This window comes from Python bivittatus, unplaced genomic scaffold, assembly GCF_059951505.1.
Source record: "Python bivittatus isolate LINGU-HERP-01145 unplaced genomic scaffold, Pbiv_v1 ctg000610_np1212, whole genome shotgun sequence".
Taxonomy (NCBI): Eukaryota; Metazoa; Chordata; class Lepidosauria; order Squamata; family Pythonidae; genus Python; species Python bivittatus.
The window spans coordinates 2,073,123-2,359,519 of record NW_028277088.1 but is presented as its reverse complement, the minus strand read 5'-3'; the positions used below and the strand labels follow the sequence as shown (position 1 = coordinate 2,359,519).

General features: G+C 46.2%; 5 protein-coding genes across 7 annotated transcripts; 2 read left to right on the top strand and 3 right to left on the bottom strand.

The window, feature by feature from the left end:
• Positions 1–73,935: 73,935 nt before the first annotated feature.
• On the bottom strand, positions 73,936–103,779 carry SNAP47 (synaptosome associated protein 47). The gene is made up of 5 exons (XM_088150777.1): positions 103,685–103,779; positions 95,966–96,512; positions 90,670–91,157; positions 84,553–84,689; positions 73,936–78,472 (listed from the first exon to the last, which is right to left on the bottom strand). Exons 2-5 carry the CDS (start codon positions 96,460–96,462, stop codon positions 78,326–78,328), a joined length of 1,269 nt encoding a protein of 422 aa, XP_088006903.1. The 5' UTR covers positions 96,463–96,512; positions 103,685–103,779; the 3' UTR covers positions 73,936–78,325.
• A 108-nt stretch (positions 103,780–103,887) lies between these two features.
• On the top strand, positions 103,888–122,833 carry JMJD4 (jumonji domain containing 4). 2 transcript variants are annotated; one of them, XM_007439011.4, is made up of 7 exons: positions 103,888–104,010; positions 108,835–109,461; positions 110,333–110,498; positions 115,811–115,936; positions 118,125–118,392; positions 119,700–119,846; positions 120,935–122,833. In XM_007439011.4, the coding sequence occupies exons 2-7, from the start codon at positions 109,197–109,199 to the stop codon at positions 121,244–121,246; spliced, it is 1,284 nt and encodes a 427-aa protein (XP_007439073.1). In that variant the 5' UTR covers positions 103,888–104,010; positions 108,835–109,196; the 3' UTR covers positions 121,247–122,833. The 2 variants fall into 2 exon arrangements, with proteins under 2 accessions (XP_007439073.1, XP_025029443.1); XM_025173675.2 differs by having other exon boundaries at positions 103,899–104,010; positions 108,748–109,461.
• Positions 122,834–123,724: 891 nt separating this feature from the next.
• On the bottom strand, positions 123,725–171,263 carry ALS2CL (ALS2 C-terminal like). Of its 2 annotated transcripts, XM_088150776.1 has the most exons (26): positions 170,837–170,857; positions 156,758–156,866; positions 154,607–154,784; positions 153,427–153,492; positions 151,555–151,720; positions 150,337–150,465; positions 149,163–149,282; positions 148,546–148,613; positions 146,011–146,077; positions 143,326–143,522; positions 141,803–141,868; positions 140,285–140,383; positions 139,592–139,753; positions 138,185–138,296; positions 136,452–136,529; positions 135,788–135,915; positions 134,430–134,603; positions 133,902–133,992; positions 132,664–132,821; positions 131,352–131,414; positions 129,914–130,087; positions 129,341–129,383; positions 128,498–128,559; positions 127,350–127,499; positions 126,608–126,704; positions 123,725–125,445 (listed from the first exon to the last, which is right to left on the bottom strand). In XM_088150776.1, exons 2-26 carry the CDS (start codon positions 156,861–156,863, stop codon positions 125,395–125,397), a joined length of 2,805 nt encoding a protein of 934 aa, XP_088006902.1. In that variant the 5' UTR covers positions 156,864–156,866; positions 170,837–170,857; the 3' UTR covers positions 123,725–125,394. The 2 variants fall into 2 exon arrangements, 1 of the variants encoding a protein (XP_088006902.1); XR_015797892.1 differs by lacking the exons at positions 123,725–125,445; positions 126,608–126,704; positions 127,350–127,499; ... (1 more) ...; positions 129,341–129,383; positions 129,914–130,087 and adding an exon at positions 133,262–133,499 and having other exon boundaries at positions 131,351–131,414; positions 170,837–171,263.
• An 826-nt stretch (positions 171,264–172,089) lies between these two features.
• On the top strand, positions 172,090–195,792 carry TMIE (transmembrane inner ear). The gene is made up of 4 exons (XM_088150778.1): positions 172,090–172,287; positions 176,644–176,761; positions 183,472–183,621; positions 195,470–195,792. The coding sequence occupies exons 1-4, from the start codon at positions 172,186–172,188 to the stop codon at positions 195,790–195,792; spliced, it is 693 nt and encodes a 230-aa protein (XP_088006904.1). The 5' UTR covers positions 172,090–172,185.
• Positions 195,793–253,274: 57,482 nt separating this feature from the next.
• Positions 253,275–285,692, bottom strand: MYL3 (myosin light chain 3). Its single transcript, XM_088150073.1, has 7 exons — positions 285,432–285,692; positions 271,464–271,491; positions 263,141–263,290; positions 261,987–262,160; positions 260,009–260,086; positions 259,449–259,484; positions 253,275–254,505 (listed from the first exon to the last, which is right to left on the bottom strand). Exons 1-6 carry the CDS (start codon positions 285,558–285,560, stop codon positions 259,456–259,458), a joined length of 588 nt encoding a protein of 195 aa, XP_088006199.1. The 5' UTR covers positions 285,561–285,692; the 3' UTR covers positions 253,275–254,505; positions 259,449–259,455.
• Between the last annotated feature and the right edge of the window lie 705 nt (positions 285,693–286,397).

Genomic DNA, 286,397 nt, shown 5'->3' with positions numbered 1-286,397 from the left:
TTTTATAGATGTTGTTCTTTCATACCCCTTGGGCGCTTGCAACAAGGCTGGCTTACACTTTGTTTAATCATAAAAATGTAAAAAGTGGGATTGCTGCGGAACTCAGATTACTTAGTTCTTCTATGGCACTTCCTGGATGGACCAGGCAACCTGTCCTATTATATGGTTACATGGTTATTCCAGGAAGCATTAGAGAACCTCTCTGCCAAAATCAGAACACTGCTTTAAATACACCAGCTTGGAGGCTTTTTAAAGTTCAAACCAAACTGAAAGAGATCCTTAGCCATTATGTATATTTTTAAAAGGTAAATAGAACCCCTCCATACTATTGTGAATATAATTTTGAGAGAGGAAAAACTACTAATGAGACAGCACTTGGAAATAAGATGCATCCTGCTATGGATTTCTGTTGGGGAAATTTTTCAAATCTACTCCCAGGAGAATTTACAGCAAACATTTTTGACCTGTCTCCTAACAGACAAAATATTCTCCATCACGTGCTACCTGAGATTTTTGATCAAAGTTAGTGACACTGAAAGGTGGACTTTTCTATGCAGTGAATGTACTGTAGGATATTGCTCCAGTATTGTTTCTAAAACAGCAAACAAAGTTTTAGAAAAAGAAACTTTAAGAAACCCTTGCTTTCCATTGTCTTCTATGGGAGGAAATGACTAGGCTGTAGTTTAGGACAGAGATTTAGAGCTGAAAGCCCCAGGGTCACACCTTGTCAGTCTCCCTGACAGACACGTACCATGATGAGCATCTTTACTACATCCTAGAGGGAAGCCACAATAGATAGTTGATCCCCCTATTTCAGCCCAAGAAGGCCATCCTCTCTAATACCCAACGCAGTTCAACTCTGATGTATCTTCTTCTCACCCTTCCCACAGCTAAAAGGAGTTTTGGCCTTGGGTTTTTCATCCTTAGCATTAGGCAACTGTTGGTTGTTGACAGAATGGGCATTTCTGCCCTGAGAAACGTTGGCTGTCCACCTAAGTCCTGCATAGCTGCCCCCTCTTCTGTATTCTCAGGGTGTGGAGAAGGAGAAAGTACAAGGAGAATCATCCTGGTTTGCTTGCTTGCTTGCTTGCTCGCTCGCTTTTTGCTTTTGCTGGCCCTGCCAGATTGTCTTGTTCTCGGGCAGTCTGGAGACCTACTGTAATGGGAAGTAGGAATAACCTTGAGGAACAGGAGGAAGAGCCGCAGCCAAAGTAACGGTCAGATAAAAGCAACCTCAGTCTGGGGGCAGAACTGTAATTGGAGAAGCATCTCAGATATGACCCTCCCTAGTTCTCAAGAAGATAAGTGTGGGGGGAGGGCATATTTAGACTTGCAGGATTCTGTTACTCTAACCTTATAATAAGGTAGTATTAGCATTCATAACTCTGGTGTCTTACTCTGGTCTACCTTGAAGGGCTGACAGCTATCTCCTGACATATCACTCATAGTCACCTGCATCCCTGGGCCAAAAATACAGTGCACACCTATGTTTAGGATGCTAGACACAATAGCAAGGTGGAAGAAGCAATGATCCATCCACTTTCACTGTGCTCCCCAGTAACTTTTCTTACTGCATTCCAAGAAAGTCACTGGCTATGGTTCTTGCTTGTAAACCATCTAACCTCCCTTGCCCGCTTATCTCAAAGCATCCCCCTTGCTCTCTCAGGTCATCCCTCTGCCGAAGATAACCCAAAGGGAAAATGTCAGTTAAGGCCAACGTTGGGTGTGTTGGCGTTGACACAACCACCGTGTCGCCTCTCCCTTCTGGTGAGAAAAAGGCCTATCAGCGTGCCTCCAGATGTCTCGGTAGAAAGCGACACCCTACAGATAGCTGTTGTCTTTGTTGGCGTCTTGATAGAGCTCCTCCCTTGGAGTTCTTGGAAGAGATCAAGGGCCAGGAGAGGCGTCCGGCTCCAAGGCTGACCCCACTGAACTCTGGCAAATATTTTTGATCCTGGGAGAGGTCGACCAGAGGATCGAGACAACCTAGGAGGGCTCAGCTGAGGCCACAGGCCAGAGCCAAGTCACAGATCGGTTGGCAGGATTTCAAGGCTGTTTTAAAGCCCTGCACGGACTGCCAAGATATCTTGGCATGGCTGCGGGCGGGACATCACTCCGTGTTGAAGGGAAGCGTTCTTGGTTCAGGCAGGGCAGGAGGAGAATTTCCAGTCCAAGCTACTGGAAGGAGTGTCAGGAGATGGGGTGGGGTGGGAGTTAGAAGACAATAACAACCCCACAATTTTATTCCTGCTTCATTTGAGGCAGAAAAGCCAGAGGTAAAGATGATTTCTTTTTTCTTTTCAACTTTACGTCTTGGGCAAACAGAGAGCACCACAGATCACTGATGTTTGCACAACCCTAACCCACAGTTAAGCAGGATTTTCTGAATGAATCGTATTGCCAGCTCAGGAAACGCACTGAACCATCCAATCGTTCAGTATACATTTTGCAGCCATTCTGGCTCTGAGCAAAGACAAGGTAGAGATTTGCCTTTGGCTTAAACATGAGAGTTGCAGTGGCAGAGAAGGTCCAGGGGTCATCTTCCACCTGTTGTCTCTATTTAGGGGGTGGCAGGTGGGACCTTGAGGAGCTTTTAGTTCATGGAGGGGAACACCTGATGGATCCCATCTATTCTCCAGGGCAGTGTTTAGAAGGTCGGATCAGGACCAGGAGCCTCAGATTCAAATCTACCTCTAGGAACTTTGGCCAACCACTCCTTCTCTCAGCACTAAAGACCATGTAGGTACTGACATCAAGCATAAATGGAAAAATACAATCAAACCTCCCTCAAGTTGTTCTGAACTTCTGGTGGCTAGAACATGTATGCATACAAACACAAGTAAACATATCCATGCACCTCACTTTCTTCCACAATGGTTCCCCCCTCACCCCAAACTGTTCAGCCTAGCCTGTGATTTCTTGGGCGGTCTCCCATCCATGTAGTAGCCAGGTCCAACCCTGCTTAGCTTTTCTAGCTCAACCAAAGGTGCCTAAATGGGGTGGGTGAGCTGGTCCATGTGGTGGGCATTGATTTCTGCAGACTTCATGGGACGCATCCATGTCATTTTCTTGAAAATGATACAGAATTGAATTGCTGAGGCCCCCCTCCTGGGGGGTTTCATTGACTTCCACGCCTAGCCTAGTGCTCTGGAATTTTCTGGTGGTCCCTCATCCAAATATTAACTCTTTCCAATCCTGTGTAGCTTTTTTGAACCAGGGGCTGTATAAATACAGGAACAACTCCTCCTTTCCCCTCATTCTTGCCAAGCGTAATCACATTTTCTACTCCATCATCAGCTTATAGCACATGCTCAAAGTATATAAGTTTCTATTCCTGCTCATGGCCTCAAGAGAGCAGACCCATATTATTGGGTCCAAAACTATCACAGAGTAATTGTTCTTCCAGTCCTGGGTGCCCTCTTCAAGGGTCTTGCAGTCCTGGGTAACCATCTTCAGCTCCAGGAGACCGTGTTGTTCCATCAGACCATAAGAGCTTGAATGTTGTGATTTCTTTTGGCGAGGACCAGGGTCTCCATTCTGGGTCTGGTGATTGTGACATTCCCGTTTTTAAAATTTTTATTCCCCTACGGTTATTGTTTCTATTGCTACTTTTAATTGTTTTTAATCTAACTTTATAAAGATGGGGATTATACGCTGCTCTGAGTCTGCTTCTCCGGGAGGCCCTTATAAACCATATGACTACAGGGAAAATAAACACAAAGCCACTTATCTCAGTTCTCTGTATCTCAACATCCAGCTTTCACAGCTGTCCATTACCACTGAAAAGGCCATTGTTTGAAGCATTCTAATTATCTTAACTAACAAAATATTATTCCCCCAGAAAGCTCCATTGAACAGAGATGCCCTGCACGTGTGGCCAATTCTTTGCATCTGGAGAACAATTATTTAGACGTGTCTTGGCGGCACCAGATCTTATTTCACCAAAGAGACCACTCACCCACTGGTTGATCATTCATTCTGCTTGGCAGGGGACACTGTCTTATGTTTGTGACATCACAGAGGGTTGCCAGGGGAACCAGTGATGATGTCACAGAGGGAGAATTGACACCTATGAAGGCAAAGCCTGGGGTGGACATGAGTAATGGAGAAAGACCCACTTTGGTCACCAACTGCTAGGGAACATTCTTGGACAGGAAAAGGCCTTGAAAGGTAAATGGGGATTTTTACACTGAAATATTATGTTTTCATTATGTTTGGACAGCGCACAAAAGTGTGCATTTGAATAATAAAATTAGAAATGCCAGAGTGAGAACAGCTGTAGCACCAGGAAGGGTGTTTCCCCCCGTGCAAGGGCCGAGCCAGAAGACATGAGGATCATTTCTTCTCCGAATGCAAGCGGCAGAGAAATCGGCACAGTCTGAGAGTCTTCGCTGTTTCATATCAGAAACATTTCTTCCCAGCCAGATTCAGAACAGAAGCGGTACCAGATCTGACCACCTTTCTTATCCCGATGTCCAGCTATCTGTTGATAGGGCCGGCCTACTAGCATAGAAAGCAGAGAGAGAAATCTGGTTTGCTGAGATTACAGACTGCACTCAATTGTACCTTCCCAGATACTTCAGCTGATGCTGGGGGCAGGAAACAAGGGGGGGGGGATTTATCCCAAACTTGTCCTGTTCCCATCGGCAGAGTCTTCTTTTCATCCATGCAGTTACAAAACTGAGAAAATGCTGCTACTCCTGGAGAACTTGATGGAATGGGGCAAACGGGAAATTTTAGGCTCCCCGCCCCCCCAGCAGCAAAATAACTTGCTTGTCTGCGTGAAAGAGGAATCAGACGTATTTTTGATATATTTATTCACCTGTGTCTCTCTTTGCATTGGTGAAAGCTTCGACCTCCAAGGTTATGACTCCAAACGGAACTGTTCCAGGTGGTTTACGTCACGTAAATGTTCAGAATAAAAACGAAGAAATTAATGAAAAGAGACAAGGAACAGCTGAGCTAATAATATATAATGCTAGAGAATGGGAAGGGGCTGTTGGAGCAGAGCCCCACCCCATTTTTTTGTACAGTCACCTTGGGAACAGCCTGCCTGAATTCTGCTTGCAGGAAAGCCCTCTGCTTTCTTGGCAAATTGCTTCCGCTGTCAAACTGCTCTTAGCATTAAAAACTTTTAAAGTAAAAAGTGAAAGGATCTCAGGGGATCCCAGCAAACAGGAAGGGACCAGCATGTATTTATGATGTCACTGAAAATTAAACAGTTACAACTGGAAATTACTAAACCAAGCGGTAGTCATATGCAGGGCCCTTGTGAAGAACTCCAGGAAGATCAGGAGAAGTTTGTGAAGACCCTCAGCCATGGATCAACAGTTTGCTGAATTCCTTTGCCTGCTTCTGAGAGACTAAGCTATGGGATTTGCTGCTACTAGATGTGGTGACTGAGTTACAAGGAACATCTCTGAAATATCAACTGCTCACTTTCTTCTCTTTGCCAGCAAGATTCCCAAGGACTCTCAGTTGGCCACCATGGAGCGTAGAACGCTGGACCAGAGGAGGCCGTGGCTTGACCGAGCAGGGCTCTTCTTAAGTTCTAATGATCATGTGCCACCATTAAGAATGGTGACTGGACTGAGACAGCTGGGGTTTGAGTGACGGTCCTGCAATGTCTGACTCGCCAAGCTCTTGGACATTTTTCCTTGCCCTGAAATTCCACACTGGTGATGTTGCACTAAGGCAACATGAGAGGCTGAGCTCACTAGTGTGACTCAACGGCTGTGAATGTTGCAGCACCAGTGTGGCCAGGGAGGGCTGGTGGAGGTCAGGAAGGAGTAGCAGAAGCTAGAATCCATGTTCAGTTTTGGCTCAAAGGCAGGTCCAGCGGTCAGCCTTGGTGTGGTGGGAACTGGCTAGTGAGGCGCAGGCAGAGGTGGTGAAAGGCGCATGAGTTCTGATGGCGGGAGCATGGAGTTCACCAAGAGGTCAGAACAATCAATGACTGTTTCTCGAGGCAGCGAGCAACGGGCATTGCATGCTGCCTAGCATACCAAAAGATTGAAAAACTTTTTTTAAAGAGTTGTGCCCAACCTTCCGTGTGGTTTGGAGTTGAATCTTCAACCAGGAGAGGTTGCCTCCCAGAGTTGTGGGTGCTCCATCGCTGGAGGTTTTCAAGGAAAGAGTGGACAATCATTTGCCCAAGATGGTATGAGGACCATCTAGAAGACCTTTCCTTCCAACTCTATGATTCCATGATTCTGTGCTGCCTCCTGGTTATCCAGCTTCCACGCATAAAGCAAGTTGAGAAACCTCTTTGTCCAATTAAAAAACAAATGCTTTATTTATTTTCTTTAACTGGACCAGTGTTTTCCCAATCCATGATAGCGCCCACCTATGAAACATTCTCTCTCTGGAGATCAGGATGGTCCCCACCTTGTGGCTTTTTGGAAGCCCCTAAAGACCTGGTTCTGGGCCTGGACCTCGGCCCCAAGTGTGTGCAGGGACCCATTTTTGGATGGTGCTAAGGATTATTTATTTATTTATCCAATTTAGATAGTCCCCCATTTAGATTCTGGGAGTTGAAGTCCACACATCTTCAAGCTGCCAAGGTTGAGAAACACTGAACTAGAGAGCCAGCATTTCTCAGGAAGAGGGACTTGAATTTGCCCATTCTTGAATGTTTGGTTCTCCAAAGGTGGTCCTCTGTAAATCTTTGTTACTCAGAATCAGATTGACTGCCTCTGGCTAAAGCAGTTTGCCAACTCAACTCAACAGTCCATGAAAACACCTACAGTAAAACACCTTCTTCTTCCCTGCCCTGTAAAATCTCTGAGCCTAAATTGATCCAGACTCAGTAAGGAATTGGGAGGAAAAACACAGAAGCGGGCAGAAGAAGACAAGCCAAGCGACTCCAAACACAATTTGGCTGTTTGCAACATACCGGCTTATTTTTCCTATTGGATATTTCCACTGGCGCAGAAAGTAATTGGTGGGCCTCTCCTGGGATCCACTTTGAAAGAAATGGAGCATTTCAAAATGACGTCTGCACCCCGCTGAAAGCCACCGGCCCAGCTCCCACTTTGCTCCGCTCCGCTTGGATCGTCCTCCGGCCTGAGCTGCCCCGTCGATGGGACTGTAAACTTTTCCTCCCCAAATGAGTTCATCTTGAACTCGCTGCTGCGGCACCGAAACCCACAATAACAAGCTCGTGCTTTGATTTCCCTCAACCACGGTGGGGCGATTTCCAAAAGACCAGAAGTAGCCACATGTGAAATAAGATCAGGCGAGAAGATAGGATTGAGCCTTTTCTGAATGGAGGAACAGGGATTGGATGTTAAGTCAGTGGTAACCACGGGTTCAGGAGGCCATGTTGGAGCTATCCAGAGCTGCGGCTTGGCACAACGTAGACAAAAACACAACCAAATGCAGCTTCCAGAAGACCAGGCCATGCCAGTTGCAACATCTCTGATCCCTTGGCTGAGCAAGTTAGTTGGCTGATGCCAAGAAAACTGACCCAGAAGTGATGTGGGATCACCACTGGCCATCAGGGGTCCAAGGAACCCACGGCTCCATTAGCTAGACTCCAACTTTTTCATTCCTGCACCATGACAAGGAGGGTAGGAAGCAGCTTCGTTCCAAGCTCTACCAGGTTCAAAGTCAGTATTTTCTTTCTTGATGGACAGCAACGTTTCCAAGCTTCGGACTTCCCGAGGCTGGGATTAAAACCTTTTCCATACAAAACAGGGTTGCTTTGCCACAAAGCTCGTCCCACCTGCTCTGCAGCAGAGCCAGTGAACAGGATGGTGGAAACAGTAGGGCAAAAAGTCCTGCCTCTTTTGCATGGGCCTTGTGACATGCCTATGGAAGGGGCGGAGCTTGCAGCACAGTGGGGCAAAGGCATGGTGCTATTCTTGTCCTCTGGAAGGAAGCAGGAAGGTTCTCCAGATGCCTGTGCCACTTGCCACTCAGGAGGTCACCCAAGGTGCCCTCTGAGCTTCTGTATCGGTTGCAATGCCATCAGCTGATCCACCAACCCATCGGGCACTCACCAGCCTCTTCATGTCTTTCCTACGTCTCTGCAAAGGTTGGACTAGAAGGCGGTTGGACTAGAAGACCTTCAATACCTCTTCCAACTCTATGAATCTATGACTGGGAGATCAAATGTGAAGCTGAATGAATTGAACGTCCAAGTGAGATGCATCCTAGCATCACACCGATGGAAAGATGTGCTAATTTTTGCACCTGCAGATTTTTTGGAGCCTGGACCAGCCACTCCAATCAAAACCACTTGAGATGATGTCGCAAACTGAGGCTCTGAATTTTGACCTTTTAGACTGTGACACCCTTCCACATGAAATCATGTTGATGACTTGAATTGGAGGATGGTTCTGAATTGGATTGAGGGTGATTCATACCCCCCACGTTAGCTCAGCCACAGATGCCAGCGACTGTGGGGATCCACAGTGGGGTCAAGGGCGGCAAATAACTGCCCACAGTTGCTGGGAGCCGGGTGACATATAAAATGATGATGACGGTGCACAGTGGACTTCATCGCACGAATGGCACAGCTTCCGGAGCCAACGTCTAATTCTCAGAGTTCTCTTTAGCAAGATTTGTTGTGATGACAGTTACAAGAATTCTATCAATTGAGCATTTTCAGCACTGAATCAATATATCAACGGCAGAGACATCTTGCTTCTCTGTCTCACAGCCTTACAGGGCACAGGAAGAGAGGTGGGGTTTTCCCTGATAACGTGGAAGGCTGCAGCTGGTTATTGACGTATTGGTCCCTCGAACCCAAATCAGGAAACAGAGAAATGATTGAATCAAACTTCTCAGCAGTCAAAGAAAATGACTTTGGTACCTTCCGTGGACGTGTGGACTAACACCAACTGAGCCTCAACAGAAAAGAAAGAGCAGGAAATGCAGATGTGAATAAATAATTCCCTGAGTATTTGTTATTCATGGGGAGGAATGTCAAAAGGATCTGCCTTTCCAAAATCTGAGGTACTTTTCCTGGACTAGCGCACAGATTCAGTTACAATTAACCTTTGGATTTCATACAAGTTTGGGAAAATGTACTTTTCGAAAGGTATGTTTCAAGATAAAATTCTATTTATCGGCGCCAATTTTGCGAGGCGTTCAAAAATCCACATTACAACCGGTTGTTTTATGCTGATTTTTCGAACAGTTGCAGACTTAATGCAGAAATGGAACACTTTTAGGCAAGCGAAATGGACATCGACCAGAAATGGATTAATTCATCTGTTTCTACCCTTAGCTCATTAATTCTTTCTTGGCAGGGCCCTCAGGAATGTAGATCCACCCTATTCTTGGTAGGTAGAGATGGGGATTTGGGTTTTTCGAAAGGCTGAACTCTTGATCTCCCTTTCTGCTCAAGGGGAGTATAAATTCTGGAAAATTATCTGTGATGAGTAGTGATTACAGGTCAGTCTAATATCTGCATTAGATATGGTCTGATATCTCGTTGGAAGTTGGGAGGGACTTTCAAGGCATCTAGTCCAATCAGTGCAGAAATCCACAAAATTATCCCCAACAGGTTATCCAGCGTCTATTTGAAAACCTTGAATAGGAAGGAATACACAAATATTTGGTATTTGTAATCTTTGTTTTGTAGTCATTTAACTTTGCTTTGTAGATTTTAAACTGTTTTTATGCCTATTTGTGAGCTGCCTAGAGTCACTTATATAGCGAGATTTATAGCGGCGTATAAATTTGGTTTATAAATAAATAAATAATTGCAGCAGACCGTTCCTCTGCTTAGATGCCGTCCCCATTAAGATATTCCTCCTGATTGAAAATCAAACATTCCTAATGACACTTTGGAATAAATTGACTCCTAATTTGGGTAAAGCAACAATGGGTCTTCGAAAGGCAGCCCTTTCTGTGTTGAATTTTGGGGGCATGATTTTGGGGTGCTGCCCCACAGCACAAATGGGGTACATGAGTGGTCCACTATTGGACTAAACTCAAGTTGGAAGAGAGCAATTTTGGACCGAAGGAAACCCAAAGCCTTCTCCGAAAGGACTAAGGGGAAAGATGAGAATTTGGTTGAGATCTTTGCTCTTCGCCCCCAGAAGTATATGTGAAGCATGATACACAGCCTGCTGCAGATTTACTGCCACATCTCTGAATTTCAGAGAAATCTTAAGAAAAGAGGCTTCCTATTTTCTGTGTTACCTTACTATAAGTTCAGTGGGGAATTTTCGGAGCCCAAACCTGCTAGCAGAGATTTTTTTTCCACGTTGGTCTGACCGTTTTACCCTAAGACACTGCCTCACCGCAAAACCCCAAAGGCAGAGCAAATCAGAGTTTCTCCACAACTTTTCCTGTTTTCTCCTCCTACAGACCTGATGCTGGTCTCAACAGTTTTGGCAACTACTCTCACGGAGAGAGCTTTCTGTCTGTCTGCTGAACTTTCCTTTTCGGCTTACCCGTTGCCCATGGAAAACATCTCTGGTTATTCCTGTTGGCCAAGTCAAATGTTTTTTGGGGGTACTCTTAACCACAGGAGTTGGAGAGAGAGAGAAACCCTCCCTTTAAACAGGAAAAAAAATCAGCCATCCAGGTTGACGGTAATTGGAAAAATCTTGGAATGCGTCATTCCACAGCTTCCCCTACAGGCGCATTGATAGTAGCTACTACCACCCTTGTAACAAGGTGGAAATGAGAGTTAAAAGAAGGCTTTCATGACCATGATGTGCTTCCTGTCCATGCTTAGGGAAAAGGTGAGTCATTCCTCACTCCTGAGAAGTCCTGCAGATGCTTCTCACTGTTACAAGGGACACCAAGACAGTCTGTGATGGAATGGAATTATGAAGGCCAGGCTCAGGGAGAGAAACATTTTCTTAGCTCGCCGGAGGAGCGTGGGAGCTACAAGAGGATGAGGCTGGCACCTCCCTGAGGAATTCACACTGTTGTGGCTGGCTGACTTGGGACCTGGGGTTTCAGTCTGGGAAGATTCTTGCTAGAGGTTGTAGCTAATAAACATAGCTGAACTGAATTTGCATTGTCTCTTGGAGTTCCTTGGGCTAGGCCTGACATCAATCTTCCCAGACTGAAACCCCAGTTCCCAAGTCAGCCAGCCACAACAGTGTGAATTCCTCAGGGAGGTGCCAGCCTCATCCTCTTGTAGCTTCCATGCTCCTCCGGCGAGCTAAGAAAATGTTTCTCTCCCTGAGCCTGGCCTTCATAATTCCATTCTATCACACGGTCCCACTTACCGACCTCTTCTCAGGCAAAACAACACTGAGTCTTATTGTGCCTCCGTTCCAAATATTTATGCACCATTTTCTGAGTTATAGCTTCTGCAGGACTAGATTTGTGTGCATGGAATTGTATCCCTCTACTTACACCTTCCCTTAATTTTTGGATTCCATCCCACCCTCACCAATATTCCTCTCGACATCCCAGTTTTCAGCTTTCCAGAAAATCATTAACATGGAGAAATGTGGAGGAGGCCTTCTTCACTGCATTGTAAGGTAGGGTGTCCCAGACCTGCAGTTGGCTTCACATCTTTTGTGGGATTCTAGACAGCAATTCTATAAGTGGTGAGTGAGCTGTATATCAACACAAGGACATCGGCAGATAAATGTGGGTTCATCGACAATATATTACCACTATTCAACAAAAATACATTTCTTGACATTGATGCCAAGTTTGTACTACCTGAAACGATCACAGTGGGAGAAGGAGAGGCATACATATGTTATACTCTTTTAGACCTTCCTTTTTTTATGATTCTTTAGGAATATAAACAGATGTGCCTTCGAATACTGTGATTAATCTTCTGCTTGTGTTGCTGTTTCTGGAAGGGAGAATTACAACCTCGATGGGTTGGGTTGGTGCCACGGATGTAGAGAACAAAGCTATCTACAACTTGTTCTGGTCTAAGACCATCATAAACTAAACTGAACTAAGCTGTTCACCACAAGAAGCACCATACTCTAGCTTACATGGAAAGGGAAAGTGGGATAATGATAATTTAAACAGGTCATCCTCACAGTGTGAGGACATTCAAACCATACCCCACCTCCTGGTTAACTGCATTGTGAGAGATCTGAGGTCCATGGTGCTTTGGTGGAGAGGAATAGAATCTAGATCAGTGTTGTCCAAACTTGGCCACTTTAAGATGAGTGGACTTCAACTCCCAGAATTCCCCAGCCAGCATGGGTTAGGGTTAGGGTTAGGGTTAGGGTGGCTGGGGAATTCTGGGAGTTGAAGTCCACTCATCTTAAAGTGGCCAAGTTTGGACAACACTGATCTAGATTCTATTCCTCTCCACCAAAGCATGGCTGGCTGGGGAATTCTGGGAGTTGAAGTCCACTCATCTTAAAGTGGCCAAGTTTGGACAACACTGATCTAGATTATGAGAATGGGCCTGTTTTCCTGTAAGCAGAAAGAATTCCTTTCACTCATTCCCTTCTGAGTTGCAAATTCCAAGCCAAGAACTCTCTCATCTTCCTTTCACTGCCCTCTTTAGGGACCAAACATCTCAGATGTTCTTTTCCACCTGCTTCCTCCCTTTCTGAGATCCACTGTTTCGGCCTCTTTTGATTCTTCATGGTCTCTTGCTCAACATCTATCCAAATCAGGAAGTTTTGGAGAGGAACCACCTCGTGCAAGCTCAGATGAAAAGACCAACGATATTGGACTGAGGTGTCACCAGTTAGGTGGGGAACAAGGGTGGCCTCAGTATAACAGGCTCAGCTGAAATGCATTATGGTTGCTCAGTAGCTGTTGCTTTATCTCTTTCCCTTCTTTTTAAAGGTAGCTTGCCAACTTGCAAAACAAACACACACACACACACACACACACACACACACACACACATACACATACACATACACATACACATACACATACATATACATATACATATACATATACATATACATATACATATACATATACATATACATATACACTGTACTGGAAATTTGCACTCTGAAACTAGGCTTCTGTCCTTAAATTGAGGAAAGAAGATTCCTTTTGCTCCATGGGATGTGCCTCCAATAAATGTGCACAGACTGCAGCTTTCTTGGAAAGAAAGAAAAAGAGAGAAAAGAGGGGAGGGGAGGAGGGGAGGGGAGGGAAGGGAAGGGAAGGGAAGGGGAGGGAAGGGAAGGGAAGGGAAGGGAAGGGAAGGGAAGGGAAGGGAAGGGAAGGGAAGGGAGATTGATGAGAGGGAGAGGAAGGAAGGAAGGAAGGAAGGAAGGAAGGAAGGAAGGAAGGAAGGAAGGAAGGAAGGAAGGAAGGAAGGAAGGAAGGAAGGAAGGAAAGGAGGGAGGGAGGGAGGGAGGGAAAGAGGAAAGAGGAAAGAGGAAAGAGGAAAGAGGAAAGAGGAAAGAGGAAAGAGGAAAGAGGAAAGAGGAAAGAGGAAAGAGGCAGGGAAAGGAAGGCTGAATGAAAGCTGGGTGGAAAGAAACTTTGCTCATAATAGCATGCCTTAATTTTATGGATAGGGTATAAATATCACACTAACAGTAGCTTTTGAGGAGCAGTGGACAGGGTTGACAGTATCAGCTTTGTAACCTGAGAGGGTGGAGCTGTGAGGATTTCACTTGGCTTGCTTGTTCGACAAGCCCAGTGGGTGTGAAATCTGTGTTTTGGTTCCCACACCCTCCTGATAAGACAGAAAGGAGTGACATCACATCAAAGGCCGAGGCAGATAGGAATCCCAGCGCTCCGCGATGGCACCAGGCCACGAAGTGCCCTTTATCCTGTTGGCTCCTGCAACAGCGCTAGCTCCACTCTCGCCGCGTTCAGCTCGCCCAACATACTTAGCCCTAAACCCAGGTTACGAAAACACGAATTCTGCGATCTTATCACCTGTGGCTTCCAAAGAACTAAAGCCAGCAATGACAGAACAAAACCTCCTGATTCACACAACCTGCAAAGAGAGGAGTTGGGTTCCAGAGCACACTGATTCCCCAACTGCTTACCTCTTGTTACCTAAAACGACGGTGCCCACCTAGCCGGCGAATGGAACCACCTTTTGCCAAGGTAGAAAATATTTTTAAAAAGTCAGTTAGAAGACACACCTTGTGTATTCTTTTTTAAAATTTATTTGGAACATTGCTTTAAAAGCTTTCATTTTTATTCTCATTCGTTCTTGTATTACAGAAAAACTAAATTGTTACACAACTGTATCTGGTCGCGAGCCGAATTGGTCGCGAACCGAATCAAATTTCCCCATAAGGTTCAATGTAAATATGGTTAACCCATTCTGAACCATATATATATTTTTTTTTAACCACAAAAATATGAAACAAAGGACAGCACAGTACAGTACAAAGAGAGAGAACACTAACCTTGCTTGAGGCGACACCAAAAAGCTTCACAGCCAGTGTCTGTCTGCAACCGCGATCTCGCCTCGAGGAAGCCACGATCACGTGTCAAAGCAGGGAAGGTGGCCGCGGGTCGTGTTCATCACCCAATGCAGAGTCCACGAACGGAAGCAAAATTTTGCGAATGCTGCTATTTGTGAACAGAAGCGTTCGTGAACTGAGGTATCACTGTACAGTGGTACCTCTACTTACGAACGCCCCTACTTACGAATTTTTCGAGATACGACCAGCCCCGGCCCCAAAAATTTACCTCTACTTACGAACTCGCCTCTACTTACGAACCGGATCTGCGGCCATTTTCCCTGCTGCCACGCGGTTGCGGCTTCCTGTGGGCGAGATTGCGGTAGCAAGGAGACGTTCAGTGAGGCTTGTGGTGTGTTTTGTGGTGTTTGGAAGGTTTTTGTGGCGTTTGGAAGGTTTTTGAGGTTTAAAAATAAAATGCATATGTTTCAGAACTGTTTAGCCGTATTTACATTGAAACTTATGGGGGAAATTTACCTCGGGGTGCGACCAAATTTGGAGGGTGGATTAGCCGTATTTACATTGAACCTTATGGGAAACTTTACCTCGACTTGAGACCAACTCGAGTTGCAACCAGAGTCGCGGAACGGATTAAGTTCGTAACTAGAGATACCACTGTATATGGTAAAAAAGAAAAAAAACCCCATCCTATTTTCATCATGTTTCTGAAGGAACAAGAATGGTGGTACCGCAAGAGTAGTTCACACAACCATTTTCATCCCTGTAGCACTGACTCTTCTCCTCTTCCATGTGGGCTATTTCCAGGTGATCAGGAGAAAGAAGTGTCAAGGTCAAGTTTCATTCCAGGGAAGATTGGTCTCTTGTTCAGAAAAGAAACCTATGGAGTGTGAGTGATATTGCAAGATCTTCCATGGTTCCCAGCACAGTTCACAACCAGCAATCCTTAAAGCCGCCAGATGCTTTCATCATCATCCTGTGGATAGATCGTTTCTTCTTTTAAGCTTCAGCAGATGGCAGACTCTGGTTTTTCTCCCTTGACTTGGAATCTAGGCCTGGATGGGAGGCTACCACAGAATCTCCAGATGATAAACCAGATTGGGTCTATATCTCTGAAGAAGATAGAAGCTATTGCTGAGAAAACGTCCTGGTGACGTCCATCAAGATACCAAGAGTTCAATTCATCTCAAAGGAGACTTGATCCTTACTTGTCCCTGTTAGGAGGAATCTGGTAGCCCTTTTCCCAACTAATGACTTTTATTAAAAGGCACCAGCTGCAGCTCCTTCCTCAGATGCATGAAGGAGGTAGACCAGTGTTTCTCAACCTTGGGAACTTGAAGATGGGTGGACTTCAACTCCCAGAATTCCCCAGCCAACCATGCTGGCTGGGGAATTCTGGGAGTTGAAGTCCACCCATCTTCAAGTTCCCAAGGTTGAGAAACACTGAGCTAGACTGATGTAGGATTTAACATGGGGTGGTGAGGAGGAAAGAAGGAGAAGGCAAGTTGGTTAGGAATGATGTTGTGCTGTTTGCATGCGGTAAGAAAAAATATGTCTGTATCTGTGCCAGTTCCTGTGCCAGTTTTATGGATTTCCATCCCATCTGGCTGAACGTGGTGCTTCTCATTGTGGACATTGCAGAAGAACCACCATCCCACTTTAAACCCTACATCCGTCCAGCCCCTCTGTGCATCTGAGGGAGGGAGCTGCAGGTCAACCAAAGCTGATGCCTCTTAATAAAATGTGTTGGTCAGAAAAGGGGTGACCCGGCATTGCCCCCATAGCGGGACACGGCTCTCCTCCCACCTTGTCCCTCTTAGAAATCCTGGACAAAAGGCGTCTCTGTCTCCTTTTTCAGAACACACACTCGGATTACGAATCCAGAGCTTTTTCAGTGGTATTCCAGATTTCTATTCCTCCAAAAGTCGACCTGGAGATTTGCTTTTTCCAAAGATAAAAGAGAGAGCCCCCCTTTATTGCAGCCCTAAGGCCAGATACAATCAACACAGGTAATCATCATCATCTTACATTGATGTATATATATAAAACAAAACAATTCATATTATTTCCTCTAAAAATTAAAAGTGCTAAAATATATCAAAGTAAAATACTATCTTATGTGAAGTTTTAAATCTAAATAACGGTGGAGCGTATTGTGCAGACGGTAGCACAAAACTGGGCAACTGGGGAGGATATTTTCGGGTCCTTGTCCGAAAGGAGTAGCATTAAATAGAAATCATGCTCCCTGCCAGGAAATCTCTTCAGTATTGGGTATATATAGATATCTGTCTAGAGTCCTTATATAGGGAACAATATAATAGCATAGGGCTTAGTGTTTCTGTTGAGCCATCTCCACGTGGACAGAATCGAAGGTGTGTAGGAATGCCCTTAAAATGTCCAAAGAGGGCATTGCGTCCAGTCTGGCAAAAAGAGACCCCCATCATGAGGACCCCATGAACCTACACCGTTCCTTCCTCTTGGGTGCTTGGCATGCTAAGATCTACCAGCCATGAAACCTCTTTTATATGTCATTAATCAACCTTATCAATGACTTCATCCTTGCCACCAGAGAAATCACGGATATTTACTTTTTGAGTCTTATGTATTACACACACGTGCACGCACGCACGCACACACACACACAGAGGAGGCATTAATTGAACGGTGCTATACTCGTTATTGGTGGATTCTGTATATATTTTTCTGTTTTGGTTGCTATGGCCCTGTCTGAAGCAAGGGGTGAATGCATGAAATATGGGCCAGTCCAAAACTTCCCCCCAACCTCCCTCTGGAGGTTCATTGTTTGCTTTAAACCATGTCTAAAACTTCTGGGTCCGGAGGACTCTCCTTCATTTCTTACTTGGACAAGTCTTCCAAAGAAATCAGCCGTCAGCCTTCAACCAGGTGAACTACAGAGGGATTTACTCTCTGCAGAGAAATTGCCTTTCCTTCTGGTGATTGGCAGATGTTTGCTGGCACGACCTGGAGCTGAGTTTTAAACATACCATCGTTGCTGCTAGAAACGCTCCGGAGCGCAACAGGAGAATCTGTTTGGTTCGCATGGCAACAGCGTGGCCTGCAACCCCTGCAAAGAAAATTAAAAAATGAAACAGAGTGGGGGGCAAGGAACGAAAGGCCGGGTGGCTCCAGAGAGTTCCACGCGTTGTGCAAAGTTGTGTCTTCACAATGCAATCCTGCCTGCAAGCAAGCCGATGTAACCGAGCGGCAACCCCAAAACTATGATTGTAAAATAAATACCTTGATGCATCCTCTTCCTTCATTTTATTTTTCATTTTACTATATATTCATTACGTTTAATTCTGAAAAAAAGTCAAATAACGACAACGCTTGTAACATTAACATTCAAAACTGTAATATTGATGGAAGATCCACTCTTTTCTTCCTCCTCTTTTCTCCACATCTAAGGCACTTACGTAATAAAATATTAAGACTCTAAGCATATTATATAAGTACCACTGTATCGAAATAACATATTGTATTAAAACCGAGAAGATGGAGCAATAGATGTTGCATATGGCTAGATTTAATAATAGGCTAAAGGACTAAGCTAGTTCTATATTAACATTTTATGATATACTTTTAGTTTCTACAACGTTTTTTTTTTCTGATTTTATTAGCACTGTTGTACTTCTGGCTGTACTTCATCCTATCTTCTGGTTGTTATATTTACCAATAAATATATATATTATATTTTTTTAAAAAAGAAATTTTGGGCAAAGGGCAATTTCAATCTCAAAGCGTTGGAGACACTGCCGGGGCGACCGTGACTTGTGATTGAAGCCTCACCCCAAAAACTGTGTTATTCTGTCCTACAATGATCCAGTTACATTCCTGACATTTCCGTGGGGTCTGTTGGACCTGGCCTACCTCGCAGGGTTGATATCAATCTTGAGAGCTTGTCCACTTTTCTCTCTGTTCCCTTTTATAATAAATACAATGAAGATGGGATTATTCTGAGTTTCTTTCTCATGCTTGCTTCAATTGCTGGACTATGTAATCCAACGTTTCTCAACCTTGGCAGCTTGAAGATGTGTGGACTTCAACTCCCAGAATTCCCCAGCCAGCCTTGCTGGCTGGGGAATTCTGGGAGCTGAAGTCCACACATCTTCAAGCTGCCAAAGTTGAGAAACACTGGTGTAGTCACTTCTCAAATCCTTCCTTAATGGCTTGTTCCTTCTTTCCCCCAGATCAGCTCTAAATTCCTTCGCAAAAGCCCAGGCTCCAGTGTGGGTACATAAATGCACCGAGGTGGCTGCCAAACAGGTGGGGCTACAGAAAGCACATGACGTTCTGATTCCCCTTCAGTCTGCACTGATGAGACCACATCTGGAGTGCTGTGTATGATTCTGGGCACCCACTTTTCAGAAGCATCTGGACAGGTGAGAACAGGTCCAGGGGAAGGTGACAAAGAAGATGCCGGGACATGAGGACCTGCCCCATGAGGATGGGCTAAAGGAACTGGCCATGTCCAGTCTAGAGGAGAGAAGATGGAAGGAAGACATGATAGTCATGTTCATAAAGGGAAGCTACAAGTTGGTCAAGAACTGTTTTCCTTGATGAAGAAGTTAGGAGCAGAAATAATGGGTACAAGTTGCAGATACCTTACTGTCATTTCAATATAAGTTAAAACTTCCTGACTAAGATGTAGAAATCTTACAGAAGTCTACCTATGGAGGTTATGGGTTCTCCATCTCTGGAGGCTCTTAAGAAGAGGCTGGATGGTCACCTCTTGATGCTCTGATTGGCTTTCCTGGCCATTACAGAGGAGAGGGCCAGATGATCCTCAGGGTACCTTCCAATTCTACAGTTCCCTGATAAAGCAAGTAGGAACTGTTTGATCCCATGGAATATCGATGGATTGACAATCATGAATCATAGAGCGGGACTGTGAACTGAAAGGACATCAACAATCAAACGAGGCAGAGTGGCTTTGTAACTGTCAGGCCTAGCCCAAGGAACTCCAAGAGACAATGCAAATTCAGTCCAGCTATTAGCTACAACCTCTAGTAAGAATCTTCCCAGACTGAAACCCCATCTCCCAAGTCAGCCAGTCACAAGAGTGTGAATTCCTCAGGGAGGTGCCAGCCTCATCCTCTTGTTCCTCCCACGCTCCTCCGGCGAGCTAAGAAAGTGCTTATCTCCCTGAGCCTGCCCTTCATAAATCCATTCCAGCACAGTAACCATACATCATCCTGTTCTTTTTTGGAATACACAATGTTATGTCAATTGCAGTAAAAGAACAAGAAATAGTAAGCAAAAGGAAATTAAAGGGGTGAAAGCAGAAAATCAAGCATAGTTAAATCTAGATTGCACAAATTTGTTCACTACACCTCTCCAAACCTTTCTGTCTGTAGCCCATCCTTGCTCTTACCACATCAAAGTTGCAGCACTTCATACCTTGTCTTTTGTTCTTCAAACTTTTCTCTCTTTTTCAGGATCACATCCACTTCCACCAACTAAGGGGTATCCACAGCATGTGGTCAAAAACTTCAAGATGGTGGCCACAATGATGGAAGCTCTACCTATTTTTAATCTCTGAGATTGGAGGTTATGTCTCAGTGACATTCTTGCTCCATCCATGAATCTCTCCATCTTCTTCCTCTTGACCCATACACTCTTAAAATATCTACCTCTTCTCCATTTTGTTTCCTGATCCAATAGAAGAAGAGACAGAGTCAAGAACGTAAGGAGGACAGAATGAATGTGGATGGAACACAAAAGTGACTGACTGATATGGAAGAAAAATAATCCCTATAAATGAAATGCTTTCCACAAATCAAGCCACCAGCTGAAGAACAGGTGGTGTGGATTTAAGCATGCTCCCTCTAAAATCTGGTTGTTTCTGTTTGAAAATTCAGAAAGGTTGATATTTGATGCAGATCAAGTTGGAATTCCACTGACTGATGTTGGATATCCAAGGATTTCCAGTGCAAATTGGATTCCAGAAAGCAAATTCGGATTGGACTGTACGAGTGGGAAAAACGTAGCATCTGTCTGCAATTCTTGAAAGTGTGGCCTTGCAAGAAAAAATGCTGATAAATGCTGCATTCACAGCCCTGTGGAACCCAAAGCACCTTTTGAAACCCAATCCGAAGCCATACATGGCCCTATTGGATTTTTTAAACCCTTTGCTCTCAAGACCCCTTCCCACTTTCAAAAATTACAGAGGACCCCAAAAGAACTTTAGTTTGTATGGGCTATATTTATCAATATTTACCACATTAAAAATTAAAATGGATGCATTTGCTTGATAATTATTTATTGAATCATGTAAAAACAACAATATTAAACCCATTAGATAGTAACCTAAATGAAATATTTTTCATGCAAAAACCCTATATTTTTTAACAAATAAAAAGTAATAATGAGACGAGCGACCTTGGTTTAAATGTTTGCAAATAGCTTCAATCTCTGGCAAAGAATTTTGATTTTGCAGACCCCTAAGAGGGTCTTGGGGAACTCCAGGGGTCCTTGGACCCCACTTTAAGAAACACTGCTCTAGGGAATTCCACTGCAGCCCTCAAATTAAAAAGGACTTCCTATCCGTTTGCCGATAAAAACGGCGATGCGTTCTCTCCTTCCCACATCACAGGGCCGGTACGCCTTCCTTCTGCAGGGCAAACACCTGGCACTCTGTCAAGAGTGCAGATTACAGATCCCTGTTTACTTACTGGGACAGTCTGCATATATATTAATAAGCTGGTTCAATATTGTGGTTCTGTGGTCACGCATACTTTGGCAAAGGGGCCGTTGACCTAGTTTGCCACCACGGCTTTATAACCGCCCTCCGTTTGGCTCCTTCAGCTAAAAGGCAGCTCCTTCTGGAAAGCGCTTACATCAGTGCGCTGTAGCTCAGGCAGATGCTGCTTTCCATAGGCTGAAGCAGGTGTGCAAACCTCGAATCCAGGGCTGAGACAGCTGAGGCCGAGGGCTAAATCTAACATGCATTTCAGTGCAATGCAATGCAGTCTCGCATGCGCACCTCTCTAAGGACATCTAACTGTCCTGCCAGATCAGATAGGGTGGGCGCGCTCCTGGTCCCGTCCCTGAAACATTGCCATCTCACGGGACCTTCGGCAGGCCCCCACCCTCCTGGCCTTCCCAGAAGCACGGAAGACCTGGCAGTTCCCCCAAGCGCTGGGAGAGGGAGAGCTGGACGAGAGGACTTAGCAATGGACTGCGTGGGGAAGTTTAACTTTGGTGCCAGGTTTTAATGTTTGTGGTTTTAATAGATACATGTAATTATTAATGGTATATTGATGTTGTTTTAAGTGTTGGTTGGGAGCTGCCCAGATTTTGATATAAGATGGGTGGCTATATAAATGGGAAGGAAGGAAGGAAGGAAGGAAGGAAGGAAGGAAGGAAGGAAGGAAGGAAGGAAGGAAGGAAGGAAGGAAGGAAGGAAGGAAGGAAGGAGGCATTTGAGAAAATAATTCCAGCTCTGCCAACAGAAAAGTAAAAACAAAAACCACCCAGCACAGTCATTATCTTAGATTTTGGAAAGAATTTGTCCCCATTACACAATTGGTCCATCCAACACTTTTCTTCAATCCGTAGCAATTAAATGATCAAAGGGAATAGTAATTCCTCGCCCTCTGAGCCTTTCGCCATGCTGTTTTATCCTGCCTTGTGGATTGTAAAAGGGCGAAAACACGTACAAGGGGCTGCAGCCACTCCCTCAGACCCATCCTCCTGTGGCCCTCGCCCCTTCATCCCCAAATCTCTCAAAGTTTTGTAAAGTGGCCCTTAAGGCTGTTCTAGCTGACGTTGGCTGAGCTTAAAAAGCTAAGCTGGGTCAAACCTGGTTAGTGCTCGGATGGGAGACTACTAGGAATCCCAAGAGCATAGGCTAGCCTAGGATGTGCCACAAACCTTGACTGAGTTTGGAAGTTAAGAAGGCTGGAGCTGGGTAATGCTTGGATGGGAGACCATTAGGAAATAGAGGCTAGCGGAAGAAACAGCGAGTCGGGAAGTTGAAGAAACAGCTCAGGAGAGGGTGAGGTGAAACCAGCAATCACTGTCAGCCAAGACGACGGGGCGGGGGGGTCCTTGACATCACCACAAATTGAGTTTGAAACAGTAGAGAAGCCAACCTGATGACTTCAAGGTTCGACAGACGCATTCTCCATGTACCCACCGCAAGGAAACGTGGTTAGAGGGTACAGGGCCAGCCACACAACGCCCAAAGATTTGGTCTCTGCCCCAGCCTTCCTGGGCCTCTTGGGAGGGCCAGCCCTGCAGGAGAGGGGAAAAGACAGCAACTACTGAGTGCTGTGAGAGGGAAGGCATTTCTCAGATTCCTGATGTTGGGCCAACAGAGCTGCTGCCCCTGGATATAGCTGACCAAGGGGGGAATTGAGAGCACGCACGGTTTCCATGGATTGAAAACAAGAGGCAGGTTGAGAAATTGGCCTCTCCTTTTTTACTGAATGGGTTCAGCTTGCTAGAGAATTTCTTTCAAAGGAAGAGGAGTTTAGGGAAGTTCTCCAAGGGGGAATGCAAAGGCCACACTCCTATGTAGGGATAAAGGGGCTGATTGGGAATATCCTGTCTTCCATGACTGAAACCACTTTCCAGGGCTCCGCACCCTCCCTGGCTTCCCTCCCCTCCAGGGCTTCCCATCCTCCCTGGCTCCCCTTCCCTACAGGGCTCCGCACCCTCCCTGGCTCCCCTTCCCTACAGGGCTCCGCACCCTCCCTGGCTCCCCTTCCCTACAGGGCTCTGCACCCTCCCTGGCTCCCCTTCCCTACAGGGCTCTGCACCCTCCCTGGCTTCCCTCCTCTGCAGGACTCCGCACCCTCCCTGGCTCCCCTTCCCTACAGGGCTCTGCACCCTCCTTGGCTCCCCTTCCCTACAGGGCTCTGCACCCTCCCTGGCTCCCCTTCCCTACAGGGCTCTGCACCCTCCCTGGCTCCCCTTCCCTGCAGGGCTCTGCACCCTCCCTGGCTCCCCTTCCCTGCAGGGCTCTGCACCCTCCCTGGCTTCCCTCCTCTGCAGGACTCCGCACCCTCCCTGGCTCCCCTTCCCTACAGGGCTCTGCACCCTCCTTGGCTCCCCTTCCCTACAGGGCTCCGCACCCTCCCTGGCTCCCCTTCCCTACAGGGCTCTGCACCCTCCCTGGCTCCCCTTCCCTGCAGGGCTCTGCACCCTCCCTGGCTTCCCTCCTCTGCAGGACTCTGCACCCTCCCTGGCTCCCCTTCTCTACAGGGCTCTGCACCCTCCCTGGCTTCTCATGCTTCCACTTAATCCCATGGAAAGATGTCAAGCTGGAGAGGAATGTGAAAACTTCCTTCCTGTCCACTTCTTCCACCACCCAGGCCAAAATCTGTCACTCAGTTTGCAGGGAATTCAAGGTATACCCAGATGCTCACAGGAAGACGGTGGCTTCAAGCCAGCCCAAGGGCTGCTGGTGATTGCATAGACTGTGGTACCTGCTAGCTTTGAACATCCTTGGAAGTGTTTCTTCAGAGGAACCACCGCCAATCCCCTGGGCTGATTCAAAAAAAAAAAAAAATGGTTCCTATGTTATACATGCCAACCCATCTCCCCAGCCTCAGAAGCCCAAATCCCCCCACATACATTACTTGCAGGATGGGCAATGACCCTTTTGTTCTGCAACAAAAGATCTGGAGATGTGGGATAAACGAGGGCCTCCTGTCGATTGCAACACCCCAGCAGTCTTCCTCTGTCCCACCATGAACCGAGACAGGAAATTCTCGCCCGCTATCTCCGGGCCTAATTAAGTGCGCAGCCCAGAGACCCCGATCACCCCCAGGAAGTGGGTGGTTGCCATGGCTGTTCTGGTCTCTGTCAACACATATGACAAGGTCACTTGTGGCGGAAGACTAAAGTGGCTTCTTCAGCCTGCAACGTTCCAAACCCAAGATAATGGTATTTTAGGGACTCTTGCCAAAGATTAGCTGCTTAATCAATGTAACATTGTCCTGACAGGCAAAAGCCACCACGCTGAGAGCCCTGGGTGTTTCTGGCTGCTCTTTCTCTTGATGAAGGATGGGGACTTGTCAAGACCAGCTCCTCCAGGAACGGAAGCCTTCTTCTCCGCTGGTCCTGAAGACCAAGGGAATGTGGCCGAGAAGTAACAGGACCATCCTGTTAAATGCTGATGTCATCAAGGGAGTAGAGGGGAGGGATAGACTGTTTTGGGGACTTTGAGGGCTGGGGGGGACAATGACATCACCTGCTGGAGCCTAAGGTCAGTAACAAACCCTCTTCAGATTAGCAACTAGTGAAGCGATCATAACACTGTCAGATGGGATTATTGATTGGAAGTGTTTAACGTGAGAAAACGTGGAGGAATGGAGGTTAATTAAGTTTAGGCTCCCCCCGCCCCCTGCCCCCATTGTCTTTTGGTGGAATCCATACCTGGAAATGGCAACTTAAATGATGAACAACTTTGCAAATTCCTATGTATGTCTTCCAGTAGTAATGTATGGCTGTGAGAGCTGGACCATAAAGAAGGCTGAGCGCCGAAGAATTGATGCCTTTGAACTGTGGTGCTGGAGAAGACTCTTGAGAGTCCCCTGGACTGCTAGGAGGTCAAACCAGTCAATCTTAAAGGAAATCAACCCTGATTGCTTATTGGAAGGACTGATAATGAAGCTCAAGCTCAGATACTTTGGTCACCTAATGCGAAGAGAGATCTCTTTGGAGAAGACCCTGATGCTGGGAAAGATTGAAGGCAAAAGGAGAAGAGGACGGCAGAGGATGAGATGGTTAGAGAGCATCACTGAAGCAATGAGCATGAAACTGAGCCAACTTAGGGAGGCAGTGAAGGACAGGAAGGCCTGGCGCAATATGGTTCATGGGGTCACGAAGAGTCGGACACGACTTAACAACTGAACAAATGTATGTCTAGTTCAGTCTTTCTCAACCTTGGCAACTTGAAGATGTGTGGACTTCAACTCCCAGAATTCCCCAGCCAGCATGGCTGGCTGGGGAATTCTGGGAGTTGAAATCCATACATCTTCAAGCTGCCAAGGTTGAGGAACACTGTCTAGTTGTTCTTCATAGCATTTCTCCTACTTCATGGCAACAACTGCTAGTTGGTACAGTGTTCACCAAAGCTATCCATGCATGATGTATTTATTCATCATATTTATATGGCCACCCATCTCACAAAGCGTGACTCTGGGTGCCGTACAATAAAAAATGATAAAATAATAATATAAAAAAATCAACAATTAAAAAAAATTAATATGATGATGAAAAGGCAAGGAGAGAGCCACAGGTATTAACAACAGTGGAGATAGGAACAACAATGATGGGATGAGGGTTGCATTCTTCAGCTGGCTTGTCACTATTTTGAGGCTGAGCAAGAGGGACTGGCCCACGGTTACCTAACTGGTTTTTGAGCCTTAGGAAGAACAGGAATCTGTGTCTCCCTGTTCCTAGTTCAGTACCTTCACCACTAGACCACCCTGGTTCTTGGGCTGATAGGGAGGGACTGGCCTGGGGTCCTGTGAGGACCTTCCATGACTGAGGGGGAACTAGAACCTGGGTCTTCTTCCACCTTCACCACCAGACCACACTGGCTCTTAGACTGAGAGAGAATCATTGGGAGGGAGCTTTGGTGGCTAAAGATGGACTAGAACCTGGGTATCCCTACTCCTAGTTTAGCACCTTCACCACTACTCCACACTGGCTTTTGTGCTGGGAGAGAATTGCTGGCCTGAAGTTCCCCAGGGATCTTCTGTGGATGAGGGGGGACCAGAACCTGGATTCTCCACTCCTAGTCCAGCATCTTCACTACTACCTCACCCTAGTTCTCTAGGCATATCTAGTTGAAAGGTCAACATTGCAGTTTGCATGATAGGACTTTTTGAAGAAACTCCATGGAGTTTCCAAGTTGAGTCTTTGCAGCTTCACTAAAATCACCTTCCAGAAATGCCTAAGGCTGCAGTTCTACTTATCCTTACAAAAATTGGGTACACTGTGGTTCTTTGCTATGTTTTGACCCAGACTCACACACACACACACACATTGTCATAAAAGGTTCATGCCCCCAAAGACCCATTTATCAGAAGGTAAATTAGCACCTACCCAAGATGTTCTCTTCTGGGGGGACCCCAAGCTCTACAAATAAATACAGCGTCAGAGATTGATGTACTGCTTTACGGCATGCCAACTTCTTGTTCAGTGTTCCAGAAATTAAATTATCTTTAAAAAAAAGGTCAGGTGGGGGCAGGGGGGCCCTGATGAGAAAAAGAGAAATTATAGAGCATCACACTGCTAATTTCCAGAACAGAAAATACTGTTATCAGCCTGCTGTCTGATAAACTGGAGAAACAAAGAAATAAATGCCAGTAGATCCAACTGGACCAACTTTGCTGGTGTTTTTCCACTTCAGAAGCCTTTGTAATTCCACATTACACAAGCCATCTCTTTCTAAGCCAACTAAGGACATTTTGCAGCTGTGAATACTTCTCAAAAGCAGGAATGTCTTCAGATGATTAAGAAGCACTGTTTCTGATACAGTTGAAATTCCACAACTTGGATTTTATTCGAGTCCTTGCAGGTTCTTACCAGGAGCAGATGCAATGCTCTGAGTCTTCCAATTCCTAATTTTTAGGAGGTTTTGCATCACTTTAAACAGCTCAACTTCAACTGGACTTGAATGACAGCATTCCATATTCCTGGGAGGGGGGAAAAATCACTGGGTTTGTGGCACATTGAAGCACCCTAGAATTGCTTGCTGTGGTGGTGGTGAGGTATATCCATCTGGAAAATGGTCCTAATTAAGTAGACTTTGGAGCATAATGTACAAAAAATACAGGGTGGAGTCATATATCCTTATGAAATCTTGAATCCTTCATTAGCCTGATCTATGTTTGTTTGAGCACATGTAAACAGTTACGTTTGGACTGACTCCTGGGGGATCATAATCAGAGAAATCCTAGAAAATGAGCATCAACATAAAATCACCATAGAGTTATGGACTGGGGGGGACCACAAGGGTCATCTAGTCCATTTTCAGGAAAACCAACCCAACCATCCTTGAGAAATGGCTACCAGCTTCTTCTTAAAAAGCTCCAGAGATGGAGAACCCACCAACTCCATGGGTAGACCATTCCACTGAGGGACATCTCTTACCACCAGCAAGTTTGTTCTTATATTTCAATGAAATCTAGACAACTTCAACTTACAATCATCCTCAAGCCATTCTGTAAAATCAAAAGCAATCACCATTCAGATAAAATGCAGATTAACAATAACCCCCCCCAAACCCCAAATGAGCTTCAAGAATTTGGGGATCACTATATCAGCTTACTTCTGTCCCAAGCCTTTGGACAGGGCCACGAGAACAGGGCTGGGTCTGGATCTAAAATTCATCACCAAAGGAACTTTCTATTATTCCTCCACTAGGAGACAACGACCTCCCCATTCAGATTCAGGGCCTGGAAGGGCGCCTCTCAGCCCTACCTACCTCAAAGGGTTGTTGTGTGGGAATAAAAACGGAGGACAGGGTGGTGAGTCCATCCTCCTGAGCTCCTGGACTAACAATAGTTAATTAATTAAAATAATAATATTAATGAAAACATTTAAAATAATATCGATTAATTACTAATAATCTTAATTATTATATTATATCCATTATTGTATTGATAATTAGATGGTTATTAAATATTTAAAAACTAATTTAAAGTAATGTTACAATAATATTAATTATATTATTATTATTATTATTATTATTATTATTATTATTATTTGGCTTTGTTGTTTAATAAACCAGAAGACAGAGAAAAAAAGGAAGCAATAGCAAAAAGAAAAAAATGAAAAAGAAGAAAGAAAGAAAGAAAGAAAGAAAGAAAGAAAGAAAGAAAGAAAGAAAGAAAGAAAGAAAGAAAGAGAATAGGCCTTCAGTTAAGAGAGCTTCATCCTGCAGTGGACTGATTCAGGTGACTAATGATCATATCTGCACGGTTTTTATTGGTGTATTGCTTTCTGTTATCATTATAGAAAGCTAACATTAATAACACTGACCAGAAGGAGGAAGAAAAAGGGTGTCAGCCACGGGCATCCATCAAGCTGGATCAAAAAAGTCAAAATGGCAGCTGCAACCGTGCAATCAAATCCCTCCTCCTTCATGGGTGTTGCATGTGCAAAACCCATTAAAAGGGGGCAAAGCTTTGATGACGCAGATACGGCCACCATCTTAACTATTGGATCCTTACATTTTTCATGATAAAGCCAAGACGTCAGGATCGTGACATGTCTTCAGGCAGTAGGCCCCCAACGTTCAAGAATGGCAGAGGTGAGAATGGGGTGCACCCAAAAAGCGACATTGCCAGAACTGGTCCTTGCAACTTCAGATGGGTGCAAGTGGTGAATTATTATTCTTGCCTCCAGCGGTGGCGACCTCCCCCGGCTGCAAACGTTTTCCCCTGCGTGGACTTGAAGCGCAAAGGCTCGAAGGCGTTCAGACTGATGCCCAATTTGGGGAGATGACTTGATGATATCATCAAGACCCAAACAGTTGGCCAAGGAATCAAGAAGTACAGTACACAGATTACCATAACAGATCTTTCATGCTCATCTGGAGTCATCTCAGCAACTGGAGGAGGAATTTCCCATTTTTGTTTCTATAGGTAATCCTCGACTTACAACCACAAAAAGGACCGGAAAATTCATCATTAAGCAGTGCAGTCATTAACTGAGGCATCATATGACTGCACCCAATTTTACAACATTTTTTGCAGCGGTCGTTAAGTGAATCACGTGGTTCCCCATTGATTTTGCTTATCGGAAGCCAGCTGGGAAGGTTGCAAATGGCGATCCCGTGACCCCAGGATACTGCAACCATCATAAATACATGCTGGTTGCCAAGTGCCCGAATTTTGATCATTTGTTTAGTGACCATTTGAAGTTATGACGGTGCTGAAAAAAGTGACTTACAACCCGTCCTTGCACTTATGACAGTCACAGCATCTGCGGGGACACTGTGACAGTCATAAGCGTGAGGACTGGTTGTAAGTCACTTTTTTCAGCACCATCATAACTTCAAATGGCCACTAAACAAATGGTTGTAAGTTGAGGACTACCTATAGTAAGTTCCTTAAGGCAGAGTCTCATTGAATGACTTGCAATGCTTCTTCCCAGTTTCTCACCACCTGCAATGAGTTGCTGTTCATGAGATCAGCTGCCAACTGATTCCCCTCTTGGTTGCTCCTGTCTCTTCTCTTCCTTCCCCAGGTTTCCCACTCTCTCCTCCAGATGGGCTGGTGAATCCAGCAATCTGCCCCCAGGTTTTTCTGCAGGCTTTTTCTGGCCCTCTTTGACCCTCAGCTTCTATAAACGGGCTTGGGGATCCCATGGAAATAGGGACCATGCAAACTGGCTGTGTTATACAAAGCAGTGTTTCTTAAAACTTTTTTCTCTCGGGACCCCTTCCCACTTTTAAAACTGACGGAGGACCCCAAAAGAGCTTTGGTTTGTCTGGGTTATATTTGTCGATATATTTCCATAGGAAAAAGGGAAATTGGCCCATTCATAGAACGTTTATTTATTAAGATGTAAAAATATCAATATTAAACCCATTAGATAGTAACATGAGTAAAATATTTTTTATGAAAAAAAAACCCCTACATTTTTTGAACAACTAAAAAATAATAACGAGAAGAGTGACATTGGTTTATATGTTTGCAAATATCTTCAATATCTGGCAAAGAATTTCGATTTCGCGGACCCCCGGGAGGGTCTCAGGGGACCCCCAGAGGTCCTCGGACCCCGTTTTAAGAAACCCCGCCATAGATGATCATTCCTCAGCCTCCTTTTTGCCCCTACATCCCATAATTTCATCGGCACGCCCTCTCCCGTGTCTTTGTTCATAGTTTTTTGTTTTGACAGTTTTTCATAGATTTGGTTGTCGTATTCTGGGTGCCCCCAGCATCACATAGGCGAGATGGCGGCCATATAAATCTAATGAATAAATAAATGAGCGAGCGAGCAAACACGCAACCTTCGGTGGGCACTTTTCTTCCAAACTGGGTTGTCCTGTTGCACGTTTTTCTGTTCCTTTTTGGAAGCCTCTGATTTGACTCCTGAGGGCTGAAAGCTGAGCTGGGAGCGATTCACTTGCAAGATGCCAGCAGCAACCCCGAGTTGAGGCTCCAAAACCCTCGAAGGTTTCCCAAGTGCCCGGAGACGCCACCTCATTGCCATGGCCAACGTGGGCAATTGGCAAGCATCTGAGCTGGGGGATTTCCATTTCTGGAGGGATAAACTGAGGAAGGGAGGGCAGCTAATATACCTGCTAATTCTGGATGACTGTCATCAGGGTTAGATTGTGACAAATGTCAGCAGCGGGGCTCAGAAAGGTCTGATCTTGTCCGCAGGGTCTGCCAGCCAAACTGGCATGGATTTAAAGTCATTGAAAGAAGACGTCTTCTCACCCGACAGGGATTAAGTGTCGCCTGCAAGGGAAAATGTTCATTCGTCACCGAACGGCTTGCGAAATATTCATCTCTGATAGGCCGATGCGCACTAACGTTAAGGCAAAGTAAATTCGGCTTTTTTTGGGGAGGGGGAGGGATGGTATAAAAAAATACCTGAAAATCTTTCTCCTGAAAATCTTGTTCCAGCTGTTCCAGAGGTTACGGGGGAAGGGGATGTGAAAGGGTGCAAAAAAGTAGAATTTAATTCACAGCTCGAGCAGAAGCAATCAGGGTGGGCTCAAATATTTACGGTGGTGGGTGCTGCAGTTTGAAAAAAACCTGAATATGGAACTTTAAAAAAGGGGGAGAGGTTGTAAAAATCAAAGGATGTGCAAACAGCAGATGGGAGAAGTTTGTATTGGGGAATATACCCAGTCCTCCCTGAAAACCCCTGCATTTTCATATGGAAATATTCATTTCAGAAAATTTGGTTGAACTTTAATTAAATGAGGACCTTTAGCTCCTGAGCCTCAAACCACAGATGCCTGAGTCTGCCCCCCACTCCAAAAAAGGGACAAACCTCTTTCAGTGTTGGTTAGTTTCATTTATTTTGCCTTGCCTTCAGTATCAATATCACAACATCCTTCTAGCTAAATATCACAATATCGCTTTAATGAAAAGTTCGGCATGCTGGAGCGTCTCAGGGAGGGTTACCAGGCGTCCGCCAAAGGGAGGACATGTCCCTCTCTCGGTCCTCATGTCCTCCGTCCGTCCGGCAGAGCCTTAAATCACATATTTTTTGAGTGTCTTGTTTTTATTATTATTATTATTATTATTTTGGACTGTTTTCACAACAGTGGTCATTGAAACTTCTGTGCACGGTGACCTTGTAAAACATCTGCTCCTTTCTTTCCCTCGTCCGTCAACAGACTCGACAGTGAAGATTGACATTATTTAATGGATTTCTGATTCCAGCCGTCGGCTTCAATCCCGCCCTTCCAATGGGCGATCTCTGGCGTCTGGAGACCCCACGATGTGTCTAGGGTGAAATTTGAAAAGCGTATCGTTGCTGATTTTATATTATCACAAGCATCTGTTCTTGAAAAGGAAGATTTCTTGGAAAACTATTGCAGCTGAAAAGCCAGCCTTTCTGCTGCTGAAAAAAACAATTTTATGGACATGTAGGCCTAAGTTCTTTTTTTTTTTTGCAGTTTTTCGCCCTCATTTTGGCCGCGGATGCCAAGGAGGTTCAACAGTTGGCGTGCCCTCCTTTTCTCCCCATTAGTCCTCCTTTCCAATCGTCCGTGCCCCTCTTTGCCTGCTCAGATATCCGTTCACCCTAATCTCAGGGAGGTGTCAAAAAAATCAAGATGGCAGCAAGGTTGCAGAATGAAAGCCCCCCCCCTTTTTTTTACATGGAGTGCCTGGGGGATGCACATTAAAAAGGGGTGGGACTTTGACCATGCAGTTACAGCTGCCATCTTGACTTTTTTGACCCTCTGCATACACCCCTACCTCTGTGTATTTGCAACTTTGGAGGTATTGGTTTTATCCAGGCATTTATTTAGAACTTTCTCACGAATGTTTAGGGAATTGCTCTCAGGCACATAGGATCCAGCCTTAGAGAAGAATTCCGGATATGCTTGCTCATACGTAAATCCCATGGAGTTTCATGGGGTTTCTAGAGCAGTGTTTCTCAACCGGGGCAACTTTAAAATGTTTGGACTTCAACTCCCAGAATTCCTCAGCCAGCATGCTGAGTGGAGAATTCTGGGAGTTGAAGTCCACACATCTTAAAGCAAGCTGGCTGGAGAATTCTGGGAGTTGAAGTCCACAGATCTTGAAGTTGCTGAGGCTGAGAAACACTGTTCTAGAGAAATGAAGGGCAACTGTAGTTTCCCATCTGATTCACACTTGCACAGCATCATGTGTTTTGTAGTCTTGGAAATACTGAAATAGTTTACCTTTCTTGCCTTGCACATGTGGCAGCCCCCATCGATGTGAACGGGCCTGCTGAGATTATTGGTGCACAATGCTTTAAAACATTACAGCCCCTACTGTAATGTTTTAAAGACTGTATTTTTTATGGCGGTGAAGCATCTGATGATTGACAGTTCAGCTGGAGTCGTGCTATGGAATGCCCATAAATATTCCAACATCTCCAAGAGCAAAGCAGTCAAAACAAAATATACATAGTCCAGTTTCGGTGGGGAAGAAGAGTGTCAGCTGGGATTACGCTGAGATTAAAAGCATGTGCCTGTCCTATGGAGGAGGTATAATATAAAGCAGATTGATTGTGGGGAGACTGTCATGGAAATTAGCTTCTGTGATTTAGAAGTTTCATAGACCGAGACAAAGTAGGTAGTGGAATAAGATGCAGGAACTTCATGGAAAATTGCAAAGTATTACAATGTTTGAAGAACCTACCACTTAGTCCAGGTTTGGAGGATTTCCTCTAAAAATAAATACTGCCGGCAAATTTTATCAGTGCTTTTTTCCACTTCTTGTTAACAGTGGAACCTGGGTTTTGCACCACCAGATCTACCCAACCAGTAGTCATTGCAATGAAACTTTTTTGGGGCTTGGTCTTGTTCAGTTATTTCGAAGTGCAATAAGAGCACTGGGTTGAGACAATAAAGTTATTGTCTCATATCGTAAGCTAGGAAGAAAGCTATCGTCGTGGAGAAAATCTACCTGGGTGGTCGCTAAGAGTCGACACCAACTTGATGGGACGTAATCAAGGAAACAAGTTCAGAATCAGAAAGTTAAATGTCAAAAAGAGACCTTCATGCCCAGAATCACGTCTGGTCAGAAGATTTGTGGAAAGCAAGCAAGGTGAGAACAGCCTAATGCTTTCCACACATCTTCTGACCCATCGTGGAAGCCCAGATTGGTTTTCTTGTTTCAACAAGTCTCTTGATTGGTGTTCAAAACGCGATTTGAAAACTGCCAAGTTGAGGATGTTTCTTCTCCTCAATTGTGCCATCAGGGCCTTCTCTTCTGAACGGAAAGAAACAATGGCAATATCTCTTTGGAAAAAGCAACGTCTTTTCCATAAAATGAACTGGGATGGGAAAGTGCTGGATGTATTGTGATTCCTGTGGACGGTTCTGCTGGACCTTCTACCTGTTCTTCACTCACGTTCACCAAGAAGGTAAGACCAAGTCCCCAAGACCACACACAGAGGCTGGCCAGCCCTTCTTGGCTGGCTGTCTTTTCGCAGATTACTTTCTGCTTCCCTCTGGTGGCGGAAACCAGGGCACCCAAATTAAAGTTGAATGTTTATTCAACTTGTTTTTTAAAAGGCAGACCCTGCACCTGCGGGAAAAACACTGGGGAGAAAAAAAATGATGCAAATATTTGCATTGGGTTGTGGTTAAACATTTCAGAGTCTTCTTCTTCTTCCTCTTCCTCCTCTTCCTCCTCTTCCTCCTCCTCCTCCTCCTCCTTCTTCTTCTTCTTCTTCCCCTTCCCCTTCCCCTTCCCCTTCTCCTTCTCCTTCTCCTTCTCCTTCTTCCTTTTCTTCTTTGCATTCACACAACACATTTCACTTGTTTCAGAATTGTCTTGGTTCACAGAGATGAAAAGAAAAACCTATCCAAGTTTAAAACTGAGCAGCCTCAGCTTATGTGAATGCAGCCAGTTTGTCTTTACCTGATGCCACTACGGAAAAGGTCATTTTTAGATACCCTGCAGGGTATCTTAACAGTGGGATATTTTGAAAAGACAGCTCAGCATTTCACAGATCAGCAGTTGAAGGAGGAAATGCTCGGACAATTCTTGTGTGGTTCCTTTCATGGCCTGCACTGCACAGAGCCATGCAGAATTCAGTCGGAATTGCAGGACCAAGAGGCCACCACCCCAAAGGCCCTGCCCTTGGCAGTTTGCTAGGCTGAACCCACGGAGGGCTTTTCTGCAGCTCCTCTTAATAGAATTAATAAAATGGCCTTTAGGTAACCCAGCCCCAAACAATTAAGGCCTTGTAGGGTACTACCTAGACTTTGAATTGAGTCTAGAAATGTTGCATTGACTAGCACACTGGGTGCAAAATGAGAGGAGGAGGAGGAGGAAGAAGAAGAAAGAGAAGGAGGAGGGGGAAGAGGAAGGAGGAAGAGGAGGGGGAAGAGGAAGGAGGAAGAGGAGGAGCAGGAGGAGGAGGAGGAGGAAGAAGGGGGAGGGGAGGGGAGGAGGAGGAAGAGGGGGAGGAAGGAGGAGGAGGAAGAAGAAGAAGAAAAAGGAAGAAGAGGAGAGGAAGAAGAGGAGGGGAAAGAGGAAGGGGGAGACGAGGGGAGGGGAGGGGAGGGGAGGGGAAGGGAAGGGGAGGAGGTAATGATCCTGTTCTAGGAAAGAAGGAAATAAAGGATGTAAATATATATTTAATAGATAGATGCTGATAAATCAGGAAGCAAACTAAGCTGGAGAAAGCCAGTTAGTCAAAACAAAACACCTGCAGAGCATAAAAATGCTTTAAATGCTACGCAAAAATGTCTTTCAACATTCAAATGTTGGGAGGCTAGTCTTCAAACCGGGGTTGCCCGCTGCCTGCCAGAGATGCTCCAGGGGATTCTGCCCTGAGCACGGGTCAGACTGGATGACCTCTATAGTCCAATTCTCCGGTCCTATAAATGTATAGAAGAGCAATCGAGAGGAATACTTGGCGGTTGTTTGGGTTTGTTGTTTGTTTCGAGAGGGGTAGGGATGTAGGCAGAGGGCGATGCTTGTAAGAGGCAGGGCGCTTTCATTTAAGACCAGTATGGATCATTGATCTAGGACAGGGAGGGATCGGTTTCCAGGGAATATCTTTCTTTTTTGCACGAGGAAAGCCCCTTGCAGAAACGTCGGAAGATTCCCAGGGACCCCAGTGCCTCCTGCCGAAAGAACCGTGCCAGCGAGACCCCGTGCGATGCAGTGACCTGTGCAGCGCCCGTCACAAAAGTTGCGATATGTTTCTGCAAATCCTCTTTCCTGGCCATTCCTCTGGAGGGAGATGCCATCCTGCGGGACAGAAAGCTCCCCTCCAGGAGAACACGCCAAACAATTGCCGAGATAAAGGCATATTTGGAAGGAGGGCTGAAATGGCAGCGAGCATTAAAATTCCTTCAACCGTAGCTCAAGGCCATCTAGGCAATTAGAAGTAGCTTCAATTAAAGGGCGATTCCAAGCCACCAGGGCTTCATCGTTGCAGGCTGAAACACACCGTATACCCCAAATCAAATCCGTCAAAGCCCCACTGAAAGCAACGGAGAAGAAACCCTAATGAACCTCTGATTAAAAGCTAGTTCCCCAGATATGGAAGCCGCTTCCAAAACTTCCTCCATCTCTCCCACTTGCCCATTTCATGGATCCACAGTGCCTGGGAAAAGGCAGTTTCTCAGAGTCCTAAACAGAAACAGCAGCAGGTGTCGGGCAGCATGAAAAGCCTGGATTTCTAAGCAGACATCCCTCGCTCCGTAAACACAACCCAGCCTGTTCCACATCGGGAGCCACATCCATTATTATCACAAAATGAGTTAGTTACATCGGTTAAAACTAACGGATTAACCCATTCATTGGTTAAAGAACTACTTAATTTAACTAATTCAATAAATACTTAATCTAATTAGTGAAATGATCAATGGATTCGTTAATTCGTTAAAAAAACTTAGCATCCAAAATTATTGCAGCAAAGTTTGGGCAAAGTCACCAAAGTGTAAAAGAAGTCCCTTTGCTGGTGTCCCAGAATATGCATTGCTTGTAACGCAGTGCCCAGCAAGGGCAATCTTAATAATTCTGCTGATGAACAGTGTAATAATGTTCCCAGGCTGGTGTCACAGACACCAAAGTGGTGAGGTGCCAAAGGCCAAGGATCCAGGGATATAAAATTTTCCCAGGGCACCAAAAGAGGGAAGTGCAAAACCCCTGGATCCAGGAACAGAAACTTTTTGGAAATGGGCTATCCATTTTCCATGTTATTTTGGTTAAAATCTGAAGGGTCAGCTTATTCACAGATGGGCTTATAGGCGAGTATATACGGGATATAAGGACACTTTTAAAAAGTATTACCGTATATACTCATGGATAAGATAAGCCGAACTCAATTTTGGGGGTGCATTTTGGCACCTAAAATTCTTGTCTTATTCATGAGTATAGATGGTAGAACGTTCAATTCTTCCTCCTTACGAAGGGATGGGTCCTAGAAGTGGTCTTCTTCTTCTGGCCATTAATCCTCCAAACTGGAAGATGTTCTGGATGTGTTCTGGTCCAAAACAGGCTTGTTTCATTAGGAACACCATTTCTGGACCTCACAAACCACCTCTAGAAAACCAGAGGACCACCTCCAGAACAGCCAGATCCCCAAACTGTATGTGTTCCTCAAACTACATAATTATGTTCCATACTTTTGCAAATGCAAAACTTTTAGTTCTTAGATCCCGGTGTGCTCTCAAGGCACAGGCAGGGGAATCTTCTCGACCCTTCCACACATCCAGTGAAGAACACATTTTTCAACATTTATGGACTGTGGCTTAGACTAGTGTTTCTCAACCTTGGCCACTTTAAGATGGGTGGACTTCAACTCCCAGAATTCCCCAGCCAGCAAATTTGCATCATACTGGGGCTTGGCTCTCAAGACACCCCCCACTCCGCAATGCCGGTGCGCTCTTGGCTTGACACAACTTATGCATCCCTGATTTGGGTGGAAGGTTCAAAGGTAATTCCCATCCCAAAGGAATCGTATTCTCTCTCTTTCGGCTCTCTGAATCCATAATATGAAAAACTTCCCCACAAGTAGAAGTCTAGTATATCAGGCATGGAGTTTATTTGGCCTTTTCCCTGCCAAGCTTGTTTTCTATGTTTGGGGTTTTCCCCCCCCTTTTCCCAGTGCATGCCAACAATACGGTGAATCGGCCCCATTTCTTTTTATCTCCCCCTGTGCAAATGAAGAGTCAATCAACCCTCTGCCTTGCACAGGCCGTGTTTTATCGCTGTCTGCTTTACGCTGCTGGGGAAAGAAAAGAAATTGGGGTCCGTCTCCTGGAGGAGAAGGACGACCTTGAAAGGAGGAGGTCAAAGCCAATCACTTGAGTAGCATCTTTTCCAGACAGCAAACACGGATCCTGGAATAGCCGTGAAATTCTGGGGGGACGAAATTCCATCCTCTGCCCAGAAGAGCTGAGCCTTCTTGAACCGTGCTGATTACTTGTTGATGGGCGTTTGTACTCCCAGCCAAAACATTTCTGATTTATGGCGATGAGTGCTCTCTGCGACCCAAAGCAAAGGCAAATGGGTCCCAGAAGATAAGTTAGGCACCATCTGCTGTGTTCAGATGCACACAGATACCGTGGGGGACCGTGTGCTTCTCCAACAGAGCCCTGGGGGTCCTTGCTGCAAAGAAGTCTGAGATCTTTGGTCCAGAAAAGGAGAGGTGGAAGGCGGGGGAGAAGCTAGGGCCCAGGGGACGGTCACCTGATTTCTCAGTAAGGGGTGGGACCATGACCTGGGTAGAAAAGCCCCCCACCCGCACCTGGCTATGGAGTGGGGGGTAGAGGGGGATGGGTTGCTGAATCCCTTTGCAAGTGGGCTGGCTGCATTGCCTTTGGAGCAGTGTTTTTCAACCTTGGCAACTTTAAGATGGGTGGACTTCCTGGTTAAGGCCATCAGGATACCAAGGGTTGAATCCACCTCAAAGGAGGCTTGACCCTTACTTGTCCCTATTAGGAGGAATCTGGTAGCCCTTTTCCCAACAAATGAATTTTATTAAAAGGCACCAGCTGCAGCTCCTTCCTCAGATGCATGAAGGAGCTAGCTATGCAAGAGAAGACCCACCCTTACTACTTAGATCAGCTTACGACAAACATAAAAAGGGGGGCAAGATTTTAATTATATGGTCATAACTGCCTTCTTGACTTTTTTGATATTCCTCTGTGGATGCTCTTAAATCCATGCATTCATCTATCATCCACCTGGGTATCATCTATCCAACTGTCTGTCTGTCTATCATCTATACTTCCATTCATCCATCCATCCATTATATCTATCTTCTAATCCAGCCATCTGTCCACCCATCTATCCATCCACCCATCCATCCATCTAACTATCCTTCTATCTACCCATCGATCTACTATCTATCTATCCATCTATTCAACTATCCATCCATTGTCCATCTATCTACCCATCCATCAACTGTCTTATCTATTTATTCATCCATCCATCCATCCATCCACCCACCTACCATTCCATCCATCTATCCTATCTATTTGTCTATCTATCCGCCCACCTATCCATCTATCTACCTATTGACCTCTCCACCCATCCATCATCTGTCTATCTAATTATCTATCTATCTATCTATCTATCTATCTATCTATCTATCTATCTATCTATCATCTCTCTCTCTATCCTTCCATCCACCCATCCATTATAATCTCTCTCTCTCATCCCTTTCTCCCCTATCTATCATCTATCTATCTATCTATCTATCTATCTATCTATCTATCTATCTATCTATCATCACTTACCTACAGCGGAATTACAATTCAATGAAAACATTCAAAGCAATCAAATCCGGTGATCGTTTCTTTTTAAAAACTGTTACTGATGCATTGTTTTTTTTTAAAAGAGACAATCCAGCAAACTACATGTGGGCCTCTCTTTAAAGCCCACCATCCCTAAAACCTCTGCGAGCGAGCGCGGGGTGGGAATGCCACCCAGACTGAAATGCGCTGCGGCCCCACCGAGCCCGCAGCCCAGGGGAAGGGAGGCCTGCGAAAGAAGAGCTGGGGGCTGATAATGCTCGCTGTCAGCTGCTGGTGAATGGGGGGGAGGGGGCTGCCCCGGGGTGCATCTGCAGGCCCTAAGTGCCAGCCAAGGCCACCCGCCTCTCCCTGCCCTCTCTGCTTGCCAGGGAATTGGCTCCCCCCTTTGCGGGCTGACCTGCTCTGCCAGGTGGTACCTGCTGGCAGGTGTGCGCAGGAAGGCCGTGTTTCTGTCGAGAGGCGGGGGCAGACTGGGGGAGAGCCCCCGGGGTCCATCAGCAGCAGGGGAGGTGGGGGATTTTCCATCAGCCCACCCTTTGGGCTGCCCTGAGGGCCTCTCCGGCTGCCAGCGAGGAACCGCCTGCTTGTAAAAGTGGGTGGGGGCCTCCTTTCGGACAGGCAGCTGTGCCCAGTCAGGAGTTCACCAAGTCCGGCTGGTGGGCAGAGGAAGACTGCGATCCTTTGGAGCAGCTCCAAAATGAAGCCGGGAGTGGGGGACACACGGTGGGGGACATTTTGCAATTATGCAGAGTTGGGGGACACAGAGTGAAAAGAAGACTTTTCTCTCTCTTACTTGGGGTGGGGAGTTAAGGGTGGGCATGAAAGACCTTCTACCCCTGCCACTCCAACCCTTACTCTGGAAACTAAAAAGGGAGAGTTGTGCCAGGGCAATGCAGCAATTCAGGGCCATTCGGCATTTTCTTCCCATCGGATTTGGGTGGCAACGCTTCGGGCGGCCCAGGGCCCTGCCCTGCTCGGAATCAATGGATTCACTGATTAAACTCTTTTGGCAGACGGAATTCTGATTAAAACCCGCAGGCGAAGGGGCCTGCCCATCCTTCCTTCTACTGTTCTCGAGTCTGATGCCATTTCCCTCTTGACGTGCCGGGCTATATTGCCAACCCCAAACCTCTTCTCCACTGATTGAGGTCCCCAGGAGAAGAGGAAAAATCCCGCCACCCCTTCTCCAGGCCTGGCTGGAGTTTGTAGGGACAAACCGGCTGGAGACAATTTCTCATTCCTTTGCCACCCTCTTTCTTTTCATGCTGGGCAGCACGTAGCAAAAAACCCCACAAGGTGGATGTCACGACAGTGTAATTGAAGCTCCAGCCATTTTTTGGGGTGATGCCATCGTGGCCCCCATCTTGACTTTCTTGACAATACCCTCAAGATCCCTCTGATGCTTTGTCTTCCTCCCTCCCTCCCTCTTTCCTGCCTGCCTGCCTTCCTCTTCCTCTTCCTCTTCCTCTTCCTCTTCCTCCTTCCTCCTTCCTTCCTTCCTTCCTTCCTTCCTTCCTTCCTTCCTTCCTTCCTTCCTTCCTTCCTTCCTTCCTTCCTCTTTCCTTCCTTCCTCCCTCCCTCCCTTCCTTCCTTCCTTCCTTCTTTCTTCTTTCTTTCTCCAAAGTCAACCCCAGCAGATCTAGAGAGCTTCACAGAAGGAGACACTGCAGCAAAGCTCCATGAATGTGTTCCATGAGACGCATCAACACCCAAGAATGAGCCGCGTATCTGAACTTGGCTGGAACCGCCAGGGGTCAAAAGGAAGCTCGCCATCCATCAAGGCCTGCTGCTTTTCTCTTTCAAATGAACTTGTAATCCAGGAAGCCCGAGCGCTTGGCAAGGCCGTTTTCATAAAAAGGATCCTCCACCAGGAGTCAGTCCAAAGAAGACCTTGGAACCGTGCCAGCTATGTGCCTCTTCTGCGGCAAATGGCTGGAGCTCCTGGATGGGGCTCGGATGGGCCTCCTCTGCCCTGACACTGGAAAGGGAATCGCCAGGCGAGCATCGACCAATTTATCCCTTGGGAATTGTGAGCTACGCTTTGGCCTTCCAAAAGCATGGGACGGTGGACACGATGCGGTGAGCCCAGTGGCATTATGGGCCCGGGGCATTCGCCGTTCACAGGGGTCCATGGATGGCACCCTCCTGCCCACACGCAACCGCCTCTCTGGCCCTGGGGTTCCACAGTTGTACAGTCTGTGCAAAGACACCCTGCCCAGAAGGTAGACAGTCCTGGTAGCACCTTCAGGACTAGCCAACTTCAGGAAAGCTTTTCTCCTCATAAAGTTGGTTGGTCTTCGAAGCACACCAAGAAGCTGCTTCTACTTTCTTGCATAGACAAAGATGCCTTTCCCCCACAGAATATTGGATCACATGGAGACCTCGTAGTTTGCCGGCTCTTCTATCTGTGCTTTGGGACAGAGAAGGAGGAACACAGACATCTTACGTCTTAGCTCTTGCCTCTTCTGACACAGGTCATGTCAGGTTTCGAATGGGACTCAGCACCGTCTGAAATCCTGTCCAGGGAGTGTGAGAAAGACGTAGTGAATTTGCGCGTGTGTCTGTCTGTCTTTATTTATACAATTGACCAGGCTCAAACTATCCTACTTTATTTTATTTTTTTTCCCAAGGAAGACTGACAGACTGAAGACAGCTTTGCAAAAAGCAGAGCCAACAACCACAGTGAAGAATGAAGAGCTGGCGAGGAGACCGGCTCTTTGAACCTCTCTGTACAAAGAGGGGATGGGAAATCACCCACAAGTGCGCCAGACAGTTGCTCCTTGTGGTCTCTGGCAGGTTTTTTCCCCCACAAAGTGAATTATTGGAGGAAAATAGTCAATTGCGTAATAGCGAATTTGCATAAAGTGGTGGAAATCTGTCCTTAAAGCAAACACCTTCCTGAGATGGCATTGCAGCTATAGGTAGGGATAGTCCTTGAGACCTGGGAAAAGGAGAGGTTGACTAGGTGCCATCAAGCTGATCTTGACTCTTAGCAACCGAAGAGATAGGCCTTCTCCAAGATGATTTGGCCCCAATCTGGTCTTCCAGTGCTGCCTCCATTGCTACTGTAACTGAGTCCATCCATCTTGTTCCCGGTCAGCCTCTTCTCTTCCCTTCCAACTCTCTCATATCAGACCTCTCAGAGAATTGAGTCTTTGCTCTGATTGACTATTGATTATGCTCCATTGATTTGGTGTCAACTCTTAGTGACCACATAGATAGGTTTTCTCTATGACAATCTGTCCCTAACCTGGTTTTTCAGGTCTTCCAGGGTTGCATCTTCACCACTGTAACTGCGCCCATCCACCTTCTGCTGGAGATCCTCTTCTCTTTCCTTCCAACTTTCCTCAGCATTAGACTTCTCAAGGGAGATGGGTCTTTGCACTGATTGACTGATTGATTTGTGCCGTCAAGTTGGTGTCAACTCCTAGTGACCACATAGATAGATCTTCTCCAAGACAATCTATCTCCATCCTGCCCTTCATCTCTCAATGGTGCACCCACATTGCTGCTGTAACTGAGTCCATCCACCTTCTGCTGGTCATCCTCTTCTCCTTTCTTCCAGCTTCCCCAGTATTATAGACTTCTCAAGAAAGCTGGGTCTACAGAATGTGTTGAACAAGGAGTGATTGGCAAGTGCTACCTGAGTGTCCTTGCACACTGCAGAATCCCCACCCCACGATGACGATAGCACACATGGGATGCCATCATCTTGCAATGCTACGCTTAGGTCCTCCTGTCCCAAAGTTATTTTTCCTCCTGATCACCCTTCTCGTGGACCCCCATTCTTGCCTCCAATAAAGCCCTTATTTTCCTTTGGAACCACAGTCCTCCACAACCCCCAAAGATGCCACGTGAGATGATTTTAAAAAGAATGGAGACGAACCTATGGAGAAGGAGCAAGACAGGTTCTTCCATTCTTGGTGTGACTTGCCAATAATCTTCTGGCCAGCTACTCTGGAAAACATGACTGGATCACCACTGATCTGTGGTCCGCTCTTCTTCTAGGCTCTTAAACGTTTGAAATGGATTTTCTTGTGTGCTTTATATTTTTCTAGCCACAAGCGTGGGGGCATTTGGGGACTCTAGGACAGTGTTTCTCAACCTTGGCAACTTTAAGCTGGGGGGACTTCAACTCCCAGAATTCCCCAGCCAGCAGAGCTGGCTGGGGGATTCTGGGAGTTGAAGTCCCCCCAGCTTAAAGTTGCTAAGGTTGAGAAACACTACTCTAGGATGCAAGGAGACTTTATCTTATGGATGAAAATCCCAGGAAATCAGTCCTGGCTTTAGCAAATCTGCCAGTTTTAAAGATACCTTTCTTCTGCTTTTGGACCGTTGAACCAAGTCAAGGTTCTCTCAGGCTGACCTTCATGCTTGCTTGTTGGCCACCAACTTCCAAGGAACCCACAGACCTAAAGCAAACACGGATAATCATGAGGCACTGGCTTTTTCCACCTGTCCCCACCCGTTTCTCCCCACAGGGCACGGGAGAACCGGACGCCTGCCCGCCTCCCTCTCCGAAGTTCATAAATATCCCAAAGTCTGGATCTCCTCCATGTTGGCGAGGGCATTTCACCTCCTGTCCAGCCTTGATTCATTTCCTGTTTTTGGGGCAACACATAAGCGACATCTGCAGAGGACAGATCGCTACCCGCCAAGCTACGCGCAACTTTCCAGCACCCAGAGGCTCAGCCTGCAACGTGAAGCCACCGAGTTTCAAGTTCCTGGCATAGCTGCCAACGCAAACCGTGGCATGACCGGCCAGTGACGGCACCGATACTTGAGAAGTTTGTAAATCTTCCTGGGCATGTCATAACTTCATGAGCTTCCATCATTTCTTCCCCCAGCCCTGAACAGGTGTGGCGGGCAACATTTCACCCATTCTGCCTAATGTAGAAAGTTTGTCCCTTGTTCTTCCTCGTAGAAATGTTCAGAGTTTTTGGTTTGAAGGCAAGGCTTCGCTTTCAAGCTAAAAGCAGCTCTGGGTTGCAACTCAGCTACTTGCATCTGTTGTGTTGGGTGTCTAATGTTTTAAAAAGCATTCCCCCCCCCCCCCAAATATTCCACGCTTCTTATTTTAACAGCATGTTCTGAATTGGGTCATTCTTGGGCTGCAGAAAGAAGGAAATGGGTAGTGATGACACCATGCTAGGCAATCGGTGCCAACTTAGTCTTGGAGCTACAGGCTGGATCCTGAACGCCTCCAAAGGAACCAGTGAAAAAAGGGGGATTTATGATTGAAGTCCTGGTGGTCAGGAAAAGCCTGCATTTGTTTTTCCTGAAATGCCTCAAAAATCAGTGGGCAGAAGAACAAAGTCCTGAGCCCTCATTTGGAGGAGGCTGGTATTCACAGCCTCCTGCAGGCTTGCGCAGAATATTTTTAGGAGTGATTTATCCTGTCGGTATCTGCAGTGCGGATTAAGGAGTTCAGAGTAATGTTGTGCAGGACATTTCCCCTGCGGTTTTTAAATCAACTCTCGCTCTTTCGAGTGAAAGAGAATTTGGTTGTGGAATGTCTTTCAAAGGGGAAGAGATGTTTGCTGAAATTCTCCTGAGTGGAGGTGGTGTTTCTGTACTGCTTTGGTGATGAGTGGGGGCTGTGTCTGAACATCCTTTCTTTCATTGTATCTGCGCCCTCCCTGACTTCCCTTCCCTCCAGGGCTCTGCACCCTCCCTGGCTTCCCTTCCCTCCAGGGCTATGCACCCTCCCTGACCTCCCTTCCCTCCAGGGCTCTGCACCCTCCCTGACTTTCCTTCCCTACAGGGCTCTGCACCCTCCCTGGCTTCCTTTCCCTCCAGGGCTCTGCACCCTCCCTGACTTCCCTTCCCTCCAGGGCTCTGCACCCCCCCTGACTTCCCTTCCCTCCAGGGCTCTGCACCCTCCCTGACCTCCCTTCCCTCCAGGGCTCTGCACCCTCCCTGACTTCCCTTCCCTCCAGGGCTCTGCACCCTCCCTGGCTTCCCTTCCCTCCAGGGCTATGCACCCTCCCTGACCTCCCTTCCCTCCAGGGCTATGCAACCTCCGTGACTTCTCTTCCCTTTCTTCAATACTAACAGAAGACCTCAGAAGGATTCCTAATATGGGCCCTTTTCAGTCTAGGGCAGTGAACAGCAGTTCTTCAGCTGTCTTCAATGACGCCCAAGAATACCATCTAAGGAAATTCAAATATAATCTCAAGCCCTCTGAGAATAAGGTAGAAAAACCAAAGTCTTTTGCAGGAGAAGCCCCCTTGGAAAAAAAAGATAAGACTGATTTTGGCTCTGTGTTGGATGTGGGAGCTTTCTTCCCACCTGATTTGATCCTCAGGACTACGTAGGAAGGTGGGTTCATCTGACAGCAAGGGATGGGGAAGAACCTAATTTCCTTCTTTGACCTCCACATGGAGACAGGGTCCTTCCAGCAGGAGAATGAGGGCCTCAACTGAATGAAGATAATTTTTTTCTTCCATGCACGGTCTCCGAGGGCCAGAAAAGTCCCTCATCTCCCCGGAATCTGGAGGAACTTCTGGAATTTTTTTCCTTTCTACCAGCCGAGTAGCAGGACGGCAAACAGAATCATGAAATTTCCTTCCTCCACTTCATTATTCAGCGCCGATGCTTTCCAAGACGCTCCCTTCTCCTCTTCTGCACCGGATTTTGGCCAGATGCTCCCCGATGCTCCCCACAGCACGAGACAAGCAGGGTGGGGGGAGTGCAATTCATTAATCGAAATCAGCGGGTCCGGTGGCCTCAGCTTTCCTCCCAAACCCAATGAGGAAGAAGAAAGGGAACAGCTGAGTGAGCCAGACACGAAAAGGTGCCTGAGGTCACTGGCGAAAGAGCTCCAAGCACACACTTAATAAGCTTTCAGGTCGGGTGTGTGTGTGTGTGCAAAGTGCAGCCAGGTCACCCATGTGGCTTGCTAATTTTTCACCAGCGTTGGAGCCCGGGTGATTCTGGGCTGCAGAGGAGTGAGAGGGGAGTGTGCAAGGAGAACCAGCCTTCAAGGAAGGGCGATGGGGGGGGGGGGCAGAAACAGCTGTTGCCTAGCAGAATTCAGGATAAAGAAGATCCAGGGGTTGGGCACGGCTGTCTCTAGCCAGGAATGGCTAGATTGCTCAGGATTGGATTCGGAGGGTTCGGACGCCCTTGGAGGCTTGATCCTCCAGCCCCGGGGGCTATTTGGAGGGCCACCCTTTTTCCTCTTAAGGTGCTGGAAACTCCGGTCATTTTGGTCCAGCATCCGTGGATGCTGCCTGGAGGAGTCCCTGCAGTTGTCTCGGCAAGATTTTCGGGAGGAATTGGCTCTGGACGACTTCTTCCTTGGGCTGAGACCGAAGGACTGGCCCAAAATCACTCAGCTGATTTTGGGCCTAAGGCAGGCCTCGAACTCAGGGTATCCTAGTTTCTAGCCTGGTGCCTTAACCTCTATCAGTGTTTCTCAACCTTGACCACTTTAAGATGGGTGGACTTCAACTCCCAGAATTCCCCAGCCAGCATAGCTGGCTGGCTGGGGAATTCTGGGAGTTGAAGTCCGCACGTCTTCAACTTGCCAAGGTTGAGAAACACTGGGCTAAACCTGTAATCCAGGTTAGGAAAAATCAATGACTGTGTTCACGTTTCAGGCTACACTCAAACCAAGAAAGCAGTTTACTCTTTAGTTGGATGTCCCGGTTCCCACAACAGGTGAAAATACTGGCTTTTCTCAGCACCCCAACTATCCCACCCTCTTTTAACCAAGCAAGTCTAGTCTTTTGTGCAAATGGAGCCCCTGAGAGTACGCCAGGCTTAAAATAAACAGGTAGTCCCCAGTTTAAGAACAAGTCCCATTCCCAAGATCTGTCCTGAAGTCAAGTTATTGTATAATACTGTATAAGGAGTATTGTGTCATGAATTCGAACCATTGTGTGTATTTCACTTGAGTCATTCTGTATTTAACTCGAATTTTGCTACAGTAGGCTCCTTACTTAACTATGGATCATCTCTAACCCACCACCTGTAGATAAAAAAAAGTAGAAGTAGGTCTCAAATTGTTTGGCTTAAGGTTTGTATGGATCCTCTGGAATCAGAGGCACTCCAAGCCAGCCTGCTTTTCATCCATTCAGCGACCTGTCCACTGCAAAGTCAGAATTGGCTAGAGAGGACAACAGAGGTGCTTCTAGTTAACAGAAAGGTGAAAAAGACTTGAAAGTAGAAGTTTTTTCTAAGTATTGACTGTCCCCGTTGTAGCTCATGCAGGTTGGGGATATGGATCTTCAGAGAGACGACTTCACGTTGCTTTAACGACAGCGCATTCTGGATTTGACCATCCCTGGGTCCTTGTCAACGGAGAACAGTTGGAAATTGGGGACGCCAAGATTAGAGATTTTTACTTCTGAGGGCACGGATGCTAGATGATGGGTGCTAATGTTCTCCTGAACCCCCCAAACCCTAATTAATAAGTGACTTTAGCAACTGAACACGGGTGGTTGGAGAAAGGCCTTTTAATGGCGTCACGTCCTTGTCAAAGGAGTACATGAAAAATAAATCAGCGGGTTTCGCTGGATCAAGACGCTGCAAAGTTGGGTACGGAGTTGTGTTCGTTTTTTATTTTGCAGCAACGCTGCTCTCCCTTCTGCCCCCATCCATCCTTCTCCCTCTTGGAGACCAGCTGACCCTTCTTCCTACAGGAGAGAATAAATATTTCATTTGCACTGCAGGGTTAGGGAGAAGAATGCTAATCCGGTTAGCCCAGGGGCAACAGAAACAGCGGCTGATGCCAGCTCTTAGCGATTCCTGCCTGCGGACTAACCACGGGGAGAATGATTGGATCAGAGGCTGCTGGGAAACAATTGGAAAGAAGAGGAGACAGGATTAATCCAGAGATTATGACCCTTTCCACTGTGCAATCTTGCACGAGGGCCCGAATATTCCCTGCAAATCCCTCCGATGTTGTAAGATCTCAGTGAGTTCTAGCACAAGAGGCCAACATTGCTTGAGATTTCGATGCCATCTGATAGGATGGGGGTGCAAGATGGTGAAAGATGGTGTCCAAATCTCTAATCTCCCCTCATATGCGCCAAAATCTGAGAATTTCCATGATTTTGGCAGGGACAAGGCTGATGGTCTCTCTTTGCTTTGCCAGTTTCCTGCAACTGGCTATGAATTTGGCCAGCATCTCCCAAATGTTATTTTTATGCACATTTCTTGCGATATGCACACTTAGTGCCAGGGTGACAGAAGGCATTTTCCGGTGCATTTAATATCATGTTTTGTACAGATTCCACATGCAACTGTGTTTGAGGGCACATATCAGTTTGCTCACCGTGAATGCGGTAGACATTTGAATGCACACTTTTCCCACTATCCTTAGTGCACGGCACTTTCCATGCCATTCTTCACAATCAGCAAATGCAGATTAAGACTGCAAACGTATCCATATTTACCTGGAAGTAAAACCCATTCAAATCAACCTGGCTAGCGTCTGAGTAGATCTTCATGTGATCCCTTTACAATTTCACAGCCCAGTCAACATTGCAGAATCAACCACCCCCTTTAGTTTGATTTGCATCAACCCAGATTGTCAGCGCAGAGTGAAATTGTCCCAGGAATCGATGTTTATCACAAAAGATTTCCATCGTCCTGGCTTTGCAGAGCATGGGGCCCGTTGCACAAGAGTTCTGTCCCTTTTGCACTCCTGCTACCTTGGTGTTGAACTGTTCTCATGGCAATAGGTCCTAGCAACAGGCCAGGGGGATATTTCTAGAGAGAAAAATGCCACCAGGTCAGGGGAAAAGAAAATGAAAAAAAATAAAATCTGCTTTGCAATTGCCGATTTCTGTTCCAAATGCAGTTGCCCAAGTTTCAAAACTCTGTGTGAGACCCTGGAGGATCTGGCTTGGTGGTCATGATAAATCTCCATCTCTTACAAAGCTGCATAAAATCATTCCTCCACAGTCCTTAATCCTGGGGTGGTTAATCGAGAGTCGGTGAACTCCTTATGCCTCCAAATCGCACTTTGGAGAAATAGCTGGTTATTGGGGATGCGGTTTTTTTTCTTTTCCCAAAATGCAGAAGGAAGGAACGTTTGCACAGAATCTCTCTGGGGCCCAACATAGCCACTGCCAGCTTTGGAAGAAAAAAAAAATCCATCTCCGCCAAAAGAGATGAAATTTCTCAGTCCCCATTCCCCAAACTGAAATGTAAATAATAGAAATATATATGAAATGCAGCTCCTGGCCATAGAAAATAGGCATGGGGGGAAAGCTTTGTCCCCCCGACTCCAATGCAATCAGGATGTCACCAGCCATGCCATTAATGAGCCTTGGGAGTGCTGCTGCGGCCTCAAGAAAGTTGCCTATGGCATGTTTACAGAAAGGGAAAAGGGAGAATCCAGATTGGTTGGAAATACTGGTCTGATCTGCATGTCTCTCTGTTGCTTCTCAGACAGCTTTCAATCCATGCTACGGGACAAGCAGTTAACTTGGCAATGGCTTAATGTTGGATTGGCAAATGAGGAGGAAAAATAAAATACTGCCTTATCTTGCACTCGTGCCTTTATCGCTATCTCAGTTTGCAAAATGCCACAGGGGAAATAATGCCGGGTGGACTGTACACAATAACCCACACTATGATCTCTATAGTGTCACCTTTCTGGAGCAGAAAGGGACCAGAATTGGGTGAAGCGATAAAAGTTGGCAACTATTTGGGCCAGTCCGCCTCTGTCAGCCCAACCCACCTCAAAGGGAAGTTGTTGTTGGGAAAAAGGTGGCGTATACCTTGAGTTGATCAAAAATAAAGGTGGGATAAGAATCTAATCCATCAATAAATTCCCAAACCAATGTTTAAGATTGATCTAAACTACAACTCGAACCCAGAATCCGCTTCAGTATATTTAGCTCTAGGGCAGAGTTCCCCAAAATGGCCAGCATTGACCCCCAAGCAATGATGGACTATCCATTATTGTTTTTGTTCTTGTTATTTGTAGTACTATTAGTTAAAGTAGTATTTATTACATTATTTTCAATCTGGGGCCATCTGATGAGCAATCTGAAACTTCATGAAGGGGTTGATGAGCTGAAGAGTTTGGGAGCCCTGCTCTAGGGGAAAAGAGTGTTTCTGACCATGAGCAGAGAGTATTTCTCTCTAGCTGATTAAAAAAGCAAGATTGCAGCAGTCTTAACCCCCATCTTCTGGATTCAAGACTGGCCACGGGGTCAGAAATAACCCACAGACGTTTCTTGCTTGAAAAAATAAAAATAAAAATGCTTCATCGCTTTCCCAGCAGCCTGATGCATTTCTCTGCTAGGCCTGGAGAAGAGATGGGATATTTATTTGTAAGACTCGGGGCATCCGTGGGGAAGGGGGGCAAAGAAGTCAAGATGGGGGCCACAACCATGGGATTAAAGCTCTACCCAATTTTACATGGACCGCGGGACTGTGATTGCATGCTTGTGGTCACCATCTTGACTTTTTTGACCCCCCTGCCCCAGATCCCCCCTGGTAAGACCGACTACCCATCTCAGTTCCAAGGGTCCGTCAACAGTGTACAGTAAGGAAAATGCAGTAACAAAGTCGCCTGTAATAATAACACCAAAAATACCAGGGAAACCTATTGGTGAACCTGCTGACTCGCCTACACGCAATTTGTGGTCGCCTGTGGCGACCCACCTATAAAACTGCCAACCTAATTCTAACAGATTTCTCTGCCTCTTTTCTTTTCTTTTTAAAGCTAGATCGGCCGTGCTTTGCAGCGAGCCCGGCACAATGTGGAAGATAAATTAGCCAACAACGCCTTGTCGGCTGTGATTAATGGTATTTGGGGAATTAATTGTATTTGGGGAATCTGCTGTAGTCGGGGTTTTAGGCAGTAACGTTAAACCGTGGAAAAATAAAGGCAGAGGCGGAATGGAAGAAGCCGACACCCCGACCCCGATTCCATCCCTTTTATTACAACTTTCCGCTTCTGTCAAAGCCCGGCTTCCTTCCATCCGTTGCAGTTTGCACACCGACACCGACTTTTGCGTGGAGTCTTTTTTTCCCCCCCCCCCGATCTATGCTTTTGGGGGTCAGCTGTTTTCTGAAAAGCCGTTTCTCCCGATGCTCCCACGTTTGGGGCGTATTTGCCTGATGGACATGTGGGTCTGTGTTTCTTTGGATCAAAACATATTTGGAGAAATCATTAAAAAATAATAATAATAATAATAATAATAATAATAATTGCCTGCTGGTTTGTGCATTAGGCTGCAAAGCGCAAATTCGGTGGGTCCTGATTCAAAAGTTAAGCCAGGCTGTTTCTTCCTTAAGCTGGGATGCGAGCTGAAGACACGTGTCGTTGGAGGCTTCCTTGACCCTTACAGGGCTCGTTTTCTTGGCACGACCTTTTGCTCAGTATTTCTGCAGATTGTCCATTCCTCCACACCGCGCCGGCTGATCCCTCCCTGATCTGGCTGCCTTAACAGTGACATTCCCAGCCTGAGCATTGGGGGAAAAACCAAGGAAAGACTTCTATACAGACAGATAGCCAAATTTGGGGGCCCTCGATCTCTCGACCGGCCACGTGCTTCGTCTTCGACCAAGACTAGCAGACTGAATTTGGGAGCAATCAGCCCATTCGGAGGGGGGCACATCCTTCACCTTTCAAACTTTAAATTGGGGGAACCCAATTTCGGTTGGGGGTGGGAGGCAGAAAAGCAGCCATATCTTTGCAGAGATTCATTTTCCCTTCGAAAGCCCCCTCTTGCTTCAAAATGAAACCCACCGGGAAAATGGGGAAGGGAAATAGGGATTCCCGCACTGGGCCGGGGTTGGACAGGATGATCTCTGAGGTCCCTCCCGATTCGTGCTTTCTATCAAATGGAGAAAATCTAATAGGGCATTAGAAGCGGATCCCCTCCTGCTCTTTTCCTTGTCCTTCCAGCTGAGAGTCAAAATCAGACTCACAGTGTGGAACGGGTGGTTTAGAAAAGAGCAAGGGGGCCCATAATCCATGGCTTCATTTGCAGGGGGGTCCGTAGGGGGTAGGAGAAAGCCCAGATGGTGGCTACAACCATGAGATTGAAGTCCCACCTCTTTTTTACACACATAAAAAAGGGCAGGGCTTTGATTGCACAGTTGTGGCTGCCATCTTGACTTTTTTGACCCCCTTCTCTGCAGACAGCCCTGCCCATGGGTCTGGTGGCCTGTCCAAGCCGAGCTTTCTGGACACAGCCAACCCACATGAGATCCGTCCTTCTTAAAGCCATTAAAACCAAGGGCCACACCGTTTGCTCCTGGCCGCTGTTTGCACAAAAGGCCAAGTTGAGCGGGGATTCCTCCTAGACCAGTGTTGTCCAAACTTGGCCACTTTAAGATGAGTGGACTTCAACTCCCAGAATTCCCCAGCCAGCCATGGGGAATTCTGGGAGTTGAAGTCCACCTGTCTTAGAGTTGCCAAGGGTGAGAAACTCCGTCTTAGAGATTTATGAGCTGTTTGGCCACTATGGCAAACTGTATAAATATAGTACTATATTTATCTCATACAATTTAAATAAATTGTAAATACAGAAGGGTCTTCGCATGCTGCCCCTCTGTGTCTTCTCCAGACTTCTTGCTAGTTAGGTGAGTCTCGGTGCTGGGGTGCCTACAGGGAGGGTCAAAAAAGTCAAGATGGCAGGCCCAATGCGCAATCAAAGCCTCACCCCTTTTAATATGCATTGCACACATATATCAAAAAGGGGGAAGGTCCCACCACCCCCTTTGACCCTTTTTGACTCCTCCTGCTAGATGCCCCAACTCCGCGTTTCAAGGATAAAGATTTTCTTCTTTTTTCCTCCTTCTCTCACGCTTCCCTCTCTTCAAGAGGTAACTTTTTTTATGAATTTTATTACATTTCAGAAAGATTAAAATACAAAAAAGTCAAAAAGCAAAGATAGGAAACATCAGAAAAGAAAAAGCATAGAAAAAGGAAAGTCACTTCCGTCTGTCTTTGGTACAGGTATAAATGTAGAATAAGTTCACCTCTAATATCTAAAAATTTACATAGCAAAAAATAATGCTTAATCTAATGTTCCAAAAGGTCATAGAATCAATCCATTTCAGCGATGCATGTGATGAGGACAAGATATTTCTACAGGTGTAAAAGAAATCAAATCCCAAAATCAAAATTGCATTTTTTTGAGTATCAAGCAAAACGTCCAAGAGTGGTTCCCAATTAGAAACAAAGATAGCCAATGTCCTTTCTTTAAGCAAAAGAGTCCAGATGTACCTGAAGGAAACCTGGGGCTTTCCTATCCTATTTCTTAATAAATGCAATTTTTACTTCCGTGTCTTCTAACATCCCCTGATTGCTGGACGAAGCCCGTCCTCTGCATCTAAGAATTTTATTTGACTTTGCGCGGGACCTTCTGCAACTCAGTGGCTCGGTATTCTTCCAGCGCTTTGTATAGGCTCAGGAGCCGTCTGCTGACAAGGGCTCCTGCTGAATTTGGCTCTCGCAGAAAGCCCCCTCGGCGTCCCGCCTTTCCCAGGCACACGCTCTCGTTGACGTGTTTGAGTTGCCGGCCTGGCGCTCGGCTGCTGAGAAAAGCCAAGGCGGCGTGTTCACGCCGGGTTATCTTTGCACAGCAAGGTCAGGATCGCCAGCAAAAGGCTTCCTCTGACCCTCGCCCACAGCTGGTTCCCAGCTGTAATGGCTTTGGAGGGGGAAATATATATATATATATTTATAGACTCTACAGCTGCAAAGAGGCGCTGTGCAATTAGCCCGAGCATTGTTGATGCTCCAAAGACTTTGCTGCCGCGCTCCGGAGACCCACCTGTTCCGAAGCAAAATACCGTTTTCAGCCAGGAAAAAAATAATAATAAAACGAGGAAGGAAAACATGGTACGGTTGGCTTGAGAAAGTTTAGCTGGCAGAGGATGAGAGGAGTGGCAGGCTCTCGGTCCAGATGGAAGAGGTCCTGGGCCCACTTTCTGGACTCCGACCGTGCCCTGCCTCCTTGTCCTCCTCCTCTTTCAGCGGCTTTGCAAACGCCAAACTGGGAGCCCGCAAGAATGGGGGAACCCCGTTGGAAACAGAGCACGTCCAGCGTCTGCTGGCACTTGACCGGCTTCCATTTTCAGCCTTCTGTTGCAAGAATCCCCCGGTTTAATCGTATAATCGTAGCAACCACAACAGCAATGCCCCTCCGAACGAGGGAGTGTTCCAGAATGAAGGCATTGCTCGATTTCAGGGACGAGCCCTGCAGACAAACCCGCCTGGGAAAAACGGGTATCTAATCAATGCAGAAGAGCTGAGTCTCTCTCTGGGGGTCTTTGAAAGAAGCTGGAGGGTCATCTGCCAGAGAGTTTCCCCATTTTTTGGTAAAAATTTACCATACTTCTGTAAAAAAAAAATATTTTTTTTGAGCATGCTGGCCCCCCCAACATAGGTATATTGATTTATTAATTGGTTTATTTATTTTACATTGTTGTAAAACTTACATCGCACATTGTTTTATTTCGATACCGTGGTATTTATACAAGGCTGATTAAAATAGATCTATTTATTTAGAGATTCTCTACCTGCACTACTGGACTAATATATTAAATTATTATTATTATTATTATTATTATTATTATTATTATTATTATTATTAAACATGTATGCTTTCTGACTCTCAACAGCTCTGGGCGACTCACAACAGTCAAACAAAGAAATTACAATCAAATCAATAGAACATTGTATTATTTGGACACTGAAGTATTTATACAAGGCTGATTAAAATACATTTATTTAATTAGAGATTCTCAACCTGCACTACTGGACTAATATATTATTATTATTATTATTATTATTATTATTAATGAAACATGTATGCTGCCCATCTCTCAACAGCTCTGGTTGGCTCACAACATTCAAAGAAATTACAATCCAATCAATCAAAGATAACAGATGGCAAGTGCCATGTACATCATAAAAGATATCGATATAATTATCTCTATCCATCCGTCCATCCTTTGTATATTCTGCATATTACTCATCAGCACACCTGGGCGCTGTGACCCTCGCCTGGGCTCCAGGGCAAGTCAAGATATTTCATCTTCTGCAAATCACCAGGGTTGGGGAGCAGAGAGAAAGAGTCCGTATTCGTGTGGGCCTACAAGCAAACCGTTTTTGCTTTTGGGACCTCCTGCCCCCCCCGCTTGCTCTTTCCCTCCCCATCTTCCCTTGGCCAGTGCCCCCCCCTCCGCCCTCCTCCTATATTTCCCTCCTGCCCCGTGGCTTCTACCTCCGCACGGGGAAAGGCAGGCAGGCAGATCCTTCCCAGGGCAACCAACTTGCCCAAACTCCAGACCTCTGAAAAGGATCCTCCGAGGGGTGGGTCTTTGGGGTTGGGGGGGGACCCTAAAAGGGCAGGGCCCAAGGATGCCCTCCCCAAAAGCCCACACGCTTGTTAGCGCACGCATGTTCTGTGCAAGATGGCACCCCTCAATCTTTCCTTTTATTATATTGTTATGAATCATAATACATGATGTAGTTTCAATACCATGATATTTCTGCAGCGATGATTAAAATTATTAATATTCTATGGTCTAGATCAGGGTTTCTCAACTTTGGGAACTTTAAGATGTATGGACTTCTTAAGAGTCCATCTTAAAGCTGCCAAGGTTGAGAAATACTGCTTTAGACGGCTTGGAGAATTAGAAATTAAAAAAGAAAAAGAAATATTCTATCAATATGAATTACTATTTAGGATATCTATATTACAAGCATGAAATTTATCTTGAACTGCCAGCCCTTCATGCAATCGACGTCCTTTGATTGGCAGGAGGAGCGCCCCAAGATCTAAACCAGGGGATACCCAACTCATTAATACTTAGTGTGTGGGTGTGTGTGTATTCCTCATTTAGTAATTGCCTCGTTTAGTGACCACTCCCAGTTACAACGGAGATGAAGAACTCACTTTGTAACCAATACTCACATTTACAACCTTCGCAGGTCTGTAAAGCCAAGCCAAGCTGAAGTAAGATCATAAGCACAGTTGCAGTTCCACTTAGTGACCACTTCACTTAACAACTGAGTTGTCAGTCCCAATTGTCATCGCCAAACAAGGACTAGCTACCATCCATCCATCCATCCATCCATCCATCCATCCATCCATCCATCCATCCATCCATCCATCTATCTATCTATCATCAATTATCTATCCCTCTATCCATCTATCTATCTCAAGGCAGCGAACACACCTAATATTCCTGCCTTCTATTTTCCCCACAACAACCACCCTGTGAGGTAGCTTGGGCTGAGAAGCTACACCATTTTTTTAAATACTTCCCAAATCTGAAGTTGCTAATAGTCCGGTTTTGCGTGGGTTCCATATAATTTTCAACGCAACTTTCCTGGTTCTCCTCATCCCCCTTTCCCCTCCTTCGCATCCGTAATTCGGGGGGTCGGAAACCTGTGGCTTCATTGTCCATTTTTCGGCTCCCGTGGAATATGGAAAAGGCTTGGGGTTTTCACAGGGACATGGTTTTCTTCAGTGGGCAAAATTAGAGGAACAATAACTGCATTCAGCTTCTGGGAAACTTTGCCCTTTTCGCCTGCTGAAGTTCCCCACCGACCCAGCCGCACCCCCAAAAATGGGGTATCCCTTCACTGACTGTGACCCCCCCCCAAAAAAAACACTCAGGCAAATTTTCTGTCTTCAAGAAGCTTTTCTCCTCGGTGTCCTCATAATGTGCTTTTTCTATGCAACCTTGCCTATTACGGTTTCTTGTATTGCAATTTAGCCGTAGAGTCAATTTAAATTTAATTCGATTCGATTCAGTCTTTCCCTCTCTTTCTGCCTGCATACGCTTTTCCCAAACAGACGCCGGCCTTTATTATTCTTTTTTTTTCCTGGCTCGCAAGGGCAGAAGGCAGCCATGGGTGCTCTTTGAGCTATCAGCGGAATTTGCCTTGGCAGGTGCAAGAAATCGGCAGTGGGGTCTTTTTATGTCCCTGGTGGCTTTGCAAAATGTTAATGCCAGTGTGATTAAAATCTGTGCATGCCATGCGTCTAAATCAAACCTCTCCCCGGGCTGAGAGCAGGAGGGGGGACCGTGTGGCTCAGGGCCCGTTTGGGTCATCAGGTTACCTGAGAAAACTCCCTGGCGTGAGCCGTTCGATGGGCTTGTGTGCGTGCCGTTCAGGTAAGGAAGCAAATGCGTAGATGGAATAATCCATAACGAGGGTTCGGTTCGCCCAAAGAAGGCTCCAGGCTGAATCAAGAGACCCAACGTGCTGACATTAGCTCCTCAGCCACCCTCCACAGGCACAGAAGCACGGAAGGGTGGGCAATGGCCTTAGGGACCATCTAGACCACCCCCAGCATGAGAGCATCCCCGGCAGAAGCCCCCCACCCAACCTCAGTCCGTTGAGTGAAAGCATGTGCCTTTTGATAAAATTAAAGGCACTATGAGATTCCTTCTGTCTTTGGGCTGCCATAGACTAACCCAGCTCTCCTTCTATAATAGGACTTGGCTAGTCTTTGGATGGGAGACCACAAGATAACCCCTGGCATGTAAACTAGGCTGGGAGGTTGAGAGGAGAGGGGAGGGAAGGCGGGAAGGGAAGGGAAGGGAAGGGAAGGGAAGGGAAGGGAAGGGAAGGGAAGGGAAGGAAGGAAGGAAGGAAGGAAGGAAGGAAGGAAGGAAGGAAGGAAGGAAGGCAGGAAGGAAGGAAGGAAGGAAGGAATGGAATGGAAGGAATGGGGAAGGGAAGGGAATGGAAGGAATGGAATGGGATGGAATGGAATGGAATGGGATGAATGGAATGGAATGGAATGGAATGGAATGGAATGGAATGGAATGGAATGGAATGGAATGGAATGGAATGGAATGGAATGGAAAGGAATTGAATGGAATGGAATGGAATGGAGATGAATGGAATGGAATGGAGTCGAATGGAAAGAAACGGACTTGAATGGAATGGAATGGAATGGAATGGAATGGAATGTAATGGAATGGAATGGAATGGATGAATGGAATGGAATGGAATGTGATGATGATGATGATGGAATGAATGGAATGGAATGGAATGGAATGGAATGGAATGAATGAATGGAATGTAATGGAATGGAATGGAATGGAATGGAATGGAATGGAATGGAATGGAATGGAATGGAATGGAATGGAATGGAATGGAATGGAATGGAATGGAATGGAATGGAATGGAATGGAATGGAATGGAATGGAATGGAATGGAATGGAATGGAATGGAATGGAATGGAATGGAAGGAAGGAAGGAAGGAAGGAAGGAAGGAAGGGAAGGGGAAGGGAGGAAGGTGAAGGAAGGAAGGAAGGAAGGAAGGAAGGAAGGAAGGAAGGAAGGAAGGAAGGGGAAGGGAAGGGAGGAAGGGAAGGGAAGGGAAGGGGAAGGGAGGGAGGGAGGGAGGGAGGGAGGGAGGAAGGAAGGAAGGAAGGAAGGAAGGAAGGAAGGAAGGAAGGAAGGAAGGAAGGAAGGGGGGAAGGAAGGGGGAAGGGGAAGGGGAGAAGGAAGGAAGGAAGGAAGGAAGGAAGGAAGGAAGGAAGGAAGGAAGGAAGGAAGGAAGGGAAGGGAAGGGAAGGGAAGGGAAGGGAAGGGAAGGGAAGGGAAGGGACGTTCTATGACGTTTATATCATCATTATGCTGAGTGCAGCAATATTACCCATCCTTTCCCAAAGTTATTTCTTCCTCTTTTTTCCCCTCTTCTATTTAACCTAGGCGTGGCAGGAGAAGGTTCCCCACGCAGGTCTGCTGCTCACTAACTCATCTGGCTTCTGCTTCGCGAGGAAGGCCTTGGGCTGCCTTGGGTTCTGATCCCCCCAAAGCAGGCCTGGCCTCGGTCTTTCCCACATTGCTCAGCCCCCCTTGCTTTCCGCCAGCCGAGGGGACAACCTCCTTTCGCCAACGCCGCGTCTGTTTCTTCTCTGAGACCCGCGGGGATAAGAAGGGACCGGCGCGTTCTCAGCAGCAGCAGGCAAGCCGGAAGGGTGTCAAGTTGGAACACCAAATTCCCCTAAAAACCGGGATGGCTCCGTGAGTCCTACCGGTTTGATTCAACCTCAAAAGTACCCTCAAAAGGTGTTTTTGTTTTTTGTTTTCATACTTAATTAGAGGAAGATCTCCCCAAATCGGAAACCACCGTTTTATTTTCTTCCCTAGCTAAACCCTTATTCGCATGGGTGTTATATTAAGGGTGTTTTTCACTGGTATTTTAAATTATTAATTATCGGTATTATTAATTATTGGTAACCATATTAAAAACCAGCTGATCGTCTTCAACTGGCCAATGTACCTTTAAGGTTTCTGTTATGCTTAGATTGCAGGCTGATTTATTACACCGTAGTTCTAAAGTTTGTGTATGTTACAGCTCTTGGCTTCGCGCTCTGACTACCACATCTGGAATTAATTATGCAAAAGGGTGGCGAATCAGGAGGACTAATGCATGTGTATTTGCATAAATTACAGCTTGTAGCATCCTGATTTTCCCTTGGCACACTATTACGGATGGCTTAGCGCAGTCTTGCACCAGGCAGGAGGTAGGAGCAGATGACCTTTAAGGTCCCCTTCAATTCATGCATTCTATGAGTTTATGCCAGTGTTTTTCAACCATGGCAATTTTAAGATGTGTGGACTTCAACTCCCAGAATTCCCCAGCCAGCTGGCTGGGGAATTCTGGGAATTGAAGTCCACCCATGCTGGCTAGGAAATTCTGGGAGTTGAAGTCCACGCATGCTGGCTGGGGAATTCTGGGAGTTGAAGTCCACGCATGCTGGCTGGGGAATTCTGGGAGTTGAAGTCCACGCATGCTGGCTGGGGAATTCTGGGAGTTGAAGTCCACACATCTTAAAGCTGCCAAGGTTGAGAAACCCTGGTCTATGGTTTTACTTCCAGCCCCAGCACTGTACAAGAAGAGAATTATGAGGAATGTTGAACAGAAATGGGCAGCTTCTCCACTGATACTGAGAGCAGGACAAGGACCAACAGATTGAAATGAAAAGAAAGAAGATTTAGGTTGTTAGGAAGAATTTCCGGGTGGCAAAAGCTGTTAAGAAGTGGGATGATCTGCTGCGACTCCCCCGCTCTGGAAGTTTTCAAACCAGCCATACAGTCACCTTTGGGGAAGAGTTTAATGTCTTCCCGCACTAAGCAGGGGGTCAGGCTAAATGACCTCAAAAGTACCACCAACTCATATTTTTTAATGATTTACCACTGCCCTCAGCCTTCTAAGGTTATGGAGAACGTTGAAAAGAGATGGGTTGAAATCCAGAGATGGGTTAGTTGGCTTTGGAGACATGTCACTGGTAGTTTAGACTACCAGGGCAAATAGCAAGAGCTAAATCAGGGGAAGGGTCTTCCCATATTGTCCCTGAGTCTGTGCCCCTCCTGGCCAGTTGCTGGTGGTTAGATGAGTCTCTTCCCTGTGACACTCAATGGAAGTGAAAGTTGGACCTTGAAGAAGCAGGGGAGGAAGAGGATTGACGCTTTTGAACTTGGGTGTTGGAGAAGACTCCTGAGAATACCGTGGACTGCCAAGAAAACAAACCAATGGATCCATAATGTTAGAAAGGTGGAAGGAAAGAGAGGAAGAGAATGGCCAGCAGCAAAGTGGACGGACTCAGTTACGGACCTGAAAGGCCAGGCTGGGGACAGATCACCTTGAAGAAAGTCTATTTAGGTGGTCACTAAGAGCTGACACTGACTTGATGGCACAAATCAATCAATCAAACAATGCAATGCAATGACTCAGTTCCCTTGAAAAGTTCATCATACTAGGAAAAGTGGAAGGAAAGAGGAGGATGACCAGCAGCAAGGTGGATGGACTCATTTATGGTGGTGATGGGTGCGCTGTTGGAGGACCTGAAGAATCAGGTTGGGGAAGATCCTCCTGGAGAAGGTCTATCGATGTGGTCACGAAGAGTCAACACCAACTCCATGGCACATAATCAAAAATCAAACTAGTCTGTGTAACACAAAAGGAACTTCTTTGACTTGTACTTCCCTCTCTTCAAGATGGAGCTGAAGTAGATCTGAGGCTTTCCTACTCTACATATTTCTCAAGAAATCTACCTTTCACTTTTGCTAGATTCAAATCTCCGACAGCTGAAATGAGAAGAAGGGAGATTCAGGGTGAATTTCAGGAGGAATTTCCTGATGGCTAGAGCAGCGAAACAGTGAAATGATATGTTAAAGTAGTGGTGGACACACATACACACCTCCATGGGAGATTTTCAAATGGGCGCTGGAGGAGATGACTTAGTAGATTCCTGCAAATGAGGGTTGGACAAGATAATCTCCCAAGTCCCTTCCAATTAATACACTCTGTGATTCGGATCTGGGAAAAGACACACTTGTTTAAGAAGCTAACAGCAGGTGTTATGTGGGTGCTATGTGGGTGCCCCATTGCCCTGAAGTCCAAGGGCTGTGCATTCTATGCCAGTTGCAAAATTGCTTACACAACCACATTTACTCAGTCGACTTCTTTGTTCATTCTGCTTCGCTTGTATAACAGAAGAGGAATGATAGAATCCTGGAGTTGGGAGAAACTTTAGAGGACATCTAGTCCAACCGTCTCCTCAGTGGAAGGTCTGCTGAGAAGATCCTGGCAGAGGACCACCTCCAAGGAGGGCTTCAGGCAGCAGCCTGTATGAATGGATGTAACGGATGCCAATTTTGGGTGGATTTCCAAAGGTCATCTTTTGGGCAGTGGTGAGAAAGAGGATGCTGGAGTAGGTAGACCCTTTGGTCTGGTCCAATTTCAACCATGCTCACCCCCATCCTAACAAGCAACCCAGTACTTATGATGCCCTGAAGTTCATCCATGTAACAACCAGCCTACAGGAGCTGAGCTAGCTGCTAGTTAGCTTCTGGGTGCAATTCAAGATGCTGGTCATTCCCTTCAAAGCCCTACCTAGCTCAGGGTCTGCATACTTCCAAGACCTCCTGCTCCAAGACGAGCCTGCTTATTTGGTAAGACCGGTGGAGAAGACTCGATGGGTCTCACCACCAAGGAATGCTGTGGCTACCACCTACAGTCCAAGTTGTTGTTGTTCAGTCGTTAAGTCGTGTCCGACTCTTCGTGACCCCATGAACCATATTGCGCCAGGCCTTCCTGTCCTTCACTGCCTCCCTGAGTTTGCTCAGTTTCATGCTCATTGCTTCAGTGATGCTATCTAACCATCTCATCCTCTGCCGTCCCCTTCTCTTTTTGCCTTCCATCTTTCCCAGCATCAGGGTCCTTTCCAAAGAGTCCTCTCTTCGCATTAGGTGACCAAAGTATCTGAGCTTGAGCTTCAGTATCAATCCTTCCAATGAGCAATCAGGGTTGATTTCCTTTAAGATTGACTGGTTTGACCTCCTAGCAGTCCAGGGGACTCTTAAGAGTCTTCTCCAGCACCACAGTTCAAAGGCATCAATTCTTCGGCGCTCAGCCTTCTTTATGGTCCAGCTCTCACAGCCATACATTACTACTGGGAAAACCATAGCTTTGACTATGCGGATCTTTGTCGGCAAGGCAACGTCTCTGCTTTTTAATATGCTGTCTAGGTTTGCCATAGCTTTCCTCCCAAGGAGCAAGCATCTTTTAATTTCATGGCTGCAGTCTCCGTCTGCGGTGATCTTGGAGCCCTAATGGCAGAAAGTGAAGAAGAACTAAAGAGCCTCTTGATGAGGGTGAAAGAGGAGTGTGAAAGCTGGCTTGAAACTCAACATTAAAAAAACTAAGATCATGGCATCTAGACCCATCAATTCCTGGCAAATAGAAGGAGTAGAAATGGAAGCAGTAACAGTCCAAGTAGGCTCTGCCAATTCAGGAAGACCTGGACATCATGAACAAGCTCCTACAGCTGTGTTTCTCAAACTTGGCGACTTTAAGACATGTGGACTTCAACTCCCAGAATTCCCCAGCCCCCAAGATGTCAGGACTTCAACAAGGTTGAGAAACACTGCTCCAGAAGCAGACGTTTCTAGTTAGACGGGAAATGTGTAATCCTTGAATTAGAAATTAGCAAGAGAACTATTTCAGTCTAAGGATATGACAGGTGGTAGATGGGGGAATTTGGGGGCAGAGCTCCATTGATTAATAAATACTCCTATACATAAAAAGATCCCCTGTTTGGCACATTTACACCAGCCCTTCTGGTTTGTCGTGGATGATGGAACAGGAACCCCAAACTCTTCTATTTTCACTCCGCGTTGGAAAGTGTTGGAAAACGGAGAGCGTAAACTAATTCTGAACTCTCTGCTCACTGACTGAATTGCTTTCTCTCCAAAACTGGAATATTTATCGGCAATCTATGAAATCACACCGGTTCAGCTACTCACAAGTGGTGTTTGTGGACAGGGGACCAGCAGCAACCAATGTCAGGGTCTTCTATTATCCTACAGCAAAGGATATTTAGCAAGATGTCACATGCCTTAAATGCTTCTTGCTCTCCTTGTTCATCATACCCTTCCCTCCCTCTTTTGATATATTCATAAAAGGAAATATGTCAAATCTTGGGCTATACTTCCCTCTACTGGATGACCCTCAATATTACAAAACCTGCATAGACTTGCACATTCTGGTGTGAATTCATGAGGACTTTTGTCTCTCTCTCGCGCTCTCTGGCTGAGCACCCACACGATTTATGAACTGCCAAGAGTGCACTCAACCCAGCTTTCCTATGCGCTGGATCTTTGGGTCTCTTAGGTGTCCTTTCTGCCCGTCCACAAGTTGCACCTGACAGCCAACACCTTTGCGAACAGGTGTCTGTCTTTCCCCTTCTGGCCCTCCCATTCATCTCCTACTCCCCATTTTGCCCACAGCTCCAACATCGCTGATGCTTGTCAAAGCTAGGCCTAGACTCAGAGCCAGCCACAGTTTGTCATCCCACAAAATCTCTTATCCTGGTCTCATTTTTTCCCAGTAAGTCCCACGGGCCATTGGGTTATTAACCAGATGGGAGAGTTGGAATTGGATTTTGGAACCTAGGATGTACAAGGGAAAAGCTGAAAGACATGGACACATCAAGCCGAAACAAAAGAAGCCGATCCTGTTTAGTCATTCCCATGGGTTTACGGGAATGACTAAACCAGATTTTAATCTTTCCCATAAACAATGTTTACTTCATTCCCATAAACATTGTTTACTTCATGTCGTCAAACGTGGGTTGCGCGACGACAAAACAGGTTGCAAAAACGATGTTGGATCAAAGCACCTGTAGCAAAGGCCACAGGGACTTTTTTTTTTAAATAGCTTTTATTTAAATAGCTTTTATTAAAAGATAGTAAGAGATATATTCAAAGAAAAAAGAGAGAGAGAGGCCACAGGGACTTTTGAGAGTGCAAATGCTCTGAGCTTGGTTCCTGAAGAAAGCCATGGTCTGGGATTTGCACAAGATGCTAAATCAAGCAAAAATCAAACAAACCAAGGCAAAACCTAACCAAAGCTGGCTTCTTGTGCCAAGGATGCTACTAGATCTTTAACTGAGTTGGTTAAGTTGTGCCCACGCAGTCAAAAGGGAGGTGAAACCAGGAGAGTTTTCAAAAGCCAGCATTTTGGCAGAGGGCAAATCAGTGATAATTACAGCTACCAGAAAGTTGGAGGTAATCTAAGAGATTGTCTATTGAGATTGTGTAGAAGATGAAGTATGTTCAAGGACAAAAATCTGGCTCAGTTGGACCTTGCAAGGAAACTGGTTTAATCATTTTTGGACCTTGCAAGAAATATTAACCATTGAGATCTGAAGAGCAACCTTGTTGGCAGCAGACTAGCATTTGGTAGACCAGCCATGAAGGTCTTGGAAAAGATATTTAGATGCTGTGATGTGTCTGTACCTATGAAGATCAGAATCGTGCAAGCCATGGGATTCTCTGTGACATTCTATGGAAGGGAAAGTTGGACTTTGAAGAAGCAGGAGAGGAAGAGTATTGACGCTTTTGAACTTTGGGGTTGGAGAAGACTCCTGAGAATATCGTGGACTGCCAAGAAAACAAACCAATGGATCATTGAAGATATCAACCCAGAGTTTTCACTCAAGGCACAAATGACCTGGCTCAAATGATCCTACTTTGGACACATTATACAAAGACCTAGATCTCTGGAGAAGGCTCTGATGCTGGGAAAGGTGGGAGGAAAGAGAAGAAGAGGACAACCAGCAGCAAGGGGGAGGGACTCAGTTACAGTGGTGATGGGTGCATTGTTGGAAGACTGAAGGACCAGGTTGAGGATAGATCAGTCTGGAGAAGGTCCAGATGGTCATTAAGAGTCAGCACCAACTTGATGGAACATAATTAATCAATGAAAAACACCCAGCTCCCTTAAGAAGTCCATAATGCTGGGAAAGACGGAAAGAAACAGAGGAAGAGGACACCCAGCCACAAGGTGGATGGACTCGGTTACAGTGGTCATGGGCATACCTTTGGAAGACCTGAAAGACCAGGTTGGGACAGACCATCCTGGAGAAAATCTGTCTATGTGGTCACTAAGATTCGACACCCACTTGGCACATAATGAATCAATCCATCTTGCCAGCAGATCTAGACTGATGGCTTTTGGGTCACACAAGCCATTTAGGGCTTAAGGCGTAACTCAGGGGCCTGCCCAGGAATATATCAATAAGGGTTGTGAAGGGGTGTAGACCTTCACCCCATTATATTTCTCTTTCCACCCAGCTCCTGCCTCCTGGACCAACTGAAGCTGCCAAGATTAGTCAAAGGCAAACATGGTGCACCTTACCCTAATTCAGCCTCAGTGTCATGGATACCAAAACGGAGCTTCCTTGCTTAGTGGCAGTGTATCTGATGCACATCTCCCCAGCTTTCCTCCCCAGCTTCTTAACTACACCAAGACCTCTATCTGGCCTTTGCAGAAAACAAGACCCTGGGCTTCCAGGCGTGGCGTCTTTGCTGGGAATTACGAACGGCGACAGGTTGGAAGAGGTCCTGTGAATAGCAATCAGTGCTTCCGTCTCCAAACAGCTGTTTTCAACACCTTTCTGACAAGCTTCCTAGAAGGCCGTGAATTATATTTCCAGAGGAGCATAATGAGGTACAGATGAATGTGAATTGCAATGCCCCCCCACCCCACTTCCCCAGACTAAAAGGTAAACATGGAATGAGTCACAGGATCAAGCGGGCTTCCACTCACGTGCCCCCGGAGCCGAGAGCAAAGAGGTGGCAAAAGGAATATTTATCAAAATCAAATTATTGCAAGGAAAAGACATTTTAGGACTGTGTTTTTCAAGCTGGGCAACTTTAAGATGGGTGGACTTCAACTCCCAGAATTCCCCAGCCAGCACAGCTGGCTGGGGAATTCTGGAGTTGAAGCCCACCCATCTTAAAGTTTGCCAAGTTTGAAAAGCAATGTTTTAGGAGCTGCTAGAGACCCCAGCAGACCTGGCAGGGGTGAGAGGGAGGGAGGCAGGTCCGCTGTGAGCAAGAACTGCAGCGCCGTTGGTGGAGGTCTGCAACTCGGAGCAAAGAAACCTGGTTTCGGATTCGTTCTGTGCTTTGTCAACAGGCCTCGGCCAGTTGGCAGCCAGGTCAGGCTTGGGAAAGATAGGGGGATTCTAGATCCCTGCTTCAGTTGCCCTTCGTTAAATCCATGAGGACTACAGCCTTCATTCTTCTCAAGAGCGTTTCCTAGCCGAAAAGCACAAGCGGGGAGGTTTCATAGCTCTGCTCCCGAGATGGTTCATGTTTTCCCGGTCTGTTCAAAATCACACTTTTGTCCCAAGCTTTTCAGCCGCCTTGATTTCAATGCAAAGTCAGGGGAGGAAAGCCCCTGCTCTCCTCGCAGAGGATCGCAGATTAAATCTTGCGGGGCCAGGACCCTCTGCTGGATCCCCCGAAAGCCTGTCTCCCTCGGCGAAGCAGAACTAAGCTGAACAGGGTCTCATTTCATGCCTTTTTCCCATCTTGCAGGGGGATAACAGGATCCTAAATCAAAAGGATCCTAAATCGACCCGACAGATCCTTTTCTAGGATGCACCCCAGCAAGGCAGGAAGCGGATAGCTTGCCGCTATTCTTTCCCCTCCCCCTCCATATTCAATCCTTAGGGGTAGACTGCTCCTGCACTCAGAGGTTCCACATAGCAATTACGTCCAACACCTCTCTGTCTTATTATATCAGATACTCCTTGGAGCATGTCTAGGGATTACAGAAAGGCTCTTTTCATCGCTGGCTAACCTGTTCCATGAAGAGATGCCTTATTTTTCGTACCACAGCTTTATAGCTAGGAGGGACGTTCCTTCCCCAATCTGATGCAGTCTGGATGTCCTGAGACCAAGGCCAGTTTTCAAAAATCTATGTTATTCTACTATCTGTTTCGGCAAGGCAGTTTTGGAGGGGGGGGGGGGTTCTGCATTTGTTATTAGCATTTTTTTTAAAAAAAAAATCTGGAGATATATTCACAAGACTGAATAAGGGCTCCATTTTATTTTTTGAAGGGATGTTCCAGTTTTCTCTAGTTTTCTAAAGGTGGGCATGCCCAGGGCCACAGCAGGCTCTTCACACAGAGGGTTCTTTTCAACTGCACTTCCTGGATTGACCGAGAGATGCAGTTCCAGGAAGTGCAGAAAGTCCTTTTGCTTGTCGCCTGGTCCTTCCATGAAATGTTGGAGAAGACGAAATGGTGATGTTGATTTTTATGCTGTTTCTTGAGGGAACAGCAAAAGAAAGCCAGCGTGACCCGAATGTTCGGCTGTAGGCTGAGGTTCGAATCCACTCTCCGCTCGAAAAGTTCACAGGATGACCTTGGATAAAAGGAAGGGAGTGATCCACGCGACAAAGGCAAGCACAGAACGAGCCGCATCTTTAAAATCATTGTTTTCTTCTGGACTTTCGATGATGGCACGCGCGGGCTTACTGCATCTTTACCGCTGCATTTTGTAACCGAGGGGGGCAAGCTATACTTTTCATCAATCAGTCCGTAACTGAGAAACAAGCCGCCTTGAGGAGAAAGTGGGGCCTCAACCTTAAAAAAAAAAAAAAAAAAATGGTGGTGGGGACACACGTGACCTGGTTTCTGTCCTATCATGAATTACACTAGGTTGGAATCTTTTGCCGCTCTTCGGCCTCCCTTCTCCAGACTACAAATCCCAGAATCCCCAGCCACTGGCCATTCTGGCTGGAAGGAGAGAAGCTGTAGTTGAAATGTGTCTGGAGGCCATACTGGAGAAATATGGCCTAGCACAGGGTTGCGCAACCTTGGGAACTTTAAGAGGGGTGGACTTCAACTCCCAGAATTCCCCAGCCAGCCTGGCTGGCTGGCTGGGGAATTCTGGGAGTTGAAGTCCACCCCTCTTAAAGTTCCCAAGGTTGAGAAACACTGCATGTTTATGCCGTTCTGGAAGAGATTCTGCTCTGCTCTCCAAACTACATATGTTATAGTTTAAGATGGTTCTTAGGCGTCCTCTGTTCCAAGGAAATCTGTTAACAGATTTTTTTATTATTATTATTTTTAATGGAGAGAGTCACGAGCCATTCCAGGGCATTGCTTCACTGGAAAATCATCATTGTGTTTCCCCCCCCCCATTTTTTTTTCTTTTCGGTTTTCGCTTCCAAATTCCTCAGCAAAGTGGTGGGGGGGGGGACTTGCTGTTAAAAAGGGGAAATATAGGGAGGGGGTCATTTTTCACATTTATTATTTCTCAAGGGGAAAAGGGGGTTTTATGCCACGGCGGGACGTCGAGGCATCGTTGGAGAAGAGGGGAGGACGTGGGGACCGTGCCGTAAGTGACAAATGAAATGAATTCTCATTTTTGCGCGTATTGATGACTAAGCAGACTCACCCTTAGAGGAATTCAGCCCACAGTTCCTGAAGGACAATGAAGATAATCGTGTCCTTTTGATGTACTAGCGCTTCTAAATCTCACAATGAGCGAGGGTAAACACTGTGGGATTCTTGCGATCTTTTATTGGGTGAATTTGCTGAGAAATAAGCCCACTGTGCCATACGTTGCTGGTTCACGTGCTAATCTCTCTTTTATTACCTTCCTGAACTATAAACCAAGGTCAGCAGAGCTGGGACAGGCAACGTTAATGCCCTCCAGGTAAAACGTGGAGAATCTGTAGATCTCCAGATGTTGCCGAACTACATGTTCCTCTGGACCCAGCCAACATGTAGCGAGAGGTGAAGGACAGAGTCACCGAGCAATAATCTGGAGGAATTTCCCTGCCGTAGATGTTCTGGGCTTCATCTCCCCTCAGGTCTAGCTACCGGAGCCAAGGGCAAAGGACTTGACCATGGTGGGGTTAAGACATGGGGCAGGATGGAGCTTAGACCAAATGGGACAGCCCTCGAGCAGTGAAGGACAGTTTTGACCCTCTGGATGTGGTTGGAGTTGCCTCTCCCGCACGTTCCCTGCCAGCTGCGTTTGGTGGGAATTGAAGTTCAACAAATCTGAAAGGCGGCATCTCACCCCTTTGAGGAGGCCTTCAAAGAAATGCTTCTCCGTCACTGGAGGAGGCAGTGCCGGATGGTTTTAGGACATAGAGCGTTTCTGTCTTGCAGGGATTCGGTCTCTATCCCATTCCTTTACCCAGAATCCTCAGCAATTCCTTTATCCCATTCCATTACCCAGAATCCTCAGCCCGTGCCTGCCTGTCTCCCCCCTTTCTGAAGAGCCAGCCGAGGCTCGAGTGCAAGGGGGCTGGGAAGCGGGGGCCCGACTGATTGCCATCCAAATGCACCTAAATGCAGCTTAAAAGCTTCCCGTGCACTTTGCGATAAGCCTCCGCTGTGGCTTCCTCTCTGTCCCGCGCTGGCTGAAGGATGGGGCCATTATTCATTTCTGCCTGTCGCGTCGAGCGGGAAGAAACCCGGCCGAGGGCCCACCCGAGCGTGTGCCAGCGGAAGGCCGACAGCTGCGGGAGGACGTGCCACTTGCCCCCCACCCCCCGCCAGATAAGGCAGGGCCAGGGCGATCCACAGCGAGGGCAACCCAGGCCGTGGGGAGGCTTAAAATCTGCTGCCTTGAGAAGGGACGGGTGAATCGGCCAATTTCCCAGACTGCCCCAGCTGCCCTTTTTTGCCCCGTGCCAAGATCAGGCCCAGCAGAATATTCCCTGCCAAGCACGTTGGAACCAGGGGACACATTTGCTGGGTGCACCCCCTTGGGCGTACCTTGGGAGTGGGAGGAACAAGCACGAAGATACGTCCTTGCATGGTTTGTGGGGGGGGGACAAAGAGACCTTCGCTGTCATGCCCCCAAAGTGCTGAGACGCCAAGACGTCCACGTTCCTCTGAGGCTTTTGCAGAGCAGCGAAGACCAGGTATCGCCAGGCTACCCGGTTATACCTTTTGAACCCTGGCCGGGCAAGCGATGCGCTCGAGGTCTTGTTCCAGTGCCTGGGGGATGTGGCGGTTGGGATGGGGAGGAAGAGGTTCACGCTCGGCCCCAGTAAGAGGTGACAGGATTCTCCATTCTTACGCCTGACTGAGGTTGCCCTGCCCCACTCGGGAGCGGGGGTGTGCCACTTGGAGATTTTCCTGAACTCGCAGAGCAGGGGGCTGCTGTGGCCAGGAGGCCGTTGCGCAGATTCAGCTTATGCACCAACTGTGCGCCCCTCACAGTCAGTCACAGTTTAGTCCCCTCAATCATTGATGACTGCGATATGCTCTACGTGGGGCTGCTCCTGAAGACCACTCATGGGGCTGGCTGGGGAATTCTGGGAGTTGAAGTCCACCCATCTTAAAGTTGCTGAGGTTGAGGAACCCTGCACCAGCCCTTCAAGCCTTTCCTCAAAGGGATCTGCAAACTGAACCGTCCACTTGCTGTCCGAGGGCTTCCTTTTTCGGTGCAAATAAATGGAGCAGAGGCCTTCGCGTTTCAGCCCTGATGGAAGGGTGGACCAGCAAGAGAGTCAGCGTCATCCTCCATCTTCCAGAGAGTCGAACGCAAGATCGTCTGTCTTCCTGGGGATGCCCAAAGGACAGGCAGAACCCAGGCTATGGTAGCTGTGTCGGCTCGTGGGTGGGCAGAGCGTGATTTGGGGAGTGTGAATCAGCAGCTGTTTGCCCAGGAATCCAATGGAGCCTCCATATCCATTGCACTATATCTGTAAAAGCCAGAGGCCAAGCATCAAGAGGACTGTTCCCTTGACTCCGGCAATGCGTCACTGACCCGTAGCCTGAAATTAGGACTCTGGGGGCTGGATTAGGTGCAAGGACATGCCAGGGAACCGGAAGAACAGCCGGCCACGATGGCGAGCTCGCTACCGAAGGCCTTTTTGAAAAGTTGTTCAGGTTCAAGATTGGCTGAGGTAGATGACATCCTGCTGCCTAGATGGGCCTCCATTGCGTTTACCGATCGGAAATGTCCCTGGGAAATATTTGATGAAATCCAGGAGCTGTGAAAGGAATTCTATAGGAAAGAGAAATGGCACACGGTGGAATCTCAGCGGGCAACAAGGAACGGTTGGCGTGGAAGCCCGGAGCCAAGCGGGTCCATGAACAGAAACGAACGGAGGACAGGAACGATCAACGTGGGCCTTGTCCAGGATTGCGGCGCGGTCCCCCTCAGACGGATGCTTTTCCTGCGGCTCCCCAGCTTTCCTTGAACTCCGCGAATGGAAAATTCTGGGCAGAGGATGTGCTTGGCTTCTGGAAGGCAGCCCCTCCCCAAGTACTTGTGGCCTTCCCAGAACAAAGGAGAAAAGGCAGATCTAAATATTGGCGGCTTGGCCGGGGTGGGCAGGGGGGAGACAAGAGGCCCACGGAGCAGCAGACACGGGCAGCCCGCAGAGGAAGAGATGGGGTTTCAAAGGCAGCAGCGCTTTCGCCGCTGAGGTCCACCCTCCGCGCCAGCAGCCAAGCCATGACTCCGAGGGCCTCTGCGCACCTTCGCTTTGGCCGGGCATCCCGGCCATTCCGACCACAGTGTCTCCAGGGCGGCCAAACCCAACTCTCGAAGAGGAAAGCGAAGACGTTACGCTTTCCAGCCTCGGGTCCCTGGGAGAAAGCAAAGCCTGGCAAGAAGCTGAGCCGTCACAAGGCAGGTGGGGAGGGCCGGCCTGAGAGGGGAGCTGATCTTAGGGCGTCTTCACTCGGCCCCAAGCCTTGCTGAGAAGAGCATCGCATTGCAATTCCCCTGAAGCAATGTTTCCCAACCGTGGCAACTTTAAGAGGTGTGGACTTCAACTCCCAGAATTCCCCAGCCAGCCATACTGGCTGGGGAATTCTGGGAGTTGAAGTCCACGCATGCTGGATGGGGGATTCTGGAAGTTGGTCCATGCACGCTGGCTGGAGAATTCTGGGAATTGAAGTCCACCTATGCTAGATGGGGGATTTGGGGAGTTGGTCCATGCATGCTGTTTGGGGAATTCTGGGAACTGAAGTCTTTTAAGTCTCTTAAAAGTCGCCAAGGTTGAGAAACGCTGCTCTAAAGCACTTTGTTTCGTGTGCAGCCTCCGTCTGTGTAGCCCGGACATCCCAGAGAGCTCCCGCAGAAGGCTGCTTTTCACACGCTAATAGGAGCCACCTTTGGCTCTCATGCTTCACGCTGGGCGTCTCCCCTCACGCAAGGCGGTCATCTCCCATCCGTTTCCAGCGAGCACCATGCGTTTGTTTCCTCCAGACGGAGCACAGGGCGGGAGAGAGGCTGGGAAAGCTCCCTTGCCAGAACCAGAATGTTTTCCCCTTCAGATGTTCAGTGCTCCGGGTCACAAAGGTGAGGGTGCATCACTCACCGTGTGAGGATGGGATGCTTAAAAACAGGCCAGAATCGGGTCCGGGAGGGGAGGGGAGGGAAGGAATGCTGCGACCTGAAATTGTTCAAATATCTGGCACAGGGCATAACTGGGGTTTTTCAAGAATGATAGATTTGGCAGGGAATTGAGGACCCCCCCTTATCTCTGCAACTGCGATTCATCCCATCTCTCTGGCTTCTAAAAACTCACCTGGCCCGGCTGAGGCCTTTTAATGTAATTTTGCAGCTGAAAGGGGTAGAAGTTGACTTGGGATTTGGTTTGCCCTGAACAAGGCTTCACCAGGCCCGCTCAAGGACCCAGGGAAGGCTTTGGCACGATGTATTGCTCTTATTCAGTTTCCACATTTCGAGGGAAGGGAGAGGCTTGGTGCATGGCGTGAACCTAGTTTGGCGCTTTTATGATTCCATTATTGCATAAATACAAAAACGGGATTAACTCCCTGTGTGTGTTCTCCCTACCGGTGCTCCCTTTAGCACTTTTTATCTATTTATGCAATCTATATACCGCCTTCCAAAAAGCTCTGGGCAGCAGACGCAGCACTCCCTCCTCCTATTTTTCCCCCAACAACATCCCAGCGAGGTAGGTTGAGCGGAGAGGAATGACTGGCTCAAGATCACTCAGGGAGCTTCCGTGGTTGGATCCATTATACCTGGATCTTCTGTGTGTTAACTGTGGCACATTTCTGCTCTTTTGCAGAATTACTTGGCATCTACCAATCCTTTATGTACCGTGAGCTGCGGAAGAGGAAATATCTAGGAGACAGCCTGGATGAATTATGTGGGTTGGAAGTACACTTAGAGCAGTGTTTCTCAACCTTGGCAGCTTGAAGATGGGTGGACTTCAACTCCCAGAATTCCCCAGCCAGCATGGCTGGCTGGGGAATTCTGGGAGTTGAAGTCCACCCACCTTCAAGTGGCTGAGGTTGAGAAACACTGACTTAGAGCTTATTTCTCTCTATAAAAATTGCATTATTTCCACTATGCCAGCCCTATGCATGCCCAGATATGAAATTCAGCAGGTTCCTACTGCAAGGGGCTTGCAACTTAAGATTTGACCCTGGGGAGAGAAATCAAGGTCATGGTAAACGAGCAGAAGGCAAGAATGACTTCAGTTATATGGCTCCGGCATTCGGTGCCAGAGAGTTTGCAAAAAGAATTGGATCGGGAAGTGGGACTCGCAAGGAAGCCAGGCCACACAGATGTTCTGACCTGCCGCTCAGCACCAAAGGGATGGAGGTTTGGAGGAAGAGACTACCACCTCACTTTGAGTGAAACACTTCCTTCCCTTCTTTCAGCTTGAGGTGGGAGAAGAACATGTCAGAGATCTGCCTTTCTCTTTGGCCAAAGAACTGAATGAGAGTAGCATGAGATGTGGGTGGGGAGGGCAGATCATTTCTCAGGACCATCAAGGACCCCTTCTTGCCAGGGGCTGGCTGCGGGAAACCCGTGCCAGCGGGACGTGTGAAAAACGCCGCCCGCTATTCCAAGATAGTTGCCCATTTTATTATCAGGAAAGAACATGGTACAGCGCAACTGATTAACAAGAACATCCACATTCAGATTTGAAAAACACAGCTTAGTTGAGGGTGTCAGACGACTGCCTGCCCCCCCCCGCCCCCCTCCAGGCAGGGAAGTCAAACGAACTGCATTGCGATCATGTAATTCCAGGTTTGCTATTGTTCTGGCTCAGTTTTATTCCCTTGCATGTTGCCCAGAGTCTCCACTACTGGAGCGATGTATAAATATTGTTAAATAAATTAAAACATAGAGTTTTTAAACATCAAATCACAATGGTGGAAAAAACAACCCCCCCCCCCCCCCCAAATTAAATGGCCCTCTTCAGAAGGGGGAAAGAAGGTAGAAAGTAAACAATATCTTTTAAAAAGTGCAAATGCTACATATGGTATACATAATTGTAGTATGTATATACATAATTTCCTCTCCACACTACCCTTTGTAACACAAATGACTGGAATGGGATGAGTAAAACAGGAAGGAATTGCCAACGAAAAGCTGCTTCTAACCAGACCAAATAAAATCAATGGCATTTAAGCTAATCAGAACTAATTTGTCCTGGGGGTAGACCTGAAGCTCAACTGAATCTGGCCCACAGAGTTTATTCATGTGAAAAGAAACGTGTCTTGCAACACATACAGATTGCATCTTTCACTGCCCTCTTTGCAGCGCTTACCTATTGAACAGAAACAGGTCCCCAGGTGTGAAATACACGTCAAGAGACCAAGGTGTTCACATATAAAAGTCATACCAGTCAAGAGTTTGAGAAACATAATTTAAAGATTAAGAAATTCACACTCTAGTATGGCTTCAGACTAACAATCACTGACCCCGAAAAGCTGCCTGGCCTGTAGCTGTGGCATTTCTAGCTGACCCTCCCAACGGTAATTAACGGCTTCGCCACTTCATTAGTAAAACTAGAACAAAAACTACACAAACCATAGTAAACTAATTCACCAAAAGCAACAGCCATTCTCTTTCTCTCAATAAAAAAAGGTGGAATTTCAGAAAAGACAATTCATAAGGTAGTCCTTGCTTACCAACTGCCTCATTTAACGACCAAAATTACAAAGGTGTAAAAAAAAACTTTGTGACCAATCCTTGCATTTACGACCATCACAGCATCCTGCAGTCATGTGATCGCCATTCGCATGCTTCGCAACTGGCTTGCAACAAGCAGAGCTAACAGAGAAGGCAGAAGTAAAATCGTAAGTCATGGTCATGTGATATTTCGCTTAATGACTGAAGGGGAAGTGAGGTCGTAAGCCCGCACCGTCATGGGGTTTTCTGCCAGTCCCAATTGTGGCTGTTAAGTGAGGACTTGAAGAAAAGGAATTCCACACATAACACAACAGGGAAGAAATCTCTAGATCAGCCTCTACCAATCCAGAGGCAAAGATTTCACCACCCACAATTCTAAGCAATGATCACCCAGCTAGAGAATTCTGGGAGCTGACACCCGTTAGGAAAGGCTGGGCTTGGCCATGCGCAGTGAATCCCCACCATTTCTTGCCGTCTAATCATCCTCTGGATTTCTGCAGAGCAGATCTGGCAGAGTATCGTAACATCTATAGCAAGAGAGGGGTCATCAGGGATACCTCTTTGCATCTAGCAAAATGCTACGGAATTTGCCTGCTAACAGCCCCTGGAAGGGCTGAACGTAGCCTCGCAGGCCTGCCTTGTGCAACATGCTTATTTTGGTTACTTAATTAACCCATTTTCTGGGTTTGCACAATATGCCGAAACAGAAGCTGGGTATATGTAGCGCACTAAGCCAATGGAGCAACTAAGATTAAAACTAACCAGATTTATATTATGCGGATGCAGCTGTAGGGCTAACTGATATCAAGTGTATGTCAATGTAGCCCAGATGCTTATGACAAATTAGACCTTTTCCTACGTGGAAAATTATAATACTTGGGGGCTGATCATACTAACTCTGTATTTAGTTTAGTTTCATTCGATTGAAAGTTCAGTGAAATGAAATCAATTTTAGTTTTTCTCATCCTCTCCTCCACTCCTCTCTCCTGGATCCACCTACACATTGGAGTATATTCTGCCCTAAATGCCACAAAAAGTTAAGTGTGGCCACTGAGCTGAGAAAAGCATTGCGTTCTGCGCTCAGAGGGACACTACAAAAGCATCGAACCAGCCAGCCGTTCGTGACTATTGCACTTCAGTTCCTACCATTCCCAGCCCAAAGGGCTGAGGGCCATGCTACGAAGAGGACACTGGTTCAACACATTACCCTCGTCTGCTGTGACAGCGGCAAATAAATTTGTGTAAAAATTTGTGTATACTCCCCCGCCCCCCCAAGAACACCCTCTCTCTCCCCTTCCTGAAATTACCTTTTTGCAGTGAAAATAATCTTTGAAGTGTTTGGCGAAGTACCACCTTTTCTTTTAACCATTCTTCTCCAATCTTCGCTACATCTACAATAGCAGAGAAGTGCCCGTAGGGTCTTATTAGAATGAAGCTAAAACAACTTCTATCTGTATTAAAACCAGCGAATCTCACAGGCTGAAACTCAACTTTCCTTTTGATTCTACCAGAATTCAGATCCTGCTACCCCAAGAAATCTCTTCTCCCAGCTGGGAACCCAAATGTTGCTTCTGGATTCTGATTTGCATGTTTCCGTCGTTAATCATCCTAAATCTGCAAAATCAATTCCGTTCATTTCATTTTGGGCAGGCCCTATGGCCACGCCAAAAGAAACACAAAATAAGAGCATTCAATCCATTGTGTTAAATATCACTGAGGCTCCTGCCCCACATTCCCACCCCAAGTTTCTTTCTCTGTTCTATGTAACATCACCTTTAGAAATTGTTATGTACAGTATTTTTTCAGGATGGATGAGTCTGTTAAATGGCATTCAACGAAATAGATTTCAACACGACAGGACTAAATAACAGTTCAAATACTAACAGCCAGTCCCTTTTCTGTTATAATAAATAGTTAAAGTGCACAAAGCTATATAAGGATTGTTCAAGAGTGGGGAGAGTCCCCATTTTTCTCCTCTGTTGGAAAAGGCAAGAGAAATAAAACTGTTCTTCCTTTTCAGGTGGCCAGCAGGTCAATTCCATTAAGTCAACTGGCAGTTTTGCCTCTGGCTTAGGTTTTTAAAAAATATTTATGTCAACAAGTTGGTGGATACGGCGGCCTAGCAATGCTCGCTGGTTCAGATACTAAATGGTTCTTCCAGGTTTAGGGGCCACGTAGGTCCACGTAAGAGACTTAAACAAACAACAGAGGGGTGCTATTGCCTTGAAATAGGCTTGCTGGAAGCATCTGGAAGTCTGCACTGGAAGCAAAATTCTGAATAGGTGGGCCCGACCCAGCGCGGCAATTCCTCTGCTCACTTATTTACTTTCTAAAATGCCTTCGTTTCCCTATAGAAAAAGCTCTGAGGGTGACATAAATGAACTTCTGCACAATGCTTCTCAGAGGAATGGGATGTTCTCACAGGGTTAAGGCCAACCCAGACAGGTCATTCCCTGAAGACATGAAGACTCAGCAAACTCAAGGTGCTATAGAGGTGGTTAAGAAGTCAGTCTGTGGTCCAACAGGTGAATTAAAAGAAAGATCTGCAAATCACATTGCCTTGTTTTCATGTGCAGCTTGAGATTCTCTCTGGTACATGGCTGCATGTGGCTAATTCCCTTGGGCAACAGGTCCCATCGAAACATTGCCAAGGACCATGCAATGTAGTATTCTTAGATCAGTTGGAGAACAGCAGAAAGGTTTCTTCTTCCTTTGCAACTTACAGGACATTCCCTTCATTTAATAATACATGATCAGAACCACCTTCCTTGTCCATGATTTTCTTGCTTTGCTAACGCAAGCCCCCTTTGAAAATTTGACACCAGCCAACACAAAGGACATTCCCAGTATGTGGCCCAGATGAACAGGCACCTCCACTTTACAGCTGCAAAAGACCTCCTGCGGGTCCTAGGTTAGTTTCCTGATTCTGCGGTTCTGCCTGTCAATGTTCATGGTGGCTCGATCCACAGAAGAAGTAATGACATCCAGGCTTTCATCCTGACGTTCCAGCTCCGTTTCTGTTTCCAAGGCCAGACACTTGAGTTTCCGAAGGATCTGTTAAGAGAATTGATTGCAACTGCAGTCACTGATATGTCAGCCCTCCTTCCCGTATGACTTTCTATCAGTGACATTTCCCTGCCAGAAATAAGCCCAAGGAATAGTAAACAGAGAAAAAGAGAGCCAGTGTGGTCTAGTGGTGAAGGCCCCAGGCTAGAAAGCAGGAGACGGTGAGTTCTAGTCCTCCCTTAGGCATGCAAGCTGGCTGGGTGACTCTGGGCTGCTCCCTCTCTCTCAGCCCAACCCACCTCACAGGGTCGCTGTTGTGGGGAAAATAGGAGGAGGAAGGAGTATGAGGTACAGTCAGGTCCAGAAATATTGGGACATCGACACAATTCTAGCATCTTTGGCTCTATACACCACCACAATGGATTTGGAATGAAACAAACACAATGTGCCTTAACTGCAGACTGTCAGCTTTAATTTAAGGGTATGTACATCCAACTCAGGTGAACGGTGTAGGAATTACAACAGTTTGCATATGTGCCTCCCACTTGGTAAGGACCAAAAGTAATGGGACAATTGGCTTCTCAGCTGTTCCATGGCCAGGTGTGTGATATCCCCTCAGTACCCCAATTACAATGTGCAGATAAAAGGCCCAGAGTTCATTTCAAGTGTGCTATGTCCATTTGGAATCTGTTGCTGTCAACTCTCAAGATGAGATCCAAAGAGCTGTCACTATCAGTGAAGCAAGCCATCATTAGGCTGAAGAAACAAAACAAACCCATCAGAGAGATAGCAAGAACATTAGGTGTGGCCAAAACAACTGTTTGGAACATTCTCAAAAAGAAGGAACGCACCGGTGAGCTCAGCAACACCAAAAGACCCGGGAGACAACGGAAAACAACTGTGGTGGATGACCAAAGAATCCTTTCCCTGGTGAAGAAAACACCCTTCACAACAGTTGGCCAGATCAAGAACACTCTCCAGGAGGTAGGTGTATGTGTGTCAAAGCCAACAATCAAAAGAAGACTTCACCAGAGTGAATACAGAGGGTTCACCACAAGATGTAAACCACTGGTGAGCCTCAAAAACAGGAAGGCCAGATTAGAGTTTGCCAAACAACATCTAAAAAAGCCTTCACAGTTCTGGAACAACATCCTATGGACAGATGAGACCAAGATCAACTTGTACCAGAGTGATGGGAAGAGAAGAGTATGGAGAAGGAAAGGAACTGCTCATGATCCTAAGCATACCACCTCATCAGTGAAGCATGGTGGTGGTAGTGTCATGGCGTGGGCATGTATGGCTGCCAATGGAACTGGTTCTCTTGTATTTATTGATGATGTGACTGCTGACAAAAGCAGCAGGATGAATTCTGCAGTGTTTCGGGCAATATTATCTGCTCACATTCAGCCAAATGCTGCAGAACTCATTGGATGGTGCTTCACAGTACAGATGGACAATGACCCAAAGCATACTGCAAAAGCAACCAAAGAGTTTTTGAAGGGACAGAAGTGGAATGTTATGCAATGGCCAAGTCAATCGCCTGACCTGAATCCCATTGAGCATGCATTTCACTTGCTGAAGACAAAACTGAAGGGAAAATGCCCCAAGAACAAGCAGGAACTGAAGACAGTTGCAGTAGAGGCCTGGCAGAGCATCACCAGGGATGAAACCCAGCGTCTGGTGATGTCTATGCATTCCAGGCTTCAGGCTGTGATTGACTCCAACGGATTTGCAACCAAGTATTAAAAAGGGAAAGTTTGATGTATGATTATTATTCTGTCCCATTACTTTTGGTCCCTTACCAAGTGGGAGGCACATATGCAAACTGTTGTAATTCCTACACCGTTCACCTGAGTTGGATGTACATACCCTCAAATTAAAGCTGACAGTCTGCAGTCAACGCACCTTGTGTTTGTTTCATTCCAAATCCATTGTGGTGGTGTATAGAGCCAAAGATGTTAAAATTGTGTCGATGTCCCAATATTTCTGGACCTGACTGTATGTTCGCCGCCTTGAGTTACTTATAAAAATAATAAAGGTGGGATAAAAAAAATCTAAAAAAAACCCCAAATTGTCTCCTAACCCCCATAAACCCCTCCTCTTCCAAGAACTTTGCAAATGCGGACCACGTTGGGTGTGGAATGAAGGTGGCTTTCCGAGAAGGCTTAAGCTGGTTGCACATGTTTCAGCTCAGCCTTGGCGAGCTGGAAAACACTTGAAAGCATAGCTGGGACTCTGAGGTCAGGCCAAACCGTTTGGCAGGAAGGAAGGGCAAGACTGAGGGTGGAATGAGAAGAAGAAGAAGAAGAAGAAGAAGAAGAAGAAGAAGAAGAAGAAGAAGAAGAAGAAGAAGAAGAAGAAGAAGAAGAAGAAGAAGAAGAAGAAGAAGAAGAAGAAGAAGAAGAAGAAGAAGAAGAAGAAGAAGAAGAAGAAGAAGAAGAAGAAGAAGAAGAAGAAGAAGAAGAAGAAGAAGAAGAAGAAGAAGAAGAAGAAGAAGAAGAAGAAGAAGAAGAAGAAGAAGTGTGTGTGTGTGTGGGGGGGCTACTTTGATTGCATAAAACAATAACAAGATGTCTAGCTGGATCCTCCAGCCTGCTAAAAGGTTCAGTGCCTGATCTGCCAAGCTCTAATCTTGGACAGAATTATAGAATATAAGGATTGGGATGAACCTTGGAGAGAGAACTACAGAACTGGTAATCAAAGGTGAAGTTTCTTTTTTGGGGGTGGGTGGGGAGGGAGGGAGGTGTGCATAAGATGATGACACGTTTCAGCTCCTGAAAATCAGACCACATGCTATTAATCAAAGTGTCTTTGTTCTCCAAACCCATTAATGAGATGAATTCACCAAATATTCCCCTTTTGCACCCAAGCAGTATGCTCAGCGCAGAAAAAAATGCTCACCACTGCAATTTTATGCATGTTTACTCAGAAGTAAACTCCACTATGATTATTACAGCACATTCTCTTGTGATCAAATGAAGCTTTCTTTTTTCCAATGTTCTGCATCTCTACTCTTAGCTAAAAGACTTTTACATGATATCGCATAACATTTTATACTAATTCCAGAAAGTTAATCTCATTTTACCCCATCTAAACTTTTATAGGCCCCTCTACAGTACTGTCAGCTGGTATAATACACTGACTGGAATGATGGAGGCTGTAATTCAACAAGGCCAGAATATATCAGATTAGAGAAAGCGAGCAAAAATGGCAATGTTCAAATTGTTCCTCAATACTTTGGGAAATTCCACCTTTTTTGAAAACAAAATGTAACAGGAAAAATACTTCTGGCCCATCTCCGTGATGAATACCCAGTTCAAATTAAAAAAAAAGAAATGCTGAGAAACAATACAGCAAAATCTCCCCAACCAAAATGGTATTGGGCTTGTGGACATGTGGAGAAAACTCAGTAATTGCAGATGTTTACAAGTACAGGTAGTCTTCAACTTACGACCACAACTGGGACTGGAACTTCTGTTGCTAAGCAATGAAGTTGTTAAGTGAGGCACGCCAGATTTTATGACTTTTGCTGCAGTCGTTAAGCGAATCTGGCTTCCCCCATTGATTTTGCTTGCTGGAAGCCAGCTGGGAAGGTCGCAAATGGCAATCACATGATCCCAGGATGCTGCAACTGTCATAAATACATGCCGGTTGCCAAGCGCCCAAATTTTGATCACGTGACCGCAGGGATGCTGTGACAGTCGTAAGTGTGAGGACTGGTTGTAAGTCACTTTTTTCAGTGCCACTGTAACTTTGAACGGTCATTAAACAAATGGTCGTAAGTCGAGGACTACCTGTGGGTTGAATCAAATGGATTGGTGATTAAGGAAACTCCACAGGTAACATACAGTACAAGATAGTGTTTGGTCAGACTTCATGACTCTTCAGAGGCTCAGTTCCTTGATTAACCTCATGAAGGGTTTCTTCCCCTTCCCTGGAGATTTTCTGGAGGCTGGAGAGTCATCTAGCAGGGATGGTGCAGTGAATCCTGCAGCGTGCAGGGGGTTGGGCTTGATGACCTCTGATGTCCCTTCCCACTCTATGATTCTATGAACTAACAGCAGAACCTTCTAAAGATGAGCATTAGTCCCAACAGAAGAGGTCTTCTCTCTGCAGGAGACAGAGGAATCCAGCCACACAGGGTGTGTGACTGTGGGTGTGTGAGAGAGAGTCCTTGGGGTTTATATCCTAAGTCTCTCTTTTCCATTCTTCCTGAAGACAGACTGCACTATGTTTACAGAACAGTCTGGCCTGGGGCTCTTCGCTTTCCACCTTCCAGCTCCAGCCCACCCAGTGTCGGACCAGCTGGCCTAGTACTGCATGGCTCTCACAGCAACTGCCCTTCACAAGCCCAATCTGGGTGGATCTGAAATAATTGGGCCATCAGGGAAACGAACAGGCTTGAATTAAAGGGGGGGAAAAAAAGCCTGAGGTTCACCACCTGCCAGTCTCTATGGTCTGCAGATGTGACAACAGCAGAAAAGGATTTTGAAAAGCAGAAATAAGAGCCTGCAGGATGTATTCTGCCAAACCAAATCTAGCCAACAAGATCTCTCCCGCTTTCTCCAACCACAGACCTTAAGCTAATATTATCCCATCTCCTCCCATCTTCACTGACATGATGTCAGCCTTAGGTAATTGGTAGACAGGGGAACAACCATCATGGAAACTCTACAGCCGTTCCTTCCCTAAATCTATGGACGAGCCCGCAGACACGCATCGACCCAACGGCGGAATACTGAACTCTGGATGGGAACATGAAGTCAGTTCCTGTGAAGACAGCCCCAAGCATCTTGATGAATTTCCAGATCACCCAAGAAAGCCTTCAGCCTCTTTAAGATGCTTTTCGTGAAACTGTCTGCAGTTCCTCCCTGCCCTCTGAGCCGTTTATCAGGACCCCACAGTGATTTCATCAGAGATGGTGGAAAAACTTGCATTCCACTTCCAAATTCCCCTTAGAGCGGGAAGCCAAACCTTCCTGACAAACGCAAGTCCTTCTCCAGCATCTCCCGAGCTCATATTGCACTGAATAGTTTTGTGATTAGGATGCCAGCCCACCCAGCATCAGGGCTACCCTGACGTATCGCTACTTCTGATGGAGCTGAATATAGTTTAAGCTCAAAAGATACATGCTTTGACTCTAGTACAGTGTTTCTCAACCTTGGCAACTTGAAGATATGGGGACTTCAACTCCCAGAATGCTGGCTGGGGAATTCTGGGAGTTGAAGTCCCCATATCTTCAAGTTGCCGAGGTTAAGAAACATTGCTCTAGTAGGTGAGGGCTGTATTCCGAACACCCACACCCAACTTAAAGAAAGCAAGGGTGCCAGGACCTACCCACCTACTTTGTACTACAAGAAATAAGCTTCACTTGCTGAGGCTGAGAAAACAGTGACTGGGGAAATTTCCCATGGGCTCTAGGGACAAAAAGGAGGCTGAGGAATTATCATCTAGGGCAGTGTTCCTTAAAGCGTGGCGCTAGGATCCCTGGGGGTCCCCCAAGACCCTCTCAGGAATCCTCGAAATCAAAGTTATTTGCCAGTCTACGCTGAAAAATAATACAATATTAAAATCGAGAGAAGCAGTAGCAGCAGCAACTGTGTCCATTTTAATTTTTAATACAGCAAATACAGGTAAATGTAGCCCACACAAATGAAAGCTCTTTTGGGGTCCTCCCTAATATTTAAAAGTGGGAAGGGGTCCCGAGAGAAATCAGTTTAAGAAACACTGATCTAGGGTGCCGAGAACCGGGCACGGCAGACAGATACATCTTAAGCGCGGACATTTGACTGCTAAGAGATACATTTCACATTAATTTCAATAAACTGAACTTTAGGACACAGCTTACACTTTTCTTTCTCCTAAGTACACATCTGAATGTCTTTGGCGAATGTGATCCTTTGCAAGAAGCAAGCATTACTATTCCGTTCACAATCCTTCTGCTCATACATTAAACCGGTCAGATTTTGTCAATTCCACCCTCTCTTCCAGAGAGGCCTGGTCAGCACAGCAAAAAATAAATAAATAAAAATAAAAATAAAAATAAAATAAAAATGAAGCTGCTAAAAAGTGTATTTATCAAGTCACGTTACCTGCAGGTTATCTGCCCTGAACGGCTTTCAACGTACCTGCCTGAGTTCCTGTGTTTCACTCTCTGAAACAACCTGTTTTTCCTTCTGTATCTGAGCCTGCTGGTTGCCTCCAGTTCCTTGAGAGGAGGAGGGTGTTGATCCAGCTTGCACTATGCTTCCAACCAGTCCAGTAGCTGCAAGAAGAGGAAGAAAGATGGGAATCCAAGAGGCACTATTCATACTGTCATTGTCATTGTTTTCACACACCGTGGCACAACCTGCCAAAAACATGGACATGGTACCATAAAGAGTTTATGTGCTGGCAAAGTATTTGGTATGTGGCTGCACTTCTTCTGCCAGCTCCAGCACAGTTATGGCTGGAGCACGGGAAAGATTAGAGCAGTGTTTCTCAACCTTAGCCACTTTAAGATGTGTGGACTTCAACTCCCAGAATTCCCCAGCCAGCATGGCTGGCTGGGGAATTCTGGGAGTTGAAGTCCACACATCTTAAAGTGGCTAAGGTTGAGAAACACTGGATTAGAGCAATGATATCAGGATACCAAGTTGTAACAGGCGGGAGGGATTTCATTCACAAACCTGATCTGCTTACAAGAGGCGGCTGGCTCTTTCAACTGGATCTTCCTGCTGGAGGAAAAAAACATGGCCGGCCAGTGACACCTGCTGGGTCTTCCATACCATGCCTTCATGTGGAATGGTGGGAGGGGGACAGGTGAAGCTAAACTCAGCTGAACTACAGAAGCTGAACCCCCCCTTTTTTTTAAAGGAGCAGACTATGGTTATCTGCTTATGGTGGGCCAAGACTGTGTTAAGGAAGACTGTCCCACTCGTGAGCTTTGTAAAAGCCACCTAAGTTGAGTGCTGTTCAAAAGGGACACAACTTATACAGATCTTTGATTTGCTGCAAGCAGCAGCTTTCCCACCAACACTTCCTTGCATCACTTAGAGCAGTGTTTCTCAACCTTGGCCACTTTAAGATGGGTGGACTTCAACTCCCAGAACTGAAGGCTGGCTGGGGAATTCTGGGAGTTGGAAGTCCACCCATCTTAAAGTGGCCAAGGCCACTGGCTTAGAGGGAGCATGTAAATGTTCCCCTTGCACAGACATGGGGGCTGGGTCACCCATTTGCAATCCACAACCCTGCCCTGAAAAGAGGGAGGGCATCTTCTGGAAACCCCCCTCCGCTCAGGACATTCTGTGGCATACTGCATAACCCCTCAGCAAATGCAAGAAATGCAAACAGGCTGCACCACAGGTCTTGTGAATTTCACAGGATTATTCCAGAATCCAAGCCTTGCTAGGAGAGAGGAAGACCAAGGTGCAAAAGTCTGATGGGATGATTAATGCCCACTCTGGGGGTGAGGGGGAAGGGGAGGGGGAAGGGGAGGAGGAGGAGGAGGAGGAGGAGGAGGGATTCCCCTTCCCATCTTGGTGGAAATCCACCAGAATAATTCTTTCCTCTCTCCTGCAAAGTATCCTCCAGCTATGGTTTGGTAAGGGGGACCCACCCTCCAGTTCTGGACATCCCTTGCTGGCCAAATGTGAAGTCCCTATTACTCTTCTAAAGCCACAAGGCACATGGCTTTCCTCTCTCGACTCCCCAGAGGTCAACCGATCGAGTCACCTGACCAAACAAAAACACCAGCCGGCAGGTCCCTGGGGATCCACCCGCAATTTGCGGTCAGTCAGTCTGCCAACCTCAGAACAAAAAAATCAGACTGGATGATCCTGGGGTATCCGGAATAAAACAACACGGTAGCATGTGGGTGGTGGTTCCCGAAGCAGCTACGCCGTCTGTGGTTTATTTAAAGCCCTGGCTCTGATCACGGCATCCGATCCAAGCTACGTGTGGCAATTAAAGGCCGTTACTTGCAGTCCGGAGCTGCGGGCGGTTTGCACCAGGTGTAGCTCATTCCTGAGATACTCCTAGCACCCTCCTCTCCACCCCAACAGTCTCTACTGGAACAGGATATGCTGGATGGGGGCGGGGGCAGCAGCACCCTGCCCAGAGCACACACCACCTCCATTGCGACAGCTGCGGGGCACTGGGCCAGAAAGTAGGTTGGGAAGCTGAAGCTTGCTCAGGTTTTGGAGAATCTGTGCCAGAAGGACTGGCCGGGGGACAGCGCCTGCCCGCTGCTCTGGATTGTGTTACTTAATGTAAAAGGCAGACACAAAAGCTAAAGCTAAAAATACAAGGCCCTAAATCCCCACAGGAGTAATTACTGCAAACTCTTAATCCCCTGGAATTATTTGGTTATCGCAGCCTCAGCTCCCAAACTGGGACCCGGGCAGCTTCGCCACAAGGGAGACATTCATGCCAGTCTAAATTTAACTTTGTCTGAAACCCGCCAGCTCATACCCAGCAAACCAAACGGCTGGTACAGGTGCAAAACGTCCAAAGTCACCCACCGAATGCACCTTACTGATAGTGTGACTGGGAGCCACCTTATTTATAAATTCATAAATCCAACTTTCCCCAGCTGGCTGTTTCAGGATGGAGTTTAAAATATGGCCGACGGTGGGAAGCAGCCACGAAAGTAATGAGAGGCTGGAGAAATGCGCCCTTTGCTCTGACCCACAAGCGGTTCGCTGGTGCACTGCCTTGAAGCAAACAAGGTGCTTGTTTTTCCAACCTATTGATCTCACTTGCAAGGGAGAATTCTGCAAAGATTCTGCTCTTGGCATGCGCTCTGCCGCTGACAAATGGCACAAACCTCAAAATGCTGAAGGATTGTATGACTTCCACATGGGGGGAGACTATCTTGTATCAGAGTTGGAGACACCCAATGCATGTGGATTCTTTTGCTTTGCTTCCTGGCCCTTTCCCTACCTCCATCCCCAATAGTTTCCAGGGATTTCCACACTATCTCAAAATTGGGCAATGTTGCACGGCTACAATCAACTCCCAGCATATTCCGTTAGAAGCCCCTTCCCTTACAGCGCTGCCCAGAACCGTTGGGACTACAACTCCCAGCACTCCTCAGGCTGGCCAGCAGAATGCCGACTTAAGAGTCTAGCTCAGCAAACCCCGTGTGCCTGGTTGCGCTACAGGGTCCAAGGGATTCACAGGGTGTGATGCTTCAATTTGGGGGTGAGGTAAAATCAAACTCTTATGTCAGCCCTAGCCAAACCGCCCCCGTCCCTGTGCAAACTATACTGTCAAGCTTTCAAAAGACAATCTAGCCCTTCATGCCTGGGGGGAAGGGGGTGGATTAACCACCAAAAGTGAAAAAAGAGCTGGGGGGGGATCGAATTGCCTGTGAGTTGCTCACTTCTGATTTAGAGGGATCTCAGTACAGCTGGGAAGGTCTTCCAGCAGAGATCCCGCAGAAGCCGCTGATAATACCTGCAGACTAAACAAAGCAGTAGTTTGCCCCAATAGGATATGAAGCAGCCTTATACGTTCATATGAAACGTTTCCCCTAACAACAAAGAGGCAATAATGACAGAACGCAGCACGCTTAAAAAAAACCTGGCCTGCTTATCAGGAAATAGACAGAAAACACAGATGGCTAAATGAACTGAGCAGAGCACTTGTGCTCTGCCTTCCCCTAGAAACTTCCCAGATTTGAATCAACCCAGTCCTAAAGAGGGGCGTATGCGTAAAAGCTGAGCACCCCTCGCACCATTACTCATCCAGTGAGAATCCAGCTGAGGCCAGAATCTGGCCAAACACAAGCTTGTATAGCCAGAGGTTCCTTCAAGGGGGCAAGAGGGCCCTGCCTATTTTATCTGCCACCAAAAAAATCCATGGCAGCAAAAATTGCATCCAGGTCCAAGGAAGTTGCATGTCTAGCATAACCAGGGTAGGGATTCCCCCCACCCCCTTTTGGCATTAATGTATGGTGGCCACTGGAATAAAAAGGCATTTGATGGCTTGCAGTGGTGAAGGGAGCCTTTCTCAACTGGTACCCTACGAATTTCCCCATCTTAATTCCTATCATGACGGACATAAAATAACACGACTGAAAGACAGTACAGTGCGGTGGTTAAATTGTTAGATTAGAATTGGGAAGATCCAGGCTTGTGCCACAGAAACTCACTAGGTGACTTTAGGACGCCAGTCACTCCTCTCTTTTTCTGGGCACCCTACCTCTCAGGGCTGCTGGAATGGGGATAAATCCCCCTGTAAGCTACCTTCAGCTCTTGGAGAAAAGAGAATATAAATCGACTCAATCAACCTGGAGGGCATCAGGCCGACAAAGAACCTGGTTTAAGTCTCCAAGTTTCAACGGCCAGAAGAGATTAAATGACTGCAATTTCCACCTAAAATTGTGGGCCTCTTTCAGAGGGGTGTTCAGTGCACACAAGTCATGCTATTCTTTGTCTGACTAGAAATGACTCTGGAACTATAATCTGAGACACCCAATAGCTGGTCCCAAAGCAGCAAGAATTTGTGCATGTGTTCCTTCGTGCAAGATTCCATTAAAAGCCTCTCACCGGCTTTGGGTGATGAATAAAAGAAACACATTTTGCTAGCTTCAACCCTGCCCTAACCTCTTTAGAAAAATGACATATTTTACTCGTGAAATAGCTGAGGAAATAAAAAAATATATACTGGCTGATCAGGTGTGGTGGTTGATTGCCATCTAGTGGCAATTCTCAGTGGCAAAAAGACGAGACTGGCTTTTGGAGACGCAGCACAAACCAACATTTCCATTCTTGCTGGATTTCTGTTATTGAAGTTTGCTACTTAAAGCATAAAAACAGTGAGGGAGGAGGAGAGAGAGGACATCAAACTCCTGTAAGTTGTTAATGCAAACCATTTGGTGCACAAATAGGATCAGTTTAAAAAGACTCACAAAAGCAATTCTTTTTATAACTGGCATTGTCACATCATGAGCTGAACATTATTTCTCAGGGTGAACCACACTTAAAAACCAACCGGCTGTTCTGCCTCTGAGGAGTTAGACTAGCATTTTACCAGCTGGTGCCTGGGAGTCCTTCATTTAAAAATTAACAAGCTTTTCTGAGCATCAGATCTCAGCAACCGGCCAACAAGAGAACACTGTAATCTCTGATGAAATTTAATTTTAGCACAGGGTGCAATGGAACCCAGTTGCTTAACAGGCCAGCTTGTTTTAATTGCCTGACAGCTCTTTTTAAGCACAGCAGGAAGGCATTCATGATCAAACACTAGGGCTTCTGCACACTCTGCAACAGCCAGACTCCAAAACATGCTGAATTGCTCAAAGTAAACTATGTAAAATGTATTGTGAGCTCAGAGCATCAACTTTGGGAATTTCCATACATTCCTGGCAGGAAATGACAGAAGAGTAGCCATTAAAGAAAAGCACAGGATTCAGAACCAAATGAAGAATGTGCTGAGTTACCTATTACAGCAGCCCTGGGGAGCAAAGACCTGGAGGATGATAAAGGTATTCCTAATCTCTGAGCAGTGGAGAACTGAGACGTTAACTCAGGATGGGTAACGTATATTCTGCTAGAAGTTCTAGTATGTTCTGCTAGAGGAATAATTCCCATCAGTCCCAGCCAGCATGGGAAATGGTGAAGAATGAGGGGGGCTGCAATCCAGCAGCACCTAAAGCATCATATTTAGAAGTGCTCTTCAAGGCAAGGGGGTGTATGTGGGGAGCTTACAAACCTGATTAAAAGTATGAGCTTGACAATGGAAACGCAGATGGTGGTGTTACCCACGCGTTAGGTTGGGCTTTCATTCCCCATGTCTGGGAGGTAATGGATTCAAATATCAGTGGAGGGACATGGTATCTAAACCCTTGGTAACCTCTGATGAAAACGGGACTCATCCAGTGAGCTTCTTTCAAGGTTATTGTAGCAATTCCAGTAGTCCTTCCCCTTGCATCAGCAACTCTGTGGTTTCAGGAGAAGAGTAATTATTTAGCAGCTTCAAACACAGAACCTCCAGTGGCAGCCCAGGTCATCTACAATGAAGATCTATCTCAGAAGATTGTTAGAAGAGTATCTGAAGCATTCTAGATGCTCCAAAGGAGACTGCCCCAATCGGGTGCCTTTCAGTTATGTGTGACTCTTGGAACTGCAGGTCAAGATATCTGAAGGACATCATGCTGGGAAGAAGGCTCTGAGGTGCTGCTTAAATGCCTATTCCTTTGATTATTATTTCTCAAAAAGCATATTCCAATTATTTGAAGGTCTTTTTCTTCTGTCTCTTACCTGCTTGCCAAATGGAACCCCCAAACTCCTCTTGAGGAGTCCTCCTAGCCTGCGCCAGCCCCAAAGCATCCTCCAGGAACTGAATCTTCTTGCTGAACTGCATCTCCAGGAAGGGGATGGCTTCTGGCATCTTTGCCGACAGCAGCCGATAGCAGATGTCTGGCTTCCCAATGAACCTCTGGCGGATAGAGATTTCATAGGGTGTGTGAACTTTCACGTCATCAACATCCCTCTTGTCAAACCAGTGTAGCAGCTGAGACTTGGAGTCGCTGATCTTCAGGCCAGAAACTGAGAGCATGAGGCTGCCTGGTTTGACATTAGAATCTGTCCTTTCGGTGATGATAACTGGGATTTGCACTATCACTCCATCCTTGCCTTTAGAACCTGAACCCATGGGGTTCTCCTTCACCTTTCCTCCTTCAGACACTACCTTGGGTAGTTTTCCACCAAAAGGCCACCAAGATGGAGATTCAAGTTCTGACAATAACCTAAGAGGAAGAGGAAAGCAACAGGTTCAGAAACAGACTTGGCCCCCAGAAAGCGAAGTCTTATCTTTTCATATACAGATTACCTAGTTGGAATGGATGAGAGTCCAGCTACTTTGGACTTCCACCATAAGCTCTCTGATGTCTTATGAAGACAGAGTTCAACATGGAGCAGCTGGAAGAGGCTGAATGTTATTCCCTGCGGCCTGAGCACGGACAAACATTGTGATTATGCCACACTATACACACTGATTGGGTTACCTATGGAAGAATATCTGTGCCATGCCCAATAACTGCTTTTTGAATGACAGCACCCAATAAGACAATTATTACAGTCTGTATCTTCTGCATTTTCCTCCCCTCTATCTTGAGAAAGACAGTCTGTTGCTCTGATATTATATATAAGTCCCATAATACTTTGCCATCATCCATGTTCAGTGCTGTTATACAGCTGGGCAGTTTTTAAATGGAAGGGAGGGAGGGAGGGACGGGGATATATAGTGGTACTAGCTGCCCACCCTTCCTCAGTGGAACAGTTCATAATCCTTCCTCCCTTCACAACCACACCAGAAGTGTGTCTATGCTCCTATTTCAGCAAAAAGCTCAGCACAGCAAGTACAGTTTACCTGGACTTCTTAGATTCCTCCTAAAAGTGCACTCCCTTAAACATTTACATATTTCTGCAATACTTTTACATTTATATGCTTCTGGAAAAAAAAATATTCCAAGCATTTAAAATGAAATATTTGGCATGTTGTTAGTATGTAAGCTTAAACTGAGAAAGAAGCCATAAGTCTTTATGCAAGGTTGAGTTTTAAAGGAAGCAGTTTAGACAAAGCAACTTGAATTTGTACATTAGATTGCCAATCAATTCTTTAAGAAGCCAGTGAAAAGATGTAATCAATTTTTGGTATGTCTGCATGTTAAACTTGTGTTATAGCTTGACATTTTTAGACCTCTGTCAGCCGTTTAGCTGCACAGCAGGTGGGTGGTCATAAAAATTGAAATAATAAAGAAAATGAAATAAGTTTTATCAGAGTAATCCTTTCCTCCAATCCTGATCACAACTACTACATATAGATCTGGAGAAAAGCATTCGTCCATTTTCGGATTTTCTGAATTGTTGCATATTTTTCCCAACGAATATTATCACCTCTGTGGGTCCTACTAATATATAAAGACAATTTTGTGCTGGTTTCTTTTACTTTATAAACAAAGTCTTTGGGGATCAGAGAGTGGTGTGGAGCCCATAAAATGGCTGTACCGCTCTTGAACGTCTGTTCTCTCCAGGTGACTGTACTATGTAGCTTTTAATTGTTTTTAATATTTGTATTGTTTGTATTGTTTGTATGGCTGTTTTATTCTTTTTTTTTGGCACTTTCTGTTTTAATTTTAAGCTGCCCAGAGTCACAAATGTGAAATGGATGGCTATATAAATTAAATAAATAAATAAAATAAAAAATAAAAAATAAAAAATAAAAGTCACTCAGCATGTGATATGCCAGTGTGGAAAAGGTAATTGCCCTGTCTGATTCAGTACTGCACTATATCACCTTGAGCTGAAATCACAGCATCTCAGTGCTTCTTGTCACTGGTAATCAGTTCCTCGCACCACCGTGTGGGAATTTGGGGCCTATTCCTCCACTGGGCCCGCCTGAACTCAGTAACAGTCCTGCCACAACCTTTCCATAGAATTTAGACCTGGTCTTTGATTTGGCCATTCCCAAACACTGATGGTGCTCTTCTCCATCTGTCAGAGTCTGCACACTCAATCCCATGGACACCATCCATGTTCTTGCAAACTTGCTTATGTTTTAGGTCATTGTCCTTCTGAATGAACTACCTGCACTAACAGATGGCTGACAGACCTTTATGGAATTCTCTGATACAAAGCAGAAGTCGTGCTCCTTTAGTAAGAGCAAGTCTTGAGGCAGCAAAGCATCTCCATATCATGATACTACCCTCTCCATAAGTGACAGGTGGCATGTTCTTATTATCCTACAGGACATTCTTTCAGAAGCCCGGCTGGGGTGGGATGGGAGAGGGGATATGATCATCCAGGTGCTGTCTGGCAAACCTGGATGTTTTGAGATGAGCATCAATGCCCTTCTTAGTGACTCTGACTTTAACTAAGGTAAGTGAGACCTGAAGTCCATTTCAGGACTGTACCTTTGACTATGGATTGGTGGAACCACAGAGATTTCAGAAGGCCACTGTAACCTTTCCCAGACTGATAGGCATCAATAACTTCTTTATGGAGGACTTCAGACATTTCTTTTAAGCAGGGCATGACATGCACGGTGAGAACGTCACTGTTTTGAGAGGAGCTAAAGTTCCTGAGATTTATATAGGTCAGGGATGGTGCAAATTGAACCTGATTTTTTAACACACAACTAGTGAACCAGGGAGGGAGGGGAATACTTCTGCAGGCTGCAGCAAATGTTGGTGTTATCTGTTTGCTCAGAGTCCTTTTACATATAGTACAGTATTAGTGGGAGCTTCACAAAAGCTCTGATCACCTTAAGTGGCAAAAGTATTAAACAATTCAAAATCCAAAGGGTTGTAAATATTTTTGCACAGAACCGTAACCCCTTTAACCTTTCCTTCAATTCTCCTGCTTTCTGCATATTCGTGCAGCTAGTTTTTCTCTCTGCTTCTATTTTAACTCCCCCCCCCTTTTTTTTTTTGCCAAACAGAGAATAACTCCTCTAATTTCTGGAGTTCACAGGTGATTTATTTTCTAGAAATATCTTTTTTTTTTGTCAAGCGCCTTTTGGGAACATTTTTATGGTGAAAAGTTGGAAAATTACTGAATGTTTAATGACATCAGATGTAGTCAGCCAACAGAGGATGGGTGGATGTTGTAAACTGTAAATCCATGCTATTTACCAATGGTGAAGCAAAGGTAAGAACGATTTGTCTAAAAAATTAATTGCATATTATTCTAGCAATGTTCCTGTTCAGAAACCAGTGAATGGGGCAACGCAACGCCCAGACTTGTTGAGAGTCAGGCAGCATACAAGTTTAATATTTTTTTTAGATTTTTTTCATCCCACCTTTATTATTTTTTATAAATAACTCAAGGTGACAAACATAGCGAATATTCCTTCCTCCTCCTATTTTTTCCTCAACAACAACCCTGTGAGATGAGTTGGGCTAAGAGACAGTGACTAGCCCAAAGTCACCCAGCCAGCTGTCATAACTATTATTATGGCTGGTCGCACAGTCAGCCAGATGTGTAGACTGCATCTGGCATTTTTACCACCTATCAAGTTCTTCCCAAGGACCTGGGATAGGCAGATGTTGTTGTCTGATGGTGTTAAAGGTGTCATCGCAGGATATAAGCTATTCCAAGTAAATTATAATTATAATTATCATCATTCTAAAACTGGAAGGTAATCCCAAGCATCTAAATGAATTCACAGAGTTGTTAGTTTGAATTATAAAGTTTGAAGACTGATCAAGTGCACTATGTTAAAAAAAAAAATAATTTTTTCTTTGAAAAGCCAATTAAACATCTCAAAAGGGCAAGAGTCAATTTGTCTGTTTCCCTGCCTGCCATCCCCTCAATCTTTTTTTTATATTAAACTGTATTATAAACATATGGCCACTTTACATTCTTCAAGCAGATAGCAAAATTAGTATAGATACATATAAATGAGACACTGAAACCAACTCTTTTTCATTTAAAAATCGTATTTCAAATGTCTAAACCTGCCTTGCTGTGTGGTGTATCATATCTAAGGGAGCCATTTCTGTTTGAATGCACTGTAGTTAAACTTCTATTATGAATATATACAGCCAATTTTGCCATCGCTGGATATAGCAAAAAAAGAAAGGAAAAAGAGACAGAAAAAGAAAAAAGAGAATAAAATCTATACAATCAAACTATTCAGGAGCTGTTTCCAAAGATAGTTTGGGCTACAGGTAAAATTTTTTCCAACCTCTACTGAAGAATTGGAACAAAGGGATTTTCTTTCTACAGACTTTCCTATTGACCATGATCTTTTCTTTCTCAGAACCATTCGCAAATACAGTATTCCCAACTCCAAAGCTTTGCAAAGAATGGCCCCTGTGACATATCAATAAAATACCTGCTGAATTTCACCCAACCATCTTCTGCCTGAACTAACACGCATACTTTTCTGAAATTGCCACAAAGGCCTGGTGTCACCCATATTCATCCAAATGAGATTTTGGCCTGTCACAAATGCTTTCCTTTTTTTTTTTTTGGGTGGGAAATAGTATAATTCAAGGAAGAGCATTTTGGATTTAGGCAATGCTGATTTCAGCTCTAGCTCACCCAGAGCCTCCTAGAATTGATTTAGGCAAGAAATTCCTCTTCTCCACTACTAGGTGTGTGTTTTGCCATTTAATGAAAACCAGCACGCAAAGTATCGCGTATCCCAGGAAGAGAAAACGTGTCTTCCAGATGCGCTGGACTAGAATACCTGGCATCTCTCACCAGTGACAGTGTTGACTGGAGCTGCTAGGAACTGTAATTCATTAGTATTGGAAGACCCCATTCCTATCCTGGAGTACCAAACTTGAGAATTAAAGAAAACGTTGGGCTGTGATACTTCCCCAAAAGCAGCTGTGTTCAAGCTATCCGCCTTGAATTTAAATAACTATATACCTCTTCTAAGCTGTGGCTATCCACTTGTTCTTGATGACAAGTTCTGTTTGCCAATGAGTGTCCTCTATGATTCCCAGCAAAGCAGACCTCCAGATGTTATCCTATGACCCACCAATCATCTCCCTGTGCAGATCCCACTACAGCTGCAATCAGAACTAGTTGCGTGTCGCCATACCTGTCTGCCACATCCATCTCTGATTCAATCTTGTCCAGCCCCTTCATGATGTTATCAAACTGTTCACCCTGGTGCTCAAGCACCTTCGCAGTATCTTCCAGGCGCTTCTGAGATCCCATCAACAAACCGGTTAACTCCTTGCCCTTGGATGTCTGGGGACAAGCTGTCTGTGCCCCAGCCCCATCAGATGACAGCAGCTGTTCTCTCCAAAAATGTTCAAGAACATTGAAGACCACATTTCGATTAGGCTGAAGGGAACTGAACCAGTGCTTGGTATTGTTCTCCAAAAGAGTGAGGGAACTAAAAATGAAGGTGGAAGATTCTTTCTTGATCTCGCTGATGCTGGAAAGATGGAAGCTGGCCAGGAGTTCTCCAGATTTGTCAGCTGTAAACCTTACTGAAACAGGTGTCAGCAAGAGTTTGCCAGGAACCCACTGCTTCTCGGAGTTGAGGTAATAGGAACAGGGCCACGTATGGATATGGATGTTCTCATCCATTACCTTATTTCTTGCTTCCTCTTCCTCAAGGCCAAAGAAACCACCACCACCTTCAAAGGAGCAAACAAATTATGCAATCAATGATTAATAGTTAACGTACTGTTCAGTCACCTTTCATGAGTTTTACAGAGAAGACTTCTTGAAAACACTGGTGAAGGTATGGTTTGAGACTGTAAGGCATTGAAATGTGAACTCACTCATTCCAAACCCCAGTTCTTGAATTCTGAACACATGAAGCTGCACTCTTCTGAGTGTAACTATTTGGTTTGCTAGTCTGGTATCCACACCCACACCAATTAATAATAGCCCTTGCAAATATACCTTCCAAGTCTTTCTTCCACATATATTTTCCAAGCCTGCAATGCCTGAAGCTGAAGCAAGGACCCTACATGAAGTGCTCTATCACTGAACCATGGCACACCAACCCTCACAAAAAAAAGACATCTTTTTCCAGGGTTACATGACACTTACAGAAGGCGGCCACAGAAGCCCCCCCTCCCCCCAAAATACATGCCTTAAGGTGTTCCAACAGGTGCAACATAGGTAGCCATGCACCCTCCAAATCATATTTCGCACTTTAAATTTGGATCTCTGCATAATTCTGAGTTTTATTAGTTAGATAAAACTAAACCCCTATGTCTTGCATGATCACATTTTATTCCCTTGCTCTATTGACACCCTTTGAAAAAAATCAAACCAAGAACATATGCATGCAATTTCATTTAAAATAGACTAGTTCTAACTTGTCCTTATCATTGCCACACACTAAAGATGCTCCATTTGAAATTAAAAGCAATAGAAAAGAACATCATGATATATCAGTGCTGCAAATTCAAAGAGCTCTTCAAGGGGACAGTAATTTCTTCTGCAGCAAATTATTACCACTGTAAAAATATTCTGACAAATGTGACATTTACTAGAAAAACAATCAGCACAAAACATAATGCAGTATTTGGCAGATGAACATACTTCAATCTTAAATTCTCATTCTCTTGTCAAATGTCAAGCATAATTAGTAAAATGACTTCTTTAAGCATTTGACAAGCATTCCCCCTGCCCCCAGATTATCCAGGTCTTGAATGTTAGCCCTATAAGCCAGCACCATGGCTGTTATTAATATATCTTTAACCAGTGCGCTCAGGGTGTGCTTAACAGTGCTTTACTGAATAATTGACAATTGGCTGGGTTTGTCAAGCATTAAGCCATCAACCATGGTTTACAAACCACAATGGCTGCATTCACATGCTAAAGCCAAATCAAACAATCTTCACGATGGCTTAGGGTGATCTGAACCTTTCGCCTTTAATCTGTGTGTCGACACTTAATTTAGGATGGGCAGGACGGATACCAAAGAATGAGAACACTAAGGGAGATGCCAGGACGATAATAAATCTTGAAAAAGGTTTATTAAGAATTGCCTCTGAATATACTTACAGTGTCAGAAGGATATGACCCCAAACAGCTGGGTGAGGCCAAACAAAGGAGTTGCTTTCATTGGGCAAGTTTTATAGCCCTGCAACCTCTCTTCCCCCCCACCCATCCCAAGCTGCTCAGTTTAGGTATCAGCAAGGTTAGACATTAATGAGGATTAAGTGTCTAGCACAGTGTTTCTCAACCTTGGCAACTTGAAGATGGGTGGACTTCAACTCCCAGAATTCCCCAGCCAGCTGTGCTGGCTGCGGAATTCTGGGAATTGAAGTCCACACATCTTCAAGCTGCCAAGGTTGAGAAACACTGATCTAGCAGGCACTGGGCACCTGCTATGACAAAAGAGGGGAATAATGATCTGACTGGGGTTAGAGCTGGAAGTTTGTTATCTCACAGCTCGCAAGAGTAAACAGGAAGAGTGAACTTGTCTAAACAGCCTCTCTTCCAGGTGTTAACTGAAAGATGCAGGTCAGCCAAGGACAGAATCCATTCCAAAAATTGCACTGTATTTCATGTAAGGATACAGCCTTGACCACATTCCTTCCCAACCATCTGCACGCCAAGAAATAAAGTCGCCATCTCTAGTTACTTAAACTAAAACATAAGCAAGCTATAACTGTTATGTAAATACAGCATAAAAGTCTAGAGAAGAAATGAGATTTCCAATCAAGAACTATTATACTCACTGCTGTACAAAAGCCATCCAAGACACTGTAGGAGAATTGTGTTTGTCTATGGCAGCAAAAAAATCAGGAGGAGTCTGGTTGCACCTTTTCCAACTAACAAATATTATTAATCGGCATCGGGTTTCGTAAGCTACATCTGCATCTGATGAAGAGAGCATACGCCTTTTAATAGAACGTATCATTATCCGAAAAGGTACCACCAGGCTTGCCACCAGACTCCTTCGGAAGTCATCCAAGTAACACCTTTTGATACATCAATATATGCAAAAAGAGATTGGTTCACGTATGTGCATTTGTTACTTGGTAACTTACAAATCAGCTGATCACATAAAAGAAACAAATTCTAAACCTCCACAGGTAGTCCTTGTTTAGCGACCCCAAATGGGACTGGCAACTTGGTCATTAAGTGAAGCGGTTGCTAAGTGAAACTGCAACTCTGCTTATGATCTATCTCAGCTTTCCTTTGTTTTACAGACCTGCGAAGGTTGTCATTGTGAGAACTGGGGGCAAAGTTACTTTTTCATCATGGTCATAACTGCGAACAGTTGCTAAATGAGGACTACCTGTTCATCTAATCTAAAAGGCAGGGTTTTTTTTTTAATAAAGTCAGTTCACACACCCAACCCTTTATCATCAATAACAGGTGTCTGAGTGATATTCAAGCATATGCATATGATCATCTATCTGAATGAAGGTAAACAGACACATTTGGCTTTGTGCGCTGTTATGATCTCCTACCACACCTGCTAAATCTTTTGCAAGAAATATCTGACAATCAAACCTGCATTTTCCCCATTTACCTGGTCTGTTTGTAGATTCAGAATCTTTGGGTAGCCTCCAAATTCTCATAAACTGAGGCTTCTTGATTTCTGAGTCAAACAAAAATTGCCCAAAAGTGTAGATACCAAAAGAAAAAAAAAGGAAAAGAAAGAAAAGAAAAAAGAAACCAAAGAAAACCTACCACACTACATAAAATTTACTACACGTCTAAGAGTAAAACGCAGAGAAGAGATATTTGAAAAAATGATGATCCAAAGCAGACATTTGACTGTTTTCCCATAACACAGGAAAATGGACCATCAACAGAGAATACTAGATATTATATATTTTTGGATCTCATGATTCATTGTCCAGCTATGAGCCACATATTTACTACCTGGCCAGTCATTTTCTCACATTACAAAACTGAGCATTTTTTGCCCAGGCATCACATGCTGACCACTCCAGAACAGTCAACACCACATCACAAAACAAGAGGAACTTATATTGATACTTCTGGTTATGAATTTCAGCCCCTTGACCCACTCACTATCCAGACAGCTCAACCAGGAGGCTGCATCAGAAGACAAGGGTCAGAATATTGCCCTCCTGCCAGCTCCTTAATCTGCATGACTCGGGGGGGGGGGGGAGGGCAGCGGCAGTTATGGCATGTCTGCAATTCCTTAAATCAATCTTTGCTTAGCAGGATTTGTGTTTTCACCCAATTCATGTAAACTAGTGAATCTCCCCCATTGGTGGCCCTTTTCAACTGCTATCAGTGATGTTGCAGATCTAATAACAACTGCCACCAGAACAACTGTGAATAATTCCAGAATGTCCAGGTCATATGGCAGAGTCTGAACATTTTGGAACCTGACATTGAAGAAACTGAGATCTCTCTCTCTCTCGCCAGCCAGCCAGCCAGCCAGTCAGCCATCTCAGGAAGTTTTGCTTAAAATCTCACATTATTTCTCAGTTCGTCAAACATGCAATATTTTTTTCTGCAGGAAGCTAAAAGTGCAACTCGCAGAGGCACAAATATTCACGTGCATATATATCATACAAGTATGCAGGGGTGAATAACATTTTTATCAGTGGAAAGCGACAACAGGAGTGTTCTGCTGGGGGCTACTGTCAATGGTGGACAGCTGCAGAACCCTGAGTATGTATGGTCACTTGGTTTGTTTTCTAGGGCTTCCTCTCCTTCAGAACATTAGCCTGGGACCCATGAATCTTGCTAGGGGTCTGAATTATTAACTTGTAAAGGACACTAGAAATTTGGTCAGAAGTCACATGAAATCTAGCTAAAGACTGCAGGTTGCCCACCCCTGACTGAATGGGAAAGTAGAACTCATTTTCATTTTTTTTTTTTAATTTAGAAAATTGATATGCTGCCCATTCCTGTAACAGTCAGGAGAGCTTAAGGTACAGAAGGAACAACCTTAAAAACTATCATAAAATACAAGTGCTAAAAATATTAAAAGATCTGGAAAAATAAACATATTTTGAATCTCTCCCTAAGCTGTAATTAGGAGAGTATTCGCTTCAATTTCAGTGGCAATTTATTCTATTATTTTTTAATATTTTTACTTGGTATGCACTTATTTCTAATATATAAGACTCACTTTCTCCCAACCTAACTCACTTTTAAACCAACCTAACTCATAGGGTTGTTGCTAGCTATGAGTTAGGTTGGTTTAAAACAAGATGCTTGTCCAAAGTCCCCCAGTGAGCTTCCATGGCTGTAGCCTTGTTAACCAAATTCGCCACAGGCTGTTGTTCTTTATTCTTTTTTTATTCCTTTTTTTGAATCATGACTGTATTTTGTCTGGTTTTATTGGATACCACCCAGAGTCAGTTTGGAGTTGGGCAGTACCTGACCTGAATAAATTAAATTAAACCTGGATCTCTCTACTCCTAATTCAACAGGCTAACTCCTGCACTACATTGGCTTTCCAAGGTAATTAGCTTTCCTTGCCATAAATTTTTATATCACTCTGTCCCCAAATTTTCCCCAAAAGAACAACCCTGTGCTGTAGACTGGGCTAGAGGGAATGACTGGCCCAAGGTTCCCCAGGAAGTTTCCATGGCTGGAGGGGGACTAAAACTTGTGTGTCCCCACTCCTAGTCCAGCATCTTCCCTTGTGACCACGCTGGCCTTTATGGAATTATAAGAATTGGAATTGTTTTCTTCATTACAAGGGTAATGTACAATGCAGACATGATGCAACATTTCCAACAAAAACAATAAATTACACTTCAGACCAACAAGCATATTTTATCAGTGCTTTTCTGGGTTGGCTTTTTTGTAATCCTATAAGGAACCACCCATGAGATAAAATGTTAAAATATTACAGCATTTCCTTGTTTACTCTGAAGCAAAGTGGTTTGTTTTTTTAAAAAAATAATTTTAAATTATTCACAGCAGGACAGGAAATGAAACTTTAGTACAAGCTGCACTAGCACACGTGTGCAAATACAGGCAAAACAAGATCATTAAGGGCAAAATGTTTCACACATTAACTACAAAGATTTTGGGAGATATCTTTCACTTCTCAAAGCTATCCTTAAATGCCACTGCACAACAACTTAAGTTGCCACAACAACTTAAATGCCAAAGTGGGATCCTCAAGCTCTTTCTGGTAGTTTTGGTTAACAACTAGTACTGCTGAAACAACAAAAAAGTTTTACTGACCCCTAAAAATATATAATATGCTGGAGAAGTTTTCAAGGAGAGGCAACTTCCACAGAGGCACTCAATCAATTGATTTATATAGAAAATTGTAGACTAACTGTAAACAGTGAGATCAAAAGAGAGTGAAAAGCAAGTGGGAGAAGATGTTCTAAGAATTTTTGTAGATATGTATATGAGAGTAAAATTTCTGTGAAAACATTAATTGTATGTAAAATACAAAAAGTGACCAGTACCACACTAATACCTACAAATTGTCTTTTACAAGTTGTGTAGTCAATCTATTTTGTGATGGCTGGTGTGGGTCTTCCGGGCTGTGTGGCCGTGTTCTGGAAGTTTTGTTTCCAGAACAAAACTTCCAGAACACGGCCACACAGCCCGGAAGACCCACACCAGCCATCGTATGCCGGCCATGAAAGCCTTCGACAATAAATCTATTTTGTATTTTGCATCCACTGGGCAAGAATGCTTACTTTTGCCCACTCTGTGAATATAGATACATTAATCTGCCAAGTGAGGAAAATGGGATTTGGTCCATTCTGGCTCTCAACTGTATTTTTTTAAGTGCTAAAAAAAAAAAAAACTAATCTCCCTCAAACAGACCTAAACCCCTAACATCGATCTCATTCATTCATTAGATTAATTGACTGATTGGTTCATACAGCCATCCATCTCTCACATATGTGACTCTAGACTGCTTACAAGGTTAAAGCACAACAGGACCCCCCAAAAAATAATCACAGAAGCATTAAAACATTTAAAACCATATCATACGATCAACAGGAGAGCACAGTCAATTCAGGAACAATATAACCATTTTATAAGCTCCGCACCACCGCTACCTGATCTCATGTAGTTTCCTGGGAACAACACAACAGTGGCTAGTTTTTATTTTCTCCTGGGTTGCTTTTTCAATTTGCTGATCCAGCCTACACTCCTGGGTTTTCCCGGTGGCCCTCCATTTAACTTCTGAGATCGCCCATCGCTGGCAAGGTTTTAAGTGTTAAGACACACTTTTTAATGTGGCTTTTTAAAGTAGCTTGCAGTCCTTTCGCTTTTGTTTTCAATATTTCGTCATGGTTATCTATACTGTTTGATTATGCTTTACACTGTTTGATCATCTGCCAATGCTATTCGCAATCGTTCTGGAGCAAATACCAGGTTTTAAGATTATCTTCCTTACCGGGTAAGGAAGAAACCAGCAAATCCTGTACCCAGGGAGTACCCTCCTTCATCAAAAGAGGCCCTGATTGGGGCAGGGAGGCGCCGGGCAGCCTCCCTCTCGAAGTGGGGCTGGGGATCCCACCGGCCCCCCTTGCCTTGCCCCTTCCAGGTGCTCCCCCAACGACCAACCCTGGCCCACGGGCCCCTAGTTGCCATCCCCTCGCCCACTCCGGCTCGCCCTGCCCCACAAAGAAGGGGGCGAAGGCCTAGACCTCTCCCCTCCCTCCCTGAAACGACCCTGGGCCTCCCCCAACCTCGGACTACAACTCCCGACAACCCCAGCGCGAGCCAGACGAGGCCACTCCTCGGCCCTCACGGCGAGATATTGGGGAGGGGGTCACAGGCCAACGCCAGCCCCCACCCCCGGGACGGCCGTGTTGCCCACGGAGACGTCTCCTCCGAGCGGGGGGTGACGAGGCTGGCACGCGCTCACCGGCCGTTCGTGAAAGGCGCGGGAGGAGGAGCTGCAATCCGCTCCGCCATCGCTCGATCGCCCGTTCCTTCCCTCCCTCGCGCCGGCCTCACCGCGTCTGCGCAAACCGGGCGCGCTGTTTCATTGGCTCTCAGCTGCAGCCGCTTCCACCGCCGGTATCCTCGTCCGCAGGCGCGCCGCCGGGCCGCGAGACGGGTGCCGTGCGCACGCGCGCGCTGGACGGGGAAACCGCCTGTGGGGTGGGCGCGCCCGCGAGCCAGCGGACGGCGCATGCGCTGCGATTTGGGCGCGCCCTCTGAGGGATCCGAGGCAGCGGCGTCGGCCGGGTCAGTCGTGGGGAGGGAATGTTTGCGCATGCGCGTACTGGGGGGGTGAGTGGGGCGGCAGGGAGAGTTGAAAGGAAGGAGACTGTGAGGGGTTAATGGGGGAAGCTGAGGAAGGGCCGGGAAGGGCTGCAGGGCCCCTTTTCAGGCGCTGTGCGGCTGGGCGCGCTTCCTGAGCCTGGTGGGTTGGACTACAGGTCCCATCACCCCCAGCTAGCGCATCAGAATTCCCGTCATTCCCAAGCCCGCCTAGACATTTGCTGGAGCCACCATCAACGACGTGGCCCTTTGGCTCCAAGGTAGCCATTAGACTACAAGTCCCATCTCTCATCCCTTGTGGCCATTAGACAGCAAATCCGATGCCCTCAATCCAGAAAGTAATTGACTACAATTCCCATCTCCCACTCCCTGTGGTCATTAGACTGCAGGTCCTGTGCCCCCAAGCCAACTACAGATTTGTACTTCGAATAACCCTGTAGTATTATAGAGAGGTGTTGTTTCTCATAACACGCTTTATATTTACATATGGCTTATATAATATCTCCTAACATATTCTTCTTGAAGGTTTTGCCTTTAGTTAATACTGGAAATGCAATAAATGAAATATTTGGAAGGTGGTTATACTTGCTGAAGTTTCGAATGGATGACTTTGGGCCAGTCCTTCTCTCAGACCCCAACCCACCTCACAGGGTTGTTGTGGTGGAGAAAATAGGAGGCAGCAGTACAGTATTAGGTATGTTCGCCACCTGGGACCTTCAAGCTGAGAAGGTTTTGGATAATGAGCAGGCTAAGATCTTATGGGACTTTAAGATCCCAACAGACAGGCACCGTGTTCATAACATGCCTGATCTAACAGACTTTGAAAAGAAGAAAGTCTGGTTCATTGATGTGGCTATACCAGGTGGTGCTCGGATTGAGGAAAAGCAATCCAAAAAAAATTATGAAATACCGGGACTTGCAGATCAAAGTTGAATGCTTATGGAAAAAGAAATACCAATCGTGATTGGTGCCTTCCAAGCAATGCCTAAAGGTCTCCCTCGATATCTGGAAATGTTGAATTTATCAGACCTGAATACCCTAATTTTACAAAAAAACACCCTGCTAGGAACTGCTTATATTCTCAGGCACTACCTTAATAATTCTTAGGTCCTTGATTAGGACTTGAATTATTAAGTTTTTACCAGTCTTTGATGTGAATCTAATTGTAGACCACTATACAATTAATATATAATAATATTAATAATATGTGCACAGAGTTTGTAGCACTGTACCAGTGGTGGTTAAAGGGGATAAACACATTTCATGCCTTTTCCTAACAGAGCTGTGCTTTGTATGCTCAGTTAGAAACTGACTTTTGAGGAAATATAACCAGAATCAGCTCCCTTTTGTTGTCTCAGTGCGATTCCTGTGGCTGTTCTGGTATTATAAAAGAACTAACGAGTGGAGGCATGGGTCTGAAGAAGAGTTTACCTGGGGTAATTTTGCTAATGCATGTCTTTGCTGTGATTAACTCTTATTAATTCGGTGGTTGCGCTACCCTGCTGGAATTGCATGACAATGAGGCCCGGCAAGTTGGAGATAAAAAGGGATTGGATTGCAGGAGGGAGTGCCATCTTCTGTGTATTCTCACTTACCGTGTTCATTGTCAATGTGATGTTGGCTGTTCATTTCAGAACAAATCCACTCTGCTTGTGGTTTATGAAGCTTGTGATTGACAGTTTGAGGTCACTGCTTGCAAAGTATGTGTGCCAGTAGTTGGTTCAATTAATCTTGCAGCCAAACCAGGCATTGTTTGGCTCTGTGATAAGTTTATCTTTTTATAAAACATAAACACATTTTGAGTGGGAAGCACTCAGGTCAGGATCACATTATATCAGGAATGAAATTAAACCACCCAGTCCCCCCAACAACTGTTTGCAAAGACCAGTTTGGGAAATACCCTTGGATTCCAGAAAGCATGCAGAGAAAGTATTCAGCAGGGCCTGGTAGTGGAGATTTTAAATCTGTGAAGCTTCCCTCTTGCTCCATTTGTACCAGCTGTTTGCAGCAGTTCCTCTGGTCTGAGAAAGAGAAGGACTTCTCCCACCCTCCTCCTCTGAGGAAGGCATCTTCCGCTGAGTAACAGTTTTTCCCCATTTAAGTTCCCATTTGTGAGACTCCCAGAGTTGCTTTTAAGGAAAAATGTCAGGGATCTTGCCAAGGATTAACCTTCATCCCTGTTGGCATCAATTTCCACCTGTCTCATCTAAATAAGAAAATGAGGGATCCATACAACCTTGACCTACCCATCGGTCTTCCCATAATTGGGTCGTATTGCATCTCCTATAAACAGCCCTTTCTCACGTTCTTCCTTGGATGCTGTTGGGCCTAATCTTCTTGTAGTGATAAATATTAATGATCTTTGCAGGATGTTTTGCAAAGGTGCCCCTTCAAAGAATAGGGAGCTGTTTCTTACAAGCTGGTAAATGACAGCGCGTAGATTATGCTGGCTGCTTTTGCTTGATGAAATGAGTATTGCAGTGAGAGACAGCGAGTATGTGCTGACGTTTCGCTTTCCATGCTGCAGACGCCCTCAAAGCAGACCTGAAACTGAACTTGAGCAGTAGATGTTGCATCCTTATACTGTCCGGGTTCATTGGTGGAAATGTCCACAACCGGTCACTAATCACCATGGAGGTCACCCTTGTTAACCTTCCTATTTAAATTATTTGGGCGTTTGTAAATTTTGGTTGCCTCTCTAATAATTTCTGTTCCATTATGCTGTGATGTTGACATTCCCCTGGTCTCTTTGTATGTTCGTTTCGTTTTTTTAAATAATTTTGATTAAAAGATTTTATATAGATTTTAAAAACTACAGAAATATAAAAGAAAAAGTCGGAAAAGAACGAAAATACAAAGGGGCAAAAGAAAAAGTGAAAATAATAGAAAAGGAAAAATTATCTAAAGAAGTGACTTCCGATCTTCTTTGCAGTAGTTACAAACGTAACAATTACCATTTCCACCCTCCCAAATTACATAACATGGTTCCCTTCCTCCCATAGACAAACCTTTTTAATCAATACATCCCGAAATCACAATTTCTGTCCATTTGCAGCAAAAAGTCCATAAAGGGTTTCCATTCTTTTATAAAAGTAATTGTAGTTCTCTCCTTAAACAAGTCAATTTAACCATTTCTGCATACTCAGTCCTCTTCACGATCCACCCCAATCTCTTTTGTGATTTGGCTCTTGTGATGGGTGTTCAGCCACTGCTGGCTGGCCTATTGGGCTGAAAATGTTCCCTTTTGTCTTTAATTTTCTGTCCAGTGGAATATCCAGTTTATCCAATGGGAGTGTCTATACACTGGCAGTTTATTTTATGCCCTCCCTCAGTTTTTAGTTTGGATCAGTGTTTCTCAACCTTGGCAACTTGGGGAATTCTGGGAGTTGAAGTCCACACAGCTTAAAGTTGCCAAGGTTGAGAAACACTGGTTTGGAGAGCTTATAATTAGAGGGCAGCTGTCAGGTTCAGCCCAAAGAACTCCCCGAGACAGCACAGATACAGTTCTGTTGCGTTTATTAGCTTCCACCTCAAGACAGAATCTCTCCAGACTGAATCTAACTTCCCAAGCCAGCAAGCCAAAACACCGTGAATTCCTTAGGGTGGTGCCAGTCTCATCTTCTTAAACTTCCCACGCTCCTGTTGAGGGCTAAGGGAATGCTTATCTCCTCGAGTGCGGCCTTCATCCAACCATTCCTTCACAGCAGCTCTCCTATTCGCTTGTACACTGTCCCAAATTTTATTCCTTTTTCTATTTTCTTTTGGTCCTGTATTTTTCTCCTCCTGTCAGCTAGCCATACCTAGATATATGGAAAATTTGCATACCGTCGATAATTCTTCTTTGGGGGTTCTGATATTTTTCTTCCTCATGTTGTATCTCATACACTTACCTATTACTTAGAAGGCCATGGGGTAGATGTTGCATTTCTTTTGGCTTGCTAATTGGCACTGCTTATTTTGCCAGTCCTATTCTTCAGTAATGAAGGAGTAAACCAAATACCTGAGCCAAGACCTTCAAACTACTAAGGTCCCTGAACTCAAGTAAGCCTCCTTAATAGTTTGCTTCGGCATTTGCAAGCACTGGCCAGGAGTTATCTTAAATCAGCACATGTATTTCTAAATGGGAACTAGGAAGTAACTAACCACAAAAACAGACTTGTGCCAACCTCCGCTTTATTAACTATGTGTTCTCTCTATAAGTAGTCACTTATACAGTGAGATGGGCAGCGTATAAATTTGATTTATAAATAAATAAATGTATAAATAAGTAGAAAATCTAACCTATGTTATCAAAATTGACATTTTGGTGATTGACATTGAACATCATTACTGGTTAGCATTTATTATATGACTATATAAAGGTTGTTTGTAACCTCCTTAAGTGGGCAGAACCTTGTATTCTGTCCCCAGCGCTGTTCAACTAAACTTGGCTCAAGCAGATTGTGTGGTCCCCGCTCATAAATTGGGTCGTGGGGAATTTTCCCCTTCAGGAACCCAATAACTGATTTTTTGGTTATTGAGGATGGTGGCACGACCCAGCACTGAAGTAAAATGTGTCTCCTTTCCATACACTTCTCAGTTCAGATGTTGATGGTAGCTGGCTTCACTAGAATGGCAAACTAGCTACTGTTATTCTCAATTTCTATGGCAAAATTTGTTCATTTAGGTGGCCTAGAAATTTCATTTGCTTCTCTTCCCCAGGTTTCCAGACAGTGAAAGAATCAGGGTGCCTAACCCAACGCTTTGGTAAAGTGGTGTTAAAGTGAATGTGTTGCTGTTTGGTCCTAGAAATCAAGAAGAACCTCTCCTTGAACCTCTCCATGAAATGCCACAGAGGAAAAGGAACCAAATTAGTCCACTCATTGCTCTGGCTTTGAAGGGAAACTGCTCTGCTGGGGGCAGATGGGCTGCTGATCAGTCTCTCAAGCATTCTTGTCCTCAAGACCCCAAATGGTAAAGAACATTTGAGCCATTCACTGCTGGAGCCAAATGGGAAGATTTTCCAGCAAGGTCTGGAATTGGACCTCTTTTTTCTACACCCTTTATCGTTCCTGATTTTGCTCTCCTCCCTGACCTGTTTTTTAATCTTTCTGGCATCATAGTCCAGTTCCTTTGTTGTGAATAGTCGAGTTCAATCTGTCCTTGCCTGAATGGACAGGGAGACTTTTGCATATTCCACTAAGTTTTTCCGTGATTATAGTGGCCCGTCTCGGGGTGCCTCTTGCCAGCCCCACGACCATGTGGACTACATTGAAAAGCCTGAGACGTTCACTTACGCAGACTTTTTCAAGGATTACTTGATCCCCAACGACCCTTGCATTTTCTCAGCAAAGTTCACGGAGGGCTGGGCCAGCAGGAGGAAGTGGGTAACACCAGACGGGAAACCCAACTTGGAATATCTCCTGCAAACTTTTGGTAAGCCAACTTTAATTGAAAAGAACCGGCTATAATCTTGCTCCTGTCAAGAGGTTGTGTTTAAGCGTGCTTTTGACTTTCACCAAAGTCCACAGATTCTAGCTGGTTGAAAATCTGTGGCCAACTAGAAGGTGCTCCGTCAATTTCAGTGCACTCCTAGATTAGAAATAAACCTCGTTCTGTTCAGCAGGGTGAATTGCTAAGGAATGTTGATAGGAATGAAGCCTCAGTCCCTGTTACTGCACTGTTCCACTACATTCTCTTCTAAGCTTTTGGAGCTGAAGAGAAGAACCTTGTAGGGTTGGATAATCTGGTGCTTAGCCCTTTAATTTCCCCCCAACTCCCACCCCAACACCTTTCTTTCTAATTATAGTTGAAGAGAAGGGGCAGATCTATCTCCTCTGTCTGTGCTATCTTCCAAAGCTTCTTTCCTAGCTCAAAGATAGAAGGGAGCCCCAAATGCCTTCCCTCCTAAGTTTCTCCATGGCAAAGGGGGTGAATGGCTGTGCAAACTGCATAATGCACCTTGACATTTTATGTGGTACATCCCAATTGATGCTGCAGTCATGAGTACAAAATAAGCCATTGCTTAGGAACAGGCTTTATTTGGATCCAGTAGCATTACAGTGATCCCCTTCTCTTGGGTGTAGCCCTCAATGTGTCTCTCAAATATTACCTTACTGTGACCTGTAGAGTAGCCCTGTATTAACCCCAAGAAACAGGTGGTGAGTGAAGAAAATGCCTTTCCATTTCACGATCACATAGAAGTGCACTTCCAGGGGCTTCCTAGATGAACGTCTCAACGGTTTGATCATCAACCCCAACAGGGAGGCAGTGTTTTCCCAGTGGGCTCAAAGAGTTTATATTGCAGGAGAGGCTGTAGTACCTGTTGCCAACTGTGATGTCAAGGAATACAATTCTAACCCAAAGGAACATCTTAAACTCAAGGAGTACATAAGCTATTGGAAAGAACACATTAAAAAAAGCTATCGATCCGCCCGGGGGTGCCTTTACCTCAAGGACTGGCATTTGCAAAGGTAAGCAACGTCTTGGAACATGTCAGCATGCTCTCAGGAGGTCCTGGCATGCTGCTAAATTGCACCTCCAAAATCCCCTTGGCAGATGATTCAGCTTTTAGAAGCCCCCTTAGGTAGCCGCCGCCCAATGCAACGCTGCGCTCTGGAGATTCTGCAGCCATGACTGTGCGGTAGGAGCTCCTGAAGTGGAATCAGGCTACTTTAAGTTGCATCTCCCACCATGTCCTCACTTGCCATTTTTTGCTCCTGAATGAATTGAATGCATTTTTTTTTCCTTTCTCCCATATTTGCACGCATCTTGAGTTACACCACAGTTGAGCTGCATGGTTTGTTGTCATAGCATCCTTTATATCTGTGTGTATAACAGCACTGGAGAAAGTCCAAAGGGGGCATGGAGATCCCCGACAGGTTATCCTGCCCTGGCTGTTGGTTTGAAGCTGAAACAGGAAAATGGGTCAAAGATAATTCAACTGAGTTTTATTGTGTCAGCTTTGAGAATGAAAGAAGCACTTAAAATCAGCCCTGCCAAATGTCTGGGCCAGTGCGTCATACACAAGAGATATCAACCAAGCTCTCCTTGCAATAGCCTTTTGTATATAATGACTTCTGTAATGTTTAAGGGTGTTCCCCAAAGTTATCTGCAAGTTAGCAAATGTAAAATATTGGCATTTTTAGAGGTCCCTATAGCAGGCCTGTATCCCTTCCTATTATTGTTCTCTTGCAAACACTTCACAGATTGCAAATTTGGTGAAGTGGAGGGCGGGGGCAAGGTGTGGTTTCTCAAAACAGAATGTGATAATCCAGTTTATTACACACACACACACATGATTTCAAGCTGTTGGTGGGTGTGCTGCAAACTCTTTCAGGGTTTTACTAATCCAAGAGACTGAATCCAATTCCCTGCTCCAGAGAAGAATTCATGTTAAAGCATCTACAACCAACATTGCCTTTCCAAAATTGAACAGAAGTGGTTGTAACTCAACCAGGGGTTGACCCTTCCATATACAGATTTTATATTCCACCAGACTTACTGGCACCGCTATGGACCATGGAAAATTCCTTCTTGACCTTACAGCAGTGTTTCTCAACCTTGGCAACTTGAAGATGTGCGGACTTCAGCTCCCAGAGTTCCCCAGCCAGCATGAAGTCCACACCTCTTCAAGCTGCCAAGGTTAAGAAGCACTACCTTACAGCATCCCAACAAAAAGCCCTTGCAGTTGGCAAAAAGGAAACTATATATACTGTGGTGGGATCACAGTACTGCTCCTGTACCCAATATTATAGGCATATTCAAGGAAGAATTTGGGTTTTATTCCAGGTGGCTTCTGTCATCCCTCCCTGTGGCTATCTCTGTTTGTATGAGCATCTTTGTATGTAAACCAGGAGTTTAGATTAAAATTATGCAATAAAAAATCCCCTCTCACCCCTATGGGTGGTATGTATCTTCCTCAATATTGGGTCTTCTGCCAGAGGCCTGGGAGTTGAGGGTTCTGCACAGGATCTGAGCTGTTCCTAGCACTGCACTCTTCTGGACAGAGAGCTCTGGTGGTGTACCTGGGATCTGTGGGAGCCCCTCTCCCAGCTTAGGAGCCACAGCCCCAAGTGCTCCTCCCACCACTGGGACCACGTTGGCCTTGACTTTCCACATCCTCTCTAGGTCCTCCTTCAGGCCCTGGTCCTTCTCCAGATCCTCATCCTCCTCCTTCCTGATGTTGCTGTCACTTGGCATTGCTACATCTATCACCACTGCTGTCTTCTGTTCCGTGTCTACTACCACGATGTCTGGTTGATTGGCCAGTACCTGCCTGTCCGTCTGGATCTGGAAGTCCCACAGGATCTTAGCCCTGTTATTCTCTACAATCTTCTGTGGAATCTCTCATCTGGGCTTGGGAGGGTCCAGCCCATACGCTGTACAGATGTTCCTGTACACGATGCCAGCTATTTGGTTGTGCCATTCAGTGTATGCTGTTCCTGCCTGCATCTTACACCCTGCTACTATGTGTTGGACCGTCTCTGAGGCCTCTCTGCACAGTCTGCCCCTTGGGTCCTGTCTAGTGTGGTAGACCCCTGCTTCTATGGATCTGGTGCTTAGTGTCTGTTCTTGTGCTGCTGTGATCAGTGCCTCAGTGCTGTCTTTTAGTCCACCCCTTTCCAGCCACAGGTAGGATTTCCCTCTGCTATCTATCGATGGTATATGCCACACAGGGGCTTGTCTTGCCATGGCACTTCCTCTGCTTGAACTTCCTCCCATGTCTGCTGCTGCCTCAGGCATTCTCTCAGCAGCTCATCTTTGGGTGCCATCTTAGTGATGTACTCCTGGATGCTCTGGGTTTTGTCCAGGACAGTGGCTTTGACACTCACCAGAAACCGCCCCCCCCCTTGCCCTCTTTCCAGCTGGTGTACAGCCTCTGGGTGTTGGACTTGGGGTGGAAACCTCCATACATGTGAGGAGCTTCTGAGTCTTCACATCAGCAGCTTCCATGTCCTCCTTTGGCCAGCTCACTATACTTGCAGGGTATCTGATGACTGGCAGGGCGTATGTGTTGATGGCATGGATCTTGTTCTTCCCACTGAGCTGGCTCTTCAGGACTTGTCTTATCCTTTGGTGGTTCTTGGATGTTGCCCTTCTTCCTTGCCTCCTCATCGTGGTTCCCATGTGACAGTGTAGGTATTTGTAGCTGGTCTTATGACTATATGTGGCCTGCTGGTAGTTCCACTCCATCAGTCTTAACCACCTTCCCTCTCTTTACTACCATCCAGCCACACTTCTCCAGTCCAAGTGACATCTCAATGCCCTCACTGTAGATCCATATCAGGTGGATCACTGAGTTGATGTCTCATTCACTCTTAGCATACAGCTGGATGTCATCCATGTAGAGGAGGTGGCTGATGGTAGTTCCACTCTTGAACTTGTATCTGTATCTAGTCCTTGTGATTATCTGGCTGAGGAGGTTCAAGCCTATGAAAACAGCAGCGGGGACAGTGCATCACCTTGATATATGCTGCACTCAATGGCCACGTATGTGAGCTGTCTTCTGTCTTGAATTAACTTCCAGTGTTGTCTTCCACTGTCCCATTGAATTCTTGAGGAAGGTCCTTAGTGTCCTGTTGACTTTCTATAGTCCCAGGCATTCACAGATCCATGTGTGTGGCATTGAGTTGTAGGCTTTCCTGTAGTCAATCCAGGCTGTGCTCAGATTGGTCTGCCTAGACCTTGAGTCTCGGGTGACTGCTCTATCTATGAGTAACTGGTGTTTTGAGCCACTGGTGTTGTTCCCAATGCCCTTCTGAGCTGTGCTCATGTACTGGCCCATATGGCCTTGTAGCTTGGCAGCTAGGATGCCTGATAGAACTTTCCATGTTGTGGGGAGGCAGGTTATTGGCCGGTAGATGGATGGTGCTGTTCCTTTGGGAGGGTCTTTCATGATCAGCACTGTCCTTCCTTGTGTTAGCCAGTCTGGGTGGGAGCCTGCTGCTAGCAGTTGGTTCATCTGTGCTGCTAGGCGTTCATGCACTGCTGTTAGTTTCTTTTGCCAGTAGGTGTGGATCACGTCCAGGCCAGGTGCTGTCTAGCTCTTCATGTTCTTGACCCGCTGTTGGATGTCTGCTCCTGTGATGGTGACTGGTTCCTGTTCTGGGAAATTGCTGTGACCTGCTCTTAGGTCCTGCAGCCACTTACCACTGGTGTTATGTGTCTTCTTTCTCCCATATGTTCTTCCAGTACTGTTCAGTTTCTGCTGCTGGTGGCTCTGCTGTTACTCTGTTGTTGCACTGCAGTTGGGAGTACAGTTTGGATGATTCTTTGGAGAACAGGGCATTTGTCTTCTTGGCCTCTGCTTCTCTAGTGTATCTCCTTAGCCTGGTAGCCAGTGCTCTGAGCCTTTGTTTAGCAGTCTCTAGGGCTTCAGATGGAGTCAGGCTCTTGTATTTTTTCAGTAGCCGAGTCTTATCCTTAAACTCCACATATTTCTGTAGTTCCACCAGCTGACTGTCTTCTCTTCGAGTTGCTTTGATCTTAGCCTCCAACCTCATTTTCCAGAGGGGATATGTACTGCTGTTTTCTTGATCGTGTAGCCAAGCATTTCCAGGATTACAACAGCTGTAGTGTATATCAGTTCATTGGTTTGAGTTATGGTGGTAGTAGGGATTGTCTGGAGGGCTCTATTGGCGTCTTCTAGCATACTGTCCAACGGTACTTCTCCACTGAGCCTTGGTAATCGGTCTCGAGAGTTGACTGTAGCTAGTTTATCCATGATCTTCTGCCTCGTCAGCTGCTGTGCTCTGTAATGGAGGGGGTGGCAGTGTCGTTCCAGCTTCAGGTGTTGGCTGCACATCCAGTTGTTCTTCCAGGTCTGCTTGAGTCTGGGTTGTAATATGTAAGTTGGTCTATCTCAAGTTGTGAGAGCAGCTTCCTCTTCACTATGTTGAAGCGGTGGGTAACCAGTTGTTTCTCAGTTAGTGTGGATGTAGGTCTTCTGTCCATCCATAGTTCCCTCATATGTTTCATATATCCCCTCTCATTAGGTCTACTGTTGTAGTAGCATTCCATCAATTCCAAGTTCTCTTGTCTTGTCCATGTATGGTTTGTTCCAGTAGCCCACTTAACATCAGATTGTCCTGGTTCCCCAACGTCTGACGCGGACCTTGTTAATCCAGGTGACGTCCAAGCCGGCATGACTCTTTTAGTTCGTGTCACTCTCATATCCGAGGTAGGCAGGTGAAGTGTTAGGGGGTCTTTGCCCAAGGACCCCTACTGGTAAGGTAGGTACTAGATGGGATTTGAACCCTGGTCTCCCGCGTCAAAGGGCGGTGCTGTAACTACTACACTATCCAGCTGGCTGCATCAGCCATACACACACAGCTGAAGAGCGTAGTGGTTAGAGCACCACCCTTTGATGTGGGAGAGGGGGTTCAAATTCGAAGTTGAGTTCTGCTCTTAGTGATAGCATGAGACATCCAGGTTGTTTCCTTGGCAATAATATGAAAGTGCTTGATCTTTGCCTTATTCTGGAATGAGTTTTTAGGCAGTCTAGCCTATTGCCTTGGGATTTCCTGGTGATGTCCATTTCAAACCCTAACCAGATCTTTACCTTGCTAGGTTTTCTTCCCCCCATCCCCACCCCTAGGTCAGCCAAAGCCAGCTGTATGAAACTGACCCAAAATGTGAGATGAAATATAGTAATTCACTAAGAGTGGGTTAGTAGAATTGACTGAAATCAACTGAGTTATCTGTTTGGGAGGATAATCTGCCCTTTGATACACTCTTGTTTTATACAGGTTTCAAATGCTTTCATAATCCTTTTCTTTTTAAGGGCATTTCCGGAGCAAGAGGTCTACACCACTCCCATCTATTTCTCCTCTGACTGGTTGAATGAATACTGGGAGGCCATCGCTGTGGATGACTATCGATTTGTCTACATGGGACCCAAAGGCTCATGGTACAACCAAGCCCTGATCATCCTTTTTGGAAGGAATCATTTGTTTATAATGATTGATTATGTGCCATCAAGTTGTTATTGACTCTTAGTGACCACATAGACAGACCTTCTCTAGAATGATCTGTCTCAAATCTGGTCCTTGAGATCTCCCAATGGTGCATTCATCACCACTGTAACTGAGTCCCTCCACTTTGCTGTTAGTCATCCTGTTCTTCTCTTTCCTTCCACCTTTCTCAGCATTATGGACTTCTCCAGAGAGTTAAGTCTTCACACTGAATGATAATGTGCCATCAAATTGGTGATGACTCTTAGCAACCACATAGATAGACCTTCTCTAGAATGATCTCTCCCCAGCCTGGTCCTTGAGATCTCCCAATGGTGCACTCATCAACACTGTAACCAAGTCCCTCCACCGTGCTGCTGGTCATCCTGTTCTCTTTACTTCCAACTTTCCTAGTATTAGAGCCTTCTCCAGAGAGCGGGGTCTTCACATAGTGTGTCCAAAGTAGGATAATTTGAGTCTGGTCATTTGTGTCTCGTGTGAGAACTCTGAATTGATTTGTTTGATGATCCATTTGATTGTTTCTTTGGCTATCCATGGATATTCTCAGGAGTCTTCTCCAGCACCACAGTTCAGAAGCATCAATACTCTTCTTCTCCTGCTTCTTCAAAGTCCAACTTTCACTTCCATAGACTATCACAGGGAAGACTATGGCTTGCACAATTTTGATTTTTGTAAATATAGACTCATCATGGCATTTGAGTATCTTTTCCAAGGCCTTCATGGCTGCTCTACCAAGTGCTAATCTGCAGTATATTTATGCTGGCTAGTTGCAAGCTCAGATCATCTTTGGCATCCAGAAAAAGCAGTGGAATTCCCCCCTTCAAACACTATCAAATCAGAATTCATTTATTACATGATTTTATAATCTGCCCTTTTCGTGGGGCAGGGTACAAGTATTGTATGTTCCAGTTCTTCTTATATGTATCCCATTCTTGTACTCTGCCTTAAGTCCCAGGAACTCAGTTCTCTGTGTAAAAGACAGCCTGCCCACTATTGCATCCCAAATGTTTGGCAGAATTGTCAGATTTTAAGTAATTTATGGAAGAAAAAGAGATTTGGGGAGTTCTGTATTTTGAGAGACAAAGTGTTCCCTATCTTAAGGGCAGCTACAGAGGACAAACGTCATCATGCCCCTTCGCCTAGGGTGGGGACCCTCAATCCCTCCCTGCAGGAAAACACAGGGAAGGAACAAATGTGTTCAGAGAGAGGGAGTCCTGTAAGTTTCTAAAGGTGACAGTCAGCACTTTGAATTGGACCTGGAAACCAACCAGGCACCAAATCTAGTGCTTTTCTAGAAATATTCTCTTCCTAAGTTGCTAAAGTACCAGGTGTCAGCCTTGCAAGGTTGTCCAGACAAGAAGCACATCCAGAAGTACTAGCTCTAACTTTATTGTAAGGTTACACAAACACAATCTTGCAAGTCTGAAAGTACATTTCTCCTCTGTTGCCTTTACAGCCCAAGAAACTAAGGAGGGTCCCTTCTGAGATGCTTTCCATGCTCCCATTCCTTCTGTGGGCTCAGCTGCCTCTTATCCGACCATTGTCTAGTCTGTGGCTTTTCTTCCTGTCTCCCAAGGTCATTCCCCCATACTGTTACACCAGGGCACTTTTGGCTTCCCATCTCACAAGCCAGATGAGTTAACAGGAAGGTTAAATTGTATGTACTCATTACCTGTAGCAGCATCTCCTCCATTGAAGGGCACACAGAAGGTACATGTGGCTCCCCTATCCATTTTTTAACCCCCAAAGGGCTGCCCTTCACACATCCACTCAGCCCCAGCATTTCTCAGGGGCTGAAAAGAATCAAAAGAGCTTGTCCGCTGAAGGGAAGCAGGGGTCTCTGCTCTATTTGAAGATAAACACTAGACTATCATAGGTTAATCTAGTCCTGAAACAGGTAGAAATCTGGAGAATGAAAAATAGGCATAGCGTCCAGCTTTTTAGGTCCCAGATGTCTAGTCCCAGGTTGGCCCAGGTAATTTTTAACTTGCAGGATATATAACTCTCCCTCTAGAGGGTAGAATTCAATTGCCATCTTCTGAAGCACCACAGTTAAGTTTTCCTATTATTCAGTGTGTGATTCTACTTCCTCATCAGCTGCCTATCCCTAATCTTTTCTGCTAGGACTCCATTCCACGCTGATGTCTTCCACTCCTACAGCTGGTCAGCCAACATTTGTGGGAAAAAGAAATGGCTGGTTTTTCCCCCGGGCCAAGAAGAGTATCTAAGGGATCACCACGGTCACTTGCCATTTGACATCACTGCCCCTGACCTGAAGAATTGCACCCTTTACCCCCGCTACGCTCAGAGCAGCCCACCAGTCGAAATCATCCAGGAAGCTGGGGAGATAGTCTTCATCCCGAGCGGTTGGCACCATCAGGTTTACAATCTGGTAAGAAGCTTCTGAGAACCACAAGCTTTGGATACCTTGTGGATGCTGCTGTCAAACATAATTCAGCAGTGTGCACTTCCCTTTTGGGGGCAGACGCATGGAGAGGAAGATGCCACAGGTCAGTTGGCAAGCTTTGATTTGCACACCAAGATTCTAGAGGCCACCCCCAGGAGTCCTCTCCTCTGCCCCAACATTGAGCAACTGTGGCTAGTCAGAGTAGGTTGTGCCCAGTTTGATTTATCTTGATATACGGGAGGAGCAGAAGAGCCACTTTGGTGCAGAGATTAAAGGCACCAAGCTAGAAACCGGGAGATTGTGATTCTAGTTCTGCCTTAGGCACAAAGCCATCTGGGTGACCTTGGGCCAATCACTCACTCTTAGCCCTAGGAAGGAGGCAAGGGCAAACCACTTCTGAAAATGTTGCCAAAAAAGTGCATGGACTTGTTCATTCACTTAATGACCATTGTAAAAAGGTCGCAAATCACAATCATGTGACTGTAGGGGGTGGTGTGACAGTGTGACTCAAAGACACCAAAAGAAAAAAAAAGCTACAGGTAGTCCTCGCTTAACAACCACAATAGGGACCGGAAAATTGGTTGTTAAGCAAGCCATCACATGAGGGACCCGATTTACAATGGTCGTTAAGCAAATCACATGATCGTTAAGCAAATCCAGCTTCCCCAATGGACTGTTTTGCTGGAATTCGCCTACCAACCACGTGGTTCGCTTAACGATCGCATGATTCACTTAATGACCATTGTAAAAAGGTCGCAAATCACAATCATGTGACTGTAGGGGGTGGTGTGACAGTTTGCAATGGTCATAAGTGCAAGTACAGGTTGTAAAGCACTTTTTCCAAGGCCGTTGTAACTTTGAACCATCGTTAAAATGAATGGTCGTTAAGCAAGGACTACCTGTACTGCATATATTCAAGGGCAGTAGCCTAAGACATTATGCCAAATGATTTCCTGTTTGATCTCCCAATTTCCTGCTTGATCCCCAATTTCCTATTTGATTCCCCCAATTTCCTGTTTGATCCCCTGACTTCCTATTTTCTTAGCACTGATCCACAACTCCAGTTGAATTCCCTTTTAAGCCAGCTGCCTGTTAACTTTCTGTGGTCAAATATTCGGTATTGATGGATTGGTAAGCAGAATTTACATCTTGGACCCCATTTTGATTCTTGTAGGAATTCAGTCCCATAGGCTAGCAGTCGACCAATGGAGCCACACCGCCCCCCTCCCTTTCCTCCCCCACGCACCCCACGTAGGAGGGGTGCCCATTTCACCTTCTCTCCCTTCCACCAGGAAGACACCATCTCCATCAACCATAACTGGGTGAACGGGTGCAACGTAGCCATCATGTGGAGCTTTCTCCAGGACGAACTAGCCGCTGTCCAGCGAGAGATCAGAGAATGGAAGGAGAGCATGGAAGACTGGCACCTGCAGTGCCAGGTAAAACACCCCTCAGCTTTTCACCAGGGATCTGGTCATTGAAACAATCACACACAGTTGTAACTGCAGCGAGACAGCCCAGGTTAAGCACGTTTCTGTTTTAACTGCCCGCAGCTTCAGTCGCCTTAATCCTGGATTTAGTTTCTTCAGTCTCCTTATTTAGACTTACAGTCATGGGAAAAAGTATATAAACTCCACTGAAATTTTTGAGTTCTTCAAGATATTTCATTTCAACACTATTGATAGATAAAGGGGATACAACGAATGTCATGCACCATTTTGTAGTCCATTGTATAATTTTAATTCCCCTTTATCTACCAGTATTGTTGAAATAAAGATCAAATATCTGTATGTTGAAATATGTTGAAAACGTCAAAGATTTCAATGGGGCGTTCTTTTGGACATGACTAAGTGTCCCAGAGTGTTAGCAAGCTTTTGCAGTGACTCCCGTGGTGGGGAGGATAAACCCTGGTGGCTGACTTAGCTCCTAATGAAAGAAGCTTTCCTGTGCGTTGTCCGAGAAGGGTTAAGAAGGGGACTTTGTGTGTTTGATTTATATAGTCATCCACCTCACACAAGTGACTCTGGGCAGCTTACAAGATTAAAACAGACCAACCCACCACGCATGACCACCCACCCACCCACCCACCCACTCAGTGCTTAAGGATAAGCAGTTAACCCCACTCACCATCGATAGCAGAAGTCCTCATCTACCCCCCGACCCAAAGGCCTGGGGAAACAGCCAGGTCATCAACGCCTTGCGAAAGGCTAACAGGATCAGAGTTCCCTTGACCCTGTGGTCACCTTTAAGAAATGCAGCGTGTGCCCTCCTCTCTCTCTCGGGGCCATTCCTATGCCCAGTAAATGGTCCTGTGGAAAGAATTAACTTCTGTAGACAACTCAGAAAGATAGAGGATATATTAGAATAGGAAGCCGAGAACATCGCTGTAGCTTAGCCTCTTGGTGTGAGCGAAGATAGACCTGAGCTTCGAACGACCCCATTCAGCTCAGCGTAGTTGAGTGTCCATTTTTCCGGGCAATCTGGCAGAGCTAGCGGAACCCAGGACCTCTTTTTTGACTTTTTCCAGGTGCTTATGAAATCATACACAGGCATCGACTACAAGGAGTTTTACAACTTTCTGAAGATCATTGCAGAAAATCGGATTTTTGTGCTGGAGCACCACCACACCGAAGAAGATGCCTCCAAGCGTTCGTACAGGGCGGCTATCTCCAGTTTGGGGATGTTGCACGCGGTTTTTGACCTGAAAAGGACAGCAAAGGTCTTGGCCTCCTTGAACGCCAACGAGGAATTCAGGAAACTCAACCCTGACACCCTTTCGCCACCTCCGCAGGCGCTCCTGCACCGTCTGAAAGCAGCAATAGATACAGCACTTCTCTAGCCTTCCCCCCTGCCCTCTTTTTGATTTTAACCAGTCGCAAACAGCCTTCCATTGCAAGCTGGGTGCATGTGAATGTTATTTTTCAGTCACCCCTTTTAGAGGTTGCCAGCCCAGGGAATTTTTCAGAGGGGAATGGGCAAGGCAGTGGTGGACTTCCAGAGAATGTAAGTCTGTAGGAAACTGGCAATAGCTAAAAAGGGAAAGCATTCCCAAAGTAAAATTTGGGGGTGATAATCCATTTGCTCACTGAAAACTAGCTTCATGCAGCATAGGACTACTCTTAGTCACTCCTAGGTATTTCCTTTAGGGGTTAATCCCATGCACTCTTGCCTAATTGAATTCCATAGAACTGAATTCTGGATAAATATATATAGGCTTATACCCTCAGTGCCCCTGTTTTGTTTTGTTTCGTTTTAGTTTTGGCCCATGAAAAAGAGTTTTCGGGTAGAGCATGCAGATGGCAAGAGAACAAAAGCACCGCGTCTTCCTTGCTTTATGCCATTTTCCTCAGTCTGTGCAGTGTGAACATCAGGCGGCAGTCAGGAATTTTAAGCTCAGGCTTAGCACCCAACTTTCAGGGACTGGGCAAAGGTGGCTCGGCGGGCTTAGGTGGCACAAGTGGCAGCTGAACAAGGGTGCCCTCTTCTCCCACAAGCCACGCTAGTTCTCGGCTCCGGGGGCTGCTCCCGCTCTGCCTTTCTGCTTTGAGTTCTTGCAAAAACAAGATGCTTTCAAAATCAGGGTTGGCGTTTTCCTTTTTTCGCCGAGGATCACAGAGACGTTCTCAGTAGCTCCACCCACGCAGCCCAACCATCCCTGGAACATTCAAGGGACGAGGAGGAGGGGAATCAAGGCCCGGCCACCTTCCTCCAACTCTCGTCATGGACCAGAGCACCAGATGGCTTTTCAGCAACGATCGGGATTGGTGTTTCCCCAGTTCCCTCTGACGTCCAATGTTCTCCCTGCCTCCTGGATCAGATGCGGTGGGGGAACATGGAGCCTGCTCAAGCTGTCAGTGGGGGAAAGGAAAGGGAACTTGCTTGGGGATCGGAGGAGGTGGCCCTCAAAGCCGTGGACAAGGGGAAACAGACGAGTTCTCCATGTGCTCCTCCCACAGTCCCGTTTGCTTGGAGGAAGGGGGGCCCTTCCTTTCAAAAAGCAAGACAACACAAAGTTTAGCAGGGGTATATTTTAGTATGAACCCCCTTGGCGCTGGGATGAGCACATAGGAAGGAAGGAAGAGCGTTCTAGTCTCAAGGCCACCACTCCTCCCAGCGCAGTAGTTGTAGGATACTAACACTGATGCTATGGCTAAGCATAACTAGTCCGCGCTGTCCATAAGGGCTCGAAACTTCTCACAGGGTGTCCTTGTGGGAGTGTCTGTAGGAGCACCCCAACTGTAGAGGCTTCCTTGTGAATGCTTTTCTTCCTCTTGGCTATAGCCCGCTGAACTTGGACCTTTCCTAGCAGGGCATATTTTAACCCTGAGCTGGTTTACTCAGTCCTTGAGTGTTTTGCCAGAGTGTCTGGAGATCTTGATAAAACTGCACATTGAAAAAAAAAAGGATAATAAATAAATTAAGCATCCTTGGTTCTTCTGGTCCTTTCAAGTGGTCGCTTTCGAGTTGGGGCTGAAAATGCCACAGGGCGAAGAGAAGGTTGTGTGTAAAACGTTTCTGGCCAAATCCCACCGGCTCACTTTCTGCCCAAGTGAGATGAGGTCTGTTTGAAGCCAGGAGTGTGACCCCACTAGTGTGCAATGACGGTCTTCTGAGTGGCAGCAGATTCACACTGGATCCACCAGGATGGCCTAGTCGTTTTTCCAGAATAAAGCTATTTTTAATGGAGTAGTTGCCTTGCAGGTACCTATGGCAAGTTGAGAAAACTTTTCCCTAATGGTGGCAAGGGTTCAGAAGATTCAGAAAGTGAGGGTGTATTATACAGTTTTTGTTTAGACCGCCTTCTTAGTTCCCCTTAAGCAGAATCCCTCATTTGGGGTTGTCAAAGCTCCACAGCATGCTAACAGACAAAATTAACTAGCTAACAAATTAACAAAACGGGTGCTTATGACTTGGCCTACTGAATCAAGATTCTGGGCAACGTATAACAAAAACCACAACGTGGTAACAGAGGACTCCGTAATATAAGGGTCACCCCCTATCCATCTGGGCCAAAGGGCCTGGAGGATGCTGCGTTGCCACTTGCACCCGGAGGTATTGTGCCAGTTTTGGCACCCGGGAGAGAAGCCTTAGGAGATCCATGTTTTGGAGAGGGAGGAAGAACTCTTCAGTAGCCAAGGGAAGCCCTGCAAATTTGGGCAGGGCTGTGGGCTTAGTCATGAAGGGGTGGCTGGGGGGCTTGGTAGTGCCAGTGGCTCCCCTGCTTGCGCCAACTGAAGGGCCAAAGGATGGCTTTGCTCCGGCTCTCCCAGGCCGCCCCCTCCCTCTCGCCCCCTCCCACAATTTCAAAAGGGATTCAGAGCCAAAGCAAGGATTAGGATCCCTGGTCAGAAAAGGAACATTCGATTTGACCAGCCCATGATCTGATTCTTTTTGAGCAGATGTCTCACTTTCGCACGGTGCAAAAATGCCTCCAGAATAAAACGCTGCTCTAGGTAAGGTCGTTTGTACTTATCTGAAGTTTGCGTCCACTTTTATCTGGTGTATTCCATAAACAAGGTCACGATTGGGGATGTTAGGCAGTTTATTACTATTTTTTTTAAAAAAAGCATATCAAACCCGTTCAATAATTCATAAAAGAGACCAGAAATTATTCTCAGGTCAATTAGATAAAATTAGTGTTATATTTCTCATTGCTGGAAAAGCATCAACTCAGTACTCAAAAGAAGTTGACTGCGTGGAAAACAGGCTAAAGGGTTATCATGTGTGACGTTGAGCTTGTCTGTTCTCCAGGCTACTCTTTCAAAACCAAGTCTGTGGCAAAAATAAAAAAGAATTAAGCATCCATGAAGAGATTTCAATTGTTCTAGCCACCCGGTCTAGAAGATCTCCACATCTTTCTTTGCAACCTCATAATTAAGTTTTCTTCCCTCTCGATAATCCCGTCTGTGGATCTACTCAAAGATTCTTAACTGCCTGGATCCATAGGATCCTGTTTCTTCCATTGTCATTAGTGTCAACATTAGAAGCGGCAGTGATGATGAAACAAGATGGAGGAAAATGCTCCCACTTTTGCTCTCAATTGACTGCAGGCCCTCAAAAAAATCCTGCCGCCCTTTCCAGCTGTTCAAAAGGATTGGGTGCGGTTTGATCAGCAAAAATACATCCATGAGATGTTAGCAGCTTTAAGGAAATGGAAGGTAAAGTGCAAAGAAAACAGAAAACACTATATTATTTTGGATCTCCTTCTTATTTCAGTGGGATAACAGCACGAGGGCTAATGATTCATTCATGGTGGGCCAAGGAAACCCAAAATGCAGGTTTTTCGTGAGTATAGGTTACCTTGCTGTAGCAGGTAGATGTTGAACCCTTTCAAGACAGGTTAGTCTGCAGCAGGGATCCGGATTAAAAAATGTTTGGTTAATTGGTTACCCCACAAATATAATAACCCAAAGTGATTTTGCAATGTGTCGTGAGCTGTAATACTGTTTTATCCCTGGGAAATTATAAACACTGTGGAAGAAATGGATGGTCATTTAAGAGAGAAATAAAAAGGGAGTGTGATGGGTTAAACATGTCATGGACCAAAATAAGGCTGAAGATCTGTTCCTACTAAGCCCAGATTGCTGTCTTGGGTCTGAAAAATGATGCAGATCTTATTGGGGAGAATGGGCAGAGGCTCTCTGTGCATTTATCAGAAAATGGAAGGTCCATCAGCCCTTTGTAGAATCATAGAATTATACGGTTGGAGTTGGAGTTGGAGACCTTGGAGGTCTTCTACTCCAACCCCCTTGTAGGTCTGTATCTCTTTTCTTTCAGTTTCCAACAATCTCTGGTCGTCATTGACTCAATTTCAGAGAAATCGCCAGCTAAAAGAATGAACGTGCTTCCCATAGGAAAGACAAATATTAATTAAAAACAAAAAAACAATAGCAGCCACTATGTCCAGTCCCGTCTTTTTGCGTTATCGGAATAAATTCTCAAACTGCCATAGGCTGATGACCTCAAATCACTCTGGTGTGTCATCTTTCAGGAGTCACACAGATGTAGTCTTATCTCCTGGATAAGCTGGTAGCATGACTGGAAAACAAGCGGGGGGGAGGCGAGAAGCAAGAGTCCATTAGCAAGTTTAATTGGTCAGCTTTCCTGGATTGGTAGAAGCTAAAAACCTTCATTAAGTCTGGGTTCCTCAACTTAATCTCAGTTTGATCTCCACTTCCCCATAACTGATGAAAAGAAACTCCTGCAGCCGCCACAACGTAAGGGAAAACCTGAATTATGCCGTCATCTGAAGCCACACTTTTAGGAAAATGCTATAACAACTTAAGCACAGAACTTCCTGACAAGGTCAGAAATGGAGGGAGGATAGAGTTGGAAGGCAGCAGATCACACACACACACACACACAATGGATTTTCTTCAGGGACACCAAGAAGACCTGATCGTTGCCCACCAACTTTCCTTTCATGCAGTATTTTCCCCGCTGAAACATCTGGCTTCCAAAATATGAAGCACGTCAACCTTTGCCCTGATCCAATTAGAGGTGTGGAAAGGGGGTTAAGGTTGAAACGCTTGATCCCAAACCGTCCCAAGTCACCCAAAATGTTGGAACCAATCATTCTGAGGGCAAAACAGAATTTGGAACAGTAGATTTTGAGACCAGAAGACTCCTAACAACGCGAGAACAAAACGTTTCAACCTCTGAACATTTTGCACATGCCTCTGGACCTGACAGGGCATTAACTTACATACACAGCTGTAATATACATGTCTAGCTGCTTCCTTCCTTCCTTCCTTCCTTCCTTCCTTCCTTCCTTCCTTCCTTCCTTCCTTCCTTCCTTCCTTCCTTCCTCCCTCCGTTTCTTTCTTTCTTTCTCTTTCTTTCTTTCTTTCTTTCTTTCTTTCTTTCTTTCTTTCTTTTTCTCTCTCTCTCTCCCTCCCTCCCTTTCTCCCTCCCTCTTCTTTCTTTCTCCTCCTCCCTCCCTCTTTCTTTTCCTTCCTTCCTTCCTTCCTTCCTCCGTCCCTCCATCCCTCCCTCTTCTTTCTTTCTCTCCTCCCTCCCTCCCTCCCTTCCTCCTCCTCTTTCTTTCTTTCTTTCTTTCTTTCTTTCTTTCTTTCTTTCTTTCTTTCTTTCTTTCTTTCTTTCTTTCTTTCCCTCCCTCCCTCCCTCCCTCCCTCCCTCCCTCCCTCCCTCTTCTTTCTTTCTCTCCTCCTCCCTCCCTCCCTCCCTCCTTCCTTCCTACCTCTAGTGCTGTGAGGAGGAAATCATGCAAGCCACCTTCATTTGTAGGATCCATCAAATCTCTAATCAAATGAATTTCTGCTCCTAAATGTTGGATGCTAGAAGAGAGGAAAATACTGTGTCAGAACAGGGAGACTGAGGACCTCACAACAGTAAACTCAGGGGGGTCTGCAGGGTGTGGTCAAAACAGTCAAGAGTGGGCGGAGCTTTGATCGCACCGCTGCGGCCCCATCTTGACTTTTTTGACCATACCCTGTGGATCACTTGAGTGAACTTATTGTGGCACAAACAGCTGAAAAAAGTCTGTTTTCATGGTCCTGCTGAGACCCTCGTGGTATTTTGCTGCTGACTGCATTGCTTGACTTTGTAAGCCGCCTAGAGCCAGCCAGACTGAAGCAGCATAAAAGTCATGGTAATCAATTAAAAAATACAGTGATAATCACGTAAACTGTAAGCAAGCCAATCACCTCAGTCAATCCTGCCCTTGGGATTATTTTAGGATTCAGGGGGCCAGCCAAGTGTCTTAGGGATGGGAATAGAACCGGCAGTCCTTCACGACGTAAACTATTCCATTCCCACTCTTAAAACTCCAAAAAGAGTCCATTTGGGGTTTTGGGGTTTTTTTTCACAGGCTGACCCTTTACCATTTGGCACCCAGTTCCAGCCGTGTGCTCCATGGATGGGATGCTGGGTGGCCCATGGGCCGTCCCCCCCCCTTGCAGTCCACCAAAGCGTCTTCTCACCTGGCGCGGGTGACCACGTAGGTCAGCAGAGGTAGGAGGTCATCCATCGGCAGATTATATTCCTTCCCCAGCAGTCGGTTTATCGTTTTCTCGATCTCCTCGTACGTCTTTTGGAGAATGTCCAGTTTTTCCTGGGGGTCAACAGTAGTGCTGCCAGGGAGGATGAGGTGAGTAGAGAAAAAAGACTGCCAATCATGTAAAATACATGGGAAGCCAAAAGACACATTCATCCTACAATTCTACCCTCAAGGGTCACTATTTAGACTGGGGGCAGAATCAAGAGTCTTAGTGATCCTAATTTGCATTTTTACAAGCAGGCAAGTTGCTAGTCCCTATGACGTGCACAAGGGAGAATTTTATGGGAAAACTTAGTGAGACCTTAGAGATTTCTGGGGGGAGGGGCATTTCATTTATTTAGCACTCAGAAATCGATATTATTAGACGACACAAGTTATGCAATTTATACAGGTCCAACCTCACAGGGCTATTATGAGGATCAAGAGGCAAAGGACTATGCCCATGCCTTTCCCTCCAGATGCAAAAAGTACAGGTAGTCCTCACTTAACAACCATTTGTTTAGTGACGGTTCAAGTTACAACAGTGCTGAACAAAGGGACTTACAACTGGTCCTTGCACTTACAACCGTTGCAGCATCCCCGCAGTCTCATGATCACAATCTGGGCACTTGGCAACCAGTTCACACTTACAAGGGTTGCAGCGTCCCAGGGTCATGTGATCACCATTTGCGACCTTCCGAGCCTACTTCCAGCAAGCAAAATCAATGGGGAACTGTGTGATTTGTTTAAGGACCATGTGATTCGCTTAACGACCGCTGCAAGAAAGGTTGTATAATTGGGCGCAACTCGCTAAACAACCGCCCTGCTTAACAATGAATTTTTCCATCCCTATTGTGGTTGTTAAGCGAGGACTACCCGTAAAACTAAAACAGACTGTGTTCATATACCATAATGCAGTTTGGTGCAATGTGTGAACCAAAATATTCTGGTTTATAAACCATAGTTTGGGACTAATGTGGTGCAATACTACCCCATTCTGGCTTCTTCAGCAAGTTTCTTGTTTTAAAAACAAGTCACAGATCAAGTGAATGTATGAACCTAATGGTAGAACAGCGTTTGCTGGCCACTTACATCAGCTTCTGTAGACATTCAGTAGCAGAGAGAAAGCACTGATCCTTCACCAGGGACTGCCTCTTTAAAGGAAGAACACAACAAAATTTTACCACACTGTACCTGGTGGCATTTGATGGCAACCTAACCCAGGGCTTGAGGATGTCTGAAATATCCAATATCTGGCCTTTCACTCATGCAAAGACCTTGCTTTTTGGAGCTTGCAAACATTATAAGTATTTGTGAGCACTGAAGCTACCCGTTGAGGAATCTTCAAATTAAGGGAGACCAGCTCTCCAAAAGGAGAGGAGTAGCAGGGCAAGGCTAAATTATGATGATGATGGTTAGTCCACAGTCAGCCAGATGTTTAGACTGGATTTGGCATTTTTGTCCACCCATCGAATCCTTCCCAAGGACCTGGGATAGGCAGATGTTGTGTGATGGTGTTAACGGTATCGCTTCAGTGCTTGCAATTATTATTATTATTATTATTATTATTATTATTATTATTATTATTATTATATCTTCAACCATAACTTATTGCCGCTGGGATAAAATTTATGCTAATGATGCAACTTTCGTGTTTGCATCGGCACCCGGACTGATCTGGAATCAACAGAAAAGGAGTCAGGATGTCGGGCCAAGGGGTTTTGAAGTGATGGAGCAGATTCTATCCCACATGTAGAATTTATTAAGGAGAGAGATTTTAGCCTAGGTTTTTTTTTTTTTTCTTACTCAGAAGAAACATTCATGCAAGGAAGAATTCTTTTCGATTTAAGCTGGAATGCACGCATGGACGCACGTAGGCATATTTGGACCTCTTTGTACAAAACAGGAATGTTAGAGAATAGAGAGATAACTTACTTGGTTATTCGTCAGTGTGAGATCTTTGAGAGGCCAGAAGTGTCTGAAAAGAGAAGGCAGGTGATGGGGGAAGAATAAACATTTGTAAATAGGTGGAATAGAAGAAAATTAGATTTGGGAGCTCCTAAATGTAATTTAGCTTAGGACCTCCTGCTCCAAAGACACTTGCTTTCAAATGCAAGAAGATTCTTAAGAATTTGCAAGGAAGAGGGAGGGAGGGAGGGAAGGGAGGGAGAGGGGGAAGGAAGGAAGGGGGAGAGGGAGGGAGAAAGGAAAGGAAAGGAAAGGAAAGGAAAGGAAAGGAAAGGAAAGGAAAGGAAAGGAAAGGAAAGGAAAGGAAAGGAAAGGAAAGGAAAGGAAAGGAAAGGAAAGGAAGAAGAAGGGAAAGGGAGGGAGGAAGGGAGGAAGGATGGAAGGAAGGGGAAAGTGAAAGGGAGAGGGAGAGGGAGAGGGAGGAGGAAGGAAAGGAAATAGGGGAAGGAAGGAAAAGGGAAGTGAAAGTGAAAGTGAAAGAAAAGTGAGAGGGGGGAAGGGAAGGAAGGAGGGAGGGGCGTTTCTGAGACCACCACTCACTTCTGGACGTCCAAGTATTCCAGTAGCTTCATGTCAGAAAAGCGACTGAGGTTGACAATTCCCTGGCAGTACTCTTCGTCCTGCTTTTCGTGGGAGACCATGTAGAGCATCAGGAGTTCCGGGTAGAAAGACGGCAGGATGAGAGGCAGGACAAGGCGGCCTCCTTCCGGGTCCCTGATCGGAGGAGAGCCAGAGGCCCGTCAGTGCGGCTCCCCCTTCCCTCCCGCAGCAGCCGAGAGCAGGCGGCTGCCGGTCTGCGACATTTGTGGCAACCATTCCCAGGTCTGGGATGGACTGGGAGGCTCAGGGCTCGGGTTGGGACCGGGTTCAAATCCAGCCTCATCTATGGAAACTGGGTGGATTATGCCGGTGGGCTAATCAGCCTGGCCTACCCCATAGGGTTGTTGTGGTGGGGGGCAAAAAACAGAGGGGAAAGTGTTAGGTACACCACCTTGACCTCCCAGAGGGGAGGCGAGATGTAATTCGAAGAAACAAACTCATCAATGAATATGTAAGGCTAAAATCACAGGAATGTAAGATTTCGGCCGTTTTTAACTGGAAACCTAATTAGAGCAGCCCCCAGCCCTAAACATCAAGAACCATCACCAAAAAGAAAAAAATAAACAGGGAAACAGCCAAGACACGGATCATGATGATGTCTTGAGGATGGAAAACAGAAAGGCTATTAAACGTTCCAGGATTTCGTGCCTGGCCCTAAATGGCCGCGCCTTTCCTTTCCTGCGCTAAGTGGATGGACTAGGAGGAACTTAGTTAGTACTAAGGAACTGGTTAGTTAGTACTAGTTAGTCAGTTAGCCACCAGGAAATCCCGGGGCTAGAAGAGAGACTGGGAAGGGAAAACGCAGGCTGGAAGAAAACAATTGCAAACCATTTTCGATGTTAGAAAGGGAAAAACGGTTAAAGAAAAATAGGAAAGAAAGGGGAAAAAAAAGATTTTTTCTTTCTTTCCTATTTTCCTTTTCCTTTCTTTCTTGCACTTTTAGCTCTGCTTTGACTTCTTTTTTCTTTCTTCTTCCTCACTCTCTATTAGTTTGCGTTCGTCTTTACCTTTGTTTTTAAAACTTTTAATAAAATTATGTTAAAAGCCAACCAACCAACCAACCATTTTCAATGTCGTTGCCCAGAAAATTATGGAATGTGTCCATAAGGTCTCCAAAAGTGAACCTCGACTTTAGCTTTTGAATGGGTGAATTCGTACAGTGTGGTTTATGGCTTAGTATCAAATTTATTTATTTATTTATTTATTTATTTATTTATTTATTTATTTATTAGATTTATCTCTGCCCATCTCCCCGTAATGGGGGACACCACCCTAGGGAGGAGGGGGAAATGGGGGAAATGTCCACCCGGTGACTGTGGCTTAGCTAGCAAACCATGGTTTGAACAATCAAGGGCTTAACAGGGTTCTACAGTGTTACCTCTGTTCTGTGTCCTGGGGGAATGTGTGTCCTTTGACCCTGAAGGCAAGTCGCAGCAAACCTCTACAAGAGAAGAAGAAATTTAAAATATTAAACTAGAGATCATCAGAAAACACTCGGATTAAGATACATATGCCTCTCCCAGCAACTGGAAATGGGTGCACAGTTAGAGAACTTCAAAGTGATTTTCAACAAAGTTCTGGAGGGGGAAAATTCAGTAAAATGGGGAAATTGCTGGGTTTGTTCTCCCAAAGGCCATTGATTTAACAGAATCAGGGGGAAAACATCCATCTTGCCTGAAACCAAACCACCTTGACCAGATACTGTTGGAATCCTTTTTAAAATTATTTAAACAGTGTGGACAGAGAATGCTATTCATCATCATCATCATTATTATTATTATTATTATTAATTAAATTTATATGCTGCCCAACTCCCAGGGACTCCAGGGACTCTAGCAATTGGTTGTCCTAACAGCAGTTTGACAATAACTCTGCCCAGAGTCACTTGGACAAAAGTGAGATGGGTGGCTAATCAATTGTGCAATAAATAAAATAAATAAAATAAAACCCAGGGGGTGGGAGGCTCCCTTTCACTGGATGTCTTCTAGCAGAGGCTGGACATCCATCAGGTTGATTGATGGACTGATTATGTACCATCAAGTCATTTTGACTCCAAGATCTTGAGAAGTTAAGAGAAACTTGAAAAGTTTTAACTGGTTTAAGTCAATCCTTTGACCCAAGAAACTCTGGAGCAGTTTTTACAGAGAGTTGCAATGGATTGATTTCTTCAGGCATCTAAGCCAGCGTTTCTCAACCTTGGCCACTTGAAAATATGTGGACTTCAACTCCCAGAATTCTCCAGCCAGCATGGCTGGCTGGGGAATTCTGGGAGTTGAAGTCCACACATCTTGAAGTGGCCAAGGTTGAGAAACACTGATTTAAACTATGCTTTAGCTGAAGATTTGGGCCTCCCACCTGTGGATATGAGGGAAAAGGAGAGAGGAGAGGGAAACTGTTAAAAACAAAGCCCTCATTCATATTCCCCCATCCAGGATCTCTTACAAACGAAGGAAGATTTAAGGAAGACAATCCAGGGAGGAAGAGAAATGAAAGACTCCATTTCTATTCCTGCCTTGATGGGCCTGCATGACGTTCTAAAATAAGTCTCATTTCCAGAACCAAGAAGACTCTAGAGATGCGAGCTGATGGCCCAAAGCAAAAATTAAATTTATTTGCAGTTGCTTAGCAGCTTAGATTTCCAAGAGAGGAGAAGACGCAGGAAGCTGTTGTGGAATTAAAGCAATACGTACTGGTAGAATTCCCATATTTTGTTGGCGTAGTGTTTGACCTCTTCTTGGGCCATTCTCAGCAGATGCTTGTTAGCGCCAATGCCGGAATAGGTTGACTGAAACACCAAGGTCAGAGCCTTCAGCAATTTCCCTAAAGGATGTAGAGAGGACTCCAGGGACTGAAAAGTCAGAAGATTACCATCTTAAAATCAAGGTAGATTCCAAACTTGTGAACTAGATAGTGGGGAAAGTGCAAACAGGGTCTATTCTTCTATTGATGAGGTGAGTCATATATACAGCTCTCCAAAGCTGTAAATTAGAGCAGTGTTTCTCAACCTCAGCAGGTTTAAGATGTGTGGACTTCAACTCCCAGAATTCTGGGAGTTGGTCCACACATTTTAAACCTGCTGAGGTTGAGAAACACGGAATTAGAGGAAGAGAAGAATTTCCCAGGAACCCAGTTCCACTCAAGGGAGATTTCTTTTAAACCCACTTAAAATGCAGATTTTAAAAATTACCATATACAGTGGTACCTCTAGTTACGAACGCCCCTACTTACGAATTTTTCGAGATACGATCAGCTCCGGCCCCAAAAATTTACCTTGACTTGCAAACTCACCTCGACTTGCGAACTGGATCCGCGGCCCTTTTCCGCCTGTTCCACGTGGTCCACCGCCATTTTTCTGCCCGTTCCACATGGTCCACGGCCGTTTTTCCGCCCTGCCGCATGGTCCGCAGCCATTTTCCGCCCCTGACACGTGGTCTGCGGCCATTTTTCCGCCCCTGACACATGGTCCGCGGCCATTTTTCTGCCCTGCCGCATGGTCCGCGGTGTTTTTCCACCCCTGCCGCGTGGTCTGCGGACGCCGGAACGGATTAACAGTAATTACATTGAACCTTATGGGAAAATTTGCCTCGTGTTGCGACCAATTTGAGTTGCAACCAGAGTCACGGAACGGATTAAATTCGTAACTCGAGGTTCCACTGTATACATTTAAAGCAATGCTCTAGGATTGAAGAAAAGGCTAGTGGTGATGACCAGAGAAAGCCATCAGGGCTTTCCACCTGTGCAATGAAACCAGAAGCCCAATGGCCCTTTCTGCTCAGATACATTTCATATCAACCCCTAGGTACCTCCTGCCTCCATATGCTTAAATATATGGAAGTGGGCCCTTAAGACTGGCAAAAATAGATGCTCAGCTGTCCTACTTACAGAAATAGAAAGCATTCATTCCATGCCTACCTGAGCTACACCATACCTGTTGCAAATAACTTTGTCGAGCTTCCGGTTCCTGGTGTTTTATCAGCTCTTCAAAGAAGTCCATTTTCTCAGAAGCTTCTTCCGTTCCTCTACAGGAGAGAGACTAAGATGAGTAAGACCATTCCCAGGTCCAGTGAGAAGGATCATAGTTGCCATGAAGGTAACATCTCAGCTTCATCATCGTCAACTTTAACTTTTGTGGATTTTGTTATATCCGAGGGAAATATACCTTCTGCACATCAAAGTTAAAAAACCCCTACAGGTCAGCCCCTTTTGGAAATCCCCCGTCCCATCCCACCATCCAATCCTGAAGATGCCAACCTGGTTTTGAAGGGCTACGTGCAGAGTTTAAGCATAAATTCATCATCTTCTAGCTGAACTGGTTTTGGGATTCTTCAAAGGTTCTTCAAGAGGGAGATCCAACCCCACCGTCATCCCGTTTTCGTAAATAAGAAAAGGATGGTGACCGATGGCCCTGATCTTGCCATTCAAGAACAGCGGCGGCTTCTTGCAAGGCACCATTTACCTGTCGCAGAAAAGATATTCCTGAGACTTGCGCAGTTCCCGACTGGTCTGCACATGAAAGCCCATAAAAAATTCTTCCATTTCGCCTTGGCCTCCTGCACGGATGAACTCCAGAAACTGGTTGTAGAGGTCTTCCCATCTCCTCTCCACCGGAAATTCTTCCTGACCCAACTGGCTGGACAAGGAGAGCACACAGATCACAGGCTGGGCCTTGCAGTTCACACATGCAACCTCCATCCCTTGAGGGCTATCAAATCATGGGTGAATCCAAGTTGGTGCCTATCTAACACCACACGCATAATGTTCTATCAACCCGGGCAATGCGGGTCTGCTCACCTTGATTATATTAAACCATATTTTCCCCCAAGGAACCAGAGTCAAACAGTCTCAGCAGAACAATTCTGTAAAGTGGACTAAGCTGAGAGAATCCTGGGCCATGAAGGGGTGTCTGAGGATCTGGCCAAAAATCAAGATGATGGCCATGCTGGTGCAATTGAATCACCGGCTGTTTTTTATGCACGACGCTTCCAGGGCACTGTCATGACCACCATCTTTTGACCCTACCCAGAGGACACCCCTGGGTCCATATCTCCCAGTGAGCATCATGGCTGAGCAGGGTCCTTGAATCCTGGTCTAATTATCTAACCATTGCCCCCATTCACTCTCTCCTCCAGATGACAGACCCTGTGATGGAATGGAATTATGAAGGCCAGGCTCAGAGAGATAAACATTTTCTTAGCTCCCCAGAAGAGCGTGGGAGGAACAAGAGGATGAGACTGGCAGCTCCCTGAGGAATTCACACTGTTGTGGCTGGATGACTTTGGGAGCTGGGGTTTGAGTCTGGGAAGATTCTTGCTAGAGGTTGTAGCTAATAAACATAGCTGGACTGAATTGGCATGATCTCTTGGAGTTCCTTGGGCTAGGCCTGACATCAATCATTGTCAAGAGACAATGCCAATTCAGTCCAGCTATGTTTATTAGCTACAACCTCTAGCAAGAATCTTCCCAGACTCAAACCCCAGCTCCCAAAGTCATCCAGCCACAACAGTGTGAATTCCTCAGGGAGCTGCCAGTCTCATCCTCTTGTTCCTCCCACGCTCTTCTGGGGAGCTAAGAAAATGTTTATCTCTCTGAGCCTGGCCTTCATAATTCCATTCCATCACAGACCCAGAGCTAAGGGACCAGACATCACCACTGAGAGTCTTCCCTTGCAATTTTCTGGCGGCATTGCTCTGGCAATCAATCATGGGGAAATGTCCTGAGGGGGAGCTTTTCCTGGCAAAACATCAGTGGGAACAAAAGTGGGGTTTCCAGATGCTTTTCTCCAGAATCTCAACAGGCCATTGTCTTCCAACTTACAAAGCAGCCTTGGTGACAGCCTGCCGATCTCCGGAAGTGTTCAGAACCCCTTGCATCTGTAATCCGTGTCTAGGTTTGTTGGTGAATATGTCCTCCAGGATGACACCACTTGGAAAAGTCAGTTTTCCCTGCAATTATTTATTGATTTGTTTGTTTCATAGATTTATAGAGCTGCTCATCTCAAATACATGACCGTGGGCTGCTAACAATATTAAAAATGATAAAAACACACACACACACACACAAAATGCATAGCAGCTGGGAAGATGATAAAAACAACAATCAACATCCAGTGTAACCAACACACCTGGTTCGTATTAATGTATTGATTATTAGTTTATTGCCAATTTAATCCATTGTTCATGTCAATTACTTGTTTATTATTAATTCATTATTAATAATTGCTAGTATTTCCTTCAGCTACAGTGGGTAATTTCATGGGCACATCCATGCAATTTTCTTGAAAGCAGTAGAGAAAATCCTTTTTTAAAAAAAAAAAAAAATTAACTTCCCAGTATTAGTCTATAGACCTGAGATTTCATTGTGGTCTCTTATCCAGGGACTCATCTGGCCTGATCTTAAGAAAGCATTTTAAGTAATCTGAGCTTTCTGAGTCTTCCAGACTCGGAGTTAGATTCAGCGGGTTTCCCGTGCCCATACTTGCCTTTCCAACAAAACTCAAGTCGTTTGTGAAATTTCCCTCGTAGACAGAATCATCCTCTAGCAGGAGAACCCCAGATCCCTTCAAGATCAAGAGAGAAAAAGAGAGAGATACCGTTGGTCGAGGTTGTAATAAAAATCTGATTTTAATTTCAGCACTTCCAATTTTGCAGATTGAAAGCATGTGGCTAATATTCATGGTTGCTTCTACTAAAAAGGCAAATCCTACAGCTTGGGAAAGGGCACAGCTAATCAGCCATGTCAACATGCTAGCCAAGACTCCTTCAGTTGGCAGAAAAATGGGCTGGGCAGAAAGTCTCCTGTGCCAACTGCCAACCTCCATCCTGCCACAGTGATGAGGACAGTGACCGGTGCTATTATTATTGTTTTAATGCAGTACAAGTTAAGGAAAATGGTTGGTGGATTCCTCTGGTTTTGTTTCCCCTCCTACCAATTATCACCTGTCGGTGGGAAAAGAAATCCCCCTCCCAAATCAAGTGTATGTGGGTGGTTGGAACAACGGATGCCTCTGTACAGCAGAGAGGCATAGTCCTGTTTTCTAAACATAGATCTAACATTCTTTCAAAACCTGCGTTTAAAAGACAGGACTCACACTTTTTCAGACAAGGGCTTACCCTGCATTTATTTGGAGCCCAGATAAGATCTGATAGAAAACCAGGCATTTTGGGGACAGGTGTCTCTGTTCCTGTAATGGTATGGGAGAATGACCTTGGGAGACAAGAGGAAGAGCCGCAGACTAGGCAATGGTCAGATAAGAAGTAGCTGAGCCTTCAGAAGGAATGGGAGTGTGGAAAGTGTCTCAGAAGGACCCTCCCTAGTTTCTTGGGCTGTAAAGGGGAGGGGGGGAGATAGACTTTCAGACTTGATAGATTCTGTTAATGGAACCTTACAATAAAGGTAGAGATAGAACTTCTGGGTGTGCTTCTTGTCTGGACTACCTCGCAAGACTGACATTAGCCTCCAGGTGTCTGGGCTCTCCTGCAGCACAACCAGACACTCCCAAGGGCATTACCCAGCAAGCGGAGGGGAAGGGCTATGCCTGCTCCCAACCTAAACTGGTCAATAGGAGCTGGGCAGCCTCCAACCCCTGCCCATTTCCTCCACCATGTCATCGACAAAGCGTTGGAGCAGAACCAAAATGCTGTATAGCTGGAACAGCTCGAGATTACTTTAAGCTGCCAAGACTGTGGGCTGTGGGAAGAAAGCACTTCTGGTTTCTGAGATGGTAAAGGCAATACCCCTAGCCTTTCAAGCATATTCTTATAGCATAAGGACTAGAAACTTGCCTCATTTCTGAAGAACAAGTCAGATACACTGAGTTTAAATCTCATCTTCCCCACTCGCTGCTAAAGTTTGTTTCTGGCAATTATTCCCCTTCTAGTCTCTTCTCTTCTCTGCCCCACTATAGGAATAATAATACTGGCCTACCTTACAAGGAAGTTGGAAGAATATTTCCTATTAAAGTGGCAAAGGCTTTAATTCAGAGAGACAGACTAGGGTCCTTGCTCCAAAAACCAGGTAGCAGACTAAAAACTGATTTTCCCTTAGGTTTACACGGAATTCAAACCTAATCGGATCAATCCACGCAGCGCATGTGATCATTCTGTACCTGTTTATGTTTTGAACTCCTGGCTCACGTGAAGCATCTGGGATCTGGTAAACGGGGCAAAAATGCTAAGTGCAAAGAATCCATGACAGGCGTGAAGGTTCACTTACCACCATTTTATCCAGGTGAAACGTCCTTCGAAAGCAGACACCAGACTGCATCACCACAATGCCTGGCCCGTGCCTCTGGTCGTTCTCCCACATCCCGATGTACCTCTCTCCTCTGAAATCCAGCAAGCAAGAAAGGGAAAAATGAGGCCTCGGTGCAATCGGAAAGCAGCCTTGCGCAAGGAGAAACCGTCACAGCCAAGGGGGTGATGCAAGGCAGCTCATGCTGGAGGCCTCGCACAACCCGCCAGGCTCAGCAGGATTCTTGCAACACACGTGGCATGGGACTGTCTTCAAGACAATGGAAACACTGCGATCGGTTGCTCCCTGCAGGGTAATCCACTTGGCTTTGGGCCCAGCCCTTCAACTGCATCGACAGGTTGACAACCACATCATTTTACCTCTGCCCCAACGAAGGTGGAGGTAACACTGATAATTGCCTCTCCCATATTACCCCCAGAGATTTTTATTTTAGAGCACTCCCATCAAAAAGGTAGGAGAGTTCCCTTTTTCCTGCAGCCTTTCCAACCACGTGGGGAGCATGATTCTGTGAATGTATTAAGTGGCATCCTTTATTCAGAGCGATCTAACAAACACCCGATGGAAAATAGCTTAGGGCCACAATACTAGCATCTCGGGTGGTCCAGTGCCCAGGCATAAAGCCAGAATATGGTTTATCTGACCAAGCCTTGCTTCTCGTAGGACTGCAGCAGTTGTACTGGGTTCACCAGAATTTAAGGCTTAGCATCTCGTGTGAATCCGGTGCCTGCATATTTTCTTTTAATCCCAGGTAGGTCTCAATTAGTGCAGTTAATGAACCCCATGAGAAGGTCGCATTATTCGAAACTGCACTCTCTGAAGCGATATTTCTATGAAGAATAGGGTAATGGGTTCCAGCTCGAAATAGGCAATGAAACATTTTAAACATAAACTTTTACATGTGTGTTAATGAAATATGACAGCAAAGGATCAAAAGAATATGCTTATAATTTAAATGTATGTTTATCGAAGTCGCAGAGTAGTTACAGAAAGCGAAATAAAAACAAAAACGAGAAAATGACCATAGATTCAGGCATTTCAACATCTATTTAAGCGTTGCTATGACCGTGTTCACGTCGTTCCATTGCATCAAATTTTTGCTCAAATATAATACCGAGCCTCTTCTTTTTAAAACTTTACTGTTTTCCTCTGATGGAATCTTCCTTTCCCCATTTTGCACACACAAAGATGAGCCGTGTGTAAAACCCCAACCACAACTGTGCACGCACTAGCCTTACATTTGCTGAATTTTGGGTCTGCGAAACGTGACATGGTATCAATTTACAATTCGTCCTAAATCGAATATCATATGATTCGAACTAATTGCAGCCTGGGTGTATTTTATTTACTTATGAGACACAACCCGCTCACCTCTCCTTGTCATCCCAGATGCCGTAACCAGCTTTCTTGTCCTTTTTCCAGTGTCCTGTGTATTTAAACGGATGACCAGTGGCCAGAGGACTATCCAAGACGCCAAAACCTTGGCGCAGGTTGTCCTTGAAATACCCTTTGTAGACCGTCTCATTGCCGTATCTGGAAAAGAAACACGCTTTAACGAAGAACACACCCTTTGACCTCTTCCGATGGACAGCAGATTTTATCGGTATCCTCCTTAGTCAATGAGAGGGCTACCCAGTTTATGAAGTGGGCTAGTAAATCTTTATTCATCCCGTGCCGAGAGCAATCCAGTTTTCTTGGAATTATTTATGGATCAAACCGTGTGTAGTCCTTTCCTCCAACCAAAAAGTTTCCCTGGGGAACTTGGGTACACCCTCCATGAAACCAAGCACCTCCTCCTTTCAGGCTTTGAGAGCAGTACAAAGGAAAACATGAGGAGGAGGGGAAAGGAAAATTGTAGGTTTCGGATACTGACTTTTGAACAGAAACTCCAAGAGATTTGGGAGGTCATGACTATGCAGAATCAATGTTATAATATATTGTATATTGTACTGGAAGGTGTGGAATATCCAGGTCTCATTTGGCCTAGAACCTTTCTACCAGCAGCTAATCCAAATGAAAACAACAGGTAAACTTTCAAAAACAATGATTCAGTGATGGGCTTACTCGCAAATCCCATAGCCATTCATCCTGCCTTCCCGCCAGTGGCATTTGTAGCAGTTGTAGCAGTCTTTTGATCCACAGGGGATCAAGCAGATCCCAAACCTGAAGCCCAGAAGAAAAGACATGAGTGAGAAAAGCTGGTCTTGACTTCTGCTCTAGTCAGGAAATCATACCCTCTTGGAATTGGAGGAAGCCCTTGAGGTGATCTAGTCCAATCCTCTTTCTACAGGCACCCAATTAAAGCACCCCCAGTGCTTGAACACATCCAGTGAAAGGGAGCCCATCACTTTTCCTGATCCCATTCTACTCTCGAACCGCTCTCACTCTCAGGAAGAGGGTTTTTAAAAAAAACATTCAATTTGAGTTGAGTTGAGTTGAGTTGAATTGGAATGGCATAAGTGATCTGTAGGATCACACATACACAATTAGGATAAGAAAACGAAGAAGCCCTTTTGTAATAGGGAAGACTCCCAAAATCTGCATCTCAATCTCCCCCCACCCCAGGTGGGGAAGCCAAAATAACCTGCCCTCAAGTCAAGCATCAGAAGCATGGCTGGGGGCTGGACTAGAAGACCTCCAACCCTGTCCTCCTATGATTCTATGACTCTCCCATCTTGTGCTCAAAGCACAAGATACGTTTAAGGGGTCCCCTCGGTAATGGTCTGTGGGAAGGACCTTGGGAGACGGGGGGAAGAGAAGCTGCCTAGAGAATGATCCGATAAGAGAGGGGCATAGCCCACAGCTGCATAATGGAGGGAGAAAGAAACTCAGAAAGGACTCTTCCTAACTTCTCAGGCAGTAAAAGAGACAGCGGGAGATTTGTACTTTCAGTCTTGCAGGATTCATTCAATGTAGCCTTACAATAAAGTAGAATTAACTCATCTGGTCGTGTTTCCTGTCTGGTCTACCTGGGAAGGCTGACACCAATCATGCAAGTCTGAAAGTACAAATCTCCTGCTGTCTCTTTCACAGCCTGAGAAACTAGAGAGGGTCCTTTCTGAGTTTCTTTCTCCATCCATTATGCAGCTGCGGGCTATGCTCTCTCTTATCTGACCGTTCCCTTAGTAGCATCTTTTCACTCCGTCTTCCAAGGCCATTCCCACATACCATTACACCTCTTCCAGGTAGCTTTCTTCCTTCTTATTTGCAGTATGTAAGTGTGCAATAATTAAGAAAAAAGATTTCAGGACAAGGTTGACTCTCAGAGATACATCCACGCAGTTTTCCGGGCACCATCCAGAGGTAGTTTGATTTGTCTTTATCTAGTCGGAATTTTTTGCTTCCTAGCCTTGACTTCACCCCCGGGGTTTCATGGTGGCCTCCCATCCAAGGCCTAATTTGGCCCAACCTTGCTTAGTTGCCAAACCATCACAAGGTCAGGTTGATTTTATGCCTGGATCTACTAAAATGACAAATCTGGGCATGGCTCATTGGGACTTGAGAGAGATCTTCTGAGAAACCTGCCACCCAAAGCAGCCCGCTTGGATGTTGGCATTTCACCAGGTGGGCGCATCCCATTACCCATTTTCCAAGCCTTTTTTGAAATCTCCGACGTAGTTCTGCCCGTTGGGCCATGTTAGCGTCCCCCTGAGAAGAGAAGAGACCCGTTAAAGGATGTTGCAGCCGAACCGACTCACGACGGAAGCTTAAAAAAAGAGAAATCCCTAGCTGAAAACCAAATTTGGAACCAGAATTCACAACAGATTAAGCTGCTGTCGGTCACTTGATTTTACAGTTAGCTGGCACTCTGCCTCATCTTCCTTTAAGGATCGGCAAAATCATTTTATCTGCAACTACTGTTGGCATCTTTGATGGCAAGGAAAAAGATCACAGTATCTTATAGTCTACAGGAGCGTTTCTCCACCTTGGCAAATAAGATGTGTGGACTTCAACTCCCAGAATTCCCCAGCCAGTATGTGTTTCTCAACCTTGGCCACTTGAAGAGGGGTGGACTTCAACTCCCAGAATTCCCCAGCCAGTATGTGTTTCTCAACCTTGGCCACTTGAAGAGGGGTGGACTTCAACTCCCAGAATTCCCCCGCCAGCATGGCTGGTGGGGGAATTCTGGGAATTGAAGTCCACACATCTTAAAGTTGCTAAAGTGGAGAAATACTGGTCTACAGACCAGGTAGAAGAATACAAAAAATAAAGAGGGCCCCTCTCCAGTTTAAAACAATGCCTCATCTGCCAAATCCCCTGATTTTTGCAGCTGAATCAGGTGCACGTGCATATTTTTGAGTTTCCCTTAGCAGCCGTAAGGGCGAGAAACTGAAAAGAGGTCAAAAAGGGGCGGATTGCAGGAGGATAAATTCCACGCTCCAGCAAGGTTCGACACTTCCTCAGTTCCTAAAACACAGACTTTGCCTTTGCTGCCTAATGATCTAGAACAAGGTTTTTCTAACCTTTTCAGACCTGTTAAAAACAGAAAATCCCCAGAGCCCCTGATAAAGTGGCAAAGATAGAAAAAAAAATGTTTTCCACTTAGTATTTCGCAGAACCTGTTAAGTTCTCATGAAAGCCTGGGGCTCCACAAAACACAGTTGGAAAAACTGTGATCTAGAACATCTTAGAGTAGTGTTTTTCAGCCTGGGCCACTTTAAGATGTGTGGACTACAACTCCCAGAATTCCCTAGTCAGCATGCTGGCTGGGGAATTCTGGGAGTTGAAGGCCACACATCTTTTTTTTTTTTTAACCTAATTTTTTTTTAGAGTTTTAACAACAATAGTAAGAACTAATACAAACTAAAGTAGCACAAGAAAGAAGAAAGAGCAGTCGCTGGCTGGGGAATTCTGGGAGTTGAAGTCCACACATCTTAACGTGGCCAAGTTTGAAGAGCACTGAGTTAAAGTGTGTGGTCCACCTCAACTTAAGGCAAATCAGGTTGCAGATGTTACAAAAGGCCCATGTTCCCCCCTCTCCGAAGCCGAGCATTACCCAGAAACCACGGTTAACCCACCCACCAAATTAGTTTGGTTGGCATCTCTATTGGCGAATGCCACTTTTCTTTAGAGATGGGCCTGATGCCCACAGAGCACAGACTTACTTGCCGTGGGGCTTCCCCAAGCACCACTCTCCCTGGTAGGTGGCATTCTTGAACCGCCCCTCGGCCCTGAAAGTGAGGGTGCCAAAGCGGCAGAGCGGAGGGTCGAAGCCTTTGCCTGCGTCGCCCCACCAGGGGCAGTCCCTCTTCTCCATCAAGGCCTGGCACACCGCTTGATTGATCTTCCATTGCCACACGGCCTGCAGAGGGAAGAGGAGAGAGAGGGGCAGTGCAGACGTGAGCCTCCCTATCAGCCCTGCGAGGTAGGCCAGGTGAAGAAACAGCCACGCAGGGATTCCAGGGGTGATGTTTATTGTGATAGGGTAGAAGGGCACAATCTGCCATGTTCAACTGACTTTCTCTCTGCCCCATTTAGCCCTAAACCAATCCAGGCAGGTCGTTTTGAGTTTCTGATGCTTTCCACTTTCCCAGGACTGAGCGGGGTCCTCCCCCACCCTTTGGACTCTTCCTTGCCCCTCCCTGTCCAAATTCTCATTGCAAAGTTGTTCTCCTTGCTCTTGTTTGCAGCCCGAGGACCGCATGCCCAAAGGTGGAACGGCGAGGAAATACCTCCAGATTTAAAAAGGATGATAAAATGAACCGCACTTGCAGAATTGGCAAAGCTGACCAGTTTGGTCAGGGGAAAAAAAAGATAAAGACTGTTTTGAAAGACTAGAAACCTTATATGGACGTTTTCTTGAAAGAAGACAAGACTGAATTGATGATTTATGGATTTGGGGATGAAAAAGGCACAAAGAGGAAGAGAAAAGAAGAATGTGGTAATTAACTGATAGAAAGAAGGGCAGAAGGCATAAGTATACTGTGTTTTCTTCTTTTTTCATTTCTTTTCTTCGCGTCTTTATTTTTTTACTTTCTCTTTTTGGTTTGGTTTTCTGTACTTTTCCTGGATCAAAAAATTCTAATCAATATATATAAATAAAATAAATGTTTTCTTTTGTTGTGGTGGTCTGCTGTAGTATATCAAGAGAAAAAGAAGAAAGCGTGCCTGCAGCGAGATACAAAGCAGTAGACATGGGAAAAAAGCAGAAATAGAAATAAATCCTACAAGATAAAAAATACGCTGCAGAAATGCCTAAACATGACTCTAAACAGAGCCGTAACCACAGACTCCTATTGATCTGTTTCTCCATCAGACAGAAAAAAAAGTCCATTCAAAGACTGCAAGGAAACACAGTTCTTCAGACTGGGATGTCAAGGGTTCCTTTCTTTCCCACCGTGCAAAAAGGATGTTTCCAGGCAGGCTCCGATTTCGATCGATCCAAAGATCGTTCCCGTTTTTGAGGCTATAGTTCAACTTCCCATGAACGTATTTCGAACGTCAGTGAAGTTTCTCCAGCATTAAAGTCACCTGTAAGCCCGGTTGGCATGTCCGTCGGTTCAGGAAAATAATGAATTTATTAAGAGAAGCGAATATGTGTGGCTCAGGGTTGAACTGTGTTCTCTGAGGTTGGTTCTTTTCTTGCAAACGTTTCGTTACCCGGCTATGAAAAAAATGAATTTATTACCAGCCGGGACAGCTATTTTGGGGTACATGCATAATGTACATTCAGGAGTATTCGTCATATGCCTAGAGCAGTGTTTCTCAACCGTGGCAACTTGAAGATGGGTGGACTTCAACTCCCAGAATTCCCCAGCCAGCCATGCTGGCTGGGGAATTCTGGGAGTTGAAGTCCACCCATCTTCAAGTTGCCACGGTTGAGAAACACTGTATTATATTATATAAAATATTATATAGGAAATATACTATTTTCAACTGTCATAGAATCATCGAATGCAAGGGGTGGGAGCAACCTTGGAGGTCATCCAGTCCTATCCTATGACAAGGGCAGGAACCTTCAGAGAAAGGTTCACCTCAGAGAAATGGCTTGAACCCTTCCAATGATGGAGCCCCCATGACTCTTCCTCTCCTTCAGAGCTCTCCCAGCCAAGAAATTCCTCCTCATTTCATGTCTTCCTTTGGACCTCCATCTGTAAAGCTTCCATGGTTGGGCCTTGTCCTATCCTTGGGCACCATGGAGAAGAAATCCACACCATCTTCTCTGGGACATCCCTTCAAGGACCGGAAGACTGCTCTCGTGTCTCCTCTTAGCCTTCTCTTCTTTATGCTCAATATACCCAGTTCTTTTCACCGTTCTTCATAGGACTGAGCCTCCAAGCCCCTCACCATCTTCACTGCTCTTCTCTGCCCTCTTTCCAGCTCCTTAGCATCTTTCTGGTATTGGGGCTCAAATCTGAATTGATCTCATGGACTTACTTTTAAGAATTGGTGCAGATATAGTTGAAAGATGGGAACCTATCATGGTTGTCTTGGTGGCTACTGCTCAGACCCCTCTCCAGAAAACCGATATCAAGTTTTTCTATTTGCTCTCCAAGGAGACAAGAGAATAAATCCACACCATCTTCCCTGGGACATCCCTTCAAGGACTGGAAGACTGTTCTCATATCTCCTCTTAGCCTTCTCCCTACACTAAGTATAACCAGCTGAGAAGGCAGAGAGCAACTGAGTTGGGTAAAAACAGAACTGAAACAACAGAAAGCCAAGATGATCCGGGGGTGAGGGGGAGAAAAGTCAGGGATTGCTCACACTTGCCACTTGACATGGAAAGAGGAACTTGTAGTTGCTCCATCATAAGTCACCTCCACCAACCCAGGTCATCCGCCACTTACTCGTGATTCTGGTTCTTTGGCCAAGAGGAAGAAATCTTCTTCTGGAGCAACAATGTGGAGGGTATGCCTGGAAAGAAATACCAAATATAAGAACACTGCATTAAAAATATTTTTCTGTTTCTAACCATGTAACAGAAGAAGAAAACACTTGGATCAATGTCTTTTCAGGAAATGATAATGACCTCTCAATTTGTCCACCAGCTTTTCTGCTCCCAAGTCACTTCCTTCTTTAAATTTTCTCATCCAGGAGTGAAAGCATGCATGCCATCAGGGGTGTCTGCAGGTTTGGTCAAAAAAGTCAAGATGGTGGCCATGCACATAAAACAAGTGGAGTTTCAATCACACTGCCACAACTGTCATCTTGACTTTTTTTGACCGTACTCTGTGGACACCCCTGCGTGGCATATCTTCAGAAGGAAATAGACAAAACAGAAGATTGCAAAGAAAGGCCTCCAGCCGAGTTGGAAATTCAGAAAAACATGTCCTGTTTGGAACAGTTGAAGGAACAAAACCTATTAAACCTCTAGAGCAGTGTTCCTCAACCTTAGCAACTTTAAGATATGTGGACTTCAACTCCCAGAATTCCCCAGCCAGCATGGCTGGCTGGGGAATTCTGGGAGTTGAAGTCCACATATCTTAAAGTTGCTAAGGTAGAGGAACACTGGTCTAGAGAACAGGAGTTTGAGATGGGTGGGGAAAAAACCTGCTGTCATTTGATGACTGACAAACACATCCAACAGTTGTCTTCTACTGCCAAGATCTACCAGACTTAAGATTCAGGAAGGCACAGTTCCCACATCATGAGGAAGTTCTTAATGGTTGGCCATCCATCTGCTGGAGATGTTCTCATTCTGGGTTTCCTGTACTGTGTTGACCTAGGGGGGCTACAAGAACTTCACACAGATTGAGAACCTCTCCAGTGATGGGTGCCCAACCATTGCTGGCAGATCTCCTTGGCAGCAGAGGACAAGAGTTGCCTCTTTACCCCAATCCTTCATCTGATAATGGACCATAGTTTTCCCCCACTCATCTCAGTCTCCTGTCCTCCTGAAGCTTAAGAGGCCTCTTCCCTCAACTGCAGCAATTCACACATGCATTCTCTATGTTCAAGTAGCTTTGTAGTTCAGTGTTTCTCAACTTTGGCAACTTTAAGATGTGTGGACTTCAACACCCAGGATTCTGGCTGGGGAATCCTGGGCGTTGAAGTCCACACATCTTAAAGCTGCCAAGGTTGAGAAACACTGTTGTAGGTCTTCTTTCCTTTTCTCTATTTCCTCCTGGAAATATGGCACGCAATAGCATTAGTTTAACCTAAGTGTGGCTCCTGGATGATCCCCAAGGCAGACTCAAGATACTTCTTGATTATGTGCCATCAAGTTGATTGCAACTCTTAGCAACCCAACCTCGTCCTTCAGGCCTTCCAATGGCATGCCCGTCATCACTGTAACTGTGTCCATCCCCCTTCTGCTGGTCATCCTCTAATTCTCTTTCCTTCTACCTTTCCCAGCATTATGGACTTTTCCAGAGAGTTAAGTCTTCACACTGAATGATTACGTGCCATTAAGTTGGTGATGACTCTTAGCAACCACATAGATGGACCTTCTCTAGAATGATCTGTCCTGAGATCTGTCCTGGTCCTTGAGATCTCCTAACAGTGCATTCCTCATGTCTGTAACTGAGTCCCTCCACCTTGTGGCTGGTCAACCTCTTCACCTCTTTCCTTGCACCTTTCCCAGCGTCAGAACCTTATTTAGAGAGCTAAGTCTTCACATAAGATATCCAAGGTAGGATCAATTTGAGCCTGGTCATGTGTGTCTTGAGTGAGAACTCTGGGCTGATTTTGTACATTCCCTCCCTGTTACCTTTACCACTGATTCCCCTGGTTTTTTCCACCGGCCTCCTTCTCATTTTTTAAAACTGCAACCCCCACCCCACCTTAGCAGAGGAACTTCCAGCTTCTCAAGTTTTCCAGAGCAGGAAAATTGCAATGCCGTATGCCCCAGAAGGAAAATATTATTTGGGGAGCAAAGGAAGAGCAGTTTCCTTCTCAGTTTTGAGGAGAGAGGAAGCTAAACATGCAGGCGATGAGGAGGTTCGTTCAGCCCATTAAATTTGTGTTCACTTTTTTGAGGATTGGTTTATCCTCAGCTGCCATTCAAAGCCTTTTTGTTTTCTTTTACTGATGCTCTTTGGAGCCAGGGTTTGTAAGCTGGGTTAGCTGCCCAGAGTTGCTACTGTGGGATGGGTGACTCTATAAATCAAATCCAATTCTTCTTCTTCATCCCCATCATTGCCATCATCCCATGCTTTGGAGGTTTATGGTTAGGAAAAGTCAGTGATCGTCCTCTTTCCAGTAAACTTTCCCCCTTCCCTTGATTTCGGTTCTCAGCGTGCGTTTACAAGACACTCCGCACTGCACTACAAGCCTGTATGCGTGACGACGCTACATTCACTAAAGTTTACCAAGGCGATAAACGGGGAAGGCGATAAACTTTCCCCCTGTTCTGTTTCAGCCACTGAATCCATTTCACTCACTTTCCGGTCTCTCTGCAAGTTGCATCCACCCACAGAAGCTTCAGATCAAAACTCTGGAAATGGTTCCCCTAGAACGTTTCAGGATTTGAAAAGAGAGAGAGAGAGCCTCAGCAGAGCCAAACAACGACCACCGAAACCGAGCAGACCGTCACCAGCTCCTTGTTCCTTGCTTTAGTGCCAGCCAACATTTGCATTTCTATTGCATTTCTGTTTGCTTTAAGGGCGTAATAGGCGGCTGAGCAAAGTCCTTTTCTGATTCCTGTGATTTCTAAGGCTCAGGAGGAGAGCCTGCGTGGCTAAGGTGTAATTCTCTCCGCTTCTGATCTTGAAGCAGTGAGCGCCAGGGCTTACGTGTGCAACCGGCTTGGAGAATCCCCAAGATTTGGAGAATTACAACCAATCTTTCCAGTCGTGCTTTACTGTTTTTACTGCAAACCGCCCAGTGTCACTTCCTAGTGAGATGGGTGGTGGCCAAATTTGAAATGCAAGCAAATAAAAAATGAATAAAAGTGCTTTAAAACAGGAGAACAACTGAGACGCCTGTCCCTGTGGTCATGCAGATGGCAACCCTCCCCGTCCCAGGCCAGCAGCGCCCCAAATCGAACTTGCCATCTTACCTGGATCAGCACGAGGGCATCGTTGAAGAGCAGGACGCGATCCGTTCTGCCTGTGCTGGCAAAGATAGGAAGGTTTCCGCTGTCTTCCAGCAGCCGTCTCTCGGGCGTGCAGAGGACGTCCTGCAAGGGGGAGATGCCGGGATGAATTTTTGGAGAGCCAGTTTGGGGCAGGGGTGAAGCTGCCGGGCCAGAAACCAGCAGGTTCTGAGTTCAAGTCTCGCCTTAGGCACAGAGGCTGGCTGGGTGACTTGGGGCCAGTCCCTCCCTCTCAGCCCAACCCACCTCACAGGGTTGTTGTGGGGAAAATAGGAGGAGGAAGGAGTATGAGGGATGTTCGCCGCCTTGAGTTATATATACAGTGAGCCTATTTTCTTGGAAAAAATAACGGGCCAATCTGAAAGAGGTTCATAAGGATAGAAAAGAATGCATTGTTCATAGCTTTGGTTTACCGAGGAAAATTCAAGAGCAAAACCAAGTAAAGAAATAATTAAATGAAATCAATCTAAAGGGCAGCTTTCTGAAGTAAAGGGCTGCCCTTTATAAGAAAGGATGTATGCCACTGTAGTTATATATAAAAAAGGCAGGCTAAAAATATCATCATCCTCATCTTCTCCTCGCTGCAGGCCGTGCCATGAGGGAGGCAGCAAACGGAGGAATTGCACCAGCTGCATGGACGAGAAAGAAGGGGCATTGGTGGGAAGGAGACTTTACGATCAGGGAGTCCCCGCACGTTGCACGGGGGTGGTCAACATCTTTTGAGCTTTCAAGGGGGAACTTGGGAGTGAGACAACAAGTGGCCCCTTGGTTCTCCCTCGCTGGGGGTCTCCAAGCAGAGGCTGGGTAGGCATCGATCAGAGACGTTCCTGTGAGCAGAGGTTGGGCTAGATGACCTTTAGGGCCCCTCCCAACATTAGGACTTTATATTCTGTGATTTTCCCCTCCGTCCCTTGAATCCATTCCTGGGCTCTAACTCTTCCTCCCTTGGGCACCAAGGCTGGCCGGGAGCAGTCTCCCAATGGCTGCTGGGTTGTCCCACGCTTATCCCGCCTGCCCCAGAGGGCAGGAGCAGAGCCAAGGCTTAAACTGAGGAAGAATGAGATTCGGGCTGGGCTCTGGGGGGCAGCCCCTGGGATCCCTTCCCCTCCCACCTAGCCACCCTTTCTCGGGAACACACCCTGAGCTTCGATCCCACAGACTTCCACAAACCCGCGGTGAGGCAGGCTTCGTCCAGGACCTGGCTGGCGAACGAACGCAGCTTTGCAAACTTTTCTAAAGCATTGGCGACCTTTTCTTCCTCCAAGCCCTGTTAAAAGAAAAGCAGAGCAATTCGGCCCTTTGGAATTGAGCCGGCTCGCCTCCCAACCCCTTCCTGGTCAACGTGGACATTGGCCAAGGGGGGTTCAGCTGCTTCTGGAATTAACGCGTCTGGGTTCAGATTCACATGGCAGTGAACCCTGAGCGGGTCCCGCCAGCTGGAGAGCATCGTCTGGACGGACGGCTGAGATCGTGCAGGCCCTGTGGCGTTCGCACAACCCGCTTAACCTGGTTCCAGAATGAACCCCAACCACTGGTTCCCAAAGGAGTGAAATGGGCTGGGTTCACACAGGATGCACCTGGATGGAGACACAGCCACCCAGGTAACACGAAGCAGTCTTCAAATATCTGAAGGATTGTCACGTAGACTTATTCCTGGTTCCCCAGAGGGAAGGGGCAGAACTGAGGGGCTGACGAGCACCAGGAGGAACCGCATGATTGTATGAGCTATCAGCCAGCGGATCAGGCTGCCACGGGGTGTGATGAGTTCGGCTTCTTTTGAGGACTTCAAGCAAAGCCTGGATGGGCTTCGGCCAGGAAATGCTTCAGTGCAGGGTTCCCCACCCTCGGCCACTTTAAGATGTGTGGACTTCAAGCTGGCTGGGGAATTCTGGGAGTTGAAGTCCACACATCTTAAAGTGGCCGAGGTTGAGAAACACTGGTTTAGTGGCCTGTAAGGTCCCTTCTGACCGTATGATTCTATGATTTGGGAGTTCTCTGACTCGAACATAGTTAAAACTCACCAGGCTTAGCCTGGGTTCTGCAGGCATCCGCCAGATCTTGACCTGAACTGAATGCGTCACTGAAAGGCTCAACAGGATGGCTTTTCCACGCGATATTTCAGGCAGATAACCCAGCACCCCAGTGGCACAGAGGCAGGGAGGTTGCCACCAACACCCTCAATTGGAAAGGCGTGAGCGACGAGAAAGATTTTCCCACGCAAAGCACCACTTTTAACTCCCAAACTAAAAAGCCTCGCGTTTAGGCAACGAGGCCGCGCAAAGGAGGCGCCGCGGTTTCTTCCGCCTTGCATCGACGCACGAGCACGGGCGGGGGTCCCCGGCTGCAGATGCGCTACCTGTCCAGCTGCTTTCACGAGCCTGGAGAGGGCAAAGGTGTATTGCTGGAGGTGGTCTCGGAACGGCTTCTGCAACACCGTGTAAAGCGCTATCGCCAGGGAGGTATCCGGAGAGAAATCTGCAAGGAATTCCTGCAGCGAGGACTTGCGCAACTTCCAGACGTCACTGCAAGGATGAAGAAGCAGCAGGACAAGGAGGTGTCAGGCAAAAGCGATCCTCGGAAGGTTCAGGTTGCTCTTCTTTTAAAAAAGGCACTTTTCACCCTAATCTCACGGGGGAAGAGGTTCGACTAATAGAAATTTTGCCATGAAGCCCCGCAAAGTCGTGGGAGGGGGAGTTATTACTTTACGTGAAATACATGGTTGTTGAACTGGCCACGCCACTTTCTGAGTAGGTAAGTCCCTTGCAGCAGCCATATTGTGAGTGCGCCCACCACCCGCCATCGGACCTCCGGTTGTGACATCCAAAATACCCCTCACTGTACAACTATTTTCAAGGCGAAAGGATCACTTTGTACCGACCTACGCACAGAAGACAGCAAGGCACCCAAAACCCAAACAGGAAAAAGAGAAAAGTAGTTTAATTTAACTTAACTCCATTATCCAACTTTGGCCTGGAAACACTTGGGTCACAACCCTTTCCTCTCTCTGGCTTAAAGTGACTCAAGTGACAGGATGCACGGCCACCGCTCTCAAGATACGCTGTTCCTGCCAAATAAGGTTTTTGCTCTGCCGCGTCCTGATCCGTACGGCCAGAAACACGCTGCTTTTCAGATATAAAGAGCTGCGGGCGGATTTCAAATAGGCGCGTGTTTCAGTCGCTTGCAATGCCAAATGGGTCAACTGTCAGCACTTTTGACAAGGGCTTTTGATTCGAAAAGGGAAGCAAGAGACCCCAGTTTGTTTATATGCGGCCAGACCAAAACAGAGATCTTTATGCAATGCATAAGAGGAAGCAGGTTCAGAAGTATATTGGTGACAGTGTTCTTACACAGCGTTTCTCAACTTGGCAACTTAAGTCATGTGGACTTCAATGCCCAGAATTCCCCAGCCAGCCTCCCCCTTTCCTCATTCTCCACCTAGCTTCCTTCCTTCCTTCCTTCCTTCCTTCCTTCCTTCCTTCCTTCCTTCCTTCCTTCCATCCATCCATCCATCCATTTCTTTTCTCCTTCCTTCCTTCCTTCCTTCCTTCCTTCCTTCCTTCCTTCCTTCCTTCCTTCCTTCCTTCCTTCCTTCCTTCCTTCCTTCCTTCCTTCCTTCCTTCCTTCCTTTCATCAGCCCTGTGGGATAGGCCAGGTCAGGAAACAGAAAAAAATATTAGGATGCTGATTTAGCAATATAACAGAATTTGAAAAGCCTGTCAGCATTTCCTCTTTCTTTCTTGTAGACCAAAGAGAGTCCAGGCGGGGCAGCCTTGAGTTTCTTTCCCGCACTGTCCTCTATGCCTGGGTTAAGTTCGTGTTTTCCTGAAGGTAGCATCCTCTTTTCTTCGAGGCCCTTTCTGTACTCTACAATGAGAGCCAGTGCGGCGTAGTGGTTAAGGTGATGGATTAGCACAGGGGACAAGTAGGTTCGGGTCTTTCTTCAGCCACGGAGGATTATTGGGGACTTTGGGCAGGGGGTGGACTAGAGGACCCCTTAAGATCCCTTCTACTTCTATGACTCTCCAACCCAGCCTGCTTCTTAGGACAGTTCTTGGGTGAAATTTGGAGCAGCTAACACCATACATCCTTCCTGAGTTCCTGGCGGGAAGCAGAAGTCTAAATCATTTTTAAAAGGCCGTACGGTAAATATACCTGAAAGGCTAAACTCAGACCAGGGACTTTTTAGTTTTGCTGCCCAGTGTGTTAGCTGTTCTACTCCACCACTCACCTTTTATTCCTGGCCGCACGCTCAAACCCTTGGACCACCACACAAGTAGCAAAGGTGAAAAAGTACCTGTGAGTTAAATAGAGAAAGATATTGGGCCATTGCTCTAAGACAGTGTTTCTCAACCTTTGCAACTTTAAGATGGTTGGACTTCAACTCCCAGAATTCCCCAGCCTGCATCCTTTAAGATGTCTGGGATTCAACTCCCAGAATTCCCCAGCCTGCATGCTCTAAGATTGGTGGACCTCAACTCCCAGAATTCCCCAGCCAGCATGCTTGCTGAAGTCCACCCACCTTAAAGTTGCCAAGGTTGAGAAACACTGTTCTAAGTCCAGGAGAACCTGCAACCCTCAGATTCCATCATCCTGGTCCTGCAGGGTGTGGATACTGGGAGCTGTGATTCCACAGGAGATGAAGGACCAGTTGCTTTCCATTCCAAATCTCTAACGGGGAATGCTGACTACCTTTTCCCAAAAAGGAAATGTGATGGCGATGTACAAAGCTGAGCAGGTAGCTTTGCTCAGCAGAAAGAAGACCGGGACAGAGAAAAACTCACAGCTTTTGCAAAAATGTGTTCTTCAGATTGGTGCTGGCGTGAAAGAAAGCAGAGATTTACTTCGGACAGGGGCTGGGGATAGGAAAGGCTGCATTACTTGAGTCGGTCTAGAGAGGCTGAGGGGCTGCAGGGCCCTCTCCTCTGTTATGGAGAGAAAGCCCATCAGTCAGATCCTGAATTGCAGAGAAGAGAAAGGGGGCTGGATTGAGAGGAAAGAGAGACAAAATCCACCAGAAAATCAGCCTAAGGCACGTTATCGACAGGCGTGCAAAGGCTTTGGGGCAAGGAGAAGAGAGGGAAACACAGAATCCCTCTGCTACTTGCCTCTACTTTTAGAGCAGGGGCTTCCACACTTTTTCAGGCCACAGAACATGCTCAATAACAATAAAACTTGTTCAGTAAAACCCCTGGATCAAGAGGCAGAGGTCCGGTGTTTGAAAACAGACTGCATTCAAGCAAACTTTTCCCAGGTTTGCTCTCACCGAACATGATCGAGTTTTTGCAGAAACGTAGTCTGCCAAACCCTGGTCTGGAGGTTTATTTGGTGCAGGCAAAGCAGAATTCCAGCATTGAAAGAAGGCCCCCATCCACCCCCACGCAGAATATGAGCCCCGCTGCTGTACTCACTGGAGATAAGCATTCAGGAACAGGTCCGCCTTCCAGACAAGGTAGACCTCAGGGACCCCGACGGATTCGGATGTGCTGAAAGTTTGCTTCAGCGTCCTGTAATTCTCCTCCGTCAGCTGCCAGATAACTTGGAAGCGGTCGTTTAACAGCAGAAAGACCTTTACGTTCTCAAAGGAACCTTTGAAGACAGAAATCGGGACTCTCCTAGGTGAAATGATCCAGCTAGAAAAGGGGGAATCATCCAGAAGGAAGGGAGGACGGGAAATGTGGTGTTCTAGGATATTTTAACGACAATGTGGTTGATGTGCAGCAGAGGACGCTACCGTGATGGACATGGATGATCCACTGGCCTCAAAGTTAATGTTTTTTTTTCTTTTTCCTGTGTGCCAAAACCAGGTTCAACATCACGTGGACACCGGGAAGCTTTTGCCTAATTAAAATTAAACACCTGGATCCGGGCATATCTGCCTCGTGAGTGAACATAGAGATAGTCCTCGGGTTATGACAGCAATTGGGACCAGAATTGCTACCACTTAATGATAAGGTTGTAAAGTGCGACGCCACGTGACTGCGTCACTTAGCAATGGCAGTTCTGGCAATCCCAGTTGCTCTTGTTAAGTGAGGACCACATGGGTCATTCAGTGAGGAACTCACGTGATTGTGACTTCCGACTTCCTGCTGGCTTCCCCACTGACTTTGCTTGTGGGAAGCCAACAGGCAACGTTGGAAATTGAGACCATGTGACCATGGTTTGCTGTGACATTGTAATAATGAGCTGGGCACCAAGCGCCCAGATCGTGATCACGTGATTGTGGGAACACTGTCACAGCCAGAACTCTGAGGACCAGCCATAAGTCCTCCTTGTTCAGCGCCGTCGCAAGTTTGAACGGTTGCTGAACGGGTGGTCATAACCTGAGGACCACCTGTATTTGAAAAAACAGAAGGGTTAAATGATGGAGAGGAGGTTGTTGGAGTTGTACAATGTGGATGGAAGGTACTCTGGGCTGAAGGAACAAGAACAGGAGGAGGAGGAACAGGACCCGAGGGAGCCATCTGCTGAGCATCTGGCTGGTGGAAAGGCCTGCAGGTTGGGGGCAGGATGGTGGGGGATAGATCAGACATCAGTGAGAAGAGTTTTGCAAAGAGGCTGGGATCCCAAATGCTCTGGAGAGGATTCTGTTGCCTTCTCTCCGCTTCTCTTGCCTCCCCAGGCTCAAGGTGATGCAGAAGGGAAAACATCTAAAGAAGCAGACTGAGTCAGAGAGGAGGAGGAGCAGATAAAGCCCTGTTTAAAAAGCCTGGTCTGGAATTCTCTGCATAGAACTAGGTATGTATGGCCTGTTGTTTAGGGTGCTGCAGGCTGTCCCTCCCCTCTGGTCCCCAGCCACCATCCTCCATGGCCCTTTGGCATGGACTGCCCAAGAGACCAGACACCGGGCTGCTGAAGAGGCATCAGCCTGCTGAATGCCTGACCGGCACGTCCTGAAGTGTCCGTCAGGTGTTCAACGGGCTCCTTGTAAACTTAGGTTTAGTGCTCCTTTGAAAGAGGGCTAAATTCGTGCTCAAAAATAGCTCGGCTGGCAGGTTGCAGGTGCAAAGGAGGGGCACGGAATGAAGTGGGGGGCCTCTTGGAGGCGCCCATGAAGTCCCTGGGAATCGAACTTGGCTTAAAGAAAACTTGTTAATACTTGAAAGTTGAAAGGCAACAAAAGACCGTTCTTCTAGGAGTGACACCCTAGAGTTATGCTTAATTTGTCCGCTGGAAGGAGGTTGCTGTTATTTTATTATTTGTGTATGGGGCAGGGTTGCTTGTTTAATGTGGAACAACATGAATGTTTCATAGAGGGGAGAGCATCGAGCTGGCCAATCTGGAAAAGCTAAACAGGGACGAACTTGGTACATGGATGGGAGACCACTAGGAAATCACAGGCCAGACTGGGAACTCGAAGAAGCGTTCTGGAAGAGTGACACCGCAAATCATTTGTGCATGCCAGCTCAGAAAACCACATGGTCACAGACTAGGCACCTTGAGAGTGTCCTTAATTTGTATCTTTAATTTTCCACGGGTAAATTAGAACCACCTCCCCCCTTTTAGATGTATAGATTGAGAGCCCCCAAACCTGGCTCCGAGGCAGGGTCTCCCGTTCTCACCTGACTGCAACAGGGGCTTGAGGACAACGGAGTTGATTCGTGCGAGACACGCAGAAAACGTCTCTTCGGCCCTTAGGAGTGAGGAGGTCACTTCAACGATGCTCATGTCCTGTGATAGTCGCGTGGGAAAAGAGCAGAAGGCAGAAACTCTGAGTTACAAGCTTGGACTCTTAAAAAATAAGCCAGGATTAAACTCTGGTTCATCCGCATCAGGTTTCGCACCAAAGGTGCATGATCATTCATTCATTCATTCATTCATTCATTCATTCATTCATTCATTCACCGCATTTATATAGCCGCCCATCTCACCATCAAGCGACTCTGGGTGGCGTACAAGAAAGTTAGAAACGAAATATATCGATTAATATTATTTAAATGAAAAACTTAAAAAAAAACTTTAAAAATCATTATAAAAACTTTATCATGATTCGGGAGAGAGGAATGGAAAGGATTCATGCTTAAGAAGGGAAGGGCTGTGACGGGGACAGATCAAGAGTTAGATGGTAAGAATCCTTCTTTATTGTAACAGGGCAGCATTTCTCAACCTTGGCAGCTCTCGGATAGGTGGACTTCAACTCCCAGAATTCCCCAGCCAGCATGGCTGGCTGGGGAATTCTGGGAGTTGAAGTCCACCCATCCGAGACCTGCCAAGATTGGGAAATACTGTAATAGGGTATAACAACAGGATCTTGAAAAACAGTCCAAGTTTATCCCTGTTCCCTCTTATGCTAAACAAAACCAAACCAGGTTTATTTTAAGTTTCTTTCTCAGGCTGGCTTTAAGTTCTGGGCTGGGTAATCGCTTTTTCAATCCCTTTTCAATGGCTCTTTCGTACCAGGGTCATCTTCAGATTCCTTTACAGGTGGGAGATGTAAACAGGTGACTCTATAAATTAATCCAAGATATCTTGACTATGGTCTCCGGCATTTCCTTTTAATATTATATTACTGTTGTTGTATAATTAATATTATATTATTGTTTTTCAGCTCTGTAGAATCACATCAGCCAGCAGAAGAAAAACTATTAGTAGACTGGGTGAAGACAGAATTTTTAATCCAATTCTCTTTAGTTTATATTTATTTTTTATTATTTCATTTTATTATTCTGTTTTTACTTTATTTTATGATTTATAAAATGCAATAAGGTTTTGGGAAACTGAACATACCTATTTAATCAGACTTCCCACAAAAATGGGAGAGAAATCGGGCACCCGTAATTGGATAATTTCCTGCTGCAGGCCATCTTTGTTCTTCCCGGAGTCCGTATTTGCAAATTCTCCCACTTGCAAAATTAGATTTGTAACCTCAAAATCAATACTTGCCGTGCTTTGGCGGTTATTTGCAGATGTGCCCAGAGCAGTGAAACTTTTGAGTCGTCGCTCTGCACATGTCTGCCTTCGTTTGGTTACCTTGCTAATTAAAATGGCCATCAAAAGTAAGACTTTTTCATAAAACCTTAAATGCTTAACCTTGCTTTTTTTTTAGGACTTTCTTTATTTGTATATATACATTAAATAATATATATACATTAAATAAGGCGTCTTTAAACAGAAACACACATAAAACAAGGTTATAGATTGATCAGTTGATGAAACTGTTGTGACTGGAGCCTTGTAGGACGTAGGAGCGATGGTTCAGTATTTGCTAATTCATGGTTCATCATGACTTTATAGAACACAACTACCGTGAACGATGAGAATTTACTGTATATATCTGTCCAGCAACTTGGGGAAGGGATGGATCCTGGTGGTGGTCCTGAAAAGAAGTATTTGCATACAGATAGTCCTCACTTAACGACCATTTGTTTAGAGACCATTTGAAGTTACAATGGTGCTGAACAAAGGGACTTATAACCGGTCCTCGCGCTTACAACCGTCACAGGACCCCCATGGTCACATAACTGTGATCTGGGCACTTGGCAACCAGCTCGCACTTACGACAGTTGCAGCATCCCAGGGTCACATGATCGCCATTTGTGACCTTCCCAGCCGGCTTCCAGCAAGCAAAATCAATGGGGAACCATGTGATTTGCTTAATGGCTGTGGTGATTCATTCAATGACCACTGCAAAAAAAGGTCATAAAATTGGGCACGACTCACTTAACAATTGCCCCGCTTAACAACAAATTTACTGGTCCCTATTGTGGTCGTTAAGCGAGGACTACCCATACTTATGACCTACAAATCTTAAAACTGGGAAGAAGTTGGTGTTTTAGCAACTGAAGATAGAGCTGAATGGGCAAGCAGGCCAGAGTCTCTCCGGTGAGTAGGTCACCCTACGCAATTTTGCTTCTGTTGACTTTTACCTAGTGCACCATCAAAAACTATTCTTCTTTTTCCTTTGATCGGTCCAGATGTGCAAGTGGTCTGCTAGTTTCAATCAGGGCTACAGACATACCCACGTTTCTGCTAAGTTTGGTATTTTCACTCCCCTGACGGTGACTCTCTCCCTTCACATAATTTCTGGGGTGCCTAAAATTTGTTTCAGGCTTTGCAAAATGAAGCCGTCTACAACTTCCGTTCCAATCAGGGTGGTTATCCGTGGCAGCCTCTGGACTCAGGCGTCATTAAGTGGTTTCTTTTCTTCCTCTGTCCCACTTCCACACATTCATTCAGAAAACCAGCTCTGAAAAATCTCTTTCTCAAGGGGTCCTAGGAACCGCCGTACCCTAATCTTGTCCAACCTGATGCTTCATGTCCCATTTTAATTAATTATTTTATGCATGCGCAGTCAACAGAACGATCGTCAGGCTTAACAATCCAAAGAGAAAACAGAAAACCCCAAACAAACTAAAAATACAAACGAAGAAAGAAAAGAAAGAAGAATAGGGGGGGAAATCATCTTTCTTATATCTCCCCGGGAATGTCGAGCCCAAATGCCCATCCTCTTAAAAGAGCAGGGAGAATAGCAGGCTTGGAAATCTGGAGGACCCCGGATTGGCGCTAGACCTATGGGATTTTCCGTGGGAGATTCCCACAGGCACCATTGTTTTCTTTGCTTCCAATTCTCTGTACGGGGCCTCCACAAAGAATTCTTGTAGTTTCTCTTCTGCAAAAAGCTTCTGTAGGACAATGGTCAGTGCAGAGGCAGAGACGAGATGAGGCAAGATTTTCCAGCACTACGGCCTCCCACGGGCTCTAGAATTCGCCCCAATTCTTGCCCTATTTCTGCTCCTGAAACAAGCAAGGAGCACAGAACACTGGAAGAGCCTTAAAAAGAGATTACGTCCATCCATCTTTTCTCCACCGCCCTGCGACTGGAGAGTTTGGATAAAATCTTTGGCGCTCATCAGAAGCTACAGGGATCAGCCCCAAAATGAACCTCTTGTCCCCTTTTTATTTTATTTAAAACCAAGGTGGGTTTTCCAAAATTAATAATATCTATAAATGGGGAGGTAACTACTGAAGTTTATTTATTTGTATTTGTTTATTTGTTCCATTTACGTGGTCACCCATCTTATATACAAGACTGTGGGCAGCGAACCATTAAAATAGTAAAAACAATAAAAGCATCCCAAATTAGAAATGACAAACATAGCACAAAAATAGCGGCCAAGAGCACTCATAACACTCCAACTAACCACGAAACAGGCTTACCCAGATGATCTGGGGCCCAGGCTTGGAGTCAAAGCCAAATTTTTGGTGCCTTGCAAAAGGCCAGCAGGATCGGGGCAAATCTGATTTCTGGAGGGTTGATGTATAATTAATGCTCAATATAAAAGACACCAAGCAGAATACGTGGTTTCATGATATATTTTTTAAAAAGTATACATTTCTGAGCTGAATGTCAAAACCTCCACCACGTTATTATTTGTAAACATTAGAAGGAAAGGAAAGGAAAGGAAAGGAAAGGAAAGGAAAGGAAAGGAAAGGAAAGGAAAAAAGAAGGGAAGGGAAGGGAAGGGAAGGGAAGGGAAGGGAAGGGAAGGGAAGGGAAGGGAAGGGAAGGGAAGGGAAGGGAAGGGAAGGATGGGATGAAGAAAGGAAAGGAAAGGAAAGGAAAGGAAAGGAAAGGAAAGGAAAGGAAAGGAAAGGAAAGGAAAGGAAAGGAAAGGAAAGGAAAGGAAAGGAAAGGAAAGGAAGGAAGGGAAGGGAAGGGAAGGGAAGGGAAGGGAAGGGAAGGGAAGGGAAGGGAAGGGAAGGGAAGGGAAGGGAAGGATGGGATGAAGAAAGGAAAGGAAAGGAAAGGAAAGGAAAGGAAAGGAAAGGAAAGGAAAGGAAAGGAAAGGAAAGGAAAGGAAAGGAAAAAGAAGAAGGGAAGGGAAGGGAAGGGAAGGGAAGGGAAGGGAAGGGAAGGGAAGGGAAGGGAAGGGAAGGGAAGGGAAGGGCCAGCAAGAAGAAGGGAAAGAAAGAAAAGAAGAGAAGAGAAGAGAAGAGAAGAGAAGAGAAGAGAAGAGAAGAGAAGAGAAGAGAAGAGAAGAGACCGCTAAAAACAATATAAATCAATATTTCATTTCTGACTTCTTTGTACTCCAACCGACTTCTAGTATCTGTTGGCGTAAACTTTACAAACCGTACTCCAAGAGTTTGTATTGGCCTTTGCTGTGTAATAAATAATATCTGCGGAAGCCATTCTTGCTTAAATCTAGTTTAACTTCTGTTACATTATGTGAACTGAAGTTAAACTAAATTTAAGCCAGAATGGTTTCCATATATATTTACATATTATGCAGCAAAGTCCATGCAAACCCTTACAGTACGCTCGCTCGGGTAGTTTCGCCCTTCTCCAGAAGTTGGATCCTCTTCCTCTGGGAAATAACGCACTCGCTTTTTGCAAATCGCGATCAATCTCTCTCCAGCCTGCCTTTGAATCGGAAAGTGGCCCTCGGTCCATGAAGCGCCTGGACAAAACCTGCTGCTAGAAAAACGGGGAACAGGACGTCAAGGTGGCTGGGGCAGGTGACAAGCCTGGCCTCGCTTCCTCTCTTTTCCCATCCGAAGTCTACTGGGAAGTTTTTTGTGACGGGAAAAGGTTGCTCGGCGCACAACAGCTTTTCTGGAAATTGACAACTGCATAAGAATGACATTCTTTTTGCTTCTGGCCGGGGAGTGGCATTGCCTCTTCATTAACTACACCATTTACAACAGCTGGAAAACAACACTGAGGACTGCACCCTAGTCTCTAGGACAGTGTTTCTCAACCTTGGCAACTTTAAGACGTGTGGACTTCAACTCCCAGAATTCCCAGCCGGCATGAGTGGACTTCAATTCCCAGAATTCCTTAGCCAGCATGAATATATATATATATATAATATATACAAGGCACAGGTTACACAGAAGCTGGAAAGCAACACTGAAGACTGCACCCTAATCTCTAGGACAGTGTTTCTCAACCTTGGCAACTTTAAGACGCGTGGACTTCAACTCCCAGAATTCCCCAGCCAGCACAGCTGGCTGGGGAATTCTGGGAGTTGAAGTCCACACGTCTTAAAGTTGCCAAGATTGAGAAACACTGCTGTACGTGCTTTTGAAATCACACTGCCCATGTTGACCAACAAGGGGTAAATAAGCAAAGATGCTATTTTCCTGCCCTCCTTTTAAAAAATCAGTAACAACAACCCCAAAAAGCTAAAACGGAACGAATCCACCTTAAAAAAAGGTGCAAAGAAAAAAAAAATACAAACATTCAGGAGAGCTGACTTCTGTCTATTTGCACAGCACGGTGACATCTTTGCCACCCCTACTGCAGCCCCAAGACCCGTCATCACGACCACCGCGTTCATAATTTATTTTAGATTTGTTGTATTCTCTCCAAAGACACCGTTGAACATCTAGGCTGCAAATCCTGGCGTTTTTGCCATCGGTTTTCCCTTCGTCTCCTTTTCGTTGGGCCGTTGCAGGAAACAAAGCCAAAACGTTAGGAAAGCTTTGACTCAATCTGAAGCCCTACGACACCGTGAACAAACGGTGTGACGCCCTAGGAGACACTCCAGCCAGTTCACACTGACTCAAAGAGGAATAGGAGGTATTTATTGAGCAAAAATGTGTTTGCTGCTCCCTGTTCTGGGCTCTTATCGATCGAGAACCTGCCATTATATTCCGTGGAGGGGTGATGGGAGTTGTAGTCCATCATATCTGGAGGTTGCCAAGGTGGGGAAACGTACCTTTGCACACCCAAGGTTTAATTATGCAAGGTCTTTTTTAAGCTTCCCAACCTCACCCTTCCTGCGCCACGAAATGATGTCAACGCCGCTCCTCGCTTAGTGATTAATTCCTTTGGCATGTGTTTACAACGCGCAGCGTGTCTCGGGGCTCTTTTGCACAGCAGCGTTCCAGCGTTCGCCCTGCAGCCAGCCGAAACATACACTGGCATGACTAGTTCTTGTTCCCGTGGCTGATCCCTGATCTGGAGCAGTAACTCAGCCAGCAAATGGGGTTACTGATGTTTTTGCGAGCTCAAGGCAAGGGATTGGTGCAATTTCTGGCTCTGTTGGCCCTCCCACCAGCTGGCAAGAAAACAGACACCCATCACTCCCCCAACAGGCGGTGGGGCAGAGTCGGGTGGGTGCAGGCAGATGTTCAGGACACCTGGCTTAGCCATCTGGCAGAGCTGCTCCACTAACAGGTTACAGGCATGGAGGGGTCCAGGGGTCGAAGCACCCACCTGCTCTGCTTGATGCAACCCTTCCTCTGTGCTTTCGACCTGCCAGTGAGGCTATTTCTAAACGTGGGTTTAGCGTTTCTCGGAAAAAGCATTAAACCTGTATTCAGAAATAGTCCAGCTGATAGATCATAGGCCCAGAGGTGTGGGGCAGAATGAAGGAGTCCACTTAAGACCTAAGAAATGCCAAGTACCGACACTGATGCTGAGAATTTTAAAGATTTATATTCAAATGAAACCAGAACTTTTTCTCTTGGGGTTTATGGATAGCCAAGGAGAAAAGACCTATGGAAGAGTGGTTTTGTATACAATGAGTGCAGTGAGGTTATTACACAACCTCTGTGCACAACAAGGTTATGTGCAGAGATGGAAAAACACTGAAATACCCACAACGGAGGAACATGATGGAATTAGCAGACGTGGCAAAATTGACCTGTCTGATCAGGTACACGTACTTTTATTAAAGGCTAGAAACCTTTTACAGACTTTTCCCTGCAAATGGAAAAAAATGATCTGGGGAATTATGGACTTGCTGACTAAAAAGGGTTGAATATGGGAAGAAGGAAAATATGATCTAATTTTAAAGAGGAAGGTGTGACGATTTGTTTGCTGGTCACTGTTGTAAAGAAGATCAGGAGTTGCTTCTTTATATATGTTTCTTTTCTTGTTTCCTGTCTTATACTTTTCTCACTTTCTCACTTCATTTTTTTCTCTTTTCTTTAATTTCATTTATATTACTTTATCTTTTATATCTGAGAAAGTCTTTAATAAAAATCATTATAAATAAAAGAAATGCTTTGGAAAGCCCTGGCCAAGCATTTGTGCACCCAGATGTCTCTGCAAGAGCCACGTGTCCCCTGTCCCCTGTCCCCCAGGCCAAAAAAGGGACGTGCGGGATAATGTCCCCGGACTGGAGTGCCTATAGGAGCTGAGCAGAGCCCATCCCTGGCCTTGAGAGCCATTTCTCCATCAATAAATGGTGCTAGGTCATATCCACAACTTCTGTGGTGCAACTGTTTTTCTGGAAAAAACCTTTCCAAGAGAAAAAAAACTCCCTCTCTGCACTGGGGTTGTTTGACTGCAGTTCAAAATGAAAGGAAGAGGTGGAGGAGAAGAAGGAGAAGGAGAAGATAGACAAGGAAGAAGAGGAGGAAGAGGGGGAGATGGAGAAGAATTACATTCTAATATAAGCAAGGCAACACCATTTTGCCACAAAGAAACCCTCCAAATCACAAACCCTGTCCGCTATTCAATCCAACTGGTTGTAAAGCTTGTTTCTGACTCCAGTTTTGGAGCCCAAAAAGTAAAGCCACTGAATCATATCAAAGAAACCTTGTCCAAGGCTGAATTCCTTAGATTCTTGGAAATAATCTCCTGGCTGATGCATCGTCAGCAGGAGGGGTGGAAATGCTTGTAAGTGATCACAGATACGGGCTGGAGGATCCTTTTTTTTCATAAACCACTTGAGATGTCAGAGAAAGCGGGCAGGGGGGACATTTGCACACACCCTGGTAGGTCAGCGTATAAGTTTTAGCTCTCATCAGTTCAGATATGGAACAAGATGCGAATATTTTAAAAAAAAATCCTTCCCTTTTATCATTCTAAAATTCACAATCAACCTGATAAATTAAAATGAGCAAACAAGAGAACTTCTCCATGGAAGTCCATAAGGTGTGGATTTCCTGCCAAATCAGGGTATGCGGGTTGCGGCCACGCAATTCCATTTCTTTCCCCACAAGGCTTCCCAAACTCACCTGCCTTTTCAGCTAACTTCACCCCAAGTAACAGAGAGAAAGAAAACCCTTAAAATAACAATTTTTCCAAAAGAAATTAAACATAATTTAAGGAATCCATTACAGCACTGTTGCCCAGTTTGGAGGCTTTCCAAAATGTTGGATTTCAGTGTCCTGAGCCTCCATATGATGACCAACATCATCACGCCAAAGCCCAACCAAGTTTCTCACCCGATCAAGGCTACTCAATCTGGTGTGAAAATGCTCTGCACATGCCCTGCAACCTTCTTCCCTTCATACCCAAGCAAGGTGAACCTTGGCTGGAATCCACACCAAGATCCTTGCCTTCAAGAGGAGGAAAAAAGGTTACATAGCTGACCTGTTCTGCCAACTGGGCAAGGGGTCTTTTCCGAGAAGGACGAAGAAGGAGAAGATAGGAGAAAGAGAAAGAGGTAGACAAGAAGGAGAAGATAGACAAGGATGAGGAGAAGGAGAAGGAAAAAGAGAAAGAGAAAGAGCTAGATGAGAAGGAGAAGATGAAAGAGAAGGAGAAAGACAAGAAGGAGAAAGAGAAGGAGAAGGAAAAGATAATCAAGGAGCAGGAGAAGGAGGAGAACATGAACAAGGGGGAGAAGGGGGAGAAGGAAAAGGAGAAGGAGAAAGAGAAGGACAAGGTAGACAAGGAGGAAGAAGGGCAGAAGGAAAAAACAGAGGAAGAGGTGGAGGAGGAAGAGATAAAAGAGAAGAAGGACCCCCGCCATCAAAGAACTGGCCCGGAAGACTCACCTTATGTTAAAATCCACATGGTTTGCTACGGTGACTTTGCCTAGATCTGGATGACTCTTTTATGAAAGGAGCATTTAAGACCGGCTGCCGTGAGCCACTCCCTCCTGCCCTCGCCTAGCTGGTTCCTCTTTTCTGCAAAGACGGATCCGGACACGCCGCGCTGCCCAGAGAAAATGTGAGGAAACCGTTCTAGCCGCAGCCTGGGGATCCACGTCGCTAGTCCACGTGCCCCTCTGAGGTCCCTCCCCACCCTATGATTCTGTGGCCCACAGAGAGATCCTGGAGCCCCAGAGGCCCTCTGGACTGAGCTCTCAACCTCAGCAGAGTCAGGCCTGGATAGTTCTTGGATGGGAGACCACTCGGCTATCCCAGGGCCATTACCTAACCTGGGAAGAAACGGGGGGGGGGGGGAGAGACAACCACATGGTTGGACCCAGGAGTTGAGACAGACTTGATGGAGACTTGCCTCAGGTGTCTCCACAGCTCCTAGAGCGTTTTTCTTTCCATTTTTCTTTTGGTTCCCTTATCCCACTCCCAAAAAGGAAGCCCTGGGAATATTGGCGCTGTGAAAACTCACTCCGATGAAACTGGCTGAGAAATTGAGAGAATATTTTAGGATTCAGGAATTTTATTTTACCTCTAAGCCAGTGTTTTTCAACCTTGGCAACTTTCAGATGCGTGGACCTCAACTCCCAGAATTCCCCAGCCCTGGGAAACAACAATCCTGTGAGGTAGGCTGGGCTGAGAGAGAGGAACTGGGCCCTAGTCCGTCTGAGGACAGACTAGGATTTGGAGCTCCCTGCACTTTCACCACTGCACCACACTGCCTCTCCAAGGTAATCCGTTTTTCTGGCTTTACCTATCAATATGCAGATAGGTTTCTCACTCCCTCTGCCAATCTTCCCCACAACAGCCTTGTGAGGTAGGCTGGGCTGAGAGAGAGGGACTGGCCCAAAGTCCCCCAGGCATCTTCTGTAGCTGAGGGGTGCTAGACCTGGGTCTCCCTAGTCCAAATCTAACAACAGCCTTGTAAGGTTGTCTTTTGCTGAATTAGCAGCATTGCACCAAGAGCTCTGATTGCAAATTTGTATGGCCATCAATTCCCCCCCCCCACTCTTTTCACTTCCATTTGCCAGTCACGCGACACGCTTTCTCCCACAGTTTTTCATCAAGGTGATTGTTTCCAGCCACGGCCACGTCAACGAAGCACACTTAGGTCTGGTGTCTTAGGTTCTAGGTGACTATCGGTCTCAGTTTTGCAATCCTGCAACATTTTGATCTCCTCCTTTCGCAAACCTTTCTTGGTAGCCTTTGCAAACAGAAGGGCTAGATTTCCCAACGGGCCCGTTTTGCAACCCTGTCGTGGTCTTGGTTATATTCTGTTTGAGAGGTTTTACTACACCTCCTCATGAGACAATCTACAGTTTCATCCTTCATCTTATATCACTGGCATTAGGTATTGTGGTGGTGATGATGATGATGGAGGAGGAGGAGGAGAAGGAGAAGGGGAAGGGCAAGTAGAAGGAGAAGATAGACAAGGAGGAGAAGGAGAAGGAGAAGGAGAAGGAGAAGGAGAAGGAGAAGGAGAAGGAGAAGGAGAAGGAGAAGGAGAAGGAGAAGGAGAAGGAGAAGGAGAAGATAGACAAGGAGAAGGACAAGGACAGGGAGAAGGAGGAGGAGGAGGAGGAGGAGGAGGAGGAGTGGAAGACAAGGAGAACAAGGAGAACAAGAAGATGGAGGAGGAGGAGAAGATGACTTGGACGATGATAGAGGAGGAGGAGGAGGAGGAAGGAGGAAGGAGGAGAGAGGAGAAGGAGGAGGAGAAGGAGAAGGAGAAGGAGAAGGAGAAGGAGAAGGAGGAGGAGGAGGAGGAGGAGGAGAAGAAGAAGAAGAAGAAGAAGAAGAAGAAGAAGAAGAAGAAGAAGAAGAAGAAGAAGAAGAAGAAGAAGAAGAAGAAGAAGAAGAAGAAGTTGCTTTTATCTTCTGTCTGTTTTCTAAGCCATCAAAGTGTTACTTGTTATCTTGAGGACCTGAGTCAACCACGTCCTGGAGACACAAATCACTCCATCTTAATCCTCCCACTCCGAATTCCAACATTTTTGTTTCAGTGATACTGATATTAATTTTGGGCTTTGATCTGAATCACACTGACGGTATTTTTTAGCTGTTGCAAACTGCCCTGCGTGTTTGCATAAACAGAAACGTAGGGGATTGCTTCAGTAATACAGGAAGTAAATCAAAACTTAACCACGCTGCGACACCCGTTTCCCATGCAGCGGAAGCGCTGATTGAGGTTGGCAGCAGAAGGCGCAAGCCACAATGCCACGGGCGTCAAGAAACCATCATGCAAATGGTGTGGTTTGCGTCATTTGCATCTGCGGCCACATCATTTGCGTGGAGACGCGCTTCCCCTCTTGAGGATGCCCGTAAGCAGGGCCGTCTGCTGGGGGTGGGGGTTAAAATTTGCAAGATGGCAGGTGCAGGGCCACCATCCAAGCCCCCCCCTTTGATATTTGTGAGGGGTAGATGCCCTCACCAAAGGGGCAAGCCCCCCCCAACAACGCCAGTTTGAAGGAACATAAATATTGTGACCCAAGAATTCCAGCAAGTAGATGACTTTCAATGGAGACCCCTATATATAGGGAATTTCAGGGCAGCAAAACTTATGCCCGTTTTCTTGGGTTTTTGCAGAGAAGGGGGCTGGAAGCTTGTCAGTTTTGTGAAGGGGCTTGATCCTGGTTTGGTCAGTATCCCTTATCAGCGTGAAAAATCACTTTCACACAGTTTCTCCTTGGTGGGTCTGCCTTGCCCACCCCGGGCTCCAGAGATTTTCTCCTTCTTCAGTCAGGCAGCTCCTTTTCTTCTTTTTTCAGCATTTTGTTTTAAATTTTAGCATTAAGAATTAAGCTCAAAGATCAAAACCTTTCCCACATTATAAAATAATTCAATGCATTTTTGCAACCTTTTATCCATGTCATGCTTACCATTAATGGTACAATTTAAGCAACCCTATGTTCATTAGCTAGTTAGAAATCATATCTAACATTGAGATGAACTTTTTTCCTCATCTTTAAAAGTTTGCTTTATCTAAATCATCCCAGTGATAACAGTTTCTAGTTTCTATTGCATGAAGACTACTATGTTCAGTTATGATCTAGCCCATATTCTTTGCATTTCTTAATGCAATGCAAGAATTAAGTTGGGAAAGAAAGAAAGAAAGAAAGAAAGAAAGAAAGAAAGAAAGAAAGAAAGAAAGAAAGAAAGAAAGAAAGAGAGAGAGAGAGAGAGAGAGAGAGAGAGAGAGAGAAAGAGAGAAAGAGAGAGGGAAGGAAGGAAGGAAGGAAGGAAGGAAGGAAGGAAGGAAGGAAGGAAGGAAGGAAGGAAGGAAGGAAGGAAGGAAGGAAGGAAGGAAGGGGTCAGTGGGCCTTGCTGCCATCCTCTGTTGCCTCCATACCAAGCCAGCCAAAAGCTTTCTTTAATTTTTCTTCATCACCCTAGGAAAGAAGGACGGGCTACTCACCAGCTAACCTCTCCGTACACCCCACCTCACCTCAATGGGCCACTGATAGGCCACTGGAAGAGATGGAGCCCAGCTGTGCTACAACATTGCTGCCCGGAGACCAGAGGCGCGTCTGAAGGCAATGCAGAAGTTCAGCAAGTCAGACGTGAGTCACCCCCCTTTCATCACTGACGGAATCCTGTGTCAAGAGTGCCCGATCTCAAAAATAGCAGAACCCCCCGAACTTCCCCTGGGTGACGTTCCCCAACGTGACCTCAGGGAGGTCAGCGAGAAGACCTGGGCTTTCTCCCGAATGGAGAAGCAGGATGTCCTTGCGGGGTCACAGACCGCCCAAACGCCCACACTGAAGCTACAAATGACGGACGGTGACTCGAAATAACCTTGAGAGACCTTCTTCTAAGGTAGACCAGCAGGATACCCCCCCCCCCAATTATCCACAGACACTTCAGGAATTCAGCCTTCGCTAGCGCAGGGCTGAGAAATTCCTCCTGCGTTTCTTTCCCTATCGGCTCTCCCTCCACTGAATGAAAGAGAACTTGCTTTTTCCAACCAGATATTGGTCCTCTTGTTCTCAGAGTGGGGACTCTGAGTTCCAGGCGTGTCCAGGGGGGTCCAAAAAGTCAAGAGGGTGGCGTGGTTGCACCCAGCATCTTGACGGTTCGGACCCCCACGGACAAGCCTACTTGGTTTATTACAAAATAGCCAAAGGCGTTGATGCCAACAGCCTCTCTTCCTTGCACAATCAGCTCTCCTTCTGCAAACAGCGCGTCGGGGTTCTCTCCTTCCTTGTCCAAAGTGCAGCCCCTGCTTCCGTTTAATCCTAAGGAATGCCCTTAAAAAAGGTCCCTTGGGGTTTGTCAGACTGGAAAACCCGGGAAACTCCCGAAGAGTGGGCAGACGGGTCCAGGAAACCCACACCATCAGCCCCCATCAACCATCAAGCCCAGCACAGAGGCAGCCTCCAGAGAACTGCTGAAGCAATTCTCCGTGGAGAATGAGGCAGAAAAACAGAAGCCTCTGCCTTTTGGCTTCCCCATGGAGAATTTCTCATTCTCCACGGAGAATTTCTTCAGCGGGGAAGAAACGTTGGCCAACTTGCAAAACAGCGATCGACGCGCGATCCCGGAGCTTTACAGAAGGGAAAACTTATGGGGAGTGCGAAGACAGGCAGACTCACCCCCCACAGAGGTGCATTGAGAAACCCTGCGCAGGAGGCTCAGCTGGCCTCTGCCCAGAGCTGCTCAATATAGGATAAAAAGAGGAAATAGGGGAGAAAATAAATCATGGTAAACCCCGTTGAAAGAAGAGGAAAACAAGCGGAGGCCGTGTGTATATTATGCCATTCTGTTTGAGTTTTCTTTTTCAGCCACTTTTGGTGTTTGTGGGAAGCAAAGACAGAGGGAAGAGGTGGACTGTTTTCCCACACAGCAAAACCACTTACCCACTCAGAGGGAAGCCAAACGGTTGCGATGGGTCATCAGCCAAGCAACCTTTGCATGGATGGAACCTTCCTTCCTTCCTTCCTTCCTTCCTTCCTTCCTTCCTTCCTTCCTTCCTTCCTCAACAGCAAAGAAGCACCACCTGAGCTGCGGCAGGGACCGTGTGACGGCCTCCGTTCAGCACTTTGCTCTGCCTTTCCCTTCCCTGGTCACAGCCCACAGCCCACAGCCCGCACTCTTCCAGCTCACGTGCTCGCTCGTATGTTGCAGGAACAGCAGCTCACCCAGCCCGTGGGCCAGTCTCGGTTTCGAGCGTTGGCCGAGCTCCCAAGGAAAAGCTGGGGAGGGGGGGGGGATCCCACAATGCACTGCAAGGACATTCCTGCTGGCCCTCCTAGACATTCTTTGGGGCGCAGCCAAGGCGTCTGACATTTGGCGGGGCGGGGGGCTTCCTCCAGGGAATCCGAAAGCAGCAGGAAGGCGCAGCAGCGGCAGCGGGGTCACCGGCGAGAGCAGAAAACGCTGCTCGGGAGCCTCGGCTGCTAAATATAGGCAGAAAGAGGAAATGGGAGAGTCATTAAATCGTGGCAAACCCCGTTGAAAGAAGAAGAGGAAAACAAGCGGAGGCCACATGCTCTGCGTTAGGAAGCCCATCTGAAAATACAAAGCTTGGTTGTCACAAGGTCTACAAAGATGGGGAAAGCTCCTTGGGAGCCGCGGTCTGCAGTTGTCTAAACCGGGCGGGGGGCCTGCCCGGCCTGAGAAGGAGACGTGGCATTGCAGCCTTTGCGCAGCAGGTGTTTTCCTGAGATCGGCCCCCGGGTCCAAATCAAAATTCAGTCGCCCCCTGTTCCACTCCACCACAGCCTTCCAGCGCCATCTTGCCTGCTCCCCCTTTTCTTTCCCCTGAGAAAAGAGAGCTGACCCCCACCCCGCTTCCCAGTCTGGTCGCCTGGAGGGCAGGGCTGCTCGCCCTGGGCGATCGGTTGCGCACCTGAACTGGAAAGCAGCAACTAGGGGGACTGCAACACTTTTCCCAGGAAGCCGCTGATCCGGATCCTGCCACCCCTTTGAAAGAAAGCAGGCCTGGGCTAACCAGATGACCTGCTCCCCGGGGAAAACTCTCCGGGCTGAGCAAGAACAGCGAAAACAGCCCAGGCGCCTCTGCCAGCCAGATCAGCGGCCTGCCTCGCCAGCGGCTCAGCGGAGCAAGGCTGTCTGTAAGCGAAGCTGGCCTAATGAATTAATGAATGGCTCCCCGGGCAGTGACGGGGACAGAGGAGGGGGGGACGCCATCTCTCCTCCAGCCCAAGCAGCCTCCAGTTGGCACAGAGGCGAGCGGAGAGAGAAGATGGCGTGGGACCCAAACGCTCGTAGTCCCCTCTGTCCGTTTGGGGGGTCATCTTCTCTCCTGCTCTGTTACTCCAGCACTGCCTGGAGTCAGCTGATTCAGGTAGGGAAAGAGGGGGGGAAAGGCGGGGGAAAGGGATTGGGGAGAGACGGATGGATGGAGAGATCTCTGTTTTTGCACCCAGGCTCGGAAGGCTCGGTGATGGATGCACGACATCCCAGAATATTGCTGCGCCAAACGCCCTGGTGTCCTAGGCTGATAGCAAAGACGCTCCGTGCCGGATGGTCAGATCTGGGCGGCAGATATCCAGAGGACCGCAAGAGGCCAGCAGAGAGTGAGCGCTCTGGGGGTCTTTCCACCATCACCTACCGGCCCTCAGCCCTTGGCAACCCAGATCTGGTGGTCCAGGAGGCGAATGAGACAAACTAGCCTGCACGTTAGGACCCCCTCCCCACAAACGCTTAGTTTTGGATTCAAAAAGTCCCCATCTTTCCATCAGTCAGAAACCCAGGCTCCTGGCTCGGACGGCCGTCTGCCGGAAAGGGAATTTGCAGAGATCCCACTGCAGTGGGGTGGCACAGTTTGGGGTCTGATTTGAGCTTGATTTAGGCCAGGGATTTTGGAAACCAAAAGGGAGATCCCTAAGAACGCACTAAAGGTATTTACTTCAGTGTCAGATAACTGGCAGCAAATCTCCAAGACAGATTTTCTCAAAGTCTCCGGGACAAGGACAGATTTTCAGGGGGCTGATAATTCTGGAGAGGTTTGACTCAGCACGGTGGCGAGGGGGCTTGGATATTTATTTATGTTACGGTTTGCTCTAGCCCCACAGACCTGAAGGAATCGTTTTGCCCCTCTTTTATTTCCTCCAACCTTTTTCATTCTAGGCTGAAGGAGGAACGGAAAGAAACAGCCCCGCGATTGTATTGATTTCCCTCGGTTTGCAAATACATCACCTGCAGCTATTTCAGAACCTCTGATCTTAAAGCTGCAGGGCTTATACTGAAACCGAGATTAAATTCCACCGAACTCTGAGTATTTCTGAGGAAATGTGTAAAATAGGTTGCATAGCAAGGAAGTAAGCTTTTCCTGGGAGTAAGGTGCTCTGAATTTCACTGCTGAGTAAACTCAGCTAGGCTCCAGTTAGGGACAAGACTGGGGCAGAGACAAAATCGTAACATGAGCAGTCTAGTCATAGAGCAAGCTGCCGGTCAAAATTATGCATTAAAAAGAATCTTGGATGTTTGATCGAGTCAAGAGAATCCTAGAATCATGGCCTCGAAAGGCGCTCAGAAGTTATCTAGTCCAGCTGTTTTCCCAGAGTGTGTTTGTGTCAGGCCTAGCCCGAGGAACTCCAAGAGACAGTGCAAATTCAGTCCAGCTATTAGCTACAACCTCTAGTAAGAATCTTCCCAGACTCAAACCCCAGTTCCCAAAGTCCTCCAGCCACAAGAGTGTGAATTCCTCAGGGAGGTGCCAGTCTCAGCCTCTTGTTCCTCCCACGCTCTTCTGGGGAGCTAAGAAAGTGCTTATCTCCCTGAGCCTGGCCTTCGTAATTCCACTCCATCACAGTTTGTGATGTAGAAAGCAGCTACAGATGTCTTGAAAAATGAGCAATCACATTCTCCAAAAATATTTAAGAAGGCTGAGGCCCCTCCCTCAGTCCAGTATTTTGTATCTCATGAGGGCCATCCAGGTGCCTCTGGGGGACTCACAAGCAGGAGATGGAGACCTAGGACCCATCTCCTACCTTTGGGAGATGATCCTCCTCCAACTGGATCTGGAGTCATGCTCTCCCTCAAGTAGAGGTAACTTGGAATCTTCAAGACTGATGGCCTCTGATCTCCATCAATTTATCTAATCCACTGTTGATAAGAGTGTAAAACTCTCCCTGCTGGATTAGGCCAAGGCCTCCCCTAGTCCAGGATTTTATTTCTCACAATGGCTGACCTGATCCCTTTGAGATGCCTGCAAGCAGAAGGTGGAGACCTGCCCTCTCCTATGTTGTTCTTCTGCAAATGGGATTTGGAGATAGGCTGCCCCAAGCCAGAAGTAACATGGAGACTTCAAGACTCATAGCCCTCAATAGTCCTGTCCTCATGAATATATCCAATCCCCCTTTAAGCCAATCCAAGCTGGTGGTCATCACCACATTTTGTGAGAATAAATTCCACTGAACGCATGCTATATTTTCTTTCTTCTGTCATAAATCTTCTTCCAGTATAAATATAAAAAGAGCCCTCCTGGATCAGGCCAAGAATCTCAGTCCAGCATTTTGTATGTCATGGTGGCCAACCAGATGCCTCTGGAGGGCTCACAAGTAGGAGATGGAAATCTAGGACCCATCCCCAACTATTGGGAGATGATTCTCCTCCACCTTGCATGGTTGTTTCTGTATAACTGGTAACTGGAGTCATGCCCTCCCTCAACTAGAGGTAACTTGGAGTCTTCAAGACTGATGACCTTTGATAGACCTGTCTATCAATTTATCTAATCCACCGTTGATAAGAATGTAAAACTATCCCTGCTGGATCAGCTAAGGCCCCTCGTAGTCCAGCATTTTATTTCTCCCAGTGGCCAGCCAGATGCCTCTCAGGTGCTTGCAAGTAGGAGGTGAAAATGCACCCTTCTCTCATTGTTGTCCTGCAACTCAATTTCTGAATTTCTTGCCTCATATCTAGAGGTAACATGGAGTCTTCAAGACTTGTGTTCCTTGATAGATCCACTAATTTATCCAATCCCCTTTTAATAAGAATGTCAGAGTAGCACCACTGGATCAGGCCAAGGCCCATCTGAGCCCAGCATTCTGTTGCTCATGGTGGACAATCAGATGCCTTGGAGGTTCTCACAAACGTGGAAATCTATATCTCTCCCACCATTATTCCTCTGCAACTGAGATTTGAAGGCATAATATCCCCAACCCAGCAGTAATGTTGGATCTTCAAGACCAACAGCCCTAGATAGGCCTTGTCCTCCAATGAATTTATCCAATCCCCTTTTAAAGTCCTTCAAGTGAGTAGCCGGCAATGAATCCCACAGATTCATTATGCTTGGTGTGGAGTATTGTCATTTGTTCTAAATCTCCTTTCACTCAACTTTTGGTCCTGATGCTGGGGGGGGGGGGGGGATTATGGGACAGATTTTTCTCCAAAGGCATCCATGGATGATGCCTGCAGAAAAACCCAAGCCTTTGGTTACCGTTGGAGATCAAGTTGCTGCAAAAGATGCGGCTATCTGGGATAGATTTAAAATTTGGCAACTCCTTCGGCTCCTGCACAAGCTTGGTAGGACTCGAGGATCCAGCACTTTTGGACACTGAGCATGTGGCGGGGGGGGGGGGGGTTAGGCATCACAGTGCAGGATTCAAGTGGCTATTAGTTTACACAACCGTGCACCTTTGCAAGAGCCGGACTATATTTTGAAAGAAGAGACAGGGCAAACAACAAGCCTGGAAATAGATTGTAAGTAGAGCCTTTCCGGAAGAGAACAAGTTCTGTGTGCGCGCAGGAGTGGTTCATGTGTGTAAAAGGCTGGGTTTCTCTTTTGCAAAAGAGCCTCATGAATTTGCACACAATCCGTGTGACTGTTCCTTCCCTCCTTTGTGGCAAAGGAATTAGGAATTCATCAGGAATTAGGAATTCATTGGCTCCATCCCCCAAAATAAAGATAAAACAGAAGATCAAATAACAACCCTTAGAAGTCCCTGGAAAGCAGCTGGTTTCGGCAGGCAGGGCTACGTTTCCCACGTCTGAGTAATGCTCGGCCTCCTTGTTTTTAAAAAAGCCAAGCTGCTAGCCCTCAGGGTTTTGCAAAGAAAAGATTCCAACACGTTCAGAGAAGAGGCGGCCAGGTTTATTCTCTTGAAATATGAGATCATCATTTTTAGGGCAGAACAGAGGTTGAATTCCAGGCAAGCTCGGGCGATGCTTTCATTTAGAGTCCACTGGAGTTGGGCGGCCAATGCATTGAAATGAATAAGGAAATAAATAAATAAAAACCGTGCAGAGTACAAAACGCGTAAGCAGAACGTGCAATGATTTATTCGTACTCAGAGGAAATTACTGCTGTTCCTTGCAAGCAAAACGCTCTGAAGGGCAGCCTGTATAGCTCAGGGGTTAGGACATCCAGGTCAACTCCAACACCCAGCAGCCCCAGCAAAGCAAAGCCCAAGATGGAGGATGCTGGGGGTTGTGGTTTAGCAACATCTGGCAGGGGTAGGGTCCACACACCTTAAAGTTGCCAGGGTTGAAAAAGACTGCCCTGGATGGTTAGTTTAGCTTTCAAATGTGTGTATCACAACATTTGCAATTAAGAAAAGTCCAGGTTGACTAGAAACTGCCACTTTTTTTCCACCAGCCTCTGGGCCTGTTATGGCTGCTTAACCAAAAACTAGAGACAGTTTCCAGAGATGCCTTTACCCTAAACCCCTTTACTTTTGACTGTTTTGTTTTTGCGCAGGCCACCACAGAACCGCCCAGAAAGAAACCGGATCCCGTCACGTCGGAAACCGTGGTGATCTGGGGCTTGCGTCTTTGGCAAGTGGTTGGAATTTTTGCCATTTTTGTCCTGAGTGTTAGTAAGTGCCGGGTTTTTTTTTTATTTATTTCCATTCTCATCCGCTTGAGCACCAGACTTGTCCTTGGCTGGGGGGGGTCAAAAAAGTCAAGATGGCAGCCAGCCCGTATGTTGTGGCCATCTTGACTTTTTTGACCTCCTCCCTGTGGACATCCTTGTTGGGAACCATGAGTGAAGCAGCCTTTGGTCTCCTCCAACACGGTGTAATAAAATTCCCTAACAGGGTTCTTGAAGGGAAATCTTAAATGCTTTCACTTAAAATATGGTGTGCCTTATTTGTGTCTTAGATTATGAAAAATAAGGAACAACTTCCTCCATGAATTCTCTTTGGATTTACAGCTCATTCAGTAACAGAATTCTGATTATATTATTAATAAGAAATGTATATACCGCCCGACTCCCAAGAAATGGAGGGGGAGCTTGTCAAAACATAGTTCTTATTTCAGACCCAGACTGTGATAATATCCCCTGCCAGCAGAACTGAGAAATCATTCTTCCTTTGCTCCCTTCTTTAATCAATAGTGGACCAAGTTGGCTGCTCACCTGGGGTAATCTCTTGCTCGCCTGGGTTAACCCTGTGTGCCAGTGTCATTCAATGCAAAAGAGAACAGGCATTTTAGACACACACACAGACACACACAGACACACACAAAAGTCTCTGCAAAAGTGGCCAATGCTTCTCAGAGCCTCCTACTTTGCATGGAGGGATGTGGATAATTGGGGAGGGGATTATCCACCGCCACTCCTCCCGTGCCCCCCCCCACTGTGTGACTGTAATACACAATGAGCAGTGAAGCCATGTTCCTAGAGGGGCCCATTTCTGAGAGGGCACTCTAGGACTTTGGCTCTGTGGTAGTAGTCACTACTGGGCACTAAACCTAATTCCATGTAACTCTCCCCTTGCTGACCAAATTTAGCTGTTCATACAATATGCTGTCCCACAATAGATGGTCCCAGTTAAATATGTTGTGTGAATGGAGCCGCTTGTCTCCTTGGAGAGCAAATAGAAGAACATTACTGTATATTGATTTTCTGGGGAGGGGCCTGAGCAGTAGCCACCGAGACAATCACGATAGGTTCCTGTCTTTCAACTTATCACTGCACCAATTCTTAGAAGTCCATGAGATCAATTCAGATTTGAGCCCCAATACCAGAAGGATGCTAAGGAGCTGGAAAGAGGGCAGAGGAGAGCAGTGAAGATGGTGAGGGGCTTGGAGGTTCAGTCCTCTGAAGAACGGTGAAAAGAACTGGGTATATTGAGCATAAAGAAGAGAAGGCTAAGAGGAGACATGAGAGCAGTCTTCCGGTCCTTGAAGGGATGTCCCAGAGAAGATGGTGTGGATTTCTTCTCCATGGTGCCCAAGGATAGGACAAGGCCCAACCATGGAAGCTTTACAGATGGAGGTCCAAAGGAAGACATGAAATGAGGAGGAATTTCTCAGCTGGGAGAGCTCTGAAGGAGAGGAAGAGTCATGGGGGCTCTTTCACTGGGAGGGTTCAAGCCATTTCTCTGAGGTGGTCTGAAGGATCTTGCCCTTGGCAAGGGGTCGGACTGGATGACCTCCAAGGTTGCTCCCACCGCTTGCATTCGATGATTGTCACTCCTGGACTAACAGCACGGAGACCCTTGATCTAGTTCCTGTTCAACCCCAGAAGCTCCCTGAGGGATTTGGGGCCAGTCCCTCCCTCTCAGCCTCCAGGGGAAGGGGCTGGGCTACCCCTAACCGTACATGCAATCTCACTCCCCTCCTCACCACGCAACGGAGGAGAACCCATTTTTTCCAGGAGCCCCAGATCGTCTTCTGTTCTGGAGAGGGAGAATAACTCATGGATCCAGACGAAGCAAAGGACGCTCTGGGCGGAGGGTCACTCCTCTCTTCCTTTCTGGACCCTGAAGCCCACCTCTTGCCGAGGGCAACGCCAGAGGACTGTCCCAGCAGCTACAAAGAGAGCAGCCCCTCAGCTTTTCAAGAGGAGGGAAACTCTTCCACTGGCTTTTCTGCGATAAGGGGAGAAACTAGAAGGGGACCAAATTCCCTCCTTATCTTACTCTTTTAAAGCAAACAGACCCTCCTCCCCAAATACTTTACATTTTCCCTTAAGACTGGCTCCCCAGCCCAGGGTTGCTCCTTGCCCGCCCGGCCTGAGCTAATTTCAGTGGAGAAGGCCGAGCAATTCTTCCGGCTGGAGTGGAAACAAGGAATGCTTTGCTTTTCCTAGCCTGCTTTGCTGGGCCTCCGGCTGCTCCTCGTGGAAGAGGGTGCTGGACTCCACATTGGCGTGGATAGAGCCCCCTTGGGCTCCGGCTGTCTCCAGGAAGTCCTACAACACTCCTGAAGAGTAGGCCATGTCCTCCTTTACAATGCTGAGAAGGTAGAGCCGTCCAGGGAGTCCGGGGATTTTAAAGCCTGGGAGGAAAATATTTCCAGCATCTGTTTTCTTGGAGTTAAAGCTGGCATGTTCCCAAATATACATCATTGTTTAAACATTGATTTAAAGCCTGTCAGAGCTGCTTTGGAGGGCAAGAACTGCCGGGCGATGACACCCCCAGGTTGATTCCAAATTAAATTCAGTTTTCCAGCACTTTCTGAGTTGAGGGTGCAGAGCGCTCCAGCTTCCCCTCCAGTTTGCTGCAGGATGGGTGGGGCGGAAAGCGACGGTCCTTCGCCAGCTCAAGAGGACTCCAAGTCTATTGCTGTCTTCTACAACAACCAGATCAGGATTGCTCCGGCTGCAACCCTCGCCAAGTAGGGGACACGCAGTTAAGGCAAAAAGGATTTCTGCATGGATTTTGCAATGAAATTCCTAGCCGGCCAGCTGCTTCCTCTCAGCCTTCAGGGTGGCGTCTGCATTATGGGAGGGCGATTTACCTGGTACAAGCGCTGCAAATATTAAATCCAGTCATGCATAAGGAGCAGCTCCTCCTGCTCCTCCTCCTGCTCCTCCTCCTTCCTATGGCTGCATATTGCTATGATTTCTTTGTATTTCTTGAGTTTCGGGTCCAGCATGTCTCACTGACCTGATGGTGCTTGGGTGGGTAATCCTTAAGTGGTAATGCAGAGTACTTAATACTCAGAGTTGTTGATAACTTACTCAAGGGTCTAGAGCAGTGTTTCTCCACCTCAGCAACTTTAAGATGGGTGGACTTCAACTCCCAGAATTCCCTAGTCAGCTCAGCAACTTTAAGATGGGTGAACTTCAACTCCCAGAATTCCCTAGTCAGCTCAGCAACTTTAAGATGGGTGAACTTCAACTCCCAGAATTCCCTAGTCAGCTCAGCAACTTTAAGATGGGTGAACTTCAACTCCCAGAATTCCCTAGTCAGCTCAGCAACTTTAAGATGGGTGAACTTCAACTCCCAGAATTCTGGGAGTTGAAGTCCACCCATCTTAAAGTTGCTGAGGTGGAGAAACCCTGATCCAGAGAAAGATCAAGTGGCATAATTTCTCCACAGTCATCTCTGTGGTTCTCTACACCCACCACACTTACTCAGGTCAGCAGATGGCATTCACACAACTCGCCCTGCTTGGTTAGCGTTAACCATGGCCAGTTTGTCCACGCACACGCGCAGATGAGTGCAAACACGTGGTTTAGTGTCTAGTTTAGATTTCAGGGCACCATATGTGCAAACACAGCTGCACCTGGTAGGGATAGGCTCGTCCAGCCTTCAGGGTTGACTTGCTGTCTCGAGATGCGACGCTCGATGTGTTTTCGATTCATAAATAATGACGGGATGGCAGAGAGGAACGCACTCTGTTCTATCCCCGGGAATTAAGAAAACTGCAACTGTTAAGTCACACGCACCATTGACTTCCAGCACCGTAGCTTTCTTTTCCTTGCTAAACGGCTGCCCTTCGGGGGGAAACGTGCAAGGAAACGTCCCGGGACCAGGAAGAGAGGAAATATTTGCACCATTAAATAAGCATCATCACGTTAGGACGGGAAACGGGGCCAGATTTTTCCAGCGGCTGTCCGTGAAAACCGACCCACGCGAAAACCGGTCGGAAAGAGAAGCAGCTTTGGGGAGGCAGATTCAATTTCATGAGGACCGTGCCGGAAATGGGTGATGCCCAAAGCGTTTTTCCTTTGCCAACTGGCTCATGGATTTGGCTCGCTTTCCGTAATATTTGGCCTTCGGACCGAATCTTATAAGCCATCACAATCTTAAGGATTTCTTGGGAGAACAGTAGTCGGGTTCATCGTACATAGTTTTAGTTCAGATTCCCTGGACCGGTGTTTCTCAACCCTGGCCGCTTTAAGCCGGGTGGACTTCAACTCCCAGAATTCCCCAGCCAGCCATGCTGGCTGGGGAATTCTGGGAGTTGAAGTCCACCCGGCTTAAAGCGGCCAGGGTTGAGAAACACTGCCCTAGACAGAGCATAGATCAATACTAAAGCAAAAATTACCTTTTGGGCACACACTTTGTCTGGCTTCTTCATCACAATGGTTCACCACTAGGAGAAACGTCTGCCCAAAACACGATTCCTACCTGGGCATCGCTCTCCCTGCGTCCGGAGAACCCCCATTCCAAGCGTGCCTCCCCATCTTTTTTAGCCCATGGGAAAAAAGAAATCTGTAATGGGATAATACCGTACCACGATTGGGGCTTTCCATGCAAGACAAGTTAAGTGCCAGTTCTGGACTTGGGGCAAGATGGTGCCATCTGCAACGGGCAAAAGAATGCTTCCGCGGTCAACAGACGAAGCTTCTTTATGGAGGAAGTAAAGGAACAGGATCAAAAGGAGCGGACATAGTGTGCATGGGGGTGTTGAACATTGGAGGAAGCCGGAGACGAGGCGTCCGAAGCAAATCAGGGGAAATGAGATGCTGGGGGTGCAAGATGTACCCTCTTCTGTTTCATTTTTAATCCCCTCCCTCGATTGCCAACCATGAGGACCTTAAAACCGAAAGCAAATGTGGCCTGAAGCAACGTGTTTCAGCAATCGTGAAAATGAAAAACACTCGGTTTATTTAAAGAAAAGGGGGGGAGTCTGTTCAAAATAATCAGGCCGCAACCGGCTGGTGATATGTGCCCCGTTCAAGCACGCTGGTGGAAGGGAAGGAAGGAAGACGTCGGATGATGCTACAAGGTTGGTTCAGGAATAAAAAAAAAAAATTGAGGTGTGCTATTGGGAAGTGCTATAGGGTGCAGCTGCTCTGGGCCTCGATTGGGCCTCTTATAAAATGTGGACCAGTGTTTCTCCACCTGGGCCACTTTAAGATGAGTGGACTTCCACTCCCAGGATTCCCCAGCCAGCAGGGCTGGCTGGGGAATCCTGGGAGTGGAAGTCCACCCATCTTAAAGTGGCCCAGGTGGAGAAACACTGATGTAGAAGTCAAAAGGGATCTTAGAGGTCACCTAGTCCAGCCCCTTGCTTCGTGCATCCAGCCATTTGAAGACCTCCAGCAAGGGGAAGTTCTCCATTGTTCTAACCCGACTTAATCGCTCACGATTAAGCCAGCTTAACAGCTCTTAACTGTCAGGAAATTTACCTTTATATACCTGTATATTTTTATTTCTTTTCATTCCATCCCCCTGGTCTTTATTCTGCTCCAGTTTCAAGACCCACTTCTCTGGGACCGCGCTTGGGGTCTTTGTAGGTCCCTCTCCTACTTCCCCTTCATCACAGAATCCTAGACCTGGTTGCGACCTTAAAGGTCACTGAGTCCACCCCCTGCTTGGTGCAGGATTCCCCAGGCCACCTCGGACAGATGACCTTCCAGCCTCTCTTAAAGACCCCAACGAAAAGCAAACTGGCTGCATCAGGTGGCGGTCTGTTCCACGGGGTGACAGCTTGCACGGTCAGGGAGCTCCTCCCGAAGAGTATCCTGAGCCTCCAACTTTGTCATTTTAACCCCTTTGGGTGACAGAGAACAGTCCTTTCTCTTCTGGGGGGCAACCTAAACACGCCCAGCTCCTGTAACTGTTCCTGCTCCGTTTCTTCCCTGGAATGGCTCCAGCGCCTCCGTGTCCCTTTTAAAGTGCGAGGCCCAGGCCTGGATGCCGGACGACTCCGAGAGGCCTCTAATCAGCAATGCTAACGCCCAGGCTTTGGACGCGAGGCTTCTGTGGATGCAGCCCACGATTGCATTGGCCTTTCTAGCTGCTGCATCACTTCGCTTGCTCATCTTCAGCTGGACCTGCTCCACTAGGACCCACAAGATCCCTCTCAAACACACTGCTGCTGAGCACTGTCTCCCTAATCCTGCACCTATGCGTTTTCATTGTTCCTACCCACAATGGAGGATCTTACACTTGCCACCCAGAGAAAATGCCAGTAAAGTGTAATTTGGGCCTGGAGCATCTTTCCCTCCCTCCCTCCCTCCCTCCCTCCCTCCTTCCTTCCCTTCTTTTTTCTATCTCTTTATTCTTTCCTTCCATCCTTTCTTCTTTTTCCTTTCTTTCTCCCTCTCCTCTTCCCTCCCTCCCTTCTCTCTTCCTCTCTTTCCTTCTGCATTTCCATTCCATTTCCCCTTCCTTCTCCATTCTACACACTCACCTTTCCCCTTGCCTTGAACCATTCATTTGCAATTAAAAAAAAAAATTTGGTGGGGACCTGCAGGGTCCTGGCTTCAACCCAGAGGATGACCCACCCGCTGTCCCTCAATTGGTCTGGAGGTCCAGCCTCCTGCCGGGGAGCTCTGCTGGGTCCTAACCCAGCCCCTTCTCTCTCTCCAGCCAATGCCCCCTTCTGTCTCCCTTGCCTTTAGTTATCACCCTGTGCTGCATCTTCAAGTGCCGGATCCCGAGGACCAAGAAGGAGATCGAAGCCCGCTACGCCAAGCGGCAGGCTGCGAAGATGTACGCAGACAAGCTGGACACGGTGCCGCCACTCAGTGAACTGACCGAGATTCCAGGAGGTACGAGGGTTTGCTTTTCTTCTGGTGATGATGGGGAGGAGGGGAGACATTGGGGCCCGAGGCATATGAATTTGGGGAGAAGGCACAATCTCCAAATCTAAAAATGTGGCCCCTCCAAATTTTCTCAAATTCTGTTTGGATCCTTGCAAGGAGTTTCCTTGAAAGAAGACACTTTGAAGACACTTGGAAATGAAGATTTTTTCCCCCAGTTGCTGCTGTTCTCTTTGTGATTCCCAATCTTATTGCAGACAGACTGTGACGCAGCTTCTAAACTTTGCTTATTTATTTATTTATAGTTATTATTAAATTTATATGCTGCCCGTCTCCCCCAGAGGGTGATTCTGGGCGGCTTACAATTAAAAACCAAGACAATAAAAACAATAAAAATGTAAACAGTTAAATTCACAAGTAACAACTCTATAAAAGCCAGTCTACAATTCAAGATGATGGGGGGAGCACTTCAATCCTCCTATCAGCCAGTTGCAGTTGTTTTAAAATCCAATAGTCTAAATCTCACAAGATCACTGACACTTTTATTTCCTTTCCTTTCATTAAGCTAAGCCAGTGTTGTCCAAACTTGGCCACTCTAAGATGAGTGGACTTCAACTCCCAGAATTCCCCAGCCAGCCATGCTGGCTGGGGAATTCTGGGAGTTGAAGTCCACTCATCTTAGAGTGGCCAAGTTTGGACAACACTGGGCTAAGCTAAGGAACCACGAATTTAAAAAAAAAAAATCCCACAGCATTAAAAGAGTAAAGCAAACTCAAACGGATAAGCATAGATTTTGTCCTTCTGCCTTTTCGTCTTCTAATGTTCAGCTCTTTTTTAAAAAACTGTTTTGAACTCTTGCAAGCCCCCCAGAGTCATTGGTAAGCGGGCAGCTGTAGAAACTGACTGGCTAATTAATTAGTGGATAATTCATTAATTAAAAAAGAGTGAAAGCATGGCTAGGAAAAAGGTCCAGAAATTAAGTTATCAACAGAGAAACTCCAAAAACTTAGACCATCTTACTGGACCCCCTTCTTTGCTGCTTTGAAAAAAAGACTCATTGAAATGTTAATAAGTAGCCCATAAAAGTCTGTTCCTGCAACTCAGGTATATTTTTCTCTCTCCAGCACTGTAGAATAATTCTTTTAACCAATCCCCCATGCCTTAAAAAAAAAATGTGTGAAATTTTAGGAGGGTTTGAAATGAAACGGCAAGAATGGGTTGCTCTTGCTTGAAATACCGGGAGAACCGTGGGTCGCTGCTTTGAATGCCCGAGATCGCTGATCATTCTGAATGATGCTTTAATTTAATTTGGGAGGCCGGCAGGCCCCGTCCAAAGCAGGCCGCCCTTCGCCATAAGGAAGCTCAAACCGCTCGCTCAACTCATGCATTAAAAGCCCATTTGGTCTGAGATTATTTTTCGAGCAGCAGGCAAAACTCAGACCAATAAATTTTACTAAAAGGGATAAGCTTTCAGGAGCCACAGCTACGGCTTCCTCAGATGCAAGGATTGGATAACGCTTGAAAATGCATTTGTTCCGCTCCCAGCTTGATGGATGCCACCAGGCATGTCAAAAAATGTAAGATGGCAGAGGATTTCTCTCTCTCTCTCTCTCTCTCTCACACACACACTTTTGGAAGACAGGGCAGGAACAGCGGGCCGTCGTCCCCTTCCTCCTTGCATGCTCAGGGCCCGCGAAGTGCCCCCCCCAGCCCTGGGCATTCCAAGAAGAGCGGCCGGAGAGGAAAGTGCTCTCTCCTGTTCTTGCAAAGGCAAATGGGGTGCAAAGATTTGAAAGCCCACAAATGTCATTCAAAACACTGCCTTAGGAAATGAGGCTGAAGAGTGCCCTCCCTAAAGCCCAGTTAACCAGGAGGAGCACCGGATGAACGTAATTTGGATCCCGAAGCCTATCTGCGTGCCTCTTTGCAAAATTAGTACAAATGTGAGGGGAATGCATTGGCTTAAGGCAAGTGAACTTCTTTGCAGTCTTGAAATGAAGACACAGAGAGGGGGCAATTTCCCCCTTCCTTCCTTCCTTCCTTCCTTCCTTCCTTCCTTCCTTCCTTCCTTCCTTCCTTCCTTCCTTCCTTCCCCTCCCTCCCTCCTTCTTCTCTTTCTCTCCTTCCTTCCTTCCCCTCTTCTTCCTTCCTTCCTTTCATTTCACCCTCTTTTTCCTTCCTTCCTTCCTTCCTTTCCTTCATTTCACCCTTTTTCCTTCCTTCCTTCCCTTCCTTCCCTTCATTTCACCCTCTCCTTCCTTCCTTCCTTCCTTCCTTCCTTCCTTCCTTCCTTCCTTCCTTCCTTCCTTCCTTCCTTCTTTCCTTCCTTCCTTCCTTCCTTCCTTCCTTCCCTTCATTTGACCCTCTTTTCCTTCCTTCCTTCCTTCCCTCTTTTTCCTTCCTTCCTTCCCTCCTTCCTCCCTTCCTTCCTTCCTCCCTTCCCTTCATTTCACCCTTTTTCCTTCCTTCCTTTCCTTCATTTCACCCTCTTTTCCTTCCTTTCCTTCATTTCACCCTCTTTTTCCTTCCTTCCTTTCCTTCATTTGACCCTTTTTCCTTCCTTCCTTCCCCTCTTCTTCCTTCCTTCCTTCCTTCCCTTCATTTCACCCTCTTTTTCCTTCCTTCCTTCCTTCCTTCCTTCCTTCCTTCCTTCCTTCCTTCCTTCCTTCCTTCCTTCCTTCCTTCATTTCACCCTCTTTTTCCTTCCTTCCTTCCTTCCTCCCTCCCTCCCTCCCTCCCCGGCTGCGGGGCTTCGGCCCCTCCCGCCGCTCACGGCCTGTCCGCTTCTCTGCCTCTTGCAGGCTCCGCCGAAAGCCTCCCGACCCTCTCGGGCCAGCTCGAAGCGCGCCCGCTCGCCCCCCTGCCGGCCGTCCAGGAAGAAGAGGAGGCCGCGGGGGAAGCCCGCTAGGGGGCGCCCGCCGCCCGCGTCCCGCGCCTCCGGGCTCCGGCAGGGGCTCCGCGGCTGCGCGCCACCCGCGCCCTGCCTGCTCGTCGCGCCTCTGCCAGCCTTCCCCCCGGGACCCTCGGCGTCCCCGCGCCGCGCGGGAGCTCCAGAGGCGCCGGCCTGAGATGCGCCTCCCTGCGCTCCTGCACGGCTCGCCGCCGCCGCCGCCTCCGCCGCCGCCGCCTGTAATCCGAGCAGCCCGAACAGGGACTCGTGCAGAAGCGCAGCGGGCAGCTCCTTCCTGACCTCCTTGCCGTCGGCCGCGCAGCCCGGAGAAGAAATGCCAGCAGCGGGCCGCTCCCTTGGCAGAAGAAGAAGCCGGGCGGGGGGGGGGGGGAAGGGCTGGCTCGCCGCGTTTCCCTATAAACCGCTTTCAGCCGGAGTCCTCCTCTGTGACTGCAGCAGCCCTGCCCGGGCCGGCCGGCCGCTCGCGGGCTGGTGGCACCTGCCCCAGCAGAGCCCGGACGGGCTGGGGCGCCAAGCCCGGTCGGCCGCGGGCTTTATGGTCCCGGGCGCCCGCCGCCCTGCCCTGCCCTGCCCGGCCCTGCCCTGCCCGGCCCTGCCCTGCCCAGCAGCGCCAGGCAAAGCGCAGGGAAGCCCACGGGAGACGGACGGGGCAGGGAACGCGACAGCCCTGCCGGGCCACCGGGTGGGCTCCGAGGCTTCCCGCTTCGCCCCCTCCGGATCTGCGGCTCCTGCGGCCTCGGAGGGTCTCCAAAGGCCGGTTTCCAGCGGGTCCATCTTGCCTTCTAATTTCACCCTCACCAAGCAAGGCGGGTGGTCAAGAAAGTCAAGATGGTGACCGCTTCTCTCTTTATTTTAATGTGTCGCAGGTGGGGTTTCCCTCGCCCCGTTGCGGGCCACCCCTTGAGACCCCCCCCCATGAAGAGCGCGTCCCCCGGCGCCTTCGGGAGGCTGGGGCTCTCGGGCCGCGCTCCCCGGGCGACCAGGCTGCCCGCTTACGTGAACGTGCCCATCTGTAAACTGAGCGCCCCGCGCAGGATCGTGGGACGCCGAAGACGGCAGGGAAAAAGCCCCCAAACAAGCGTTTGTGCCTCGCAGCGCCGAAGCACCTCGGGGAAGGCGCATCGGACAGAAGCCGCCACAAGCGGGAAAAGGGCTGGCGCTCAGCCCGGGGCCGTCCACCGCAACAGAGGCTCGGGCGGCCGAGGGGAGCGCGGTCACGGGGCAGAGCAAGGCTCTTCGGAATCGCCGACTCGGGAGAGCGGGAGGCCAGAAGGAAGCGGGGCGGGCGCGCTGAGTGGAGCCGCAGATCCACAGATCCCTCCCAGGAGTAGAAATCCTCGTTCCTCCTGCACATCCTGACATTAAGGAGGCTTTTCGACCTCTTTCTTAATTAGCAAATTAAAAGAAAGCACAAGGGAGTTCGCCTTCCAGGAGGGCCCATCTGGATGGGGGGAATTGTCAATAGGGAGTCAGACCAAAGAAGGAAAGGAGACGGGTGCTTCCTCCTCCTCCTCCTCCTCCTCCTCCTCTTCTTCTTCTTCTTCTTCTTCTTCTTCTTCTTCTTCTTCTTCTTCTTCTTCTTCTTCTTCTTCTTCTTCTTCTTCTTCTTCTTCTTCTCCTTCTCCTTCTCCTTCTCCTTCTCCTTCTCCTTCTCCTTCTCCTTCTCCTTCTTTTCCCTCCTTCCTGGTGGAGGGGGCGAAATAAGGAGCCGCTTGGGTGAGAGGCAGTTTGTGCCAAGGATCAGCCTGAACATAACAGCTCTGCTGATGTGACTGGGCTTGGCACGCTCCCCAGATGTGATCATCGGAGCCCCGGAATGCTAATGGTTGCCGCGTCTCATCTCAAGATTTACTTTCTCCCTGTCAGATTCTGCTTTGGATAAAGGAAGGAAATAGAGAGGCAGGAAAAACAGATGAATACTGAAGGTGTGCATGAAATGGAAGATGTGTTTGGTTTCAACCAGGGTGGGGTTGCCCACAGGGAGGGGTCAAAAAAGTCAAGATGGGGGCCACAGCCAAGCCATCGGAGCCCCGTCTGTGTGTTACGTGCAACTCGGCTGCTTCCTGAATCATTAGAAAAAGCATTTATCGTTTTTCTTCATTCTTGCTCAGTCCAGTCTCTCTCTCTCTTTATAAATGTTTAAGGCAGCTACCGACCATCGGGGCTTTGTTTGGGGAATAAAATTCTGTAGTTTTCTGCAGGGTGTAAATCCTCCAAGCGAATACACCGAATAGCAACAAGAAGGATGAGAAGCACCCCCTGTTGAATTTCTGCCTGCCGGAGAACTGAATGTCAACTGGCCAGGGGAAAATTCTCCCAGCAAGGGCTGCAACGTCTTACACACACATGTAATCACGACCAAATGCACCAACAGTGCCAGTGCAAGCAGACCCTTCTGTTTTGAAGCTCTTTCCAGCACGCCTGTTGAGTTCCTCCCCGCTCTCGTGGGATGAAGAAAAACCAGTTCAGGCTGCCTTGGTCTGGGAGGCTGAGGGTCGGCACCATGAAATGCAGGCTTGTGCATCAGGCCAGTGAAAAAGAGTGTGCCACAATCAGCCACGGGCACCCAAAGATGACGTGAAGCTTGGAGAAGATGGTATTTGGCTTGTTAAAATATTTCGGCACCATTTTGGGGCCCGAGACAGCGGCTTCAAATCCTCCAGGAGATGCGTGTTGCACGTTCCTCCCATCTCAGGCCTCCAAGTTGTTAGAAAACTACCATGGGCCATTTTCCAGTCTGCTCAGCCCACTCCCAGTCAGCCCTGGATCCAGATCAGAGCGAGCACCGCGCCACGTGGTTCAGCTAGCAAAAAACAGGCAGCTGGATGTTATTTATTAAACATCAGCAACGAACAAAACAGTTAACTGGCAAAAAGGGATGACAGGCAGGCAAAAACAGGAGAAAGAGAAAGAGATGTGAACAACAAGCAAGAATTTACATTATTTCTATATTTATCGAAAAAGCACAGAACTTTCCGGAGCTGCTGGAAACAACACCGTGGGGAATTCGCGGGGACAGCCCCAAAGAGAGCGGCCTTTGGTTATTCCAGCTTTAACTCTTTTATGCATGGAGCAATAGCTGAATAGAGATGGAAAGCAGGCCACCAGGTGATCCCTCCTCTATTCTGCACCATGAAGGAAACAGTTGGGTGGATGAGGATGATGGATCTCCCAAAAGTGATGGGAAATGAAGCAAGATTACAGCTTTGCTTTGCTTCTGGAATGGGGGGGTGGGGGGAGAGAATAAAGACAGCTTCCTGAAACAGCTTTGCAGACTGTAATTAGATTCACACGTTGCACTAAGCCTTGATGTTGCTTGTTTTGCTTACTGGGCTGGGCAAACCCAGCCAAATCTCGTGTGCTGTAACGGTGGTTTCCTCTCCAGTATATTGAGCTGAAGTCATATATCACTGACAGAGTCAAAGGCACAGGTGTAGGATGGGGGATGCCTGGTTTCGCAGTGTGGTACGGGAATCAAAAAATAAAAACTTGGAAGCATCATTGGTGGCAGACAGAACAGGAGCCAGCCTCGTGATGCGGCTGCGAAAAAGTCCAGTGCGATGGACCAACAGAAGCATTGTTTCCAAATCTTAGAAAATAATCATCCCATTTGTCTTTTATTGGTTAGACCCCTCACCTGAAGTCATCTGGATGGTCATCTCTCAGAGACCCACTAGCGGTTCCTGCACTAAGTAAGGGGTTGGACTAGTTGACCTCTGAGACCCAGAGGATACTATGATTCCTGCACCCAGTTCTGGGCAGGACCCTTTAAGAAGCTACTTAAAGCAGTGTTTCTCAACCTTGGCAGCTTGAAGATGGGTGGACTTCAACTCCCAGAATTCTGGCTGGCTGGGGAATTCTGGGAGTTGAAGTCCACCCATCTTCAAGCTGCCAAGGTTGAGAAACACTGCTTTAAAGAGTCATCATGATTGAAGTGGCATGGAAGCACTGGCAAGGAGGAAATAGATCAGGAGGATTCCGACAAACTGGAACAGATTCCAATGAGAGCAACGGGGATGATCAGAGGATTAAAATCTAGTCCAGGGGGGAGAGACTGCAGGAGCTGAGTGTGTTTTGCTTCGAGAAAATGTGACTTGGGAGGGAAGATGAGAGGATTCTTCCAGTCCTTGTAAGGAAGTTTCACACATCAATCTTTAAGGGGGGGACCAGTTCCCCAAAGAAGATGTGAGCCTCTCCTCCCCTGGATGTGCTCCAGAACAGCTTAGACAACCCTTTATCAGGGATGTGTCCATTTGGGCCCCCGCAAAGGGGCTGCAGGGGTTGAACTAGATGACCTCAAGGAACCCTTCCAAGATTGGAAGTTGCCACATAGCCATCAGGAAAGAGTCTGGATGGTCACCTCTTGAGGATCGCTGAATTGGTTTTCCTGCATGTTGTGGAGGGGTGGACGAGAGGATCCTTGGGGTCGCTCCCCCTTCTGCAATTCGATGATTCCCTGGGAAGGGCTCCAGGACTCTGGCAATGGGGCTGCTCCGGACGATGACATTCGGAAAGCCAGGTTTCTCACAGAACAAGTCCCTTAGCCAGGCAGCAATTTTCAGGGGAGATTTTTGCAGGGGGCGGGGAAGGGTTAACCCACCCACTGCCTTTCCGCTTCCATCATTTCCACAATTTCCAGGGGAAGGAGGCAAGCATACCCTGGCATCTTCAGTGAATTTGGGGGGGAGACATTTTTCACCCCTTGTCCACCTCTGCTTCTCAGCAGCTAGCCTTTAAATTAGGGTTTTGCAAACTTGGCAACCATAGAGGCGTGTGTGTGCAGCTCAGGGTTGGACGGTGGCGTCCGTGGGGTTCTCTGAGCTGGGTTCTTTTCTTGCAAACATTTCATTACCCAGCTAGGCAACATCTTCAGTGCTAAAATGGGTTGGGGTTTGCCCTCTGTTTATATACTGTGGCATGCCCTGCCAGTGTTGGGGGGGTGAGGGTTTTGTTTTGCTCCTCTGGTAGTTCCTTGATTGGGGTATTGTTCACTGCCTGATTGTGAATATACCACCAAGTCAGAGGCACACCCATGGGATCACCACCGTCAGGACTCATAGCAGAGATTGCAATGCAACGCCTAGAAACTCCAGCCCTTCCACACATCCAACCCAAAGTATGGATCCGGTATGTAGATGACACCTTTGTCATAATAAAAAAGGAGCAACTAGAGAAGACACATGAAACCATCAACAAGGAATAAAATTCACCAGAGAGGAAGAAAACAGCAACACGCTCCCCTTCTTGGGTATCCTCATCAGCAGAGGAAGCAACAGCAAATTAGAAACCCAGGTTTATCGGAAGACAACCCACACTGATCAAGTCCTCCATTACCAAAGTAACAACCCAGCCTCCCACAAGAGGAGCCGCGTAAGAACATTATTCAAGAGAGCAAAAACGCACTGCAGCAACCCAGAGCAGCAGAGAAAGGAAACAGACCGCCTATACAACATCTTCCAACAAAGTGGATCCCCTCACAACTTTATCAAAAAGTGCCTGACCACTCAACCTACTACAACACAACCAACACAAGCTATGAAAAAGATCACACTGCCATACATCAGAAACCTCTCAGAAACAGCCAACAGACTATTAGAACCACATGGCATCTCCGTAGCATGCAAACCAACTCAAGCCCTCCAGAACACCTTAAGCAAACCCAAAGACCCAGTGGCCCATGCAGAAAAAACAGGGATCCTCTGCAACAGACAGTGTCAGGACTGTAACAGCCACCATGTGGGACAGATGGGCAGAAGACTGGCAGAGCGCATCCATGAGCACCAACCAGCAGTCAGGAGACACGATGGAAACTCCTTAATCCCACAACACATGGACAGACTTAACCATAGTTTTAACTGGGAAACTGTCAGCATCTTAGACCAAGCTAACTCCAAAAATACTAGGGAATTCCTGGAAGCCTGGCATTCAGACAAGGCAGCCATCAACAGGCAGATAGAGATAGACAACATCTATACACTGTTCAAAAGAGACAATAGAAAGGAAGACACAAGGCCAGAACATCTCCTCACCAGCAAGCATCACCCAGATAAGCCGAGATTAACACTACACCAGACATACACTCAGCAGTAAACAATACCCCAATCAAGGAACTACCAGAGGAAAAAATAAAATAAAACAAAACTCCCACCCCCACCAGCACTGGCAGGGCAGGCCACAGTATATAAACAGAGAGCAAACCCCATCCCATTCCAGCACTGAAGAGGTTCCCTAGCCGGGTAACGAAACGTTTGCAAGAAAAGAACCCAGCTCAGAGAACCCCACGGACGCCACAAACTTGGCAACTTTAAGATGGGTGGGCTTCAACTCCCAGAATTCCCTAGCCAGCAAGATCAGGGGGGTAAGATTTTAATGTACGAAGATTTATACTGTGTGAATTATAAAGTTTTCTGCAAAGATCTTACTGGTTTTTTTTTAATATAAAACTATTTTTGTCTTTGGCCAACATAAAGTCAAAGTGTAGAGACTGCAATTGACAACTATAATATAAAAACAATCAATGAGACACAGGACAGTTACTATAGCAGTGTTTTTCAAGCTTGGATGGCTGGAGAATGCTGGCTGGGGAATTCTGGGAGTTGAAGTCCATGCATGCTGGCTGGGGAGTTGAAGTCCATATATCTTAAAGTTGCCAAGGTTGAAAAAGACTCTACTTTAGAGACAAAACATGGTAAGCTTATAAAAGCAAAAATACAGCTGAAATCCAGATCTCTAAAAGCTATCAGGTTAACAAAAAATAAAAGTCTGATTAAAATTCAAGGGAAGAATAAAATATAGTATTAATTAACCTTCCAGGCAGGTCAAATGAATTTTCCATACATTTTCTTTTAGGTGATCAATATCCAGCAAGAAGAACAAAAGAGCAAAGGAGCTTCCTTTGTTCACAATCCATCTTGGTTCTTCAACCTCCAGAGTTGAAGTTTCAAAGTGATTTTGTTTTGCTTGTACAAATATTGTAGTACATGCAACCTGGTTTACCTTTCTAAACCATCATTATTCATGTCCTTCTTTTCGGCTGTGCAAAATAAAAATATAGAAGGTGAACTCCCCGAAAAGAATAACAAGAACCAGCTGCAGAGATGTTGCGTTTGTCTGTGTGCATCACACGTTTCTGCATTCAAACATATGTACCCGAAAGGAAGATAAGGGTTTCCCCTGAGTCATTCTGCTTATGTGATAAGATCTTATGTTGGTGGAGAAGAATAACATCTGCTGTTGAAAATGAACCAGTGGGCAGCCTGCAAATGGCTGCAGACGTCGCCCCCGGAAAGCAAATTAGCCTGCTGATCCTTTTGGGAGTCCTGCTTGCCTGGTGAATTTAACTCTTTCATGACACCCGAGCAGAGTTTCTGAGCTGGCTTGGTCCTTCCCCATCTGCTTCACCTCTTCTCCACCCAGTTTTGCTCCAGCTAATCTCAGTGCAGATTCCCTTTCTTCCTTCCTACCCCATTTCTACCTTATTTCCTTTGCTTTACTATTTCTGTGAACAGAGACTTCTAATCATCCGTATTTAATATACATGTAAAGATGACATTTATACAGCCATGGGTAATCTGTTAAACATTATGAATATAACTAATAAATAGTTATTGACTAAATTTATCCTTATGGAAGGATTTTTCATAACTCTATAATTTTTCTTTAATATTTCTGTGTGTAGGGACTTCTAATCATTTATATTTAATATACTTGTAAACATGACATTTATATAGTCATGGGTAATCTGTTAGAATAAACATTACAGTATGAATATAACTAATATATATATAGCTATTGACTAAATTTATCCTTAGGGAAGGATTTTTCATAACTCCCTACAGTATAGTCAAGTTCATTTTTCAGCCAACGCAGTTTCTCTACTTCTGAATAGCAAATGAATCTGATCTTCTGAAAACCTTTTCAAAGACTGTTCTGCAAGATCAAACTTAGCAGCCAGCAAGTAAGAACTAAATGAATTTTTCATCTTGCTTCAGTTTATAAGCAATAAAGACCAAGGTCAACAAAACAACTGGAAGATCCCTTTTAAAAGACTGCTAGGAATTTTCCCCAATTTATTCAGAAGGTTTCAGCTGAGGCCTGCTCTGGTGAGATATACCAATTTGCTAATACCCCACCAACGCTATCTAGAAAAGCTGTGATTTCTATAGCCCATTTTTAGCAAGGTGTCAGGCCATCTGTGGATTAACTTCACAGCTGATGACTTTCTGGAAGAGATTCAAGAGAAATTCTGGGTCACGGAGCATTTGTCCAGCTTTAGTCCACAAATTCCCTTGGGGGCAACGGGGATCCATAAGTATTCTTTTCCCACTGCTTGCATACTCTGGCCAGCCATGAGAAAGCTGGTCCCACCCCAATGGCTGGATACTTTGTCCTGCCCCCAAATCACCAAAGCAATTATTCAGTGCCTGCTTTGTTCTGAACGCAACCCATCGCAAGGATGGTGGCCTCTTTGTACGTCATCCGCAGAGAAGACACTACAGGTAGTCCTCGAGTTATGACCGCAATTGGGGCCAGAACTTCCATCGCTAAGCAATGCAGTTGTTAAGTGAGTCACGCCCAATTTTATGACTTTTTTTGCCATGGTCGTTAAGCAAATCTGGCTTCCCCCATTGACTTTGTTTGTTGGAAGCCCCCCCGGGAAGGTTGCAAATGGTGATCATGTGACCCCAGGTGCGGCAACCATTGTAAATACACGCTGGTTGCCAAGTACCTGAATTTTGATCACGTGACCATGGGGATGCTGTGACCATCGTAAGTGCGAGGACCGGTCGTAAGTCACTTTTTTCAGCACCATCGTAACTTTGAACGGTCAATAAATGAATGGTCGTAAGTTGAGGACTACTTGTAGGGTTGTTTTTATAAAAGGCACCTTTTGTTTCTCACCCTTTCCTCTCTCTCTCTGCTCCCTTTTCTCCTCCCCAGCCCCAGGTCCAGGGGAACTGAAGGTAGAGGAGGAAGAAGTGCCCACGGTATCTGGGAAGGTAGATGCCCAAAAGAAGAAAGAAAGACCCAAAGATTCAAAGAAGGAGAAGAAGAAGCAAGAGGAGAAAGAGGACAAGGAAGGACCTGAGAAGGAAGAGAAAGAAGGGACAAGGAAAAAACAAGGCAAGAAACAAGGGAGTGAGATAAAACCAGAGGGGAAGAAGAGAGCGGACGAAGAGAAGGGTGGTGGCAAGGAGAAACTCAGAGGCGGTTCCAAGGGAGCTGCGAAGGCGGCTGGGAATCCCAGGTCTTCATCCCGGAAGAAGTGAGTGGAGGTGAGAGAGAGTTGCAGGACCCAGCAGAGCAAAGGAGAGAAACAGACTGGGCGGGGGGTCAGGAAGGAGCCTCTCGCTCAACTTTTGGACCTTCCTAAGCGTCCGTGTGTGTTTGTGTGCGAGAGACAGATCCCTTTGGGCTAATTTAAAAAACAAAATTGGTGATCCAGAAAGAAATCCCCGGCTTGTAAACTGGACTGAGAAGTCGAAGCAAGGATCTTGGAATAAGTGAGGAGCGACCTCCTCCATCCGGCTGCCAAGCAAACCGCACGGATGCCGTCAACAGGAACCGAGCTCAGTTCAGAGTATTTAACTCAGCGGTCCAGGAGGCAGAACAGAACGGATCTTCTTACCACCTGTCTCCGTCCAGTCCAATACCTTAACCCAGAAAATTCCTACCTGTTTTTGAAAAAAGAACATATTTGGGGGATAATTATTATCCCCCTAACATGCACACGCACACGTGCAGACGTGCATGCAAACACTGGAATTTGCACACAAGAGCCTCACAGCTGGAGTGAAATGACAAATAAAAACAAACCAGGATTTGTTAACAGATCTTTTTAAAAAATCATTTAAAAAGACAGACTGTTAATTAGGGCAAAAAAGTGCATTTCTGCTTTAAAGCCCTGTTTTGCTCAGGATCCTTCCGATGGCCCAGCTTATGGCGGCACTCAGGAAATCGAATTCTTCTGCCTTGAATCAAAGCATGGACGTGGGACTCCGGCGCCTGCTTTCCTCCACCGAAAGGGCACCTCTAGGCATGCACAGAGGCCCTTTTAGGATTTTAGCACCCAGGACAAGATGAGGCACCTGCTCCAATCAAGGAGCCCAAAGGAAATGGGATTTTCCCCTTCTTTCGAGCTGGGCCACTGCTGCCAAGGGGAGTTTCAATTCTCGTTTGCAAAAAGAAGATAACGCTTAATGAAGCAGCAGGACCATCTGCTGAGATCAGGGGTGGATTCCCCCTTGGTTCTCAAACGGGGGGGGGCTGGGGGGCCTCGTGGTGAAGTTGCTGGAGTGGATTCCTGCACGGAGCAGGGGTTGGGCCAGATGGCCTTTAAGATCCCTTTCAACACATACATTCAGTGGCTCTATGGTTGTATGAATCAAAAGGCCTTTTTAAAGATCGCCACCTTGGATTTCGACGCTTCTGACATCTGTAGCCCCAACCAGAGCCACAGTGGTGAAAAGCACCCCTCTCTCGGAAGCGCCTCTTCAACAACCTCTGTTGCGCGTTGCCTCCCCGCCTTTAAACATAATCCAGAAGTTACACGAGCCCCGAATCGCGCTGTGTATTCAGCTGGCGCTGGTTTCTCTCAATTCTTATTTGTGCAACTTTCCATTCATTTTGGCCTGTTTCTAAATCAAGTTGTGTTTTTTGGTGTGTTTTTCTGATTTCCTCTTTTTTTTTTTAAAAAAAGAGACACCTATAAACCAGAGTGGTGTTCTCCTAAAGCTGACATTGCTGAATGCACTTTCCTATTTCTTACATGTCTTCCCCCAGCTCCCCCCTACCTCAATACAGTGTGATTTCGTGCACATTTTTATGTTCCTTTTCTGATTTACAGACACATTACAAAAGTCTGGAAGATATGAATTTGGAGAGCTTACTAATAAATCAGGAAGATGAATACAGGTGTATAAATTCTGAACAGAAGGGACTTTTCAGATTTCTCAGCCATAATGAGAAGGGGGTTTTTTTGTTTGTTTTTTTTTTAAATAAAGATCCTGTTCTAAAATAAGATAAGAAGAGACTCTGCTGCAAAATCCTTTGGTCCAAGTTTGAAAAGCACAAATCTGAGGTTAAGTCACTCGACCTGATTCCCAACATTTAGAGTTGTGGTTTTCTGCTTTGAGCTTAAGAACCATTTTCAAAGCGTGGGCAGAATTTTTATTTGAAAATAGCGGGTATGCGTGGGAGGAAGTATTTCTAGATCTGCTATCAAACTGGACCCCCCCAAAACATTCTGGGATGTTTGGAAGGGGGGACTCTTAAAGCAGATGATTCTATCCCACCATATTTAAGTTAGAAAACTTAATGTATTGTTTCAGAAGTGAACTCTTCTTCTCCCTCGAGGCAAAAACCCTTTCAAAATTTATTTTGCTTTCTGGATGCTGATAAATATGCATGCGTTTATCGCTGGCAAAAATGTGCGTAGGATATCAGAGCTGGCATTCTTTCTAGCATAAAGCTGCGGTCTGAAGGCACGCTGAGATAATCAGCCTTTGCTCTCTTTGGTGGCTGAGCGAGAAAAGCGAGCGGAACAAAAGTCCTCTTGCGCTGTCTCGCTCAGCAGCATCTCTGATGATCAAAAGCACAACGAAGCCACTGCTTTGATACCCAGCCTGGTGCATGAATGGCCCAAGGGAAAAAAACCCTTTTGATTGACTTGGACACTCAGGGATAACTGAAACCCGTGAGCAGTTGCAGTTCTGGGAATTTCCAAATCACGGATCATTGTCCTACTTTGTTCTCTTTGGGCCAGACCCTGCCTTGAGCCCTGCGTCCAAGTCTTCTGAGCTCCATGAAGAGAAACTGGAGGCAGGGCAGAGAGGAACAGTGAGGAGCGTCAGGGAACGCGCATCCAAGTCCTACGGAGAGAGAGAGGTCAGGACTCTTCAAAGGCCTGAAAGGATCTCTCCCAGAAAGTCTAGATCCCTTCTCTCATGTTCTAGGAGCAGGACACAGAAGAGTGGAAGGTGGGTTGCAAGAGAACGTGAAGCAAACATTTTTCCTCGCAGGAAGAGCAGTTCAGCAGGGAGCCAATAATCCAGAGGTGGTAGATGCGTTCAAGCAGAAGCTGGAGAGCCATCCACCTGGGAGGCTTTCAGATGGATTCCTGCCCTGAGCAGGGGTTAGACTAGATGGTCTCAGTGGACCTTTCTGACTCTCGGATACAGTGATTCTAGAAATAGATACGGGTGGTCAAAAATGTCAAGAGGGTGACTGCAATGGTGTGATCAGAGCTCTACTCAGCGTGATGCCCATCAAAAACAGGTGGAGCTTTGAGGGCCACCACCTTGACTTTTTTGACCACACCTCGCAGACCCCCCTGGGTAGAGAGATATTAACCCTACTAATTATCCAACCACATCACATACCCCTATCTAATGAGTTTGATAGACTCCAGCAGTTTCTAAAATGGACAAAGAGATGCAGATGGCCCCTTTGGGAAGCTCCCTCCCTGCCAAGAACACCTTTTTCCTTTTCTTGGATTCAGGTTTTACACACACACACACACGCATGCACACACACAGAGAGACACACATGCATTGCAACCCTGGTGGCTCAAAGCTCACCAATTCTACAGAAGTGAGGAACAAAAATGTTCAACTCCCCTTCCTTTTGCCCTTTGGGAGAGGATCTTGTTAAAAGTTGGGGGGGGGGGAGAAATGATATTTTCAGGTGATGAAACTGAAAAATAGACCATGTGACCCAGACAACGACCCATGGCCCACGGCTTTGGCTTCCTTGCTTTACGCCTGACAACACCAAGACACAACTTGAGGCTAGAGGTTCTCTCTGTCTTCATCAATAATCAGAAAGAGACCACCCTGGGGCCACCTATCCAACTTTGGTTGATCTCAAAAAGCTCAGCTGGGTCAAGTCTGGTTTGTACTTGGATGGGAGATGACCAGGAAGACCCAGGGCTAAACTGGAACCTTGAAACCACTGCAGAAGAAAAGCTGGGCAAAAGAGCTGCCCCAAAAATTCCATGGACATTACCAGGAGTTGAGCTCAAGGATGTCTTGATCTTCTCCAAGGTCAGTGATCTGGTCAGTCAAGCTCCAAAAGCTAAGTGGGGGGGGGGGGGGGAGACATTGGATAGGAGACCACTGGGAAATGTCAGGACTGGGAAAACGGAAAAATATCTCCAAAGAACTCAGGGGCAAAGCAGTCTCAGGCAGTTGCCAAGAAAACTTGCCATTAGCAGCCAAGCTCAACTTGAAGCAAATAGACTAGATTTTCTGCCGGGAAACTCCATGGTTCAGCCCACAATACTGAGAATTGAACACCCTGGACTTTCTGCATGGGAAGGACAAGCATGGAGGGCACCCAGTTGAACTCAAAACCACAACTCAAGGGGAGAGATCAGAGGAGATGATTCAGACCAGGGTTTTTCAAACTTGGCAACTTGACGACGGGTAGACTTCAACTCCCAGAATTCCCCAGCCAAGGGAATTCTGGGAGTTGAAGTCCACCCATCTTAGAGTCGCCGAGCTTGAAAAACACTGATTCAGACCAGCTCACCACATATGGAATGAGGCAGTTCCTCTGCAGATCCACATTCAACGGGCCTTATGTGGTGGGTGACCCTGCCAGAAAAAGTAGGGCGAGTTCTCTGAATTCCTCATTTCTCGCCAAAACAGGCTGACCATCTTCGAATTCCGTTCTGCCACCAGCTTCACAAGCTCCCTCTCTTTAGCGACTTGGCCCCTTGCTAATTGGGAATGTTTACCTGTTTAATTGCAGGAAATTCCATCAAAAGTGCAGACCAATAAAAACCTTAAGGGGGAAAAGTCCTGGAAAGGCATCAAACCGGGCAAATATTTAATTAGGACTCAAACTGGATTCCAAACAAAGCTGGGCCGCATCGCATTTTGGAGCAGAAAAGACCAAGCCGGCGGTCAGATCCAGTCTGCCCTATTTCAGGGTGACATCAAGACTCTGGAGGAAAATATGGCAGGGCAAACAGGCCGGGGAAGCCAAAGAAATGCGCATTTATGTGCCCAGTTGAGCAAAATGTGTCCGACTCTGGCAGATGCAGGCAAGTCATCCTGTCTGTCTCAGGCAATAAATCAATAGTGTTCCTCTAGGAGGAAGTATTTTATCAGATGCTGAAGAAAGTTACCAACCCCCCAAACCTCTCAGAATCATCTGGCCAGAGGGATCTGCAGGATGTGGTCAAAAAAGTCAAGATGGCAGCCAGGACGATGCGACCAGAGCTCAGCTCATTTGTTACATGCAATGACCAACAGGCAGAGCTTTGACCACACCACTATGGCCTCCATCTTCACCTTGTTGACCACATCCCATGGATACCCCTGCATCTGGTCGAGAGTGGTTGGCAATAGTTTCAAGAACCCCATTGTTATATCTTTCCAAGATAAATATGGTCTCAGGAACGCTTTAATCTTGGCCTGAACACATGAGAATTCAAGCCTGGGGCTGCATCTCCAGAGTTTTCTTTTTCTCGCCTGAAGATCCAGGTAAGGATGTGTGCCCCCAACAGTCTGAAGTGTAAGAAAGACCGCAAGCTTGTAAGAGGACTAAATCACTCCAAATTCTAATGCGCTACATTTATTAAAAATCCAGCAGGGAGGAATCCAGTATGGTCATGTGCAATTAAAAAGAAAGAGATCTTAGCTACTTAAACTCATCGGGCACCTTAAATAGCCACTACGTGGGACAGACGGGCAGAAGGCTGGCAGAGCGCATCCATGAACACCAACCAGCGGTCAGGAGACACGATGGAAACTCCTTAATCTCACAACACGTGGACAGACTCAACCACAGTTCCAACTGGGAAACTGTCAGCGTCTTAGACCAAGCTAAATCCAGAAATACTAGGGAATTCCTGGAAGCCTGGCATTCAGACAAATCAGCCATCAATAGACACATAGAGACAAACCACATTGACACCCCATTCAAAAGAGACAATAAGAACACTAAGAAGGAAACAAGAAGACCAGAACACATCCTCTCCAGCAGCCAACACTCAGATAAGCAGGGATTAACACCAGACAAATGGTAAAGGAGAAAACAACACCCTAATCAAGGGACTACCAAGGAGAAAACCTCTCCCCCACCCACACGGGCAGGGCAAGCTACTGTATATAAACAGGGAGCAAACCCCATACTCTCTAGCACTGATGTTGTGACCTAGTTGGGTCATGAAACCTCTGCTAGCCAACCACCAAGCTCAGAGGGCACCAAGGACTCCACCTTAAACTTTGCAGAGATTTTCAAGACGACCTTCCTCAACCAGACACCTCAACGTGCTATGGTCCCATCGGAGAGTACAAGCTATTCTTGGGCCTTGAACCGTGACTCTCTGGGGGCGGGGGGAGATCCATAGAGGTGTCCAAAAACTCAAGGTGACGGCCACAACGATGCAGTTGGAGCCCTGCCCTTTTTCATGGGCGTCCCCTTGACTTTTTTCACCCCCTCCCTGCAGACACCCCCTACTTGATTCCTTCTTGCTGATATTCTGATCCTTCTTCTCTGATCCTTGTCCTCTGGGCCCTCTACTAGGACTTGAACAGATTTGGATGATAACTTCTGGACTGGGTTATAGGTTACCCTTTCTTGAGTCTCTCCAACTGTGAGTAACTCTTTGGATATTGGACTTTGGATTTTAGAAGCATGTTTCTGCTCTGTTCCCATGCCTGACCCTGACTGGGAACAGAGCAGCTGATCTACAACCCCCCATGGGTCCTGCAGGAGTGACCCCTGCAAATAAGGGGCGTGGCTTTGACCCCAAGGTCATGGCTGCCATCTTGACTATTTCGACCCCTCCCGGTTCCCACAGATACCCCTGATTTCCATCCAGTCACTTGCCCACATTAATTGAAATGTTGCAGAATCATAAACCGATGAATTAAGATGCTGAGTAAGGCCGCCGTTGCTAGCCAAAGCAATCTTTTGTGATAGAGTCGGTTGTTCTGCAGGGAAAGTCTGCTGAATTTGCATTTAGAAAGCCTGAAATAGAGAAATTTACATGCCTAAGAACAGATGCAAGGGGATGTGCATTTTTCTTTAAAGACAGCTTATCTAGCAATTTACAGCAATGTGTAAGTTAGGGAGGAATCTTTACACAGTCTTTGTACACAACAAGACATTGCAAATAAAAATGCTGATGCATTTTGCTTTGCTTGCATTTCCCCCCTCTATTAGCCTGAACCAGAGAGGAATTTTAGTGATTTGTGTGTTTCCGTTCCCCCTTCCTTCCAAAAACCGACTGCTCAGTTGTGAATCTGTGGGATATTTCGGTCTTCGTCTGCAGCATCTTCTGTTGATCAGGAACGACGAAGAGGGTGAATGTTCAGGCTGCGGAGGAGAATTCAACCCAGCCTTCTAGCTACGTTAATAAATTGCAACCAAACCAAACCAGAACTGCGTGCCGCGTCCTAAAAACGCAAACAGATGCTGCTCGTGACCACCCCAATGGCTTTCAGCCCACGGTAGCCAAGGGCTTGAAAGGGAACACTGAAACTCTTGTGGAAACGAGCATTTGCAGATGGATTCGGACTCGGTGCAAACTCACACCGTGGCGATGAAGCGTGCTGCTAGTGACGGACCCAACTGCTGTTGATGTATAAATAAAGCCAGCCTTCGGCACTGTTGTAGTTACAGTCGCAGTTGTTTCCCAATTAAATCTAAAAATGGGAATCGAGACCATTTGTAACGGGGTGGGTTTTGCCTCGGCTTCAAGCAGGGAGGTATTAAAATTCTGTTTAGGCTCTGCTAGAGATGACGGAGAGAATGCTAGTTGGGTGGCTAACAGACTTGCAGATTAATCTAGTTCCCGCTTACCGCAAAGATATCGGAAAAGTCTACTTTCCAATGCCGGCCGAGAGAATGGGAGGCAGGGCGTTTTCTCCTCTTATAGATGGATTCACAAATATTTGACTCTGCACAGGTCCAAACTTCCCCTCTAATAACTCAAGTTTGCGCTTGAAGATGGCTCTCGGTGTACAGTACTCCAATACCCATGTTGAGCACTTGGGGAGTCTCCTTAACATTCTGCCTTGGGAAAACAGCTTAATTTTATTATGTGATTTTATTATTTTATTGTAAGTGACTATTAATACTAATACTATATTAATACTGTAAGTATTAACCACAAGAACAGCAAGATATCAGGGGAATAAGAGGTATCTTAGAAAGGCTTGATTTCTGATCTGGCTTTTCCAGAACAGTTCTCGAATAAGGATGAAGCTGTCAAAACTCTTCCTACTTTGCTTCAAACCCTGGAGAGCTAAAACAGTCTGCCGTGAATAAGACTGAAGTAGAAAGGAACATTACAATATTTCTTGGGGGTCTTTCAATGTCCATCACCAGGGTCAGGAGAGAAACCTATAAGTTCTGACAACCCGGTACAATTTTAAAGGAAACAGCCCAAGTTTCTAGTCCTCATGGTGGCAAGTGGGTTCACATTTTAATCTGTGGCTTGAATCAACGGGCGTGCACAAAATAACCCTCAAGAAATTATAGGATGGAAATTGGCACATGTTCCCCTTGCTTTTTTTTTTTTTTTTAAATCCCTACATGCTCTTTTTCTTTCTTTTTAATTCAAAAAGCCTCTTTAAATATTTATCCAGAAGCACAGTCACTATGGTTTTGCAGCAAGATTAGTAACTTTGTCCTTTTTAGTTCTGAGTGTTTAACTCTCTTTTTTTCCCCCCAGCGTAGAAGAAGCTTCTCCAGAACATCTGTCCAGAACCTGGTCAAAGCATGAGTGCCATTTCCTCAGCCTGACTAAATCTTCTAACAAGGGAAATAAAAACAATTGCATGGTTAGAACTAATCAGGTAAAAGAAGAAAAGAGCAGGAAAAAGTTAATTACGCCTTGGAGACGTAAACCAGCAGGTGGCACAATGTAGCTGAACTTGAGTGATTTCAAACCCCGAAGCCGGGTCAGGCTTGGCTAATATTTGGGAGCGACGCCAAGAAGAAATCCCGGGGCTGGAGCGGAAACAATTTCCTTCGCTTTGCAGGCACTTTGCACGTGCACAGAAACCTCCTGCTCTTACTGGAGACGCTGGAGGAGGACATCACAGCAACGGGGAGCTAAGCGGTTGGGCAGGTCCCCTTCCCCTTGAGAATGAGGGGCTCCAGTCAGGCAGCTTGGAGGAAGGCAGAGCCGGACTCCAAGGCTGGCCAGGGAGAAGGGGCGCTGCAAAGCGATGCCACGCGATGCCATGCACAGCCTCAGGGCCTCTGGAAGACCTCCCCCTTTTGCGGGCTGTGGAAAATGCCGCTGGGCACTCGGCCCCTAGGAGCTCTGAGAAGGAGACGTTTCTCCTCCATCTGCTCCAGAGAAGGAAGGAAGGAAGGAAGGAAGGAAGGAAGGAAGGAAGGAAGGAAGGAAGGAAGGAAGGAAGGAAGGAAGGAAGGAAGGAAGGAAGGAAGGAAGGAAGGAAGGAAAAGAGAGAGAGAGAGAGAGAGACCACCTGTGCAGATCTGACCACCTTTTCTGATAAATTCAATTTTAGGCTGGTACCTTCCAGGGCAGTGCCAGTCTTGCCAAACTGAAGCAAAGCTTACTTCTGCTTACTTCTCATAGCCTGAATCTCCCTGGCAGCTGGCGAAAGGCCAGGAAGCCCCTTCCACTAGAACCCCCCCTTTCCCTTTCAAACCCCCAAGGCGGCCATGCAGGTGGAGACCTCCACGCAAACTTCCTTGTCCAGGAAAATCCCGTGACCGCGTTGCCTTGACGAAGTAATGCTGCTCTCCTCTCTGCCTCCCCGCGCCAGCCTCTTCAATTTGACCAAGATGTTTGCTTCGGGCATCTTTTTCCAAAAGGAGGAAGAAATAAATATGTGGAAATAGACATTGCGTTACTGAGATTTCTCCTGGGGGCAGAAACACTTTCCAGCCGATGAAAATTACACTCAAAACTACAGGTAGGTGAAACGCAGCCAAACTGGACAACTTTGGCACCCGTTGACAGCTGTCATTGGCAAGTCGCTGAACCCCCCTTAAAAGCCCGAATGATCACCGCTTGGCATTTTCTCACCGTGCACCCCCCGCCCCCCTTAGCAAAAAGATGCCCAAAAGCAGAAAGTCCTTTCTCAGAGAAACTTAATAAGGAACTATTTCAAAAAACCACACAGGGCATTTCGTGCATCTTCAGCATCTCCAATGGCCCCAGCAGGACCCAAATCTCCTTTCCACCCGCTATTCATTAAATTGGATGTTTTAATAAAAGAGGATTTGAATGCCCCTCTTTGCTTGATCTCACGGCAGAGATATTAATCTGGAATCAGAGTGTGGAAGATTAAGAAGCAGCAGCAGAAGAAAAGAAAACGTTTGTCCTCATTAGCTCCACAGCCTGTGTGTAGCTGGCCAAAATCAAAGGGAGGGACCCTAAAGAACAGCGGGATGAATTAAATTATTTGTCACGTTTTTTAGCCCCAAAGGACCCCAAAACTGAGTGTAGCTCCCTTCATTCCACCCCACCCTACAAGTTAAAATAGGATCTGGACAAGACATCAGACACCTTTTGCCAACTTTCCACTCCAGGTTTGGGCCAGGAGCTGGGATGTCCATAGTGGGGTGGGTCAAAAGAGTCAAGATGGTGGACACAATGGCATGCAACCCATGTAAAACTGGGGTGGGGCTTCAGTGCCATAGTCGCCGCGGTCATCTTGACTGTTTTGACCCCTCCGGGGAACGTCCCTGGCCAAGAGGGGGCTCTAGGCCAATATCTGACTTGAGTCAACAGCCCAGCGAGGTAGGAATTCAACAGGGGGAGGCCCAAGAATGAACAGCTGGCACCCCTGTTTGGTCCCAGTGGTTAGTCTGGGCAACTGCTCTGGGGAGAAAATGGATAACAATTAAATAATATTAATTTAATACATTTATATGCACCCGACTCCCACAACACTGAGCAGTTACAATGGTTAAAAACGTGTTAAAAAAATACAAAAACAACACAAGAGAAAAGACACGCTCCATCAGTAAGCATCCCTCTATTTTCCTGGGCTTTAAATGGTCTTTTTTTTTTTTAACTTTAATTTGTTTCTCTCTTTCCTTTTATGTTCTCAGTTCCCTTGGTCTTCTATGCATGGAAAGGCAGGTTATTCACAAAGGAGGAAGAGAAGAAATCATTCTGGTTTGCCCAAGTGGCCCATTTTTGAATCATTTCTCCTGCCAATCAATTGGGGTTCTCTTTAATTCCGTCACTTAATTGTGTGTGATGTTTGTGTGTGTTTTTCAGCTATGTCCACACGTGTGCATGTATCCGGTCACCGCCTGAGCTGAGCTGAGGGGGAGGAATTCCAGAAAACTCTATATTATTAATTTCAAAAAAAGAGACTCGCCCGTCAAGTGCTTGGAGGGGAGGGCAGCTCGTGGTGGAAAAACCTTCCAACAACCATCGCCTTTTCATTTCTTTCCTGTCCCTGATCTGCTGTTGGGAACTAACTGGAAGGGGCTGGGGTACAAGCTCTTCCAGCAAGATGGAGAACGGGGAGGGGAGCAGAGAAGAATCTGGAGCTGGGAAATGTTTTGAGAGGTGACCTCCTTCCACCTCTGGTTTCGGTGCCCTCACCTTTATCTGTCTGAGATCAGAGGGCGGATGCCAGGCCCTCAGCAAGCAGAAGAAGCAGAGGGGAGGTTGTCTCCATCTGCTGTTCTTTGCATCCCAAGCAGCTATTAATGCTATATTTAAATAAATAAATACGTGGTGGTTTGGGTGCAGGGGAACATAGAACCCTAGAGTTGGAAGGTATCTGAGACTCACTTGGTCCAACCCCCTCTGGATCCACCGGAGCCTTTTTGATAGATGGCCGTCCAGCTTCATCTGAAGACCTTCATCTGAAGACCTTCATGTAGCAGCTTGTTCCACCAGCTGATAGTTCATGCAGTCAGGATGTTCCTCTTCATGTCTAGCCTGGATTTCTTTCCTTGTAGCTCTGACCCCGGCTTTTGATCCTGCCTTTTAAGGCAGTAGAGAGTAACTCCGCTCCTTCTTCTGGGTGACAGCTGTTCTGGTCTTTGAAGACTACATGGTCTCCTCCAAGTAAACCAACCTAGATCCTTTAACTGTTCCTCTTAGAGCTTGGTTTCCAGGCCCTTGGTAGCCCTCCAAGGTGTTGTAGGCCTGATGTTGTTGGTAGGCCTCCACAGGACGTGCTCTGGTTTTTTGAACCAGCATTGGAGTAACATAGAATATACAGTTGGAAAAAATTGTGGAGGACATCTGTTCTAACCCCTCCTTAACGCATGATTCCCCAAACCATCTCCAGTGATGACCTTCCAGCCTCTGTTTGAAGACTTCTAGTGATGGAGAACTCCCCACTTCAGGTGGCAGCCTGTTCCACTGGCTCATAGCTTATACAGTCAGGACACTTCCTGACCTCAAGCCCAAACCTGCTTCTTGTAGTTTCAGCTCTTTGCTTTGGAGAAGCAATGTCAATCCTCGTTCTTCCTCGTTCTTAAAATTTCTGTCTCACCTTTCCACCAGGAACAAGAGTGACCTACTCCTGTCCTCTCTGCGATCCCTAAAGTAACAACCTTGGTAGATAGGTTGGACTAGCAGTCCAACCTATCTACCTGAGCTTCCATACCTGAGAGCGAACATCAATTGACATCTCCTCACGTTCACTCCAACCTCTCAATCACTCCATCGCTTTGGCTAACATTCACCCATCTTTTTAGCGTCACATGGATGGGTGAATTTTCACCTTCTTGGCCAGCGGAACAGGTGAAATCTAGAATTCTTTTTGGTAGCAAAATGTGTTCTTCTCTGTGTTAACTTTTTCATGAACACCAGAGTAGCCTTGCTTATCCCCTCATGTTTTCCCCAACCCATTGGGGCTCTCCAAGAAAACCAGGGGGTTGGAGAGGTGATGAGATGTGTCAAAATCAATGCTTCCGTCTTTCTTGGAAGGGCCAGCTTTCATTGACATTCACTAATTAGTTGCTTCCTTCTCTTTGCTTCTCCTGAATTGCTCCTGAATTGCTTAATTGTTCTTACTTATAAATCTGCTTCAAGGGAAGGACACATAAGGGCAAAATTGAAGGACCCTCCACAGGAAACAAAGGTTCGGCAACACAGCTCAGCTACTCAAAAGGGAGCTGGGCGTTCTTTGTTTTCCTCTTCTATGTTTTATCTGCTTTTATTCTTTCTGTTATTTGCTATTATATTGGTGTTTTAGTTGTTCAGCTGCCCAGGGTAGCTTTGCACGATGGGTGGCAATAACAGCAATAACAATGCACTCCTTGAAAAAGGGAATGTACCCCCTCAAAACTCAGGATGAAGAATGAATGACAGAGATAACACATGGAATTTGGGATTTCATGTTATTTGGCTATGTTAAAAAAAAAATGAGTAAGTTATCCGTGCCATGCCACATCAATATTATTAATGTGAAATCTTGGGGAAGTAAGTTCCATAGTTTAATTACATGGGGTAGGGGAAAAAAGGATTTTTTAAGTTCTCCCTGGAACCTTCCTTTAATTAATTTTATCAGATGCTAATTACTTCAGCGCCCTTGAATCATGTTTGAGCCCTGATGACTTTATGGACAAAGTTTGCCATGTCAACCTGAATCCAATCATAAGCTGCCATTCTTCTGAATCGTTGCTGCTTGAAAGTAAAAATCACACCTTCAGTTTATCCCATCAAAATGGGATCTTTTTCTGCATTAATTTTTCAACCAAAAAGGAACGCTCTTTTCTCTTACGCAAAATTCCGATGGGAATCTCTTTCAAAACAATTATGTTGGTATTATCCCTTTTCAATCTTGTATTAAAGTGCTGCTGTGAGTGTCTTCTTTCTAACTAAATGCACCAAAACATCCCTAGGAACATTCCTCAATCTGGCATATCTGGAATTTAATCTATACATTTTATCGACTTCTGCCTCCATGTCTTCCTCTTCCAGATCCAAAAACTTTGCCAAAATATTAGTAAACCTCCCTCTAATATTTTCATCTGGAGCCTCCAGGATGGCTTTAAATCTCCAACAGAATTCTTTCTCTCTCAATTCCAGCAAAACCAAATTATCCAATTCTTTTTCCAACTCTGCCTTGGACTTCTGACTGACTATCTAAAATGGCTACCCTCTCATTAATTTGTTTGACCTCTCCAGATATTTTTTCCACATCTTCTTTCATCTCTTCTCTTAATTTCAGAAATCTTTCATCTATTCTTTTTTCAAAATCATCTGTTTTTTCCTGAACTGATCAAATTTATCTCCCATTTGTTCAAGAAATTTCTGAAGTGTATAATTGCAGGTTGTTCTAATGAACCCCTTCTGCCCTCAGTTGCCATTTTTCTAGTAGTCATTTTAATCCAAATGCAAAAGTACCCCAAGCAGGCAAAATAAAAAAAATAAGCCTCTCTCCTTTTCCCCCTTATTCTTGTTTCAGCCACTTTCATTTCAACCACAATGAACATCACATCTCTATGGTAACTAAACGTCACAGTCTGAGTCTTTTCCTTATTTTTTGTTATGCAGAATCCGCCAATTCCATGCACTCTTTAAAGATAATTAACAAGCATTCCCACACTGGGTTATCCTCTTTAACTGACATAGTGAAGAATTGTATCAATTATTATCAATTATTTCATCAAAAGCAAAAAGAGTCAAACTGAAAACAGAAAAAGGAGAAAAAAGACTGTCCCTTTATCTATTTAGAACTTTCTTAGATCTTCCATTAATTAAGCTTTTTGCAAATAATTCTTGAGTCATTCAATCAAAGCCTCTCTTATTTATTATGTAATCTCGAAAGTTTTAACTCGCTGCAAGGAACCTTATCTTTGCCACAAAAGGAAATCTCTCTTTGTCTGTACTTAATTACTTCCTAAAGTGATTAAGAGATGGGGAAAGCGAGGCTGTAATGTCCTTATTGGCTCCACCGCAGTTAAAAATGTAGATGAAAATCCAGGGTTCCTGGTGGCTCAACTCCCAATCTAGCTGCAGAATCTTTTCAGTTTCTGCAGTTTAGTCAGAAGGAACTGCCACCCAGAACACACGTGGTCTCTCTCTTGATCTCCCTTTGATCCAGGTTGATAAACTCCAGCCAGAAACCACCTCCCAGCCAGTGGTCTCAGCTCTCCGCATTTTTGGGGAGTGTCAACACACCATTCTTCCCGACTGGCAGAACTTCAATTCAAGAATTCAAGAACTGTTGAGTTCTTGGTGTTCAAGAACTTGAATTCAAGAACTCCAGCAGCCTGGTCTGTTTTCTTTCGCTTGGGCAAATGACAGCTCCTCGGCCTGTTCTTCCATGACTCAAACCAACCTTACCAGCTTGAGGTGGAGACCAAACCGCAGCCAAGGGAAATATTTCCTACAGCCTTGGCGAGCCTCAGAAGCTTCTTTCTGACTTGTGGGCAAACTTCTCAGCTTCCATTTCCGTGGTTGATGATCAACTGCAGTCACACCTCTAGTGGAAGAACCTTTGTGAAGTTGGCATCCTTGGAACAACATCTCCCAGAATTCCCTACACTTGTGTAATTTTCTATTTCTCTCCCTCTCTCTGTTTGTTTTGGTATTACAATTTTATAATTAATTAACTTGTTGGATATTACTGTTTTTTATTTTGTCTGTTTTTGGGTACTGTTTTTTCTGTATTCCTATTTTAAAAGTGGCAATAAAAATTATATATTTTTAAGAAAAAGTCATTCAGCTAAACTTAAACTTGACAAACCTTCCAAGGCAGGAAGGCTTCATATGGGAAAATTTCATTTGAAACCCCTTTAAATAGTTCTCTATTCTAAAAGAGGACACAAAGATGCTGTTTCACTCTCTGATCAGTCACATCCAACTTTCAGAGATTTTATATATTAGCTCTCACCATTCCTTCCAATGAGTCTAGGATTAAACCAATATCTTGCTTGATAGATCTATCCAGCCTGTTCTTTGCTGGCCCTGATTTCTAACATCTCCAACCCTTTCTGGGGCATCACTGATTTTTTGGAGCAATTTGAACATGTGATTTGACCAAAATAAGGCAGCTTTAAAGCTCGGTCATCTTCGCTTCCAGTGATATTTCTGGCTTGATGTGGTCTGAAATTTCCTTGTTTGTTATTTTTGCTGTCCAAGGTTTGTGCAATAGGCAACTCCAGAGGAATCGTTTACTTCTACTTGTTTTTTTTTAACAGCCCAACTTTGACAATTAAAGTAGTGATAAGGAAGAACAATAGCATTTATTATTCTGCGTTTGATATTAAGAACAATATCTTTGATTTTCCAGAACTTCTCCATGGTAGTCATTGCACTGTGCTCAACTGATATCCTGCATTTAATTTTGGGTCCAATATCTCCTATTAAGTCAAATAAAGTCGTGGGCTGATTCAAAAACAAACCAAAATAAAACCCTCCCAGAATGTCCTGGAGGTCATTCTGGCAGGGAATTCTGGGAGGTGTTAACCCAACAGATCTAGAAAGGGCCAAATGGGAAATGTGTTATGTCCTCTTGGGCTCAGACAGCTCCCAAGGGTTTGAGGAAGCTGTCAGCCCTTCGAGGTAGGCCAGGTCAGGAAACAGCCTCCACAAGAAATACTGGAACTCTGCTTTTGTGTCAGCCCTTCAAGGTAGACCAGTAGGAAGCCAAAGTTATGAATGCTAATACTACTTTTATTATCAGGCAACAGTCATAGAATCTTGCAAGTCGCCTCCCTTTTCCTTGACTTTATCTCCAATAAGACAAGGAGGGTCAAGTCTGAGGTGCTTTCTCAAGTTACGTTTCTGTCCTGGACTCAAGTTTCCTTTATCTGACCATTGTCTTGGTTGTGGCTCTTCCTTCTGTTCCTCAAGGCCATTCCTTCTTCCCATTACAGTTTGTGTTGCCATGTGTCATATTCCTTCTCCAAGGTCATCTCTCTGATTCTCTACAGAGGCACAGCAACTGGACTTGGACATCAACTAACCCATTATGTGATACAGGAAGACCTCCAGGGTGCTGAGAAAAGTCAAGATGGTGGCCACCGTCAATGCCATCCAAACCTTGCCTCCTTCTTTACAGGTGGATAAAGGCTCCGGTGAATTTAACCCAGCTGGGGGAATGGTGCTGGTCTGCATTACATTCATGCATGCCAATTTTGAAATGCAACTTTAGAATGGCGCGCTCTTGTAAGAGAGAACCTGATAGCTACAGCTTCTCAGGACAGAGATGTCAGTTCAGTCACCAACCCGCAACTACCCAGCTGCACAGCTATTAAGTGCAAGGCCAAAACTCCACCCAAACTTGAGAAAGATGAAAAGAAGACTGAGCAGCTCTAGCCTGGTATAGGTGGAAGAGACCAGAGGACCGGTGTGCTTACTCCGTTTGATGCCAACCTCTATTCCAGACTTCTGGGGCAACTTCAGATTCTTTGCCCTTCTAGCGGATGATTCTCTATCTTTAATTCGGGTTTGAAAAGCAGGACCATCATTCATGAAGTCACAGACAGGCTCTTTTGATGGAAAAACAGGGATCCCCCCACCCCCAGCTCACCTGAGAAGTTGCCAGCCAAATGCTGAGTCCTTCCAAGTCACGTGCCCTCATTCAGTCAACCCTCCTTTTAACTCAGCCCTGGAAGCTCATTTGTACCAACAATGGCATGAGTGGCTTTGCATAAACTGGTGGATCTCCTTGCTATGAGTAGGGGGGGGGTTCTGGGTGCATCTTTACGGAGGGGGGAAGGTCAAGATTGGGACTGCACCATCCAAGCTGTTTCTTTGCATGCGTTGCACATGAAACACGTGCACAGAAGGATAGGGCTTTGATTGCATGGTTTCAGTAGCCATCTGGATGGGTTTGACCCCCCGCCCATGCACAGCCCAGAGGGCTGCTTGGCCAAATTCAACTTGTCATGTTTCTAAAATAAGCATCTCCAGCAATGGCCTGGATTCTTTCCTTCAGCCTGGGAGAGAAAAATAGCCATTCGTGCAAAGGAGGGTTTGGTAGATGGACGTTGGCCATGGATGTTCAACCTCCACTCCAAGAAAGGAATAACAGCTTATGTCCCCCACCTTCCCATGAGAGGGATTCATTTTCAGAGGGGCTCTTCTGCCTGCTATGAAGGTGAATCTGTAGTCTGTCTTGAATTTAATTATATGGTATGTATGTGTCTATATATATATATATATATATATATATATATATATATATAGTCTCCGTCCAAGAAAAGAGAGGGGAACGAAGACCAATTGCTCCAAATAGGTCCCGGTGGAAAACAAACAGAACACACCACAGTGGCTTATATTAATGTTTTAAAATAGCCTGTCATTATTTTTTTTCTTTTTGAGGGCAACAGCTGGAGGCCCTGCCCAGGAGAGCTGTGGAAGGGCTCTGTAATTGAGGGAGGCCATTAGGACAATCCAGCTTTTAGTTGGGTTCATTTCAGCAGGATGCCAAAAAGAAGAAACCAGAATGAGATCCTTGGAGCCTATGGAGAGGACATTCCGAGTGGAAAAACTAGTTCAGGGGCATCCGTGGAGGGAGGTGGGGTCCAAAAAGTCAAGATGGGCTTTAAAAAGTCAAGATGGTCACCACAACCCTTTCAGTGTGGATCTCCTATAGAGATAGACCTTGAGGGCCACAAATGCTTCCTTCTCCCAGGCTGAAGCCCAACTAGTTCACACCTGGACCAAGTCCTAATTTGTTTTCACCTTGGTTTACTGAACAAGTCGCAAGTGCCTGGCTCACCCTAACTCATCAGTCCTGGTTTATTAATCCCAATTCATACAACACACTTAACCCCAGCCAGGCAAACCATGTTGTGACACTGCAATCCATGAAGAAAGCCATTTATCCATCTAGCTGAGTTTTGCAAGTTCTGAGGATCACACATTCAGGAAGTTCTTTTCCATCATTTTCTACTTAGTCTTTCACTACGAGATGGTAGTGAGCAGATCTTCTTCTACTGAAGTCCCTGCCTTTGTGAGGATCCCAACCTGGTCCTTGGAGAACCTCTCTCAAGGAAGTTGCTTGAGGCTCTACAGAAAACCCTATTCCACAGAAGGACTGGGAACGCGGGTGTCATGCCAGAAGCCCTGCTAAGATCTCATTGCGTTGGGATACCTCCTCTGGACATCTCCAACAAACCCTATGATCCTACTTGCTCTGGGTCAAAAATTCAGTTCTCCTTCTCTGTCCCTCAGATCTCGTGAGCAAAGATGGCAGCCAGGGAGTCCTCAGGTGCTTCTTTTGATACCCGCTGTTGTCGAGAAAAGGTCTACTTGGGAGACGGGGATGCTGGAGTTGAAGGCCGTGAATGAACATCAGGCCAGTAGGGGAAGAGTTGGCAGAACTGTTTCTCTGTCTCTGCAGACACTTGCAGAGTTAACCCAGGACCAGCATTCATGCAACCCTCTTCACCTGGTTCCTGGGTTGCACAAAACACTGAGGCACCAACTAACCAAACGGATCGGACTCACACAACACACTAAGGCCTACGAGCCAGGGGGTCCAAAGAGGCAAGATGTCAGCTGCGACGCTGCGATCAAAGCCGCCCTCTTGACTTTTCTGATCCCCCCCCGGACATCCCCAATTCCGCGATTCCCTGTAGATGGATGGTGGCGACCAGATGCTTGAAGGGAAAAGTCAAAATGTAATTGGCCACGCCTGAATTAGTTTTGGGGGTTTGGAACTCGGAGGCTTCCCTCAAGAGTGCCTCCTCTGTTAAGTTACCCAATCTTCTCCGAAAGCTATCTCAATTTTGCGGTAAAGAATTCCATACGTTGATTATATGTTGCATGAAAACAAAAACTAATGATCCCTGTCATTTGCCCTGATTACACTGTCAGACCCATCTTCTTTGCGAGTTTGCACGCATGCATAGTTGAGCTCTCAAATTTAGGAGAAAATTACAAACTTGAGCTCTTCTCTGTCCAACTGAAACCTTGTTTACGCTGAAGACCTCAGCTATATTTCTCTGGGAATGTCACCCCCCAAAACCATCCATCACAACTTCCTGGATGCGTTTATTATGAACAGACATTTCTGCTCATTAGCGTCCTTGGACCAATTGAGGCAAATGTGAAATCTGAACTCCTGCAAGGCATTTTCACGGCATAACTATAGCTTTCTCTCTTGTCCAATGGTACAGCATGCGAACTAACAATTACCCGATGAGATGAAAGGATTCAGCTGGAATTCTTAATGGAAGTATGGCACTGGGAGTTTAATTCAGAAAATCTGCTTTAAGCATTTGCATTCATGCTGGAAAAACAGCAAAGGTGTGTATATGTGTGTGAGTGTGTGTGCATCTCACTCAGATCAGGAACTCTCAGACTGCCTACAAAAGAAGGTCAACTAATTTTGTGGAGAAGGGTTTAATGAAAAGAAAGAAAGAAAGAAAGAAAGAAAGAAAGAAAGAAAGAAAGAAAGAAAGAAAGAAAGAAAGAAAGAAAGGTGGGAGGGAGGGAGGGAGGGAGGGAGGGAGGAAGGAAGGAAGGAAGGAAGGAACGAAGGAAGGAAGGAAGGAAGGAAGGAGAAAAGAAATTGGAAGGAAGGAAGGAAAGAAGGAAGGAAGGAAGAAAGGAAGGAAGGAAGGAAGGAACGAAGGAAGGAAGGAAGGAAGGAAGGAAGGAAGGAAGGAAGAAAGGAAGGAATCGGATGGAGAAGGGAGGGAGGGACGGAAGGAAGGAAGGAAGGAAGGAAGGAAGGAAGGAAGGAAGGAAGGAAGGAAGGAAGGAATCGGATGGAGAAGGAAGGAAGGAAGGAAGGAAGGAAGGAAGGAAGGAAGGAAGGAAGGAAGGAAGGAAGGAAGGAAGGAAGGAAGGAAGGAAGGAAGGAAGGAAGGAATTGGATGGAGAAGGGAGGGAGGGAGGGAGGGAGGGAGGGAAGGAGGGAACCTGTGAAATTTAACTCATCACTAGTGTAAAGCAACCAGTTCTGTCTTACAGAATGAAAAAAACAATTATTTCTGGGTAGTTTGAAACCACTCAAAGTATAGTTGACTAAAATCAAGTTTTGTGCTTTAAGTGTAAATCTATTCATACCTGGAAAAGGAAATGGATCTAAGTTTAAAAGCATAATGGAGTTGATTGTTTATCATGAATGAGAAAGTTAGCGAAGGCTTCAAGATGATGAAAAGTTCTTAGCATTGGGCTAGCCGTTTCCTACCAGTGAAAAGTAGATTTGGTGTGTGTGGGGGGGAGGATTCACATGAAAAAAAGGGGGGGGAGAAGTGAAAAGAGCAGAAGTGAACATAAAGCCGTAGCAGGAGAAGAAAGTCAAAGTTTTCTATGAAAAAGTATGAAAAGATGGATTAGTCTCCAACAGGATGAATGGAAAGTGAGCAGGAGAATGGAAGCTGCTTGGAACAGCAGGACAAGATTTCTTTATTAGACTGGTATTCCAAGATCTTCCCCCAAAATCTTAAGGCAATCTCCATTTTACCCCCACAACAACCCTGTAAGGTAGGCTGGGGCTGAGAGCGCAGCCCAAAGTCACCCAGGGAGTTGCTGTGCTCCACCCATCTCTGACTCTGGTGGTGGATAATATCAAAATAAGTGAAAAGCAATTCCAATCCCAAAGACAAAAATTAAAATACACAGCAGCCGAGGGAGGTATCACAATCAACAGTTGCTAACACAGCCAGGAGATGGGACAATTCACACATGTGGGGCTCCAGAACCCGGTCTTTGTTGCCTTATGAAAGGCCAGCAGGGTGGGGGCCATCCTGACCTCCGGAGGGGGAATATTCCATAGGGTGGGTGCTATGGCAGAAGAGGCACGCCTTCTGGGCCCCACCAACCAGCATTCCTTGGCTACCGGGACCTGAAACATGGCCAACCTGCCGGACCCGATCGGACGGGCAGAAACTACCGAGGAGAGTCGGTCCCTCCAGTCATCCGGTCCTAAGCCATAAAGGACTGCAAAGTTGACAATCAACACTTTGAACGCACTCGGAAGCACGCTGACAGCCAACGCAGCTCATAAAGTAGTGGCGTTCCATGTGCCGAGTAGCTGGCACCATTGAAACTGGCATTCTGCACCAGCTGAAACTTCCAAACTGTCTTCAAGGGCAGCCCCGTGTACAGCGCATTGTGGTAGTCCAGACAGAAGGTCACAAGGGGAGGAGTGACCGTGAGCAGGGCCTCCCGGTCCAGGAATGGGTGCAACTGGCGCACAGCCCAAAGGCGTGCAAAGATCCTCCTAGCCACAGCTACGCTGGAATAAGAATCTTAGGGAATCGGCCTTGCTCTGATCCGGGGACAAGACAGCGCCTAGGTGACAAATTGAGATAAATTGTCATAAGAGCTACCTGAATGGAGAAACTGGGTGGCCAAGTGGGCCATTAACCCTCTGAGTTTCTTGCCCATCTGGAAGGATTCCGGGCACAACTGGTTAGCCAAAGAGTGACCCGTGATTGGACATTAGTGCTTCAAAGAGGATGCGGTGATTCTTCTGACGCTGGATCCAAGCCACCCAGCTGGGACCCAACTGATGGTAGACTTCGTTGGTCTCATCAATGGGTCGCTCTTTGGACAGCTGGCCAGCCACTGTGGGGGAGGGTCAAAAAAGTCAAGATGGCAACCGCAATGGCTTGATTGAGACCTTGTCCCCTTTGAACATGCCTCATTGTGTGCCCTTGCAGACACCATCTTGACTTTTTTGACACTCCCCCCCCTCCGCAGATGTCCCAGCACTGAACAGATTGATGGAGGTTCTTCCATTGTCAAAATCCAGTCGCTTCATTGGCGCTCTTGGAGTTGATCCAGACATACAGCACCAGACCACACACGGCTAAGTGATGGGTAAAATGTACCAACCCTTTCATCTGGCCTTGTATGCAGGTGGTGGAAAAAGAACGCTAACTGATCTTGGCTCCCCTGGGAAGCTAAACAGGGTCAGCCCTGGTTCGTACTTGGATGGGGCACCATTTTGGAATTGCAGGGATGGTAACTAGAACTGGGCAGCTGAAAAAGCTTCTTGGAAAAATGCAAAGTCAAGGCACTTTCCCACAGCTGCCAAATAAATGCAATCAGCAGGAATCATGCTTGTAATGCAAGATCCTAATGCTGTTGTGAGTTAGATAATTGCTTTGAAGTCTCTTTCCAAAATGTTAAATAATTCACTATGAAAGGTATGAATAATCAAGCAGAAGTGGCGGGGGGGGGGAAGGGCTGAAGAGAGAAAATGTCTCTATCAAAGAGGAAATGAATATGCAGCGCGCATTATTTCCCAGGTCCTTGCATTATATTTTGGTTCCTTCCATGATGCTAATCCATTTAATTAGATTTCTTCACAGGAGCCCCTCAGCGACAAGCAAAACTGTGGTAAGAAGAAAGTTAGAAATGAATAAATCCCAAAGCGCCCGAGTGCTGCGGCCGCTCGCCTTCTGTGTAATGAGGACTTTAGAAAATGGGAATGGCCCCGCGCGGGCAGAAACGCTTCCCGCAGCTTGCTCCAGAAAGCCCTTGTTTCCAAAGCATCCGGTGACATGATGTGTGTATTTGTGCATGAGGCATCTACCATGGCCTGAGAAGTCGAGAAGAATGAAGTTTTAAATGTTCTCTTCTAGTTTTGCCAGGGTTTTATCAAACCCCTCAACTGCGTGGCCCGATCAAATAAGCAAGATTCGCGCAGAGTTTCTTTAATTAACAGAATGCCAAGAATTAGGGGTTTCAGCGCAGAATCTTGACAGCTGAGACAGGACCTGTTTTATTAGGAAGTTGGGGGGTTTATTAGGGAGTCAGAGTGAAAGGCAGGATCTCTTTAAAACTTCTAAATCTCTTTTTCCTGGAAGGTTTGTCTCCTTCTTTCTCAGCCTCAGCAAGATCTTCTACACGCATTTTTGCAGGCGCTTTTGCACGGGGAGGGGTGGAAAGATTGCATTTTAATAATATTGGATTTGTTCTCTTCTAAACCTTTTGAATTATTGACTTGTTCGTTACATTTACTTATTTACTTATTCATTATATTTATGCCGGCTGCAATCAACCAGGTTTACAGTAATTTACATTGGTTTACAGTAATTAAGAGCCTCAAACAAAGACAAGAGCAATCAGACTGTTCAAGCATCCACCGTAAGACTAAAACAAATCCATAAATCCGTAACGCATAAAAATAAACATTCATCCATCCTGGCCGGTCTCTCTTCCAAAGAATGACAGGAAACATTTGCTAACCATAAATTGTGGAGTGTTTGGTGCTCTCTGAGCTTGGTTGATTTTTTGCAGGCATTTCATGACCCAACTAGGTAACATCGTCAGTGCTAGAAGAGAGTGGGGTTTGCTCCCTGTTTATATACAGTAGCTTGCCCTGCCCGTGTGGGTGGGGGAGAGGTTTTCTCCTTGGTAGTCCCTTGATTAGGGTGTTGTTTTCTGCTTGATTGTTTGTCTGGGGTTAATCCCTGCTTATCTGGGTGTTGGCTGCTGGAGAGCGGGTGTTCCGGTCTTCTGGTTTCCTTCTGAGCTTTTTCATGGCCTCTTTTGAATGGGGTGTCAATGTGGTTTGTCTCTATGTGTGTATTGATGGCTGATTTGTCTGAATGCCAGGCTTCCAGGAATTCCCTAGTATTTTTGGATTTAGCTTGGTCTAGGATGCTGACAGTTTCCCAGCTGAAACTGTGGTTGAACCTGTCCATGTGTTGCGAGATTAAGGAGTTTCCATCTTGTCTCCTGACTACTGTTGGTGTTCATGGATGCGCTCTGCCAGCCTTCTGCCCATCTGTCCCACATAGTGGCTGTTACAGTCCTGACACCGTCTGTTGTAGAGGACCCCTGTTTTTTCTGCTTGGGCCACTGGGTCTTTGGGTTTGCTTAAGATGTTTTGGAGGGCTTGAGTTGGTTTGTGTGCTACGGAGATGCCAAGCGGTTGTAATAGTCTGTTGGCTGTTTCTGAGACGTTTCTGATGTATGGCAGTGTGATCCTTTTCATAGCTTGTGTTGGTTGTGCTGTATCAGGTTGTGTGATCAGGCCCTTTTTGGTAAAATTGTATGGGGATCCATTTTGTTGGAAGATGTTGTATAGGCGGTCTGTTTCCTTTTTCTGCTGTTCCAGGTTGCTGCAGTGCGTTTGGCTTTACACGGTATGTTGTAGAGGACTCCTGTTTTTTCTTCTTGAGCTACCGGGGCCTAAAACTCCTTAATCTCACAACACACAGACAGACTCAACCACAGTTTCACCTGGGAAACTGTGAGCATCTTAGACCTAGATGTTACCTAGTTGGCTCATGAAACGTCTGCGAGCCAACCCCCAAGCTCAGAGAGCAGCAGGGACCTCACAGTTCAATCCAGGGTTAGAGAGATTCTCTTCTATTGTAACCATGAATTGCATTGTTGAAGGAGATACTAGGGTCCGTGGAGAATGAATGAATGAGTGTGTGTGTGCGTGCGTGCGCAGTAAATTTTCTGCTTTCTGAATCTAGCAGGAAAAGGCAGGCTGGAGATTGTGCAACGACACCCTCACCTGAAAGATTAACCAGTGGTTTTGTGGTCAAGGTTCATCATGGTTCCAGAAGCAGATTGCTTCAGGAGGGTTTGTTAAACTCTGCACAAACGGAGGGCGTGCAAAAAGGGCCGAGGCCTTGATTTCAATGCCACACCCACCACCTTGGAGGGGGGCTGCAATTGCATACGCTGAACCTACCATCCTGCAGAATTTAGCCACCTCTTACGGACACCCTTCTGTCGCTTTCACTTCCTTGGCATATTATTCCTACCTTGGAATGTGCTTTCTTTTAATTTAGTTTGCCTCATCAAGAGATCAAATGCTAAGAAAGGCTGTCCTCTGTAATGGCCTGTATACTATAACAAATCTTCTATAATCTTGTCTATATATACTTTTACATATAACAAAGTCACAATGCAGACTTTTAAGTTCTATACTTCACATTTAATATGTTTTTAATCTGTAGATAGTTAGTACAGTCAACACAGGCTACATCTTAGATCTCATTTGCTGAGTTGCATAGGTAATAAGTGTATTTTAATATATATACCTGCTATTACAAATTGTTAACATTCTAAGTATGACGATGCTTGTTTTATAAACCTATGTCTTTGTATTGGTCTATGGCTGCAATAAAGAACTGAATTTAGTTCGTCTTTTCTTACCGTTTTCTTTCCTTTCCCCTCTTTTTCTTTGCACTTGAGCAATTAAAAAAAAAACAAGTATTCAAATTGTATACGTCTTTTGCCTTTTACTAAAAAAAAAGATTTTAAACCAAACCTAAATGGTTTAGTGTGTCATAACTTTATTAGAAATAGCGAGACGTAGGACAAGTTGCATTTCAGTTTTGCCAGGAGCTGGGCACTTAGCAGCATCTTGCGGGCGTGTTTAGCATCCAGGGATGGGGCTGAGAAATTGTCTTGCCCCTTACCTGCCATTCTGGCTTAGATGGCACTTCCAACAACGCCAAGCTGACTTACCCGATTCAGGCTGGTCTCCTGCCACCTTATCCCATGGCAGGATGTGCACCCAGCCAGTAGGGTGTGAGATGAATGGCAAAAGAGAGGCTGTGTGGAATGCCAGCCTCCCTTGCCCCCCTGTGCCAACAAGCCACAAGGCATTCGTGCCAGAACCTTCCCAGAAGAATGACTAATTCAAAGAAATGGGAACGCCCAGTGCTGAGTTCCAAGCCCCGTAATTGCTGGAAGTTAGGAGAGGTTACAGGCCGTTGCAGAGAAGGGGTATCCTACAGCGTCCATGGAGGGGCTTGGAACCGTCCTCGGAATAGCTTCGTATTCAACAGGTGCAGAGAAGGTGCAGAGAAGAGCAATGAAGATGGCGAGGGGCCTGGAGGCTCAATCCTACAAAGAACGGCTAAGGCAGTGTTTCTCAACCTCAGCCACGTTAAGATGGGAGTTGAAGTCCACACATCTTAACTTGGCTGAGGTTGAGAAACACTGGGTTAAAGGATCTGGATATGTTCAGCCTAAAGAAGAAGGGGAGACATGAGAGCAGTCTTCTAAACTTTGAAGGGATGTCCCAGCGAAGGTGGTGTGGATTTCTTCTCCATGGTAGACAAGGACAGGACAAGAAAGCCATGGAAGCTTTACAGATGGAGATCCAGACTCACCATAAGGAGGGGTTTCCTGACTGTGAGAGCTATTCAGCAGTGGAACAATCTGTCTCCTGGAGTCATGAGGGCTGCATCACTGGGGGGTCGCAAGCCATTTATCCAGGATGGCCTGAGGATTCTGCCCCGGGTGGGGGTTGGATTAGCGGACCTCCAAGATCACTTCCAGCTTCTGACAATCAAGGGGCAACCCTGTGGAAACACAGATGGGCCAGACCCATTCTTCCCCTGGTGGCTTTGGTTTTCTACCATGGCTTTGCTCTCTGTGTTGACCCACAGAGCATCTGAGTACCTACACAGAAAACCCATAATCAGAAGGCACCATTGACAGTACCAAGAGTGCATCTCCACCTACCGAAACTGGAAGGACTGCATGAATGAATCATGTTGTTACTCTGTAGTAAGATGAGAAGGACATCTCCAGTTTCCACATTCCTTCGAATTACACCCTTATTTCTTTTGGATGTTCTCTTCTCGTCTTGGAAGCTGGCGCTGCCGGCTTTCCCCAAACCCAGGCACGCCTTCCAAGAATTCCCGAGCACAGACTGTCTAGCTGCAGATCTTCTCCTGGGATATCACCAGCGGGAATCCTTTTCCTTGTTTGGGACAATCCTTGGCTTCCTACATTCCTTTCAAGAACTCTTTCCCAAATGGAAATATGGTTCCGAAGCTATGAGAACCTCGTCTCATCTGCAGCACAACCGTGTGTAACGGTATGTGGGAATGAGCTTGGCAGGCAGGGGAAGAGCCACCGCCAGGGCAATGGTCAGGTAAGAGGCAGCTGAGCCCGCCAAAGGAATGGGGGCGTGGAAAGCGTCTCAGAAGGGACGCGCCCTAGTTTCTTGGGCTGTAAAGGCGAGGGGGAGAAACGTGCTTCCAGATTTGTACGATTCTGTTAGTGAAACCTTACAATAAGGTAGAATTAGTCCATTTGGGCATGCTTCCTGTCTGGTCTACTTCACAAGGCTGACATCAATCTTGCAAGTCTGAAAGGACATCTCTCCTCTGTCACTTTTACAGCCCGAGAAACTAGGGAGGGTCCCTTCTGAGCCTCTTGCCCCGTCCACATTCCTGCTGAGGGCTCAGCTGCCTCTTATCCAACCATTGCCCTGGCTGTGGCTCTTCCCCCTGTCTCCCAAGGTCATTCCCACATACCATTACACCATCTAACCTCATATATTTTTTGATCTCTCCAAGCTCTGCTCAAGCCAGGGGTGCCCTCAAGGAGGTCAAAAAAGTCAGGATGGTGACCACAACCACCTGATCAAAGCCCCATCCTTTTTGTCTCACCAACTCTTTCTGCTTTCTAGCCTCAGGCGCCTGGAGGAAGGTCAGGCGGCACGTGTATGAGGGGGATCGTCAAGTGACAAAACACGAGCCTTGATGCCATAGGGCAAAGCCTGTGACTTACATAATTGTGCTAGACGTCAGGATGCACAGATTTAAGGGAGGGAGTTGCATTGTGACTTCACAGCAAGTGTCTCGTCATTTTGACACCATCCTGGTTTTGCAGAAGCCTGTGTTCCTAGCTCCAGGTCCTATAAGCAGAATAGCGCTCTCCTTTTTAAATTATGTTGTTATCAATCTGGAGAGATGGTACTGGGTCCATACAGGGATGTTTATATCGTATGATTAAAGAGGATTAACATTCTATTATTTACATGTTACTGGAAGGAAAAAAATAGATAAACGGAGCAAAGGTAGCAAGGATCAAAACACCAAAAAAGTAGGGGGGGAGAAATAAATTAAAAAAGGACCTTGCAGTTTCTGACTCCCCCTTTTTAAAGGTCTGCTAATTCGCAATAGCAGAAAAGCGCTTTGACTGGTTTGCAGTTTCCACCTCAATAACCCTTTAGACAAAGGTCTAAGGAAGTGTTTGTCAACCTTAGCAACTTTAAGGTGAGTGGACCTCAATTCCCAGAATTCCCCAGCCAGCATGGCTGGCTGGGGAATTCTGGGAGTTGAAGTCCACTTATCTTAAAGTGGCCAAGGTTGACAAATAGTGGTCTAAAGAGAGTCCTAACCCATCCCATCTCACTCCTTGCATCACTGTTTCCCCCATTAAGTTCCCCAGGAGCAGACCCCCGCCGTTCAGCTGCTAGTGGCCAGCCAGCTAGCCATGCCATAGGCAGCGCTTTAAGGGGTCTTTCCAGCAGGACGGGAGTGTTCGTAGGATCTGCCTCTGCAGCTGGAAATCATGCCCAACTTGCAGGTCATCGTGAGCTAGATCCCAACGTGGGCTCCCTTTTCTACCGATAAACCACCAGGCTTCATTTTTAAAGGGAAAGGGAAAGGGAAGGGAATAAGAGTGGATAAAAGGTAGAAAGAAAAGGCTTTATTTATGGAGATATTTTGCTGCGCCGAACCAGCTTTGCCAGCGACCAAATAAGCTGCTTATAACTGCAAAAGCTATATTAAAAGTCAAGTCATGATACATTTTCTGTTGTGTTTGGCAATGAATCTTGGATGGAGAAATCATGTGTCTCCCTAGACAAGAGGAAATTTCATGCAGATGACAACCCAACGCTCGGTACCTTGAAGAACTTTCCTTTCCTTTCCTTTCCTTTCCTTTCCTTTCCTTTCCTTTCCTTTCCTTTCCTTTCCTTTCCTTTCCTTTCCTTTCCTTTCCTTTCCTTCCCTTCCCTTCCCTTCCCTTCCCTTCCCTTCCCTTCCCTTCCCTTCCCACCCCACAAAGTTTTCTGAATGAAATTGGACTTTGTTCACAAAAGACGCTCCTGGCGTGTCTTTTTTGGAGGAAGAAATAATTCACTAATTTTATTGTTTGATAGCGTGCATGTACACTTGTTTTCAAAAGATTTGTAGCCCTCTTTCCCCTATTTTGTTCACCTCCGCTGACCCCGGAAGAATTTCTGCAGTACAATAACAGACATTCTTCGGCTAATGAATTTTGTCCATCTTTTTTAAAAGCCTGTTTTTCACTGCATCCTGGTCATCAGCCAGCAACGCTGTTTCTCAGCAGTTCCTTCTCAGCAGTCGGACACAAATATGAACGGGCCAAAGAATGATGGTTTGCAAATCAAAGGCTCTGCAAAGGATGAGGAGCACAACTGAGATGCATTTATTTGCCATTAATGATTGAAATCCGCTTTCTTGGGATGTAGGCAAGGCTGGTTCATCAGATGTCTCTAAAGGAAGATCACACCTAACATGGAGGAGGAGGAGGGGGAGAGGGTGGAGAAAAAGAGGAAAGAAGGAAGAGGAAGAAGGAGGAGAGGAGGAGGAAGAGAAGGGAGAGGAAGGGAGAAGAAGGAGGAAGAGGAAGGAGAGGAGGAGAGGGGAGGAAGAGGGGCAGGAGGAGGAGAAAGAAGAAGAGGAGAGGAAGGCGAAGGGAAAAGGAGGAGGAGGAAGAAGAGGAGAAAGGAGAGAGGGAGAAGAAGAGGGAGTAGAAGAGGAGGAGGAGAGGAGGAAGAAAGAAAGAGGGGGAAGAAGAAGAGAGGAAGAGGAAGAAGAAGAGGAGGAGGAGAGGAAGAGGAAGGGAAAAGAAGGAGGAGGAAAAAGAGGAAGGGAAAAGGAGGAGGAGGAGGAAAAGGAAGAAGAGGAGGAGGAGGAGGAAAAGGAAGAAGAAGAGGAGAAAGAGGAGGAAGAAGAGGAGGAGGAGGAGGAGGAGGAAGCAGCAGCTGAACCCCTTTGGCAGCATTCACGTTCAGCTGAACCTGCGTCTGCTTTCATTCTAAACATTAAATCAGGCTGCAGCAGTGCGGTGCTGGACTGGAGCCAAGGTCCATCTGGACCTGAATGCTACTTCCAATGGAGACCAGCAGTGAAGGTATTCTGATACACTGCCTCTAAACCTGGAGGCTCTGTTTAATTCCTACCCAGCAGCTGCTGGAGACACAACCAGCTATTGTTTCATCTCCTTTTAGGGAAATTGAACGTGTCGCTCTGATCTGATTCTAACCGGGCCGAAACACCCGTGGCGTTGCAGGAGACATCTTCTCTCGGCTTCAGCTGGCTCAGAGGCCCGCGGGAAGAGCCCAGGCCCGTTGCTTTTCCTTCCTGAGAAGAAAAGGGGGAGACAAATGTAAAAAAGGAGTAAGTTAAAGACCCAAGTCTCTCCTTTCCTAACTCAGCGAATGGCTACGGCCACATCTCCGGTCCATGATTATATGACGAGCGAAAAAGTCCTGGGGAGGGAAAGGGATGTATCTTCAGTCCATTGCCCATTGACACTATTTTGGCAGAGTCAGGAAACAGGGCAGAGATTTTTCTCCGTACTTTGCAAAGGATTAGCAAGGTAAATATGGAAGCAGCTGACTTCTCCAGCCTTCTCTGATGTCGCCTATTTGGGATTCATAAAATCCCAAGCCTCAAACGTCACCCAAAATAATCTCTGCGCCTGTGTGCATGTGGTTGTGTGTGCCTGTGTGTGTGTGTGTGTGTGTGTGTTCCTCTCCTCCTTAACCACGATGAGCTGGAAATCTTCCCAGGTCAGCAATCTGTCTGCCAACTTTTGCAAACTCACTTCCAAACCACTTACTACCATTCCCGCCCCCGCCCCCGAAAGAATCAGCTGACTTTCACTTTTTGCAATCTCATTGGCCAATCCATCCGCTTTCGCCCATCTTTCCCAGCAGGGCTGTATCTATTCCATGCAAGTCACCAAAAGAACCGGATGCAACCCTGAAGGTCTAACCCAAGATCTCAGCTCCTGAACCACCGCTTGGGTGAAAGGACTGCAGGTGGAAAACAGCCCGAAGTGAGGCATTCTCCTCCCAAATCCAGGCCTTTGTGGAAAGGGGTGGGGTGGGGCGGGGTGGGGGGAGAGTGACCACCAAGCCAAGCTCCCAGGCTGAAGCCATGGAGAAAAAAGCATTATCCAAGAAGTGTTTGAGAAGCAGAAATCACCACCCTGGTCTGTCTGGCTCTCCTTTCATGCTACAAAGATGAAGAAAAAATGGCTTAGTCTTATAGAATTAAGTTCTTTGGCCTGCTTAAGCAAACCACAAGGGTAGCAAAATTGAGGAGCTGTTGAACCTTTTTGTTTTTTATGTGATCCTGTCACCATATGGGCCATAAATTCAGCTGACTTAATACTGTACAGGGCTGTCCTCTACTGGAAGACCTTCTCTTTGAAGGCCTCCTCTCTCTGAAGAGCAGGCCAATCTAGCTAGAATAACTAAAGATGTAAGATGTAAAATGTTGGAAGAGGCCCTTGTGGCCCACAAGCCCAACCCTCTTCTGATTTCAGGAATCCAAAATCAAGAAAACTCCACTTGAAGACATCCCATGAAGGGGAACCCACCATCTTTCTCAGTCACTGCTTTGGCTGTAAAGACGATGAACTTACAAGGAATGACAGAGTCTACGAAGCTGGCCCAAGAAGAAGCCCATGTGCTACAGGAGAAGCCAAGTGCTCCTCCTTGTGTGACCCTTCTGTAATGATGTGCATGGGGAAAAGGGACAGGGCCTTGATTGTGTAATTGCAGTGTGTGTAGTTTCCCCTCTTACACACCCCATCCTTCAAGCATCCCTGATAACATAGATGAAAATGTTGTCCATCCAGTTGAGTCATCAGCAGGATTCACATGTTCCTCTGATTTCTCCATCATCATTGGAGGACTCTGACACCACTTTCTTCACAAATCTTGTAGGATCAATAGGGAGACAACCCCACAGTGCCAGAGAGAGACCTGCAGCCAACATTTTTGCTTTGGGAAATGGCACCCAAGCAAATACTCCATTTTTTGAGCTATGAACACAAAGCGGTTCAACGTTTTGGAACCTGAAATGGAAAGAGTGTCACCTGGCAAAAGGATGTTCCTCAAGAAACCCAGCTTCTATCTCCCCCGGCTTCCCTCTTCCACATACGATCCCAATGAATCTGAAATCACGTCATTAAATGCAACGACCTCCTCCTGTTCTTTGCAACACTATGGTTGCATGTCCAGGTGAGGATTGTATTAATTGAATAAGGAACCTTTTCTGTTAGGGAAAGTAACTTTGGGGTAGTTGGAGGGCACATTTTGGCACAATGCTAAAAGCAAATCCCATGGTTCTCTGAGGTCAGAGCAGTCTTCTTGGTCATCTGGTTCCAGAATTAGTTGTTGGTGAGAAACATCCATCCAAGATCTTAAGACAGTGTTTCTCAACCCCAACAGCTTTAAGATGTGTGGACTTCAAGTGTTGAAGTCCACACATCTTAAGGCTGTTAAGGTTGAGAAACACTGCCTTAAGAAGAGCCTTGAACATGAAATGCATTGTTATGCTTTCCAACTCGGTGGAATAATGGCAATAATTGAGATCAAGGAGTTCAGGGTTCTGTCTACCCTTCTATCTGTCTGTACATCAGCAGGATAACTCTCTAAAAATTGGACAGGACCAAATCTGGTATGGTGGGAGAAGCCAAGGTGGAGCCGCGGGATGGGCTAGAGCTGACCATGCAGGTGCTCGTGTGAAATAAAATCCCCCCAATGCATGTCTACGGGAGAGGCAGCCTGGCAGCGGCTTGGAATATGGCTGATTGTTCCTTTGTAAGCTCCCTCTCACCTCCCTCCTGGTCGTGTGACCTGGGGCAGAGTCGGAAAGAATTCCAGAAATCAAGTTTTGCTTGCTTTTGCTCCCTTATTTCAAAAGGAATTGGAGATAGCCAGGGTGGAATTCTGGAGCTTTGAAACACGAAGGAGGCGTAATGTCCCACACTCTGGCTAGCTGTGCAAGACCCCTTCGTGCCGCATCCAGAGATGAAAAGAAGACAGATCAAAATCGAGCTGCATGCCTTTATGGAAAATCCGGACTCCAAGCAGAGGCTGGAGATACAGACCTTCAAAGTGCCTGAAATAGCTCCATGCATTTCATATGCAACAATGGCCCAACTTCCCAGCATAGCTGGATCGGCTATGCCAGCTGCAGGGGAAAAAAACCCACTCAGAATTCAACACACACACACTCCTCCTCCAGCTTCTCTAACGCCCTACGCTGTCAAAAGATACAATAGGCCTTTTAAAGTAATTGGGAAAGAATTATTGCATACGTTTTGGAGTAGAGCGGGAAACAAATCATACCACTCCATTAAAAAGAACTAGGATTTTGTTTCAGGCTCACTGAAGTGTAGAGTGTGTGTCTGTGTGCGTTGGAGTGTGTGCGTGTGTATACAAATGCATCCCACTGATTCCAAATTCAGTTAGAACATTGGCCCGTGTCATGAAAGTTCTGAACATCATTTGGAAATATTTTTAGGTTTGGTCAAAATAATCCGAGCATGACACCCTCAAGATCATCCTATATTTATGAAGTTAAAGTTCATCTTGGCTTCGGAACAGAGTTTGCATCATTTGTGGATCCAGGTTTTACACACCCACTGTCCCTGTTCCCAGAGTTAAATACTTCCACAAGTCCCAAAGAGACCTCTTTGGTCTCATCTTGGAAGTTAGTTCCACCCATTCCCCCAAACCACCCTGGATTTTGATCTGAACGTTGGCTTTTCTACAACGGGCAGAATTATGTGATGCCCTAAAATAAGATTGTTTTGGTAATGACAAAAGAACACGATTGTGTAAAGTCTATTTTCAGAGACCAGCTTGGCTGGTCGGAAGCACCAAATGCCCTACTTTGCATGGGACTGATTGCAGAGGTCATGAATTTGGTTCAAAGATACCATAAGATAAGAATGTTTGAAGCTGCCCTGATACACTCCAGACTAAACCACAGACTGACCAGTCCATTCTGGTGCCCAAGATTTGGGAAAAGTTATTTTTGTCATCCAGCAGGCTAGTGTGGGAAAACTAGAAGCAGTTGCAACATGTTACTTTGGAGAAGAAGATGACACAATTTGCAAGGAAGCCAGACCTTTAGAAGGTGATGAAGTGTACCAGATGTTACACATATTGATACAGGTGTGTGCAGGTGTCTGTGCAAACACATCTGAACTGCCCTTAACTTGGCCATTTTGGGACAGAATCAGGCATCTGTAGTAGCCACCCTTGTGCAGAGCACCTGTGCCAAATTTCTCATGAGAACCCGGGGAGTGGAAAAGGAGTTATCGTGTGGCGGGAAATGAGTTACGGTAAAGAGAATCCCCTTCCACCTTTGTGATGCTGGGCTGGGCTTGGCTGCGCCTCTGCTTTTTCGAGCAGCAGGACCACCCTGGCAGGGAACGATGGGATAAGTCTCTAAATGTATCTGGAGGGCAGCAAGCTGGCATAGCATAACATGATCGAAGCCCCCAATCCAGTTGTGAATTATTCATGCCTTGGGTGGCTCCTAAGGGTTTAGAAAGTGGGGGCGTTGTAGAGAGTAAGGAAGATGATCTTGGCGGAGAGATTCATTCATTCATTCATTCATTCATTCATTCATTCATTCAAATCTATAATGGCCACCCACTCTAGTAGACTCTGAGCAGCTTACAAAATATAAATAAGCCATCAAAGCTGTTAAAAACATAAAGCAAAACGGGCCTTCCAGACTCAAAACCATCATAACTAGAACAATAAAACATTGACCCCAGGCTTGGTTGATATGCAAGAACCGTTCCCTAGGCAAAAGAGGCTGAAACATTTTTGAAGTCCAGAACATCCAGGTAACATTCAGAAGCAGATCAGGCAGACACCTCCCTGATTCACAGGAGGATAAGAGGGGGAAGGAGATCTAACACAGACTTGAGAGATTCAGTTATTCTAGCCCATCTCCATCAAAGTAGCTTTAGTCTTCCTGTGGAGTTGAGTTCCTGCTCGGTCCTACCTCGTGGGGGTGTTTTCTTTTCCTTTTTTACTAGGACAGGAAGGGTAGAAGCAGGGGAGGTGGAAAGCACGCTCTGGATACCGTTTGGACATCAGCCCATTGCCGCCACCAAGCTGGGGAATGGGATTTCTAAGGCTGGCGTTTGTTTCCAGCTGATCTGCACACAACATAAGGCTGCAGGATGGAAACGCTCATGCAAACAGGCTCGTTCCTGGCCAAAAACATGTCTTCCACGGTAGTCCGTGGGGATTGGAATATGTTGGCTCCAGATCTTTGTTTAATTGCAGATTTCTCCATATACACTGCTGGAATTCATTCCCAGAGCCAGGCACCATGCAATTGTTTTAGCGCAGTGTTTCTCAACCTTGGGAACTTTAAGATGTGTGGACTTCAACTCCCAGAATCCCCCAGCCAGCATGGCTGGCTGGGGAATTCTGGGAGTTGAAGTCCACACATCTTAAAGTTCCCAAGGTTGAGAAACAAAGTTCTAGCATTTCACTTGCTAAGGAGACAACTAGCTGGGGCTGAGTTTTATGGACTGTCAGGTCTTGTAAGCACAAAAGTGCCAAGTTCTATCTCCTTTCCTCACTGACCTCCATTTCAGGTTGGCCGCTGACTTAATTTCCTCTCGGTCTGTTTTTTGCTTCTAGTTTCCAGAGTGCAAAATGTGTCAGGTGTGTTTCCTGACCTGGTGAACCAGGTTTAGCTATTTTAGGCAACCTGGAGTCAAATTCCAACAGCGGTGAGCTGTCATTTAATAAGTTACAATGGACCATTGTGTTTGCTCATTGATGCTCAGAAAAGGCTCGCGTTTTTCACCCGTTTGAGAAAAGGAACTCTTTACTTAATGATCCAGTGAATTCCCCAGTCCAACATCAGCTGGACTCCGCAGCCAAAAAGAAGTGTGTTAAGAAGCAGTACAATAGAGCAAACACAGACCATGAATATTGGTTTGAGTTATTTATAGGCTTCACTCCATCTTCATGGTTGCGTTATTATTTAATACATTTTTACTATGGTGTTCTAATGTTACGAAGCAACTCCAGGGATAGTAGGCCAGAGACAAACATGCATGAATAAAATGTAAGATATTAAACCACGGCATATATTTAAAGGGGTGGAAGGGAAAACCACGTACTCATTTCTGTAGGATTCAAAAGTTCTGAATTCTTTCTATTCAGCAACCACTACATGCACGGGGCACGTGTGAGCAGAGAATCAGGAACTCCCACTCTAGATCTCACATCACATATGACAGCCTGACAAACCACATTTGGGAACCTGGGGTTCAAATCCTGTTTCACCACAGACTTCTTGGGTAATATTGGGCAGTGATTCTCTTATGGTGCTAAGATCACAGGAAGTTCCACTCCTCGCTGCCTTGGTCAGACCGCACTGGGAATACGCGTCCAGTTCTGGTGGCCACAACAGAAGAAGGATATGGAGGAACTCGAAAGAGGGCAGAGAAGAGCAGTGAAGATGGTAAGAGGCTTGGAGGCTCAGTCCTATGAGGAATGGTGAAAAGAACTGGGTATATATAGCATAATGAAGAGAAAGAAGGCTAAGAGGAGACATGAGAACAGTCTTCCAGTCCTTGAAGGGATGTCTCAGTGAAGATGGTGTGGATTTATTCTCCATGGTGCCCAAGGATAGGACAAGAACCAACCATGGAAGCTTTACAGATGGAGATCCAAAAGAAGACTCAAAATCAGGAAGAATTTCTTGGCTGTGGGAGCTCTATTGCCATCTAATAGGGCCTAGCCAGTACACCCTCTTGGAGTGACCCCTTCCCCCTGAGATCGGGCAGGCCCTTCCTCTCCTAGCAGCCCCAAAAGTCTTGAAGACCTGGCTTTTCCACAAGCACTGGGGGGGTGTGAGGCTAGAGCCCAGGAAAATGGAACCCAGGTGGCTGTGTGGAGATGTGTCTGGGGCACCAGAAATATCTCTTTTTGATTTTTTTTAATGTTTGCATTGTTGTTTGTGACCTCAGGATTATGTTGCATAAGATGGGAAGTTCTACAGATCTTTTAAATATATAATGAAGCAGCGGAACAGCCTGCTCCTGGAGTCATGGGGCCTGCATCATGGACAGTCTTCAAGCCATTTGTTGGGATGGCCAGAGGCTAGATTAGAAGATCTCTCAGGTCTCTTCCAAGCCTCAGATTCAGTGACTCATCCATCAGGCTCATCTTTCCCACCGGCTTGACACAACACTAAAATCAAAGCAGAGAAATTCACCTCTATTTTGTGTTGGGGGTTTAGGCAAGATCTCTTCCAGCTTCATGAACAAAAAGGGAGCAAGAAACATCCAGAATGGCATCTTGCTTCTGCTCCAGATGTTTGCAAATACCTGACTCCTTGGCCTGTGACTACAATTGGATCAGAGTTAAGAGTGGTCTTGTGAAACTCCAGAGCAGCGTTTCTCAACCTTGGCCACTTAAAGATGGGTGGACTTTAACTTCCAGAATTCCCCAGCCAGCATGGCTGGCTGGGGAATTCTGGGAGTTGAAGTCCACCCATCTTCAAGTGGCCAAGGTTGAGAAATGCTACTCCAGAGTGTCAGGCTCTTTGGCAGAGGGGCTGCCTCCCATGAAAAGTGATTTTTCCCCAACCCCAATTCTCACCAACTTCTCTCTAGCAACGCTCATTGGACACGTTTTCTAGAATCCCAAACAACAGAAATAGTCCCTGTATATAATATGGGTCCTTCTCTATTATGGTGGAGACTTTCTGATTTTCTTTTGAACAAAGAAAATTGCCTTCTGGTAATCCCACAAGGAGACAGGTCTCTTCTCTGATAACGGGGAAGCTGATAACAGGTTTTTTTACCTAACCATCTCCAGAGCCTCCAGAACCAGACCAGACCGAAGCTGAGCAAACATTTGATGGATTGTGGTCCAGGTTGGATGGAGAAGAGTTTTTCATCTCGAACAATGAAGAAACCAGGTCCATGTGTTGCTCGCTTTCCACCTAAGTTGTAGATACCATGCAAGGCTTAAGCAGGAAGAGGGAAATTGAGCCTACTTTGCTTCATAAATCAGTTCCTATTTTCTGAAAAGCAGATATTTCAGTGGGTGCCCACCTTCAGGAGAGAGGGGATCCATCTCTTTCCTTCTATATGATCATGGCTTGATCCAACGGGCCTCTCTTTTCTCGTTCCTTCTGAACAGGTCCTCCCAAATGTCTTGGCAGGTGTCAGAAAAGATGGGACCGAAGAAATCATTAAAAAAAAACTTGACTCAGTTATTTGGGTTTTTTTCTCTTTCATTTGCAGCGGGTCAAAATGCTTTTGCTCCATGGGCCCCGATCCTACGCACTGTGGCTTTTTAATTTGCAAAAAAAAAAAAAAATCCATCTGCGAAAGAATTACAAAGCCATCCAGGATCATCTTTCCCTCTGTGGACGACGGGCCTTTCTCGTTCGTTCTTCGTTCTGGGCAGGGGCAAAGCTTGGTCCACAAAATGGCTGGTTATCATCCCTAGGATTATTACACCAATTTTGTTTCCAGCTGCCCAATTTGGTGGTTTGCAATTACTTTTTTTTTTTTTTCTCCCAAGCTCCATTTCGGTTTGGACCCCCAATTCAGTCATCTCTGGAATCTCCAGTTCATATGATACGGGACGAGCGAGCCAGAACAGTCCGTCTGCTTGAGCTTCCTGACAACCACTAGGAATTAAAATGGACAACGTGAGTATACTTTGACCCTGTGATTTCATTCCACATAAACCACTTCATATCTACATAGCAAAACCCCTCATTTTTTGGAAGGGCTCAACAGGAGCACAGAACTGGTATGCAATTTCCCACAATGGGGATGTTTTGCCTGAAGCCAAATGCTCTTTTCAAGCTTTCTTAGGACAAGCTTTCTTAAGACGCCGATTATGCCAGGTGCAACTGAATTCCCAGGTAAAACAGAAGCCATCTGGGGGAAATCATTCAGGCAGGGATAAGGAGCTGCCTGCTAAAATTAAGGATGGGCCAGTCTGGAAATGATTCATCATTTCCTCATTTTTCCAATTTTGTTTCATCTGGTTTTAACCAAAGTTAGTTTGCGTAAGTGCTTAAGAAAAGTCTGCAGGAACATTTTTCAGTTCACGTCTTTCAAAATAGGCATACTTTTCCTATAATAAGTATTTTTTTTCCTACGCGCTGCCCCTAATATAATCCATGTCTGTACATCATCAACATGCACGATATGCTGGGAATTTTCTGTGCAATCTTTCAGGTAGTAGGGAGCACTGATCACAAGTTTCTATCTAGAGAGATTTGGGAAATAGGAGGGTTGAGTGGCTCTCTTTGGCAAGTTTGGACAAACACACGCGACTCTTTGCTTTTTTAACTCTTTGAGCAAAATGTGACAAAGTTTGCAGGGAATTTCCTAAATCCTGAACTGTGTGGTTGTATTAGCCGTAAAGAAGTGTAATGTGCAGAACTGATTAAAAAAAAATGCAACCAATATCTTGGGGACTAGAGTAGGGATTTACATTAGAAAAGGCAGGGGATTGGTGCCTCTTATTCTTAAAAGGAAGAACACTTTGCAGGGGTGGCCATGGCGAAGGGGGGCAAGGTATGGCGAGCACTCACCCCTTTAGTGACATCACTGGGCGATGCCTCTGCAGGGCGGGCCTTGGGTAGTGACGTCATTGCATCTGCTCGGAAGGCACATCTTCTTCCTCGCTTGTGTAACGGACCGTGAGAATGGCCTTGAGGAACAGGAGGAAGAGCCGCAACCAAGACAAGGGTCAGATAAGAGAAATCTGAGTCCGGTGCAGAAATGTAATTTGAGAAAACAGCTCAGACTTGACCCTGCCTAGTTCTCTTGTAGATAAAGGCTGGCAGGGGGAGGCCCTGTCAGTCTTGCAAGGTTCTGTAACTGTAATCCTATAATAAAGCTAGGTTTTGCATTCATAACTTTGGTTTCCAAGTCTGTCTACCTCAGAGGGCTGACAGCTTGCTGGCAAAACACAGGGCAGACAGCATTTTGCCAGTTATCAGCCAAGAGCAAACTGGCTGCGGCTTGTTGCTTCTGGCCTGTTTTCTGCTAGCAAGGAATAATTAAAACACCAATGTCTGTCTGTCTGTCTGTCTGTCAGTCAGTCAGTCAGTCAGTCAGTCAGTCAGTCAGTCAGTCTCTATCTATCTATCTATCTATCTATCTATCTATCTATCTATCTATCAATCATCCTCTGTTGGATTTTTTTTTTTTTTAAATTCTGGGAATCCAGCTATATCTACTGGCTTCACTGCCCACAGCACAATCAACAAGACAGTTCCCTCCATGGCTCTTTGGGAAGGAAGGATCTTTGCAGAAGCTGACCAGTTACGTCCACGGTTGTCTTTCATCATGTCTTTGCCACGAGCCCGGCTCCTGCAGCCCGACCCTTTGTGAAAACGTCTTCCTTTTGCACCACTGCCAGAAGCCAAGTATCCGCCCTCGGTCTCTTCCTCCTACACCTGTCATGCGTTAATCCCGCAGTCCCAGCTTTCACCCAGCCGACGTGAGAATGTCAGAAAGCTCAGCTCTGGGTGAACTTCCCACCTCGTTAACTTTTACGAGCCGCAGCGGGTGCCCTTTGTATCTTTGCCGGTCGGAGGAGGAAGAGCCTTAAAATTGCATCTCCCATCGGAGCATCCCCCGAGAGGCCGGAGGAGGGGGTGGTCCTGTGTGCAGAGACGCTTGCAGGATATAGTCAAAAGGGCCAAAATGGTGTTGCGCATAAAAAACAGGCTTTGATCGCACCCTCGTGAATGCCATCTTGACTTTTTGGACCATACCCTGTGGACACCCCTGCTTGCCTCCATGACTCTTGCTTTTATGAACTGTATTTGGCCCCAAACCCAAAGACAGGGGAGCAAAATTGTAGGGTGACCAAAGAGACTTTGGGGCACCATCCAGGTGGGTGGACTTCAACTCCCAGAATTCACTGGGGTGGCCCGGTTTGCAGAAGACTCTCTTAAAGAGACATTTGCAGCCAATGGCCCGCTGAATTTAAGTCCATGGGTAAAGGTATCCAGTCCCTAACGGGTGATGCTCTTTTGCACGCCACCAGATCGCAAACCCCATAAGGCATTTCCCGAATATTATTTGCAGAGATGATAGACCCATGCTGCCTTGATTTACTGACTATTATATTTTTCCTGTTCAAGATATAGCCATCTTGTTTGCGTTCAAAGATAACTTGCAATGAGATGCTAGAACAGCTCACTCTTCCGTCTGCTTAAACGGAGGTATCTGGTGTTGTACACTCACATCCCTTCCAATTCCACAGCGTTTTAAAATCTACCCACCCCGGATCGATGCTGGCAAAGAACTGCTGAAAGGGGAGCTCGTTCTCCCCATGACCGGTGTTGGCTTCAGGTTGCAAAGAGGTTCCTTTTCTGCTGTGGTTTCTCTGCCCGAAGCTGACTGCATTTCTGGCGCAGTTGTCCTCTCTGATTTCTTTAATTGCCCTTGCATTGAATTACAGGATATTGCAAATCTTGTCTTGTTACCAGAGTTTGCAAATTGCTTCTGGATTGTCCCCCCACCCGCCCCCACCCTCCCTGCTATTTTAGCACTGACCAATGAGGCAAATTCAGACAAGCAGCTTGCTTCCCAATGAAAAGGGATTAGCACTGGATCCAGAGTCGAATCTCCCTTGGAACTCCCCTATACTATCTTTTAACTACTTATATATCAGCCACCTTGAAATATCTTGGATTGGCTCCAAGGTATAATTTTCTTTTAATACACTTATTGGAAATGAGCCCTTTCTTAGCATACACACTCTGTTTTTGTCATGATTAATAGATGTTCTAATGAACTGCACTTTTCAGTAGCTGGAATTGTGCTGTGGCCTCCTCCTGCTCCTCCAATTAAATTGTTTGGATGACTTTTTTTTAAGAAGGAGAAAAACATCCCGAATACAGAATGAGGCTTTGCTTCATTTGACCTTGCTCACAGAGCTGGGTTGACCTTCTTCCCCTTAAAGCAGATGCAGCTTCAGTCTACAACTCTTTCAACCAAAGGTGTCCCTTCCCAGGATGACCCAGCAGGTGCAGAGGCAGCAGGAAAAGATGCAGCTGCTTTAAAGAGCTGGAAACAGGCATCGCCATCCCTGGGGGCAGGAAAGGTCAAAATCAGCAAGATGGCGAATGGAGCCTTACAATGCCGCCTTTGCTCCTTTGGAATGTGCATCACAGCTGCCTGTCCACTCTCTTGCAGATGTGGGCCAGGTACCTCCTATGGATACCACAACAGACAGGTGCTATCTTCATGCTCCCATGCGCTCTAAAGCACCTTTTGAATACAGAATGCAAGGGTCTCCATAGCTTTATTGCAGGTAGTCCTTGCTTAATGATCACAGTTGGGACCAGAATTTAGGTCACTAAGTGATGTGGTCATTAAGTGAATCATCATGTGACTGGACCTGATTTTACAACCTTTTTTGTGGTGGTCGTTAAGTGAATCACATGGTTCCCATTGATTTTGCTTGCTGGAAGCCGGTGGGAAGGTCGCAAATGGCAATCATGTGACCTTAAGATGCTGCAACCGTTGTAAATGCAAGCTGGTTGCCAAGCACCCGGATCGCAATCATGTGACCACGGGGGTGCTGCGATGGTCATAACTTTGGGTGACGGTCGTAAGTCACTTTTTTAGCACCATCATAACTTTGAACAGTTGCTAAACGAACGGTTGTTAAGTGAGGACTACCTGTAGTGTCAGCCCTTCAAGGTAGGCCTGGGCAGGACACCGCAAGGATTACAAAAATGCGACATTATTGTTGTAGGGTGTAATAAGGGAATCTTGAAAGCATGCCTCTTATATTCTGAGTTTCTTTCTTATGCTGTCTCCTTTCTCAGCATTTCATTTCCCTTAACAGATCCTGCATTGCTTTATCAAGTTTACCTCCAAATCTCTCCACTCCTAGCTACTATTACAGGGTTTTTTTTAGCCTAAAAGTTCTGGTGGATCAGTTCAAAGCCTTCTTGGTCCAACATCTTTTTTACATTCTGGGAAGACTAGAACCAGGAGTCCAGAAACTCATCAGAGCTGAGTATCTGATGGCATAAGACATTGCCATCACCATTAAAATTCTTTGCTCACCATATGTCCCAGGAGTTTTTCTGATCTTCTTTTGAAGCTTCCCAAGATGGTGTCCACCAAGACGTCTAGAGGTTACTGAGTTCCATAACTGAATTATCTGCATGGCCAAAGACAAACTTTCTATTTCCTGCCCCAATCTATTCTTCATTTTCTTTGGATAATCTTGCTCAACCATTTCATGAAAAGGAGTAAAATCATTTAGTTCTATGTAGTTCTATGCAGCTCTTCCTCAACTACCTTTCATCTAAGCCAGTGTTTCTCAACCTTGGCCACTTTAAGATGTGTGGACTTCAACTCCCAGAATTCCCCAGCCAGCCATGCTGGCTGGGGAATTCTGGGAGTTGAAGTCCACACATCTTAAAGTGGTCAAGGTGAAGAAACACTGATCTAAGACCCAAGCATTGCCAATGTCCCATCTCATTCCCTCAGTCAGTGTTTTTTTCTAAGTTTCCAAATTCTCAAATGTTGATCTTCTTTGGCTTTCTGTAGAAGCCGTCACAGGCTGGGAATGTCATGCAAGAAACAAGGCCAGTGGGTCATTTACACTGGACACATGGGAGACACAATGGGAGGAGAAAAAGGGAAAAATAACAAACCAGAATCAGCCAGAAAAGAGCAGCCAAGCCTATTTTAGATTAAAATGACAGTTCTGATCATAGCTCTGGAATAGGAACAGGAGACTGGTCTGAGAGATGGAACGGATTAGCCATTTTATAAGGGGGTAGGGAAATCATGTGCCTTCTCCAAAGACCCATCTTGATCCTTTCCCAGGCACCCTTCCTAGCAACAGTAACCTTGGTGTGTCCAAAATTATATAGCAGTCTTGACTCTGTCCAACCACTACCCATCACAGGTGCTTCCTTATGTACTTTATTATTGATTTTCTCTTTCGACTCCCAAGGCTGCTTGCTCAGATCCTTTTTGCAGTGTCTTCAAAGCTCCCAATAATCTTTTGCAAGGGCAAGTTGACTGAGACCTGCCCCTCCCTTGCTAATCAGGGATCTCTCCAGTCCAACCAGTGTCTTCGTGGTCTTGCTCCCATGGTCTTGCTGCATCTCCAAAAGGCTATGATTGGGGCCACTAATGGGGACCATATTGCAAGCGTCACTCTGCATCAAGACAGATGTCTCGGTTCCCAAATCCAACGCTGGATTTTTTCTCCTCTGTTTTGGACCCAGCAGTCACTTCTCTTCCCAACCTCCTGCTCTGGGACAGAACAGGAGCCTTACATGGAGAAGATCCCACATTCATTTTCCAGCTTAGAAGATTATTATTACTAATTAATGGCAATGTGAAAGACTTTTCTGGCCTGAACAGATAAAGAGTCTGCCTTCGTATGAAGCCTTTTCTTCTTATGTTCTTTCAAGTTTGCAAACTTGAATTACTTTCAAGTTTGCAAACAGTCCCCAGATTACATTCCACAATGTGTTGCTTTGGCAAATCAGTACCAATTTCCCCAACCATGGCCTCTGTAATTAATCCCAAATATGTATTTAGTTAAGCAAATGTCTAGGGGACACAGCAATACGCTTAGCTGCTTGCAAAAGTTTGAAGAGCCATCCTGTTGCATTCGATTTTTGACTTGACTGACTTCAACATCTGGTTCCAAGGTTTTTGTTGAATTTTTGCTGCCTTTGGAATCCCTCCTCCCCACTTTTTATTTAAAAATTCATACAGCAAAGAACGTGACTTTTTAGCATGGTTCTGTTCTATTTTAAGATGTTTATGCTCTAGGCCATCAGGGAAGAATTTGCATAATTTCAAATATTCTGGTATGGGACCCTGAATGCGTCTGCGGCATAGCGTTGGAAATTATTTCGGGAAAAAGGTGGGATGACCTTGCTTGTCCAAGCATTGATTGACTGATTGATTGATTGACTGATTGATTGATTATGTGCCATCAAGTCATTTTCAACTCCTAGCAACCGCATAGACTTTCTCCATGACGATCTATCCCCAACCTGGTCTCTCAGGTCTTCCAACGGTGCCACCATCGCCACGATAACTACAAGTACACCATCCAAGCATTAGTTTACACATATCTGTACATCACTGACCATACAATTGGGAATTGGCAGGGAAGGTGTGAATTATATACAGTTTAGGGTAAAGATAGCAACCAGTCACCCATTCGCATCACAGCAACCTACGTCCTCCTTCGGTGGTGTTTGTATACCCTACCATTAAAGGCTGTAGAACCACAGCTTCCTAGAGATTTCCCCATAGAAGACTTCAAGACTTCAACTCACCATCCAGGCTGGTCTTCAGAAATAGATGGGGGGTGCCGCAGGACTCAGTCCTCTCTCCCCTCTTATTTAACATCTACATGAGCCCGCTGGGTGAAGTGATCCGATGTTTTGGAGTGAGGTATCACCAATATGCTGATGATACCCAGCTTTATATCTCCACCCCAGGCCACCTGAGCGATGCTGTGGATGTCCTGTCCCAGTGCCTGGAGGCTACAGGAGCCTGGATGGGGCGCAATGGGCTTCGGCTCAACCCAAGCAAGACTGGCCCTTCCGGTGACCAGGTTCTTCCACCTCTGGTCCTGGATGGGGTGGCACTGCCTCAGACAGACCCCGTGCACAATCTGAGGGTCCTCTTGGACTCACGGCTCCTGCTGCAAGAGCAGGTGGTAGCCGTGGCTAAGACGGCCTTTGCACACCTTTGAGTTGTGTGCCAGTTGCACCCATTCCTGGACCGGGAGGTTCTGCTTACTGTTGCTCTTGCCCTCGTGACCTCCCGTCTGGACTACTGCAATCTGTTGCACACGGGGCTGCCCTTGAAGAGTATTTGGAAGATTCAGCTGGTAGAGAATGCAGCTGCATGGGTTGTAAATGGTGTTGGTTATTTGGCACATGTAACCCCACTGCTTTGTGGGTTGTATTGGTTGCCAGTGTGCTTTGGGGTGCAATTCAAGGTGCTGGTTGTCACGTTTAAAGCCCTTCATGGCTTGGGACCAGGTTACCTGAGGGACCGTCTTCTCCCAGTTGTTTTTACCCGTCCAATCCAGTACAGCAGGATGGGCGTGTTTCGGGCCCTGTCAGCCACGGAATGTCAGCTGGCAGGGGGATCAGGCAACGTGCCTTCTCTGAACAGCCTCCCTTCTGGGATTAGGGTGGTCCCAACCCTGTTGGCCTTTCATAAGGCCTTGAAGACCTGGTTACATGCCCGGGCCTGGGGTCCCGAGTGTGTGAAGGGCCCCATTTCCTGGTTATGCTAACACCTACAGGTTATAATATTTCTCAGCTGCTCTATGTATTTAATTTTTCTTTTTGTATTGTGTTTTTAATTGGTTAATTGATTTTATGATTGTTCAGTGCCCTGAGTCACTTGTCTGAGATGGGCTGCTGTACAAAATGAATGAATGAATGAATGAATGAATGAATGAATGAATGAATGAATGAATGAAAATACATAAATAAATAAATAAATGGCACCGTGCTCAGAAGTTGGGTGGACTACATTGGTTTATCCCCCAGAAATCCATGGAGTTAGAAATCTCTGGGTTTCAACTGATGGACTTGACAAGGGTGAGTTCACTCTCGGTCCTCCTGTCTACTTCTCCCATCAAGTGGGAACCATTGGCACCAGTCTGTGGTTCCATAGATGGTTCCATAGTGGTGCACTCACTCCACCACAAGCAGAAGCTGAAGTCAGGCTGAGATCAGTGGTGTCTGCAACAAACCACGATGATGGCAAGGTTACAACATCGGCTTCATGATGTCATTGTCCAGCTAACAGATTATGGGATGATGTCATGACACCTGTCACAAGTATGTAAGGCACATCATTTGCATAATTATGTCCTGATACATATGTGGTTATTTGCCTACCATTCACACCCCCCAGTAGATGCACATAATTTGGATATCACGCGAAGGTCCAAACGGATCTGCGATTGGGGTTGGGAGGCAGAAAAGGCTGAACTGACCTTTGGGAGCTCTGCATCTTTAACTTTTTACACCCTTAACTTTTTAGAGCTTTGATCAGTTTTTCTCAGATGCTGTTTGGAGAACCAACAAGAGTAAACTAAAACGGGAGTGGTGGTTTCTGGTTTGCAGAACAGGCCAAGAAAGTAGAGAAAGCAAGACTCTGAAGTGAGCCTATATTCTGGGCTCTCTTACTAACCGTGATGATGCCAAAATAATGAAACACGCATGGGGATGTCATGTTGCAAGCTGTGTCCTTCCAAACATGTCACAACGTCATGACAGAACTTGCACTGCATCTTTGTTCTCCTTTGGACCCCTGTAGACCAGTAACTCTGCTTAAACAGTGATGAGCCACTTCAGTTTAGTGAAGATTCCCACATTTGTCAGTGGGAATGCAGAGTGGAAAATGATCTAGAAGCTCTAGTAATGGAAGTCAAGGACCACAGTGAAAAAAACGGGACTAAGATTAAAGAAAAAGAAGACCAGCAACCAGCTTAAGAAATGACCAGGAAGGCATTGAAATGGTGGACAGTTTCTGCATTTTAGGATCACCCTTCAACAGTAAAGGAACAAGGAATCGAGAAATATATTGCAGACTAATACTTGGCAGGGTAGCAATGAAGGTCTTAGAAAAGATATTCAGATGCTGTGATGGATCTATATCTACAGCGATCAAAACTTTGCAAGCCATGGTCTTCCTTGTGACATTCTATGGAAGTGAAAGTTGGGCTTGAAGAAGCAGGAGAGGAAGAGGATTGATGCTTTTGAACTTTGGGGTTGGAGAAGACTCCTGAGAATACTGTGGACAGTCAAGAAAATAAACCAATGGATCATGGAACAAATCAACCCAGAGTTCTCAATTGAGGCACAAATGATCAGGCTCAAATTATCCTGTTTTGGACATGTTATGTGATGAACTAGTTCTCTGGAGAAGGCTCTAATGATGAGAAAGATGGAAGGAAAGAGAAGAAGAGGACAACCAGCAGCAAGGGGGATGGACTCAGTTACAGTGGTGATGGGCGCACCTTGGAAGAACTGAAAGACAAGGTTCAGGAGAGGTCATTCTGGAAAAGGTCCACCTATGTGGTCTTTAAGAGTTGAAACTGACTTGATAGAACATAATCAATCAATCAATGGAAAGACACAGGTTCCTTGAAAAATCCATAATGCTTGGAAAGGTGGAAGGAAAGAAGATAATGACCAGCAGCAAGTGGATGGACTCAGTTATGGCACCAGTGGGTCCACAATTGGAAGACTTGAAGGTCATCCTGGGGAAGGTCCATCTATGTGGTCTCTAAGAGTCAACATTGAATTGATGGCACATAATCAATCAATCAATCAATCATGTGTATTTTAAACAAAGGCACTGTCAGTAAGGGACTCATGAGTGAACAAACACAATAGTGACATGGAACAAAACTCTGATTCACTCATCCCTGGAGACAGAGGTAAAACTTTGGACCAGTGTTTCTCAGCCTTAGCAACTTTATGATACATTCCCCAGCCAGCATTCTGGGAGTTGAAATCCACATATCTTAAATTTGCTAAGATTGAGAAACACTGCCTTAGACCCATGTTCTAAGCACGTGATTTGTCATCACCCCATTCATCCAGGCCAGCCTTCCCTCCCCCACCCCCAATACTTGCTGGGAATGCTAGGAGTTGTAGTCCTAGCACATCCAGACACCACAAGCTCGAGGAACATAAGTGAAGGTGACGCAGGAACAATGGTAACCTTTTAGAACCCCTTCGCAGAACTTTACTTTCTGGCAACCTGACCTGCATTTTATTGCTTCTAGGAATGTCATTTACAATGACAAATGATTGTAAAACCATCATGCAGCTCATAAACTATTGGGAGAACAAAACAAAATTCAGTGCTGTTTCATATTCCCCCATTTATCCTGCAGCAGAAGGATCTGTCTCTCCTAGTTAAGCAATAACCCCAGAGAGCAAGACCCATCAGAAATCAACTTCAGAGACCAAAATTGGAGCCTTGGTCCTTTTGCAAAGATTGCCAGCTTTTAAAAGGATTTGAAGATGGGATGGGCAGTTAGGCAGAGGAGAGACGTTAACACGTCTCATGAGATAATGCACCAGCCTGCCTTCAAGTCCAAAAATGGGTTTTGTCCATCCCAGTTCTTGGAAATGAAAGAAACCAAGCATGATAGGAAAACAGGACTGTAGGGGGTGGTCAGCATGTTTCATAATGTATGGCTCTGAAATGCTAGCAAAAAACATTTCTTTGCAGAAGGGGTGTCTTAAACTTTTGGCGGAGGAGTTCTTACCAGGCTGTTGGAGATCTATAGCTGCCCTCTGTGGTAAGCAACTATCCGGGTTCTCCAGGCCGGATGGATTATAAGAGGTTGAGCCTCAGTTGAAGTTCACTCTCTTTTCAGTGGAGAAAGTCTATTTATGTGGTCACTAAGAGCTGACACTGACTTGATGGCACATAATCAATCTTTTCAAGCTCTGGGGTGGTCCTATCTTCTGGTTAGCCTATAGGTCTTCTCCTTGACCTTGCCTCTGGATTTGTTAACCAGGATAAGTAAACCTAATTGGGTAGGGTCCTCATTTCATCCTAACTTGGCTCATCTTTTAAAACATGAGGATAGCAAGAAAATACATTTTTTTCTTTTTAAAGAAATATTTTTATTAAAGATTATAATTGCAATAGTAAAAATTAATACAAACTAAAAGAAAGAGAGAAGAGTAGGAAAAAAGAGGAAAAATGCAGAGGAAAAGAAGAAAGTAGAGGAAAGAAAAGAAAGAAAGAAAGAAAGAAAGAAAGAAAGAAAGAAAGAAAGAAAGAAAGAAAGAAAGAAAGAAAGAAACTTCCAACCTTTATCACAAGTATGAGCAATTTTAGTAACTTATCACCTTTTCATAAAATATAACCAATGATCTCTTCTTCCCATATCCCATCTCTTATCTATAAACAAATCCATAAAGTGTCATCATTTCAGTCCTGGGGTCAGCAAAAGTCCATTAAGGGTTACCAGAGATAACAACATATCTATTTTAACCTTGATCAAATAAACCAACTTTATATTCCTTCCTTTTACTTCTAACCATCTTAATCTTTAGTCCATTCAAGTAATGTGGTAGAACTTGATTTTTTTTCATTTATATTTACCCCTTCTCACAAGATTCATCTGAGCTTTAACAAACCTCTTTTGTAAATCCAATATAAAATAATTATCCAGGTCATTCTCTTGGTTTATTATTTGTAGTTACCTTTTGATTTGTAAAGCATCAACCAATTTTTTTGTTTGTTCAATGAATGGTCAAAAAAGTCAAGATGGTAACCACTCTGCCTGTTTTTATGTGCTTTGGGACACACCTAAAAAAGGGAGGAGTTTTGAAACACTGTTGTGGCCACCATCTTGACTTTTTTGACCAAATTTGTGGACACCCTGATTTGGATTATGAAATGTTTCTCATAAGATATTTGGGATCATTTTCTCTTTTTAATGAGAGTCCAGTTGAGTTTTAGCAACATATGTTTTGGGCTTTCTGGAGAAGCAGAATTGTTCTCCAACTGAACCGACATTTTTTGAGGAGAAATTTATTTCTTGAATGGTATTTTGGTCCTCCTATTAACATCAGTGTTTCCATAGATCACTGGGGAACAGTGTTTCTGCACATTTCACTGACATTCCCTAGTGTCATTTCTTATGAGATGTTCACTTTTGAAGATAAGGTTCTCCAGAAGTATGGTGAGATATGGTAACTTGAACAACTAGAGCCAAGAAGAATGTTTTAGTGTCTGTTAACTTCACCAACAACATCAGTTGTGTTACAGCTCAGAATGGCCAATAAAATAGGTTGTGAGAAATGATGGCAAATACAATGTACATATGTTACTCAATGTTGCTGTATTAAATCATATAGACAATTGCATAAGACATGATAGTTACATGAACACTTGCTATTATGTCTATCCTTCAACAAGGACGTGCATGTTTTAGAAATCCAAACCTTTCTTAAGAAGAATGTAAATTAGCCAAGTTATTAATACTGGAAAAGGAGCACTGTGGAATCAAGGTTTTGGTGGTGAACAAGGAAGCAAAAGAACATTTGCAAAAGGAAAAGCGAGTTATTTCTCTTTCTTGTTGCAAATCGTTCCTAGAAGTTTGTTAGCAGAAATCCTACAAAACGGATGGTTTGACATGATTCATTTGGTGCTTTAAAGAATCTGTATAAATACAGGAAAGTGTGAGAGAGAAATTGTTAACTACGCAGCTTAATGGAAACGCACACTGATTTCCTTGTCATCCCTCCGAAACTATCAGATAAAGACCTGAGAATTAGACGCGCTCCTAGAACGGAAGAATCCAGCACATGGAAAGAATGCTAATAAATAACGTGAAGGAAGGAATAATCAGAAAAAAGTAGTTTTATTGTTAGATAAAAGACAGAGGCCACCGTAGGGAACTGGGCTGTCTTCAGACAACATACTTAACCAGGCTAGATAAAAAAAAAGGAAAATTTGGTTAGCCTTAACCTTGGTTGGCTTTTGGATGAACTCAATAGCCAAGCCAAGAGAATGAACACAACCCTTGTAAGCTGCTTTTGGGATGTGGGTTGGAGTCTCCTGGATTCGAGGAGAAGAGAGAGATTGTTTTTCTCCCAGACCTCCTTTCCTAGAAACTTTTCAGTCATAAACACTTCTGAAACTACAACGCGTGCTCCAAACCACGTCTAAACAAGGGTCATCCGTGAGGAGAGGGTCAAAAAAGTCAAGATGGAAGCCATGACCAACCCTGTTTTTATGTACAGCCACCATCTTGATTTTTTTGATGCCTCCCACCCCATCCCAGATATTCCTGTCCAGAACACCAGAACTTTGACTTCTAGAAAGTCATCCAAAATTACTGGGTCAACCACATGGCTTGAACTTTCTGATGTCTCCCAGAAGCGGACAGATTAGATATCCTGCCTATTTACATTTTTTGAAAACAGTTTATGCTTTCCCCTAAAAGGGAAATGATCAAAGGAAAGAAAGTGAATGAAGGAGATTCTGGTGCCATGTTTTTTCTATAGTTTCAGTCTCTGTCTCTCTTTCTTTCTCTCTTCTGTTTCTGTACAACTGTAGTCACACTTGCTTATCCAGGCTATTTAATTAACCCATTTTCTGGGTTCACACAACACACTAAGTCACAAAAAAGCTAACTGAAATGGCTATCTGTGTTGTATGCACGTGAGTCAAGTTCAAATGGGATTACAAAATTTAGGGTTGGTTCTGTTGTGATAACCCCGCAATCGTCTTCATGTGTGGCATTAATCAGGCCCATCTCCATAATATGATTTATTTGTGTGGAATGGGCCCAACAAAGCTGATGCCTTCTGTTGACCTGAGTTCATGGTTTAGCAGGCTGTGTGAATCTGGCTACTGTTTAGCTGATGGAAGAGGAATTGATCCTAAGAATACATAAGAGGGGTGGGCAATTTTTGGTCTCCAAAAGAGACTCCACTCTTCATTAATATACAGACTCCAAAGCAATGGAAAAAATGGCACTGGGGGCGTGGGGGACTTTCCATCTTTCATTCCATTGTCTGGATGTTGGGTCTCTTGGCAGAAAATATGTGACATTTTGTGTGCTCTTGGAGAATTTTGGAAATGAGCTGCGTGCCGCTGAGCAAAGTGGATATATTAATACACAAAGCAAGATGCTGAATAGAAATGTATTGAATTCCCAACTTCTCGATCCATTCTTCCCCAGTCTGGTGTCCTCCAGATGTGACTGGGCCACATCTTCCAGAATTCCTTGTCAATGCTACTATTGGGAATTCTGGGAACAGTAACATGATATACAATAGCAGATTTTTTTTTAAGCCGATTGCCGACTGGTTTTGGAATGATTCAGGTCGAGGGATCTGGCACCGTAAGAAAATACTCATCGCTCCTTAAAAAAGACAGCAACTTCATGCATTTTGCAGAGGAAGATGACAAAGGGCTCTGTAAAAGTGTATGACTGGTAAGGTTGACTCTGAATGCAGCTTAGCAAATTCAGATAAGCAGGATGGACAAAAATGGGTCCCGTAGGAATGTCATCTGCACCCTGTTTTCAACATTAGCTTGAACCTTGCCCCCAAAATGGTAAGAAAGAGAAATCTGTGCAAAGTTCTTCAGCCTTCAGTTAGGGGAAAACAAGCTGAAAAGGGATTCTGACCGAACGAACAGATGGGACCCTTCAGCGCTGAGAGATTTGTCCCATAAATTTTTCCAAGGCTATTTTTGTAACCTTGAAGGCCAATCTTCTTCTCTATGTTCCATTCCAGAAATCTCTAGCTTGGCGGCGAGGGGCCATTGCTGGACCACAAACCGTCGAGATGAAATCTATCCCACCGAAAGAGGTCAATCTGCCTCTCCCAGTTCAGTCCCAAAAGAATTTCACAAATCTCTCAGACGTCTGCCTCCCGGTGGTTCACGCTATGGTCTACCATCACTTTTCCTGCCCACAGCCACTCATGAGAGCTTTGATGCAATCAGAAACGAGAGGAAGAGCGGTTAAACTCAGTTGGCTGCCCACCTCCCACAAACTGACGTTGCAGTGCAATCCTTCCGCTCATTTTTCTAGTCAAGATTGCTTTAGGTACATTCGCCCTACTTTTCCAAATAGCTGAGACCACTCATTCCTTTTGGATTAGTTTTGGGTTCCTCCTGACGACCACCAAATTGGAGAAGGTTGGGTTTGGTTTGGTTTGGTTTTCCCTTGAAGATTGGTTGGGCCTCTACAAACATTCAGGGTCTACAAAGAATCTAACCATGTAAGCAGGGCCCTGCTGGAGGGGAACCGTGGCACATTTAGTCCAGCAGTCTGTCCTCCTGGTGGCCCACCAACTGCCTAAAGAAGCCCACAAATCTCCCAGCGGATGGCCTTCCGAGGCCGTGTCACTGCCATCAAGGCAAAGAGCTGTGGATCTCCAGGACTTCCATGAATCGGCCCAATCCTTTTCTGAAGCCAACCAAGTTGGTAGCCGGCCCCACATCTCATGGTAGTGAATGCCTAAATTGGGTTATGTATTGTATGTTAAAAAATCCCTTTTGTCTCTCCTGATTCTTCTAGAATTCAATTTCATTGGGTGATCTTTGGTTCTAGTATTTGGGGACGGGGAAAATAGCTTCTCCTTCTCCAGTTTATCCACACCATGCATAATTTGGAACCCCTGAATCATGTCCCCTCTTGTTTGCCTCCTTTCTAAACTCAAAAGCTCCAAATGTCTCAACCTTTCCTGACAGGGAAGCCGCTTCAGACCCTGATCATCACAGTTGTCCTCCTCTGAACCTTTCCTAGCTCCATTACCTCCTTTTTGAGGTGTGGTGACTAGAACTGCACACGATATTCCAGATGGGGTCTCACCGTTGATTTATGTAAGGCCGTTATGATATTGGCATGTGTATGTTCTTATTACTCCTAACATAGTGTGGGCCTTTTTTTACAACAGACACATGCTGTGTTGACTCCTTCATTGAACATCCTCTTGAAACCCAAGAAAAAAAAAACCCCACCTAATGTCCAATCTTGTTCCCTCTCCACTGTGGCCCTTGGACTTCAAAGAAATGTTTAGTGTGGCCTTTGGGGGCCAAAAATCCAGGAACATGGAGGAGGCAGGTCATAGAGAAGATCAGTGGCAGGACACAGATTCACATCATTGTGACAATAGTCCCACTTAATTGTCCCTGGAACCAGACATAATATACCTCCAGATATAGACAGGTTCACGTCAACTCCAACCTTTAGGCTTATTTTTAGCTTCTTCAGAGAACAACTGTGTCTCAGGCCACAATTCCAGCGCATGAGTTTTTCTGAGAACTCTGAGGGTGGTACACAATGCGCGTGAACTTTAGCACCAGGGTATCCACCCTGCTGTCCCCATCACTCCACAGCTCTGAATATCAGCCTGACTTGGCCATATGGGGGCAACACGCACGTCAGCTTTTGTTCGCATTGGGGGCCTTGGGCGACAATCACTCCTTTCTTACGGACAGCCCAGTAGGTGCTATGATGTCATAATACCCACAGAGGCTGGCAGCTATTTTTGAAACAGGGGTCTTATGTCCACTGCCCTCCTGCCCCAATAACAAAGCTTCTCTAAATAACTCAACATGTCAGGTTGGGAACCTGATCTAGGCTAGTTGTATTTTCCTGAGTGATCTCAAGTTACTGGAACATGAATGTCTGGGGGACAGAAGAATGGAGTCAAACAATTCAGAGAAGTTGCCAAGAATACAACAGCCCATGAGAGCTAACAAGGATTTTGGGAATTCTTAAGTGAGTTTTGCTCCCTCCCCCACCCCATCTCTTTCTCCATCCCTATCTATCAATTCTCTCTTTCTCTCTCTTTCTGTTTACCTCCCTCCCTCCCTCCCTCCCTCCCTCCCTCCCTCCCTATCCACCCACCCACCCACCCACCTACGTATCTCCATCTCTACCCACCCACCCACCTACCTACCTACCTCCATCTCCATCCACCTACCTACTTACCTACCTACCTATCTACTTTAAAATAATTTATATGGCTCCCAAATATTGTGACTCCAGGAAGCCCGCAATAGATCCAAAGACCAAGATAAGAAGACCAATTTAAGTTAAAATCCAGAACATGAATAGGCAACCCAGAACTCACATTCTTTTTGGATTGATAATGTGCCATCAATCCACATGGATTGGCAACCACATGGATAGATTTTCTCCATGAATCGTCCATCGTTTTATATTTTCTACCCCTGTGGTTTTCTTGGTGCAAACACAGGAGTGGTTTACCACTGCCTTCACCTACGTAGTATCAATGGATGCCTTCGTCCTTGTCACTCAAGCGAACATCTGCTTCCAGGACCTTCTTCTCTCGCTGCTGCCCAACAGAGGGGCCTGCTGGCTTTAGCTGGGCAGCTGGGATGACCATCACCCCTTGGGTGACCCTGCTGGGTATATATACTCGTGGCCTACACTCCTGACGTTCTTCCTCGCTCATCCCTCCCAGGAACACCCCCCTCCACCATGAGGCAGCACAGCAGGACTTGGGGGGACTCACATTCTTATTCCTCTCCAGATGGGGAGTGTGCAATGGGCAGAATCACTGGGGAGAAGCAGTCCCACAAATAATACGTCCGCAGGCCAAAATCTGGGAGGGTAGCATGTGGTTTAGACTGAAAGCTCTTAAGAAATAGCTACTGTCAAAGTTTGGGAGGGGGTTGTGACCCCTTGGAAAAATTTTGCAACTGGTGGGACGCTCATTCCTGTCGAAGAGCTGAGTGGTGGGAGTTCAGGGTTTTAAAGTCAACGATGAGATTTGGAAGCCTTTCTTAACCCAGGACCCCCAAATTCATAGGGCTGCAACTTACAAAATTTCTTACTCAGCATGCAGTCCAGAGCAATGTTTCTCAACCTTGGTAGCTCGAAGCTGTCTGGACTTCAACTCCCAGAATTCCCCAGCCAGCAAAGGGAGTTGAAGTCCAGACAGCTTCGAGCTGCCAAGGTTGAGAAACACTGATCTAGAGGGAGACAGGTTGAAGAAGGCCTCCATGATGATTGAAGAAGGCCTCCAAAGAGGAGAAAGATGGTTTGGCTCACAGTTAAGGGGGAAGTTGTTTAATCTGGCATTTTTGGAGGTCTCATTTGCAATCAGCGGAGGAGTGTTCAAAATCAGCAAAGTGGCACAGAGAGCTTCGGGATGTAAGCGGTGTGCCACTTTTGAACATCTGCCATCACCACACTCCATCTATCACCTTGCTGATTTTGACACACGTACACCCACGCCTTCTCATCCTCCAACTTTTGCGCTGAGTTTGCCAAGCTTTTCCAAAAGAAGATCCCCCCTCCGCGGAGTTGCAAAAATAGGGAGACGGCGAGAAACCCAAATTGGCCAATTCAGCTGTTGCCAACGGTGGGTTTGCAAATAATAGCTCGGGTTGGTATCCGTGCTGCTTCTTCCGCCAAAAACACGCGTAGGATAACAACCCTGGGAAAGATACCGGCTTTCGCCCGGCGAATTCAGAACCGGCGAGAAGGAAAGAAGGAAAACAGCTTCCAGAACTGAGAAAAGGGACCGCTTTAATGAGAACGCCTGCAATAAATATGGGAATGTCCTTGAGGAAAGGTCTTGCAGAGACCGCTCAGCCCGCTTCAGCCTTTGGCCTCCTTTTCTTTTCCGTGCTCTGGAGAGCTTTCTCACCCCTCTCAGGACATCCGGGGCCCCCCAAGTGCCCCTGACCTCCGTCTGCCTCAGAGGGAAGGCTGGAGAGACGGTCGCAAAGCCAGCGGCCGCCTGAATCCCACCCCTCTTCTCGCCAGTCTGATTTAGGACTGTAGCACAAACTCCAGGACGGGCCTGCCTCCTCCTCCTTGCCTCCGGGGGCCCGGGGGGCGGCTTGCTTAGCTGGAACCAGGGTGAGCAAAGGTGGGGGTCTTGTGGGCTAGGTGAGTCTGCTGGAAAGACCAAGCCATAGATCATAGCTAATGCCAATCATGGCGGTTAGTTACAAGGATTGTTACCCATAGTAGTAAAGTACTCATTCATTACTACTGGTAGTAGATTTAATCGACATATAGGTGGATCAACGTTGAAACTATTAATCATTACAAGGATTATTACCCATAGTAGTAAAGTACTCATTTATTACTACTGGTAGTAGATGGAATTGACATATAGGTGGATTGTAGTTGAAACCATTAATAGGTACAAATGTTATTACTCATAGTAGTAAGCTGCTTGTCTATTACTACAGGTAGATCTAATCGAGATAGGTGGATCATGGTTAAAACTATTAATAGTTACAAAGATTATTACTCATAGTAGTAAGCTACTCTTTTATTACCAAATGTAATAGATATATAGATGGATTGTAGCTAAAATATTAATAGTTACAAGGATTATTACTCAGAGTATATTCATTTACTACTATAGGTAGATCTTGTATAGGTAAATCATTATTCATAGTAATAAACTATTCATTTACTACTACAGCTGGTAGATATAATAGACACATCGGTGGGTCATAGTTAATACTATTAATCATTATTATTCAGAGTAGTAAACTATTCATTTACTACTACAGGTAGTAGATGCAATGTAAGTCCTGCAGAGAACTTAGACGTTGCAGGGTCCCAACATGGAGTGGCAAAGTCTTCCTCAGAGGCTGGGGAGAAGGCGAGGCTGGCAGGACCGGCGGCTGCTGCTAACAGGAGTTGGGGTGAGGAGTAGCCAGGCGGGGTTTGAAATCCCGTTCCAGAAGGACAGAAATACATCGGGAGACGTCCAAACCTCCGTCCCAAATGGAGACAATCCTGAAATCCAAACATCAAAGCGTTACAAGCCGACCTCCTCAAGGCAGACTCTCCTCTACTCCCCTGAGATCCACGGGGTCGGCGGCCCTGGGGTCCCGCAGGACCCAGAGCCCCTTTGCCCGCTTTGGATCCTGGCCTGGCGCACGGTCGATGGACCTGCAGCCTTTTTCACCCGGATTCCCCCAGCTTGGAGTTCTGGGAGTTGTAGTCCCAGGGCGTGGGCAGAGCACTTGCAACGCCATCAGAAGCATTTTCGGAGTAAGGTGCATGGAAATACCCACTATTAAATAAAGATGATAAAAAGGTTGCATATAAGGTTCTAGGTCAGTGTTTCTCAACCTTGGCAAGTTTAAGATGGGTGGACTTCAACTCCCAGAATTCCCCAGTCAGCACAGCTGGCTGGGGAATTCTGGGAGTTGAAGTCCACCCATCTTAAACTTGCCAAGGTTGAGAAACACTGACCTAAATGATCAGACACCGTCCAAAGAAGACCATTTCTAACCCATCTTTGGAATCAATCAACGACTGCAGGATCATCAATGCTCCATCAATACGTGTTTGTAAAGATCCGAAGAAAATTGCTCCGGAGAAGAGGAATGGGGGGGCGATGGGGGGAGAGGGAGAGATTGAGAGAAGGAAAACCGTGAGCTTGTGTCTTCTCCAAATTGCACCCAGCCAGTAATCAAAGGAACCTAAAATCTGGGGAAATTGCCAACTTCTCCCTGGATGGTTTGCAGCCAGAAGAGGCTCGGAGCCGTGGGAGCGCTTGACCCCCGGGGGTCAGGGAAATAAGCAAATCGCTCCCTCTAATCGTGTTGTTGCAACCTGTGCAAAGATAAGAGAGAAGACTAGAATCTGTGTGTGGGCTGGGGATCACCCACCCGTGCACACACACGCACAAACACACATGCACACGCAGAGAGATACACGGTCCTTTGCAAAGAGCGTCGGGAGAGATGGAGCAGTTGAAGCTAAGTGACAACAGCCCTTGAGTTCGAGGCGGAGAAGGCTCGTTAGCCCAGCGAGAACGCTGGCTTCTTCGAAGCAGCCAGGCTTAATTATTGCTTCCTCTTCTTTTGATTTTCCAGGGTGTCCGCAGGGACGGGGTCAAAAAAGTCAAGGGGTTGGTCACAACCGCACCACTGAAGCCCTTCTCTTCCCTGACACGAGCCATGCAAGACAGGGATGGGCCTTCGATTGTGTGGCTTGGGGAAAGGGGGAAGGGAAGGGAAAGGGGGAAGGGGGAAGGGGAAGGGGAAGGGGAAGGGGAAGGGAAAGGGAAAGGGAAGGGGAAGGGGAAAGGGAAAGGGAAAGGGAAAGGGAAAGGGAAAGGGAAAGGAAAGGGGAAAGGGGAAAGGAAAGGAAAAGGGGGAAGGGAAGGGAAGGGAAGGGAAGGGAAGGGAAGGGAAGGGAAGGGGAGGGGAGGGGAGGGAGGGGGAGGGAGGGGGAGGGGAAGGGGAAGGGGAAGGGGAAGGGGAAGGGGAAGGGGAAGGGGAAAGTAGGAAGGAAACGGAATGGAAAAGGAGCCCCCCAGCAGCTCTTCCTCCAGATGGAGGCTGCGTGGTCCCCCTTCCCCTTGACGGGGCTCTCCCGAGAGCCCAGCCGAGGCAGAAGCAGGTTATCCTTTCCCTTCCGTTGGGCGCGAAAGGCCCGGTTCTCCAGCCTAGTGAAAGAAGGGCAGGGGGAGCTCTTGGCAGCCCAGAGAAATGGAGCCTCCCTTGTCCGAGGAAGTCTCCCTGCGTTCAGTGGGTGGCCCATGGGGGCGGGACTGCCTCCTTCATCCTCTGCCTCTGGGGTTCCTGGAGGGGACCACTACCACGACCCCAAACTGCCTCCCTACTTTTATCAACCATCCCCCCAAAACGTTATTTTTCAAGCATCCTGTTGGCAGAATCTAACAGGGAGCCATTTCCTTTTCAACACCGAGAGGCAAGGCTCTCAAAAATATATTCAGAATGGTTATTTCGCTGTTTGGACCTGTGCATATAACTTGGGCATGTTTTCTTATAATCCGTTTGGGATTACTTGAAACGAGGAATGGCCTAAGACAAATCAGTGATAAAACTGAAGATACGGTGTGTGCAAATATATTCAGTCTCTCGATCTACGCTCGGCATCTCCTTCCTTGGAATTCATTAACCGCACCCTAGAATTCTACCCGGAGCCCCTCCAGGTGTGTGGAGGACCACAAATCCCAGAATACCTAGCGGGAACACTGCTACTCCGTACAGCCAGGGGGTTGAACTGGATGATCTCCAGGTTCCCTTCCCTCCCTTCCATTTCACGATCCTACGGCTTCGTTCATCCAACCTGGGAAGCCAGAAGCTGGGTTCCTGCAACGCACTGAGCCTCAGACTAACCAAGCTCATTTCCAACAAAACAAATTTGTGCGCAAAAGAGAAAAGCCAGACTCAGCTTAGCCCCGGATTTAATACCGTGCGGCCAATAACACGGCAGTCTGGATTGATTTTTGCCTTGTTCCTTCATTCCCTGGGGGGTCGGGGGAACAGATAAGGACTGAAGAGGCCACTATCCCACCAATCTGAGGCCGCAGAAACTTGGATACTTCCAGATTTTACTAAGCAAACAAGACCAGGAAGCAGGAGATGATAAATAAACCAGAGCAGAGAAAAACAGGAACCGATAGAGCAAAATCTGGATTGTTTTTCGCTCCTTTATCTAGGGAATGTACCCACACATTTCTGCAGAAGGAAGCGTGGTCAAACTTTTCCCAGGAGGGAGAAATATATCAACATGGATTCTTAGTCATCACAGTATTGGGGCAAACAGTTGCTGGCTGTTTTTGTACTGAGAAATAATGCAAAAACTGTCTTCATACCATTCTGAGTTTGGAATGGAGGGATGGATGGATGGATGGATGAATACATGATAGATAGATAGAGATAGATAATGAACAGAAGAAAATGCTGTTGGAAAATCCTGTACTTCTCTCAGAATACAGTTTTTTGTAGCTTGATCTATTTTCAGCGAAAGAACAGCAAAAGCAATTATTGCTACAGAGGTCCGTGAGAGGTCTCCAAAGTCCATCCAAACCCACTGATGGATTAGAAGGCTGGAAAATATGAAAGCCTGGATGCCTTTTGCCTTATCCGATTGGTTCTAATAAAGCATCATTCAAACATAGCTTTGGATGGATCTGGGATTCAAAACCAAAGAGTTTTTTCTCCAAAGGGAAAATCCTCTGGGTCAGAATGAAGGTGATGCTTCTCAAAGAACATTGAGATGAACATTGAGTGTTCAGCACAGAGTAGTCAAGTAGGAAATATCCTGGGATGGTGATGGCCACTAAGCTAGATGATTGATGATGATGATGATGATGATGATGATGATGATGATGACGATGGTTGGTCACACAGTCAGCCAGATGTTAAGACTGGCTGCTCCAGCCTCCTATTTTCCCCACAACAACCACCCTGTTGAAAAGGGGAGTGGGTAAAAACATGGAGGAGAAGTCTATGAAGGGGTCTCAGTGTTGAAGGTTCCAAGTGATCTCTGGGTTGGAGGCAGAAGGTCTTCAAATATTAGATGTAGGGGAACAGTGGTAGGAGAAAATATGTCTCCACTTCCTTACTATCTTCATCCTTCCTCTCCGGAACATCCTTCTTTAAATGCCACGCACCCAACTGAGCACAGCCTGCCTAACACTGAATGAGTTATTACTTCCAATTACCTCGGCAATACATTTCTGGCCCACAGTTTAAGATGCATCTGCTTTTTTTAGCAATTGCATAGTATAGACCAGTGTTTCTCAACCTTAGCAACTTTAAGATGAGTGGACTTCAACTCCTAGATTTCCCCACCCAGCCGTGGGAGTTCTGGGAGTTAAAGTCCACTCATCTTAAAGTTGCCAAGGTTGAGAAACACTGATATAGAGAGTAAAGAGGATGACCTTGATGGAAAGAGGGAAGAACTGTTACCAAAAGGAAAATGTTGGTTGAGTCCAGAGGATGGGAGTGACTTACAAAAACATCTCAAACACCCCCCTAATTCATATGAATATCAAAGACAGAAGAGGGGAAATACAATCATACTTGCAAGATCATGTTAGCAGAGCCAATCTAAATAAAAGTAACTTTTTAGGCTTGCCTGCAGTCTATTTCTTAGAGGTAGAGGTAGGTCTACCTTGTAGGGTTGACCCATAGCACCTGTGGCTCATATTCAACTTTTCATTCACTAATTTCCATATGCTCCTAAGCCAGGTCTCTTCATTTTCTACATGGGTCTTTGATTTCCTGCACTTACAGTCGTGTAATACTTTATATTGATCTATACCAAATAATGGTTTGTCAAATTTGTGCAAGTTTTTTTGAATCATTTATAAAATTGGTTACCTGTACATTTGATTAGCAATCCTTCTACCCTTTCTTTTTAGCTACCTTATGGGCTTTAATGGTCTCTGCTTACTGCAGTATAGTTTCCTCAATTTAGGAAAATGTAGTGGACTATATGATTTCAATCTTGGATTCAAATCCCCTCAGGATGGTCTTTCTTCTAGATCAGTCCCAATTATTCATTTGGCTCCAGCCCCAATTCCAGGATTTATATTTGCCTTGCCATCCATGCCTATCACATTGGGGCTTTCTTGGAGCAGTCAAGGGAAAAACTCAACAATGGAAAATGAGAGTCCTTGGACCTAACCGATGTATATTTGACATTTGGATCTTTTACACTCTGATGGAGCATGGACTTGCTTAGTCAGAAGCCACAGGTCAGTGTAACAACAAATGATCAGAAATATTTCCTTCAATTTGATGGGAAAAGAAATTATAGCAATGAACGAATGTCTGTTTCTGAGATACGCAAAGGGATATCAACGTGCTGCATTATTTAAGCATCCATCAGCCATCCATCAGAGCGTGGAGAACACATAAATAAAGCTGCTAAAGGCAATCATAGTAGAATCAAAATAATAATCCTCTTACCTGCCATTTAATTTGCCATGATATGTTTCACAAACGCTAGAATAAATAGGAAGAGAGGGGAAAATGATTGCAAGGATCCCATTCTTTCTGCATATTATAAATCTCCAAATCTCCCATGTCCCTCCCAGATCTAGATGGGATACTATCATTCTAGATGTTCTGAAAATGTCATCCTTTAGAAAAACTTAATGGCACCTACAATGGTAGATATTCTCCCCCTCCCCCAAATCGCATTTTGCTGATGCTTTTTTTCATCCAGGAACCACATAAACGTGGTGTGGCATTTCCTCCCCCTGACTGGACTTTGAAATCACTTAGATGACCTGCATTATTCATGCTCCACTGGATCAGCTTTTCTGGTCCCCCGGTCTGAAGAGCAGCGTGTGGGCAATCATTTACCCTGCCCTCTTTTTCATATTGATTGTTCCCAGAGATGTGATTTACGATCCCCCCATCCTCCCTCCAGGCAGCTGGAGCCCAGAGAGCACATTTATGGCTCAGCCCGATTAGAACCCAAAACATATGGTGGATGAAGGTCATCTGTTTTGGAGCCATCATACCTTCATAATTAATACACCCATTTGAGTCTTCTTGACCAGCCATTAATTTATCAACTTCCTCCTCGCTTAATCTTTCTCCTAAAGAACGGGAGAAAAGAGAACATAACTCAAAAATTGTCACCTGAAAATGCAGGGAGGCTTCAGGATGGTCCTAAGAAGAGAGAAAGGACTTATTGTCTATTGTCCCCAGGGGCAGGACCAGATCCAAGGAAGGAGACTCAGGGTGGACACCAGAGGGAAGTTTCTGACTGTATGAGCCGTGAGCTGCTGGAACAGGGAGTTCTCCTTCAGACAGAGGTTGGATGGACGTCTGTCAGATCTTGCATAGAATAATTAGCTGGCCTGCAAGATTCCCCTCTCTGTGATTCACATTCTCATGTTCAAGGAAAATTCAGCCCATAAGGGCCATATGCCCAAGAGACGGTGCAATCAAGTTTTAGAAGTGTGTGTTGGTGTTGGTGTGTGTTTAATCCTTCTCCCCAAAGAATTTCAAAGTGGCTTGGCTGTTCGCAGGAGATCAGCCAGGGAGGTCACAGTGTTATGACACCGTCACTAAAAAGATATGTGTCATCTGCAAACTGATGTCCTGTTTGGGGCTTATAATGGATGCAAGGTGGTTAGAGAAGCATTGCTTAGTTTAGTCCTGATAAGATGGTGCAGTTCACAAAAGATCCAAACCCTTAACCCAGGGTAAACAAAATGTGAATTCCCAAAGAAATAAACCAGGTTATGGTTTATCTGATTGCCTGGTTCCTATAACCTTCTAAGGAAATCCTCATACATTGGACAACAGCCAAGGGCACCCTTGAGCCATTGTGTCCTGCCAGGGTGCTGCTATCTCAACTTCCCAGCCTAGCCTACAACCCTGGGATTTTCTGGTGGTCTCCCATCCAAATATTATCCAGGGTGGACCCTTCATAGCTTCCTAGATCAGCCACAGTCAGCTCAATACTCCCCTCCAAATTCAGCTGCTGTGTTTACACATTGCTCTCAGCCGGGTTGTAAATCATGGTTTGATGAATAAGCCACCGTGGTTGAACTCAGTCCCTAAACAAGTAAACCTCAAAATGGGCTACATCTTGGTGTGGACTCCATTCATTGAATGATGAACCTGAAACATTTCTGCAAAATTAAAGGAATTCATACAAATCCGTGTAAGTTTACTCTTGTGTTGATCACAATGTGATGCACAAATAGATTTTTTTCAAGAACCTCTGAACTCAGTGGAAAACAGAAAAGGAAGGGGGGGAAAGATAATTTCAAAATGGCAGAAGGAAACTTAAAAATGGGAGTGCGATTTACCCAAAAGCTGGAAGATGGTCTGATAAACCATTGGGCGGCTGACCAACATATTCATCACATGTTCCTACTTCCTATTTCTGGTCAGACGTGTTGGCTTTTCTCAGGCGCACCTTCCCGTGAATATTCCAACCACAAAATTGCACCACTAGGTCAGATTACTCATCGTGGTCAACGCTCTCTTTTTTAAAACATTTAGTAATGTTTCGTGCAGGGGTATTCAATGACACCAGCAAGGGCATTAGAAGTTTAGCAGCGGATTTATCTCCTCTGATATTTTTTGCCCTTCAATAGCTGACGTTTGGGGCTTCTGCGACCAGGCTGAGAAATTGGTTGGCTTAGCTTCTTCCTAGGCTCCCTCGCTTTTTCAAGTGCCGTTTCTTCTCATCCCGTTCCGGCACTGAAGAGGTTACCTAGCCGGGTAATGAAACATTTGCAAGAAAAGGACCAAGCTCAGAGAACCCCGAGGACTCCGCATTTCTTCTCTGTCCCATTTATGAAGAAACCACCCCATCTTGGGAAGGTCCAACCATATTGACAAGATGCAGCTGTTTCCCACATGCAGACAATCCAGCTGAAGGGCTGACCCATCTTTGCTTTGCTGCATGTCTGTGTGGGGAAATGTTGCAACCAAAGACCCTTTCCTTGAAACGTGTGTGCACTGTGGGATCAGTCTTACCAAGGGTAGCCAAAACATGGCGAAGTTCAGCTCCCATGACTGTCCCATTTCCTTCCTTGTCGAAAACCCGAAGGCCTTCCACGAAATCTTCAAAGGTACCGGTGTCCTTGGTCTTAGCGATGTGCTGAAGCATGGGCAGGAAAGTATCAAAGTCCAACATCTTGGAGTTCATTTCTGCCAAAAGATGAAGAGATTTCTTTCACCCACAAGGTTCACCAAAACATTGCATTTCATTCCTTACCAGGCAAGCCATTGCCATGTTTCTTCAGATATGGCCATTGAGGGTGCCATCAAGGCAGATGGGGGCTTACATGTTGGACCAGCCAGGGTCCTCCAACAATTGAAGTTGCAGAAGCAACAGAGAGCATTTCTTAGTCATCAGGTCCCAACTCTGGAGTTCACAGCAGAAAGCCATGGTGAAGGTTGTGAGCTAAAATGGTTTGGGAGACAATGGGGGAACACCAAATTCTAGGAAGAAACTATAGAGGCTTGAAAGCAAGCATCAAATGATGTCCATCTCTTCAAAGTTTGGGGGGAATGATACTGGAGATTATCATTAGTCTGTGGAATTGTCACAAGAAAGTGATGGCCACCTGGGGTGGTTATTTTTAAAAAAGGGGGGATTGGATAAATTGATGGAGGACAGGCTTATTGAGGGCAATGAGTCTTGGAGACCCCATATTACCTCAAGGTTGGGGGCACCATGCTTTCAATCACCAGTTTCAGGGGAACAACAGTTAGAGAAGGATGGATCTCCCTCTCCTGCTTGGGAGCATCTCAGAGGTATCTGGTTGGCTTCCATAAGATACAAAAGGTTGGACTAAGTGGGCCTCATCCAGAAGATCTAATCTCAACTTCTTAAATTTCATACAGAATTTAAAGCAGGATGAACAAGGCCATTTTTTTTGCCCATTATTACAAAACAACAATGAATTTCTGGTCCTTTTTATTACAGGGGAGTGAAAACTCCTAGGCAGATATTTAGCTAAGTTGATGGGAGAAACACGGAAATCAAGACAGTGAAACCGTGCATGATGGTGAGACACAGAGGGAAAATGTCTCATGCAATTATAGAAAAATGGTTCAGTCAGCTCTGAAAACAACACTCATTTTGCAAAATTGCCATCACGCAACACAGTGGAGAAGGTTCTAACCGTCTGGTTTCGGGCGGCCAAGGACCTTGTGGACGTCTGCCTGGGTGGGATTCTGTCCGCATGACCGTAAGACGTCTCCGCACTGCGCGTAAGTGATTTTCAGTTCACCCTTTGGAGTTCTGTCGAAGAGTTCGAAGACCTCCCTAAATTCTGAAGACAGTAAGAAAAAAAAAACCATAAGAAAAATTTGTGCTTTGTCGCATGACCTTGTTTGCAAAGTAATATGGACATATCTAGAGTTGAAAAAGTTGATTTTTTGCTCCAAGGAGCTTACAGTTTAAAATCTGGGGAGATAGTAGGACAGTGTTTCTCAACCTTGGCAGCTTGAAGATGTGTGGACTTCAATCCCCAGAATTCCCCAGCCAGCACAGCTGGCTGGGGAATTCTGGGAGTTGAAGTCCACACATCTTCAAGTTGCCAAGGTTGAGAAACACTGTAGGAGGAGATAAGAAGGGTGAAGGAGGAGACAAAAGATAATGAGAAATGAATGGGGGTAAATATTCCACATGTTTTTGAACTCGTTTTTAAAAGATCCTTCAATTACATCTTGACCGACCCTTCTGATCTGGTTTTGGTTTTCCAATGAGGAAACTTTGAAAAACTTTGCTGTTGATCTCGTTATTAGATATGTTTTCATTCCAGCTCATTTGGACTTCCCGGAGGAACTGCTACAGTTAGAAAAGGAGAGGTCACCCCGTTTGTTATATGATTTGTATAACCCAGAAATGTGGGACTTTAACGGGAAAAGCCATCTCAGGAATTAGCTTTCGACACAGTCCAGAGCAGAGCAACAGACCTCTGTGCAAATTTCAGATAGAGAAATCTACATCTATATCTAATTTTACTAATCAAATTTGTATGGCCACCCACGTCACAGAAAGTGACTCTGGGTAGCATGCGATGATCCAAAAAAAACAACACATATATAAACACTCATTATAAAAATATAAGAATCAACATTAAAAAAATAAATAATCTAAAAACAAAATATACCAACTATATATTTTATACAAATTTTATATAAATATATACATATACGTATACATATACAAAATACAAGATATATATAAAACAAAACCTTTGGGATTAAAGAATTGCAAAGTTCAGTGGCATTTCGAAAGGCCCTGACTAGACATTTTTTTAAAAAACAGAATTATTCCTTTGATGATTGGAAGAAAACGTTGCTGATTGGAAGACTCTGTGTTTTGCACACCAAGGATTCCAAGTGAAATACTTGGTGTTCTAATTTTAAGATACCTTTATTTATTTAGTTATTTATTTATCTATCTACCTATCTATTTATTTATTTATTTATTAATATTTTAATTCCAAAAAGAAGAGGGAAAAAAACACATAAAAAGTGCTTTTACAAAAAAGTGGGGAAAAAACCAAAGAGAAAAAAAGTGTTAATATGCCATTATAACAATAAACAGTTGCAATTCTATATATGCTTATCTAATACAAACATTATTCGAGTACATATCTATTTCTAATAGATTTATAATGAGGCCCATAATAGATTTATAATGAGGCCCATGTTTCATTATACTTGTCCATGCAAGGTCTACGTCTGTAGGCAATCCCCTCGTAAGTGGCAAGGGCAATCAGGTCTAGGCCCTCCTAGACATAATTAGAAGGTCCAAGTGAAGGATTCGAAAGAGATCTGCCATCTCCCCCTGCGAGTTTTCCGCAAAGTTGTACAGAGATGGGTTTGGTCCTCTCTGGGATTGGAGGATGAGAGAGAATGGAGAGAAGCGTGATAGATCCGTAAGGTGGAGCTCCCTCCATTCATGGTCCTCTTTGCTATCGATGAAGATGGAACGTCTTTCTGAAGCAGAAGCTCTTCTTTATCTGTGAAGATTTGGAGCCCTGCAAAACGCATCATTCTAAATCTCAGGCAAAGCCTTTGAAGGAAAAAACAGGTCTTGCTGTGGATCGGTGCTCTTATCTGTAGTTTATTGATTGGTGGAAAGTAAAACTTTCTGCCTGTCTCCGGAAGCTGCCACTAATCCACATTATGGTGTTTCGTTGGTGGGTGGGAAAGAGCTGTTCCTGCCATGTAAGACCAGTTTTGTGGCCCCCGCATTGGCTCCCTGTAGGCGCACTTCAAAGTGCTGGTTTTCATCCAGTATCTCCAAGACGGTCTCTTTCAAATAAAGAAAGAGCCCATCTTGGGCATTCATTTTGGGAGGGGGTGCAGAAGGCCCCCCATCTGAGAAGTGAGGGATGGGGCCGTGTTTCTCTGCTGCATCCCCCTCCTTCAAAATAGCTCCCCCCACCCCCCATGTTTTGGTTGCTATTCATCTGGAGATCACTTCAGAAGCCCAGAAAGTTGATGGCACTTTGAGGAGCACTTTTTATATATTTGTCACTCAGGGTGGGGCACCAGCAGGTGCTGTTTCTAACAGGTTACTTCCCTTTGTTCTTCTCCAATTTGTTAATCAGTTTGCTCTAGTTTTGCACTTTCACGTGCTTGACAGACTCCCAGAAGGTTACAGGATTGAACTGCACTAAATCAAATTCCAAAATGATGTTGTCCTGCGTATCTCCCAACAACAAGAGCATCTAAAAAAGCTCTCCTCAGCAGCTACGTGAGCTGTTTTATGGCTTTCTGGATAAAGCCCCCCGGAGTCATATTTGAAGTATGATGGCATGTGGAAGAGGTAAATAAATCAGTGGTGGAGGCTTCGATAATTAGATTAAAGGTATTGCAGGAATGCAGCCATTAATTATCCAGCTATGTATTTGCAACTGTGTGGAAGGATGGAAGGAAGGAAGGAAGGAAGGAAGGAAGGAAGGAAGGAAGGAAGGAAGGAAGGAAGGAAGGAAGGAAGGAAGGAAGGAAGGAGCAGATAGACAAGGAGGAGAAGGAGAAGGAGAAGGAGAAGGAGGAGAAGGAGAAGGAGAAGGAGAAGGAGAAGGAGAAGGAGAAGGAGAAGGAGAAGGAGAAGGAGAAGAAGGAGGAGAAGGAGAAGGAGAAGATAGACAAGGAGGAGAAGGAGACAGAGAAGGAGAAGGAGACAGAGAAGGATAAGATAGACAAGGAGGAGAAGGAGAAGGAGGTGAAGGAGACGGAAAAGGAGACGGAGAAGATAGACAAGGAGGAGAAGGAGAAGGAGAAGATAGACAAGGAGGAGAAGGAGACGGAGAAGGAGACGGAGAAGGATAAGATAGACAAGGAGGAGAAGGAGAAGGAGATGGAGAAGGATGATAGACAAGGAGGAGAAGGAGAAGGAGAAGATAGACAAGGAGACGGAGAAGGAGATGGAGAAGGATAAGATAGACAAGGAGGAGAAGGAGAAGGAGAAGGAGATGGAGGAGGATGATAGACAAGGAGGAGAAGGAGAAGATAGACAAGGAGGAGAAGGAGAAGGAGAAGGAGAAGGAGAAGGAGAAGGAGAAGGAGAAGGAGAAGGAGAAGGAGAAGGAGAAGGAGAAGGAGAAGGAAGGAAGATGCCTCCAATTTTCAATAATTTCTTTCCTCTGATTCCTTTACAGGCTCATTTGGGGCATTCTGTTTCCACTGGATCAGCCTTCAGGTCAGACTCACATTTATTTTTCTCCTGAGCAAAAGTCCATTTAAAAGACAAGCTGTGCAATGGATAGGTGTCAACAAGCAACGATTGCTGCATTTTCTTTCTTTAAAAAAGGAGTTTTCTGGCCCTGTAAAAGGAGGGGCCTAGTTCCTCCCTCAACAGGAAGCAATCAGGGACCCCCAAAGCTATCAGCTAGAACTGGGAAGTTGAAAAAGATCTTTCAGAAGAGAGAGGGTTAAGCCCATTTCTGTTATCAAGAATGAGGTGTCCATGAAGTCCCAGGGGCTGAGCTTGACTCAGAGGTGATGGAGCTTCGTTTCACTGTACTGAAAATGGCTGTTTTTTAAAATACAAATTGAAATCCTAGCCTTTTCAGTGCAGTGCCCCTGCGCAGAGTTTACACCACAGTGGCCACCTGATTCAGCTTCTCTCCATGTCTAGGTCAGTGTTTCTCAACCTTGGCAACTTTAAGGTGCCTGGACTTCAACTCCCAGAATTCCCCAGCCAGCACAGCTGGCTGGGGAATTCTGGGAATTGAAGTCCAGACATCTTAAAGTTGCCAAGGTTGAGAAACACAGGTCTAGAGAGACACCAAGATTCAAAATCTGTTGTTTCACAACCAAACAGACAACTGGCTCCTTCCTCTTTGCTCTCTTCTGAACCTTCGTTAATGACAACCCTGGTCAGCAAGGACCACGTTGCCCCTGAGTTCACGCAGGATGAATCCTTGCCCCACCGCTTCTGAGCCAACACAGTGGTGATTGTTTGGAAGCAGAAAAGTAAGCTCAAATGCCAGATCCAGGAACCTTTTTAGGCGTATATTTTCTCTCCCGAGCAATCGTCCCACCCTTTCCTAAGCAAGAGGTTCTAAATAAGGTGGCGATTCCCACCCAATTTCCAACCCTAAGGATGCCTTTCTGCTGTGGGCACAATTACGCTTTGGAAGGCCAAGCAAGGGAGGGACGAGTCAACTTTATTATTGGCCCAAGTTTCTCATTTTTTCTTTATATATTTCTATATATCTCATTTTTTTTCCTTTATATATATCTAGATATCTCTATAGAGACGAAGAAAAAATGAGAAACTTGGGCCAATAATATATATATATATATATATATATATGAATTTTTCAATGTAATAAAAATGTACAAACCAAACCAAACCAAGGATAAAAATAAGATAAAGGGAGAAAGCAAGGAAAACATCCAATTATACCTTCTACCCTTCTTTCTATCAAGTAGTTATCGTCTTAATTTTCCCGCTCGTTTTTCCAGCGATGTGCTGGGTTCAACCCCATCCCAGTTTCATTTTACAACTCTCGCACAGAATAAAATCACAGAAATGGGTCCATGTTTTCAGGAACGTCTCTCCACCAGCCATATTGGCCTGACGAAACACAATTCTTTGTGCACTTGTCACAACAGCTTTGTCTTCAAGGGTACAGGGATGTGTGTTTTGAGAATTGCAAACCACCCCATGCAATTCTGGAAAACACCGATGTCAGGAGACAATGCATTCCAGTTACATGTGGCTGATAAAACCTTGCAAAGGATTGAATCGAATAAGCTTGTTTCCAGCCAGACTTGCAGAATGCTTCTAGGGTTTTGCTATCAAAACGTTGTCTCAATAAGACCACGAGCTCAGGAGTCTAAAATTACCCCCTCCCATTACTGTTCATCCCACTATATTGATTTACACTGGAAGCTACTCATCCGTAGATCAATTTGATCCAAGCTCTCTGCCTGACTCCATTTCCATTACCCCAAAGCAAGTAATGCCTTGAGGATGGACTTCAGGGACAGGCGACTTTGAGGGCACTTGAGATGCACGGGAGAAGCGAGTTGTTGTTGTTGTTCAGTCGTTAAGTCGTGTCCGACTCTTCGTGACCCCATGAGCCACATCGCGCCAGGCCTTCCTGTCCTTCACTGCCTCCCTGAGTTTGCTCAGTTTCATGCTCATTGCTTCAGTGATGCTCTCTAACCATCTCATCCTCTGCCGTCCTCTTCTCCTTTTGCCTTCAATCTTTCCCAGCATCAGGGTCTTCTCCAAAGAGATCTCTCTTCGCCTTAGGTGACCAAAGTATCTGAGCTTGAGCTTCATTATCAGTCCTTCCAATAGAAGCGAGTTGCCTTTGATCAAATGAAGTCAAGTCGCTGAGTCAAAATAATGACGTCTGATCCAAGCAGATAAAGTTGAAAAATAGTTTGCAATATCAACAAAGAAGACACTTAACAGTTGAAAGCACAGAAAAAAACAGGACCATAGACAGATCCCAGGGACCCTTGTTGAGTTGAACCTTTTTCCTGTTAGAGCAGGGTTCCTCAACCTCGGCAGCTGGGGAATTCTGGGAACCAGCTGGGGAATTCTGGGAGTTGAAGTCCACCCGTCTTAAAGTTGCCGAGGTTGAGGAACCCTGTGTTAGAGCAGCTACAGGAGGATGTTTCAGCAGAGAGCTAAACCCAACCAATTTGGGGATTGGGGACTGTTTCTCAGCATCTCTACCTAACAGAATTGGTGCAGAGATTAAATGGAGAAGAACCTGCAGGCCTTTGAGCACTCTGGAGGGAAAATGGGATTAAAACAAAAGAATAAACCGTTCATGTAAATTAATCTAAAAAATCATTCAGGCTCTGTCGATGCTGACTTTGCGTAGGCGTTCCAAGAAAACACAGATTTTTCCCAGCATGGTAGAAGTCAGAATTGTGGAGTCCTTGGTGCTCTCTGAGCTTGGTGGTTGGCTTGCAGACATTTCATTATCCCCCTAGGGAACATCATCAGTGCGAAGGAGTGTGGGGTTTGCTGCGTGCTTATATTCAGTAGCTTGCCCTGCCAGTGTGGGTGGGGGAGAGGTTTTCTCCTTGGTAGTCCCTTGATTAGGGTGTTGTTTTCTGCTTGATTGTTTGTCTGGGGTTAATCCCTGCTTATCTGGCTGTTGGCTGCTGGAGAGGATGCGTTCCGGTCTTTTTGCTTCCTTCTTAGCTTTTTTATGGCCTCTTTTGAATGGTGTGTCAATGTGGTTTATCTTTATGTATCTACTGATGGCTGATTTCTCTGAATGCCAGGCTTCCAGGAATTCCCTAGTATTTTTGGATTTGGCTTGGTCTAAGATGCTTTCAGTTTCCCAGCTGAAACTGTGGTGGGTCTGTCCATGTGTTGCGAGATTAAGGAGTTTTCATTGTGTCTTCTGACTGCTGGTTGGTGCTCATGGATGCGCTCTGCCAGTCTTCTGCCCATCTGTCCCACATAGTGGCTGTTACAGTCCTGACACCGTCTGTTGTAGAGGACCCTTGTTTTTTCTGCTTGGGCCACTGGGTCTTTAGGTTTGCTTAAGATGTTTTGGAGGGCTTGAGTTGGTTTGAGTGCTACAGAGATGCCAAGCGGTTGTAATAGTCTGTTGGCTGTTTCTGAGACGTTTCTGATGTATGGCAGTGTGATCCTTTTCATAACTTGTGTTGGTTGTGCTGTAGCGGGTTGAGTGGTAGGCCCTTTTTGGTAAAGTAGTATGGGGATCCATTTTGTTGGAAGATGTTGTATCTGTTTCCTTTTTCTGTTGTTCCGGGTTGCTGCAGTGCATTTGTGCTCATCTGAATAATGTATGAAGAATTATGTATGAAGAATAATAATGAAGAATTCAGAATGGCATGAATTGATTTTTCCTAGGTTGGCAAGCTTTAGACATCTACTAGGTCTGATGCTGAAATCAAAATGTCAAGGAGGGAGGAAGAAAAAGGTCAGTTGCTCTCAGGAATCCAATCTTTCAATGCCTTTCTCTGAGAAGAATGATGCACGTGCTGGAGAAACCATGAATTGTCAGGAGGCCTGCATAAATGCAACACATAAGCTCCGAATTTAAGTAACGGGGAAGGGAGAGTTTCATGCCAATATTTTCCAACATAGAGAAAGAACAGATGGAAAGGAGCTCTTCTGGTTGGATTAGGTTGGGTTTTACCAGTCAAATCTGGGGGAGAGCAGCAAGGTCTGCCCCTGGATTGATGTGACAGGCATGTTCAACAGATGGACACTGTGGATTGATTTGTATATCAGATTGAAACAATTTTGTTGTACGTATAGCAGAAGTCCCGTCCCTAAGATGCTTGCATTCCTTCTTCATCGTTTGCACGTCCGGGTTTTCAGAGGCAATCTTCTCCTCTGCAACTTCTCCCTACCTGCTCCCTTTTGCAGGGACAGTCTTTTTAGATAGTCCTACCTCTGTAGGGTTTCAGGTTGAACTTCTGGTGGTCCACCAGCATTCTCTTCCCTGCATTAATGCCCGCTTGGCCTTTGACCTGTCGGACAAGGCTTGGTAGGGTGACCCCCCTCAGGTTTCCACCACTGGCCAGTGTACGGTCAGCTGATCCTACAGCTGTGATGGTCAGCTGATCTCCAACCAGCGGAAAGGATACGTATATGATCCTTCAACCAAAGAAGGGGCAGAGAATACCCTTCAAGTAAAACAAACCCTCTTAACCCTCCCAACAACTGAGAATTGAATTAAGCATCTTTCTGGTGGACAATCCATGGTGACTCAATGAGATGCTGGTCCTTGCTTGAATAAAAATCTAGTTCGCTTCCATGAACTCCACTTTCTTCTTACCATGCAACTGCATACTAACCCTTGCCTTTCCATAAGCTCTCTTTTTTGGTTTTGCTTTTTGAGTGAAAAATGCTCAGGTCAAGAATTTGTCCTACAAAATGCCCACTGGCCCTGAACTCCTGGAATGAATGAGCAACTATGGCTGTCAGCAGAAACACCCTTGTTACAGGTGGAAGAAGAAACGGCAACTTACCTGCGATCTGATCATGATTGAATTCCAACTGAAAGAAGAAGAAAAGAGAGAGAGAGAGAGAGAGAGAGAGAGAGAGGTCATTCCCGGCTGCCATGAAACGGGAAGCCCGTCAAATTCACGCAACATCTTCATTACAAGGCATGCATTCTGTGCCAGTTCGACAGTTGTGTGTTACATATTTCTTCTTGTTCATTGCCATTTATTTTTAGAACCCACTTCTCTAAGTTTACTCTGCAAGATGGAACACCGGGTTTAGGACTATAAATCTTGCAGCAATAAACAGATGAGTAGACAGTAGCAAGTTTCATGTTTCAGAAACACACTTGAAAAACAAATGGTGAGTTCTGGCTGGAAAGACGCCCGGAACAACACCTGGCAAACAAAATAAGATGCTTCTGTTCCCAGAACCAGCGTTTCTTTACAACATTTTCCTGGAGATCCACTCCCTAAATGTTTGCAAGTCTTGTACTTTGGAGTTCTGGATCAAGCTGGTGCAGCGCCTTTGTCTGTAAGAGGATAACCTCAGTTTTAATGAGAATCGGTCTCCACCCTGTTCTACGGCTTGGGGAAATTACATTAAGCAGCAGGAAAGGAGAATTACAGCCTTTCTGGAGAAATTAGATGAGTTTCTGGCAAGATCCACAACCAGAAATGTAAAACATTTTACAAACCGCCTGTTCTCTTGCTAATGGACTTCAGAAATCTGTTCCAGGTTCTCCAATAGCCTCCTTAACAAACTGATATCTCTCTCTCTTTTTTTTTTTTTTTTGGCTTTTCTCTGCAGAAACAGCAATTCCAACTTGGTGGGGGTGGCTGTTTTTTCAAAAACATCTTGGCCAGTTTCCTCCCCCCAGCCCCAAAAAGGGTACATTCCCCCCCACCTTCTTCTTAGCCATTTTCTAAATTTATATGCCTGAAGTCAGGGATGGGCCATCTGCCATCCTAGGTTTAAAATTATCCCTTGCCTTAATCTCAGTTTCCCCCTCCACTGATCAGAAGAAAGAAGAAAAAAGAAGAAGGAAGAAGGAGGAAGGCAGAAGGAAGAGGGGAGGGAGGGAGGGAGAGGAAGAGGAAGAGGAAGAAGAAGAAGGAAGGAAGAGGAAGGAACAGGGAGGGAGGGAGGGAGGGAAGGAAGGAAGGAAGGAAGGAAGGAAGGAAGGAAGGAGAAAAGAAATAGGAAGGAAGGAAGGAGAGGAAAGGAAGGAAAGAAGGAAAGAAGGAGAAAAGAAATAGGAAGGAAGGAAGGAAGGAAGGAAGGAAGGAAGGAAGGAAGGAAGGAAGGAAGGAAGGAAGGAGAAAGAAATAGGAAGGAAGGAAGGAATGGAAGGAAGGAAGGAAGGAAGGAAGGAAGGAATGAAAAGAAATAGGAATGGAATGGAAGGAAGGAAGGAAGGAAGGAAGGAATGGAATGGAATGGAAGGAATGAAGGAGAAAAGAAATAGGAAGGAAGGAATGGAGAGGGAAAGGAATGGAAGGAATGGAATGGAATGGAATGGAATGGAATGGAATGGAAGGAAGGAAGGAAGGAAGGAAGGAGAAAGAAATAGGAATGGAAGGAAGGAAGGAAGGAAGGAAGGAAGGAAGGAAGGAAGGAAGGAAGGAAGGAAGGAAGGAGAAAAGAAATAGGAAGGAAGGAAGGAAGGAGAGGGAAAGGAAGGAAAGAAGGAAAGAAGGAGAAAAGAAATAGGAAGGAAGGAAGGAAGGAAGGAAGGAAGGAAGGAAGGAAGGAAGGAAGGAAGGAGAAAAGAAATAGGAAGGAAGGAAGGAGAGGGAAAGGAAGGAAGGAAGGAAGGAAGGAAGGAAGGAAGGAAGGAAGGAAGGAAGGAAGGAAGGAGAAAGAAATAGGAAGGAAGGAAGGAAGGAAGGAAGGAAGGAAGGAAGGAAAGATGGAGAAAAGAATTAGGAAGGATGGATGGAAGGAAGGAAGGAAGGAAGGAAGGAAGGAAGGAAGGAAGGAAGGAAGGAGAAAAGAAATAGGAAGGAAGGAAGGAGAGGGGAAAGGAAGGAAAGAAGGAAAGAAGGAGAAAAGAAATAGGAAGGAAGGAAGGAAGGAAGGAAGGAAGGAAGGAAGGAAGGAGAAAAGAAATAGGAAGGAAGGAAGGAGAGGGGAAAGGAAGGAAGGAAGGAAGGAAGGAAGGAAGGAAGGAAGGAAGGAAGGAAGGAAGGAGAAAAGAAATAGGAAGGAAGGAAGGAAGGAAGGAAGGAAGGAAGGAAGGAAGGAAGGAAGGAAGGAGAAAAGAAATGGAAGGAAGGAAGGAAGGAAGGAAGGAAAGAAGGAAGGACGGAAGGAAGGACGGAAGGAGACAAGAAATAGGAAGGACGGAAGGAGAGGGGAAAGGAAGGAAAGAAGGAAAGAAGGAGAAAAGAAATAGGAAGGAAGGAAGGAAGGAAGGAAGGAAGGAAGGAAGGAAGGAAGGAAGGAAAGGGGAAAGGGGAAAGGGGAAAGGGGAAAGGGGAAAGGGGAAAGGGGAAAGGGGAAAGAGGAAAGAGGAAAGGGGAGCGAGAGGAGAACAGAATGGAGGGTCTTGGCTCTGGCCTCACCCGGTGATCCGCTTGTTCCTACCTTACAGCGCCCAACCAAACCCTTACGGAACCTCAACCCAAAAGAGGCGTTTCTCCATTTCCGCCTCGGGCAGCTGCTTGCCCCAGGCTCTCCCCCCAGAACAGTTTTGCTCCTCCACTGGATCTTTCCAAAGCTCCACCTCTTGGCTCAGGATATTCCTGGGGTTCCTGTCCAAGCCAGCGGTGCTTTATTTCTCAATTGTGCATTAAACAAAACAAGACAAAAACCTGCCCATGAAAATTAGGATTAGAATGTGCTGCGTTTCTCCTGCAGGAGTGTTTCTTTAGTCCTAGTTTCAGTGTCTAAGATTCTGTTACTCTGCTTTGCTACAACAAAGAGCATCCCAGGACCTGCCATGTCTGCTTCTGGACCTGGCCTACTTCAAAGGGCTGGCACTAACCTTGGAAGCCTCCCCAGTTTCTGCCTGTCCTGTCTTATGCTGAACCAACTCAAGGCCGGGTTGTCTGGAGTTTCTTCCTCGTGCTTCCTTTTACCTCTGGGCTGGGCAACCCCTTCTCCAAGCTATTAAAGGGTAAAGAAAGATCAATTGCTTAAGGGGGCTTAAGCAACTGATCTTTCTTTGCCCCTTAATAGCTCTCTGACACCATCCTCAAGGTCCGCTTTAAAATCCTTTCCATTCTCTGATTCAGTGATTTGAAACCAACCCCCACACCGTGGCATCTGCCACAGGGCGAAGATGCCCGTATGCTGAGCCTCCCACGGTGAGGACACCCATCCATTGCTGCCATAACATAGCCCTAACAAGTCCCAGCTTTGGTGTGATGACATCATATGGGCCATCTGCACCCCCACCCCCACTCATGGACACCCCTTCCAGCACATCTGCGCAGGAGCATCCACGGGAGAGGTCAGGAAAGTCAAGTTGGCCCCCATGACCGCACGGTCAAAGCCCAGCTTCCTTTTTCCCATACCATACACATGAAAAAGCGGTGGGGCCTCAACCATGCAGTTCTGGCTTCCAACTGGACTTTCTTCACACACACACACACCCTCTGTAGATACTCCTGGTCACACGTGCTGGAAGAGTGAAGTTCGCCTTCTCAGCCATGGATGCAGCGTCAAAATGCGTGGCCTTGAACAAGATTCCCACCAGCGTGGGTCTGTCTTTCTTCCAAGGAGCTAGTCCTCTGGATCCCTTCCATGAGGAAAAGAAAAATGGTGCCATCATGTTGACATGCTCTTGGAGACCCAGATCCATGGGATTCTAGATGTTCCAAGTATGAAGTGAGGAAGAGTCATGATTTAGCACAGTGTTGTCCAAACTTGGCCACTTTAAGATGAATGGACCAACTCCCAGAATTCCCCAGCCAGCTCTTCCTTATGCTGGCTGGGGAATTCTGGGAGTTGAAGTCCACTCATCTTAAAGTGGCCAAGTTTGGACAACACTGATTTAGCATAATGCTCCTCAAACCTGGCCACTTTAAGACATATGGACTTCAACTCCCAGAATCCCCCAGCCAGCATAAGGAAGAGCTAGCTGGGGAATTCTGGGAGTTGAAGTCCACATGTCTTAAAGTGGCCAGGTTTGAGAAGCACTGATTTAGCTGAATCCTCCAAACTTAATTGTTTTGCAAACTAGCCTGGCCAATGCATTCCAACTTGACTCCGTAGCACAGCTTTTAAAAAAGTTCACGTCTCCAGCCTCCTCTGGCTACAGAATTATCACCAAGAACTCCTTGAATTGACTGTAAACACAAGAGTTGGAAGAAGAGGCCAACAGAATTAGTCATGCATTAGTGGCCCCTGGATGCTAAACAGGATAAAATTGAATTACCCAGGAATTCCCTCAATCATCATTTCTCTCTTGTGGGTCTTTCCAGGAATCTACACTTAATAAAGAAAGCAGTAAAGGCCTGTCTGCGTCAGAAAAAGTCACGCCGCCCCGAGAAAAGAATTTTGCAGAATTTTGATCTGCAGAGCATCTCTTCTTTGGCAGATGTCTTCTAACTTTGGGATCCCTTCATGGGGGTTTTCCTAACCTTGGGCTGGTGCAGTCCCTTCAAAGATGGGGGGAACTCTGCAGGTAGGCCAGGTTTAGCTGTTGGGGGGCCAAAATGCACATGGCCCAGTTTCTGAACCTCTGGTAGAAGTCACTCCGGTGGAAGGCTAGCTGAATTTTTCAATTTTTCTTTGAGCTGTCCAGAGCTGGAAAACTTACGAAGGGTTTGCCTATTTTTGTCCACCAGGGAAAAATAGGTCTTTTATTGCACTAAAATAAAAAAAATTACCAAATCAGTTGGAGACCTTGGACCATTGAATACTCATTTGGTTTGGAGGAACATGATAGTTCTCTAATTATTGCTCTATTTAAAGCCAAAATAGCAGAGATACGCTCTTTTGGAGTATGAACAACATGAGTGTTTGCATACCTGCTCCCCCAATCAATCTGGTTTCTGGATGCGTTCCCTTTTATCGAATGTGTAAGTCTCATTAAACCTGGGCGCATAATGCAATGTTTCCCAATCTTGGCCACTTGAAGATGTGTGGACTTCAACTCCCAGAATTCCCCAGCCTGCCGTGCAGAAGAATCCAGAATGGCGCAAATTGCAAAGGAGAAGGCTCCAAATTGTCTTAAATTCTAATTTCAACATCCAGTATGGGGAAAGTACATTGCATACAGCAGCAGAGGATTGAGTTAAATCCCCTAAACCAGTGTTTCTCAACCGTGGCAACTTGAAGACGGGTGGACTTCAACTTGTCGCCACGGTTGAGAAACACTGCATTATGCATTATGCATTGTTTGTGCCCCAAACGAGCGTATCTCCAACTGACTCGGTAATTTTTTTTCCAACTGCCAGCAAATGCTTTCTACACCAGAGGGAGGGCTGGGGAGCAATATTTTCTGCCAGACAGGTGGGGAGAGGGTCAAAAAAGTCAAGATGGAGGGCATTCCAAGCCTTGATCTCTCTCTCTCTTTTTTTTACGGGCAGCATTCCTACGTTTGCAAGGTCGGTCTGTCGAAGCCCTGACTCCATTTTTGTGGCTTATCGTGGACCACAAGCCGAGTTCATTTGGTGTGTCGTGGTCCGATCTCTTCAGCAGATGGTTTAATTCAGAAAAGCGACTTCAGAGGAATTGCCCCAGAAATCTTCCCAAACATTTCTGATGATACCCCCGGATTGCCTCGCTGATTTTAAGCAACGTGATTTCCCCCCCATGCTTTTAGTTAAAAGAAGGAGCCAAACAGCCTTACCCTTAAAACTTCCCCACTGCAACCCCCCCCCAAAAAAACACTTTGATAGTAACATCTTCTCCTTGGGGGTCTCCTTGAAACGCCCTTGGGGGTCTTATTCATCTGCTTTGCTCCAGTGCTGAAGAACCAGGCGGTGCTTTTTCCTCCCGAGAAGAGAGGCTTTGCTGCGCAGCCTCTTGGGACCTGGGAGCCACCCGCGGGAAGGGCGAAGAGGCAGCAGCACGGATTCGAGAATGGTGCCCGGGCAGGCCAGCCCGGAAGCAGGAGGTGGGGTGCTCTCCCCCCGCCCCCACTTGCCAAAGAGCTGGGCAGGAGGAGGAATGGCCCTTCTGGCTGCAGGGAGCTGTCTGAGCATGTGGTCCTGTGCTGCCCCCCCCCCCCCGTCCTGATGCTCAATTTGAACTGGGTATGACCTAGTTTAGATGCCTCCCCCCACACCCCAGGCTGCAAAAGCAAAGCAAAGGTTTTCCAATGGGCTTGATAGACACTGGGGGGATTGGGGGGTCTTCCCTTCCCTTCCCTTCCCTTCCCTTCCCTTCCCTTCCCTCCCTCCCTCCCTCCCTCCCTTCCTTCCTTTCCCTTCTTCTTGCTGACTCCTTCCCTTCCCTTCCCTTCCTTCCCTTCCCCTTCCTTCCTTCCTTCCTTCCTTTCCCTTCTTCTTGCTGACTCCTTCCCTTCCCTTCCCTTCCCTTCCCTTCCCTCCCTCCCTCCCTTCCTTCCTTTCCCTTCTTCTTGCTGACTCCTTCCCTTCCCTTCCCTTCCCTTCCCTTCCCTTCCCTTCCCTTCCTTCCTTCCCTTCCCTTCCTTCCCTTCCTTCCTTCCTTCCTTCCTTCCTTCCTTCCTTCCTTCCTTCCTTCCTTCCTTCCTTCCTTCCTTCCTTCCTTCCTTCCTTCCTTCCTTCCTTCCTTCCTTCCTTCCTTCCTTCCTTCCTTCCTTCCTCCCTTCCTTCCCTTCCTTCCCTTCCTTCCCTTCCTCCCCTTCCTCCCTTCCCTCCTTCCTTCCTTCCTTCCTTCCTTCCTTCCTTCCTTCCTTCCTTCCTTCCTTCCTTCCTTCCCCTTCTTCTTGCTGACTCCTTCCCTTCCCTCCTTCCTCCCTCCCTCCCTCCCTTCTCTTCCCTTTCTCAAAGCCAAACAAAAGCATCCCTGTTTCTCCCCCCCCCCTTTTATCAAGACAAAGAGGTGACAGCTGCAACGGGAAACAGGAGACGGTGCTGGGGGGGCGCAGCGGTGGAGAAAATGCGGTGACCTTTCTTCTCTTAATAAAGAAATGATTCTATTTTGGACAGGGACAAAGGTCAAGGTAAACCAAGCGGAGTCAGGTAAATGGGCAGAAGAAGAAAGGACAAGGCCCTGCGGTGGCTGGGTGCTTTGAGCCTGTGCCCCCTCGCTGCCAGGCTGCCCCTTCCAGCCCGGGCAGAAACAGAGTCCTAATGGAGGCCCTAAACTGGCACCAAGGGAGCCGCCAGGCAGCCTGCCCTTCCCCTCCATGCCAAGGGCCATTTTCGCTGCTATTCTTGCAAGCTGATTTTTGGCCAGGCAGAGCCAGAAGGAGGCGGAGTTGCTAAACAGGTGGCACGTCCAGCACCAGGGAGGCCACAAAGGTGCCATCCCGGGAAGACCAAAACGGGCAGGGCATCGCTTCCCAGCTCTCGGGCAGGCTGGCTTAGCAGAGACGTGGAGCGTGGAATTTCCTTCTCTTGCCCATAGCAAAAAAACTCCCTGCCAACTGTCTGCAGGGAAGTCAAAAAAGTCAAGATGGTGGCCACAACAGGGTGGGGCTTTGATCATGTGGTTGTGGCCACCCATCTTGACTTTTGCCCACCTACCCCCTGCCCTGGTCTCTCTGACAGCACAAAACATGCCTCTCCTTTTACGCTGCCCTTATTTCATCCCCTTAACAACCCTGCGAGGTAGGTTGGGCTGTGCACCTGATTAGGTCCAGGTGAGAATAAGGAGGTGAAGCTGAACCTTCCTCTTTCAAGCCCAGTGTTTTAACCACGACGCACCACTGGCTCTCTGTGTCAGTGGCAGGGGTTGGTAAAGCCACCAGGTGAAAATGCTGGATTAGGAGCAAGAAGACCCAGGTTCTAGTCCCGCTCAGCCATGGAGCTCCTTGGGGGGGACCTTGGGCCTCCCTCACAGGGTTGTTGTTGGGGAGATAAAATGGAGGGTGATCCTGTACAAGCTGCCTTAAGTTCTGAAAAGAAAATGGGGCCAGCCATCCAACCGTAAATACCTATTTTAAAAATAGATCTTTTGACCAATTAGCCTGCTTTGCTTGTGTTCTTTACTCAGAAAATTGACTTTTTAACGTGGATACGCCAGGGAAAAACCACGTTGGCTCTCCGTAATTAGCATTGGAATAGCCCGAATATTTCAGCCATCTAAATCATTCTCAGGATTCCTTCCTTCGCCTTCCTGGAGGCCTCAAAACCTGCTGGACCCTTCTGACATCGCGCCGAATGACAACGCGGGAACCCGAACAAGCGTCGGCACACCCAGCAGTGAACCCGGGAAGCTTGAGGCAAATCGCGGCAGGATATTTTCGGTCTCTAACCGTGGTTCCGATTCCCTACAAATGCTGTGACCCAACAGGCCTGAGACCCCGCGGTTTGGGGCTGCTTTTTTCATGCAGGGGGGAAATTGCTTGGGTTTGCTCTCGCCACCCTCCGCTTTTCTCAGAAGGAGAAGGTTTCTACCTCCTGTCGAACCGCATTTGGCCCAATTTCTGTTGACCCGGGTCACCCCCGTTCGCCGCTAGAGGAAGCGAAGCTGGCGTTCCCAGCCAAACCAGACTATACGAGGAACGCCACTGGATCAGGCCAAAGCTAATTTTAGTCCAACGTTTAGTTTCGGACCGTGCACAATCAGCTATCTTTGGCTGCTGGCAAGCTGGGGACCTCTCCCTCTCCCATCTCTGTCCCTCTGCAACCAGGTTTTGGAGAAAGGTGGGCCCCCACCTGGAGGTCCCATGGAGTCTTCAAGGCCACAAGCCTTGGATAGACCTGTCCTGCATGAATTTATCTGAGGGCTTTTAAGGCCATCGTGGTCATCACCATCTCTGGTGGCAACGAATCTCACAGGTTAATCATGCTTTCATCTGTCTGCATCCCATTAGCTTCATCAGACCATGCCTGGTCCTACTGCTTTGAGACAGGGAGAAAAACATCCTGCCGTCTTTCCCTACCATACCTTGCCCATATTCCCTTTTCCCCAACCTAAAAATCCCAAATATCCCAGCCTTTTTTTTCCCTACAGAAGATATTGGAGTTCCTTCCCCTCCTTCTCCTTTAATTCCTCCTTTTTTCCAACAGGGAAGCCAAACCGGCTGGCAGAATTCCAGATGCAGACCCACCAGAGATGGACAACACTGGCAATTTTAGTTTCGCTCCCTTGGCTCCTAATCCCAGCACGGAATTGTGCACAACTGCCCTGCGTAGAAGGCTCCTAACCAGGACCTCAAGATCTGGTCCCTTACAGACAGCTCAGTTTCATGGATGTCTGGAAAAAGAGAAACCTGGAGAAGAAAGAGCTTCCTACTTTTTAGGCAAATTGCTTGAATTCTAATAAACTTGCTTGTTCATCTCCCCAAAGAATATTTAAGGGGAAATAAGACTCTTTAGGCTTAAAGCAGTGTTTCTCGACCTTGGCCACTTGAAGACGGGTGGACTTCAACTCCCAGAATTCCTCAGCCAGCCTTGCTGGCTGGGGAATTCTGGGAGTTGAAGTCCACCCCTCTTCAAGTGGCCAAGGTTGAGAAACACATACCGGCTGGGGAATTCTGGGAGTTGAAGTCCACCCCTCTTCAAGTGGCCAAGGTCGAGAAACACTGGTTTAGGGGATTTAACTCAATCCTCTGCTCTACTGTCACTGATACACAATGTACTTTCCCCATACTGGATGTTGAAATTATGAGAAATTTAGAATTTAAGACCATTTGGAGCCTTCTGCTTTGCAATTAGGGCCATCCGGGATGATCCTTCCGCATTTTTTCCCCCCACCATCCCCGTCCCATTTGATGAAAGAGAATTTGCTCTGGATGCGTCTTTCAAAGGAGAAGAAAATGTCAATGCAATTCTCCTGGGTGGGTTGCAGCTTCCAAGCACTTATGAAGGATGGGATGGCCAAAGTGCATGCACACACGTGTGTGCATGTGCGTGCAATCTTTTACTGCATAGTCGTTTATCTGGCACTTCCTTCTTTTTTCCAAACTTCTACGGAATCCCAAGGAAATTTTATTTATTTATTTATTTATTTATTTATTGGATTTTTCAGCCGCCCATCTCCCCCCATTGGGGGAACTCTGGGCGATTGACAACAAACATTAAAAACATAAAATATATAAATACATAAAACCTTAATTAAAAACATTACTAAAAAGGAGAAGGAGATCCAGAAAATTTCTGGATGGGGGTCATGTGGGGAGCCGGGGAGATCTGAAGCCTGGAGCAACCCCAGCCATTGCTCTTTGCTTCTGCCAATAATGAAGCGTGTTCAGCTCCCTCACCCCCACCCTCTCGGAGAAGTTGGAAAGAAATTCTCAAGCAGCCTGGGCATAAAGCAGAAAAACGGAAGCCTCTTTGGCAAGGAAAGGAAATTGAGAGGTTTCTGCCCAGCCTGACTTGCAGCATTTTATTCCACCCTCCCCAGTTCTTCCCCATCCTGCAGCCACCGGGTCTTCTGCTTTGATGTTGAAGCTAGAGCGATCTGGAGACTGGCACTCAGCTGGGCGTTACAAGTAGAGGGAATTAAGTGGGGGGGGGGAGTCTCTTCCCTAAAGAATGTATACTCTGTCTCCAATGCATGGGAAGAGTAGAGAAAGAAGGCATAGGATAGGGCAGATGTTAGCCAGGTAGATGCCCAGACCGGGCAACACTTCCTAGCAATCTCTTGGCGACGGTCTTACAAGTTCCATCCAATCCTCCTTAAGATCTCAGAGCCTTTTCTGCAAATCAAAGCAGCTTTTCATGGTGGGCAAGAAATGGGCATCTGTCCTATTTTCTGGGATTTGGGGAAGGCAAGAAGGGAGATCATCCTTTAACCGGCAGAAAGCCAAAATAACTGGGGGGAAAGGGAAGGGCAAGGCCGCTCCGAAATTGCCTCTTCCATGGAAGAGAAGGAGGGTCCAGCTGGGCTTCTTGCTTCGGAAGAGCCGTGGAGACGGAACAGATAAAATGAAAAGGGTTCTCAAAGGATCTGAAGGCAGCAGGAAAAGGGGGGAAATAAATCTCGGCGCGATTAGATTTATGGCCCTAGCCCAAGTATTCCCAAAACCTTGCTGGCTGTCTTGCTAATAGCAGATTTATAGCTGTGCTGGCGGAATATGGAACCGGCAGGGTTTGAAGTGAAGGAGAGAGCAAGTAAAAAGAACTTTGTAATATTTGCAAGCCTGATTTCCAGTCCCTCATTTTAGCCAAAGCATAACCATCATTTCTCCCAGTCTTGGGATAGTGCAAACAGAATGGCCTGGAAGTTTTTCAGGCAGACACGTGTGTGTGGCACACACATAGCCAGACACACACATACACACGCACCCCAGACAATCTTTGCCAATGTGTCAAATAGGAAGAGGGGGAGAAACGTCTTTCATTTGCATTTGAAAGGAAATGGACTGACTTTTGCATGACCAAGCCTTTACCTCACTCCCAGGGGTGCCCACAGGGAGTCAAAAAAGTCAGTATGGCAGCCATAACAATGCAGTGAAAACCCCACCTTTTCCTTACATGCACATTAAAAAGACCAAGGCTTTATGGCACGGTTGTGGTTACCTTCTTGACTTTTTTGACCTGTCCTGAAGACTACCCCCCCCCCCGCTCATTTGAAATCCAGCGAACTTTGCAAATTCTTGCTGAATTTGACAAAGCAGCTGGCCAATGCAATCTAGAATGTTTTATTAGAGAAAAGTCTTCATGGAGTAGAAAAACCCTGTGCTACGCTGCGGATTAAGGTTTGTTCATAGAAAAAGGCCACTCTTTTAGGAATATTTTTTTGTCTTCCAAGTGACATGAATTGGGGTGGAGATTACCCGAGAAAGAAGAAGAGAAATTCAAGGGCAAAGAAGCCCTTCGAGGATATAATCTTTTCTATTCCCGGCTTCAGCGGATCGTACCGCGTGGTGTTTGTTCTTCCCTGCGCAACTCATGCAGAAACTAAGCAAATAATAATGCTATTAAAAAGCTAATCCGGTTCTGTATATCTCGACAGCGCACCCAGCGCACACAGGCCTTATCAATAGGTGGGTCTGGCTCTAGAGGGACCACCTTGAGTGGATTTTAATCAAAGAGGCAATATGGTCGATTTCAAAAAATTCCCACCTCTCAAAGATTTTGTCCCTGCAATGACACCGACCCCGAAACAGGGGATCATATTTTATTGTATTATGAATTTTATCAGAGTCTTCGGCAGGACGTCATCTGGCCTGTTTTAAAATCTAAACCAGGAAGGGATTTTTTCCGAGGAGGTGAAAATTTTACTCGCAGATGAAAATCCTGAGATCCCAGCGGCAACAGCCAGATTTTTAACGATGGCTTAGAAAGGCAAGGTTTAAGTAACGAGTGGGGCCTTGAAGTGTATCATTATGAATGAAGTTATTAAATATTTTACTTGTTAAATGGTTTTATTCAACGTCAAGTCTAGATCCTATTTGCAGCTTGTTCTGGGGCCTTTGGGCTGTAAAATAAATATTGATCGTTGAGCGGATTTTTAGACGGCAGCTGTTTGGAGAGCAAATGAGGCACGGGGAGAAGGTCTGCAAAGTCCCTTATCCGAGCATCAGGTTGGGCGTGCTCTTAACTGGTTGCTCCAGAAGACAACACTGTCCTGGAGCTTCAGAAAAAGGGATGTTTGCTAAATCATTTGGAACGATTTGACGTTTGAAAGAGCGGCCAGGTTGATTTAATGGGGGAAGATTTGCGGGGGGCAGAAGCTGGATTCTCCCTGATCCCCCACGGGAAACCAGAGCCTTTAGGAAGCTCCAAACTGCTTCAAATCCAGCCAATTCAACACTGGATCAGTGTTTCTCAACCTTGGCGACTCAAAGATGGGTGGACTTCAACTCCCAGAATTCACCAGCCAGCATGGCTGGCTGGGGAATTCTGGGAGTTGAAGTCCACCCATCTTCGAGTCGCCAAGGTTGAGAAACACTGCTCTGAATTAAATCAAATTGTGTGGATGTGATGCAGGAAATCAATGAAATCCAAGGGCTTCCAAATGGGCGCAGAAGCCTCCTCAATCGCTGCCCGGATTCAAAAAAAGTCCATCGAAGGTCAGAGTGGCGCACTTTGCAAATGAGTTAAAATGCCCCCCCCATGGTGTGCCTGTAGCTGCCATCTTGACTTTTTTGACATTCACAGACCCCAGCGGACGCTCCTGCGGACTTCCAAGGCTTCTCAAAGGGCGCACGGCCCTGCCTTCTATCCCTCTGTTGGCAGATTTTTTTAGGAGGTGCAGACCGCGCTGGCTTGGGGCTGCAAATTTCTCTCTCTGCTTCGCGGTAGGACCAGCCCAGCATCAGATTGGCTGGCATTAAAACCAGGATCAGCTCGGCTTCTTAACCGAAGTCGATGGGCTTGTGCAATTTATGGGCGTGTGAGAATAGGCAAATTTGATGCCAAGCTGCGTCTTCCGCCTTTTTAAAAACCTCGGTGATTTTCTCTCTCTCGCTTTTTATAATGCATAAGCAGTCACCCAAAGGGTTTGATTGGGATTCATTTAATTTGGCGAAAGATTCATTTCCACAAATTGGATGTTTGCAAAATATGGGACGGCTTAATATAAAATGCAGGATTCCTTCCCCCAGGCGGACTTTCCATAGCAGGGTGGGAAATTGGAAGGGGACGATCAGCAACGGGCGCTCCAGCATTCATGGCAAAGCAAACCCTAAGCAGACTTGAAGCAAGGCAAGAGAATGCTCCGTGGATGGGCCACGGCTGCGAGCCAAGAATCTGGGAGTCGGAGGGCTCCCTCGAGACCATCCAGCCCAACCCCCTGCCCAGTGCCGGAATCCAGAAGCAGGCACTGCCGTCCTGAAACGCAGAGGTGGAGAGACCCTCTTCCCTCCACCACCAAACAGGCATCACCCACAGAAATATTCCTCCGGCAAGCCACGTCAGGGTTGCTTCAGCATCTCCTTAGGACCCCCAGCCAAACCAGGTCTTTAGGGCTACAGAAACTGGAAAAAAAAGGGCACTTACTTTGATGTTCGCCGGGTTAAACTCCACTTCCTTGTGCACTGGTTCAGGAGGGGGGGCCGGCTTCGGGGCGGGCTTTGGTTCTTCTTTCTTAGGCTCGACTTTTTTCGGCTCGGGCTTCTTGGGGGGCATGGTGCTGGAGAGGCGGGTGAACCCAAGCGAGGCTGGTACGTCCTCCTCAAGGGGCAGAAGGCAGAGCGCGGGACGCTCCCCTGGCCGAGGTCTTTATCCCCCTCCTCGCCCCGAAGGTCACACCGGTGTCAATTGGCCTCCACCCCCTGCCCAAAGCCCCCTCCCCACTGCCCATCGCACATACCGGGTTGTACAATAGGGACCTGGCTATAAAAGGGAAAGGCATCGGGCTCAGCTATTTTGGAACAGCCTCCGAGGGCATCGTGCTGAATTGGGGCGGGAGGAGAAAGCCGGGCCGAGGGTCATCAGGGACGGCGCAAGAGAGCGGGGCGAAGATGGGGGGCTGGGGCGGGTGGCAGACGCCCACAGCTCCAGCTCCCCTGCGCTTCGAGGCCTCTCTTCCCAAGGCAGTGGAGCAGGGTCTATGGCCAGGAGGGCTGTTCCTTGGAGCGCCGTGGCTTCTGGGCCTTGGCGGAAGGAGGTTCCAAGACCCAGAAGCCACAGGCGCTCCCAGAAGCAGCCGTGCTGGGCAGCAGGTTGCCTGTCCCCAAATCAGGAGAACAGAGCCCGTCCCTCTTGGGTGAAACGAGCAGAAGGTTTTGTAACCCAAAAACCATCACAGTGTTGTTCCCGGTTCCAAGCGCCTTGGGATGGGGGCAAGGGTTGGGAAGGGTAGCACCGAGATGACAGTTGGGGGCTGCCCAGAGATTCCCATTGGGGTCGGGGTGGGGGGCCATCTAGCCCAACCCCTTGTTGGGGCAACACAAGCAGAGGTCAGACGTTCCAAGCCTGGACTTTAAGATGTCTAATGAGGAAGATCCTGTTCCTATAATCCAA

Coding starts and splice junctions, on each gene's coding strand:
- SNAP47 (XM_088150777.1), bottom strand. CDS start 96,462: ATGGATGAGAACATCCATATCCATACGTGGCCCTGTTCCTATTACCTC. Junction 91,158..95,965: donor GAGATGGATGTGGCAGACAG/GTATGGCGACAC, acceptor TCTTCCTCTTAG/GTTATTGTCAGAACTTGAAT. Junction 78,473..84,552: donor AAACACAGGAACTCAGGCAG/GTACGTTGAAAG, acceptor TTCTCTTAACAG/ATCCTTCGGAAACTCAAGTG.
- MYL3 (XM_088150073.1), bottom strand. CDS start 285,560: ATGCCCCCCAAGAAGCCCGAGCCGAAAAAAGTCGAGCCTAAGAAAGAA. Junction 263,291..271,463: donor CAATCATGATCAGATCGCAG/GTAAGTTGCCGT, acceptor TACTGTCTTCAG/AATTTAGGGAGGTCTTCGAA. Junction 262,161..263,140: donor TGGCCGCCCGAAACCAGACG/GTTAGAACCTTC, acceptor ATCTTTTGGCAG/AAATGAACTCCAAGATGTTG.
- JMJD4 (XM_007439011.4), top strand. CDS start 109,197: ATGGACAGGGAGACTTTTGCATATTCCACTAAGTTTTTCCGTGATTAT. Junction 115,937..118,124: donor ATGGGACCCAAAGGCTCATG/GTACAACCAAGC, acceptor CTTTTCTGCTAG/GACTCCATTCCACGCTGATG. Junction 118,393..119,699: donor ACCATCAGGTTTACAATCTG/GTAAGAAGCTTC, acceptor CCCTTCCACCAG/GAAGACACCATCTCCATCAA.
- TMIE (XM_088150778.1), top strand. CDS start 172,186: ATGGCGTGGGACCCAAACGCTCGTAGTCCCCTCTGTCCGTTTGGGGGG. Junction 172,288..176,643: donor CCTGGAGTCAGCTGATTCAG/GTAGGGAAAGAG, acceptor GTTTTTGCGCAG/GCCACCACAGAACCGCCCAG. Junction 176,762..183,471: donor CATTTTTGTCCTGAGTGTTA/GTAAGTGCCGGG, acceptor CCTTGCCTTTAG/TTATCACCCTGTGCTGCATC.
- ALS2CL (XM_088150776.1), bottom strand. CDS start 156,863: ATGAGCATCGTTGAAGTGACCTCCTCACTCCTAAGGGCCGAAGAGACG. Junction 128,560..129,340: donor TCACACTGACGAATAACCAA/GTAAGTTATCTC, acceptor CTTCCTTTAAAG/AGGCAGTCCCTGGTGAAGGA. Junction 127,500..128,497: donor GAATGTCTACAGAAGCTGAT/GTAAGTGGCCAG, acceptor CCTCCCTGGCAG/CACTACTGTTGACCCCCAGG.